Source organism: Malaclemys terrapin, chromosome 3 (genome assembly GCF_027887155.1).
Source record: "Malaclemys terrapin pileata isolate rMalTer1 chromosome 3, rMalTer1.hap1, whole genome shotgun sequence".
NCBI classification, from domain to species: domain Eukaryota; kingdom Metazoa; phylum Chordata; order Testudines; family Emydidae; genus Malaclemys; species Malaclemys terrapin.
In genome coordinates, this window is record NC_071507.1 from 27822749 (window position 1) to 28111106 (window position 288358).

A 288358-nucleotide genomic window follows, 5' to 3' on the forward strand; every position below is an offset into this window, starting at 1 on the left:
GTCCTTCCTGAACAGTTTATATCTATCCATGACAGTACTCCAGTCATGTGAGTTATCCCGCCAAGTCTCTGTTATTCGAATCATATCATAGTTCCTTGACTGTGCCAGGACTTCCAGTTCTCCCTGCTTGTTTCCCAGGCTTCTTGCATTTGTGTATAGGCACTTTAGACAACTCACTGATCATCCTGCTTTCTCAGTATGAGACAGGAGTCCTCACCTCTTGCCCTTTTCTACTCATGCTTCTTCCCAGTATCCCATTTCCCCACTTACCTCAGGGCTTTGGTCTCCTTCCCCCGGTGAACCTAGTTTAAAGCCCTCCTCAGTAGGTTAGCCAGCCTGCCTGCGAAGATGCTCTTCCCTCTCTCCGTTCTTAGCGAAAGAACGAGTTAATCCATCACTGAATCACAGGACAGAATACTGCAAGGGCAGAGGAGGAAAAATACTTACTCAATACCATTTTTGGAACCTCTCAGAGAAGAAGGGATAAACTAACAATTTATAAGATTCCTTTCTATAGTGTTCTGAGATATCTTACTTATCAATCCGGTGATACTGAATTCAGGGAAGTATATTGCCTGGTGGTGCTTCTTTCTGAACATGATCATAAAACTTAGAAGATTATGGTACACAGATATTGGTCTTTGTTAAAATTGGTAAATTCCCATAATGTAATTAACAGTTTCAATAATAACTTATAATTACAGTAACTGGACTGGACTTAATCTCCATGAGCCTATGAACTCTTCTGGAGGAACCATATTCTTTGGTTACAAAAGTCCCTTCCAAACAGGAGTCTAAACCCTGTGGGGGTTTCTCTGTGTTAGGCAGATGTGTCTCCATTTTGGTCTTCATTCTAATCTTCAGGATTGAGTTTCTCCATGTGTCCATCTCTTTACTTCTGAATGGAACTGTGAACAGGCTCCTGGTGAGGCATCCCTCCCAACAAACCTTCCTGCACTCTCATTATTGTACCTATTTGAACGCCATTAGCTCAGTGTTTGCTTTCAGAACTGAAGTGTCTCAAAGTTGGCACCACTCCTCAAAGGTGAGTGTCTAAAAGTCACCACAGTAGTGGAAAAATTAGTGGTAGGAAAGTGAGGGATGAAAAAAAAAAAAAAAAAAAACATTGCATGAAATATTTGGAAATTTTGTTCCCATTTCTCAAGGCTCATTTCTTGGCAGATTTTGAGGTACATGAAAATGTAATGATTGTTCTCATTATTAAAATGGTTATCAAAATATCTCACTTGCCAAAAAAAGCCAGTTTGTGGTAACTGAAAAATGTCTAACCGTTTCATAACAACTTCAAGGTAATTTTGGATAAAAATATTGACAAAAATCTTGCAAAAAAATTTCACAAAACCAAAAAATTGGGGGAAAAGTCAAGTTTTTCATAAAAATGTTTTTGAAAAAAAAGATCATACTTCAATGAAAAGTTTTTCACTTGAAAAAAATCCAGTCAGTTCTAAAAGATATAGAAGGTCAGAAAGGAGAAAAAGTGTGCACTGGGGTCAGAGGAGGGCCCTGAAGCCAAATGTATCAGGAAGAGATTGGACCTGAAATGGGGACAAAAGGAAATGGAAAGGTTGATGTGTAAAGGTTGGTGGAGTGAGGGATATGAGAGAGAAAATATTGAGAGGAAGTACAGACAAAGGAGGTGGAGAGAAATTGGTTCTGAAAGTGGAGAGTGTGATGGACTATATGAAAAAGGAGGTAAAAAAAAAAAAAACGTGTGAAGTATCTGTACTAACTAGCAAAAAGTTAGTTTTTGCTGTTACAGACTAACACGGCTACCACTCTGAAACCTGTACTAACTAGATGACTTTAAAACCTTAGACATAACAATTCTCCAGCAATCAAGGCCCCTTTGTTCCTCCTCTGCACAATAATAAATAAATGGAATAAAAAACTATGTTGCTTTTAGCTCTTAAGATTCTTCCCCTACTACACACATACATACAATGTACAGAACAGGCAGGAATGCATGGAGGACAGAGCCTGCAAATGCTACAGAGGTCAGGTTTCTGTGGGAAACTCTGACTCAGTCCCTCAGATTCTAGGCCAAATGTCCAGATGGTCTCTCATTCAAGAACTTTGAGCAGCAGCAGCAGCAGAGTGGACTCCTGCTTATATTAGCTTTGGCTACTAGCTACTTTCTGGGAGACTTCTAATGATAGAATAATAGAACTGTAGGGGTGGAAGGGACCTCAAGCGGTCATCTAGTTCATCTCCCCATAACACAGTGTACCCAGTGCTGTTCAAGTGCTATCTTTATTTTTTGCATCTCAGCACTTAACACACAACAGTGAAGGTGTGGAGAACAAGCCACATGGCAGGAATCCCTGGCCTCATCTTTGCTCCCTGGCTACATCCCCTTAATATCCATGTAGATGTTTTGCAGAAAGACAGAGGAGGCTACGTAGTGTTGGAGGAAATATTCAGCCTTCTGGCTTCTCTCCTCCTTGCAGTCCTTTGAACTCTTTCCAGGCATTCCCTGGTTTTACTCCCTATGTACCACACAGCAGAGGGCAGATTGCAGGCCCAGTTATTTCACATGCCATAGACTGTAGCTTATTCTCATACTTTGTATGGAGAAGACCAATGTAAGTTGTCATGGGATAAAAGGGAAGGTCCTTTCATGGATTGAGAACTGGTTAAAAGACAGGGAACAAAGGGTAGGAATTAATGGCAAATTCTCAGAATGGAGAGAGGTAACTAGTGGTGTTCCCCAAGGGTCAGTCTAGACCAATCCTATTCAACTTATTCATAAATGATCTGGAGAAAGGGATAAAAAGTGAGGTGGCAAAGTTTGCAGATGATACAAAACTGCTCAAGATAGTTAAGACCAAAGCAGACAGTGAAGAACTTCAAAAAGATCTCACAAAACTAAGTGATTGGGCAACAAAATGGCAAATGAAATTTAATGTGGATAAATGTAAAGTAATGCACATTGGAAAAAATAACCCCAACTATACATACAATATGATGGGGGCTAATTTAGCAACAACGAATCAGGAAAAAGATCTTGGAGTCATCATGTATAGTTCTCTGAAGACATCCACGGCGTGTGCAAAGGCGGTCAAAAAAGCAAACAGGATGTTAGGAATCATTAAAAAGGGGATAGAGAATAAGAAGGAGAATATATTATTGCCCTTATATAAATCGATGGTATGCCCACATCTTGAATACTGCATACAGATATGGTCTCCTCATCTCAAAAAAGATATACTGGCACTAGGAAAGGTTCAGAGAAGGGCAACTAAAATGATTAGGGGTTTGGAATGGGTCCCACATGAGGAGAGATTAAAGAGGCTAGGACTTTTCAGCTTGGAAAAGAGGAGACTAAGGGGGGATATGATAGAGGTATATAAAATCATGAGTGATGTGGAGAAAGTAGATGAGGAAAAGTTATTTACTTATTCCCATAATACAAGAACTAGGGGTCACCAAATGAAATTAATAAGCAGCAAAGGAAGTTCTTCTTCACACAGCGCACAGTCAACCTGTGGAACTCCTTGCCTGAGGAGGTTGTGAAGGCTAGGACTATAACAGCGTTTAAAAGAGAACTGGATAAATTCATGGAGGTTAAGTCCATTAATGGCTATTAGCCAGGATGGGTAAAGAATGGTGTCCATAGCCTCTGTTTGTCAGAGGGTGGAGATGGATGGCAGAAGAGAGATCACTGGATCATTACCTGTTAGGTTCACTCCCTCTGGGACACCTGGCATTGGTCACTGTCGGTAGACAGGATACTGGGCTAGATGGACCTTTGGTCTGACCCAGTACGGCCGTTCTTATGTAAATACGCTAATGGCTTTGTCCTGTTTTCCAATATATAGAACGTGTTGCTGGATACCTTGGGAAATCCTTTACTACATTTATATGCACAAGTTCAGGAGCTGATTTGCCAAGATACACACCATTGATAACACTGAGGTTTGGAGACCAGACATGAGATTTTAGTCTACAAACGCATCTGTAATCAACCCCCTTTCACCCACTAACATATACATTTTTAATAGCTACAACATTTTAATAAGGATCTACTGTACAATGGCTGCTTCTTCCAGTTCCTGGTCATTTTTCTTATCAGAGATGGGAAGGTATGTGTTCCCTTTACTCCCCTCATAGAAAGTTGCAAAAAGCATCCCCAAACTCAAGGAGTTAAACATTCAATGACATCACTTACAAAAATTGTTAAAAACAGTACGGTGTTCTGAATGATGACAAGACATTTGTGCAAATCCCACTATCTATAAGAAAAATAATTTTTGCTTTGCTTTTAGGCAAAATGCATATATTTGTCTTGATTAAAATAGGTTAGATTTTTCCAGTTATGACATACAATACAACTCCATTCTAGGAACCTCATCTTCAGTTTGGCCTCTCTATTGGCTATGAACGCTCTCTGGGATGCCTCTTTTCCATCAAATTAGCCAGTAACCTGCCTGTACCTCTGATTTAAACAAAATGTGTTTACTTAGAAAGGTTAGAAAATGGAACAGTGGATTCTAACCTTCTGTTCTCTTGCCCATGTTTTTATTGCTCTATCTAGTTTGGCAGGCTGCAGGGCAATGTAAGGATTCATAGTTTCTGGCTTGCTTTTAATTGGGGCTTTCAGCTGTCTGTTCTATGCTGGGGAGGTCACTAATGGTGTGCTAGTAGTGTAGCTTTTGTACAACAAAGATCTGATCCATCTCCCACTGAAGTCCATGGAAATACTCTGACTTCAATAAGAGGTGGATATGCCCCCAATTTAGTGAGTAGGTGTGACATTCCCCAGGATATAATCTGAACTGCTGAAAAGCTGTGTCTCCTCAATTCTACAGTTTGGGATGCCTTTTACACTGCTTCTCTATGAGAGCTACCACTCCTGGCCTGCTCACACACAGCCTCTAGTATGTAAATTACTCCCAGTTGAATTATATGAGTTCTCTTAGCCATCTATTCATGAATTATATTTGAGTGACGCCAGCAAATTCCCAGTCCCAGACTTGTCCCCAGAAATGTGTGTCTTGTACTGCCCAGCTCTTTCCTTCTGGACACTACAAGCTCATAGAAAGTTAATCATTTTATTAATAGAAAATGATATGCATGAATCTTGTTAAACCCAAATGAAGTTTCCCAAACACTTCAATCCAAACACACACTGGTTTAGATAAAACAATTTTATTAACTACAGGAAGATAGATTTTAAGTGATTAAAAGTAATGAGGCATAAAAATTAGATTGGTTACAAAGAAATAAAAGGTAAAATGCAAGTTAATACCTAATTTAACAAACTAAGTAAACTTCAAGCAAAAGGGTTTCTCTTAGCACATGCTTACAGCAGTGTGGCCGGATACCTTCAGCTAGCATCCCTGGGTTGGAAGAGACCTCAAGAGGTCATCTAGTCCAACCCCCTGCTCAAAGCAGGGCCAACACCAACTAAATCATCCCATCCAGGGCTTTGTCAAGCTGGGCCTTAAAAACCTCTAAGGATGGAGATTCCACCACCTCCCTTGGTAACCCAGTCCAGTGCGTCACCATCCTCCTAGTGAAATAGTGTTTCCTAATATCCAACCTAAACCTCCCCCACTGCAACTTGAGACCACTGCTACTTGTTCTGTTATCTGCCACCACTAAGAACAGCTGGCCCCTTCAGGTAGTTGAAGGCTGCTATCAAATCCCCCCTTACTCTTCTCTTCTGCAGACTAAACAAGCCCAGTTACCTCAGCCTCTTTGTAAGTCATGTGCTCCAGCCCCCTCATCATTTTCGTTGCCCTCCGCTGGACTTTCTCCAATTTGTCCATATCCTTTCTGTAGTGGGGGGGGGGGGGAAGAACTGGATGCAATACTCCAGATGTGGCCTCACCAGTGCCGAATAGAGGAGAATAATCGCTTCCCTCGATCTGCCAGCAATGCCCCTACTAATGCAGGCCAATGTGCCATTAGCCTTCCTGGCAACAAGGGCACAGTGTTGATTCATATCCAGCATCTCATCCACTGTAATCCCTAGGTCCTTTTCTGCAGAACTGCTGCTTAGCCAGTCAGTCCCCAGCCTGTAGCATTCTTCCATCCTAAATGCAGGACTCTGCACTTGTCCTTGTTGAACCTCAGATTTCTTTTAGCACAATCCTTCAATTTGTCTAGGTCCCTCTGTATCCTACCCCTACCCTCCAGCATATCTACCACTCCTCCCAGTTTAGTGTAATCTGCGAACTTGCTGAGGGTGCAAATTATCCCATCATTCAGATCATTAATAAAGATGTTGAACAAAACCGGCCCCAGGACTGACCCCTGGGGTACTACGCTTGATACCTTCGGTACTAAACTGCCAACAAGACATTGAGCCGGTGATCATTATGCGTTGAGCCTGACAACCTAGCCAGCTTTCTATCCACTTTATAGTCCACCTTGTAGAGGAGGCAAGCCGGGAGTGCTTGGTTTCTTTGAACAATTATTAATAGGCCATAGGTATTTACTCTTGGAGATATTCACACTTGTGCACAGAGTCAGCACAGGGTCAACATATGGCTTGTGCATCACTTATGCCCTATTTTCAAGACCTTTAGTGAAAATTAAATGGTGCATAGGGCTTGTGCTAGTTCTCTGACTTTTACCTCCAGTGCAGAACATCACAAAAGTTCCTATGCACTACATTAACTTCACTTAAGAAAAGTGGGGTTTAAGTGTTGCATTGAGGTCTTCAAAAGCCTTCTGCACTGGGGTGAGTTTTATGCTTCTTGAAAAAATGGATTTCTTGAACTTGCTACTGTTTCATTTGAAAGTTGCAGAGAAATGTCATGTGACCTTTTTCCTCATCGAGTCATTGTTTTCAAAATTACCCCAGTATTTAAAACAACAAATATTTTAAAAAAGATTTTAAAAGTCCCTATAGGATAAGATCCTCTCCTCCTCTTGACAAGCTGAGGTTCACAACCCCTGCAACTCATTGATAGCAGCATATGTGCCTGTTGGGAAAGGAGACACTAGATTGGGCACTAGAATTATTTCCAACCTACAGGATCTTTAATTGCCTGGGGAGTAACTAGAAGCCATTTAGACCTGGCAAGAAACTCAAGACTAGAATTAACATAGGACAGTTATAAAACAAAAAATGTTTGCTAATTAATTATTTCCAAAGAAAGAGCAGACTGAGACATTCCTGAATAGTTCTCTCTCTGCTGGAAACTAGTGAACACTCTTGTTCATGCTGAGATATTTAGGGATCACTCCCTCCACTACTGAAATGCTGCCATTGCTGGAGTGAAAGATGGCTGGAGTGAAACAATGTAACACTTTGCAAGAGCTTAGAGTTAGGCCTGGTCTACACTAGGCGTTTATGTCGAAGTTAGCGCCGTTACATCGAATTAACCCTGCACCCGTCCACACCGCGAAGGTATTTAGTTCGACATAGAGGTCTCTTTAATTCGACTTCTGTACTCCTCCCCGACGAGGGGAGTAGCGCTAAATTCGACATGGCCATGTCGAATTAGGCTAGGTGTGGATGGAAATCGACGCTAATAGCTCCGGGAGCTATCCCACAGTGCACCACTCTGTTGACGCTCTGGACAGCAGTACGAGCTCGGATGCTCTGAACTGCCACACAGGAAAAGCCCCGGGAAAATTTGAATTTGAATTCCTTTTCCTGTCTGGCCAGTTTGAATCTCATTTCCTGTCTGGACATCGTGGCGAGCTCAGCAGCACTGGCAACGATGCAGAGCTCTCCAGCAGTGATGGCCGTGCAATCTCAGAATAGAAAGAGGGCCCCAGCATGGACTGATCGGGAAGTCTTGGATCTCATCGCTGTGTGGGGCGATGAGTCCGTGCTTTCCGAGCTGCGATCCAAAAGACGGAATGCAAAGATCTACGAGAAGATCTCTAAAGACATGGCAGAGAGAGGATACAGCCGGGATGTAACGCAGTGCCGCGTGAAAATCAAGGAGCTGAGACAAGGCTACCAGAAGACCAAAGAGGCAAACGGACGCTCCGGATCCCATCCCCAGACATCCCGTTTCTACGAGGCACTGCATTCCATCCTCGGTGCGGCCGCCACCACTACCCCACCAGTGACCGTGGACTCTGAGGATGGGATAGTGTCCACGGCTGGATCCTCGGACATGTTAGCGGATGGGGAAGATGAGGAAGGAGATGAGGAGGACGAGGCAGTCGACAGCGCTCACAACGCTGATTTCCCCGACAGCCAGGATCTCTTCATCACCCTTACAGAGATCCCCTACCAACCCTCCCCAGCCGTTACCCCGGACACAGAATCTGGGGAAGGATCAGCCAGTAAGTGTTGTAAAAATCTAAACATTTATTTGTAACAGAACAGGAATATTAACAATTTAAAAAATGGGTTTCTCATGATTAGTTTGATTAGCTTAACGGTTCAGTCATGGGCAGTGCAACTATTGAAAAAAAATCTAGCAATGTCCGGTTTTGCATGATTGTCCTGCCCAAGCCGCTCTACTGGTTAGTCACTGCTACAGCAGCTACAGTAAAATGCGGTCTATATGTCCGGGGATGGAGCAGAAATCCTCCTGTGACATCTCGAGGAAGCTCTCCTGGAGGTAATTGGAAATCCGCTGCATTAGGTTCTTGGGGAGAGCGGCCTTATTGGGTCCTCCGTAGTAGGACACGTTGCCACGCCACGAGACTATCAAGTACTCTGGAATCATTGCTCTGCACAGCATGGCGGCATACGGCCCTGTCTTTGCAGGCTTTCCCGGAGCATTCTCTCTTTCTCGCTGTCAGAGATCCTCATGAGGGTGATGTCGCTCATGATGACCTGCTTTGAATGAGGTAGGGGAATGTTAGTGTTGGGACTGCTTTGCCGTTCCTTTACAGAACTGTAACTGCTGGTTTGCAGCCACGCGGTGGAGGCGGGAGAGGGGCAGCCGAAAGGGATCGTTCCCGGGGACAGCCGCGAGGGTGTGGGACAGGAGCAGACTTCCTGCTTGCCGAATTGCTGGCAGCAGGGACCGACATTGATTTCAATGTGAAATGAGGCCATTGCTAATATTAAAGTTTTAAGCTGCCACAAGTCTACGGCTTACCATGTCTGCCTGCAACAGAAATTCCGTTCTCCTGAGAGGCTTCTCAAATGTGCTGTAGAAGACCCCAGGCACTGAATGCGAAGGCCGAGAATTCGACCTTGTGCTGAGTGCGCATGTGATAGGTGCTGTGCATGGTCTTGTTAACAGAGAAAGACTATGTTCTTTGTTCACAACTACATTTATCTTTCTGAGGAATTCACTCCCTTTTTCCCATTCCCACAGCCCCATCTGCGACTGTCTCACAACCTAGCCTGTCATCACACTCCCAGAGGCTAGCGCGGATTAGGCATAAGAAGAAGAGGACACGGGAGGACATGTTCTCGGAGCTTATAGCCTGCTCCAGAGCCCAGGCAGCACAGCAGACCCAGTGGCGGGAGAACTTGACCCGAATGCACCAAGCCAACATGGATCGGGAGGAGAGGTGGCGTCAGGAAGACCAGCAGGCGACTCAAACCCTGCTTGGACTAATGAGGGAGCAAACGGACACGCTCCGGCGCCTTGTGGATGTTCTGCAGGAACGGAGGCAGGAGGACAGAGCCCCGCTGCAGTCCATCTCTAACCGCCCTCCCCCGCCACCAAGTCCCATACTCCTCACCCAAAGTGCACAGAAGGAGAGGCGGCAGAGTCCCTGCTAACTCTCACTCCACCCCTGCAGAGAGCTCGAGCAGCAGAAGGCTCTCATTCCCCAAAATTTGACAAGTTCTTTCCTTCCCGCCTGACACAAGCCCCCGTCCAAGTTTCACTTTCCCAGTTCCATGTTTGGTTGATAATAAAAAATACGTTTCTGTTAACTACTGTTTCCATCATGTTCTTTTGGAGGAGGGGGGGATAGGGGGTTGGTAATTCGACAGGACAGTCACCTTTGGCAGGGTATATAGTCGGGGGCAGGCACAGCAGCAGGGCACATACATAGTGCAGTGATGCAGTGACTAGTTACCCTGGTTAGTCTGGGAGGTTGTTTTCATGTTATGTGGTGGGGGGTGGGTTGCTCTGTGACTTTGTGGCAGGGGAGGGCAGTTACAGATCTTAAGCGGCGGTCCTTAGGCAGGATCACAGAGCCACACAGCAGGGGATCTGTAACCGTCCTCCCCCTGCCACAAAGTCACATAGACCACCCCATACACACAGTCCCTATCAGGAGGGGTGACAGGCTCCGTTGAAACAACCATCCCACCGCAGCGGAGCCTGTCAATCCTTGAGTTTAGAAGCTGCATTCGCGCCACTACAGTACACCCGCTCCGCACCACAGTCTGCGTCCCAGTTTTAAAAAATTCCCGCGAATACAGTATTAAAGAAAATGGTGTGCTTTAACAAAGTAGAACTATTTTTATTTTGAAACGTGTGTTGGAAGTGGGGTGAAGGGGGTATGTAACTGGATAGGATAGTCAACATTAACTGGGTAAAGAAACGGGGGCAGGTTTAGCTTCTCAATACACAAACTTTAAAGTCACAGGTTACCCTGCTCACTCAGGAACTTTGCTTTCAAAGCCTTCCGGATGCACAGCGCTTCCCGCTGGTCTCTTCTAATCGCCCGGCTGTCTGGCTGTGAGTAATCAGCAGCCAGGCTATTTTCCTCAACCTCCCACCCCGCCATAAAGGTCTCCCCCTTGCTCTCACAGAGATTGTGGAGCACACAGCAAGCTGCAATAACAATGGGGATATTGGTTTCGCTGAGATCACAGCGAGTCAGTAAGCTTCTCCATCTCCCCTTGAGACGTCCAAAAGCACACTCCACCACCATTCTGCACTTGCTCAGCCGGTAGTTGAAGAGTTCTTTTTCAGTGTCCAGGGCGCCAATATAGGGCTTCATGAGCCAGGGCATTAGCAGGTAGGCTGGGTCCCAGAGGATGACTATAGGCATCTCCACATCCCCAAGAGTTATTTTGTGGTCCGGGAAGTAAATACCTTGCTGCAGCCGTCTAAACAGACCAGAGTTCCTGAAAACACGAGCGTCATGAACCTTGCCCGGCCATCCCACGTAGATGTTGGTAAAACGTCCCCTGTGGTCCACCAGTGCTTGCAGCACCATGGAAAAGTAGCCCTTTCTGTTAATGTACTGGCTGGCCTGGTGTTCCGGTGCCAGGATAGGGATGTGAGTTCCATCTATGGCCCCACCGCAGTTTGGGAATCCCATCGCTGCGAAGCCATCTATGATTGCCTCCACGTTTCCCAGGGTCACTACCTTTGGCAGCAGTACATCAACGATTGCCTTGGCTACTTGCATCACAACAACCCCCACGGTAGATTTGCCCACCCCAAACTGGTTCGCGACTGACCGGTAGCTGTCTGGCGTTGCAAGCTTCCACAGGGCTATGGCCACTCGCTTCTGGACAGTCAGGGCTGCTCGCATCCGGGTGTCATTGCGCTTCAGGGCAGGGGACAGCAACTCACAAAGTTCCAGGAAAGTTCCCTTCCGCATGCGAAAGTTTCGCAGCCACTGGGATTCATCCCAGACCTGCAGCACTATGCGGTCCCACCACTCAGTGCTTGTTTCCCGTGCCCAGAATCGCCGTTCCACGGCATCAACATGACCCATTGCCACCGTGATGTTCTCGGCGCTGGGTCCCCTGCTTTCTGAGAGGTCTGTGCTACTCTCAGACTTCAGGCCATCACCGCGTTGACGTAGCCTCCTCGCCTGACTTTTCTGCATCTGCCTCAGGGAAAGGTGTATGATAAGTTGCGAGGCGTTGAGAGCGGCCACAACTGCAGTGATGGTTGCAGCAGGCTCCATGCTCGCAGTGCTGTGGTGTCCGCGCTGTCACTGACTAGAAAAGTGCGCGAACTGATTTCCCGCCGGCGCTTTCAGGGAGGGAGGGCGGGAGTGATGGACGGATGACGACAGTTACCCAAAAGCACCCTGGACACATTTTTTTTACCCAGAAGGCATTTGCGGCTCCACCCAGAATTCCAATGGGCAGCGGGGACTCCGGGAACTGTGGGATAGCTGACCACAGTGCACCACTTCCAATGTCGACGCTTTCCCCGTTAGTGTGGACTCACAAAGTCGAATTACTGTCCTTAGTGTGGACACACACGTTCGACTTTGCAATATCGATTCCAAAAATTCGATTTAAGTAAAATCGAACTACTCTCGTAGTGTAGACAAGGCCTTAGGGAGGTAGCAAAAGAGTAACAGATCTAGTTGAAATAATGGTGAGAACTTTAGGGAAGTAAAACATAATTATACATCTTGTAATTTGGCCACTTTGCCCTTAGGATGACCCTGAGCAGTCAGGATCCTAGTCTTGTGTTTTCTGAAAGGCAGGACTTAAAACAGCAATGGGGCATTCCTTCAGTATGGAGGATAGGAAGGAGTGCCTCTACTTTCTCATAACTGCCAAATAAAAGGACGTTCTTCTTCACACAGTACACAGTCAACCTGTGGAACTCTTTGCCTGAGGAGGTTGTGAAGGCTAGGACTAGAACAGGGTTTAAAAGAAGAGAGAACTAGATAAATTCATGGAGATTAAATTCATTAATGGCTATTAGCCAGGATGGGTAAGGAATGGTGTCCCTAGCCTGTTTGTCAGAGGGTGGAGATGGATGGCAGGAGAGAGATCACTTGATCATTACCTGTTAGGTTCACTCCCTCTGGGGCACCTGGCATTGGCCACTGTTGGCAGACAGGATACTAGGCTGGATGAACCTTTGGTCTGATCCAGTGTGGCCATTCTTATGTTCTGATGTTCTTATGTAGTCCATGTGTTATCTTTCTCAGGGACATGAGCAAGCCACCCAGGGGTTGTTGGTAGGAGTATGGGGATGCCAGGGACAGAGTAGGGGCTGCTGGTTGAGTGGGGATGCCAAGAATAATGGATTGTCAAGACTAATTCCCCATTCTGGCACTTTGAGTGCAGAAGGTGGGGGCCTGAAAGGATTCTAAAGCCACTCCAGGCTTGTATTAAACTCGCAAGGTTACAGCTTTTTTCGGATCTTGGATTGGTAGATGCTGCCACCACCCAAGTGCAGAACCCCTTTGAGAGGCCAGGAAGGCACACTTGGAAATTCCTTCCTGTGGGGTACTCTCAAGCCCTTTCATCCCCCTCTGGGGAAGAGCTGAGAAAGAAAAAAAAAAAAAAAGAAATCAGCTGTTGCCACCAGCTAATTAAACAACATGCACAAACCTCTTAGGACACAAAAATCCAATTATGTTCTAAAAAGGTAAATTTTATTAATAAAAAAAGAGAAAGAAAATGCATCTGGGAACTCAGGCTAGTGCTAGATTTTAATAGAGCAACTACAAGGATTAAGCACCAAGAATAGCTTTCTTGAGGGCCAGCTTAAAGGTTACAAGCAAGACAAAAGCACCTGGGGCTAGCACAGAGGAATCCACAAGCCATAATGAAATAAAAGAGATAAACCTAATTGCGTCTTCCTAGACATTTCCTGATCTACTTACATATCTGGGAAAAAACAAACAAAAAAACCCACACCAATGAGGAGTCCTTGTGGCACCTTAGACTAACAAATTTATTTGGGCATAAGCTTTTGTGGGCTAAAACCCACTTCATCAGATGCATGGAGTGAAAAATACAGTAAGCAGTATATATATTACAGTATATGAAAAGATGGGAATTGCCTTACCAAGTGGGGGGTCAGTGCTAATGAGGCCAAATTCAATGACACTCTACTTGGCAAGGCAACTCCCATCTTTTCGTGTGCTGTAATATATATACTGCTTACTGTATTTTTCACTCCATGCATCTGATGAAGTGGGTTTTAGCCCACAAAAGCTTATGCCCAAATAAATTTGTTAGTCTAAGGTGCCACAAGGACTCCTTGTTGTTTTTGCTGATACAGACTAACACGGCTACCACTCTGAAACCTGTTACATATCAGGGGTTTTAAATGAGTAGGTTCTAGGTATGATACTGATTATTTTTTTCATACCTGGCCCAAGCTTCTCACAGCATAGCTGCTGCCCCTGTCTCCTCTCCCTGGGAGAACAACCACAGACAGACAAAAGGGGAGTCTTTTTCAATTTTAAAAAAGTTCTAGCGTTCCCATTGGCTCTTTTGGCCAGGTGCCCACTCACTTCCTTTTACGTGTGCATAGCATTGAGACTTTTTAACCCTTTACAGGTAGAGCAATTAGAGAACAGCTACTAAGAGGGATTTTATAGCTACTGGGTGTCCATAAAAGGGAGCTACCCCCCCATTCCATTTATCACAGGGAGCTAATGGTGAAACAGGGGTCTTGGGTGAGTAGGGTTGGTAGTGCAGTGCCTGGAGAGAGTTCCTGGGGCAGCTATGTGTTTGTGTGAGGAGAATAGTGGTTTGTGCTGTGTGTTTACAGCAGCTAAGTGGGGTGGTTCTCTGTGACCAGCTGGGGTTGGGAATAGTTGTGATGGGGGAACCTGTCACATAGGGGTTGGTGGGGGAGTGCTGCTGGGTGGGAGCTGGCTGGGTAGAGCAGCAGGATTGGAGGGTTTCTAGGACAGCTGAGGCTAGTGCTCTCTCCTCACCTTCTGCCACTGCTGCTGTTGGTTCTATTGCCTCAGCGTTCCCCCTGCTTTGCTGCTGACAGTGGGGAAGGTGAACGTCAGAGGCATCCCTGGGGCCTGCCTACTGTTCTGATGGACATGGACGATCCCAGTGGGGAGGCAGGCAGGTGTGAGAGGGCTGCTAGGTGCATCAATGCCCTGTAAGCTGTGTGACCCTTGGCAGTCATGGCTCTCTTGAGATGCTCCATTCAACTACTAACCTAGCCTAAACCTGTTTAGTTTGTCAGGTCAGAAGGAATCACACCACAGCTTAGTACTGGGGATGGGGGTGTCAGGTGTGTCACAGACTGGTGTCTTTGCCTAGTTTAAACAGACTTTGTGTATGGCACCTAATCCTCCACATGAATGGTTGCCAAAGGCGCTTCTACTTATCACTTTGTCTGAAGGATGGGCCTCCCTATCTCCCTTCCCTGAAGTAGTAGCATCAGAGATGAGATCCAGTCTCATTGTGGAACTTGAAGTTAAGGTTTCAGAATCTGAGATGCACAAAAACTATTTGGGAATATCCATGATGAGGTAAGACCCTTTATCAGTAGGAGGCTTTGATTTTCCTCTCTCTCTCTCTCTCTCTCTCTGTCTCTTTAATTCTAGCTATCAGAACAATAATCACCAAAAATTAGCCTAAAAATGCACAGATCTGCAGGAACAAAAATATTTTAGGGAGACTAAGTAACAGAGTCATCCTGTTACTATAGCAATATTATAAACAGTATAAAATGCTGCAGCAGAAAGATATTTAACAAAGCAGGATTATGGAAAAAATCTGCTTACTAAAGCAATTTATTAACTTCACTATTGCTGAATGTTCCAGGTAACCCTGGCAGCAAGCTGTGCTAATGCTGCTGGCTCTACAGTACTTGGTAGTGTGGCAAGACAGAGGACTGGACATTAGGACATCTGGGTTCTAGGACTGACTCTACCACACTCTTCTTATATGCCCTTGAGTAAATTATCTATATTTAAATTTTCAAAAGTTCTCTAATTTTGGGTAGTTCAGACTTTGGTGTCCAATTTGACACATTTGGGTCTTGTCTGCTTTAGAGAAATTGGTCATGCTTACCACATTTGGCATACTGGTAACATGCTATGTGTCCTCACACATGAATGCTTCCAATGGGGACCGGGTGATCATACCAATGTTTAGATTAAACTTTGAATAGGACTAAGTACCATTTGAACCTCCAACATTCCAGCTTTCATTGGTGTAGGACTGGTGTGGCTAGAAAGCACTGGCTTAAGTGCCCCAACAGTGTAAATAGTCATTTCAGGACCACCCCACAGGGCATAGTCACTGCCGAGGTGACCGGTGTGATCTGCCATCTGCACTCAAGTTTGGTGGAAACCACTTACTTGCATAAATAGTGATGAACAAACTGTGGAGCTCATATGTGTGCTATTTTGCCTGCATTAGCATCTTCCGTACTGATCTCCATTCATAGCAAGCATATCTCAGAGGAAGCATGCTATCGGCTGGGGAGAGGCAGACCTGTGGACACTCAAGATTTTTCCACACTGATCAATTCTCTCAGCCTCATGGTCTGGTGTTGCAATGCCAGGGCAAGCTACCAAAAAGGTACAGAAGAGGTTCCATCCCCATTCTAAAGTGATGCAGCTACTACCGGTGATCTCGGATTTTAAGATCAACTTGACCTCCACCACTCTGGTCATGTTTTGGACCCAAAAGTGTTGCTCCACCTCATGACACTAATCCTGAATCAGAATCAGTCAGTCCACGAAGGGGAATGACCCTTGCATCAATAAATCCTTTATCTGCTGGTCTCAGGCTCTGGCTTCTGCAGATACTATTGGAATACCTTCCACCATCTCTCTCCTTTTTTAAAGCTCTAGACTATCCTTTCTTCCTGAATGACAGTTGAGCATTCATCCTGACCTCCATTTTGAAAATAGAACTGGGCATGCTGCTTGTTCCTAGGGTCCTATTAGAGTGCACCATAGAATTGAGAGAGAGTTTGACCTCTTCTCCCACAAGCTCTCTGGCCTCCCTGAAAGCCTTCAGAAATATCCCATAAATGCTTGTTGCAGGGAGCTGTGTTAGGACCTGTAGTCAGAGGGCAGAGCAAACACAAGATGCAATCAAGTGCTAGTGTGGACATGGCTGAGGCAGAACAGCACCATTAGAACTCACATCCCTGCAGTGTTTCTGGTTCAATTGCAACAGGTCCATTCTCTAGTGTAAAGAACTTCTGGGTGCCCAACTTAAAGCCTGAGTTCCAGAGAAGCAACAGCTCCTGTACAAGTCAATAAGAGCTTCTGAAAGTCAGGCCTTCACTGTTTACATTTTTGCACCCCAAAATCAGGACACCTATAATTAGGGGCCAGTTTTGACATTCAGAGGATAATGATGCTTGCTCACAAACTCTTGCTCACAGGGTTGTCTGAGGTATTGAGAAGCACAGAACAAAGGTGCTGTCTAGGTGGCAAATTCATTTTTTTAATTGGACTATTAATAGAATGCAGCAGTGCTGACTCTGGACCTGAGGATCAGCAGCAAATATATTAAATGAATGGAAAATGTTCTGTAGGCAATGTGCGACTCTGCAGTAAACACCTGAATGTGAAAAAATAGAACATGGCCTCCTTAAAAGCTTCTTCAGCAACTAATGAGTGTCTCAGTTGTGACCACATTGGAGGCATGGGATTGGAACACGTGAAAAGATGCCACCTGCCAAGCAGCAATGAGAACTGATATTACTATGGGTGTTAGAGAGAGGGTGGTACAGAGTGAAAAGCCATTACAACACAGTGGTGTGGAGGGAAGTACAGTAGAAGGAGACATAATGGAAGCAGATAGAAGAGACAATCAGATAGGGTTTACAGTCTAGGGTAGAATTAATCCCTTGGCTAGTGCAGAGCCTGGCACAGGGGCTGAGAGGGGAGGGTCTGTGCCTCCCCATGAGCTGCAGTCCCTAGAGCACATTGGTGCAGTTTGAGGGCTGATCTAATTTGCTCCCCCCTCCAGCAGCTGCCATATCCCTATGAGCCTCGCAATGGCAAGGAAGCACTGGATGTAGAACCTCATTGGCCCTGCCTCCTGACTGCTCCAGGCCACCCCCAAACCTGCCTCTGGCACACTCTGGAATGCCCTGTGCCTTGGGTGGGTCTGTGGAGACAAAGCAGAGCCAGCAAGAGGCTGTTCCAGAGGCTATTTATCAGGTCGGGGCATGCAGCTATTTGCATCCCCTTGGTGTTATCTCTAGGGGGATAAAAACTATTTAAATACTTAAAATAGACAGGGACAGACTGTACAAAGCTGGCACATACAGTCCAGTGCACATAGAAGCAAGGCATTCTGTATTGCCATTTAGTACTGAGGAAGTATTAAAAGGTTCCCATCACCATGGGATCTGGATGCGTTTTACATAGGAATGTTTCTGTCTGGAACATAAGCTAAGTACAGGGAGCATGTACCCCACCACCTACTCACAGCTATATAGCTTGAATGGACTAAGATGAGATAAGCCTAACCTGGAGGTTGAATGCTAGGGGTGCCTGATTACAGCAAGAGCCCTGATAATGGGTCTGACGGGTTGGATCACAGAAACCCCCTTGGGAGCTGCCAACCGATGTGCCAAGACTACTTCTATTCCTGTTTTCCCTGCCAGCTCAGGACTCCAGCACTCTGTCTTGCTGAGCCAGACACTCCCGTCTGCTCCAACACAGACCGAGGGCCTGAATTACTTGCCCCAAAGCTACAGGTTTACCTGAAAACAGCTCACAGAAGTGTGCTGGTCTTTAGCACTCAGATGCCCAACTCCCAATGGGGTCTAAACCCAAATAAATCCGTTTTACCCTGTATAAAGCGTATACAGGGTAAACTCAAATTGTTCTCCCTCTATAACACTGATAGAGAGATATGCACAGTTGTTTGCTCCCCCAGGTATTAATACATACTCTGAGTTAATAAGTAAAAAGTGATTTTATTAAATACAGAAAGTAGGATTTAAGTGGTTCCAAGTAGTAACAGACAGAACAAAGTAAGTCACCAAGCAAAATAAAATAAAATCCTCAAATCTATGTCTAATCAAACTGAATACAGATAACTTACAGAAGCATCTGAGGGTGAGATTTTTTCTCAGACCGGACACGTTCCAGTTCTGGGCACAATTCTTTCCCCTGGTACAGCTCTTGTTCCAGCTCAGGTGATCGCTACGGGATTCTTCATGATGGCTCCTCTCTCTTCTTGTTCTCTTCCACCCCATATATATCTTTTGCATAAGGCGGGAACCCTTTGTCCCTCTGGGTTCCCCCCCTCCACTGGAAGAGCACCAGGTTAAAGATGGATTCCAGTTCAGGTGACATGATCACATGTCACTGCAAGATTTCATTACCCACTTGCCAGCACACACATATACAGGAAGACTTACAGGTAAAACACAGCCATCTGGAGACAATGGTCCTGGTTAATGGGAGTTATCAAGATTCCAAACCACCATTAATGGCCCACACTTTGCATAATTACAATAGGCCCTCAGAGTTATATTTCATATTTCTAGTTTTAGATACAAGAGTGGTACATTTATACAAATAGGATGATCACACTTAGTAGATTTTGTAAATTTGAAATTGTGGAAAAGCAACATCACTTGCCCCATAACCTCGGCCATGCAGAGCACAACTCCATCTACAGCCTCAGGAACAACTCTGACATCATAATCAAAAAGGCTGACAAAGGAGGTGCTGTCGTCATCATGAATAAATTGGAATATGACCAAGATGCTGCTAGACAGCTCTCTAACACCACATTCTACAGGCCATTATCCTCTGATCCCACTGAGGATTACCTAAAGAAACTACACCATCTGCTAAAAAAAACTCCCTGACAAAGCACAGGAACAAATCTGTACAGACATATGCCTAGAATACCCCTGGTCGGGGTTCTATTTGCTACCCAAGATCCATAAACCTGGATATCCTGGACGCCCCATCATCTCAGGCATTGGCACCCTAACATCAGTCCACATAGCCAGACAATACTATCTCCTCAGGGCCTACGCTACCAGCACTCCCAGCTATCTTCGAGACACCACTGACTTCCTGAGGAAACTACAATCCATCGGTGATCTTCCAGGAAACACCATCCTGGCCACTATGGACGTAGAAGCCCTCTACATCAATATTCCACACAAAGATGGACTACAAGCTATCAGGAACAGTATCCCTGATAATGTCACAGCTAACCTAGTGGCTGAACTTTGACTTTGTCCTCACCCACAACTATTTCACATTTGGGGACAATATATACCCTCAAGTCAGCAGCACTGCTATGGGTACCTGCATGGCCCCACAGTATGCCAACATTTTTATGGCTGACTTAGAACAACGCTTCCTTAGCTCTCATCCCCTAGCACTCCTACTCTACTTGCACCGCTACATTGATGACATCATCATCTGAACCCATGGAAAAGAAGCCCTTGAGGAATTTCACCATGATTTCAATAATTTCCATCCCACCATCAACCTCAGCATAGATCAATCCACACAAGCAGTCCATTTCCTGGACACTACTGTGCTAATAAGCAGTGGTCACATAAATACCACCCCATACCAGAAACCTACTGACCGCTATACTTACCTACATGCCTCCAGCTTCCATCCAGGACACACCACACTTGTTTACAGCCAAGCTCTAAGATATAACCGCATTTGCTCCAATCACTCAGACAGAGACAAGCACCTACAAGATCTCTATCAAGCATTCTTAATACTACAATACCCACCAGCTGAAGTGAAAAAAAACAGATTCACAGAACCAGATGAGTACCCAGAAGTCACCTCCTACAAGACAGGCCCAACAAAGAAAATAACAGAACACCACTAGCTGTCACCTTCAGCCCCCAACTAAAACCTCTCCAGTGCATCATCAAAGATCTACAACCTATCCTGAAAGATGATCCCTCGCTCTCACAGATCTTGGGAGACAGACCTGTCCTCGCTTACAGACAACCCCCCAACCTGAAACAAATACTCACCAGCAACCACACACCACTGAACAAAAACACTGACCCAGGAACCTATCCTTGCAACAAAGCCTGATGCCAACTCTGTCCAAATATCTATTCCTAATCACATCAGCCATACCATCAGGGGCTCGTTCACCTGCACATCCACAAATGTGATATATGCCATCATGTGCCAGCAATGCCCCTCTGCCATGTACATTGGTCAAACCGGACAGTCTCTACGCAAAAGAATAAATGGACACAAATCTGATATCAGGAATCATAACATTCAAAAACCAGTAGGAGAACGCTTTAACCTGTCTGGTCACTCAATAGCAGACCTGAGGGTGGCAATTTTGCAACAGAAAAGCTTCAAAAACAGACTCCAACAAGCAACTGCTGAACTTGAATTGATATGCAAACTAGATACAATCAACTTAGGCTTGAATAGAGACTGGGAATGGCTGAGCCATTACAAACATTGAATCTATCTCCCCATGTAAGTATTCTCACACTTCTTATCTTTATTATCACTTCAAAAGTTTTTTCTCTTACTTAATTGGCCTCTCAGAGTTGGTAAGACAACTCCCAACTTTTCAGGCCCTCTGTATGTGTATATATATCTCCTCAATATATGTTCCATTCTATGCATCTGAAGAAGTGGGCTGTAGCCCATGAAAACTTATGCTCAAATAAATTTGTTAGTCTCTAATGTGCTACAAGTACTCCTGTTCTTTTTGTGGATACAGACTAACACGGCTGCTACTCTGAAACCACTCAGTAGATTATAAGCTTTGTAATGATACCTTACAAGAGACCTTTTGCATGAAGCATATCCCAGTTACATTATATTCACTTATCATATTTTTATAAAACCATATAGACTGCACCATCACAATGGGAATGGGGCCAAGCTTGAACTTGGATATAGCAAGAGTAAACTAATAATGTGAGAACCACTCAACTCAAGTCTTCTGCAAACTTGCTGAGGGTGCAGTCCACACCATCCTCCAGATCATTAATGAAGATATTGAACAAAACCAGCCCCAGGACAGACCCTTGGGGAACTCTGCTTGATACCCACGGCCATATTACCTTTCTTCTAAGAGCTTCCTCAGCTGTTGCAGTAACTACTCAGAGAAGGCTGCAAGATGAAAGCCTCAGTAGGCTCTCCCCAGGCAAATTCCCAGTCAAACTCCCTCTGTTAGCCTCTTCACTGTTTGCCACTCAGCTGGTTTGCAGCTGACTGCCTTTTTATAACAGTCAGGCACACTCAAGGCCCACCTGGAACAAAGCACTCCCAATTCACAGTTTTCAAACAATCAAGCTCACGGTCAAACTGATAAACTGACAAACTGTCCCTGCAACAGACACTCAGATACTCACCAACATGGCCCCCTAATGCAGCACTTAGTGTACCTCCTCTTGGACAGATCCCAGGCAAACTCCCTCTGTTAGCCTCTGCTGTTCGCCACTCAGCTGGTTCACAGCTGACTACCTTTTTATAACAGTCAGGCCCACTCAAGTCCTAGAATCTGCCATCCTTTTATGAAGTGTAACATGTGCTTGTCAGTGCACCTTGCTCATTTTGCATTAGCTAACTCTTCCATGTGGCCTTTCAATTAGTTCCAGTGCAGCTTGTTGCAGTGATCCTTCCTGGGGGTTACAATGTCATGGCTGACAAGTGACACAATCTTCACCAGACAGAAAAGGGTGCACTTTTTTGGTAAGCTGAAGTAAAACACTTCTCAGTTTTTATCTCAGAAAACATATTTTTAATCACATTCTGCATCAATTCCCTTGGAAAATCAATGTTTTCTGAAAAGGTGCTCAATTGATTTTTTTTAAAGAGTACTCTGTAATTTCTTAAAACTTAAAATCTTTTCTGAGTGCTTCTGTCCCTAATTAAAGGTCAGCTACTGGTTAGTGAACAATTGTTAATGAACAGTTTAATTATGCAGATGCCAGCTATAAAAATCTTGCTCCTATGCTTGAATACTTTAAAGTGACAAGGCCCAAAATTTCATATAGGTGCCTGGACCCAGGTAGTATTCATTCTAAAGCCCAGCTGTAGGTAGCTATATGTATTTGCAACCCAGCTTTTCATGCACAATTCAATGGTGCATGCACTCACATTAAGAGCTGTGACACACTGTACCTCAGAACAACACTCTTTAATCCCAATATTCATCATTCATATATGGTTATGATATTGCATACAAAACATGCCAGGTAAGGAATCATATGAAAGGTCATAATCATCTGAAATCCGGTTTTCTGTCCAAATATGTATATCATTAGTGTGCATAAAGTTATGAGATTGTGCTATGTGATTTTTACTGAAATATGCTGTAAGTTTGCTAGTGGCATGCAAAGGGTTCCTGCCCAGGTGGGTGTTGAGCACCCATTAATCAACTATGTGACTCAACTATGCAAGCAGCACACAATGGGAACTGAGCAATCCAGGGGCTGCTTGTTCACTGTGACTCAGCAAAGCCCCCCCTCCCCACAGGACATCCCTGGGATAGTGTCAGCCAGGCACATGGGCCAAGGGTATAAAACAAGGAACAGTTGCAGCATGAAGGGGCCTTTCTCCTCCCCCACATACGCTGGAAACAAGGAAGCCGAGAAGATGGAGATCATCTGAGAAGACTGGTCCAGATTTTAGGAGGGAATTATGTGCATTAAGGACTGTAGCATCCAGTGGGGTGAGAAAACTACTCAATCTAAATACTGCCTAGTGTAATTAGGTTTAAGATTTAGATTGTGTGCTTATTTTTATTTTCTTTGGTAACCATCTCTGTCCTTTTATAACTCGCATTTACAATCACTTAAAAGCTATCTTTCTGTAGTTAATAAACTTGCTTTATACTTTACCTAAAATTGTGTATTTTGCTTGAAGTGCTTGGGAAATCTCTGCTCAGTGTACAAAAGCCGGTGGATGTGTACATGTTCTCCCCACATTGAGGGAGGGGTGGACCGGGTAATAAGCTTACACTGGTCAGGCTTCTGACCAGGGCAAGACAGTGCAGTTCTGGGGTCCTAGGCTGGGGAGCTGAAGGAAATTGGCTGGTGCCTTTATCTGTGTGATTCATGAGAGGCTTTGGGTGCCTTCTGGCTGGGTGTGGGGCTTCACATGCTGTTGTGCTGAGTGATAACAGCTCCCAGAGGGGCTTGCTGCTTTTCACTAGCAAAGCATTCTGAGAGTCAACCCATACCAGAGAGTTAAAGGGAAACAGTGGTCTCCCAGTTCCAGGTTGTATCCTCGGGATCCTGTCACAAGAGTGTAAGTAGCTGTGTGTATGTGTAAACACCTTTAAACATTTGAACTTGAATCTCTTCTTGTGTACAGTATATTCTTTTTTAAGGATCTAAACTGCTACATGCCACAAGCAGCCACAACAGTAGTTCCCTTAACCCACCCAGCAATATTGTTAATCTTTCCAGATATACTCTTAGCCCAGAAGAAGAGTCTGTCCTATCTCGGGGCCTCTCCTTTTGTCCCTCCAGACCCATGAATATGATACAGTTCTGCGGTGACCTAGAATCCTACTTTCGACGTCTCCGACTCAAAGAATATTTCCAACATACCTCTGAACAGCATACTAACCCACAGAATCCTCCCTACCAGCACTACAAAAAAAAAGGATTCTGTGAGGACTCCTCCGGACGGTCGAAACAACAGACTAGATTTCTACATAGATTGCTTCCGTCACCGTGCAAAGGCTGAAATTGTGGAAAAGCAACATCACTTGCCACATAACCTCAGCAATGCTGAACACGACGCCATCTACAGCCTCAGAAACAACCCTGATATCATAATCAAAAAGGCTGACAAAGGAGGTGCTGTCGTCATCATGAATAAATTGGAATATGACCAAGAGGCTGCTAGACAGCTCTCTAACACCACATTCTACAGGCCATTATCCTCTGATCCCACTGAGGATTACCTAAAGAAACTACACCATCTGCTAAAAAACTCCCTGACAAAGCACAGGAACAAATTTGTACAGACACATGCCTAGAACCCCGACCAGGGGTATTCTATTTGCTACCCAAGATCCATAAACCTGGATATCCTGGATGCCCCATCATCTCAGGCATTGGCACCCTAACATCAGGCTTGTCTGGTTATGTAGACTCTCTCCTCAGACCCTACGCTACCAGCACTCCCAGCTATCTTCGAGACACCACTGACTTCCTGAGGAAACTACAATCCATCGGTGATCTTCCAGAAAACACCATCCTGGCCACTATGGTCGTAGAATAGAACCTCTACACCAATATTCCACACAAAGATGGACTACAAGCTATCAGGAACAGTATCCCTGATAATGTCACAGCTAACCTGGTGGCTGAACTTTGTGATTTTGTCCTCACCCACAACTATTTCACATTTGGGGACAATATATACCTTCAAGTCAGCGGCACTGCTATGGGTACCCGCATGGCCCCACAATATGCCAACATTTTTATGGCTGACTTAGAACAACGCTTCCTTAGCTCTCGTCCCCTAATGCCCCTACTCTACTTGCACTACATTGATGACATCTTCATCATCTGGACCCATGGAAAAGAAGCCCTTGAGGAATTTCACCATGATTTCAATAATTTCCATCCCACCATCAACCTCAGCCTAGATCAATCCACACAAGCGGTCCATTTCCTGGACACTACTGTGCTAATAAGCGATGGTCACATAAATACCACCCTATACCAGAAACCTACTGACCGCTACACTTACCTACATGCCTCCAGCTTCCATCCAAGACACACCACACGATCCATTGTCTACAGCCAAGCTCTAAGATATAACCGCATTTGCTCCAATCCCTCGGATAGAGACAAGCACCTACAAGATCTCTATCAAGCATTCTTAAAACTACAATACCCACCTGCTGAAGTGAAAAAACAGATTGATAGAGCCAGACGAGTACCCAGAAGTCACCTCCTACAAGACAGGCCCAACAAAGAAAATAACAGAACACCACTAGCTGTCACCTTCAGCCCCCAACTAAAACCTCTCCAGCGCATCATCAAAGATCTACAACCTATCCTGAAAGATGATCCTTTACTCTCACAGATCTTGGGAGACAGACCTGTCCTCGCTTACAGACAACCCCCCAACCTAAAACAAATACTCACCAGCAACCACACATCACTGAACAAAACCACTAACCCAGGAACCTATCCTTGTAACAAAGCCCGATGCCAACTCTGTCCACATATCTATTCAAGTGACATCATCATAGGACCTAATCACATCAGCCATACCATCAGGGGCTCGTTCACCTGCACATCTACCAATGTGATATATGCCATCATGTGCCAGCAATGCCCCTCTGCCATGTACATTGGCCAAACCAGACAGTCTCTACGCAAAAGAATTAACGGACACAAATCTGACATCAGGAATCAAAATACTCAAAAACCAGTGGGAGAACACTTTAGCCTGGTCATTCAGTGACAGACCTGCGGGTGGCTATATTACAACAGAAAAACTTCAAAAACAGACTCCAACGAGAGACTGCAGAGCTAGAATTGATATGCAAACTAGACACAATCAACTCCGGTTTGAATAAGGACTGGGAATGGCTGAGCCATTACAAACATTGATTCTATCTCCCCTTGTAAGTATGCTCACACTTCTTATCAAACTGTCTGTACTGGGCTATCTTGATTATCACTTCAAAAGTTTTTTTTTCTCTTAATTAATTGGCCTCTCAGAGTTGGTAAGACAACTCCCACCTGTTTATGCTCTCTGTATGTGTGTATATATATTTCCTCAATATATGTTCCATTCTATATGCATCCGAAGAAGTGGGCTGTAGTCCACGAAAGCTTATGCTCTAATAAATTTGTTAGTCTCTAAGGTGCCACAAGTACTCCTGTTCTTCTTTTTTTAAGGATAAATCACTTCTGAATATTATTGCCACCTCTTGAAAACAAAGCTGTCTAAATACAAAGTAGGATTGTCTCCTAGGTCCACAACAGAATTATCAAGAGGGAGCCCACAGAAAGGAAGTGGAGTAAGATGATTTGGTATTGGGTTATGGCACCTGACTTGCATTCAGATCATCAGTTCAGAGCCAGACCACCTCTATAATGAATATATCTTTTTCTGTACACACACACCCTGTGTTGGAAAATGTTAAAGAAATAGATTTGTTAAAATACATCTGCTAAAGAGCCACTGATATCATACAGAATTCTGGAAGATATTCTATTGTGTCAAACCAACCTAATAGCTTTCTTTGACAGGGTAAGAAACCTTGAGGATGGGGGGAAATGGTAGATGTGGTATATTTTGACTTTAGTAAGGCTTTTGATACTGTCTCACGTGATGTCAAGTATCAGAGGGGTAGCCGTGTTAGTCTGGATCTGTAAAAAGCAACAGAGAGTCCTGTGGCATCTTTAAGACTAACAGATGTATTGAAGCATAAACTTTTGTGGGTGATAACAGCTCCCAGAGGGGTTTGCTGCTTGGGTATTCACCCACGAAAGTGGGTATTCACCCACGAAAGCTTATGCGCAATACATCTGTTAGTCTTAAAGGTGCCACAGGACTCTGTTGTCTCACATAAGCAGCTCATAAACAAACTAGGGAAATACAACCTGGATGGATCTACTATAAGGTGGGTTCATAACTGGTTGGAAAACCATTCCCACAGAAGAGTTATAAGTGGTTCAAGCTGGAAGGACATATCAAGTGGGGTGCCATAGAGATCAGTCCTGGTTCTGGTTCTGTTCAATATCTTCATAATGATTTAGATAATGGCATAGAAAATACACTTATAAAGTTTGCAGACAATACCAAGCTGGGAGAGGTTGCAAGTGCTTTGGAGGATAAGATTAACATTTAAAATGATCTGGATAAACTGGAGAAATGGTCTGAAGTAAATAGGATGAAATTCTATAAAGACAAATATAAAGTACTCCATTTAGGAAGGCACAAACAGTTGTATACATACAAAATGGGAAATTACTGCCTAGGAAGGAGTACTGCAGAAAGGAACCTGGGGTCCCCTCATAGTTAATCACAAACTAAATATGAGTGAACAGTGTAACACTGTTGTAAAAAAAGCAAACATCATTCTGGGATGTATTAGCAGGAGTGTTTTCGTAAGCAAGACATGGGAAGTAATTCTTCCGCTCTACTCCACACTGATTAGGCCCCAACTGGCATATTGTGTCCAGTTCTGGGTGTAAGAAAAGATGTGGATAAATTGGGGACAGTCCAGAAAAGAACAACAAAAATGATTAAAGGTCAAGAAAACATGACTTTTGAGGGAAGATTAAAAAAAATGGGTTTGTTTAGTCTGGATAAGAGAAGACCGAGAGGGGACATGGTAACAGCTTTCAAGTACATAAAAGGTTGTTACAAAGAGAATGGAGAAAAAATGTTCTCTTTAACCTCTGAGGATAGGACAAAAAGTAATGGGCTTAAATTGTAGCAAGGGAGGTTTAGGTTGAACATTTGGAAAAACTTCTTAACTGTCAGGGTGTTTAAGCACTGGAATAAATTGCCTAGGGAGGGTGTGGAATCTCCATCATTGGAGATTTTTAAGAGCAGGTTAGACAAACAGCTGTAGAGGTGTGTGTGTGTGTGTGTGTGTGTGCGTGTGTAGATTAATACTTAGTCCTGCCTTGAGCGCAGGGGACTGGACTAGATGACCTCTTGAGGTCCCTTCCAGTCCTATGATTCTATGCTGCTATGATTTGTGCTTGTAGACCATATTTTGGGCAATATTTTTTCCTGAGTTTTTTATTAATGAGGGTATTCCTGACTGTGAAAGACCAACTTTTAAAGAATCCAGCTGATCCTGCTATATATGTATTCATCTGAAATCTTTATTCATAAATTCTAAGTTAGTTCTACAGAAAGTATATCCTCACTTTCTTTTTAAAGTTAACTTGGTGCTAGTGAAAGGGTCTAGATTACCAACTGTGCTATAGAGACAGGTATTCTATATTTATCCTGAGAAAAATGTCACATAAGAAGTGTCTACTGTGGTGCTCATGTTGCCCCAATGGTGTGTTTGAACCTTGTGTGATACTGAGTAATTTATCCTTCAAGTCCCTTCTTGGCTTTTGGTGACACTTCACGCCAATGGTTCCAATTACCCTTAACAGTGCTTGTGTTTTTTTTATGTGGACACTTGTCCATTTCACATTGTCTGACAATGGTAATGAATGGTATTCACTCACTACCAACTTGGACCATATCTGAACTTGTTGTTTCTCAGACAAAGTAAGAGGTTCTATATCTTTTTAACCAATCCCCTAAACATTCCACTCCTGAGGAAGTTATGTTGTCAAAAACACAAAGACAGTTTTACGATGATTATAAAGGAGGCAGATTTGCTGCCCCTTCAGCCCACTTTTGCCATTCAGCTGGTGAAAAGGGAATGGAGACTGACCACATCTAACTAACTGGGAATTCCCATGACATGGGGGAGTCTCCAGCAGGCATTGATCTGGCATAGCTGGCTCATATGCCCCAACCATTCCTCTCCCACTCCCTGACTGTAGGGGACATGTCAGGGAAGGGAGGAAATGTGACAAGAAGACACTGCAACTCTAGTCATCTTCAGCTAGCAGATGGTCTCTTGGGACCCATTGCCAGCTGGCACAGGTTACAGCAGCCACTGGGCCCTTCTAACATGAGCCAGAGATTGGCAGAGAATCAGGTCCATCATGCCCCCCCCCTTCTCTGAGTGTAAACTAAGCAAAGCAGAGAATCTAGTCCCTTGTTTAAAAAAAAAGGTAGAATATGGTTATGTTATTTGTATGCATGTATCATTTTTGACACAGTGCTGACCCAACCAAAAAGTTTTGGTTTCTCAAAGCACATACTGTGTCTCCAAGCTGTACTGCCTCTTTCATTCGCTTCTTAATGACTAGTCGGGCCCAACCTCCCTTGCCTGTGGACCGGTTCATTTGTGCTGAGCACGACCCATCTGTGCTTTATTTCTTTACAACAAGATGTGTTTATGTAATCTGCTCCTTTTATTGCCATTTTCACACTGGGATAATGCTATTTATACATCCCATTCTCCATTGTATTCAGATTGTTAACATATGCCAATTTTTTTAGGATTCCCGGTCCATCTAGGAAGAGCAATCATTATTGGCACAGTCAAATTATTAATTTCATGTGGTGCCCAAGGTCCAGGACCTTCTAGCTTTGCAAATTGCAAATTTTCTTCCCCAATGTGGTCCAGATCAGCGTGCTGTTTAATAATCTTGACCATTCCCTCCCCCCCGTCCTATCCCCTGGAATCTCTTGCCTCTGAGGCTGGATTCCACTCAAAGAATCTTGGCTTCTGGCACTAAGACTGATGTCTTATTTGACCCCCACCAGTGCTTGACTCTTGCTAACAAATCCTCCAAATCATGGGGATAAGGTGGCCAATAGTAGAATGTACTCTGTGCATTCTGGGGGCAGCACAACTAAAGATATTTCAATATGCACTCAGTCTCCTCTCATTAATTTATTAAGTGCATTTCGCTCTTGCAGATTCCACCGATGAAGGAGACAATCTGCTAGTTCACTCAGACCCTCAAATTACACAGCACCCTTGCTTAAAGCTGAGTCTTCAAAAGTGTGCCCTAAAAACCACCACATACTCCCCCAGAATCTCTGCAATAACTTGTCTCAATCCTTCATAATTAATTAGTTCATCTCCTTCAAAGTCATTCTGTGATGTTATCTAATTAAAATATGATCATGTAGATCATTGTTGCTACCACTAAAACAATGAGGAGTCTGGTGGCACCTTAAAGACTAACAGATTTATTTGGGCATAAGTTTTTGTGGGTAAAAAATCCACTTCTTCAGATGCATGGAGTGAAAATTACAGATACAGGCATAAATATATATTGGCACATGAAGAGAAGGGAGTTACCTTACAAGTGGCGAACCAATGTTGAAGACCAATTTAGTCAGGGTGGATGTAGTCCACTCCCAATAATTGATGAGGAGGTGTCAATACCAAGAGAGGGAAGATTGCTTTTGTAGTGAGCCAGCCACTCCCAGTCCCTATTCAAACCTAAATTGATGGTGTTAAGTTTGCAAATGAATTGTAGCTCAGCAGTTTCTCTTTGAAGTCTATTTCTGAAGTTTTTTTGTTGAAGTATGGCTACTTTTAAATCTGTTATTGAGTGTCCAGGGAGATTGAAGTGTTCTACTGGCTTTTGTATGTTATCATTCCTGATGTCAGATTTGTGTCCATTTATCCTTTTACGTAGAGACTTTCTGGTTTGGCCAATGTACATGGCAGAGGGGCATTGCTGGCACATGATGGCATATATCACATTAGTAGATGTGCAAGTGAATGAGCCTATGATGGTGTCACTAGAGTAGATATGGGGACAGAGAAGGCAACTGGGTTTGTTACAGGGATTGGTTCCTGGGTTAGTGTTTCTGTGGCGTGGTGTGTAGTTGCTGGTGAGTATTTGCTTCAGGTTGGGGGGCTGTCTGTAAGCGAGGATTGGCCTGCCTTCCAAGGCTTGTGAGTGTGGGGGATTGTTTTCCAGGATAGGTTGTAGATCATTGTTGATGCGCTGGAGAGGTTTTAGCTGGGGGCTGTACGTGATGGCCAGTGGTGTTCTGTTATTTTCCTTGTTGGGCTGTCCTGTAGTAGATGATTTCTAGGTATCAGTCTCACTCTGTCAATCTGTTTCCTCACTTCCCCAGGTGGGTATTGTAGTTTTAAGAATGCTGATAGAGATCTTGTAGGTGTTTGTCTCTGTCTGAGGGATTGGAGCAAATGCAGTTGTATCTTAAGGCTTGGCTGTAGACAATGGATCGTGTGATGTGTCCTGGATGGAAATTGGAGGTATGTTGGTAAGTATAGCAGTCAGTAGGTTTCTGGTATAGGGTGGCGTTTATGTGACCGTCACTTATTTTTACGGTAGTGTCCAGGTAGTGGATCTCTTGTGTGGACTGGTCTACCACTATAAGTGCAAAAAATCTTGTACAAAGTATGTCAAGTAAGGTGTCTATGAAAAGATTATGATTTGCTAAATATGGTTATGCTATTTGTATGGATGTATCATTTTTGTATTTAAACTATTACCTCTATTTCAAAGGTTTGCTCATGTGGTAAGGTATTTAGCCTGCACATCTTGAAGGGACTATTCAAGTTAAATGGCTCATCGAGAAACACTTAACTTACAACGGACCATGGAAGATGCCTATCTACCCTTAATGGACTTCCCTGTGATGGCCTCTACTATGACTAAGCACAGCATTCTCTGAGATGCTCCCAGTTCCACATGCAGGGCCAGTTAGACAGGCAGAACTGCAGTGTCTCAATGCGTGGATGAGATGATGGTGTAGGGACGAGGGGGTTTAGATTTATTAAGAACTGGGGAAAACTTTTGGGAAAGGGGGAGCCTATACAGGAAGGATGGGCTCCACCTAAACCAAAATGGAACCAGATTGCTGGCACTTAACATTAAAAAGTTTGTAGAGCTAAGGGCTGGGAGAAAACTGACAGGTGCGGAGGAGCACATGGTTCGAACATCCCTTAGGGGAGGATCTATTAATAGAGAATCTCTATGTCCTAGTGAGGACGAGAGGATGGAAAATGATAAAATACAGGCAGGGTCTGATCAGAAACAGTCAAATAAAAAAGAGTCCCATTCAATTACATCGTGTAATGACAGACAGTTAAAAGGAGACAAGTTATTAAAGTGCTTATATACCAATGCTAGAAGTCTAAATAATAAAATGGGTGAACTAGAGTGCCTCATATTAAATGAGGATATTGATATAATAGGCATCATGGAAACTTGACGTAATGCAGATAATCAATGGGATACAGTAATATCAGGGTACAAAATATATCAGAAGGGCAGAACAGATTGTGCTGGTGGGGGAATGGCATTATATGTGAAAGAAAGCATAGAATCAAATGAAGTAAAAATTGTAAATGAATCAAACTGTACCATAGAACCTCTATGGATAGAAATTCCATGCTCTAATAATAAGAATATAGCGGTAGGGATATATTACTGACCACCTGACCAGGATGGTGATTGTGACTGTGAAATGCTCAGGGAGATTAGAGAGGCTATTAAAATAAAAAAAACCCTCAATAATAATAATGGGGGATTTCAATTATCCCCATATTGACTGGGTACATGTCACCTCAGGACAGAATGCAGAGATAAAGTTTTTTGACACCTTAAATGACTGCTTCTTGGAACAGCTGGTCCTGGAACCCACCAGGAGAGAGGCAATTCTTGATTTAGTCTTAAGTGGAGCACAGGATCTGGTCCAAGAGGTGAATATAACTGGACTGCTTGGTAATAGTGACCATAATATAATTAAATTTAATATCCCTGTGGCAGGAAAAACACCACAGCGGCCCAACACTAGCATTTAATTTCAGAAAGGGGAACTACACAAAAATGAGTAGGTTAGTTAAACAGAAATTAAAGGGTACAGTGCCAAAGTGAAATCTCTGCAAGCTGCGTGGAAACTTTTTAAAGACACCATAATAGAGGCTCAACTTAAATGTATACTCCAAATTAAAAAAACATAGTAAGAGAACCAAACAAGAGCCACCGTGGCTAAACAACAAAGTAAAAGAAGCAGTGAGAGGCAAAAAGGCATCCTTTAAAAAGTGGAAGTTGAATTCTAGAGAGGAAAATAGAAATGAGTATAAACACTGGCAAATGAAGTGTAAAAATACAATTAGGAAGGCCAAAAAAGAATTTGAGGAACAGTTAACCAAAGACTCAAAAAGTAATAGCAATTTTTTTTTTAAGTACATCAGCAGCAGGAAGCCTTCCAAACAACTAGTGGGGCCACTGGACGATCGAGGAGCACTCAAGGACACTAAGGGTACATCTTCACTACCCGCTGGATCAGCGGGCAGTAATCGATCTATCAGAGATCGATTTATTGCGTCTCGTCTAGATGCGATAAATCGATCCCCGAACGCGCTCCCTGTCGACTCTGGAACTCCACCAAAGCAAGAGATGGAAGCGGAGTTGACGGGGGAGCTGCGGCCGTCGATCCCGCGCCATGAGGATGTGAGGTAAATCGATCTAAGATACGTCGACTTCAGCTACGCTATTCTCCCCCCCGCCAGTGTAGACCAGCCCTCAGGCCATTGAGGAGAAACTAAATGTTTTTTTGCATCGGTCTTCATGGCTGAGGATGTGAGGGAGATTCCCAAACTTGAGCCACTCTTTTTAGGCGACAGATCCAAGGAACTGGCCCAGATTTAGGTATAATTAGAGGAGGTTTTGGAACAAATTGATAAATTAAACAGCAATAAGTCACCAGGACCAGATGGTATTCACCTAAGAGGTCTGAAGGAACTCAAAAGTGAAATTGTAGAACTACTAACTGTAGTCTGTAACCTATCATTTAAATCAGCTTCTGTACCAGATGACTGGAGGATAGCTAATGTGATGCCAATTTTTAAAAAGGACTCCAGAGGTGATCCTGGCAATTACAGGCTTGTAAATCTGACTTCAGTACTGGGCAAACTGGTTGAAACTATAATAAAGAACAATATTGTCAGACATATAGATGAACATAATTTGTTGCAGAAGAGTCAATATGGTTTTAGTAAAGGGAAATCATGCTTCACCAATATACTAGAATTCTTTATCATAGAATATCAGAGTTGGAAGGGACCTCAAGAGGTCATCTAGTCCAACCCCCTGCTCAAAGCAGGACCAATTCCCAGCTAAATCATCCCAGCCAGGGCTTTGTCAAGCCGGGCCTTAAAAACCTCCAAGGAAGGAGACTCCACCACCTCCCTAGGTAACGCATTCCAGTGTTTCACCACCCTCCTAATGAAATAGTTTTTCCTGATATCCAACCTGGACCTCCCCCACTGCAACTTGAGACCATTGCTCCTTGTTCTGTCATCTGCCACCACTGAGAACAGCTGAGCTCCATCCTCTTTGGAACCCCCCTTGAGGTAGTTGAAGGCTGCTATCAAATCCCCCCCTCATTCTTCTCTTCTGGAGACTAAACAATCCCAGTTCCCTCAGCCTCTCCTCATAAGTCATGTGCTCCAGACCCCTAATCATTTTTGTTGCCCTCCACTGGACTCTTTCCAATTTTTCCACATCCTTCTTGTAGAGTGGGGCCCAAAACTGGACACAGTATTCCAGATGAGGCCTCACCAATGTCGAATAAAGGGGAACGATCACGTTCCTCAATCTGTTGGCAATGCCCCTACTTATACAGCCCAAAATGCCGTTAGCCTTCTTGGCAACAAGAGCACACTGTTGACTCATATCCAGCTTCTCGTCCACTGTGACCCCTAGGTCCTTTTCTGCAGAACTGCTACCTAGCCATTCGGTCCCTAGTCTGTAGCAGTGCATGGGATTCTTCCGTCCTAAGTGCAGGACTCTGCACTTGTCCTTGTTGAACCTCATCAGGTTTTTTTCGGCCCAATCCTCTAATTTGTCTAGGTCCCTCTGTATTCGATCCCTACCCTCTAGTGTATCTACCACGCCTCCTAGTTTAGTGTCATCTGCAAACTTGCTGAGAGTGCAGTCCACACCATCCTCCAGATCATTAATAAAGATATTAAACAAAACCGGCCCCAGGACCGACCCTTGGGGCACTCCGCTTGAAACCGGCTGCCAACTAGACATGGAGCCATTGATCACTACCCGTTGAGCCCGACGATCTAGCCAGCTTTCTATCCACCTTACAGTCCATTCATCCAGCCCATACTTCTTTAACTTGGCGGCAAGAATACTGTGGGAGACCGTATCAAAAGCTTTGCTAAAGTCAAGGAATAACACATCCACTGCTTTCCCCTCATCCACAGAGCCAGTTATCTCATCATAGAAGGCAATTAGGTTAGTCAGGCATGACTTCCCCTTCGTGAATCCATGCTGACTGTTCCTGATCACTTTCCTCTCCTCTAAATGTTTCATAATTGATCCCTTGAGGACCTGCTCCATGATTTTTCCAGGGACTGAGGTGAGGCTGACTGGCCTGTAGTTCCCCGGATCCTCCTTCTTCCTTTTTTTAAAGATGGGCACTACATTAGCCTTTTTCCAGTCATCTGGGACCTCCCCCGATCGCCATGAGTTTTCAAAAATAATGGCTAATGGCTCCGCAATCTCACCCGCCAACTCCTTTAGCACCCTCGGATGCAGCGCATCCGGCCCCATGGACTTGTGCACATCCAGTTTTCCTAAATAGTCCCGAACCACTTCTTTCTCCACAGAGGGTTGGTCACCTTCTCCCCATGCTGTACTGCCCAGTGCAGCAATCTGGGAGCTGACCTTGTGCGTGAAGACAGAGGCAAAAAAATCATTGAGTACATTAGCTTTTTCTACATCCTCGGTCACTAGGTTGCCTCCCTCATTCAGTAAGGGGCCCACACTTTCCTTGATTTTCTTCTTGTTGCTAACATACCTGAAGAAACCCTTCTTGTTACTCTTAACATCTCTTGCTAACTGCAACTCCAAGTGTGATTTGGCCTTCCTGATTTCACTCCTGCACGCCTGAGCAATATTTTTATACTCCTCCCTGGTCATTTGTCCAATCTTCCATTTCTTGTAAGCTTCTTTTTTGCGTTTAAGATCAGCAAGGATTTCACTATTTAGCCAAGCTGGTCGCCTGCCATATTTACTATTCTTTCTACACATCGGGATGGTTTGTTCCTGCAACCTCAATAAGGATTCTTTAAAATACAGCCAGCTCTCCTGGACCCCTTTGCCCTTCATGTTATTCTCCCAGGGGATCCTGCCCATCTGTTCCCTGAGGGAGTCAAAGTCTGCTTTTCTGAAGTCCAGGGTCCCTATTCTGCTGCTCTCCTTTCTTCCTTGTGTCAGGATCCTGAACTCGACCATCTCATGGTCACTGCCTCCCAGGTTCCCATCCACTTTTGCTTCCCCTACTAGTTCTTCCCTGTTTGTGAGTAGCAGGTCAAGAAAAGCTTTGCCCCTAGTTGGTTCCTCCAGCACTTGCACCAGGAAATTGTCCCCTACACTATCCAAAAATTTCCTGGATTGCCTGTGCACCGCTGTATTGCTCTCCCAGCAGATATCAGGGTGATTAAAGTCACCCACGAGAACCAGGGCCTGCGATCTAGCAACTTCTGCTAGTTGCCAGAAGAAAGCCTCGTCCACCTCATCCCCCTGGTCTGGTGGTCTATAGCAGACTCCAACCACGACATCACCCTTGTTGCTCACACTTCTCAACTTTATCCAGAGACTCTCAGGTTATCCAGAGACTCTCTTTGAGGGGGTCAACAAGCATATGGACCAAGGGGATCCAGTGGATAGAGTGTACTTAGATTTTCAGAAAGCCTTTGACAAAGTCCCTCACCAAAGGCTCTTACGCAAAGTAAGCTGCCATAGGATAAGAGGGAAGGTGCTCTCATGGATTGGTAACTGGTTAAAAGATAGGAAACAGAGGGTAGGTATAAACGGTCAGTTTTCAGAATGGAGAGAGGTAAATAGTGGTGTCCCCCAGGAGTCTGTTCTGGGCCAGTCCTATTCATAAATGATCTGGAAGAAGGGGTAAACAGTGAGGTGGCAAAATTTGCAGATGATACAAAATTACTATCTGTATCTGAGTGTCTGTAGCGGGGACAGTTTGTCAGTTTGACCGTGTGCTTGATTGTTTGAAAAGTGTGAATTGGGAGTGCTTTGTTCCAGGTAGGCCTTGAGTAGGCCTGATTGTTATAAAAAGGCAGCCAGTTGCGAACCAGCTGAGCAGCAAACAGCAAAGAGACTAACAGAGGGAGTTTGACTGGGAGTTCACCTGGGGAGAGCCCACTGAGGCTTTCATCTTGCAGGCTTCTCTGAGTAGTTCCTGCAACAGCTGAGGAAGCTCTTAGAAGAAAGGTAATATGGATGGTGAGCGATCGGCGGTTGTGACCTGCACAGGATGTGCCATGTTTATCTTTCTTCCACAGGACAGAAGCGACTTTGTCTGTACAAAGTGAAAGCTGTTCTCCATATTGGAAGAGAATGTTCAAGGTCTGGAGAAACAAGTATCAACCCTGCGTTGCAGAAGAGAAAAAGGAATATTTCCTGGACGGATGTCAGGATATGCTTCTATGGGCACAACATTCTGAAGAATCAGAGCAGGCTGGGCAGTGGGGACAGAAGGACAGTGAGGAAAATTGGCAGCATGTGACCTCCAGAAGAAGAAAGAGGAGCGTCCATGTACCAGTAATGCAGATAGAGGTGAGCAACCATTTTAATGTTTTTTCCACAGGTACTAATGCGGAGAGTGGACTAGATGACATATCTGAAGGACGGGAGCAGAAGGAGACTCTGCCGATTGGAAGGCATGAGATGCACTGTCTTAGGGATGGGGGTTCCACGACCACCACTCCCAAGAGAAGGAGGTGGGTGGTGGTAGTCGGGGACTCTCTCCTAAGGAGGACTGAGTCATCTCTCTACCGTCCTGACCGGGCTCTGGGAAGAAGGATAAAGGAGTTTGAGGTGCAAGTGGTGTTCTCGTCCATCCTCCCTGTGGAAGGAAAAGGTCCAGGTAGAGAAGGTCGAATCGTGGAAGTCAACAAATGGCTACACAGGTGGTGTCAGGGAGAAGGCTTTCAATTCTTTGACCATGGGATGGTGTTCCAAGAAGGAGTGCTAGGTAGAGATGGGCTCCGCCTAACGAAGAGAGGGAAGAGCATCTTTGCAAGCATGCTGGCTAACCTAGTGAGGAGGGCTTTAAACTAGGTTCACTGGGGGAAGGAGACCAAAGCCCTGAGGTAAGTGAGGAAGTGGGATATCAGGAGGAAGCACGAGCAGGAGAGTGCAAGAGGGGAGGACTCCTGCCTCATACTGAGAAATCAGGACGATCAGCAAGTTATCTTAAGTGCCTATACGCAAATGCAAGAAGCCTGGTAAAAAAGCAGGGAGAACTGAAAGTCCTGGAATAGTCAAGGAATTATGCTGTGATTGGAATAACAAAGACTTGGTGGGATAACTCACATGACTGGAGTACTGTAATGGATGGATATAAACTGTTCAGGAAGGACAGACAGGGCAGAAAAGGTGGGGGAATTGCATTGTATGTAAGAGAGCAGTATGACTGCTCAGAGCTCCAGTATGGAACTGCAGAAAAACCTGAGAGTCTCTGGATTAAATTTAGAAGTGTGAGCAACAAGGGTGATGTCATGGTGGGAGTCTGCTATAGACCACCATATCAGGGGGATAAGGTGGAAATGCCCTGGTTCTCATGGGGGACGTCAATCACCCCAATATCTGCTGGGAGAGCAATACAGCAGTGCATAGACAATCCAGGAAGTTTTTGGAAAGTGTAGGGGACAATTTCCTGGTGCAAGTGCTAGAGGAACCAACTAAGGGCAGAGCTCTTCTAGACCTGCTGCTCACAAACTAGGAAGAATTAGTAGGGGAGGCAAAAGTGGATGGGAACCTGGCAGGTGGTGACCATGAGATGGTCGAGTTCAGGATCCTGACACAAGGAAGAAAAGAGAGCAGCAGAATACGGACCGTGGACTTCAGAAAAGCAGACTTTGACTCCCTCAGGGAACTGATGGGCAGGATCCCCTGGGAGAATAACATGAGGGGGAAAGGAGTCCAGGAGAGGTGACTATATTTTAAAGAAACCTTATTGAGGTTGCAGGAACAAACCATCCCAATGTGTAGAAAGAATAGTAAATATGGCAAGCGACCAGTTTGGCTTAACAGTGAAATCCTTGCTGATCTTAAACACAAAAAAGAAGCTTACAAGCAGTGGAAGATTGGACAAATGACCAAGGAGGAGTATAAAAATATTGCTCAGGCATGCAGGAGTGAAATCAGGAAGGCCAAATCAGACTTGGAGTTGCAGCTATCAAGGGATGTTAAGAGTAACAAGAAGGGTTTCTAAAGGTATGTTAGTAAGAAGAAAAAGGTCAAGGAAAGTGTGGGCCTCTTACTGAATGGAGGAGGCAACCTTGTGACAGAGGATGTGGTAACAGCTAATTTACTCAATGCTTTTTTGCCTCTGTCTTCACGAACAGGGTTGGCTCCCGGACTGCTGCACTCGGCAGCACTGCATGGGGAGGAGGTGACCAGCCCTCTGCGGAAAAAGAAGTGGTTCAGGACTATTTAGAAAAGTGGACGAGCACAAGTCCGAATGCACTGCATCCGAGGGTGGTGGATCTGATTGCAGAGCCATTGGCCATTATCTTTGAAAACTCATGGTGATCGGGGGAGGTCCCAGATGATTGGAAAAAGGCTAATATAGTGCCAATTTTTAAAAAAGGTAAGTAGGAGGATCCTGGGAACTACAGGCCAGCCAGCCTCACCTCAGTCCCTGGAAAAATCATGGAACAGGTCCTCAAGGAATCAATTTTGAAGCACTTGGAGGAGTGGAAAGTGATCAGGAACAGTCAGCATGGATTCACCAAGGAAAAGTCATGCCTGCCTAACCTAATTGCCTTCTATGATGAGATAACTGGCTCTGTGGATGAGGGGAAAGCAGTGGACGTGTTATTCCTTAACTTTAGCAAAGCTTTTGATATGGTCTCCCACAGTAATCTTGCCAGCAAGTTAAAAAAGTATGGTCTCGATGAATGGACTATAAGGTGGATCGAAAGCTGGCTAGAACCTCAGGCTCAGTTGGTAGTGATCAATGGCTCCATGCCTAGTTGGCAGCCGGTATCAAGCGGAGTTAGCCAAGGGTCGGTCCTGGGGCTGGTTTTGTTCCATATCTTCATTAATGATCTGGAGGATGGCGTGGACTGCACCCACAGCAAGTTTGCAGTTGACACTAAACTGGGAGAAGTGGTAGATACGCTGGAGGGTAGGGATAGGATACAGAGGGATCTAGACAAATTAGAGGAATGGGCCAAAAGAAATCTGATGAGGTTCAACAAGGACAAGTGCAGAGTCCTGCACTTAGGCTGGAAGAATTCCATGCACTGCTACAGACTAGGGACCAAATGGCTAGGCAGCAATTCTGCAGAAAAGGACCTAGGGGTTACAGTGGATGAGAAGCTGGATATGAGTCAACAGTGTGCCCTTGTTGCCAAGAAGGTTAACGGCATTTTGGACTGTATAAGTAGGAGGATTGCCAGCAGATCTAAGGATGTGATCATTCCCCTCTATTCAGCATTTGTGAGGCCTCATCTGGAGTATTGTGTCCAGTTTTGGGCCCCACTCTACAAGAAGGATGTGGAAAATTGGAAAGAGTTCAGCAGAGGGCAACAAAAATGATTAGGGAGCTGGAGCACATGACCTATGAGGAGAGGCTGAGGGAACTGGGGTTGTTTAGTTTGCAGAAGAGAAGAATGAGGGGGGATTTGATAGTATCAGGGGGTAGCCGTGTTAGTCTGTATCTACAAAAACAACAAAGAGTCTGGTGGCACCTTAAAGACTAACAGATTTATTTGGGCATAAGCTTTCGTGAGTAAAAACCTCACTTCTTCGGATGCATAGAGTGAAAGCTACAGATGCAGGCATTATATACAGACACATGGAGAGCAGGGAGTTACTTCACAAGTGGCGAACCAGTGTTGACAAGGCCAATTCAATCAGGGTGGATGTAGTCCACTCCCAATAATAGATGAGGAGGTGTCAATTCCAGGAGAGGAAAAGCTGCTTCTGTAGTGAGCCAGCCACTCCCAATCCCTATTCAAGCCCAGATTAATGGTGTTGAATTTGCAAATGAATTTTAGTTCTGCTGTTTCTCTTTGAAGTCTGTTTCTGAAGTTTTTTTGTTCAATGACAGTGACTTTTAAATCTGTGATAGAATGACCAGGGAGATTGAAGTGTTCACTTACTGGCTTGTGTATGTTACCATTCCTGATGTCTGATTTGTGTCCATTTATTCTTTTGCGGAGGGACTGTCCGGTTTGGCCAATGTACATGGCAGAGGGGCATTGCTGGCACATGATGGCATATATGACATTAGTGGATGTGCAGGTGAATGAGCCCCTGATGGTGTGGCTGATGTGGTTGGGTCCTCTGATGCTGTTGCCAGAGTAGATATGGGGACAGAGTAGGCAACGAGGTTTGCTACAGGGATAGGTTCCTGGGTTGGTGTTTCTGTGGTGTGGTGTGTAGTTGCTGGTGAGTATTTGCTTCAGGTTGGGGGGTTGTCTGTAAGCAAGGACTGGCCTGCCTCCCAAGGTCTGTGAGAGTGAGGGATCATTTTCCAGGATAGGTTGTAGGTCGTGGATAATGCGCTGGAGAGGTTTTAGCTGGGGGCTGTATGTGATGGCCAGTGGTGTTCTGTTATTGTCCTTGTTGGGCCTGTCCTGTAGTAGGTGATTTCTGGGTACCCGTCTTGCTCTGTCAATCTGTTTCCTCACTTCCCCAGGTGGGTATTGTAGTTTTACGAATGCTTGATAAAGATCTTGTAGGTGTTTGTCTCTGTCTGAGGGGTTGGAGCAAATTCGGTTGTATCTTAGGGCTTGGCTGTAGACAATGGATCGTATGATGTGTCTTGGATGGAAGCTGGAGGCATGTAGGTACGTATAGCGGTCAGTAGGTTTCCGGTATAGGGTGGTGTTTATGTGACCATCACTTATTTGTACTGTAGTGTCCAGGAAGTGGATCTCTTGTGTGGACTGGTCCAGGCTGAGGTTGATGGTGGGGTGGAAATTGTTGAAGTCCAGGTGGAATTCTTCAAGGGCCTCCTTTCCGTGGGTCCATATGATGAAGATGTCATCAATGTAGCGCAAGTAGAGGAGGGGCACTAGGGGACGAGAGCTGAGGAAGCGTTGTTCTAAGTCAGCCATAAAAATGTTGGCATACTGTGGGGCCATGCGGGTACTTTACAAAAATGAGACAAGCCATTTACAATGCACATTTCACTTCTCTACAGAGGAAAAAGGACTGTAAGCTATCTAAACTAATACCTGCCACTGGGGGCTATAACAATGGTACCCTCAACTCATCTAACAACATTGTCAATCTTTCCAACCACACACTTAGCCCAGCAGAAGAGTCTGTCCTATCTCGGGGACTCTCTTTCTGTCCCACCATCCCCACGAACATGATACAGTTCTGCGGTGATTTGGAAGCCTACTTTCGTCGTCTCCGACTCAAGGAATATTTTCAACGCACCACTGAACAGTGCACTGACCCACAGGAACCTTCCTACCAACACTACAAGAAGAGGAACTCTGCGTGGACTCCTCCTGATGGTCGAAATGACAGACTGGACCTCTACATAGAGTGTTTCCGCAGACGTGCACAGGCTGAAATTGTGGACAAACAACATCACTTGTCCCATAACCTCAGCCGTATAGAACGCAATGCCATCCACAGCCTCAGAAACAACTCTGACATTATCATCAAAGGGGCTGACAAAGGAGGTGCTGTAGTCATAATGAACAGGTCAGATTATGAACAGGAGGCTGCCAGGCAACTCTCCAAGACCACATTCTACAGGCCACTATCCTCTGATCCTACTGAGGAATACCAAAAGAAACTACACCATCTGCTCAAGAAACTCCCAGCTACAGTACGGGAACAAATCTACATGGACACACCCCCAGAACCCCGACCAGGGGTATTCTATCTACTACCAAAGATCCATAAACCCGGAAACCCTGGACGCCCCATCATCTCAGGCATTGGTACTCTGACAGCAGGATTATCTGGCTATTTGGACACTCTCCTCAGACCCTATGCTACCAGCACTCCCAGCTATCTTCGAGACACCACCGACTTCCTGAGGAAACTACAGTGCATTGACGTTCTTCCTGAAAACACCATCCTGGCCACCATGGATGTAGAAGCACTTTATACCAATATTCCACATGAGGATGGACTACAAGCTGTCAGGAACAGTATCCCTGATGAGGCCACAGCAAGCCTGGTGGCTGAGCTTTGTGACTTTGTCCTCACCCACAACCACTTCAGATTTGGGGACAACTTATACCTTCAAGTCAGTGGCACTGCTATGGGTACCCGCATGGCCCCACAGTATGCCAACATTTTTATGGCTGACTTAGAACAACGCTTCCTCAGCTCTCGTCCCCTAGTGCCCCTCCTCTACTTGCGCTACATTGATGACATCTTCATCATATGGACCCACGGAAAGGAGGCCCTTGAAGAATTCCACCTGGACTTCAACAATTTCCACCCCACCATCAACCTCAGCCTGGACCAGTCCACACAAGAGATCCACTTCCTGGACACTACAGTACAAATAAGTGATGGTCACATAAACACCACCCTATACCGGAAACCTACTGACCGCTATACGTACCTACATGCCTCCAGCTTCCATCCAAGACACATCATACGATCCATTGTCTACAGCCAAGCCCTAAGATACAACCGAATTTGCTCCAACCCCTCAGACAGAGACAAACACCTACAAGATCTTTATCAAGCATTCGTAAAACTACAATACCCACCTGGGGAAGTGAGGAAACAGATTGACAGAGCAAGACGGGTACCCAGAAATCACCTACTACAGGACAGGCCCAACAAGGACAATAACAGAACACCACTGGCCATCACATACAGCCCCCAGCTAAAACCTCTCCAGCGCATTATCCACGACCTACAACCTATCCTGGAAAATGATCCCTCACTCTCACAGACCTTGGGAGGCAGGCCAGTCCTTGCTTACAGACAACCCCCCAACCTGAAGCAAATACTCACCAGCAACTACACACCACACCACAGAAACACCAACCCAGGAACCTATCCCTGTAGCAAACCTCGTTGCCTACTCTGTCCCCATATCTACTCTGGCAACAGCATCAGAGGACCCAACCACATCAGCCACACCATCAGGGGCTCATTCACCTGCACATCCACTAATGTCATATATGCCATCATGTGCCAGCAATGCCCCTCTGCCATGTACATTGGCCAAACCGGACAGTCCCTCCGCAAAAGAATAAATGGACACAAATCAGACATCAGGAATGGTAACATACACAAGCCAGTAAGTGAACACTTCAATCTCCCTGGTCATTCTATCACAGATTTAAAAGTCACTGTCATTGAACAAAAAAACTTCAGAAACAGACTTCAAAGAGAAACAGCAGAACTAAAATTCATTTGCAAATTCAACACCATTAATCTGGGCTTGAATAGGGATTGGGAGTGGCTGGCTCACTACAGAAGCAGCTTTTCCTCTCCTGGAATTGACACCTCCTCATCTATTATTGGGAGTGGACTACATCCACCCTGATTGAATTGGCCTTGTCAACACTGGTTCGCCACTTGTGAAGTAACTCCCTGCTCTCCATGTGTCTGTATATAATGCCTGCATCTGTAGCTTTCACTCTATGCATCCGAAGAAGTGAGGTTTTTACTCACGAAAGCTTATGCCCAAATAAATCTGTTAGTCTTTAAGGTGCCACCAGACTCTTTGTTGTTTTTGGGGGATTTGATAGCTACTTTCAAGTACCTGAAAGGGGGTTGCAAAGAGGATGCATCTAGACTGTTCTCGGTGGTACCAGATGACAGAAGAAGGAGTAATGGTCTCAAGTTGCAGTGCGGGAGGTTTAGGTTGGATATTAGGAAAATCTTTTTGACTAGGAGGGTGGTGAAGCACTGGAATGGGTTACCTAGGGAGGTGGAGGAATCTCCTTATTTAGAGGTTTTTAAGGTCAGGCTTGACAAAGCCCTGGCTAGGATGATTTAGCTGGGAATTGGTCCTGCTTTGAGCAGGGGGTTGGCCTAGATGACCTCCTGAGGTCCCTTTCAACACTGATATTCTATGATTCTATGATACTAAAGATAATTAAGACCCAGGGAGACTGCAAAGAGCTACAAAAGGATCTCTCAAAACTGGGTGACTGGGCAACAAATTGGCAGATTAAATTTTATGTTGATAAATGCAAAAGTAGTGCACTTCGGAAAGTATTATCCCTAATATACATATAAAATGATGGAGTCTAAATTAGCTGTTACCACTCAAGAAAGAGATCTTGGAGTCATTGTGGATATTTCTCTGAAAACATCCACTCAGTGTGCAGCGGCAGTCAAAAAAGCAAACAGAATGCTGTGAATAATTAAGAAAGGGACAGATAATAGGACAGAAAATATCATGTTGCCTCTATATCGATCAATGGTACACCCACATCTTGACTATTGTGTGCAGATGTGGTTGTCCCATCTTCAAAAAGGAACTGGAAAAGGTACAGAGAAGGGCAACAAAAATGATTAGGAGTATGGAATGGCTTCTGTATGAGGAGAGATTAACTGGGACTTTTCAGCTTGGAAAAGAGACTACTAAGGGGAGGTATGATTGAGGTCTATAAAATCATGACTGGTGTAGAGAAAGAAGATAAGGAAGTGTTGTTTACTATTTCTCATAACACAAGAATTAGGGGTCACCAAATTAAATTAATAGGCAGCAGGTTTAAAACAAATAAAAGGAAGTATTTCTTCACACAATGCATAGGCAATCTGTGGAACTCCTTGCCAGAGGATGTTGTGAAGGCCAAGACCATAACAGGGTTAAAAGAAGAACTAGATAAATTCATGGAGGATAGGTTCAGCAATGGCTATTAGAGAGGATGGGCAGGAATGGTGTCCCTAGCCTCTGTTTGCCAGAAGCTGGGAATGAGCGACAGGGGATGGATCACTTGATGATTACCTGTCCTGTTCATTCCCTGTGGGGCACCTGGCACTGGCCACTGTCAGAAGACAAGATAGTAGGCTAGATGGACCTTTGGTCTGACCCATAGGGCAATTCTTATGTTATGTTAAGCGTGTATGGACATGTGACTTGCCCCTATAACGCCAAACACCATCTTGTTCTTTGTAATTCCCCACAGTGAGAACAATGCATTTCTCTTCACTTGGCAGACACTATAAAAGGCCCTGGAAACATCTCCATTTTGCCTCTTTCCTGCTTAAATCTCTGGACTACAGACTTATACTAATGGGAGCATTCTAACCACAGGACTGAGGACCTTCCAATGATTTGGAAGCAACCAGAGACTTAACAAGCCAGCAGTTTATTCCATTGGTCCTACAAACCAGGTCCAAGAACTTGCAATTATTGTATGTATTTGATTCCTTTAACCAATTTTAACTCTCACCTTTTTTTTCTTTCTATAAATAAATCTTTAGATATTATATACTAAAGGATTGGCAACAGCGTGATTATTGGGTAAGATCTCAGTTATATATTGACTTGTGTATGTGGCTGGTGTTTGGGATCAGAAGAACCCTTTTGTTTGATGAAATTGGTTTTAAATAACCACTCATCATTAAGTCTAGTGTCTGGGTGTCAAATCCAGGACTGGAATACCTAAGGAGGCTGCATTTCTGACTTCTTGTTAGCCAGCGCGGTGAGCCAGAAGTTTACTTTTGTTGCTGGTTTGGTATATCTCATGGAAGAATAACCACTAGTTTTGGGGTGTGTCTGCCCTTTTCCCCAGCAGCTTGTCCTGAATTTGGTATTCTCAGTTGTGACCCACAGAGGCACAGTGACACACTCCCTTCAACATCCACTGAGAAAACCTATTCCATCTATCACTAGGAGGGTGTCCGAAGATCTTAACAAGGGATTCCAGCTCCTAGATGCAAAGAGAATGGGTCTCAGTAGTAACCTTTGTAGGAACCTGTATGGGCCCTGCTGCATAATTACATCCCCTAGTTATGCTATAACCTGTGGGAAACCCTCTAGGATCCCCTACCTCCCACCATGCTGGCAATTCCACAACTGGTCTGTAAGTTTGCCACTTGTTTTACAAGCTGGTTACATTCCTCTCTGATTACCTCACAGCTTTCGCTCTTTTCCAAAAATGTCTCCTTAGGTTATACCACATGTATTTTGTATATCTCTTTTTGCTCCTCCAGACATTTCTTTCCTTTCTAATTTGTGGACCTGGACTATCAAGTTCTTTACCTGCTGATTTAAGGCTCCAATTCCCAATAGTAAGCTTTGTAATAACAGCTTTTTTCCCCCTTTTTAAATTTTCTATCCAGCACTACCTGTTGGAGTTCCTTTTAATGGAACCTTCCTTGCTGTCACACTCTTTGAGAGATGGCTGAATTCAGCTTCCATTTTTTAGGACAACAGTTTAATCAGCCTTGGAAATAATGTAGCTGAAACTGAATGAAATCTAAATACCTTTTTTGCACCAAATGACATCAATTTTATCTGTGGCCATTACACAAAATACTGTAAAAGATGTTCATTTGGGGAAAAAAAACATAGTTTGAATACATACTTCTGGGCCAATAACCTTAAATGATAGTGTAACCCCCCTCTGGGAAAAAACATATTTTATCTCAGGTATTAACTTCTGGCAGTTTAAGCTCCTTGGTAGTTTTTTTCTGAAATGCCACGAGAAAGGAAATACCCTGAAATTAGATTAACACTATGCACTATGGTTTTTTGAACAGTCAAAACATATATTACTTTATGGGAGGCCTCTCTTTCTGGCTTAATAATCCTACTGGGCACATGAGAAGGCAGGATGAGGACAGCAGCTTTCTGCATTCCGAAAGGGGAAAAATACCCAACAAAAAATAAAATGTTTTATGCAGATCAAATTAATAGGTTTTCTAAAATATTCAAATCTTTGTCTCTGTTATTAAACAGAATAATAAAGCAGAGAAACACTTTTCCATGGCTGGAGATGGAACACTGGACAGTGTGGGCTAGGGCTCTGAGTGGCACTGAGCATTCTCTCTCTCTCTCTCTCAGGTCCTTGGCTGGCTGGTTTTTGCTAACATGCTCAGGATCTAAGTGATCGCCATATGTGGGGTCAGGAAGGAATTTTCCTCCAGGACAGATTAGTAGTGATTTTCATCTTCCTCTGCTGCATAGAGTGCAAGTCACTTGCCAGGATTATCTGGGTATAGCTCACTTAATCATTTTGCTGCCATTGCAAGGGCCTTGGGCATTGATGTACCTTGGTCCCTCATATTCTCTCTCTCTGTGGCAAAAAATAGCCTGGTGTCTTGTGGGCTGTAAGACTTTGGTCTAATTTTGGTTGTGAGATTTAGTGTGTGGGTACTGGGTGGTGTTGGTGGCCTGTGAAATACAGGAAGTCCGATTAGATGGTGAGGCCTCATCTGGAGTATTGTGTCCAGTTTTGGGCCCCACTCTACAAGAAGCATGTGGAAAAATTGGAAAGAGTCCAGTGGAGGGCAACAAAAATGATTAGAGGTCTGGAGCACATGACTTATGAGGAGAGGCTGAAGGAACTGGGGTTATTTAGTCTGCAGAAGAGAAGAATGAGGGGGGATTTGATAGCTGCTTTCAACTACCTGAAAGGGGGTTCCAAAGAGGATGCATCTAGACTGTTCTCAGTGGTACCAGATGACAGAAGAAGGAGTAATGGTCTCAAGTTGCAGTGGGGGAGGTTTAGGTTGGATATTAGGAAAAGCTTTTTGACTAGGAGGGTGGTGAAGCACTGGAATGGATTATCTAGGAGGTGGTGGAATCGCCTTCCTTAGAGGTTTTTAAGATCAAGCTTGACAAAGCCCTGGCTGGGATGATTTAGTTGGGAATTGGTCCTGCTTTGAGCAGGGGGTTGGACTAGATGACCTCCTGAGGTCCCTTCCAACCCTGATATTCTATGATTCTATAGATAATCTGGGGTGGTCCCTTCTGGCCTTAAATTCTATGAACTCTGGGTAAGTTATAATCTCAGAAAGAGTAAGGTGTTGAACCTGTACTACACAGGTTCAACGTTTTGCAGTTATAAAGGAGGACTTGGTGCATGAGGGGAATTTGCTCTTACATTAATAAGAACATCGATGTGTGGTTGCTAAATTACTCTTGCCAAGTAGCAGTGGTAAAGTTTAAGAAGAAATGTAGAATTAACCACCTCATTAACAAGATGAGGATTGCACCTAAGTGTAGGTCTCCCAACATGTCCAGTCTCCCTTATTGACATTTCACACTTGTGAGTAAGGAACCAAGTGCACAGTGGACTTGAGACTAACTACACTACATCTCAGTGTGGAAGATAATAGACTTACTATTGGAGGGATCAAAAGGGATCTGTGATTCTGGGTGTCTCAAGACACCTTAAAGGGCCTGATTTTCAGATGGCAGATACCCATCACTTTCTGAAAATCATGTCCTTTTAAGGTTTCTTAAATTGGGCAGTCAAAAATTAAGGCACCTAAAAGCACTAATCGCTTTTGAAAATGTAGGTTCTAGTGTTTAACTTAGCTTGTACCCTTAGCTTCTCATTGAACTTGTGCTGGAGAACAACCATCTTGCATTCACTTTTGAGCACTGTTTCATGTACCAAGTGCTGAATAATAACATGAGAGGACTTCATGTCTCTAAAACGAAATTGGCTCTTTATTAAGAGAAGTATATACAATGATGCTGCAATTGCAGCTTGCATTCAAATCAAGTGCATACAAATTGGCTGTTGCCTCCTCCAAACTCTGTCCTCCTGCAGCCTGTGCTCTTCCCTCCAAGTTCAATGCAGCTTGCTACAGGTGCCCAAAGGGACTTGCAGGATCAAGGTGTTTGTCCATTCACGTGTCAGAATCTGGTGGTACAAAGTCACAAATACTCTTAATCACCAGATTCAAACAATGTTGTTTTGAAATGAGAGCGACTTCTGCAACTACATTCAGCTCACTAAGGAAAAGTGTATCAATCATTTGCTAGTGGACTTTTACGTGCACTTCCCATCACATGGATTTGGGTCAGAAATGGACCAGTACTGACTTGAAGGTGCCTTTTAGCCCCTGCTTTGGTGATGGAAACAAAAACAATGTGGACCAAAATCTCCTCTTCCAATACCATTGTGCGGGGGTAAGTGAAATAATCTTGCACTTTAGCTCTTGTCAGCTGAATGTCAGGAATTGGTCCTGCTTTGAGCAGGGGGTTGGACTAGATGACCTCTTGAGGTCCCTTCCAACCCTGATATTCTATGATTCTATGAATGTGTAGTATATATTACTACTTTGTCAAGTTATTGTACCCTTAACAAGATCTCTAGTATGTTTTACAGCAAAACATTTTAATTCTGCATTCTTACTCAACACTGGATTCTCAAACACAATGCATTACATATCCTAGGACAACTTTAGAAAAGTGTGGGGAGAGAATACATTCTCCAGAGTTTGTCATTCTTGAGACATTCTTCAAAGAAGTGTTAACTGAAGTTTTGTTGGTTGTCCTTCAAAAACTGAAGATGATATGTCACTTTTGCTGGCTGTTCATAAAAATAAAACGTACAGCAGAAAATAAAAATGTTTTCCCATTGAAAATATACCTTTACATGTTATGTTAAAATCATTTTACAAATTCACAGTTAAAAACAATCATGCTGCCATATACGTAAATCCACACAAATATTTCAGTTCAAGTGATTCAGAGGAACTAATGAATAAATAGTTCCATCACTGGTTTTAGAAGCTGGAGTACAATGGCCATTTCTCATATGGGAATTATGGACAGATGAGGAAGTCTCTGTTCTATAAATTTGGGCTTGCATTTCGCAGCAACCAAACTTGCTCAGTAAAATGAAGAAATCTCTGCGGAAGGTCTTTGTGAAAATTGCATACAAGAAAGGATTGGCACATGAATTGATAGGGTAGAACAAAACCAGGAGGATCTTGGATTTGGACACAGTGATGAGAGGAAGCTTGAGTGATGCCGATATTGCAAAAAAAGATATTGGTGCCATGCACAGAAAATCGGTGAAGATCAGTATAGCCATGCGCTTGGCAATTTTGGTGTCACTGTTTGAAGAGATGACATTAGGGTTTCTCACTGTAAAGTAGATGCAGATGTAACAGGTACAGATGATCATAAATGCAAGAACATTCAGTACTAAAAGGAATATGATATAAGCCTGGGAAAGGGGTGTTTCTATATCCATGGGCAAGCAAATGCTGACTTTCATGTAGCTGCTGACTCCAAATATGGGAAGAAGGGCCACAGTGAAGGCAAACATCCAACCAAAAATCATAATAACCATGGCGTGCCGAAATCGAACCTTGCGGTCCAGTTGCATGGCATAGGTGATTGTATGCCATCTTTCCAGAGTGATCACAGTCAGTGTGTAAACTGAAAGTTCGCTCGCAAACACAGTGAAAAACCCTGCAGCACTGCATCCCGCACCAGTTTGCCAGTCTATGGCATAGTTATAATACTGGCTTTTGGTCTGTATATCTACAGATGCAATCAACAACAGATAGATGCCTATACAAAGGTCTGCAAATGCAAGATTGCACATTAGAAACCGAGGGACAGTGAGTTTATATTGACTGCTTATTAAAATAACCAATACAATGATGTTCCCAGTGATAGCTAGAATGTTGATAAACCATATCAGGACTCTGAGAATATTGTATCCCATGATATCTTCACAAGGATTGAAGGCATCAGGCTTAGGAGAGCAAGCCACATGTACTACTTCATTACATAAGCCGTAGTCAAAGTCAAATTCATTTTCTAGTGAGTCAAAACCTATGTAGTTGGAAATGTAATCCTCAGCTGCAGATCTTCTGTGCACCCTGTCCGCAGGCTGCTCATCAGCATCTTGCATGACATCAGATTTATTACATATTGGATGCAATGCAAAACTGGAATGGAAGAACAGAATATAGTTAGTGCCTAAAAAATATAGCAGAAGAAATACAATAAGTAAGGTTTCAGAGTAGCAGCCATGTTAGTCTATATCTGCAAAAAGAACAGGAGTACTTGTGGCACCTTAGAGACTAACAAATTTATTTGAGCATAAGCTTTCATGGGCTACAGCCCACTTCATCAGATGCAACAGAATGAAGTAGGCTGTAGCCCACGAAAGCTTATGCTCAAATAAATTTGTTAGTCTCTAAGGTGCCACAAGTACTCCTGTTCTTTTTACAATAAATAAGAGATATCATGCAGTTCCCATTAACAACTCTGCACCTCTTATTAACTGATTATTTCATAGACTCTAGGACTGGAAGGGACCTCGAGAGGTCATCGAGTCCAGTTCCCTGCCCTCATGGCAGGACCAAATACTGTCTAGACCATCCCTGATAGACATTTATCTAACCTACTCTTAAATATCTCCAGAGATGGAGATTCCACAACCTCCCCAGGCAATTTATTTCAGTTTGTAACCACCCTGACAGTTAGGAACTTTTTCCTAATGTCCAACCTAAACCTCCCTTGCTGCAGTTTAAGCCCATTACTTCTTGTTCTATCTTTAGGGGCTAAGATGAACAAGTTTTCTCCCACCTCCTTATGACACCCTTTTAGATACCTGAAAACTGCTATCATGTCCCCTCTCAGTCTTCTCTTTTCCAAACTAAACAAACCCAATTCTTTCAGCCTTCCTTAATAGGTCATGTTCTCTAGACCTTTAATCATTTTTGTTGCTCTTCTCTGGACCCTCTCCAATTTCTCCACATCTTTCTTGAAATGCGGTACCCAGAACTGGACACAATACTCCAGTTGAGGCCTAATCAGTGCAGAGTAGAGTGGAAGAATGACTTCTCGTGTCTTGCTCACAACACACCTGTTAATGCATCTCAGAATCATGTTTGCTTTTTTTGCAACAGCATCACACTGTTGACTTATAATTAGCTTGTGGTCCACTATAACCCCTAGATCCCTTTCTGCCATATTCCTTCCTAGACAGTCTCTTCCCATTCTGTATGTATGAAACTGATTGTTACTTCCTAAGTGAAGTACTTTGCATTTGTCTTTATTAAACTTCATCCTGTTTACCTCAGACCATTTCTCCACTTTGTCCAGATCATTTTGAATGTTGACCCTATCCTCCAAAGCAGTTGCAATCCCTCCTAGTTTGGTATCATCTGCAAACTTAATAAGCATATTTTTTATGCCAATATCTAAGTCATTGGTCAAGATTTGAGGCCCCAGTCCTACAAATCTTATACACATGCTTAACTTTAGAGAGATGATTAATCCCATTGGTTTCAATGAGATTACTGTCATGCATAAAATTAAGCACATGTATAAGGGTTTGCAGAGTCAGGGCCTATAGGTGCTAAAGTATAGCTTGGGGTGAAATCACATAAATAATGACAAAATATCATTGCAAAACATACAGCTGGTTGAAAAATGGGAGAAGGCAGGGAGAATGCAAAAAAAAAAAAAATTAGAATGTTTTAGTTTTTCACTGAAATTTTCCAATCATCACTTTTTATGCAAAGGGACTGAAATATGTATTCTCTTCCGAGAATTTGGTGTGCATCTCAAGAAACAAACCAAGGAAGCAAAGGGGTAGGGAGGGTGTATAATGGTCCAAAAGAGGGTGCCAAAAGTTGACAAATGAGACAAGATGCTCCAGATAAGCAAATTACATTCACTGCCATCTTTTCCTCAATTTATGCAGACTTGACCAGCACAATTAATTACAGGTAAATTACTTCCTATGCTTACAGATAGCAGATTTGCATGTCTGCTAGTAAATCATGTTGCTTGTATTTTCTGAATACTACTGAATATAAAACTTGTTCTAGCACCCAGTAAGATTATTTATGTGGTTAAACACATTGCTGAATCAGATCCCTAGATATCCCCATTAAAGTAGAATCATAGAATCATAGAATATCAGGGTTGGAAGAGACCTCAGGAGGTCATCTAGTCCAACCCCCTGCTCAAAGCAGGACCAATTCCCAATTAAATCATCCCAGCCAGGGCTTTGTCAAGCCTGACCTTAAAAACCTCTAAGGAAGGAGATTCCACCACCTCCCTAGGTAACCCATTCCAATGCTTCACCACCCTCCTAGTGAAAAAGTTTTTCCTAATATCCAACCTAAACCTCCCCCACTGCAACTTGAGACCATTACTCCTTGTTCTGTCATCTGGTACCACTGAGAACAGTCTATATCCATCTTCTTTGGAACCCCCTTTCAGGTAGTTGAAAGCAGCTATCAAATCCTCCCTCATTCTTCTCTTCTGCAGACTAAACAATCCGTTCCCTCAGCCTCTCCTCGTAAGTCATGTGCTCCAGCCCCCTAATCATTTTTGTTGCCCTCTGCTGGACTCTTTCCAATTTTTCCACGTCCTTCTTGTAGTGTGGGGCCCAAAACTGGACACAGTACTCCAGATGAGGCCTCACCAATGTCGAATAGAGGGGAACGATCACGTCCCTCAGTCTGCTGGCAATGCCCCTACTTATACAGCCCCAAATGCCGTTAGACTTCTTGGCAGCAAGGGCACACTGTTGACTCATATCCAGCTTCTCATCCGCTGTAACCCTTTGGTCCTTTTCTGCAGAACTGCTTCCTAGCCATTCGGTCCCTAGTCTGTAACAGTGAATGGGATTCTTCCCATTCCCCAGTACCTGTTACTGTTCTACTGATGAATTAGCAAGTCTTCCTTTATTTATACAATTCATCAATCTGCTTTCCTTGTCTCAAAATATATTCTGAATCCACTCCAGAGACTTATCAGTACAGTAATATTCTGTTAATTATTTAGGTAACAGTAGATGAAATCTAAGAAAGAGTATGGAAAAATGTAAGAGTGTGGGCTCAGTTATCAGTCTGTCTCAACACACAGATACACAATTTCATCTTATGGTTCTTTTCACAACAAGATGGGCAAAATTTGAAGAATGCTGTGCAAACAACATTCAAATTACATGATTTCATGCTGGCCTTTGAGGAGGGTTTAATCAACCAAGTATTTGAATCCAGATTTAAACATACTGTCCTGAAGAATCCTTTTTTTTTGGTTATATATTATATTGCAAGGGATCCATTCTAGTTTCCAGTGTGAAAGAGGGGGCACATGTTAGCTCTCCAATTTAATTCCCCCCCCCAAAAAAACAAACGTATTTAGCATGAAAAAAGATCAAATAAAACTGCCAGTCACTCTGTAAGACTGGAATCACAGACAATTACAGTATTTCATGGTAAAGACTGAGGGTAAAAAGTTCAAAGTGCCTATTGACCTTGGCAATTAAGTATCATTTTCAAAAGTGACTTAGGGAGCCGCTAAGGGTCCTAAGGGGACTTAGGAACTTAAGTCACTTAGGCATTTTTGAAAAAAAAATTACCCCGTGTCTGGAATTATTTTCTGTACTTTTTCATCACTGCAATGCCATAGAGTAACTGTTAATTTTAGTTATCTTTCATGGTAATTAAAAATCTGCTTTTTTAAAGGAAAGGGATTTGAATCGTTCTCTGAAGTTGCTCTTCCTAAAGTATTCAGGGGCATTTCCATAGTGAAATAGTTTATAATGTCAACAATATCTTGAAAACTTAACTATAATTACAAATCAGTAATTTTCCCTTGCACAGTACCATTCATAGCTACCTGTTCTTGTGCAATGAAGAGCAAGAGTAAGTTTCTCTTAGAATACACAGGATGCCTTAAAGGAACTTGAATTGAGGCACAGTCAGATTAAGTAACTTGCTCAAGGTCACAAAAGCCAGCATCAGAACTAGGATTAGAACTCAGAAGTTTTGTACTTAAATTTGGCTCCTGCCAACATAAGTGTCTCTCTATGTCCATTTAGTAACACCACCTTCCTGAGTGCCAGTGTAGATACTGTGTTTCTTATGCTGACTGTTATTGGTCTTCAGGAACCATCTCACAATGCCCCACACTGACAATACAATCAATACAAGTGCTCCTGGTGGGGATACACACCGCTGACACAAGGACCCAAGTGTGCACACACACACACAAGTGATTTAATAACTGCGATGGCTGTAAGTTAGGTCAACATAATTTCATAGTGTAGGCAATTTCAAATGTAAGAAGAAAGTCATATCATCATGATTCTTTTAGATAGAAGCTAATCTTTATGTCAAAACAATCAAAACGATGGCTGAAGTTCCTGCTGGGAATTGTCAGCTTCAGGGACATATAGACAGGAGGAAATTATTTTTTGAATCACAGATGAACGAGGGCCTCCAACACAGCCTGCAAAGCAAACTTTATACAAGTTAGTATAAAATGTAGTGTATCTTTTATTAGATCAACATCAGACTTTTTAGTATTATGATTTTATAGACCAATGTTATAGCCATAAGCTCTCAAAAAATTAGATCTTAGGGCCAGAGCTTATGGGCCAACTGAGCCATGTGTTGTGCAAGACCAGGGAGCTTGAGTGGGAAGGACAAAGCTGACTTATCTTTAATTCATCTTTACAAGTCCTGGATCCTGAGGCTGGTCCATTTTTGACCAGATCCCCTACACAAGTTAGAACAGCCACAGGGTCCTGTAACTTACATTGGTTGCCCATCGCCCCAAACAGGTTCTTCTGGGAGCCAGGGATCACTGACATGTAGGGGTGCTTTGCTGTGAGAGAGGATAGTGTAGGAGCCACTGTGGCAGCTTTCACCACCTAAAGATTCTCCAGTAGAGCAGATTCCTCAGAATGTTGCTTAACTGCTGTTAGGGTAGTTTTGAATCACTGGAGCAGCCAGATGGGGCTGAGGATCTGACCCTGAACATCCTCTGAGGGTTCTTGTGTGACAACCATAAGGCTCAAACATCCTTAAAAATGGATATTCCAGGTTATCAGGTAGATAATTTTTATTCTCCCTGACAAATCACATCCTAGATCTAATCTTGAAAGGAGAAATAATAGTATAGGGATAATGTATGATGAAGTCAAGCGACACCAGTACTCTCATGATGATGATGAATAATCTCTCTTCCACTTATCAAGTGTAGTCCTTGATCAAACAATCATCACAGTGGGATTGAATATGTCATTAAGGACTCTTCAAAACAATTGAACAGTCTTGAGTACACACAGAGCTTGTGTCAGACACAGAAAATGCTTTGACATGGAAGCAGGTGTATCTACTACATCCTATACCCTATATCTAAGCTAATGTGCATGCAAAAGATTTTGAGGTTCAGATTCAAAGTATATCACTACTTTCCTGAATTAAAACCTTTCTGTTATTTTAATATAAGGATGGGACTTCAATAGAATCCTTTCTCCATGTTGTCTCTACTTGAATGACTTGCTCCGGATAAGCTTTTCTTGACTTCTCAGTAGCTTAATTAAAAACAAACAATTTGGAGAAAGTTTTGAAAATTAATGTTGTGCTCCATTTTTTTTAAATTATAAGAGTCTTGATTTTGAAAGAGGGAATGGAGTCTAGAAAGAAGCTAATGCCACTATCCACATACCATTAGATATAGGCCTGGTCTACACTGCAGGGTTAGGTTGATGGAAGCTGCCTTGCAGCAACCTACCTGTGGAAGTGTCTTTATTTAAATTTGGTTCCTGCCGATGTAAGTGCCTCTCTGTGCTGATTTATACTGTGTCTACACTATGGAGTTAAGTCGATATAAGTTACACTGATGATCATAAGCCACTTTAATTACATCGGATGTGCACACCCACAAAATGCTCCTTGTGTCAATGGAGTTGTTGCTCTTGCATCAACAGAGAAAGTGTTGCATCGTGGGTAACTATTTCACTGTGCCACTCACCACCCTCTGCTGCTGGGAGCTGTGGGAATGGATTGTGGTGCATTATGGGTGCATTAGCGTGGATTCTGAACTGCTGACCAGTCTGGTGATGAGCATGATGAACACCATGTGACTGGTCCTGAAGTATTTCATGAGCTCTGAATCAAAAAATGAATCAGTAGTGCCTGCCCTACTGTGTACATTTGAAAGAAATAATTCAAGATTGCTGCTGGCATTCAGAGAGTAGCTGCACATGGTGGACTGTCAGTACTGGGCTCAGAAAACAAGCACCGAATGATGGTATCACAGTGTGATGCATGTATGGGATGATGAGCAGTGGCTGTAGAACTTTTGGATGTGCAAATGCACCATCCTGGACCTGTGTGCAGAGCTTGCCCCAGCACTACAGTGCAAGGACACCAGAATGAGAGTTGCTTCACTGTGGAAAAATAAGTAGTGATCGCTGTGTGGAAGCTGGCAACTCTGGTGTCAGTCATGAATCAGTTAGGAGTTGGAAAGTACATTGTGGGGGCTATGGTGATGCAGGGTCATTAATCACCTCCTGCTATGAAGGACTGTGACTCTGGATAATGTGCAGGAAATAAAAGATGGCATTGAGGCAATCGGATTCCCAAACTGTGGCTGGGTGACAGATGGAATGCATACCCAATTTTGGCCCCAAACCATCTTGCAATGGAATACATCAACCAGAAGGGTTACTTCTCCATGGTCTTGCAGGCACTGTTGGATCACCCGGGCCATTTCACTGACGTCCATGCAGGGTGGTCAGGGAACATGCATGTGTGCATCTTTAGGAACACTGGATTGTATAGAAATCTGCATGCTGGGACTTTATTTCCAGACGGACATTCAAATTGGGGATGCGGAAATGCCCATAGTGATCCTTGGAGACCCTGCATACGCCTTCCTCCCATGGCTCATGAAGCTTTACATCAGGAACCTAGATAGCAGCAAGGAGTGCTTCAACAACAGGCTCAACAGGTGCTGAATGATCGTTGAATGTGCCTTTGGCAGATTATAAGGTCACTAGCCCTGCCTTTTTGGCAGGTTAGACCTCAATGAGGAAAATATTCGGCTGGTCATAGCAGCCTGCTATTTTCTGCATAACATTTGCGAAGTGAAGAGGGAAAAGTTTCCCCAGGGGTGAAGCGCTGAGGTAGATTGGGTGGCTGCTGATTTTGAGCAGCCAGATACCATGGCAATTAGAGGGGCACAGCGGGAGACTATTAGAATTAGGAAGGCTTTGAAGGAGCATTTTGACAATTATTCCCAGTAATGTGTCTTTATGTGATGCATTCAGCCAGGCAATGTTTGCTTGCTCCCTTGAATGACCCCTGTAGTGCCTGCTTCCTGAGCGTTAATTGTACTGAGCAAATATTCCTGCATATAGCCACTGTGTTTGAACGTCAACACCAACTACCATGTGTATGATACAAATAAAGACTCATTTTATTTCAAAGACTAAAGTTTAATAGCAGGACAATACACAAATATTTTATCAAACAGGGGACGTGGTAATGAGGAAAAGTCTCTCGGTTATTGTTCTCACAGCTGCTTGTAACTCCAGCTTTCATTGTGAAACCAGTCCCTAGGGGTGGAGTGCACAGAGTACTGTAAGGGACTGGAAACATGTGAGGAATGTGGTGGGAGGAGTTTGAGGAGGGCATAGAATCATCTAGTCCAACCCCCTGTTCAAAGCAGGATCCATCCCCAACTAAATCATCCCAGCCAGGGCTTTGTCAAGCTTGATCTTAAAAACCTCTAAGGAAGGACATTCCACCACCTCCCTAGGTAACCCATTCCAGTCCTTCACCACCCTCCTGGTGAAAAAGTTTTTCCTAATATCCAACCTAAACCTCCCGCACTGCAACTTGAGACCATTACTCCTTGTTCTGTCATCTGGTACCACTGACAACAGTCTAGATCAGTGATTCTCAAACTTCTATACTGGTGATCTCTTTCACACAGCAAGCCTCTGAGTGCGACCCCCCCTAGATAAATTAAAAATACTTTTTTATGAATTTAACACCATTATAAATGCTGAAGGCAGAGTGGAGTTTGGGGTGGAGGCTGACAGCTCGTGACGCCTCATGTAATAACCTCATGACCCCCTGGGGGGTCTCGACCCCCAGTTTGAGAACCCCTGGTCTAGATCCATCCTCTTTGGAATCCCCTTTCAGGTAGTTGAAAGCAGCTATCAAATCCCCCCTCATTCTTCTCTTCTGCAGACTAAACAATCCCAGTTCTCTCAGCCTCTCCTCATAAGACATGTGCTCCAGCCCCCTAATCATTTTTGTTGCCCTCCACTGGACTCTTTCCAATTTTTCCACATCCTTTTTGTAGTCTGGGGCCCAAAACTGGACACAGTACTCCAGATGAGGTCTCACCAATGCAGAATAGAGGGGAATGATCACGTCCCTCGATCTGCCGGCAATGCCCCTACTTATACAGCCCAAAATGCCGTTAGCCTCCTTGGCAACAAGGGCACACTGTCGACTCACATCCAGCTTCTTTTCCACTGTAACCCCTAGGTCCTTCTCTGCAGAACTGCTGCCTATCCATTTGGTCCCTAGTCTGTAGCACTGCATGGGATTCTTCTGTCCTAAGTTCAGGACTGCTCTTGTCCTTGTTGAACCTCATCAGATTTCTTTTGGTCCAATCCTCTAATTTGTCTAGGTCCCTCAGTATCCTATCCCTACCCTCCAGCGTATCTACCACTTCTCCCAGTTTAGTGTCATTTGCAAACTTGTTGAGGATGCAGTCCATGCTGTCCTCCAGATCATTAATGAAGATATTGAACAAAACTGGCCCCAGGACCGACCCTTGGGGCACTCTGCTTGATACCGGCTGCCAACTAGACATGGAGCCATTGATCACTACCTGTTGAGCCCGACGATCTAGCCAGCTTTCGATCCACCTTATAGTCCATTCATCCAGCCCATACTTCTTTAACTTGCCAGCAAGAATACTGTGGGAGACCGTATCAAAAGCTTTGCTAAAGTCAAGGAATAACACGTCCACTGCTTTCCCCTCATCCATAGAGCCAGTTATCTCATCATAGAAGGCAATTAGTTTAGTCAGACATGACTTGTCCTTGGTGAATCCATGCTGACTGTTCCTGATCAGTTTCCTCTCCTTTAAGTGCTTCATAACTGATTCCTTGAGGACCCCCTCCATGATTTTTCCAGGGACTGAGGTGAGGCTGACTGGCCTGTAGTTCCCCGGATCCTCCTTCTTCCCTTTTTTAAAGATGGGCACTACATTAGCCTTTTTCCAGTCATCTGGGACCTCACCCCATTGCCATGAGTTTTCAAAGATAATGGACAATGGCTCTGCAATCACATCTGCCAACTCCGTTAGCACCCTCGGATGCAGCGCCCAATGGACTTGTGCTCGTCCAGTTTTTCTAAATAGTCCTAAACCACTTCTTTCTCCACAGAAGGCTGGTCAACTCCTCCCCATACTGTACTGCCCAGTGCTGAAGTCTGGGAGCTGACCTTGTTCGTGAAGAGAGAGGCAAAAAAAAGCACTGAGTACATTAGCTTTTTCCACATCCTTTGTCACTAGATTGCCTCCCTCATTCAGTAAGAGGCCCACACTTTCCTTTACCTTCTTCTTGTTGCTAACATACCTGAAGAAACCCTTCTTGTTATTCTTAACATCTTTTGCTAGCTGCAACTCCAAGTGTGATTTCACTGATTTCACTCCTGCATGCCTGAGCAATATTTTTATACTCCTACCTGGTCATTTGTCTAATCTTCCACTTCTTGTAAGCTTCTTTTTTGTGTTTAAGATCAGCAAAGATTTCACTGTTAAGCCAAGCTGCTTGCCTGCCATATTTACTATTCTTTCTACACATCAGGATGGTTTGTTTCTGCAACCTCAATAAGGATTCTTTAAAATACATGGAACAGAGTTCTGTATTGGGTGCACGGCGAGTCATGCACGGATGTGCTAAGACTGCAGCATCATGAGGGACTTGAGCACCTCTGTCTGGCTCTCCTTTCCAGGCTATCCAGCCTGAGTCTTTCATTGATTGTATCCCTCCGAGTTCTTGTTTCACTATCTGCTGCATCTGTTGACTGCAGCAGTTTGCAAAACATATCCTCCTTACTTCTCCTGGTTCGCTGCCTTATCTGGTTGAGGCACTCCACCGGTGTGTTGGACTGGGTCCTCAGGGATACATCTGCAGAAGGCAAAGATACAATGAACAAAGACAGTATTGTGGGATCTCTCACAGCTGTGAATCACAAAAGTTAAACACACCCCTTTCTCATTGTCCCTTTGCTAGCACACAGCTTGGTCAGAGTTGGAAATATGGTGAGTTTGGTGGGGGGGGAGAGTTGGGAAGGGGGAATGGGCAAGAAGGGACAAAGGGTTGTTTGCAAAGAGGGACACTACACAAGCCTAGGGAGAGTATTCTGAATATTGGCACCCTTTTCCAGATGCCAATTAGGGTAATCAAACCCAATATTTCACTCTTGAGGGAACCCAGAATGCAAAGGTGCATCTCCTGCATGTGTGCAGCTTCCGACCAGGTCTGTATGCTGCTCACCTGTGTGCTGCTTTGGTCCCTGCAGAAATATTTGCTGGTTGCCATGACAAAGTTTCCTTCAGGGAAGAAACAAGGCAGCTCTGCCAACGGACCTTTGGCAGCAGATTGCAGAATACCTATAGGAAAGTTTCCTAGATATCACTATGGAGGATTCCCGAGACATCCCAGGGTACTTTTCCACCAAGCCCCACTGCATAGCTTCATAGGCTTATTTGTTAATTTCTGTTCCTTATCCCTCCTTTACCATATAAGAAAGTACATGGGAGGTCAATCTCCTCTCACCATGCAGTATCAAAGCAAAATGCTTACCAGAGCTCGCATCCCCTGCTTCATGTACACCAGAGCTGGACTGCTGGGACTGGCTAGACCCCTCCGGAGTCAAAAAGATGTCCTGATGCACCGAGCCACTGAACGGCCCTGTCATGTGTTCCACATCCTCCTCCAACTCGATTTCCTCATCTACCACTTTGTCCTTGGGGTTGACTCCACTGGCCGCTACCTCTAGTCCCCCCAAAGTGTCCACAGAGCTCTTGGCCATCAAGATTGGGTCACTTCCAAAGATGGCATGCAGTTCCTTGTAGAAGCACCATGTCTTTGGCACCGCACCAGAACAATGGTTGGCCTCCCTTGCCTTCTGGTATGCCTGCCTCAGCTCCTTGATCTTAGCACAATACTGCTGTGTGTCCCTTTTATGCCCCTTCTCTTGTATCCCACTAGCAATGAGCCTGTAGATATCAAGTTTCCTACAGCTTGAGTGAAGCTGTGACTGCACAGCCTCCTCTTCCCACAGACCCAGCAGATCCAACAGCTCCAGTGTATTCCAGGTGAGAGCGCATCCACTGCTGAAAGCTGGCATAGTTAGCTGGGAAGACGCTGTGTGAACTGTCCATGCTGAGCAAACAGGAAGATGAATTTTTAAAATTCCCGGGCCTTTAAATGGGGGAGGGGCACATGGCTGTGTACTTTCAGGGCAGCGATTTCAAACTGCTGACCAGAGTGGTCATGATGTGGAACACCTCCTGGAGGCTAATTAGAGTGAAATAAGCAAGTGTACTATTTACACTAACACTGCATCGATCAAACTTCATAGCAAAAAGCTCTACACCTCTCATTGACTTGGTTTTATTTTGTTGGTGTAGCAGGAGAGTTAAATCAGTGGGAGGAGCATGGTAGTCTGTACACCTCCACTGTTTTGTTGACGAAAGCTGACTTTTGTCCAAAAAACTGTGTAGTGTAGACAAAGGCCTTAATAGCACTACCTTCCTGAGGTGATACGAAGGGTTTTGAGCTGCTTTCTTTTGTTTCCAAGCACAGCACTCAAAAAAAACCAAAAACAAAAAACTGCTTTGCCACCATTAACTGAAAAGGGGAAAAATCAAAATAGGGTGGCAACAGTAGACCATAACAGTAAGAGTTAATAAATTCGGTAACTCCTCACTTAACATCGTCCCGGTTAATGTTTCGTTGTTACGTTACTGATCAATTAGAGAACATGATCGTTTAAAGTTGTGCAATGCTCCCTTATAACATCGTTTGGTAGCCACCTGCTTTGTCCACTGCTTGCAGAAAGAGCAGCCCATTGGAGCTAGCTGGCGGGGTCTTGGAACCAGGGTGGACCAGCAGCCCCCCATCAGCTCTCCTAAGTTCCCTGTGTGGTAGCCGCCCAGCAGGCTATCAATTGCCGGGCAGTTCAGCTGTCCCTTCCCCCACTGCCGTGTGTTGCTCCTGCCCTCTGCCTTGGAGCTGCTCCCGTGAGCCTCCTGCTTGCTGCGCAGGGAGGTGGGGGAAGAGGGGCGCTAATATCAGGGTGTCCTCCTCCCCCCCACTCCTGCACCCCATCTCCACAGAGTGGGGGGGGTGGGGACATGACAGGGATCAGGGCGGAGGGAGCTTGCTGGGAGTAGCTGCTGTCTCAACTTGCTGATCTACTTAAAAAGGCAGTGTACTTAGAGTGCGGTCAGCATACTTAAAGGGGCAATGCACGTCTCTCTCTCTCTCTCTCTCTCTCTCTCTCTCTCTCACACACACACACACACATACACACACACACAGTGGCTGTCTCTGTCTCTCTCTGCCATGCTGTGTCTTTTCCCTCCATTGTTGCTGCCTTGTAGAGTGTGATGCTACATTCACAACATGTTAACCCTTGATGGCTCAGCTTAGTGCTAGTTCATCATTTGGCAGTAAGGCATTCCCTGGGAAATATCCACCCTCTTCCACCCTCTGACTCCACCACCTCAACCAAGCTTAAAAAATTTCCCTGGAACCTAACCTCCCCTATTTACATTAATTCTTATAGGGAAATTGGATTCGCTTAACATTGTTTCTATTAAAGTAGCATTTTTTTCAGGACTATAACTACAACATTAAGTGATGAATTACTGTAAGTATATATTAAAGAAATAAGGTGATGATTTATAGTTTTATAAGTCTGGTAATTTTAAGGGTGCAGTCAATGTTGACATACAGCCAAGGACAGTGAGCTGGTAGCTTTAAACAGTTCTGCCAATGACTGGTGTGTTGGTAGGCAGGGTGTGGACTGAGGTTAGGTAATGGTCACTCCAAAACCTGAAGGGAGGGGTCAGTCAGGCATGGTGCAGGTTTTCAATGAGGTCCGGCTTTGATTGACAGATGAGTTCAGTGGCTATGATTAGTTCATAAGAACAGACCAATCAGGGAAGGCTTAAAGATGACTGGTGGATGGGTCAAAGCCAAAACTCCCACTAACTTCAATGGGTTCAGAATTTCACCCTGTTGTCTCTCTGGCTGCCTCTCACAAAAGGTTAGAAAGTTGTCTCCCCTGCATGGGCTTCAATGTGGCTCTTGAAGGGCCCACCCCAGCAAAGCCCATTGGGCCTTACTGAATGCACTGCAACTAACTAATGTTAATGCAGGCATGACCATTTACAGTAGCAGATTATCTGGCCCCTAATACGTACTTTGCTCTCAGTATATACAAATGTATTTGTATTATAAATACTTGGGGAAAAACTCCATACCTAGCTTTAATCTCTTTTCCATGGATTAAATTTAATTATTTGATTCACCATCAACAGTCAGAAATGCAAAGAAAAATGAAATTACTCACATTTGTCTTTTCCAATTTGTGAATGCACAGCAATGGCTAGGATAGGTGAGGTTAGCCTCAATCAGTGCAACAAAGTTCTCTAAGGCAGGCAGCTTTTTTAAATTGTAGGTAGATCGTGCTCTTAGCTTCTTAATATTTTCTAATCCATAGGCAGGCAGGAAACTGATTCTTGTCTTTGAAATATCCCTTTAAGACATATAATACTCTCAGCAAAGAGGTAAATTAACAACCCTCTCCCACCCCTCAATTTAGAGACATTTTTGGCTCCTGCACATTATAAGAGACTAGTGATTGGGAAGAAGCTGTCTGGACAGCCACATTGAAAACAGGATCAGAAGATGATGTTGTACTTTCTCATTTCGTTCATCTGATGTCTGCCTCGGAAAGATTCTAAAAATCACTGATGTGAAACCAAATAAGAGAAGATTTGGACAGGTACAGACATCAAAGACTGTCATGGCTTGGTCTTTGAAGGGGGAAAGCATGCTTAACAAATAGGATTAATTTCCTTGAGATGGTGACAATAAGGGTCAACAAATGTGAAACAAAAGACCATATAACTGGGCTTCAAGAAGGCTTGCAACAGAGCAGTGCATAAAAAAGAATGAAAGAAACTGCTTATAACATTAGAAAGCAGCTATTGATGGTGAAATTCTAGCCTGGATAAAAAAAATTGCTTTAGTAACCAAAGTTGAAATATACCAGCACAAATCAGATGGAAGGAAAATGCTAAGGGAAGATCAGTAGCGGACATTAAGTCCAGTCTTTTTGAAACTATAAATCAATGAAAAAGAGGAGAAAACAAACACAAAAGTGTGCCTGCTTGTAGATGATGAAAAAATGATTTAGTGGGTCAGTACCAAAGAAAAAAAGAGAGACTGGGCTTAAAGTGGGAGACCCGAGCTGATGTTCATTGAAGACTATTGTTGAGTATTATAGATTCATTAAAAATAGAAGACAAATAATCTACATTCTCTAGTAGCAGTAAAGTATCTGGTACATAACAACTGAAAACCATTAGCTCTTTGTGAGGCAAGGTTTAGGAAATACTGAAATGCACCAATCAGTGAGGAAGATTATTATGGCACTATAAAAAGGGCTGATTAAATCACACCTGAATTATTATTATGGACAATCCTGGACACCTTATTATGGGAAGGAAAATGAGGATCTGGAACAAAATGCAGAAAGCAACAGATAGGTACATGGGGGGTAGCAACTATGTGGAAAAGTTTGGAAAATTAAGTTTGTGTTCATTAAAAAGATGAGCTTCAAATTTCTAGGAGTGAAAACAACAAAACATTTCCAGAGGGTAACAGGTTCAAAAAGGAGAGAGAGAAGAGACTGAAGCTAAGAATAGAGCGAGCATTACAGAAGGTGCAAATAAATGTATTTATGTGGAAGGCAGTTACTTGTGAAATGGACTATCAAAGGTAGTGATGGAGGCTACAACTATAAAGTTATTATAAAAAGAACTAGACAGGCAATGAGAGGGAAAATATCCTGCGATGCAAACACAAAATCCTTCCTTGTGCTTCACAGATACTGGAAGGAGGCCAGTGGTCCTTCACATGCTGTCAAGGAGCAGTGCAGGATTTCTCCCCAGTGTTCTAGAGAGTTATAATTGGCATAACACATCTCATATGGGGCACTGTTTACTAATGAGGGGGCATGCCCGGCTGGGCCATCTGCCTACTGTATATGCTGTGTCCATCAACATGGGAAAGCAGGGGAGCATGCTGCTTCCTTTAACAATAGCAGTAAAATGAACCAAGCAATATGTTGCCCAATCCTTCCTGCAGGCAGATATGTGCCCCACATTGTTATGTTCTCTGTCTTGTGTTATCAAAGAAAAGAGCTTGCCCTGATGAAGTAGATGAGCTGACCTAATTTGGAAGCATAGCTTTTCTCCATCCTCAATACATTCAGTCTCTATTTCATTGATAACTTTCCTATATCATGGCAATATTTCATTTGATATAAATTACACAATAGGCACAAGTTATTTTTATTATGAGATACATCTAGTGGCCACTTTCAGTAGTAGTACATTCAGTAGTTGTGGAGATCAAATGTCAATAATAAGTTTCATACAATTGGTGTAAATGACATTCACATTTAGAGTCCAATAATCTGATGTGGGGCTCCCTCAGTCTCTCCTATTGAAGTTGTTCCACTTTAATTAAATAATTGGGCCTGAGAAAGCATGATCATTCCATAGTTTAGTGGTTAGAGCACTCATGGGAGATGTTTCAAATCAATTCTTCCACTCCCAGTTCCCAGGTGAGACGCCTACCACTGTGCTAAAAGTTATAAGGGAGGGCCTTCCCCTTCCCAGCTGTTCTGTGAAGTTGCCTCAGGTGCCTGACCTGGTAGGTGGCATATAAGCATGCCTACCTGAGTGACCCCCACATGCAAGTTAGGTGGCTGAATTGTTATCTTCCCTTGTTTGTGAATCGCTCCTTGAGTGAGGCAGCAGTGAGCATGCCCAGAGGCAAAACCATAGATGCTTAGGAAACTTTTATTGCAAACATTTAAGGGTGAGTTTAGGAGCCTACAGGATTAGGTGGCACCCAAGTGTGAGTTTTGTGGATCACAGTAGTGCCTAAAAACCTATCCAGAGAGCATATGGTGACTAATCAATTGGAATAGATAGCTACTGTCCTGTTACTGTTTGCCTGCAGACCTTAAGAGGACCATTGGGGCAGCTCTGCATCAGGCTTAGGCTTTGTCTACACTGGCACCCCCCTAAATGACAAAAGTTTTAATGATGAAAAGGACCATTGGGGCAGCTCTGCATCAGGCTTAGGCTTTGTCTACACTGGCACCCCCCTAAATGACAAAAGTTTTAATGACGAAAAGCGCTGGTGTGGCCAGTGCTTCGTCGATAGGAGCCATGCTCCCAGAGATGAAGCTACCACCCCTCATTGGAAGTGGAGCTCTCTCCTGGCAATAAAGAGCGACTACACAATGCACCTTACAATGGCGTGGCTGCAGCAGCATAACCGCACGATTATAAGGTGTGCAGTGTAAGCATAGTCTTAGTAGGCCTGTCAGGACTCAGGAGCCAATGTAGAAATTGCAGGAATAGTGTGGCTGGGCTCCTGTACAATTGTCCCTTCCCCCTTGGTTTCTTATTAGGCTCAGCAAAACCTGATGAAAGAAATAGTGCTGTCAGCTGATTATCCTTTTCAGACCTAAATAAGATTACCCCACCCCACCTTCAGGATTGTAGTTAGGGATTGGGGTAAGGCGTAAGAGGGGAGTATGTGATTGATCTATGGCTCACAGAGAGGTAGGGATTGGGATACCCCTCAAGAGCCTCCTGTGACTCATCGACCTGGTAGCAACAAAGCTTCACTGCTAATGCCATGAATTGGTGAATGTTGATGCTGCAATCATTCAACTGGAAATAAAGTGCACATTTTTAACAGTAAGGATGATTATCCATTGGAACTTACTTAAGGATGTGGGGGATTATCTATCACTTGAAGTCTTTAAATCAAGATTGGATGTATTTTTAAAAGTTATGCTCTGAGGCAACCAGACATTATGGGCTTGATGCCGGGATTACTGGGTGAAATTTTATGGCCTGTGTATACAGGAGCTCAAATTAGATGATCACAGTGGTCCCTTCTGATCTTAACATCTATGACGCTATGAACCTTTTACATTATTTCAATATTTTGAGATGTAAGATACAAGGAGATGCTAATTGCCAACTAGTTACTGGTTCAGGAAGAACAAGAGATAAGACAATTAGATGTACCATCTAATAAAATATTGCAGTCTGCACCACAAATGTGATATGAGCAATTCTGTTTTTTCCAGCATAGATGTTATTACAGGTCAATCATTTCCATAAGTGAAAACACATTTCTGGTGTACACTATGGTGACAGATGACTGGAAGACCTTTCTTTCATGATTCTCAGTCAGGATAAAAAGGCAACATACCATCCATATAACTGTGGATGCATTATTAATAGAACAGAATAATTCCTATACAAATAATTCAGTGTCTGAATTTGAACTATCAAATGAATCCGAACTACAGCCAAATCAATTTGATAAACCATCAGAATATGATTGTATTGGCTCCAGCTTGCAAAGGCAATGCATTATCTTTTCCCCAAAGAAAGAGCAATTGTGTTGGTGCTAAGAAGATGCTTCAATAAGAAGTTTATCCAAAGGTTAAAGGCATGTATAGGGACTGGTAGCTATCCAATGTTAAAAGTGGGAGGAAAAAATATGGAGGAACTCCTAAGGTAGTGCTTTATACTAGGTCTTCATTGAGCATCCCAGCATGGAGGGAGGGCATGGCAAGCACAGATATAAGCACTACAGAAGAGTTCTTATCTGATTCTGAAGTTAAATGTACTATTTTTCTCTCTCATTTTTATGTTTTCTAGCCACACTAAAATCTTTTCTGACACTGAAATAATAAAATGTCCTTCCCCCAATTCTAAGGGCAGTTGCTGCTAATATGGGCTAGGGGAGGGCACAAGGAGCTTGGCAGCACCCATGAGCATTGCCAGCTAGAATTGCAGCCCTCACACCCCGCTTCACTCACTCGAGTAACCCATGCCTCTCTCCTACCAGCCCGATGCATGCTGGATGTGAGCCCTGAGGGAAGAGAGATAGATACATAGATGGGCTGGTGCTGAAAAAGGAATCATGCACCTTCTGTTGCTGCTCACATGAAATTGTGAATAGAAGTATGAGCAACGGCTCACACTTGCAAATAAGTCTCAGATCTGTACTAAACCTGGGCTTGAGATAATGTTACCAGCTGCCCTCTGCTACCAAGTGTCAGCCATGTATATGACAATTAATAATATAAAGTGTTACAATAAGAAGTAAAAGCAGTTGAGCACAGTGTTTTAGGGGGCAAACAAAGGGTTGATAAAACGGTGAGTACTGCTGCTGGACACTTGATGACAGCTTTGCAGTTGCAGAAAATTTAGAAGAAGTGCATTGTTAAATGCATTAAAAAGAATGGACAGAGATCTATGAGAATTCTCACTGCTATGGAACCTTTCTGCATGGATTACTTTCCCCTAAATAACATATGCAGAGAAGAAAAGATTAGTGAAATTGTGCAAGGTATGATTTTCAGCTTTAGATATAGGCTCCAAAGATGTAAGGGTAGATTCTCAGCTGGTTCAAGTTGTCCAAGCTCCACTGAAGTTAACAGATTAGGACAATGTCCAATAGCTGAGGATCTCCCCACTTTGGATTGGATCAAAACAACAAAGGAAAATAAGTACTGTCGCCTTTTGCGTAAAGTGCATTATAGCCACTTTTTAACAGAGCTTAATAAAAAGTGGAGATAAACATTAAATAAAACCCTGGATTCAAACTCTCCTAAACTTTGTGGGGGAATATGAAATCTGAACCTGATCCATATTTATAAAATCTGAACCTGGATCCAAATCCACATTTTACATCAGGAAACAAACCTCCAAACCTGAACACTCCTGAATTTTTGGGTATTTGAAATTCAGATCTGCCACCAAATTTGAATTTTGTGCCTAGAGCCCATCTCTAATAGAGAGTTAATAATGAGGAAAAGAACATCTGACTGTTACTTACAGAACAACTGGGCCATTGGCTCCTTGGAAAACCTCATTAGATAATTTTTCTAGATTGTGATTATCACTAAGATTTCTGTAAAACATAACAATAAGACAATCAGGGATAAATAACTTTGCTACGGTTACTATTTCCCAGTAATTGTTTTGCTGAATACCAAATAATAAGAATAGTTACAGCTCATCCAAGTAGGTTCCATTAAATGCATGATTCTGAATTTCCCGAATTCCATTTTTATTCAGTCGTCTGCAACAAAGAGACACATTTTAAAACATTGATTACAGAAAACTATGCTTGTGCATATTAAGTCAGATGCTCCAAATTCTGAAGCATCAGTAGAATTACTGGGTGATATAAAATTAGTTAAATAAATGGTGATCTCTAGGATTAACAGAAAGCTATTATAAAATCCCAGCCACTGTTGCTATTATAAAATCCCAGCACTCACTTGCCTCCAGAAACTGTGAAGGACTCACTGACCCAGTGTTGCTAGATTGGGGTTCAGAGGCTTTGGCATGGAGAAATAGCTGGGGAATGAAAAAGGGGACTCCCAGGAGCCATCAGACTTTTTAGCATTCTCCTCTAACAGGCAAAGTTCTCATGAAAATCTGCTGGCACATTAGTGCTGCTGGGACCAGCAGTAACTCCCTATCTGTGCCCTCTCTCCCCCTCTGAGAGATAAGGGCACTGGAAAAGGAGTGGGACTGGCTCCACATCAAGGCAGTGGGAGGGAGCTGGGTGGAAATAGTGCAGAATTTGCCAAGATAGCTGCTGAGTTTCTAATGCATCTGCTGCCTTCACAGACTACATCCCCTATATGCTCCACAGACCCCCTACTCTCTCATGTTCTCCTCTCCGAGAAAAGAATTAGGCAGCAATTCTATGAATTTAAATTCATGGAGTTCTCTGCTGAGTTTTAACTGTGGTGCTTTAACAAATTAATGTTTAATGTCCCTATCCCATGCTCCCTCCATGATCCAAAAAATTGACATTTGGGTCAGTTATATTTATCATTTATACAGTATAGTTTTTCATCTCCTTTATTGTTACTCTGTACCACTCACCCCCTCTGACACTGAATGACAGGTCTGACTGATGGCATGAAACAAACAATTAAATTAAACTTTCAGAAAACCTACACATTTTACTTCTTGTTCACAGCGAAAGCATGCAAGTGACCCACTAATCTAAGGTTCAAGATCGTGGACTTAGGTCAACATGAAAATCAAGTATAGGCTTGGCTGGAAAGATTACTCCTTTGACCACGAAAGACAGATGTACATGACTCAACGTCTGCAGTGTGTGTCAGATCAGATCATGGAAACTGTCTCCTATCCCATCCAGTCACAGGCACTATTAGAAATGCGTGAGCCAACACAGAAAGGCAAGACAATCGGATACTGTTTTTACCATCTGACACATGTATTATGTTACATCATTCATATTAGTTAGCATCTGCCACTCTGATTTTTTTTAAAAATCATAATATTGGCACTCATTGTGTTCTATCACTGCACATCGTGCTAAGTTTGTGATACTACCCTGCTGAGTATGGATCCTGCTGCCATACAATCCTGACTATGCATGGCAATCACCTGGAGGAAAAATACAGCCACTACTTTCAAGCAAAAAATATATACAAATTATACATTTACCTTTGAGTTAAACCCTGGAGTCCTCAGTCACTTTTTACTCAACTCTCACATAGCCAACCTCCCTTTGGCCCAAATTCTTCTCTTATTTAAACCAGCACATATCCTGAGCAACTTCAGACTAAAATGGAAGTCTTGCCTGAGTATGCTGAGTAAAAATAACTCGAGAGCTCCGGAATTTGGCTTTTTGTGTTTATGTTTGATCACTGTATTGGTACATTTACAAAATAAGGGTGAAATTCACTCCTGTGCAGAAGACCAGCACAAAGTCTATAGCACCATTTAAGCCTCATTTATGCTGAATTTTGAATGTTTAAGGTGAGGCATAGATTTTGCGTTGGGGTGAATTTCAATCTTTTAGATATTTTTAGGAGTTCTTAACTGAATTTACATAAAACTTCAGTTTGCCCTCCCCCACACATCTTCAGATATGGTTTGACTTTCAGCTCTAAACACACTTAACCTCTAGGGAGAAATCCTGGAACAATGAAATCAATAGCGTTTAGTGGGTATTTAAAAGGATCTGACTGAGAAAGCTGTTGAAGCATAAAACTGACTGGAGAGTGCAAGTGAGAGTGCAAGTGACTCACATTATGCCTTTCCTTTTTTAAAACATCCTTCTGAGAATATAATTTTGGGTTTTTTTCCTTTGTGAAGCTTTTCCTCAACAATAATGCAGAATGTGCTTTTTAGTTGGTCTATATTAGCTAAAATGTGCAGCAGTGATCAGATATGCCTGCCAAGGCTGGAATATGGAACACAAATAACATAGTGATGCTGGGGACTTTACATGATGTGGGATCTATTTTTTTAACATAATAAACTTAGTTCAATGGATTACTATTTCTGATATAAATATTTCACAATAGTGCAAGTGAAGGAACATTAGGATTATGTGGGGATGGAGGCAAATTTGGGTTTAAAATGAGGTATTTCCTTCCTATGGAGAGATATGCAGTACTGAGAGGTATACCAAAATGAGATCTTATTAAAGGTATACCAGAAACTGAATAAACTAAATACTGTACTTCATTCCTGGAAGAAATTAGCTCTACTTTCTGTGTAAAAGCACAGTAGTTGCAATGAAGTCAAAGGTGTGTAAAAGCAGCTTTGTCCTATTTTTCTGTGACCCATCCATGATACTCCCTGTGGGTGAAATTCACCCATGTAGATGGCAACCACAAAGCTATGCACAATTTTAGGGGATATTGATATGAATACTTAGTTTGTGGCAAGCTGCAGTGTAATCTACCCTGTTCTATCCTGTCACACACTAACTGTCTGTGAGGACTCTCTGGCCATGCAATAATAGTTCTATAGTGCACTTTTAATCTATTCCCATTTCAAAGCAGGGAAGATCAAAGTGCACTATGGATCTTCTAGTGCACTGCAGTAGGGTCCACATGGATACTCAGTGTACAGGAGAGATTTATATCCCAGTTTTCTGGAAACTAAGTGTTTGTGTAGACAAGCCCTGAGGGCTACCTCTGAATTCCATCAGCCTCATATCCCAAAATCATCCCAAGCAGCAGCATGAGACTATCTTACCCATCTCACCTTCATTTTATGGGTCACAGTCCAAAAAAAAAAAAAAAAAGACTGAGATCCACTGGTCTAGTTAAGTCAGAATGGGGCTGGGAGTCACGGACTCTTGAATTCTAATCCTAGCTGTGTCATTGGTTTACTTTGTGGCCTTGGATAGATCACCTAATCTTTGTGTCTGTTTTCTCTCTATAAAATAAAGATAATGGACTGGATTTTCAGCTGCACCCATTGTCCATTGGATGCAGTTTTTTGGTATGGCAACTTGAAAAGGAACATTAAAGGTTGATGTCCAGGTTTGTCATCCACTCTATGGCTTCTAGTGACATGGAATGAATCAAAGCTGTCCCGCTCGAGAAGGATCTTGGAGGGAAGCAGTCCACTAGATATTCCATAATTTGGAATAGGCTGTCCTTCATTTTTGGTGAATGTAGTTGATGTGGATCCTGTTGATGTGGGGGCAGAGAGGAGCTAGTTGTGACTCCCTAATTCTGGGGCTAGTTCTATGCCAACCCCAACCCTCATGTAGTTTACTGCAGCCTGAGGTCTGCTCTAAAGTTAGCTGGCTTTGACCCCAAGGGACTATTACACCAGTACAGAATAGCTGGAGTGCAGTAGCACTCAGATCTCAGTCCTTCCCAAAGTGACCACTATACCATGGGATGGGTGGCACAAGAGCCTCAGGCTCAACATGGTACTCCTACAAGCTTGGGGAATCCCCAGCAAGAGAGATAAGGCAGTTTTCTGGTCCCTTCATGTTGCTAGGGTGGCAGGTGGCATAAAGAAATCGGATGACAGGAAAGAATCTTCCTCCACAGTAGTTAGTTACCTCACCTCTTAGGGGTTTGTAGAAATTAAGAAGGTGCTGTTTGTACAGTGCTTAGAAGATGCAAAGTGCTATATATAGGTGCTAAGTATTATCATTATGATTAAATAAGACAGAAGAGGTAAACGAATGAGATTTAGGGTCTTATTCTCTGGGTAGCTATTCCATATAACAGTGGGAATATCTCTGATAATACTTTTTCACTCTTCAGCGAATATTATCTACATCTGTAGATTTTTAGGGGGATGGGATGGATAAATGGTGGGGTAGACCAGTGATTCTCAACCAGGGGTCTGGGGCTCCCTAGGGGGCCTCGAGCAGGTTTCAGAGGGGCCTCCAAGCAGAGCCAGCATTAGACTCGCTGGGGTCCAGGGAAGAAAGCTGAAGCCCCATCACATGGGGCTGAAGCCCATGTTCCTGAGTCCTGCCACCCAGGGCTGAAGCTGAAGCCTGAGCAATGTAGCTTTGTGGGGGCCCCTGTGGCATGGAGCCCCAGGCAATTGCCTTGCTTGCTACCTACTAAACCCAGCTTTTATATGCAGAAAGCCAGTTACTGTGGCACAGGTGGACCGGTAAGTTTTATAGCATGTTGGGGGAGCCGGGGGAGCTCAGGAAGAAAAAAGGTTGAGAACATCTGGGGTAGACAAACGAGGGGTGATAGTAGTTTACTTTGCTATAGCTCTATCTTCAAATATTGAGGGTCTGATCCTGCTTCCACCCAAATCAGTAAGATCAGAATTGCTTTGCTACATGACCCCTGCTTTCTATATCTGAGTCAAGCTGCAGGGAGTAATGGTAAATTTTCCAAACTAGGCACTGGCCTAAGTGGAATGAAAAAAGATTTTTAGTACAGCAAACAAACATTCAATGTGCCTATAAAAGGGATCTGGAAACCCAGCTAGTTCATTAAAAAACATGATCGTTAAGTCAAATGAGACGTCGTCTAACTACACAGCATGAAACTGCATTGTGAACTGGCCTGTAACAATATATTAGCGTTATGTACAAGTATGCCATATTTTACACATATTTACATGTAATTTGCTTGAATAATGAATGTCTTTGAATGATGTATCTGATTGCAAATATGTATGAGCTATTCGTCCTTTGGAACACAATTTGTATTATGTGGAACCAACATGGTCTTTAACCTTGGTACCATTAATTGTTAAATTTTCTCTATGCTCTGCTGTGGTTCTAAAATACAGATCTGAAATGAAAAGGCAGGAGGGAGAGAGAGAGATTACTGAATACTGAAAATATAAAAGTAGACAAGAGATATTTCTTAGTTAGGAGCTTTGCCCATTTGCAAACCCATTTAAATGTGGTGGGGATTTTAAAGTGGGTTCTGGGTTCAATTTCTACTTAGGAAAAACTGGGGGGGAAAGGGGCAGAAAGGGATCAGAGAGAAGAAACTCAGTGAAAATGAGGGTGACAAATGGAGTAGAGCACAGACAGAGTGAAGAATAAACAAAGGCTGTGTAAAAAGAGCAGTGATAATGGGGGGATACCATTCTGATGGAAAAAAAGAGGATATCTAATGATTCTCAGCTGCCCTGAGTTTATACTTGGAGGAGACAGCCATCAGGCTTATTGGCTCCATGATGCTCTGCTGGCCCCATTTGTATGCTTGCCAGCCTAACTTTTGGGGGGCAGTTCTATCCCTGACACACAGCACATATATAGCTCTCACTGTTGCCCCATGCCATTGGCTTCCTCCCATCTGTTTCCTGTATCTACATGTTGTCTTTTGTTACATACTTTGACAAATGTGTGGGACAAGAATTGTCTTTTTGTTTTGTGTGTGTCGCACTGGAGCTCCAATCCCTGTCTGGTGTCTTGAGGAGCTGCACAATACAAGTATTTAACAACAAGACAAGTTTCTTCCAGCCAGAATTTGTTATAAATGAATTCAATCTTCATGGGGTAAAAACTCCTACACATGTTTGAATTACAGGGTAAAATTCATTTTGCAAACCTATAAAATAGCACCCAACAAAGTTTCTCAGGCTCTATTCTGGAGAAGATGTGAACTAAGATGTGGTATTTGCTAATTCTTACTCACATAATGACACTTTCAGAACTCAGGCCCATGAAGGAATTCCTTTCAATTGTACGTATATTTATATTATCTTGAATATCTCTGAAAAAGAAAGTAAAGTAAAAATTAAACAGTTTTGTAGCTCTGTGATCCTTTCATTTCTTTGACAGGAAATGACGCTTCAAACACCAAAGAAATTTTTCTTTACATTAGATCTGAGAAAATATTTTACATGTAGGTTTCCTGAATGATATCACTAAGTTTGTCCAAGTACTGCTGGGGAGTGAAATGGGAGCAATTACTTCCATACTTTTGCTTTTTGCTTTCTAGAGCATGCATCTTAAGCAAGGCAAAATCAACAGTATGCACTTAGGGCTGGATCCTTTGAGCCTCAGACCCATGAATAATACTGCCACAACAAGTAATTAAAGAAGTTGCAGGATTGGCCCCTAAACTAATGCAGAGAAGGGTCATCTTTTTTGGCCCTGATTCATCAAGGTACTTAAGCATGTAAGTAATTCCTCCACTAATGTCAACTACTCATGTGCTTAAAACTAGGCACAGGCTAAACTGGGTCCTCTGACAGTTTATTGCATTGACAAGTATTCATTTCAGTCAGTTCCACAGTAGACTGTTATATATAAAAGGATAAAGGATGACTGATGTATAAAAGGATATACTCATACACATTTCTGTTACTTGCTCAAAATACAGCTCCAAGAAGTTAAACAGTATTACTCATAATTTAGACTGGGAGAATTGTTGTTTTCATGCTGCTTTTAATGGAAAGCAGTGAACATAATGAATTACTTGCAAAGCCTGAAACTTAATGCAGCTTTAAACTTGTCTCATTCTGAGCGCTATATATGGCCACGATACTGAATTATCTGATAGTTAAACAGGGGCCTCATTCTGCAAGTGTAACTCCGATTGAAATCAACAGGAGCATCAGTAAGTGAAATTCACACCTGTACAAAGAGCCAGGGCAAGGCCTTATAATATTTATACATACATGCACACACACATCCGCACGTGCACACATATACCATTAGATTCCCAATCCTGCCCCTCTGAAGTCAACAGGAGCTTTGCAATTGACTTTAAGAGGGCCAGGACTTCAACCAACATCTATTTTGGGACTTAAATGGTGTGGCCTTCTGCAAAGGGAGGAATTTCACCTCAGGCAAATAACCTATGATTCTCTAGCATAGATCGATCCAGAGTAACTAAGTCTGAAGATGATTACAAAGCTGCCTAGAACAAAGGTTTCATGGATCCTTGCATGCTGTACCTGCTATATGGAGTCACAAAGAGCTAGAGCGCAATTCCAGAAACTCCATACTTGACAAAACACAGTATCTATATATTTGAATAGCAGTACCCAAGATAGGTGGAGGATTAATATTCCTGAAGATTAATGTCATATAAGATTTAAATCTAAGCAAGAGTAGTGGAAATAGACCCCAACTTTCTATTAATATACCTCAACACCAGCCACTTGTAAGGATGAAACAAGAGTGCCTATTCATTCCCTGGCTGCTTGTGACTGCCAGCCAGGGCTGTTGAAAAATTTCTATCAAAACTGTGTTTTTGATAGTGAATTCCTGACCCTATTAAAGTCCATTGCAAAATTCCTACTGACTTCCAGGTGTCAGGATTATCAAAGCTGGTTTTTGATGGAAAAATCAGGTTTTTGACTAAATGAAAATTTTCACAGAGAGTGCTTGCTTTCCATGGAAAGTGTTGACTTTTTGTTGGGAAAAAAACAACCTGAAAAATGTTTGCGTTTTTGGTTTTTCAACAAAAAGTCAAAATTTTCCATGGAAAATTTTTATTTTCTATTTTTGTTGAAATTTTCTAAGGGAAATATTACCCTATTTTCCAACCACCTCTAATGCCAACACAGGTGTTGTCTGCAGTGATTTTTTTGTAACTTGTCCATTGGGAAGTGGATTCAGACCAACTCATTTCACACAGACAATAGAACAGTCACTAGATGACAACAAATTTCTGTCTCTACCAGTCTGGCTTGAATTTTAAATTGGTGACTTAGAAGTTAAAGGTTATTGTTGGTCCCATGAACCAAATAAAAAGTTCTCTGTCACATGCCATATATAAAATCTTGTCTAGAAAAGTCACAGGAACACTCAAATAATGTAAAACAAATTATCAATGCGCACCAGATTACAACTGGTGATGAAGTGACAAAGTCACTAAACAAATGCAAAGGGAAACGTGTCCAAGATCTTATTAGAGGAGCAGACCATTTGAATGGAGATAACAAAAAGTTAAAAGCAGCCAATATAAACTTACAATACAACTTTCTGGAGAGATTGTAGCTTATGTACAGTAGGTAAAAACTTAATGCCAGTGTTTGATATTGACCTAAAGAGGGAGAGAACAAATGAAGATTATTAGCTGTGTCTCACAAATAAAATAAAACTAACGAAGAAATACAGGAATAAAATTGGCAAACATTTAGAGTGAAATTGAGCCATGTGCAGAAGGCCTACACACCAGGAAAACCATACTTATGTCGTATAGTATGGGTGTATGGTATAGAAAAGTAGTGGCCTAACTCTGCTACCCCTGAAGTCAGGAGTAAAACTCTCATTGATTTCAATGGGAGGGGAGTAAGGGCAATGCTAAATGCTTTCTGAAATGCTACCCCTCAGGACTTAAATTGGTGTTGCCTAAGGAGCCTTTCACCGACTCCCTGCACAGGAGTGCATTTCAGCCTTCATTTGTTACGTTTCAGAAATGTATTTTGCTTAGATGTCAGTTTATCAATAGTGCGTTGGTTCAGCAACTGAAGGACCCAGATTAGGGACTGAGTTTAGGATGCCAAAAATAAAATGAAAGAAGGGCATGCCTATTACACAGATGGGGGGCCACAGGATCAAGAGTAGAAAGCATCCGATTTCTAATTTTACACCTTTTATTAATTTAATAAAGACATGAACTTCCAGACTGAGAATAATTAAAGTACCTGACATTCTGGACCGAAGGAAGGTTCTGTCCTGGTGTTTGTTTTTCCACTATCTTTTAAACAGATTAATCACAGTGACACAGAATAACATGTTTTTATAATATGTATTTGTAAATATGAACCCATTTTTAACCACAATTTTTAACCTCAACTTTAGTGGAATTGTCATTTCCACTGGAAAATGACAGCACTTCACAAACTAGGAAAAACCAGACTGTTCTAGTGTGTTGGGTATTTATAATGTGAACATACATTAGCTATGTAGCAATTAGTCCCACTTGAGATGAAGCTGAGTTTCAAAAATTGGAATCAGAACTAAATCCAAACTTCCCCCACAATAAGGATTTCTTGCATCAGGGGTTGTGGTTGAGGCATGTGACCATGCTCTTCACTGTCCAAGAAAAATTACTTGGCACACTTGAGTAGGACTCAAGGGCTTGTCTATACTTATGGCTAAATCAGCGCTGCTGCGATTGGTGGCAGTGTGCACTCCCGATGACTCCTGTATTCCAGGTCCCCAAGAAGAGTAAGGTAAGTAGGCAGGACAGCATCTCCCGTTGACACAGTGCAGTGTAGACACCGCTCTAAGCAGGGCCGGCTCTAACTTTTTTGCTGCCCCAGGCAAAAAAGAAGAGCGCTGCCCCGCCGTAACAGCCCCCTCCCAGCGCCGTGCTGTCGACCCCAGCACTGAGCCGCCGACCTCCCCACCAGCACCACGCCTCGCCGCTCAAACCCCGAGCGCCTCGCTGGGCCAACCAACCCCCCCCCGAGCGCCGGGCCGGGCCGGCCAAACCCCTGCCTCCGAGTGCCACACCGCGCTGGGCCGCCCAACCCCCCACCCCCCCCACCGAGCGCCGCGCCAGGCCGCCCAAACCACCAGGGCGCCGCGCCACCCCGCCCAAACCCCCGCCCCCCCCCCCTCCCCAGCGCCGCGCCGCCGAAACACCCCCAGCACTGCCCGGCCGAAACGAACAAACAACAAACAAACAAAACAAAAAACCCTTGAGCGCCTCCCCACTGAACAAAAAAAACAAAAACACCATGAGTGCCCCCTGCCACCCCAACATTGGCCGCCCCTTCTAAGGTGCCGCCCCAAGCACGTGCTTGGTCGGCTGGTGCCTGGAGCCGGCCCTGGTTCTAAGACAACCTAACTTAAGTTGACTTATGTAACTGAAGTAGCGTAACTTAGGATGACTTACAGCTGTAGTGTAGACCAGTCCTCAGAAGTCCACAGGGTTTATTTGGCAAGGGTTACCCTGCCACAGTCTCCTTAGATCCCTCAGGCTAGTCCCAGATGGCACAGAAAAACCCCATGGTATTTTGCAGCAGAGCAAAGAACTAGTTCCATAGAGAAAAAAACCCACAATAATCCTATCCCATAATTAAATGATGATGAAAAACTCTGGCTGAGACTCTGGAAAACATAATGAGCATTCATATAATGTTCAATGTGAACCTGAAGTGTTCTGGAAAAGTTGTTAAAAGACCCTTCAGATATTCATGATCAAATGTGGAAATCTAAACAGGACATCTAAATCCCACATTTGGGCATTTAAATTCACTCTTAGGTCCATAAAATGGCCATTCACATGCCTAGTGTTGATTCAAGTTCTCAAATGTGGAATCTGGATATGCTATTTAGACATGATGAAAAATGGGTTCTTGGCAGGGGTGGCTCCAGTGCAGCAAGCGCGTGCTTGGGGCGGCAAGCCATGAGGGGTGGCCTGCTGGTCGCTGTGAGGGCGGCAGTCAGGCGGCCTTCAGCGGCATGCCTGCGGGAGGTCTGCTGGTCCCGCAGCTTCGGCGGCAATTTGGCGGTGGGGACGCTGATGGCGTGGCACCGGCGGACCTCCCACAGGCATGCCGCCAAATCTGCGTGACCAGCAGACCGCGCGCAGGTGTGCCGCCGAAAGCCACCAGCCTGCCGTGCTTGGGGCGGCAAAAAACATAGAGCCGCCCCTGGCTCTTGGTGGTTTCATTTTATAACCACAAGCCTTTGCATTACATGAAAGACCATTTAAAGGGAAGGCAGTGAATATTCAAAAATACACCTTCGGGACAAATTATTAAATGTCACAATTACTTTGTCTTGGGAACAGGCATGTTTGCACTAGATAAAAACAATTCCAACTTGTCACAAGTGACCAAGAAAGTGCAACAAAATGTACTTTGCAAAACTAACACATACAGATAAATCGAAAGGCATTATTAATGCAACAGGTGGGTCATCACAAGATTTTTATTTTTAATGTACATCTTTCAGTGCTGCATCCTGAATAGAGTTAGCAAAACAACCATTAAAAGAGATAGAAAGACAGTGCCTGCATCACCTTCCTTACACTACTTAAAGTTCAGTCCCTAAATTAGCTGAGAATTGTGTGGGGTTTGAGCTCCACAGCTGCCTTTGATTTTCAATGAGAGTCATATGGCTACATTTCCATGCAATTGTTTAAAGGTGTTAAATGTAAGAGTCACTTGTATTTAAATACAAATTATACTATGCATTTGTTTTAATAACATCTGTGCTGAGGCAGATAACAATTGTTGCCAGATTGTGTAGGGGTATAGTAGGGCAGAAAGGAGGGAATTAATAGCTTTCCTCCCCACATCACTTCCCAGAGCTAAGCTTGGTCCTTGTGTTCAGACAGTAAAAGGACTATAGTACCCTTGCACCACCACCATCACCACTAGGTCCCCCCAAAGAGTGAGTCATGTTGGTCAGCAGAGCTTGCACCCCACAGGTGGGAAGGGGAACTTGTAAAATCTGCGTGATGCAGCAGTCACTATCCTTCTGTTCTCACAGAGGTATTGGGCAGCATTCTGTTCTCACATCAGGTATGTGTAACTAGACTGGCTTTAAAGGCATGGGATTATGGAGTGTACAATTTAGAAAATCAGAACACTTTTATTAAATCTGTAGGTGGTGTAGTGAAGTGCACTGGTGGACAGGACGATGATTAGAAACAGGCGAGACTGTTTTTTTAGCAAGTCATGTGGCAGAAAAACTAAAAACACTGGTTAAACCATAGTCCTGTTGGGCCTCACTCTCTCTTTTTTACTCAACCAACAAATCTCTAGGGTGGATAATCTTGTAATAATGTAGATAATCCCATTTACTGGATATCCTTCCTGCAGGACAGTTTTGTCAGTTTTGGCAAGGGTTACCTTGCCACAGTCTCCTTAGATTCCTCAGGCTAGTCCCAGGTGGAACAGAAAAACCCTATGGTCTTTTGCAGCAGAGCAAAGAATTAGTCCCATGGAGAAAACATATATGTTCTGTGTATGCTACCTTTAAACATGTGTCTCCTTTAATCCACATTATAACTGAATCCCATCTACCATACATATAAATAGCTCTGTAGCAGCTCGCTTCTCCTCAGATTGCTGATGGCTGCATTCCAAAGTCATAATTGTCTTTTAAAAAAGGTTACACAAGATGGAGAATGTTTTCCAAAAAACAAAACACCCATCCACCCACATCTCTGTTGGATTTTCTGGTGCTTATTTGCAGATATTGAGCCAAATTCTATTCTTATTTACGCAACCATAGGAGATGCCCCATAAAATTGAGAGCATGGTTTAACTTATTAACTTATTGTACATATTTGTTAAATGAACCAAATACGTAAGTCAGAGATAAAGATGAGGTTTCTAAATATTTCACACTGGTTTATATTATAAACATATACATATGTAGATATATGTACACACACATATCCTAATAAAATAAACAAACTAAGATCAGAAGTTAGTTTTAAATACAGAAGCCATTTGAGATATAAGTCAAGAATTCAGCAGTTAAGAACACACTCAAATAACCTTTCAGAACAAAAAGCCATACACTGTCGGCTAGATCCTCAGCAGAAGTAAATTGACATAGCTCCAGATCTGGCCTTGTATGTTACATGCAAATCCCAAAAGATAGTTACATATAACGCGGATGAAAAATTCTAAACAAAACAGGAAATATTTTGGTTTTGGAGTGTTTCAATTCTAATTCTTGAAAATGATCCAGTGGAATCAGGGGCGGCTCCAGGCACCAGCGCACCAAGTGCATGCCTGGGGTGGCAAGCCGCGGGGGCAGCCTGCTGGTCACTGTGGGGGCGGCAATCTGGGAGCCTTCAGCGGCATGCCTGCGGCGGTCTGCTGGTCCCGCGGCTTCAGCAGCAATTCGGCGGCGGATACGCCGAATCCGCGTTACCAGCAGACCTCCTGCAGGCATGCCACCAAAAGCCTCCTGACTGCTGTGCTTGGGCGGCAAAATACATAGACTTGTCCCTGAGTGGAATGTCAGTTCTGTAATGAAGCTTTAGCAGGCAAACACTAACCAAGTAATTCGGTATATGCTAACATTCCACAGGAAGGTGTGTAGTGTGTAGGGGAGATTACCATAAAACTCTCAGGAGCAGACTGAGCCACTTAGCCACAGTCCTGATCTGGAAGAATCGTAGAGTCACCACCCCCGAGGGGAAGCTTTTTGGAAGGGATTGTACCTCAGGGAAACATAACTAATTCTTTTGAAGCTCCTTAAGGTATCTTTCGGATGGTGCAGCCTGCTCCTTTACAGTGTGCCCAGCCCAGTCCATGGACTGATACAGAAGTAGTCAGAGCTATCTAGTCAAAGTGCACTCCCAAGTGCAAGGGCTACAAATGACCTTGACCCTAGAGCAGAGCATGCATATAGGTGGGGAACGTCTCTTTGTGCCCACCTGCATTCCCTTCCTCCCCTGAGGATACACTCAAGGACCAGGGGCTACGTGGAATTTAGTGTTAATCATTATTATGCTGTACTGTATCCTTGTAGCAAGGCCAAAGATCTCTGTATTTAGGAAGCATGCTATTAATTGTGTGTGCCAGCTCTTCCAATAAGTCATATCCTACATGCACAAACACAGTGATGGAAAGCCTGTGACAATAGGTTTGCCATCTACAAAGCAAACTAGTTTACACATAACATGAACATTATTTCCACTATTTCCTGAAACCTAGTTATACAGCCACAATAATGTTCTGAAAATGTTATATTTAAATACTCTTTTCCTTTTAAATTGAAATAATTCAAGGTTGGAGCTGGACATACCCACTGTAACAGCATCATAGGACCTAGATTACAAATGTGAACTAATTTTGGAAAGAAAAGAGAGGTTTGAGAAGGCATTGCTACATGTCAATGTACAATACTTCAGCTTACTATCCTTTCCCTAATGAGAGTGAGATAAATGATCTTGTACCCGTAAAAAAGTCAACAAGTTACCATTTTGAAACAGACTCTCTCTTTGGCATATACCCAAGAAAGCCAATTAACAGTTCTGTCTCTGCTTGAAAAAGACTGGTGAGGTAGTTTATGGTGTGTTTTTTAGTTTGATGATATCTGACCCAGAAAAGTTTATTATATTTTAGTACAGGATTTTTTCTCAGACTTTTTTCCAATGATAATATAGGATGTTAATGTGCTGCAGAGGACTCCATTACTTCACGTGGGGATGTACTTCTACCAGAGCTGACATGCAATACCATATTAATATTCAATACTTAGAAAATGTAATTATCCCATAGGTTGATGGGTGTACTGAGAAATCTAGCCATCACTTCTTCCCTAGCCATAATAAAGAACTAGTAATAGTGTTCATATGTTAGAAGAATCTTATAGAAAACCCCTTAAGCAGCATGTTGCAAAGTTCATTAAATTGATGAGCTACTGATATTTTAATACTTTGCCCAGTGTCTCTCCATCTCATGCATTGACAATGTTTTATGTTTTGTATTGTCTTCTGCAAACTAACAACAAGTACCTATTTTTGCTTTAGTTTTTTTGAACTGGGTTTTGATTATCCTATCATAGACAATGTACTGACTGTGGATCTTAGAAAATACGATTTGCCATACTGGGCCAGGCCAGTAACCCATCTAGTCTGATATCCTGTCATTCACATTGACCAATATCAGAACCTTCAGAAGAAGGTGCAAGACTACAACCTACAATTTCTTCCTAGCTTCTGATGGTTAGTCTGAGTTATGTTGTGGTGCATGAGAGTTTGTTACTCCCCGTACAATTTTTATCCTATTTTATGAGTTGTGGATGTTCTCCACACATATAGCCATATATGTGCCTAATCCTTTTCTGCCTCCTACTAAGCACTTGGCTTGAATGGAATCATGTGGCAGGGAGTTCCACAGATTAATTATGCAGTGAGTAAAAAAAGTATTCCCTTGTTGCAGTTTTAAATTTCTTGCCTTCCATTTTCATTGGCTATCCCCTTGATCTTGTATCATGAGAAAGGATAAACAGGAGAACCTGATTTACCTTCTTTCTAGCAGTTGTTCTTTTGTACATTTCTATTGTGTCCTCTCTGAGCAATTTCCTCTCTAAACAAAACTATCCCAATCTTTTCATCATTGAAATAAATATATCTCTGTCCTCTAAAGAGGTGTTGAGAGAAAGGCAAATGGTAGCCTGTGAAACAGTCAAGAGCATGGAGAACATTGCAGTATTTCATCTAGAAATGTGCCAAGGAAGGACATCTGGGTATCATTGTCGGCATAGGAGGGTATAAACAGCTTGAAAGGACAAGGGTCTGTCATCATCACAGCACTCATTCTTTCTCAACCAATGACTATTCCAGGGTGGATATATATTAAATAGTCACTGGGCTAGAGAGAGGAAGTGGGAAGCCTTGAGTCCAGTGCTCTGAGGCCACCTACCAGATCAGGCCCCACATGCAACTTAGATACCTGAATGTCTATCTTTGCAAGGTTTGCAAATTGCTCAGAGATTTAAGGGGAGATAGGCCTACAGTGGGGCAGAAGTGTGTATGCCCCATGGGCCAAAACTTCGGTGCTGAGGGAACTTTGACAGCAAAAAGTTAGGCTGAGTGAGTTTAGGCACCTATAGGGCTAGACAAAAGCCATCTGGGAGTTTTGTGGATTGCAGCGATGCTGTGCACAGGTACTTAGATGTCTAACTCTGGAGTTTAGGTGCCCAAGGTGCTTTGTGAATTGTACCCACGGAATTAGAAATCATCAGAGCTGGGTGAACAAATTGTTATGTAAATCAGCACAGCTCCATGCTGCTACAGTGATTTAGACCAGCTGAGAATCTGGACCAACATTCATACTAACTTTTGGAAATTGCTATTGAGTAATTATTAAAGTTTATAACTGAATAATACTGCAAGGTTTGGCATTTTAGCAATCAAATAACTGTTCGGAAATATCTTTTCCCCCATTAAACTGTAGTAAGCACTGTCCCAAAGGTGCTGTGGAGGGGAACTTTAAGGAGAAATTGAACATAGGTTTAGGGAAAATAAGGGAAAGGAACACAAAGAAATGGAAAGGAAAAAGGGAACCAGAATGTGAAAGAGCTGTTGGTGGGATTAATACTGGTGACATGTCAGGCTATGACAGCTATGTGGGGAGAGAACTAGCACAATAGTCAATACCCTATAGTGAGCAGAGAACGGTGTGCTTTGATATCTTAGAGTTCGGTTTCCACGCATTCAAAAGTGTGGATGTTCTCTTTGTCACACACGACTGTCTTGTAGCTATCTCACTTGGGCCATAATTCAGCACCCTTTGACGTCAATGGAAAGACTCCCAATGGTGCCAACATATAACTGGGCTGGGGAGGTTTACCCTTTCCTTGAGCATCCTATTCCATGCATTCCCACTTGGAAAATGAGTGAAAACAGTGTATTGATATCTATCGAAAGACAGATGCTTTTGTATTTCCATATATCAGTTAGTTATATTTGAGAAAATATGCTATTGTTCACTCTTTTTCGTAGGCATGGCTAGCCCTGCCAAGTAAACTGTATTTGGCATAGGTTATTCACTCTTTGCTGCTTGCTGTGAAGATTTTATTTAGGGTAAACAGTGACATACTTTTGCACCTATGTAGCCATCTATAGTCAAACATAAAGGTGTAGTAGTTCATAGAGTACTGTGTAATATTCAGTCTGGCAGCCAAAGGAAAAAGGCATGTGAATTCTACTCATGACAACTGGAATATCAGTCATTTTCCCCATTGCCAAGAAAATATGCCTCTACACCACAAGAAGATGTTTGCATTGTTATTTCCTTATTCAACATCCTGACATTTAGTTAGTCAAATTTCATTGTGACTGCAGCTAGCTTTGGTATAGCAGATACTCGGACAGACTCTAGCCAGGTTACAGCCCCATTGCTTCTCAGTGGCGAATGCCCAGCACAGCATCCCTCTGGAGGAGGGGAACTCTCTGTTGGAACACTGCCCGGCATTGGAAAAAGCTAATGTACTCAATGATTTTTTTGCCTCTGTCTTCACGAACAAGGTCAGCTCCCAGACTGCTGCACTGGGCAGTACAGCATGGGGAGAAGGTGACCAACCCTCTGTGGAGAAAGAAGTGGTTCGGGACTATTTAGAAAAACTGGACGTGCACAAGTCCATGGGGCCGGATGCGCTGCATCCGAGGGTGCTAAAGGAGTTGGCGGGTGAGATTGCAGAGCCATTAGCCATTATTTTTGAAAACTCATGGCGATCGGGGGAGGTCCCAGATGACTGGAAAAAGGCTAATGTAGTGCCCATCTTTAAAAAAGGGAAGAAGGAGGATCCGGGGAACTACAGGCCAGTCAGCCTCACCTCAGTCCCTGGAGAAATCATGGAGCAGGTCCTCAAGGAATCAATTATGAAACATTTAGAGGAGAGGAAAGTGATCAGGAACAGTCAGCATGGATTCACGAAGGGGAAGTCGTGCCTGACTAACCTAATTGCCTTCTATGATGAGATAACTGGCTCTGTGGATGAGGGGAAAGCAGTGGATGTGTTATTCCTTGACTTTAGCAAAGCTTTTGATACGGTCTCCCACAGTATTCTTGCCGCCAAGTTAAAGAAGTATGGGCTGGATGAATGGACTGTAAGGTGGATAGAAAGCTGGCTAGATCGTCGGGCTCAACGGGTAGTGATCAATGGCTCCATGTCTAGTTGGCAGCCGGTTTCAAGCGGAGTGCCCCAAGGGTCGGTCCTGGGGCTGGTTTTGTTTAATATCTTTATTAATGATCTGGAGGATGGTGTGGACTGCACTCTCAGCAAGTTTGCAGATGACACTAAACTAGGAGGCGTGGTAGATACACTAGAGGGTAGGGATCGGATACAGAGGGACCTAGACAAATTAGAAGATTGGGCCGAAAAAAACCTGATGAGGTTCAACAAGGACAAGTGCAGAGTCCTGCACTTAGGACGGAAGAATCCCATGCACTGCTACAGACTAGGGACCGAATGGCTAGGTAGCAGTTCTGCAGAAAAGGACCTAGGGGTCACAGTGGACGAGAGGCTGGATATGAGTCAACAGTGTGCTCTTGTTGCCAAGAAGGCTAACGGCATTTTGGGCTGTATAAGTAGGGGCATTGCCAGCAGATCGAGGGACGTGATCGTTCCCCTTTATTCGACATTGGTGAGGCCTCATCTGGAATACTGTGTCCAGTTTTGGGCCCCACACTACAAGAAGGATGTGGAAAAATTGGAAAGAGTCCAGCGGAGGGCAACAAAAATGATTAGGGGTCTGGAGCACATGACTTATGAGGAGAGGCTGAGGGAACTGGGATTGTTTAGTCTCCAGAAGAGAAGAATGAGGGGGGGATTTGATAGCAGCCTTCAACTACCTGAGGGGGGTTCCAAAGAGGATGGAGCTCGGCTGTTCTCAGTGGTGGCAGACGACAGAACAAGGAGCAATGGTCTCAAGTTGCAGTGGGGGAGGTCCAGGTTGGATATCAGGAAAAACTATTTCACTAGGAGGGTGGTGAAACACTGGAATGCGTTACCTAGGGAGGTGGTGGAGTCTCCTTCCTTGGAGGTTTTTAAAGCCCGGCTTGACAAAGCCCTGGCTGGGATGATTTAGCTGGGAATTGGTCCTGCTTTGAGCAGGGGGTTGGACTAGATGACCTCTTGAGGTCCCTTCCAACTCTGATATTCTATGATTCTATGATTCTATGATTGGGCCCTGTGCCTCTGCCTACTTCCTTGTACAGAAGTTGGGGATATGGTGTGATGGGGGCTGTGCTCTGCTACACCAGTCCCCCACTGCAGCAGAGTCCATTAAGGTTCCTCTATCACTGGCACAACTCAGAGCTGCTTGGCTGCCTTTGGCACTGTGGGTTAGGGGTTTATAACTGGCTTCATGACAAGTGCCACCATCTCCTGCACTGAGTGAATCTAGTTCTAGAACTCCATCTCCACTCACTAAAGGAATGCTACACAACAGTCCAGAAGGGACATATTATGGGGACAGAGAGGACTCCAGCAACACATAACTCACAGGAGAGGATTTTTTTTGTAATATCTTGGGTCAGATCAGATCTATAAGACGTCTAGTGAACTGAAATGCACAGAATAGACAAACTTCATTAGCATTACACAAAGGTCCAAGATCTTAATTAGCAGACAATTGTGATGGTATTGCTCCTTAATGACAAGAAGCTTGCAACAAAATATCAGTGTTTTGGCTAACGTTTAGAGGAGAGCATTCTGAAGCTCCAGTGGCAGAATTACTGCATCTGATTCCCTTCTCACACCATTGATTCCTATAGAGTTATTACTGATTTACACCACTGTGACAGGTGGCTCAGGGCCCACTATTTTGTTAAATCATTGGTGAATCACAGCAGGTGAAGATTCCTCACAATCTGAAAAGGTGTTTATTTAGGGCTGTCGATTAATTGCTGTTAACTCACACGATTAACTCCAAAAAATTAATCGTGATTAAAAAAATTAATAGCGATTAATTGCACTGTTAAACAATAGAATACCAATTTAAATTTATTAAATATTTTGGATGTTTTTCTATAATTGCATATATATTATATTCTGTGTTGTAATTGAAATCAATACGTATATTATTTTTATTACAAATATTTGAACTGTAAAAATGATAAACAAAAGATATAGTTTTTTTCAATTCACCTCATACAAGTACTGTAGTGCAAGCTCTTTGTTGTGAAAGTGCAATTTACAAATGTAGATTTTTTGTTACATAACGGCATTCAAAAACAAAACAATGTAAAACTTCTGAGCCTACAAGTCCACTCAGTCCTACTTCTTGTTCAGCCAATTGCTAAAACAAACAAGTTTGTTTACATTTATGGGAGATAATGCTGCCCACTTCTTATTTACAATGTAACCAGTAATAGAGAACAGGCATTTGTATGGCACTTTTGTATCCGCTAATCCACATCTGAGCTTTCCTGGGAACGTTCAAACTAACATGTAATCAATGGCATCGGCCTGCAAAAAGCTGAATCATTCATGGACAAGTGACTTGCCCAGGTGGCTACAAACTCCATCTTGTTGCTGTGATTTTGAGAACAAAGGGGTTTTCGCCCACAAGAGAAAGAATATAAAAGGCCCTGGAAACCCCTCCATTTTGTCTTCAGCTGGCTCAAGAGATGGCCTCTCCACCCCAAAGAGATGCCTGAAAAACTAGAACAAAGGACAGTAACTACGGGGGGTGTGAGTAATTGCTGCACCCAGTCTAGGAAGGAGTCCAGTCTGTGAAAGAAGCTTATTGGAACATCTCTGGTGGTGAGATTTCATCTGTAATCAGTTTCTTAATGAATTAGGGTCAGACTTGTGTGTTTTGTTTCATATTGCTTGGTAACTTACTTTGTTCTGTCTTTTATTACTTGGAACCACTTAAATACTACCTTTGCTTATTAATTAACCCAGCGTAAGTAATTAATACCTGGGGGAGCAAAAAGCTGTGCATATCTCTCTATCAGTGTTATAGAGGGCGGATAATTTATGAGCTTACCCTGTATAAGCTTTATACAGAGTAGAAAGGAATTATTTGGGGTTTGGATCCCATTGGGAGCTGGTGCAGCCCAATGTGCCATTAGCCTTCTTGGCAACAAGGGCACACTGTTGACTCATATCCAGCTTCTTGTCCACTGTAATCCCCAGGTCCTTTTCTGCAGAACTTCTGCTTAGCTAGTCAGTCCCCAACCTGTAGCAGTGCATGGGATTCTTCCATTGTAAGTGTAGGACTCTGCGCTTGTCCTTGTTGAACCTCATCAGATTTCTTTAGCCTAATCCTTCAATTTGTCTAGGTCACTCTGGACCCCATCCCTACTGTCCAGCATATCTACCTCTGCCCTCAGCTTAGTGTCATCCACAAACTTGCTGAGGGTGCAATCCATTCCATCACCCAGATCATTAATGAAGATGTTTAACAAAACCAGCCCCAGGACCGACCCCTTGGCCACTCCGCTTGATACCGGCTACCAAGTAGACATCGAGCCGTTGATCACTACCCATTGAGCCCGACAATCTAGCCGGCTTTTTATCCACCTTATAATCCATTCATCTTGGACTATACCATACTTCTTTAACTTGGCGGCAAGAATACTGTGGGAGACCATATCAAAAACTTTGCTAAAGTCAAGGTATATCACATCCACCACATTCACCATATCCACAGAGCCAGTTATCTCATCATAGAAGGCAATCAGGTTGGTCAGGCATGACTTGGATCATCACTTCTTCCTCCCTTCCTTAGCGGAAAACGTTTGTTTTGTCTTAATAACAAAATCGAGTACACTGGCAGAAGATGATTTCATACCACATTTTAATGAAAACAGTGAAAAAAATAAAATTCACCACTTTTTGTTCTACTCGTGAAACTTCGTACAATCTTTATTGACTGGAAGCACAGCTGCAATTTGTGTGCAAAAATTGTGCTGTGCCAAGAGGAGACAAGGTAAATTTTACAACAAATAATAGAGTTACTGGTGATAAACCCTTCTCTTTTTATGTTCCTGAACATTCTGGCACTTAATGAGATTATTTCCTCTTGTCAATTACAGCAGTTATTTTATTAGATATTGTGACCGGGTCAGGCCAGATGGCAACAGGAGAACGATAGAAGGTAGATACATTAGCCCCAGATTAAGCAGGTCCCTTTCCCCTGAGTAAGAAAATGGGCTGTTCCAGAACAATCAGGAAGTTGCTGGAACCAATTATGGCAGGCACGCTAATTAGGATACCTGGAGTCAATTAAGAAGCTACTAGAATCAAAAGGACAGGCAGGCTAATCAGGGCACCTGGTTTAAAAAGGACCTCACTTCAATTAGTGAGGTGCGTGCGAGGAGCTGGGAGCAAGAGGTGCGCAAGGAGCTGAGAGTGAGAAGGCATACTTCTGGAGGACTGAGTAGTACAAGCATCATCAGGCATCAGGAGGAATGTGCGGTGGAGATGATTAAGAAGGTGTTGGGAGGAGGCCATGGGGAAATAGCCCAGGGAGTTGTAGCTGTCACGCAGCTGTTACAGGAGACACTGTATACAGCTGCGATCCACAGGGCCCTGGGCTGGAACCCAGAGTAGAAGGGGGGCCCGGGTTCGCCCCATTCCCCCAACTCCCTATTTGATACAAGGGGAGTTGACCTGGACTGTGGGTTCCACCAGAGTGGGTCAGCAGAGACTGCGGGGATTGTTCTTCTCCCTTTCCCCATGCTGGCCAGTGATAAGGTTAGCTGAGTGAACGGCAGGTTTGAGCCACTAGCAAAAGTGGTCAAACTGAGGGCTGCCATGAATCTCTGAGGCAAGCAAATCCGCCATTAAGCGCAGGACCCACCAAGGCAGAGGAGGAACTTTGTCACAACTGGTGTCTAGGGGTGGGATTTGGTGTGCACAGTGCAGCAGAAGAAGGAGGGTGTTACAAAAAAAAAAAAAGGGGGGGAGATTTTTTTCCCCCTCACCACAATGGATGAAGTAGTGCGGGCACTGATACAAGCCACGGCTGCCCAGCAGGAGGCTACCCGTGTCCAGACAGCTGCCCAACAGGAGCAGTACAGCTGCGCAGGAGACCAAATGCCTGTTGATGGCCCAGGCTGCTCAAGACTGTGCTGTGTTGCAGGAACTGGTAAATCAGGTGAAGGCCCTTACAGAGCTGAACCACAGCCATGATGGGATGTGGATCATATGGGCCAGCAATTGCCTGAAGAAAATGACGCGGGAGGATGACGTAGAAGCATACCTCCTGGCCTTTGAGGGGACAGCCCTCCGGGAGCCTTGGTCTTGAGATCAGTGGTCTGGCATCCTTGCCCCATTCCTGTGTGGGGAGGCCCAAAAGACCTATTATGATATGTCTGAAGAGGCTGCGGCAGATTACCCCAGCCGAAAGGAGAGATTCTGGCCAGCTCTCGGGTAACGACCACAGTGCGGGCCCAGTGATATCATGAGTGGAGGTACCAGGAAAACAAAACCCCACGGTCCCAATTATATGACCTCATCCATCTCTCACGAACATGTTTACGAACTAAGTCCCAGAGTCCGGAAGAGATACTAAAGGTTCTGGTCATCCACCGGTACATGAGAGGACTACCACCAGACCTTCGTGCCTCGGTAAATCAGAACGAACCTTCCACCTATGATGAGGTTGTCGCACTAGTAGAGAGGCGAAGGACGGCAAGAGAACTGTCCTGACCACTTAAGGAAGAGGCACCCTGGGTTAAAATAGCAGCACCAAGCCGCAGAGCTCGGGCAATTGGGCCCCTAGGAGGGCCCAGGTGGAAAAAGAGAGAGGCTGAAGGCCCATCAGAGGCCCCAAAGAGTCAGAGCACTGAGGGGGAAGAGGATAGTGTCATTAGACTGCCCAAACCAAGAGACCCAGGGAATGCCTAGGGCCCCATACAGATGTTATGCCTGCGGGCAGTGGGGACACATAGCTGCACAGTGTCCCAATGCCGAGCAGCCTAGGAAGTGTAACCTGGGGAACTAGGCAGACCCATGCTCCCTAGTCTGCCTGGTGGGGGTTGCACTAACCCCCATATGTACACCAGACCAGTAAAACTAAATGGGGCAGAGACCACAGCACTGGTTGATTTGGGGAGTGTTATCATGCTTATTTCAGAGAAGCTTGTGAAGCATAGTTAGCTGCTGCATGCAAAACGCACATGGGCAACATGAGTCCATGGGACAGTTAGTTACTACCCCCCCCCATCCCAGTAAAAATTGAAATCCAGGGGAACACTACTGAGGTAGCAGCAGGTGTAGTCCTAAACTCCCATACCCGGTGCTCATAGGGAGGGACTGGGAGAAAAGGGGGAAACCTTGAAGTTAGTGAAGCATCCATGGTGAAAGAAGGGCAGCTAAGGCCTTGGGGACCTGGATCCTGACCCAGGGACAGAGGGTCACCCTTGTGGGCAGGTGGACCAGGGTAGCTAGAAAGGAGGCTGCCCCAGAGGAGGAAATTTTGGACGGGACCAAGCTGAGGACCCAAGGTATGACAACATTAGGAAGGAGGTGACAGAAATAGATAGGGGTCCCTGTGGAAGGGAAAACCCAGGGACCAGGTCCCTAAATTCATAATGAAAAAGGATCTCTTGTACCGGGTTGCACCAGTACAGGGGCAGAAGGCACAGCAGCTTCTAGTACCTCAAAAACACCAGAATGCTGTATTAAACCTTGCCCATAGTCATCATTTGGGGGTAGAAAAGACCCTGACACAGGTCCTACAATGATTCTTCTGGCTCGGAGTACATGAAGAAGTGCGGAGGTACTGTGCCTCGTGCCCGGAGTGTCAGCTGCACAGTCCCCATCCTCACTTGAGGGCACCTTTAGTACCCCTTCCCATCACAGAGGTGCCCTTTGAGTGAATAGCCATGGACCTAGTGGACCCCTGGAGAAGATGGCCCAGGGCCACCAATATATACTTGTCATTCTGGACTATGCTACTTGCTACCCAGAAGCCACCCCCCTGCGGACCACGGCCTCTAAAACGATAGCCAAAGAGCTGCTGGTGCATACCCCATACCCCGTATTGATGAGTTAGTTGACTGCCTGGGCAATGCCCGATTTTTGACCACCCTTGATTTAACAAAGAGATACTGGCAGATTCTCCTTGCCAAAGATGCAAAAGAAAAGACAGCATTCGCTACACCAGAGAGTCTGTTTCAATATACTGTTCTTCCTTTTGGACTGCATGGGGCACCTGCCACCTTCCAGCATCTTATGGACAAGCTTCTGTGGCCCCATACCAGTTATGCAGCTGTGTACCTGGACGAAATGATTATTCATACCCCCAATTGGGAGACCCACTTGGGAAAGGTGGAAGCAGTTCTGGACATGCTAAGATGGGTTGGCCTCACAGCCAACCCAGCCAAGTGTGCTATAGCATTAGCTGAGGCTAAATACCTTGGCTGCATTGTAGGAAGGGGCATGGTCAAGCCCCAACTGAACAAACTGGAGGCTATCCAAAATTGGCCTCGGAGAAATCAGAAAAAGCATGTCCGGGCATTCCTGGGTGTGGTGGGATACTACCGGTGATTTATTCCCCCATTTCGCCACCTGATGGACCTGATAAAAGCCCGGGGTCTGGACATGGTAAAGTGGACAGACGCTGCAGAGAAAGCATTCATGGATCTATGGACAGCCCTCTGCTGTAACCCCATGCTTATACCCCCGGACTTCAACAAAGAGTTCATTTTGCAAACAGATGCATCTGAAGTAGGATTGGGAGCTGTCCTATCGCAGATGGTCAGAGACAAAGAACACCCGATCCTCTATCTCAGCAGGAAACTCCTCCCGAGAGAGAAGTAGTATGCAGTGGTTGAGAGAGAGTGCCTTGCTGTGAAATGGGCCATGGAAACACTTTGTTATTACCTATTGGGACAACAGTTTACCCTTGTGACCGATCATGCACCACTCCAGTGGATGCAGCGTAATAAAGAGAAGAATGCAAGGTGATCAAATGGTTCCTGTCCCTACAACCTTTTCAATTCACCATACAACACCGGGCCAGAAGCCACCATGGCAACGCAGATGGCTTGTCGTCCCAAGTTGCCCATCCCCGTGGTGTGTGACAGGGTCAGGCCAGATGGCTACAGGAGAGTGATAGAAGGTAGATACATTAGCCCCAGATTAAGCACAGGACCCACCAAGGCAGAGGAGGAACTTTGTCACAGTATATATAAGTTGATCTAATGTAATGAAATGACTGGAGATAATTCATCGTCTTTTACAGTATCACATATTAAAATTAAGGTATAAGAGTCTATTCTTCATTGATTTTTGTATGCACTTAGCCCTTTTTATTCATTGTCTTTCTTATTTCCTCTCTATTAATAACTTTCTCTATTTGAAATATATAATGTAGCTCCTTTCATCCCAATGAAATACACATTTAAGACTATGGGAACATAGGGGTAGCCTTACTGGATCAGCCTAGTCCACTATCCTGTCTGCTATAGCAGCAAGCATCCAATGCTTCGGATGAAGGTGCAAGAAACCCTGTAGCATGCAGACATGGGATGATCTATCCCCATTAAAGTCTCCTCTCCCTACCAAAAATTAGCATAGGGCCTGAAGTATGAGGTTTTATATCCCTTCCAGTGTTTAGCAGTAATTATGACAACTCTGGATATTCTTGTTATCCATATATGTTTCCAGCCTGCCTTTGACATATCCTAAGTTCCTGCATATAACCACATCATGTGGCAATGAGTTCTGCAGTCTAATTAGGCACTGTATGAAAAAAGTATTTGCTTTTATCAGTTTTGAATTTGCCACCTTTCAATGTCATGGCCTCTTGTTCTTCTGTTATGGGACAGCAAGGACAGAAGGGAGGACAGAAGCTCCCCATTTACCTCCTCCAAACCCTTCAGCATTTTATATACTTTTATTATGTTCCCTATGTCTCTCTTTTCTAAGGTGAATACTGTCAGAGCCAGGGAATGAGGGGTCCTAGCTGGCAGGGCCTGGGAAAGAAGCAGAACCAAAAGCTGTGAAGAAGCTGCCCTTGGGCAAGCACATCAGCTTGGGTTTTGGCTTCAGGAGTGATGGAGACAACAGCTCTAGGGGCACCAGTAGCAAGGTGTGCCTGTTTTCCAGCTTCCTTAGCATCTGGAGGGGGCCAAATGTGAACTGTACTCTCAGTACTGGCTACTGCTGTGCCATGCTCCACTGAATGGCCACAGGGAGATAGTGGAAGTTTTGGGGAGGAATGATGCACTAACCAACCTGGCAGATGGCAAACTCTTTTCTGTTCTATGTAGGTTCTTATACACGCCCCCTCATCATCATTGTCCCTTCAGAGTAGCAGCCGTGTTAGTCTGTATCCGCAAAAAGAACAAGAGTACTTGTGGCACCTTAGAGACTAACAAATTTATTAGAGCATAAGCTTTCGTGGGTAATAAGTCTCTAAGGTGCCACAAGTACTCCTGTTCTTTTATCAGAGAACCTAAAAGGGTGTTACCCTCTTCACTTGGCATCCCAAAGGAAGGCATTGAGATCGTGAAACTGCTCATCTATCAGGGACCCTCAGACTCTAAAGTGAACAGAATGCTCTTGAGAGCAGAGAACTCAAACAATACTGCTCCTTAAATCCCTACATCAATCCCAAGAATAAGGGCAATGAGAGCACATTGCCCTGTGCTGCCCAGCACGGCCATACAAGTGAAGATTCTCCTGGAGGAGCTGATTGACTCAACTGATTCTGAAGTAAAAATATCACTGCCTGAAGTTTTATCTTGGAGGTTTCCCATTCATCTGTCAGCCAAGACAAAACAGCCTTAGCTTGAGAGATAAAATGATATCATAGTCCAAACTGATGTTCTAGATTTCTTCTATATATGTTTCATATGAACACTATACCACTAATCATAATCAATAAGTGCAGTGAATTATTTTTTAGTGAAAACAAATATTCTTATTGTAAAAGAAACATGAGAATAAATGAAGATAAACTAAATAGATTATTCCAGCACCCTGTGATTTCTTTTACAGTGATAGGGCTAGTCTTTTCCATTGTGAAAATTCTAGCGGAAAATTTTCAACTGGTTTCAATTGGCACAATAATTTATACTAAAGGAGTAGGTAGATTTTGAATTATAGGGGTGAAATCTGGGATCTCATGGCCAGTGACAAAACTCCCATTGACTTCAGTGGAGCCAGATTTTCACCGTAAGTATTTAAGTTCTGCATTCAGAAGATGCAAATGGGTTCCAATCAGGGATGCACAATCCTCCCCTGAGCTTTCTGATGCATGCTGGCAGGTGAAGGGGGTATTTAGCATGATGCAACCCATCCCCCCTGGTTTTTCCAGTGCAAGTGAGGGAGCATAGCAATGGCCTTGCTTCCCTAGATTCTAAGCAATTCAGACAAAGGCTTCCCTACGTCCAAGGGGCCAGGGCATTCAACTCTGAAGGCTTTGTAGTTTTAAAAAAAACCCATTATAATCTGCCAGTTATGGTGCAACACACAAGACACAAGTGTTCCACATTTCAGCCAGTCATTACAGTGTGGTAGGTGTGAAAGGTTACAACTATACTTCAGGGCAGAAGGCGAAAGCATTCAGGGGCTACAATTGTGGCTGAATTTATGGGGGCTGAAAAAATTGTAGAAATGTTCATTGCACTCTTCTTTGTGCAAGAGACAGCCACAGTCTGTTTTGTAAAGGGACTGCTCAGTGCAAAAGAAACACACTCTACTTACAGTACTGCAGGCTTGGGACATGTTGCTTTGTTTGACTGCACTAACTAAAAGGAAGTAAGAAAGGGGTGGAACATGGCTCCAACCCATTATATACTGAGTAACTCAGTTAACCTCTTGATGACCGCTTTACTACAATCTGTGTGATCAAAACATAGGCTCCCATCCTTCAAAATGTAATTCTAAATGTTTACATAGAAGCAGCTACGTTTTGTCCAGTTGGGTTTTTTCTAAAGTGCTGGCCAGTCAATGCTTTCTGTCCTTTTCCCTGCCTTGCTCTCGTGTCTCTCTTTCTCCTCTCTCATATTGCCTCCATCTAACACATGTTTAGTAGAAAGAGGAATCTTAATAGCTCTTTTAGTTCTCCAGTGAAAGGTCCTTGTAGAATGAAAATAAAATCCAAATTTGGCAGCAATACCAGAAACAACCTCTTCTAATAGGTAAAAGGTATTTGGAAATGGCAGAAAGATGTTCTAGTCTGATGCTTTGCTTACCAAACAACAGTTTGTCCTTTTCAGCTCACTCTGGACCATACAATCTGCTAAAATACATAATAAAGTATCTGGTAAGAAGAGACACATCTCCTTTGCTAAGCCCCTCAGCTGGGAGTTTGTAGAGACAACACAGACTGAGATGAAACACAGAATTACGTTGAAAGACAGCAGACTGACAAGCTTTCCTTTTCACACTCCATAATGTAGGCTTATGGTTCCAGGTGGGTGCTAAGCTTGTACTAAGGCCCTTAAATTCCACATATTGCAGTTGTTTCATTATTCCTCCCTATTGCTATTCACAGGCTGAGATGCCAGAACCTCAAATAGACAAGAGAAATCGCAAAATTACTAAAGAGGGAAAAATGACAAAATTCCATCAGGATTGCACTGAATACATGACAGCAAAGAAAAGAGGTGTCATCTTCGGTTTCCAGATCCCTCTATCCAGTTGACATATGCCACTGCTGCTGGATATGCTGGATTTATTACACTGTACTCCTGTGGCTAAGGCATGGGTTCTGGTTAGAGGAGTGAGAGGCACAATGTGACTTTCACTATTAGTTGCAGAGTGTGCTGAAGTCTTAGAAATGTCAAACTCCAGGTCTGTCACTTTGCTGGATGAACTAGATGAGAAAGTATTCTACAAAGGAGGTCCACTGAAGCAAATGATGTTTAGAAAAGTGCAATCTTATGAGACTTGTTACCATTTAAAATGCTTTCCCAAGCTTTAACTCATATGGAAATGAGTTTAAATATGACTTGGGTCTTGGAATTTGAAAAGGAAAGTACGGAAGGAGGACAGCTTTCAATTGACTAATCATACAAGTATGGTTAATGCTTTCTCTACCACCCATGACTCTTTTGATCTTTCTCCTATGCAAAGTCTGCCCCACCAACCCCCAGCATCCATTTCCCCAGCTCCTGTTGCATGTCACTGAATGCCTCTGCAGAAAGTTCCATGAGCAGGTGGATTTTCTCCACAAATCTGTTTTTTTCTTTTTAAGTTCTGCAGTCTTCCATATCACCCTCATTCTCCTATGCCCACAAGCACTGTCACCTTTTGGCTACTTTTGACTCCAGTTTCAACCATCCTTCCCTGCTTTCTGTGCAAGATCTTAAGAACATAAGAATGTCCATACTGGGTCAGACCAAAGGTCCATCCAGCCTAGTATCCTGTCTACCAACAGTGACCAATGCCAGGTGTCCCAGAGGGAGTGAACCTAACAGGTAATGACCAAGTGATTTCTCTCCCGCCATCCATCTCCACCCTCTGACAAACAGTGGCTAGGGACACCATTCCTTATCCATCCTGGCTAATAGCCATTAATGGACTTAACCTCCATGAATTTATCTAGCTCTCTTTTAAACCCTGTTATAGTCCTAGACTTCACAACCTCCTCAGATAAGGAGTTCCACAGGTTGACTGTGCACTGTGTGAAGAAGAACTTCCTTTTATTTGTTTTAAACCTGCTGCCCATTAATTTCATTTGGTGGCCCCTAGTTCTTATATTATGGGAACAAGTAAATAACTTTTCCTTATTCACTTTCTCCACACCACTCATGACTTTATATACCTCTATCATATCCCCCCCTTTGTATCCTCTTTTCTAAGCTGAAAAATCCTAGCCTTTTTAATCTCTCCTCATATGGAACCCGTTCCAAACCCCTAATTATTTTAGTTGCCCTTCTCTGAACCTTTTCTAATGCCAGAATATCTTTTTTGAGATGAGGGGACCACATCTGTACACAGTATTCAAGTATCTTCTCTTGAGGGAGTCAGGAAGATAAAAATCTGCTATAGCCTTCCTCCTGTTCCCCTTCTCCTTGAATATACTCCCCTTTCTTCCCTCTTACTGACATTGACATTTCTTGTCAGGTTCCCACCACCTCTGATTCCTTTATCCATTCCAAAGACTCCTTCCCCTTCTGTCTCTTAACCTCCCTTGCTAACATCCTCTCCCTTACCTTCCTCCTTAACCTCTGGTTCCTGTAAAAAAATACAAGTGTCTTTGTTCTCCCCAATCCTGAAAAACTTACCTCTCCAACTACCATCTCTATCTCCCCTTCATCCTTGAGTTCATCTTCATTTTTTGCCCCCCCTCTTCCCACTTTATACCTTTTTTGGGGTAGTGCCTTGTATCATTCCCCTCCTGACTGCTGTCTATGACGGAAGGGCAGCCCTTCACTCCAACGGTCTGACTGCAATAATGGCCCCCGAGGATAGCTGTGTGAAAGTTAGAGCAGCCACCAGGGAATTGAATTGGCCCCAGGACTGGGGGAGCACAATTAGGAAAGAAATACCTTCAGCTGTATTTGCATTATTGTAGTGTGACAAAAAAAGGACTGGTTTTCCTTTAATTTGCACCAGTTTCACGCTAGTCTAACTCCATTACAGTTACTCCTGATTAACACCACTGGGAGAGGAGCATCAGGCTCTTTGCATGCACATTAAGGTTGATATAATTTATGCTGACTATCGTCAGTTACAAGGAGATGTTTTGGCAGTTGGGAATCACTAGGCATACGGGAATTCTGGCCAACCTCCTTTTCTACACCTGTTGTACCAACTGCCAGGAGTGGGAGGTGAAGCAGGAGATACCCAAATAGTCCTCTACCCAGGGAATCCTCTGGTGGGTGGCTATTCTGTCTCCAGGGCAGGATCTGGGCCAGGAAATAAGTGGAAGGGGCTGATTTCACAAAGAGTGGCACTAGGTCAAGGTGGAATTAATAAAAGAATACTGTCTTTTCAGGGAAACACAGTGACGAGCTTCTTCTGTGTCACTAGCTGGGCTGCAGGCATTTGAAGTTAGGTGGGAGCAGGGCGTGGGGTGTGAACGAGGAAGAGATTTAGATGATGGTGCTGCCTGTGACTCAGGGATTCAACTCTTGCTTCATTCATTTGGATACTCCTGATGCTATACCTGATGGAGCAAGAGGTAAGTGTCCTATTCATCTTATTAATAGCACACCATAATAGTAGAGATGGAACTTTGGCTACTGAATCTTGCCTTAGAAAAATAAAATGCTCTGACCTGAGTATAACTGCTTCTAGCAACTGAAACTATATGCCAGAGAAAAACCTTCTAATTTCTTATCTTAAGAAAAAAAAATAAAATTCACGATTTAATTCAAAACTCTGAACAAAATGAAAAGTGTGGGGAGCTTGCCAGTAGGAATCCGAGCTGGTAGAGGTTCCCCAGATTCTATAGATTAGATAAACCTGACAGAATAACTGACATTAGCAGAATGAAGCAACATCATAACAAGGTCTAAAAGCTACAGAATGGAACTGGAAGATTACACTTATTGGGGTGGGGAGCAGCAGGGTATGCGAAAGGGTTGCTGAGATTAAACTACAATTTACTGAATGAAAAAGAGCAAAATCCAGCTGACTGACAATTACAGCAACTGGACATGATGGGAAGGGAATGTAGTGTAAACCTTATTTAAAAATCAATAGATAATTTTCCCCACATGTTGCAATATGAAAGGCCAGAAGTTAAGGTAAAGGAGAAAAGTACCTGCCATCAAACACTATTTGGAGAAAATAAAAATCAGATCAACAAATTTGCACTTAGTTCTTAGTTCTATAGTTTAAGCACATTTCATGATTTTTTTAAAATCACTCTTGGTTTCTCAGTGGTGTGTGTAACATTCTGATGAACTACACTAGTTTTTCATCTATGCCATCAGCAGATCAGCGTGAAGTAAAATCACAGCCAAGACTATATTGGCGCAACATTTGTAAATATATAACTACAATGCAATAAAGATAATACAGAAATCACAGAGTACAGCAGCTCAAGCCATGTATTTCAGTTTACCAGGGTTTAAATAATGAATGTTTGTGCAGCTTTAAATTGCCACAACTCTAAAATCCAAACTCAGCCCAAAATCTATGATACCATCTGCTGGTATAGAACTTAGCAGTGGCCTGTGATGCAGAAAGTCCATTAAAGGTGAGGCTACTGCTGCCTCAAATGTCCACAATTACTTCTCTGTTCAGGAGGCCAGTGTAGCCACCAGAAAATGGGCATAAAAAAGACCTGTCCAGGGGTATGTTGACTCAGCTGTCAGCAGATATCTAAAGTGGTATCCATGTAAACAGGGATCAGTTTTGAACATGTGATGGTGCTGTCCCAAGAGCCAACAAAAACCCAAGCTCCCATAAAGAGGAGAAAATTGAGTAGGTGTAGAGAGATTATATTATTCAATGCTTAAGATGCTTGCAAGAGCTCTTCTTTATTATGTGTCCAGTTCCAATTGGCTATGCATAACAACAGCTTCATACCAGATCATGATTAGGATCAGGGACAAACAACTCAGAGAGAGACTACTGGAAGATCCCAAATTAACCCTTGAGAAAGCAATTCGAATTGCCAAGTGTCATAACTATAAAGGGAAGGGTAACAGCTCTCCCGTGTACAGTACTATAAAATCCCTCCTGGCCAGAGACTCCAAAATCCTTTTCCCTGTAAAAGGTTAAGAAGCTCAGGTAACCTGGCTGGCATCTGACCCAAAGGACCAATAAGGGGACAAGATCCTTTCAAATCTTGATGGGGGGAAGGCTTTTGTTTGTGCTCTTTGTTTGGGAAGTTGTTCGCTCTTGGGACTGAGAGGGACCAGACATCAATCCAGGTTCTCCAAATCTTTCTGAACAAGTCTCTCATATTTCAGACTTGTAAGTAAACAGCCAGGCAAGGCGTGTTAGTTTATGTTTGTTTTCTCAACTTGTAAATGTACCTTTTGCTAGAGTGTTTATCTCTGTTTGCTGTACTTTGAACCTAAGGCTAGAGGGGGGTCATCTGAGCTGTTTAAGTTTGATTACCCTGTAAAGTTATTTTTCCATCCTGATTTTACAGAGAGGATTTTTACCTTTTTCTTTAATTAAAAGCCTTCTTTTTAAGAACCTGATTGATTTTTCCTTGTTTTAAGATCCAAGGGGTTTGGATCTTGATCCACCAGGAGTTGGTGGGAGAAAGGAGGAGGATGGTTAATTTCTCCTTGTTTTAAGATCCAAGGGGTGATCTGTATTCACCAGGGAATTGGTGAAGGTCTCTCAAGGCTACCCAGGGAAGGGAATTAGCTTTGGGATGGTGGCAGCAGAGCAGATCTAAGCTGGTAGTTAATCTTAGAAGTTTTCTGCAGGCCCCCACATTTGTATCCTAAAGTTCAAAGTGGGGAAGCAGCCTTGACACCAAGCAAAAGAAGTCACCCAGTCCAGACTGGAGTTTATGGAGGGTGTACACTGCTCTGACACTGTGGACATGGTAAAGAATCCATAATACTACACGAAAAGAGACCTAAAGCAGAAAGGCATGTGGAGCTCAAAGCTGGAATCCACCAAAGACAGAACATGGCACTGCACACACTGTGGCAAACAGCACAAGCCACAAAAACCCATGGCATATGGAAAAAGATGCAAGAACTACAATGAATTACAACACTTTGCAAAAGCTTTGCTTTATTCTAAGTCCAGTCCCAACTAACTGTGCTAAACAATGAGAGCTTCTCAGCACCCTGCCCAGACTCTCTTTATGAGCTGAGTTTCCCAAACAGAAACAGATCCCCAATCCCACAACTATAAGAATGATTTGATGTCTAGTAAATGTGTCCTTCAGTGACTTCTGGGAATCAATACATTTTGCTTATGACAAAACAAGTTAAGACGTGCCTTATCAGGGTAATGATGAGCTACCTACTGGTACCTCTCAAGGTCCACAGCACTTCCGATCCAAATCCCACTGAAGTCAAAGAAAGTATTTCCACTGACATCAGTGGGCTTTAGATCAGGCCCTTCATTGACCAGATAATTTTAATTGCCTGTCCATATTGCACATTATATTTTTCTGGTTGCAAAAAAGTGACCAAATCCATTCAGGAGAGCCAACCTGACAAGGAAAGGGCAACTTTTCATATATGTCTGTGCAGATGCCTTTAAGGATTTTTTCTGTCTAGTAACCAGCTGTAATACAGAACTTAGTGGCCTTGGATTTCTAAAATTAGCTCGCTATCTCCTTATTTAGACACTTAACTAAAAGAGATCTCAGTTGCAGATGTGTTGTGCACCCACAATGTTTACTGAAGTAAATGGGAAATGTGCCTGCTCAGTTTCTGAAAGTCAGTCTACTTTTACTTAGGAGCCTAAACAATGATTTAGGTGTCTAAACTTCGATACGCATAGCCGAAAACTGTGGCCAATGGGACTGCTTCCATGAGTAAGGAAAGCAATATTTGGGCTTTTATCATTAGGGCATGAAAAAAATTAATCTGATATCCTGGACTATCTATGGCTGTACATCAAAGATTATCCAGGGAGCTTATTTAAGTTTGCAGCCACTAAACACAATTACTGTTAAATAGAGTCCATTGGATTTCATTTGTTTTTTTAATACACGGCTGAGGAGAGATTATCAGTCAGGTTAAGGCTGCATGCTATAAGCTGCAAGAATATTTTTGGATTATACTTTATTTTAAGGGCAAATTTAATTATCACCGAATTATGATGGCATCCCCATGGGAGCAGATATGGCAACTGCAGTAGTGCAAGCCACATTCACAATGAGGAGCGCTATTTAAATGAAACTAAAATTAAGCTGAATACCAAATGAACCCATATGAAAAGGATTTAATCATCCAATGAGTATAAATGAAATATAAATGAAAGCCATTGCTGAAACACTGCCATTGTTGAAAGGAAACAGAGTGAAAATGTTTATGAACATTTGTATGAAAGATAATTGAAATTCATTCATATTGTTTCAAACAATTATCATTGCAAGTGTAAAAATTCTTACAGATATTTGAGGCTAGGAAGATTCTGGAAGGCGTCTTGGTCAATGTACACAAGGTTATTTGCTTTCTCAATTCTTCTGCAAAAGGAGAAAATAAAACATTACAGCAAATGGATCAGTGCCTTTTTAAATAGATCCAGGGCTTCTCTTAGATAGAGGATAGCAATACATTTGGGGGCTTTTCTGACAGGGGATAACTCTACATGACCCCAAAGGAGCAGCCAGCCCAAACCTAGCAGAGTCAGAATCCCAGCCCTCTACCTGTTTTACCATATTGCTAATAGCTGAGGAAGTGTTTTAGATCAAAGAGTGAGAGAGTTGAGGGCAAGAGACAAGGGAACCATCTGGTTGAGAAAGGAAAGGGTGGGTGGGAAGAGAAGGAAATAGACAGATGAAAAGAGAGATCCCAAGCAAACATGTATTGAATTTTTAAAGTACATCTGAACCAAACCCTTTGATATCTGGCCACTACTAGTCTTTATATTTCTATCCTACGATCTTATGTTGCTCACTTACTTACATTTCATGTAGTTTGGGAAGGCTGGAAAACACATTAGCTTCTATGACTTCCAAAGCATCATTCTGGGATATCTCTCTGTGGAGAATAGAAGTTGAGATATTTCATGCCATGGTACAAGTGAAAAGATAAGCCAAAGAAGTATGGATATTTGGTGAAGAATGATACCTAGAATTTATAGGGCACCTTTTATCCATAGACCTCAAAGTACTTTATAAAGGAGGTAAGTATCATTAGTCCCATTTTACAGATGAGGAAACGGGCCCAGAGAGGTGAAGCAGGCCTGTGACAGAGCTGGGAATAGAATGCAGGTCTGCTGAGTCCCAGTCATGTGCTCTATTCACTAGACCACACTGCCTCCCAAAGGTCTTATAAATTACAACAGGTGCATGCACATATGAAATTATAGCGCACGATCTATGGGACACAGACTGTTTACTGGATCTCAGACATCACTGAATGTTAGTATAGATTTAGCCAAGACTTTCATAACCCTATGATGGGGAGAAGGGGAGCTTTAAATGTAACAGCTCTGAAGAGGTAGGATTTTTGGTTCCACAGTAACACATACTATGATTTTGTCCTGGTGTAAAATGTTGAGCTTACTTTAAAAATTTTATAGCAAATTTCCAGAGTTCTGCTGTCAGAAGGCAGGAAGCCACATAGGTGGTACAGCTCATCTGTCCCCAGAAGAAAAATCTGAAGAAACTCCACCTAATCTAGCTCATGATATTTATACGTGATTGATGCCTCTTATGTATAGTTTCAAAACTGCAGAACAAAAATGGGTACAGTTTTCTTTTATGAGCTGAAACCCCAGCTGTGACAGAATACATGCAGCTGCACACCACCCTTTGCTCCACTTGTCTCTGGGGGAGTTTCAGCCCATGGTGTAACTTAGAGTAGCCACAGGACTGCTTCACATTACACCAGTTTGGTTTGGTCACCAAAGGGCTACCAGAGAGAAATTGCTCTGGCCAAGTCTTCTATGGTGAGGGGTACCAAGAGAGGCAGGCTAGAGCTGGCTATTCTAGAGGGTTACCCACATGCCAATTTAGAGATCAGAACAAAGGATCCATTTCTCAGACTTGAATCTGGTCCACGAAGTACATTTTGAGATTTGGATGCAACTCACTAATGGGAGGACACACCAGCACACAGCTGCCAAATGAAGCCCCGTGAAGCTGTATATCGGGCACCCCTTATTTATGGTTATTTTGTTCTTTTGAAATTAAGGTAGCTACTGCAAATGGATTCAGACACGGCCCAAAGTAAAATAGTAAGAGACAGTCACTATATGTAAGAGATCAATTATAAAAATAGTTAAAAACTAATATATATGAAATATCCCTCTTTGTTTTGAGCAGCCCCTGAACTATGCCTGCCAAGTAGGCTGCCCATTAAAAAACAATCTTGCCTGCCTCTTTATTATGTATAAAAATCCTGTATCTATTTTGTTTGTTTCTATTTAAATAAAAAAAACACTGCTTTTTTTAAACATTAGCAATTCAGATCTTGTCTACTGTCAAAAACTCTACAGTGACTGGAGAACAAATGAATTTATGATATCCCAAGAGACTGACTGATGAGCAATTGAGAAAGACATGATTTTACCCACACTGCAATGGGAATTGCATTTATTTAGCTGAGGGCTGTGTTGCTGCAGAATCCACACATACCAGCTTCTCTTTATTATTTATTTATATTACAGTTGCACCAATATGCCTCAGCTGAGTTTGGGGCTTCACTGTGGTATGAATTATAGGAACACATAGTATGAGATTCTGCCCCAAAGATCCTACAATCCAAATAGACAAAACTTGGGAGGGAAGACAGAGGCAAAGAAAGGTGAAATGGCCATCAAGGGTTAAAATCAGTAAGTCAAAGACACAGGTGGGAACAGAAACCCGGTCAGTCCCAATCCACTGTTCTAGCCATTGTATCATGCTGCCTCCACAGTTTACTATAGTGTACAGAATTAAAACCAAGGCCTTAACCAAAATATTTTCCATTCCATTCCCATCTTATCACAATGACATATAAAATATCCATTATGAGTAATCACCTTTTATTGTACATTTATATGATAGTGCAAACTGCTTGCTCAAGTACACTTTAAAAGATTGAATGAAACCAATGTTGTTTGAAGCAGCCTTTTAAGAGTTCATTTTATTATTATTATTTTTTATGAACAGCACATTTGCTGTTTCCAGCAATCTAAAAATCTGTCATCTAGAAAAAGGCAAATCCACAGAAAATGCAGAACATTTTATACCGCCAAATGAGATTAGCCAGGAGAGAGTCCATGCTGCAAAACAGCACAGGGACAAAGGCTGCAGATTTATTTGTCTTTTGTGATGTAGGTTTTTTGCAGGTCACAATAAAGGCACCAAGATACAGTAAACTATACTGTATAAGCTCCCCAACAGATGGCGCTGCTGAGGTTAATCACGTTTCATGAGTTGACCCAATAAAATGTGTGAATCCAGCGCTGTGACAGGGCTGGAAAGTCTTATCTGGCATATAATTTGGGTATGTTTTTAGAAGGATGCTTATTTATTAAATGGTTCTGTGTCAGAAATATGCTCTTTACTTTGGGAAATTATAGAGGGTTATGTGTTACTTTTAAGAAAAGTGTTTAAAGGTCAGGCTAAAGTTTGTGCTAAGCAGTCCACAATATTTTCGAAAAGGAAAAAAAGGTTAAAAAAGAAAGGAAGGAAGATAGAAATCTCTGTTTTTCTTTTAAAAGATTATTTTAAAAAAATCTAACCACACCATTTGCATAAAATGGAGTTTTGTTCACCCAAATATTTGGGGAATAAATATTCATGTTTGCATGCATACAAGGGTATTTGTGCGCAAGCAAGAGTATTTATTATTCGTTATCCACTGTCTGTCATTTGTTGTTATTCTGTTTAAATTTTCATTCAACCAGGTAAGGATGAGAAACAAGAGCATGATTTAGGTCATCAATCACACCCCACGAATAGTAAATGAAAATGAGCAGTTTGCAATCAGCGCATATGATGATGTTTTATTTTCATTAGTTGTTTGAACAATTATGAATAGTAGTTAAATTAGTCACACTCCTAGTTTGTTGATGGACAAAACACAAACATGTGACAATTGTTCTCTTGGCTGACACTGGGGATTGAACAGCAGATCTCAAGAACTAAGAGCACGAAGCGCTAGACCTTAAGTGAAGGGATCAGCTCAAAACAACCACCTCCTTTGTAGGTCAGGCACGATAAGAACAGGTAATATGCTAATAGCATGTAATAGTAAGCTACAAACAGAAAAAGGGACTACATTTACTGGATAATTTATGTGCAATAAATAATACTATCTGCTTTAGTACCCGCTATCATTGCAAATCCAGATAAGAATTGAGGCATCATTTCTGATTTATACAAGTTTTTGCACAGGTATGTGCAGACAATCAGGAACAATTTCCAAAATATCAAAGAGGAAACAAACTAAAGCCCTATTCTTGCAAAGCACCTACATGCGTGCTTAACTTTAAGTACATGAGTTGTTTCATTGAAATCAATAGCACTACTCATATTCTTCAAATTAAGCATGTGCATTAAGTGTTCTGTTGAATCAGGGCCTAAACCAAGAAAGAGAATACAAGACAGATGTTTGTCAGAAGACATAATGCAAGTTTGTTTCTATTATTCTATTACTCGGGTATTTTGCTATGATTCTACTATTCTATGTTACCAAATGGGCTCAAAGCTTATGTTACTAGCTATGGACTATTACATGCAAGTTGGCAATAAAAAAAGCGCTCTCTCAGCTGAAAGACTATCTTTGTCTGTCAGGTTAAAGCCTCAAAATTCTCCCAATTCCATCATATTTAAGAAATAAGTGTGTCTTCTATGGTGGATGTTTGTATTTTGTAGGAAACGGGTTTTACTTGCCTTTCCCAAAAGCCCACATCTTCATAATCATCTTCCCCAAACCAATTAATAGAATCATAGAAGATTAGGGTTAGAAGAGACCTCAGGATGTTATCTAGTCCAACCCCCTGCTCAAAGCAGGACCAACTGCAACTAATCATCCCAGCCAGGGCTTTGTCAAACCAGGTCTGTCATAACTATAAATGGAAGGGTAACAGCTGTCCTGTGTACAGTACTATAAAATCCCTCCTGGCCAGAGACTCCAAAGTCCTTTTCCCTGTAAAGGGTTAAGAAGCTCAGGTAACCTGGCTGGCATCTGACCTAAAGAACCAATAAGGGGACAAGATACTTTCAAATCTTGGGGGGGCGGGGGAAGGCTTTTGTTTGTGTTCTTTGTTTGGGAGTGTGTTCGCTCTCGGGACTGAGAGGGACCAGACATCAATCCAGGTTCTCCACATCTTTCTAACCAAGTCTCTCCTATTTCAAACTTGTAAGTAAATAGCCAGGCAAGGCGTGTTAGTTTCCCTTTGTTTTCTCAACTTGCAAATGTACCTTTTACTAGAGTGTTTATCTTTGTTTGCTGTACTTTGAACCTAAGACTAGAGGGGAGTCCTCTGAGCTCTTTAAGTTTGATTACCCTGTAAGGTTAATTTCCATACTGATTTTACAGAGATGATTTTTACCTTTTTCTTTAATTAAAAACCTTCTTTTTAAGAACCTGAATGATTTTTCCTTGTTTTAGATCCCAGGGGTTTGGATCTGTATTCACCAGGGAATTGGTGAAGGTTTTTCAAGGCTTCCCAGGGAGGGAATCCATTGGAAATGGTGGCAGCGGACCAGGGCTAAGCTGGTAGTTAAGCTTAGAAGTTTTCATGCAGGCCCCTACATTTGTACCCTAAAGTTCAAAGTGGGGATACAGCCTTGACATGGTGGCAGAGCAGTGGGATCATTTTAAACCCAAAAGCCAGTGAGATTTTTTTTCCCTTCTAGCTGCTTGAAAAGCCGAGCTGGAGGTAGATAGATGCATATCTTATCTCTCCTTGCCTGAAGGCAGAGGTGTTAAGTTTTTTTAACAAGGTCCTTTGTTAAGAAAAGGGTTCAATTAGCAAACGACTGGTAAAAGGAATTTACAAGCTGAATTGTTTTTTTTTTCTTTTTACATCTTCGGGAGTAGCTAGTTAGAAAGTCTCTGTTAACTCAGCAGCAGCCAGAGCTGAGAGCTTCCCAGTTTCAGTCAACTGCAGAGGGGATGACCCAGCACAAGAAAACAGGAAAATGACTACCAAAGAAGTAGCTAAAAAAATAGAACTGGCCAAACTAGAAGCAGAAGAAAATGAAAGAAAACATCAGAGACTGCTTCAATTAACAAAACTCGAGACACAGCAGAGAGAAAGAGAAGAAAAAGCCAAAGAGGAGGCACACAAGAGAGAGATGGAGCTGAAAGAAAAAGAGATGGAGCTGAAAGAAAAAGAGATGGAGGAGAGAGAAAAAGAAAGGAAGCATGAACTGGAAGTAGCAAAGGCTAAGCTGGATACAACAGCCCATCCCAACAACCCCTCTCCAGGTACCACTTCCCATCCCAAAAAATTCCCCACCTACAAGGCAGGCGATGATACTGAGGCCTTCTTAGAAAATTTTGAAAGGGCCTGCCTTGGATACAGCATCGCTGCAGACCAGTACATGGTAGAGCTGAGGCCGCAGCTCAGTGGACCCTTAGCAGAGGTGGCGGCTGAAATGCCTAAGGAACACATGAACAGTTATGAACTTTTTAAAAACAAGGCCAGACTCAGAATGGGGCTAACACCCGAGCATGCCCGTCGGCGGTTCAGAGCCCTAAAGTGGAAACCCAATGTGTCATTTACCCGGCATGCCTACCACATTGACAAAAATTGTGATGCCTGGGTATCAGGAGCAAATGTTAAATCTCTGGAAGATCTGGTTTCCCTAGTAAAAATGGAGCAGTTTTTAGAGGGTGTTCCTGAGGAAATAGAAAGGTACATCCTAGATAGGAAGCCCAAAACTGTAACTGAGGCGGGGGAGATTGGAGCCAAATGGGTAGAGGTGGCAGAAAAGAAAAAAACTAGTAGCAGTTGGAGCGAATATCAGAAGGGGCAAGCTGAAACAAAACCTTACCACCGGGGACAACCCAAGGCCCCATCCACATCCCAAGGGAAACCCCAGACGCCTTCTCACCCCACCACACCAGTCTCCACCAACCAACATCGCCCCGGTGATACCTTAGCAGGGCGATGTTTTAAATGTAATGAACTGGGACATATAAAGGCTCACTGCCCCAAGAACCCCAACTGATTACAGTTCATTACACCCCAATCACACCAAAGATCCCCAGACCCAGATGCCTCTCTCATACCCTCGGAGTGAAGGGAAACCTTGAGAGTGGGCAGAAAGAAGGTTATCACTTGGAGGGACACTGGGGCACAAGTGTCAACTATCCACCAATCCCTAGTGGACCCCAAACTCATCAACCCGGAGGCTCCAGTGACAATCCAACCCTTCGTGTCACAGTCTGTAACCTTGCCTAAAGCCACGTTGCATGTCCAGTACAAGGGCTGGTCAGGAATGTGGACTTTTGCAGTCTATGACAATTATCCCATTCCCATGCTTCTGGGGGAAGATTTGGCCAACCATGTGAAGCTAGCCAAGAGGGTGGGAATAGTCACCCGCAGCCAGGCTAAGCAAGCTTTCACCCCCATCCCTGTTCCTGAGCCGTCCATCAGGGCCCCGTCTGTGTTACCAGAGACCCAAACAACGGTGGTGGAACCAGATCCCCTGCCAACGACTGCAACAGCCGTAGTGGATCCAATCCCAGAGACCCAGCCAAAGCCAGTCCCAGAACTGGAACTGGCAACACAACCAGCACCAGAACCATTGCCAGCACTGAGTCCAGCGCTTGCAAACCCATCTACAACTCCAATGCCAGAGGGCACCAGCGAGCCTGACCTGGCAGAAGCAGCAGATAACCCTACCCAAGAGACTCAGCCAGAGCCTGAGATACCACATAGTGCACCAGCGGACAGCGGTTCACAGTCAATGGAAACAGCCCCAGCACCTGCATTGCTTCCAGAGGGACCAAGCCCCAGTCCACAGTCCAAGGAGGAACTGATGTCTCCAGCATCAAGGGAACGGTTCCAGGCCGAGCAGGAAGCAGATGACAGCCTTCAGAAAGCTTGGGTGGCGGCGCGGAGCACCCCACCACCTCTCAGTTCTTCTAACCGATCCCGGTTTGTTATAGAACAAGGACTTTTATACAAGGAGACTCTTTCTGGTGGGCACCAGGAAGACTGGCATCCTCAAAGACAGTTGGTAGTTCCCACTAAGTATCGGGTAAAGCTCTTGAGCTTAGCCCATGATCATCCCAGTGGCCATTCTGGGGTGAACAGAACCAAAGACCGGTTGGGGAAGTCCTTCCACTGGGAGGGAATGGGCAAGGACGTTGCTAATTATGTCCGGTCTTGTGAGGTGTGCCAACGAGTGGGAAAGCCCCAAGACCAGGTTAAAGCCCCTCTCCAGCCACTACCCATAATTGAGGTCCCATTTCAGCGCTTAGCAGTGGATATTCTGGGTCCTTTCCCAAAGAAGACACCCAGAGGAAAGCAGTACATACTGACTTTCATGGATTTTGCTACCCGATGGCCAGAAGCAGTACCCTTAAGCAATACCAGGGCTAAAAGTGTGTGCCAGGCATTAACAGACATTTTTGCCAGGTTTACAGCCCAGGAAGCAGATGACGCGGAGTGGCCTGAAGGTGTCTACTACGAAGGAAAAAAGGATGGTGGCCTAGAAGAGGTGAACCTCTCCACGACCCATGGACGTCAGCAGCGACAGCAGATCAAGGAGCTGTGCACAAGCTTTGCACCAATTTTCTCAGCCACTCCAGGACGGACCGAACAGGCATACCACTCCATAGACACAGGTAATGCTCACCCAATTAGAACCCTACCGGGAGTCACCTCATGCCAAAACTGCTATACAAAGGGAGATCCAGGACATGCTACAGATGGGTATAATCCGCCCCTCTAATAGTGCATGGGCATCTCCAGTGGTTTTAGTTCCCAAACCAGATGGGGAAATACGCTTTTGCGTGGACTACCGTAAGCTAAATGCTGTAACTCGTCCTGACGACTATCCAATGACACACACGGATGAGCTATTGGAGAAATTGGGACATGCCCAATTCATCTCTACTTTAGACTTAACCAAGGGGTACTGGCAAGTACCACTAGATGAACCCGCTAAGGAAAGGTCAGCATTCGTCACCCAGGCAGGGGGGTATGAATTCAATGTACTCCCTTTCGGATTGCGAAATGCACCCGCCACCTTCCAAAGACTTGTAGATGGTCTCCTAGCGGGATTGGGAGAATCTGCAGTTGCCTACCTCGATGATGTGGCCATTTTTTCTGATTCATGGGCAGAGCACCTGGAGCACCTGGAAAAAGTCTTCGAGCGCATCCAGCAGGCAGGACTAACTGTTAAGGCTAAAAAGTGTCAAATAGGCCAAAACAGAGTGACTTACCTGGGGCACCAGGTGGGTCAAGGAACTATAAATCCCCTACAGGCCAAAGTGGATGCTATCCAAAAGTGGCCGGTTCCAAAGTCTAAGAAACAGGTCCAATCCTTCTTAGGCTTGGCTGGATATTATAGGCGATTTGTACCCCACTACAGCCAAATCGCCACCCCGCTGACAGACCTAACCAGAAAGAACCAGCCAAATGCAGTTCAGTGGACTGATGAGTGTCAAAAGGCCTTTAACCAGCTTAAGGCAACACTCATGTCTGACCCTGTGCTAAGGGCCCCAGACTTTGACAAACCGTTCTAAGTAACCACAGATGCGTCCGAGCGAGGCGTGGGAGCAGTTTTAATGCAGGAAGGACCGGATCAAGAATTTCATCCTGTTGTGTTTCTCAGTAAGAAACTGTCTGAGAGGGAAAGCCATTGGTCAATCAGCGAAAAGGAATGCTATGCCATTGTGTACGCACTGGAAAAGCTACGCCCATATGTTTGGGGACGGCGTTTCCAACTACAAACAGACCATGCTGTGCTACAGTGGCTTCATACCTCGAAGGGAAATAACAAAAAACTTCTTCGGTGGAGTTTAGCTCTCCAAGATTTTGATTTTGAAATACAACACATTTCGGGAGCTTCTAACAAAGTGGCTGATGCACTCTCCCGGGAAAGTTTCCCAGAGTTAACTGGTTAACAATTGTTCTTGGAATGAAACATATTGTTAGTTTTTATATAACCAGTAGTATGTCTAAAGGTACATGTGTCTTATTAACTCTGTTTTCTCCTAGAACTCCAGGAAGAAATCACAGCCAGTGTGGAACCGAACGTCCAACACTATCTGTGATTTGGGGGGCGTGTCATAACTATAAAGGGAAGGGTAACAGCTGTCCTGTGTACAGTACTATAAAATCCCTCCTGGCCAGAGACTCCAAAATCCTTTTCCCTGTAAAGGGTTAAGAAGCTCAGGTAACCTGGCTGGCATCTGACCTAAAGGGACCAATAAGGGGACAAGATATTTTCAAATCTTGGGGGGGGGGGCGGTGGAAGGCTTTTGTTTGTGTTCTTTGTTTGGGAGTGTGTTCACTCTCGGGACTGAGAGGGACCAGACATCAATCCAGGTTCTCCACATCTTTCTAACCAAGTCTCTCCTATTTCAAACTTGTAAGTAAATAGCCAGGCAAGGCGTGTTAGTTTCCCTTTGTTTTCTCAACTTGTAAATGTACCTTTTACTAGAGTGTTTATCGTTGTTTGCTGTACTTTGAACCTAAGACTAGAGGGGAGTCCTCTGAGCTCTTTAAGTTTGATTACCCTGTAAGGTTAATTTCCATACTGATTTTACAGAGATGATTTTTACCTTTTTCTTTAATTAAAAACCTTCTTTTTAAGAACCTGATTGATTTTTCCTTGTTTTAAGATCCAAGGGGTTTGGATCTTGATTTACCAGGAGTTGGTGGGAGGAAGGAGGGGAATGGTTAATTTCTCCTTGTTTTAGATCCAAGGGGGTTGGATCTGTATTGAGCAGGAGTTGGTGGGAGGAAGGAGGGGAATGGTTAATTTCTCCTTGTTTTAGATCCAAGGGGTTTGGATCTGTATTCACCAGGGAATTGGTGAAGGTTTTCAAGGCTTCCCAGGGAGGGAATCCATTGGAAATGGTGGCAGCGGACCAGGGCTAAGCTCGTAGTTAAGCTTAGAAGTTTTCATGCAGGCCCCTACATTTGTACCCTAAAGTTCAAAGTGGGGATACAGCCTTGACAAGGTCTTAAAAACCAATAAGGATGGAGATTCCACCACCTCCCTAGGTAACCCATTGAAGTGCTTCACCACCCTCCTAGTGAAATAGTTTTTCCTGATATCCAACTTAGACCTTCCCCACTGCAACTTGAGACCATTGCTCTTTGTTCTGTCATCTGCCACCACTGAGAACAGCTGAGCTCCATCCTCATTGAAACCCCCCTTCAGGTAGTTGAAGGCTGCTATCAAATCTCCCCTCAATCTTCTCTTCTGCTGACTAAATAAGTCCAGTTCCTTCAGCCTCTCCTTATAAGTCATGTGCACCAACCTCCTAATCATTTTCATTGACCTTTGCTGGACTCTCGCCAATTTGTCCACATCCTTTCTGTAGTGGGGGGCTCAAAACTGGATGCAATACCCCAGATGTGGCCTCACCAGTGCCGAATAGAGGGGAATAATCACTTTCCTCGATCTGCTGGCAATGCGCCTACTAATGCATGTCAGAGTATGTGACTAGATTAATTTATTGGCATTTATCTTTGATTTGGTTACTTTTCCTCTTTGTTTTGATGGTTTGTCAATAATAATTTAGAAAATTTTGATCAGAATAAAACCAAATTTCAAATTATTGAAATCCTCCATGAAATGGAATTACCTTTCTCTACCTAACTTTTGTGTAGAGTCAGATTTCTGCAATGCAGGTTGGTGGAACATTTGTTTACATTGTGATGGCTTCTCTCTTTATAATCAGGCATAATGAGTGGGGTCCCGCAGGGACCAGTTCTGTTCAATATCTTCATCAATGATTTGATAATGGCATACAGAATATACTTATAAAGTTTGCAGATGATACTAAGCTGGGAGGGGTTGCAAGTGCTTTGGAGGATAGGATTAAAATTCAAAATGATCTGGACAGGAGAAATGGTCTGAAGTAAATAGGATGAAATTCAATAAGGACAAATACTCCATTTAGGAAGGAACAATCAGTTGCACACATACAAAATGGGAGATGACTGCCTCAGAAGGAGTACTGCGGAAAGGGGTCTGGGGGTCATAGTGTACAACATCATTCTGGGATGTATTAGCAGGAGTGTTGTAAGCAAGACATGAGAAGTAATTCTTCTGCCTCTACTCTGCGCTGATTAGGCCTCAACTGGATTATTGTGTCCTGGGTGCCACATTTCAGGAAATATGTGGACAAATTGGAGAAAGTAAAAAGAAGAGCAACAAAAATGAATAAAGGCCGAGAAAACATGACCTATGAGGGAAGATTGAAAAAAATTGGGTTTGTTTAGTCTGGAAAAGAGGAGACTGAGAGGGGACATGATAACAGTTTTCAAATACATAAAAGGTTGTTACAAGGTGGGGGGAGAAGAATTGTTTTTCTTAATCTCTGAGGATGGGACAAAAAGTAATAATCTTAAATTGCAGTGAGGGAGGTTTAGGTTGGATATTAGGAAAAACTTCCTGTCAGGGTGGTTAAGCACTGGAATAAATTGCCTAGGGAGGTTGTGGAATCTCCATCATTGGAAATTTTTAAGAGCAGGTTAGACAAACACCTGTCAGGAATGGTCTAGATAATACTTAGTCCTGCCATGAGTGTAGGGAACTGCACTAGATGACCTCTCGAGGTCCTTTCCAGTTCTATGATTCTATGATCATATAGGAAGAACAGTACACAAGAATGGCCTCTAGTTTTCTATAGCAGTACATACACATACAAACACCATTAGGGGAAAATTCTCTTTCTAATTCTAATACATTAAATGAAATAGTGAAGCTGAGAACAGCAGGTGCCTCATATTGGCACAGTACATTCTCAGAAGGAAAACTGAAAACCGAAAACCTTTTACTCTTCTGATTTGGCTGTAAAACTAAGTTCCCAAGTTTATGAGCAGACTTTGAATATTCACCAAAGCTGAACATACAAGTGTGTCACTCCCACATCAGTGAAAATAAATCACAAGAGATTTTATTTTTACCATCTCAGACATTAGTTCATGTTTTCTTACCTATTTATTGTGACATAAAAGGAGGAGTTGATTAAGAGTGGCTGGTCTGGTGCATCTTAAGCAAAGCATGGGAAAAACAATATATATATTAATATATTATTATTATTAATATATTAACAACAACTATTGCAAACTTATTGCACAAAGATTTTCTGTCAGTTCCCAACCTTATGTTCTTTCTACAAACATCTCTAAAGCATTTCTCTAAAGCAGTGGTTTTCAATCTGTGGTCCGTGGACCTGGGAGTCATAGACTCATAGACTTTAAGGTCAGAAGGGACCATTATGATCATCTGGTCTGACCCCCTGCATGATGCAGGCCGCAAGACCCTTCCCTGGACTCTGCCGTTGAAGTCCCCAATCCTGTGTTTTAGTGACTTCAATCGGCTGAGACCCTCCTGCTAGTGATCCCTGCCCCATGCTGCGGAGGAAGGCGAAAAACCTCCAGAGGCTCAGCCAATCTACCCTGGAGGAAAATTCCTTCCCGACCCCAAATATGGCGATCAGTAATACCCCAAGCATATAGGCAAGAGTCTCTAGCCTGACCCTTGTTGGCCATTATGCTATTCATGTACTATTGCTTGGTCTTCCTCGGCTACTATGTTTTACCATTAAACCATTCCCTCCATAAACTTATCCAACTTAATCTTAAAACCAGACAGGTCCGTCGCCCCCACCGTTTCCCTCGGAAGGCCGTTCCAATATTTCACCCCTCTGACAGTCAGAAACCTTCGTCTAATTTCAAGCCTGAACTTCCCCACGGCCAGTTTATATCCATTCGTTCTCGTGTCCACATTAGTACTAAGCTGGAATAATTCCTCTCCCTCCCTTGTATTAACCCCTCTGATATATTTGAAGATAGCAATCATATCCCCCCTCAGCCTTCGCTTTGTCAGACTAAACAACCCAAGCTCCTCTAGTCTCTTTTCATACGACAGGTTTTCCATTCCTCTGATCATCTTAGTCGCCCTTCTCTGCACCCGTTCCAGTTTGAGTTCATCTTTTTTAAACATGGGAGACCAGAACTGCACACAGTACTCCAAATGAGGTCTCACCAGCGCCTTATACAACGGAAGCAGGACCTCCCTATCCCTACTAGATATACCTCGCCTAATACACCCCAAGACCGCATTGGCTTTTTTCACCGCCACGTCACATTGTCGACTCATAGTCATCCTGCGGTCCACAAGGACCCCTAGGTCCTTCTCCTCTTCCGTTACTTCTAACCAATGCGTCCCCATCTTGTAACTAAAATTGTTATTATTCATCCCCAAGTGCATCACCTTACACTTTTCACTATTAAATTTCATCCTATTTCTGATACTCCAATTCACAAGCTCATTCAAGTCTCCCTGCAGAATATCCCTGTCCTCCTCCGAGTTTGCAACTCCTCCCACCTTCGTATCATCCGCAAACTTTATCAGCCCACTCTTGCAATCGGTCCCGAGGTCAGTTATAAATAGATTAAATAAAATGGGTCCCAAAACTGAACCTTGAGGCACTCCACTAGTAACCTCCCTCCAGCCCGACAATTCACCCTTTAATATGACCCGCTGCATTCTCCCCATTAACCAATTCCTTATCCACCTCTGGATTTTCATTTCGATCCCCATGTTTTTCATTTTAACCAATAATTCCTCATGGGGTACTGTATCAAACGCTTTACTGAAATCCAGGTATATTAGGTCCACCGCATTTCCCTTATCTAATAAGTCCGTTACTTTCTCAAAGAAGGAGATCAGATTCGTTTGGCACGATCTGCCCTTCGTAAAACCATGCTGTAATTTATCGCATTTGCCATTAACCTCAAGGTCCTCAACTAGTTTCTCTTTCAGAATTTTCTCCAGCACCTTGCACACTACTGATGTTAAACTAACAGGCCTATAGTTACCCGGGTCACTTTTTTTCCCTTTCTTGAAAATAGGAACCACATTGGCTATTCTCCAGTCTAACGGGACCACCCCCGAGTTTACAGATTCATTAAATATAATTGCTAATGGGCCTGCTATTTCCCGCGCCAATTCCTTCAATATTCTCGGATGAAGATCGTCCGGTCCACCCGACTTAGTCACATTAAGGTGTTCTAGTTTTGTTTCTACCTTGGATGCGGTAATCCCCCATCCTGTATGCCCCTCTGTAACGATGCTAGTATCCCTAATACCTTCATTGGCCTCATTAAACACCGATGCAAAATATTCATTGAGATATTGCGCCATGCCTAGATAATCTTTAATCTCCTCTCCGGCTATAGTCTTCAGCGGTCCCACTTCTTCTTCCTTTGCTTTCTTCCTATTTATATGGCTGTAAAACCTCTTGCTATTGCTTTTAATTCCCCTTGCTAAGTCCAACTCTACATGGCCTTTGGCCTTTCTCACTCTATCTCTACATTCTCTGACTTCACTAAGATAAGTTTCCTTACTTATCCCTCCCCTCTTCCACTCTTTGTACGCTTTCTGTTTTTTCCTAATCGCCCCTTTCAGTCGCTCGCTCATCCAGCTCGGTCTAAATCTCTTGCTTAGTAATCTTTTTCCCTTTTTGGGGATACAGGCGTCTGACAGCTCATGCATCTTTAACTTAAAGTAATCCCAGGCTTCTTCTGCCTTTCGATCCCTTAATACGTTTGACCAATCCACTTCCCCTACCAGTCCCCTTAATTTGTTAAAATTGGCCTTTTTAAAATTATAAACCCTAGTCTTTGACTTAATTCTGGTACTCCTTCCATTTAGTTTAAACCGAATTAGCTCATGATCACTGGAGCCCAAGTTGTCCCCCACTACCACTTCCTCAACAAGGTCCTCACTACTTACCAGAATCAAATCTAATGGCCTCCCCCCTCGTCGGCTCAGCTACCACTTGATAAAGGAATTGATCCGCAAGCACATCTAGGAACATCTGAGCCCTATTATTGCTACTAGCGTTTGTTCCCCAATCTATATCCGGGAAGTTAAAGTCCCCCATAATTACACAGTTTCTATTAGTATTTACTTCCCTTAATACATTAAATAGTTCCTTATCCATATCCTGGGTCGATCCCGGCGGTCTATAGCACACCCCAAGTCTGCAGATCATGCCTAATATTTCCAAAGGGGTCTGCATTGAAACATTGAAAACCACTGCTCTAAAAAGCCTTCAGCCTCCCTTAGTCTGAGTAAAACTTTATCTGTGCAGTTCCTATTTCTGGCACAAGGATTCCCCTTTTTTTTTGTTCTCTACAGATTCATTTTCTCCCTCTACAATAATAAGTAATTATTCTGGTCTTTTCTGCCTAGTTTAGGATTTGTTCCTGCAAACATTTATACACAAGCTTAACTTTAGGCATATGAGTTATCTCACTGAAATCCTATTGCACCGGTATCTACAGGATTGGGGCCTTTGGCTGTAATCTCCTTCAGAGGATGGCCTCTTCTTTTATGCTTGTAAAGTGACTTCCACATTTATGCTATTATATTATAATACATAGAAACAATAAAATCCTAGCAAAGAGCTAGTGTGCATTTCAAAGACTTTGGGAAGAAGAAGGGCATACGAACTGCAACACTGCACTTGGGACAAAACTGTGTCCAGACCTCATCCAGAAAACTGGGACAACTAAACACACCTCCTACTGCTTGCCTTTTACAGGCAGAACTTCCCCATTCACAAGCACTCAGACTTCATACAAACAAAGAAACCTTTATTAGAGGAAAGGGGACACAATCAAAACCTGGGAAAAACACAGTAACAGAAATATATATGTAATGAAAGAGGAAAATACATCCCCCCTCCCAGTAACTTGGCAGTATCTAACTCCCTTCCCTCCTGCCAGAGAGAATATCCCACAGGTAATAGTTCATTGTTTCCTTGTAGGGGTGTGTCTCCCATCTCAAGGGAGCTGCTTGCCTGATGGCACCACTACCACCTAGCCTAGTGAGCAAACTTTATTAAGGTGCTGGGTATGCAGAAATTCACTACAGTCCACTGAGCTCTGCTGCTGTCCTCTGCATCTCTTGCTACAGCGTCTCTGCACTGTCTCTCACAGCAAAGTCCTCACTCTTCGTGATCTCCCACAAGACAGTACACGTGGGAGAACAGTTAGAAACACTTAGGCTCTTTGAATAGAGTACTCCCTGCTTAGAAGTGGGTGCTTTGCCACAAAGGAAGAACTCTCTCCCTTCTCTGGGAGCACACTACCCCACAGAATCCACATTTATACCTAGTTTTGGTGACTCCCAAAATGTCACAAGAGGAATTGTGGGTAGGTAACTTATACAAGTGAAGTTCTCCATGGCAGCACTTTTCTCTTTTCAAGACTAGAGGGAGTAGAAAGCTCTTTCCTATCTGGAGCTTCTGGCAATAGGGTTTACAGAAAGAGTTGCTTGCTTATAGCACTGAACAAGGAACTTTAATAGAATACAGAACACAGCACTGTCCCCAATGTTGCCATGTCTCATTCCCTGCTGCACAGGACATTTTCCAACCCGCTCCTACCTGACTTTCTGCTACAGATATAAAGAGAGACTCCAATTACGGTATCCTTACACCACACCAACCTGGTAGAACAATGAGGTTTTCTATAACATTTTGGGGAAAAAATTAAAAGACAAACATTTTTCATGAGAAACCAATAAATTTGATGTCAACAATTTTGAGAAAATTTTAATTAAATAAAGCCATTTTTAATCAAAAATAGTTTTTGTTTAAAAAAATTCCAATTAGCGCTAATAAATAACTGTGTTTGTCTGCGTTGGAGAAAGTAAAATCAGCACTTAATTTGGGCTGTGGGAGATTTTATGTGCTGTGGTAGTACACATGGAGCCCAACTGATTTCAGTGGATTGGGGTCTGTATTTACACTGACATTCTTAACTTTAGAAAACATCACTCTTTTTGGACCATGCCACCCAGCTCTCTCAGCAACATAATTAAACCACCCCCAATGAGCAGTGGGAGCTATGTCCATAGGACAAGCTAAGACATGATATTAGTAAAGTTCAGTTACCCAAAGTACTATACACACACACACATATTCAGAAAAGCAAAATACAACTCAGCAGATGAACTGTAGGAGCAGTTGATTTTTCAGATTCTCAGGAATGTTTTATGCATGCGTTTTAGAAAAACACTGCATGCTTAATTAAAAAATAAAGGCTAATTGCTACATCACCCATCCATGTAATCAAAAATAGTGATACTTTCCACACACAAAAAGCAACCCATATACTTTGAGACTAGGTAATTTATTTTAGATTAAGGAAAACAAAGACTATAAAACTCCCATGAATGAAATATACAGCATATTTCTCATTGTGTAAGATCATTTTCAATTAATTAACATCCCCCCAGAAAGGTATCTCTTTTACATTTAAAGTGTACGTACACAAAAGACAGAAACAGAAATAGCTACATACTCTTCTTTCTTTGATAGAATAAAATAAGGGTTAAAGTCTTTATGCTGCTAATCAATTAGCTATGGGGATATTAGGCTTTTTTACAAGCTTGGTTCCCATTCAATATTAACATACAGCAGAGCTCCAAAATGGTGCAAAACCCTAAAAAGGTGCTCTTCTAAGAGTGACTTGATTTTGATTTAGCTTAAACATAGTCCTAACTGATTTAAGCTAAATCAATATAGGGCAGATTTATATTGATTTAAGAGTCCAGACAACCCTTTGCAGTGATTTAACTACATCAATTTTAAATCCCACCTTTAGTTAAACCAGTGAAATTTAGCATGTATGCAAGCCCTGAGTTGTAAAAGAGGGCATCTAAGGCATTTAATTCTGAAAATATATTAAAGGCAATTTTATGTTGACAACAGTGGCTTCATTTTTGCTCACCCACTGCTGTAAACTCTGCTGGTCTACAAGTGCATTTAAGGACTTGAGTGGTGCAAGGACCTTATATGAACTTTCTGCAACAGAGTACAGTAAATTCAAGTACTTCTGCTGTTCAGTACAATACCATCTACCATACAGACATGTGATCCTGCTGAATGCATTTAATCTCTCAGTTCTCTCCACTTCAAGAAGAGCAGCAAACTCATATACCATGTGAGACCATTAACTTGTTATAATTTGCTTTTTCTTATAAACGTGCTCACATACATATCATGAGTGGCATGTTTTTTGTGTGCATGTATTTTTAAAATGTTTTTTCACAAGGGAAGGAAGTGGCAGTTCTGTGCTCAATAGTGACAGAAATGACTTTTTTGTTTGTGGCTCATATTTGAAAAATAATGTGAAGTAAAGGTATTACTTATGACAGGAACTGGACCAGCAGCCCCGAAGACTGAAGTCCTCCATTTATCCCCAGAAGAAGCAAGGCCGAGCCAGTGACAGGGCATGCTTCCTACACTGCCTCACAAGTGTGATTGGATCACCCTCTAGGGTGAGAGGCTAGCCTTTCAACCTTTGGCCAACAAGGTTGCCAATTCGTGTCAATGGTGGTGGTGGGTTGAAATAAGGACAACTGCTCACTAGGCATTCCTGATCTGAGCAGGGGGTTGGACTAGATGATCTTCTGAGGTCTCTTCCAACTCTAATCTTCTATGATCTATGATTTTTACACAGGCCACTGTGTAATTTTCCATAAAAAAATAAACTTTGCAGCCCAGCAACCTGAGCTGTATTTGATAAGATGATCTAGAAATGCAAGACTCTGTATTCCATTATCTCTTACCTGACTTATCTGTCATTTATAGAATTTATTCTAACATGTTTGGTGTGTTTTTTTTTTAAACCCTTTTTTATCCCTTAGCTCTAAAATTATATGTAATTTAGAGAACAGAAAAATAAGAGAGTAAAAATGTGGTAGCAAAGGAAAAACTTCCTTATTGCATATTACAACTTCATATGAATATGAATGAATTATATTTTTAATTTGTATAATCTAGCTGCATAAGTGGTTTTCTAGCAGTATTGTCTCTTTAAATATATGACTCAAGAATTACCATAGTAACTTGCTTTCTAATTAGCCTTTAATTGCTAACCATCAATACAGTTAGACAAGGTCAGCTCTAGAGTAAGCCCTATAGATTTTTTAAAAAGGCTATAGAGAGTCAGTAACAGCAAGAAAGAAGCAGACTATTGAACAATATCTACCCAAGGCTGGATGCTATTCCTTTATTACTTGCTGCCTGTGTAAACAAAAAGACATGTCAGACGGCAAAAAGCTTTTAACCTGCCAACAACTACCCAAGATATGGAGATGAGAATTGTATTTAAGATTTGTACTTTTTAAAGAAGACATCTCTCTTTTATTATGCTGGGCCTGATTCTGATCTCACATTAGCATAACTCAGCAGTAACAACTAAAATCAGTGGAGTTACACTGTGTAAATCTAGTGCAATCAAGTCCTCTGTGTTTGGAGGATTTCACTCTAGGGAGTGTGACACTGGAGAGCTTCTGTCCTCACTGCATTACAGCACTTACATATTTCTCATCTTCAATATCAATCACTTTGGGGGGCTTTCCTTTTTGTGACCAGGAGCAGTTGCTATCACTGGCATAATTTTCTATTCACTTTACAGTGATCCTTCCTGTTGCTGATATGCTATATCTCATCCTGAAAGTACAGCACCTGGTAACACGGTAGTCTGAAAACATAATATGTTTCTTAACATGTCTACATTGCAATTGGGGTATGTTTTTGCAGCATGTGTAGACATACGAGAGCTAGCCTTAATCTACCCAGTTTAAGTACCAACATCAGTGAAGTTGTAACAGATGGGCTTCAGGGCAGGCAGTACAGGTTTGCCTGGGACCCTGTCAGTATTCCCTCTAATTTTTCCTATGCATGTGTGGAATGAATTTTGTTATGTGCACCATTATGGAGATGATGTGTCAGACATCACCTCCATATTGGTGCACATAACAAAATTCATGTGGCGGGGGTGGAGCTGAGGGGTTTGGAGGGGGCTCAGGGGGAGGTGAGGGCTCCAGCTGGGGATGATGGGTTTGGGGTGCAGGCTGCCCCAGGGATACGTCGGGGAGAGAGGACTCCCTCCATCTCTCTCTCCCTGCAGCAGCACCTGGGCTGGGGGGGAGAGGCACCTTTCCCTGCTGTGGCAGCTTTGAGGCTGGGGCCACGGGATAGGTGCCTCTTCCCCGCCCACGGCAGGTCCGGGGCTGGATAGAGCATCTCTCCTCACCACAGCAGCTCCAGGGTTCGGCGCATAATAGGCTGCTGTGTGGCCGTATAGCTTAGAAGGAACTGATATATTTTATATGGACTTTCAGAAAACCTTAGAGAGAGTCCTTCAAAAAAGGAGCAGAGGGCCCTGTGGCACCTTTGAGACTAACAGAAGTACTGGGAGCATAAGCTTTCATGGGTAAGAACCTCATAGCGGTGCCACTGGTCTGGAGGTATATATTGTCACCAAATTTGAAATAATTGTGCGTGAGGATAAAGTCACAGAGCTCAGCAATAAGTTGTGCTGTGTCATCATCAGGGATACTGTTCCTGACAGCTTGTATTCCATCTGTATGTGGGATGTTTGTGTAGAGAGCCTCTACATCCATGGTGGCTAGGATGGTGTGGGCACCCGCATGGCCCCACAATATGCCAACATTTTTATGGCTGACCTGGAACAACGCTTCCTCGGCTCTCGTCCACTCATGCCCCTTCTCTACCTACGCTATATTGATGACATCTTCATCATCTGGACCCATGGGAAGGAGGCCCTGGAAGAATTCCACCATGCTTTCAACAGCTTCCACCCCACCATCAACCTCAGCCTGGACCAATCTACACGGGAGGTCCACTTCCTGGACACCACCGTACAAATAAGCGATGGCCACATTAACACCACCCTATACCGAAAACCCACCGACCACTACGCCTACCTTCATGCCTCCAGCTTCCACCCCGGTCACACCACACGATCCATCGTCTACAGCCAAGCACTGAGGTACAATCGCATCTGCTCCAACCCCTCAGACAGAGACCAACACCTACAAGATCTTCACCAAGCATTCTCAAAACTACGATACCCACACAAGGAAATACAGAAACAAATCAACAGAGCCAGACGTGTACCCAGAAGCCTCCTGCTACAAGACAGGCCCAGAAGAGAAACCAACAGAACTCCACTGGCCATCACCTACAGTCCTCAGCTTAAACCTCTCCAACGCATCATCAGTGATCTACAACCCATCCTGGACAATGATCCCTCACTTTCACAGACCTTGGGAGGCAGGCCAGTCCTCGCCCACAGACAACCTGCCAACCTTAAACATATTCTCACCAGCAACCACGCACCGCACCATAACAACTCTAACTCAGGAACCAACCCATGCAACAAACCTCGATGCCAACTCTGCCCACATATCTACACCAGCAACACCATCACTGGACCTAACCAGATCAGCTACAACATCACCGGCTCATTCACCTGCACGTCCACCAATGTTATATATGCCATCATATGCCAGCAATGCCCCTCTGCTATGTACATTGGCCAAACTGGACAGTCACTACGCAAGAGGATAAATGGACACAAGTCAGATATCAGGAATGGCAATATACAAAAACCTGTAGGAGAACACTTCAACCTCCCTGGCCATACAATAGCAGATGTAGAGGTAGCCATCTTACAGCAAAAAAACTTCAGGACCAGACTCCAAAGAGAAACTGCTGAGCTCCAGTTCATTTGCAAATTTGACACCATCAGATCAGGATTAAACAAAGACTGTGAATGGCTATCCAACTACAGAAACAGTTTCTCCTCCCTTGGTGTTCACACCTCAACTGCTAGCAGAGCACCTCACCCTCCCTGATTGAACTAACCTCGTTATCTCCACACTGATATATACCTGCCTCTGGAGATTTCCATTACTTGCATCTGAAGAAGTGAGGTTCTTACCCACGAAAGCTTATGCTCCCAGTACTTCTGTTAGTCTCAAAGGTGCCACAGGACCCTCTGCTGCTTTTTACAGATTCAGACTAACACGGCTACCCCTCTGATACCTTCAAAAGAGGGTGAGAGATAAGAAACAGTAGCGGTAAATGAAGATTTTTCAATATGATCAATGTTTAACAGAATTGGTACTTGTGCTAATTTATATATTTATTAATGATCAGGGAAAGATCGAATGCACACTGAATTAGCAAAATATGCAGGGGACATAAAATTATTTAGGTAAGCCAAGTATAAAATTCAGAAGGATGTAACTGAGAGAATGGATAAAATTCAGTGTCAATAAATGCAACTTAATGGATACTGGAAAGAATGATTTAGACTATAATATTCATGCACATTAATGGGGTCCAAATTAACCGTATCTACTGAGGAAAAATATGCCTTTCACAGTGGACAGAAAACTGAAATCCTGTGCTCAACATGCAGAAGTGGTCAATATTCAACAATTTTAGGATGTATAAAGAATAGAAAATAATTCTCAAAATATTCTAACACTACTATGTAAATCATTGTATGCCACTCTGTTTAGTTTTGGTCACTATCTCAGAAATGATTTAGCAGAAAAAGCAGACGTTCAGAGAAGTCTAACAAAAATGACTAGGGGTCTGGAGTGACCTTTGTATAAAGCAAGATTGACAAGATTTGTGTGTGTGTGTGTGTGTGTTTAGTTTAGGACCTGATTCAGCAAGATATTTAAGCACATGCCTAACTTCACGTATGTGAGTAGGACCAGTGACCAGCGGGGATCCTAAGGCTTGAGTTTGTAAAAAAAAACAAGCAGTCTGACCCCAGTCCAGCAAAGCACTTTATCATATACTTAATTTAAAGCACGTGAGTAGGCCATTGAGGTCAACAACAGTACTTAAACATGTGCTTAAAGTATTTTGCTGGATCAGAGCCAGAGTGCATGCTCAGTACCTGGCAGAATGCTGCCTTTATAAGAAGGGACACACAACATAATAAAAAAAGGATAGAGAAGGAAATTGTGGTTCCCCTATTTATCTTTTCTCATAATAAACTATTTTTTATAAACATATAAATCTTCATGCTTCAGGACACAAACCAGCCACTAAATGATGGGGAGTTAGAGGAAAAAACCTCTTCCTCTGGACAGGTAATTCCCTAATGGTTCAATACAAGGCGGCATACTTTTCTCAGAAGCAACTGGTATTAGACATTGTCAGAGACAAGATCCTAGACTAGGCAGACTGCTGGTCTGCTACTGTATGGCAATTCTTAAGTCCTAATAAGCTGCTGAATATATTTTAAAATGCACAGCCACCAGTATTTGTCAATATTTTACATTATTCTCCTGTTAATTTGTAATTTCAAAATGATATGTTTGCCTTGTTAAACATGTCAAACTGCTTTCATTCTTTCACTCTAAACCATAACAACTAGAATTTGTGCAAGCCGGCCAAGTAAACCTTAAAAATATTCTATTAATAAATGTACTTTTTATATATTATATTTTATTTTATTATTATTTATTAGGTATGGATTACCAGCAATGTGCCTGGTGTTTTATAAACAAATAAAACATAATGTACCTGTCCCACATGGACTATATATGGTAGGCACGTAAGGAGACTGAACAGTTATCATCTATGATATCTGCACCAGATCCTGAAAATAAAGTGGGAAGATAAAATACTAAACACAGAGGTTCTGGAGCACATAAGACTGACACATTTAGAAACCACTATTAAGCATAGGAGGTTGCAATGGCTTGGTCACATCAGAACAATGGGAGGAGACAATATCCCCAACAATATTTTATACAGTGAGATTTGTGATGGCTCTAGAAAGCAGGGTCACCCTTTATGGCAGTACCACAATATGTGTAAAAATGATATGAAGTTGTCCAACATCAATGTAGAAAGCTGGGAGGAGTGTGCAGAATCCTGTCCAATCTGGAGGCAGCATCTGGCACCGAGTGCAGCTCAACATGAAGCAGCTTTAAACCAGAGGATGGAAGAAAAACGAGAAAGAAAAGAGCAGCATGCTATAATCTTGGATTCCATCTCAAACAACACACGGATCTGTGAAACTTGTAACAAGCTGTGTCGCTCTCAAATTGGGCTTGTCAGCCATAAGCAGATTCATCAGATACCTTACTAGACCTCTTATGCGTACACCATGATCTAGCATACACCTAGACCTGTCCCAAAAATCTAAACAAACTATTTTATGATAAAGTTGTTCTGAGACTGGCTAAAGTGCACAGTGGGCTAACTTCATTCTTGCTGTACACTCATTGAAGTCAGTGGATTTACACCTAGGATGAATTTGGTCCAGTGAGTCTCTTTTATAGAACAATCAGAATACACCTTACCAGTAGAATAATCACCCGCCACTTCACTTAATCAGGTCAGAATTGAGAACTGCTACTGCTCTGACCATCAGAGGATTGAAGTTCTGGAACAGCCTTCCAAGGAGAGCAGTGGGGGCAAAAGACATATCTGGCTTCAAGACTAAGCTTGATAAATTTATGGAGTGGATGGAATGATGGGATAGCCTAATTTTAGCAATTAATTGATCTTTGACTATTAGCGGTAAATATGCCCAATGACCTGTGCTGGGATGTTAGATGGGGTGGGATCTGACTTACTACACAGAATTCTTTCCTGGGTGTCTGGCTGGTGAGTCTTGCCCACATGCTCAGGGTTTAGCTGATCGCCATATTTGGGGTCAGGAAGGAATGTTCCTCCAGGGCAGATTGGCAGAGGCCCTGGGGGTTTTTCGCCTTCCTCTGCAGCGTGGGGCACAGGTCACTTGCTGGAGAATTCTCTGCACCTTGACATCTTTAAACCGTGATTTGAGGACTTCAATGGCTCAGATATAAGTTAGGGGTTTGTTTCAGGAGTGGGTGGGTGAGATTCTGCAGCCTGCATTGTGCAGGAGGTCAGACTAGACAATCATATTGGTCCCTTCTGACCTTAAAGTCTATGAGTCTGAGTCTATAAGCAGTACAACCTCTATTGGCCAATGCTGAGTGCTGGGTGGCGGTTAATTAACCTAGAAACCTCAGGAAGTGCCAACAGCTTCGGCATATGAGTGCCCGAGGAGGGTAGTGGAACCCCTGATGGAAGAAATGCCATCAAAAGGCAGATGAGAAAATTCACTCGATGTATTTGTCAACGGCATCCATGCAGGTCAGATTGGGCCCTTCAGCTGTGGCTGACAACCAATCTAGGAGTGGAGCCCTGAAAAGCAGGCAGATGGAAGATCTCCTCTGCACTGGCAACTCCTTCAGCATATCTGGTTCCAAATGTATCAACTCCCATCCTTCCTTTGGTCCAAACCAGTGAAGTCGGGAGGGGAACACTGACACATGGGCGAAGCAGCACCTCCATATTAATTGCCCAGGCTATTGAAGCCACATTACATGGAGAGGGCACTCGAGCCTTTCTGGTAGCATGGACACAACATGGAAGGTGGCAGTTATGGGTTATAAGGTCTCACTTGATTGGCATAGAGGAGGGTCACCTTGGACGGTGAGAGAAATCACTGCATTCCACTGGGTCAGCTATGGTCCACCACAAAGCTGGGCAGCCCCTGGACAGTTAGGTGCTGACCCACCACAGTCTGTCTGCGTCATGGGGTTCGTGGGGCTAGACCAAAAGTTGAAAGGCAGACAGAAACCTTGCACCTGGCAAAAATAAGAAACCAAGAAACTTTCTGGCTTGGAAGCTGGAATGTCAGGACCATGTGCCCAGGATTGATAGATGTTGATGACCTACAATACATAAGCAACTTTAAGTTAGCTTTAATAGACCGTGAGCTGTACAAACTCAACATTGACATTGCAGCACTCCAGGAAACAAGACTGGCAAATGCTGGTTCTGTCCAAGAGACCAATTATACCTTCTTTTGGCAAAGTAAAAGTAGCGAAGAAAAGCGTCTGCATGGTGTCAGTTTCACTGTGAGAAACAAATGGGTAAAGCTCCTACAAACATCCATTGGGAAGTCAGAGCGCATTATCTCACTTAAATTTCAGGCAACCATCAGCTCTGTGAACATCATCAGTGCTTAAACTCAAATCTAGCCCTGAGGAGAAGGATACATTTTACAACTCTCTGCATCAACTGAACAAATTTTCCTCCTCTGTGACTTCAATGCAAGGATCGGCGCAGACAACAACTCATGGCAAGATTGCCTAGGACATTTTGGCATCGGCAAGATAAATGAGAATGGCCAACGACTTCTTGAATTCTGCGCTCAAAATCAAATATGCATTAACCAATTCATATTTTACAGGAAAAGCGTCATGGCGAAATCCATGATCAGGCCACTGGCAACAACTAGACCTTGTTATCGTCAGGAGGAAAGACCTACCTTCAGCGCAGAACACTTGCATGTTCCACAGTGCTGACTGTGACACTGACCATTCTTTGATTATTAGCAAAGCGAAGATTACAGCGAAGAAATTAAATACAGCAAAACCTAGGAGAAAACCCAAAATCAACACTATTAACACCAAAGGAACATCAGAGGAAATGCCAGGAGTTTGTGAAGGCTTTTGAACTTAGTTTGCACAGGAAGTCACTACCAGAGAAGGAAGAGGAATTTTGGGAAGATTTAAAAACAACAATCTATGAAACAGCTTTAGCTACATTTGGGGGAAGAGACCATCAAAAAAGGTCTGGTTTGAAGAAAATGAAGCGGGACTGTTACCTCTTAACATTAAGAACACAGCCTATATGGAACACATCAAGACGCCAACAGAGAGCACCAAAGTGAGACTTTGACATGCAAAAACCGAGGTGCAGTGAGCAAGCAAACGCTGTGCAAATCATTACTGGACCAAGCTCTGTGAAGAAATACAGACAGCCTCAGACACAGGAAACCTCAAAGTCATGTATAACGGCCTGAAGAAAGCTCTAGGTCCAACTGTCAACAAGATTGCCCCTCTCAAATTGCACAGTGGTGAAATCATTACAGATACAAGTAAACAGTTGTCTTGTGGGATTGAACACTATTCAGCGCTATATGCACAAGAAAGAAACATCACCAGTGAATCACTGGACCAAATACCAACTCTACAGGTCATGCCAGTGCTAGATGTGGAGCCCACTGTGGAAGAGCTAAGCAAGGTTATTGATTTACTATCAAGTGGCAAGGCTCCTGGAAAAGACGGCATCCCAGCAGAAATCCTCAGGTCAGGGAAAGGAAGCCTATTACCATATCTTCATCAGCTGCTACTTAAATGCTGGAAAGAGGGTGAGGTACCACAAGAGATGCATGATGCAAACATCATCACATTGTATAAAAAATAAAGGTGAAGAGAGTGACTGCAACAACCACAATGGTATCTCACTACTATGTATAGTAGGAAAAGCTTTTGCAAAGGTCATCTTAGTGTGCCTACAATAGCTGGCAAATTGTGTCTACCCCAAATCACAGCGTGGATTCATGTCAACTACAGACATGATATTTTCTTTGCATCGATGCCAAGAAAAGTGCAGAGAGCAAAATTAACCATTGTACATCACCTTCGTGGACCTAACCAAAGCATTCGACATAGTCAGCAGAGCAGGTCTATTTGCAATACTAGAAAAGATAGGATGCCCACCAACCCTGTTAAGTCTTATATGTACATTCCACGACAACATGAAAGCAACTGTCCAGTTCAGTTGGTCCATTTTGGACAGCTTTGAGATGAAAAGTGGAGAGAAGCAAGGATGTGTTCTTGACCCTACACTCTTTGGAATCTTCTTCTCAGTACTCCTGAACTGCGGGTTTAAGGACATGAAAGATAAAGTGTATCTCCACGCAAGATAGGTTGAAGAGTTTCCCATCCAGTTACAACTTAAGGCAAAGACTAATGTCAAAAAGGTGTTATTCACTGAGGAGCCTGCCCTCATAGCCCACAATGAAGATCTACTACAAGAACTCATGGACTGCTTTTCAAGTGTTTGTCAGGTTTTGCTCTCCCTATTCTTCAATCACCTTAAATGCAAACCAACTAGAAGTAGTCCAAAAGTTCAGCTACTTAGGTTCTACAGTGACCACCAAACTCTCACTGAATGAAGAACTAAATATTCGCATTGGAAAGGCTGCCACCATCTTTAGCAGACTCACCAAAAGAGCATGGCACAACTCAATGCTTACCATCAAGACCAAAATGCTGGGGTATCAAACTTGCATTCTCAGCACTCTCATCTATGGTGGGGAAACATGAACAACTTATGCTCATGAGGAGAAAAGGTTAAACAGTTTCCACCTACACTGTTTATGCCACATACTTAACACCAAAAGGCAAAATAAAGTTACCAACGCAGAGGTTCTTCAGAGGGCAAATTTATCAAGTGTGGTAGCCTTGCTCAAGCAAAGACGACTGCACTAGCTGGGTCATCTGGACCTTGGACCAATACCCAAGGACATGCTATATGGGGAGCTATCAGAGGGAACAAGAAGAACAGGATGCCCCAAGCTTAGCTAGAAAAACACATGCAACCAAATATGAAGGAATTTGGAATTGCTCCTGACCAATGGGAAACCTTGGCAAATGATTGTAACAAGTGGCACCATTGTCTCCATTAAAGCCCGTGACAGGAGCTGGCTCCTACAGTTTGAAGAGAAAAGAACTAGTAGGAAGCAAGCAGCACCCAACCAAGATACATACATTTGCAACAACTGCCAAAATCATGCAAATCTCGGATTGGACTATTCAGTCACATGAGATATTGTAAACAATCTACATCATAGGTTGCAATTCCCACTGTCTCTTGCGGATGAGAGGATGCTGACAACTTCACTGAACAATGATCAATCATTTGGTATAATAGAAATAAAAACGGTGAAATATAAAATGTTACTGCAGAATCAATGTCTCCTGCTGGAAGAATAAACAACTTGATTTCACCTCAACATTTATGTTATATAAATGCTCAGGTTTGCATCAGTAGTTGTGAAGTAGCAGGAAATGAGCCTTCATAGCAACATGCCAATTCCACTGATATTATTTATCAAATATTAACACCCTCCCCTTCTCAGAAAAGCTAAATAAAATTAGTATTTTAGGATGTTCCTAAAATCCTTCTGAAGTTGAACTGTGGTTCTAACATCAACTTCCTCTTATTAATAAATTAATATTAAAGAAAATCCTACTAAAAGAAGAAAAATTCTGGCATAATTTCAAGGTCACATGCTTCCCATCATACAGTGATATAGTTAAAATTACATCCATAATAGAGCTGGTCAAAATTTTTCTATCCTAAATGGTTTGACAGAAAATTGGATTTTTGATCAAACAATTTCGTTAGTGACAAATATCTGCTCTCTGTGGAAATGTTTTTATTTTGTGTCAAACAACTAAATGCCCCAAAACTGGAATATTTTGTTTTCGACATCCTGCTACCATGACTCATGCGAATTATAGTACAGTTTCCTCATCTCCCCAATCTTCTCTATTGCCAGGGCTCCTCAGCTATTCCCAGGATGTACCATAGCAAAGGACTCCCATGAAGCAAATACCTCCCCTCAGCATGAAGGGAGACTGTGGTGCATCATAAGGTATATGCTCTGACCAGGGACCATGGCCTAGAGAGGAAATGGGAGAATGAGGCTGCTGAACTGCAACACCTGTGAGGCAACATTTACAAATCAAAATATTTTGATTTTCAATGGAAATATTTTCAGTGTTCAATTTTGTGCTGTAAAAGTAGTAATTTTTCCACAGAAAAAGCCCACTTTATGACCATCTCTAACCTTAACATTTTTTAATTTGTTGATTATTTGTGCTCAGTTTCTCAACCTTAACTTTGTATTAACATTAGATTTTGCTTTAATGTATTTTATTCTAAATGTTTTATAGAATTGTTTGGGGTTGTTAGGTGCATAAAAGATACAAATTCATTCATTTTAATCACAGCATCATTTAGAAAGGTAACATGACAACAGCTACCCTTTGCCATGCTTAATTTCCATGCTTAATGCTGTGAATTGCATTAGGAAATGTAAAATATAATTATAGAATAGGCAGTTCTGAGTCTCCATCTCATTTTCTGGAACTTGTATGTCAAGTAAGATTTCTAGTTTTCATCAAGAAATCTTTGAGCCAACATAAATTACAGTAGGCTGATTAGGTAACAAATAAAATATAGCCCCTCCCAAAAGGAAACTCTAAGCAGTTCTGAGACCCACCTGGGAAAGCAGATAAACCAGTACCTAACAATGTTCATGTACCATGACATAAAGAACCTCAGAAGTTTTTACATGCATTTTGAGTCACAGTGTTGTCTTAAGCAAATCTGGGTTCCTCTGCACAGCAATTCAGTTGGGGGCAGCTCTAAGGTGGAAGATTCAGACTCTCTCCCTCAAAACTTTTGGAAGATTCAGTCATTCAGGTTTAGGGAAAGTTGCAATGTGTCCAGAACTGGTACATTTGGCAGGCAAAGTTGGGGGAATACTGGATTTAAGATTCCTGCTAAAGAAGAGGATGGGTAACCTATGAGGTGCCTTTGCCTAAGTTTCTTCTTTCTGAATTCAAACAGTCTGAACTATTTGACACATTAGTAGTACACTGTAAGGTATTCACCATACACTCAGGAAGGTGAGTGCCCCTATTCTGGCTACCTGTTTTTGTGTCTTGAAGTTTGTAAAATAGGAACCAGAAATGATGTTCTGGATAATTTTTCTGTCAAACAAACTCACTTAAATTTTTACTGTCGGCTTAGTATTAGAACAATTAAATTATGACACTACTAAAATTAAAACAAAACGGTCATTCTTGCTAAATAAAAGAAAGGAATAGCAAAACATGTTGTATTTTTTTCTAAATATATTTTATTCAGGTAGCAAACAGTAGCAAAATACATAATCATACAGAAGTAACTATGAAATTAAAATTTAAAAAAATGGAAATATGTGCTTTACTTTACATATGCAAATACAAAAATAATATTGTGATCAGGGCTTTCTTGTAGATTTTTTTAAAGTAAAAAATGGAAAAAACAATAGTATTGACATTGGGAACTGATTTTACATTTATTCAACTCTATTTTTAAGGAACATTATTTTATTTTTAATACTGTTCAGTCCAAAAATTAGCAAAATCACGGAGATCAGGTTAGGTGGAGATGTTATGTATTTACTGAAACAACGAGGAGTTCGGTGACACCTTAAAGACTAACAGATTTATTTGGGCATAAGCTTCCATGGGTAAAAAACCCCACACCTTCAGATGCATGGAGTGAAAATTACAGATACCTATGTATTCATGGGAATATTATAATACTCTGACTGAAATCTCTGCTCTTGGACATCAATTGTGAGTTGCTGGCAGTGGTAATTAAAGAGCAGTTCACTTTTCTGTATGTCTGTGAGGAATGACAAGAGTAACACAAACTTCAAGGTCTCTCCCACAGATAGGCCTTGGCAAGAAAAGGCAGAATACCAGGTGGCGTTGTAGCACAATTATTCTACAGATTAAAATTTTAAAAAGATAGTCTTAATCCATTATTGATTACATTTCGAATACAGCACATATCCTTTATTCCCGGACAATAAACTTAATTAAGATAACAACATGCCACCTGTGTTCTTACATGCAGAAAATTTAAGATAACTATCCTAAAAGGAGTATTTGCAGGAGCTGGAGACAGAGCATTGTTGGTAGTGGCCCCACATCTTGAGAATTTAAGCCTGAACAATATACAACTCAACCAAATCCAATCACATTGACAAACAGCAGCAAAATGAATTTCAGTCTAGGTTTTCCACTGACAGTGTATTGTGGAACACTTGGGAAACTGGAGCATAGCCATTCACCCAGCCAATATAGGAATAAACTTCAAAGGGAAGTGTGTGGTGTCAGGGGAGGTGATGATTCTATGATCATCTGTGTGTGCGCATGCAATACAGGACACTGTTTCTAACAGAGCAAATACAGTGCTTCGGTCTTTGTATGTATGTATATATGCATGTACGTATGTATATATGTATAGTGGCAATGTAAGCTTCCTTACATTGTTTTGCTATTGAACTACAGGCCTGAATCAGAGGTATTATCTCTAGGGATTAAGTTTAGAAGTGTGAGCAACAAGGGTGATGTCGTGGTGGGAGTCTGCTATAGACCATCAGACCAGGGTGATGAGATGGACAAGGCTTTCTTCCAGCAACTAACAGAAGTTACTAGATCGCAGGCCCTGGTTCTCATGGGAGACTTTAATCACCCTGATATCTGCTGGGAGAGCAATACAGCGGGGCACAGACAATCCAGGAAGTTTTTGGAAAGTGTAGGGGACAACTGCCTGGTGCAAGTGCTAGAAGTACCAAGTAGGGGCAGAGCTCTTCTTGACCTGCTGCTCACAAACAGGGAAGAATTAGTAGGGGAAGCAAAAGTGGATGGGAATCTGGGAGGCAGTGACCATGGGAGAGATGGTTGAGTTCAGTATCCTGACACAGGGAAGAAAGGAGAGCAGCAGAATAAGGACCCTGGACTTCAGAAAAGCAGACTTTGACTCCCTCAGGGAACTGATGGGCAGAATCCCCTGGGAGAATAACGTGAGGGGGAAAGGAGTCCAGGAGAGCTGGCTGTATTTTAAAGAATCCTTATTGAGGTTTCAGGACTTTTCTTTCTACACATTTCTACACTCAATGTGTAGAAAGAATAGTAAATATGGCCAGTGACCAGCTTGGTTTAACAGTGAAATCCTTGCTGATCTTAAACACAAAAAAGAAGCTTACAAGAAGTGGAAAATTGGACAAATGACTAGGGAGGAGTATAAAAATATTCCAGTATTTTAGAGTATAAAAATAGTCTCTAAGGTGCCACAAGTACTCCTGTTCTTCTTTTTATAAAAATATTGGTCAGGTATGCAGGAGTGAAATCAGGAAGGCCAAATCACACTTGGAGTTGCAGCTAGCAAGATATGTTAAGAGTAACAAGAAGGGTTTCTTCAGGTATGTTAGCAACAAGAAGAAAGTCAAGGAAAGTGTGGGCCCCTTACTGAATGAGGGACGCAACCTAGTGACAGAGGATGTGGAAAGAGCTAATGTACTCAATGCTTTTTTTGCCTCTGTCTTCACAAACAAGGTCAGCTCCCAGACTGCTGCACTGGGCAGCACAGCATGGAGAGGAGGTGACCAGCCCTCTGTGGAGAAAGAAGTGGTTTGGGACTCTTTAAAACAGCTGGATGAGTACAAATCCATGGGGCCGGATGCGCTACATCTGAGGGTGCTAACGGAGTTGGTGGATGTGATTGCAGAGCCATTGGCCATTATCTTTGAAAACTCATGGCGATCGGGGGAGGTCCCGGATGACTGGAAAAGGGCTAATGTAGTGCCCATCATTAAAAAAGGGAAGGAGGAGGATCCAGGGAACTACAGGCCAGTCAGCCTCATCTCAGTCCCTGGAAAAATCATGGAGCAGGTCCTCAAGGAATCAGTTCTGAAGCACTTAGAGGAGAGGAAAGTGATCAGGAACAGTCAGCATGGATTCACCAAAGGCAAGTCATGCCTGACTAACCTAATTGTCTTCTATGAGGAGATAACTGGGTCTGTGGATGAGGAGAAAGCAGTGGACGTGTTATTCCTTAACTTTAGCAAAGCTTTTGATATGGTCTCCCACAGTAATCTTGCCAGCAAGTGAAAGAAGTATGGGCTGGATGAATGGACTATAAGGTGGATAGAAAGCTGGCTAGATGGTCGGGCTCAACGGGTAGTGATCAATAGCTCCATGTCTAGTTGGCAGCCGGTATCAAGCGGAGTGCCCCAAGGGTCAGTCCTGGGGCCGGTTTTGTTCAATATCTTCATTAATGATCTGGAGGATGTTGTGGACTCCACTCTCAGCAAGTTTGCAGATGACACTAAACTGGGAGGCGTGGTAGATATGCTGGAAAGTAGGGATAGGATACAGAGGGACATAGACAAATTAGAGGATTGGGCCAAAGGAAACCTGATGAGGTTCAAGAAGGACAAGTGCAGAGTCCTGCACTTAGGACAGAAGAATCCTATGCACTGCTACAGACTAGGGACCGAATGGCTAGGCAGCAGTGCTGCACAAAAGGACCTAGGGGTTACAGTGGATGAGAAGCTGGATATGAATTGATAGTGTGCCCTTGTTGCCAAGAAATCCAATGGCATTTTGGGCTGTATAAGTAGGGCCATTGCCAGCAGATTGAGGGACGTGATCATTCCCCTCTATTCGACATTGGTGAAGCCTCATTTGGAGTACTGTGTCCAGTTTTGGGCCCCACCGTACAAGAAGGAAGTGGAAAAATTGGAAAGAGTCCAGCAGAGGGCAACAAAAATGATTAGGGGGCTGAAGCACATGACTTATGATGAGAGACTGAAGGAACTGGGATTGTTTAGTTTGCAGAAGAGAAGAATGAGGTGGGATTTGATAGCTGCTTTCAACTACCTGAAAGGGGGTTCCAAAGAAGATGGATCTAGACTGTTCTCAGTGGTACCAGATGACAGAACAAGGAGTAATGGTCCCAAATTGCAGTGGGGGATGTTTAGGTTGGATATTAGGAAAAACTTTTTCACTAGGAGGGTGGTGAAGCACTGGAATGGGTTACTTAGGGAGATGGTGGAATCTCCTTCCTTAGAGGTTTTTAAGGTCAGGCTTGACAAAGCCCTGCCTGGGATGATTTAGTTGGGAATTGATCCTGCTTTGAGCAAGGGGTTTTACTAGATGACCTCCTGAGGTCCCTTCCAACGCTGATATTCTATGATTAGAGGAGGAAGTGTCACTTCTAGGTTTCCGAAGAGCATGTTCAGTCCTTCTGCCCATTCAGTCCTTGGCCTCAGTGCTCAAACTGCAACTGTGATGCTGTTATTTGGTATGTGGAATCTGACCAGGAGGAACAGGACCAAGATCTGTGATTATTCATGACACACAGATTATCAAATATTTATTGGATGGTAGCAATCTTCAGTCACTGTTGACTTATACTGATTCCAGATAGTGAATCAGGCATAAAAAGTTCCATTTTAAATCATCAGACCCATGAGATACTCAGTCTCTGGCATGTCAGTTTTAACTTTGAATTTCCATGCATTTGTTGGTTTATGTAAAAACCCTCACTTAAAAAACAAAACATAGTTCTCTATTGCCTGAGAGAAAATACATATTTAGAGTCATGTAAATGCAGTAGCAGGTTTATTTGCATTTCTATCTATTCTCATGATACAGAAAATGATACGAAACCTCCAACAAGGTAAACTAGAATATAAAACACATGGTGTTAAACCCTTGAATATTTATTGTGAAAGGCATGATCTTTATGCATTTTGCTATAAATGCCATGTATAGCTTCTCTCCCTTACACTTTGTGGTGTTTAATACTTTTGTGGATGCATGTTTACCTGATATATCACAACAACTCCTGCAAATCCATATTCTGCCTTTTTTTCAAAGATCGTAGGTCAGAGGAACCATAATTGTCCAGAATGTCTCTGCTATCTAGAACCTGTTTCCAAGGGTCTGTGAAGTTCATGTTCTAAAAGTCCTCTCAAAATAATTCAAATTACTATTTTCTTTTTAACCTGCCCCACCACTACCAAAAGATGCGGTACACAATAAATTCAAAAGGAAAAATAAAGAGGACTGGCAACATTGCAATTTCCAAAACTGACACATTCTTGGTAGCACCAGACTCAGGCTGCCCATCCTTGCCTGATGATGTATGTTCTACCCTTTATTTGGGACATGCACTAAATTCAGTGGTGTAAGATTGTCCCCATGTGTAAATATAAGCCCATGCTGGGTCTGTGTGAAGTTGCAACTAATTACAACTGATAATCTTTGAAACAAGAATGCTAAATACATTAAAAAACAAACAAACAAAAAAAACTTACTACTAGTGACACTATCCTGTGTGCCAATTTCCAGCCATGGCAAGCACATTGTCTTCATGAAACTTGCCATTTAATGCTTTGATTCAGCAATCACTTGGTTTTAGATAAATGCAGTTGGTTCTAATCCAAAGCCCACTGAAATCAGTGGAAAGAGTCTTCAACTTCAGTGAGTTTGGGATTGGGATTTTGTGGAATGAACATTTATGGGAGACTGGATAGCTTCAAATTTCAGCCAGGATGGAAGTGACTAAGAATTCTTAGCACTGTACAGCTGCTTGGTTGCCTTCTATAAAATAAATTGGTGGTCTCAGTCATGTCTTGTTTCTACTAGATCAATATAATTGATATGGCACTAATTGTCACTTCGTTGGTAGTCTCAGTAGGGAAGCTAAGGGACTGAATAGGCCTAGTGACAAAATTAGACTCTTATCCATAGATGGTACGTCTAGACTACAGGTGAAGGACATTAGTGGGGAGATGAAGAGAAACCAGTGCTTGTGAGAAGATCTGTTTCCAAGCTGGTTAAGTTGCTGTTTAGATCTCTCATTCTTTGAAATAGCTTTCTGTGAGAAAATAAATTCCCTTATATCCCTAATTTTTTGTTAAATACAGGTCTGATGGCCCTAATAAAAACTTTGAGTTTGAATGAGAGTATAAGACTTAGGATTCTTATCCAGATTTTCTGGAGGACCATCTATTTTCCCCCGCCCTAGTTTCCCAGAATACTTCAATATACTGGGAGGCCCTCTCTCTGCGACAGCTCCACTACTAATAGCAGGTAAGCTGGTGTCCAAGGTAGGTAATTGCCTGCTAAATTATGGCCCTTAAAACCAACCGCATTCTCAAAAGCACAGTTACAAATGGTTCTGACCCATCGCTCTATTAGCCACATTATAAATAAATTTAAATGGTTTTTTAGGCTTTGGAAATCTGATTTTTCCCTTACATGTCTCATTCACTAATATATTCAGCAAATTTAGTCAGTTTCTTGATTTTTAATCTTTCAGTTCCATGCAAGCACAGTATGTACAGTATAGGAAAGTATCTAATTTGTATGCATCAGGCAAACCAAATTTGACCACATTGAGATATCACATTATTAATAGCTGTTTCCTTTAAATTGCCTTCAGTTTGCTTTAATCTTCTTTTTTGTGCATGATCCTGTGCGAGAAAAAAGGCTTTCATTCAGGGTTCTATTTTTATATGCAAATATATCATTTGATTATATACTTTTTTGTCCCTGTGTTATCATGAATATTTGCAATGAATGATATATGGGTTATATTTATGATTCGTGAGCTATATCATATTGTAACTGCTTGCCTGCTCATCTGCATATACAACATCCCTGTTGATGTTGATTTGTCTCATTTACATATTAATCACACTTCTATTTTCAAAGATATTTTATTATAAACCGTTTTTTCCCCCAGAGTTATAATAGCACAAAGTTGTATTTTCAAACTGAGCTCATCTCCATATATTTTTTTTTGTTTATGATAAATCACCACTTTGTCACAGACACCATATTCAATATCGTCACACTTTATATAGCTCTGACATATGGTTTCTGAGTAATTAAAGACCATGTAAACAGTTTACAACCCACTTTGCAAGCCACTTCACAGTCCAATGACTTTAATAATGTTCTGCAAATACCAAACAGAAAAGGAAACCAGCAGAGTCTGTTAGAAGTGAATGCCAGCAAAACTGCATGATCAGAGCTATTTTATTCCTAACTGGTGAATTCCATGACCATACAAAATGATGACTGTTTGCTGCATTCAAGTGATGAGCAACTAAATAGTGCAGGAAATCCTTTGAAATAAAATTTAGTAGGTCAGATTAGCTATTGTGTTACTCCAATTTAATTCTCATTGAGTTCAATGCACTGATGTAAAGCAGCTGGAGTAAAGCAGGGGAGAATCAGGTCCTCTAGCTTGGGTGAACAGATGTCTCAGAGTATTGCTATAAGGTTCCCTTTTATGGGCCCATCTGCACCAATAACTTCTGTATAGATGCCCCTTGACTGCAATGCAATTTTCCTCCCCACATAGTTTAAACAGGTTTGATCTTGCTGTGTAAGTGGGCCAAATTGTGTTTTAACTAGGGCTGTTAAGTGATTAAAAAAAATTAAGCACGAGTAGTCACACTGCTAAACAATAATAGAATACCATTTATTTAAATATTTTCAAATATATTTATTTCAATTACAACACAGAATACAAAGAATACAGTGCTCACTTTATTACTTTTATTACAAATATTTGCACTGTAAAAACAAAAAAATAGTATTTTTCAATTCACATAATACAAGTACTGCAGTGCAATCTCTATCATGAATGCTGAACTTACAAATGTAGAATTATGTCCAAAAAATAACTGCACTCAAAAATAAAACAGTGTAAAACTTTGGAACCTACAAGCCTAGGGGGGGAAGGATAGCTCAGTGGTTTGAGCATTGGCCTGCTAAACCTGGGGTTGTGAGTTCAATTCTTGAGGGAGCCCACTTAGGGATGTGGGGCAAAATCAGTACTTGGTCCTGCTAATGAAAGCAGGGGGCTGGACTTGATGACCTTTCAAGGTCCCTTCCAGTTCTAGGAAATAGGACTGAGTAGGCTTAAATTAATGGAGATATTCTATTTCTTGTTCAGCCAATAGCTAAGACAAAGAAGTTTGTTTACAGTTGTAGGAGATAATGCTGCCCGCTTCTGGTTTACAATGTCACCTGAGAGTGAGAACAGGCATTCACATGGCACTGTTGCAGCCAGCATTGCAAGATATTTACATCAGCTGCACTAAAGAGTCACATGTCCCTTCATGCTTCATCCACCATTCCAGAGGACATGTGTCCATGCTGATGACAGGTTCTGCTCAATAACAATCCAAAACACATGTTCATTTTCATAAGTTGAGTCAGATGCCACCAGCAGAAGGTTGTTTTTCTTTTTTGGTGGTTCGGGTTCTGTAGTTTCCACATCGGAGTGTTGCTCTTTTAAGACTTCTGAAAGCATGCTCCACAACTCGTCCCCAACAGATTTTGGAAGGCATTTTAGATTCTTAAACCTTGTGTTGAGTACTGTAGTGATCTTTAGAAATCTCATATTGGTACCTTCTTTGCATTTTGTCACATCTGCAGTGAAAGTGTTCTTAAAATTAGCAACATGTGCTGAGTCATCATCCGAGACTAGTATAACATGAAATATATGGCAGTATGCGGGTAAAACAGAGCCAGAGACATACAATTCCCCCCCAAGGAGTTCAGTCACAAATTTAATTAACACTTTTTTTTTAAAACTAGCATCATCAGTATGGAAGCATGTCCTCTGGAATGGCTGAAGCATGAAGGGGCATATGAAGCATTAGCAGCATTATCTCCTGTAAATGTAAACAAACTTGTTTGTCTTAGCGATTGGCTGAACAAGTAGTAGTACTGAGTGGACTTGTAGGCTCTAAAGTTTTTCATTGTTTTGTTTTTGAGTGAAGTTATGTAACAAAAAGTATCTACATTTGTAAGTTCCATTTTAACGATAAAGAGATTACACTACAGTACTTGTATGAGGTGAACTGAAAAATACTATCTCATCATTTTTACAGTGCAAATATTTGTAATAAAAAATAATATAAAGTGAGCAGTGTACACTTCGTATTCTGTGTTGTAACTGAAATCAATATATTTGAAAATGTAGAAAAACATCCCAAAATATTTAATACATTTCAATTGGTATTCTATTGTTTAACAGTGTGATTAAAACCGCGATTAATCATGAGTAATTTTTTTAACCACAATTAATTTTGAGTTAATTGTGTGAGTTACTGCGATTAAATTGACAGCCCTAGTTTTAACTATGTTCCTGAACTGTGAACATGAGCTCTGATGAGGATCTCAACTAAGCTAAAAGACCAAACAGTATTTGAAATGTGTTAAGAACTACTGAGTTATAATCAGGTACCCCAACATGGTGGTAGTTACACGTTATGGTGCAGATGGGACATATTGTATCAGTTCAAAATTCAGCCCTTTTTGTTCATGATTGAAAGCTGTTAATTTGTGACCACTGTTCAGTGACTTCCGTTGAAGTGTGCTGATGGTCTGTATGCAGTCCACTTCCACAAAAGCACTTCTGGCATTAATTGGTATCAACACTGGCAGTGTGAAAAGAAAGACGAACATTGAATGGGCCATGAAGTCTGGGCTACACTATCACCCTCTACTACTTCATACCTGAGGCTGCACTGGTGGGTTGTTATAGAGAAATGTGTAACTGATTCTTAGTCAAAAAGTCAATTTATTATTTCATCCTCTTTTACAAGAAAAAACAAACAAACATTATTTTCATGAAGAGCCCAGTCTAATTGTATGAGGCGAATTGGAAGCTTTTATATTGACTTCATTTGGGAGTTCAATTGGAAATAAGAGGGGAAAACACATTTAATCCAAATCAAACATGTTATTTTGCTAAGGGTCTGAAGTCACATTACAGTGTGTAACAGAAAACTCACAACTGCCACTCAAATAGGTTTTTTTCCCCTCTTCCAGTGAGACTTAAGCATATTCTTTAAGTGTTTTGCTAAATTGGGATGATACCACCAACATGCTTAGAGTTAAGCAAATGTTTAATTCCCTTGATGAATCAGGGAGTCTGCCATGATAGGCTCTGTGATGCTTAGTGAACTGGACAAACAAAATGATACTACTGGGCAGAGGGATTTAGTCTCAAGAGAAAGTCAAAGGGTTGCATGTAAGAATGAACAGCATGGTGGAGGCAACATTCCGGGAGCTGGGACAAGGAGGATGGTGAGAAGCCAGGAGCCAAGTAGGGAAACAGAGTAGATGATCACAATAGTCCCTTCTGGTCTCATAAGCTGAGTCTATGACTTTCTACAGCAAAAGAACACTGGACAGACTACTTGTTCTTTTTCCTCCATTGGTGGAGGTGCACTAGGAATGAGGCTGTGCCACAAAAATAGTACAGAATTGCATGCATTACACACCCATTTACCAGATTAATTACACTCATAATTAATCATACCAATTAATAGCAGTTCTGTAATTATATATACTTATTCATCACGGTATCTGAGCACTACAATTAATAGGAAGTGGATGTCTCTATCCTGTGGGTGGCTTTGTAAAATCTCAGCACAAATCAGTAACTCCCCTTGCTCTCCATAAAACATACAGCAAACTAGTCCAATTATTGGAAACAGAAATTGGCTGACCCATAGTTCTGAACAGTGGTGCTGAGTGAGAGTTGACATACTGTAATGAAGCACAGAATTCTCAGATTGTTCAGATTCCCATGGATTTTTGCCATGACATTTTACTCATTAATTATGCTGACATTGTGTGCTGATCTCAACCCTTGCCCAGACGCTATTTCTTGCAGATGTATTTGTGACAATGTTGTTTTGGAATGCTGGTTTATCTTTATTGTTTCAATTTTTCACAGATCTGTAACTAGATGAAAAACATATTCCTGCAGTGCAGAGAGAAAGTGGCTTGTTTGCAGAACAGGGCAGTAAAAGGATCTGCAACCAAATCACTGTTTAAAATAACACAGTTTGGTTCCTAGTGAATGCAATACGTACATTTTCTCTAGGTCACCAAGTCCTGAGAAAGCTCCTTTTGCAATGACTCTCACCTTGGTGAGGACAAATCTCCTGAAAATAAAGAAAATTCATGCTGATTATTTATTATGTATATCACAATACTGCCCAGTGGCCCCAGTCAGGATTGCGGATACACTGTTCTCTGGATGGCACACAGAGGCAGAGAAGATTTTTTGCCCTGAAGAATTTACAGTTTAAGCTGTCATTGTCATAATCAATATGGATAACTCCCCATGTAGGCCTTACGCATTAACAGTTAGCCTTGAGCAAGGGGCAACATGCTGTTGTGCTGCCACTGAAGCATCCCAGGAGGTCAAATGTCACTCAATGAGTCACAATTTCCCTTTGGTCTCCACTGCTTTGGCAGGGAGTAAACAGTTCTGGGTCCATACCTGGGACAGCTATGCTGGCCAATGCATTGTGAGGCAGGGGATGGAGACATTCCCCATCCCCTCCTGCCCTTTCCCACCCACCTGCATGTGGTGGTGGATGAAATGGTTCTGTGGGGCCTTATTCATCTTCTGCACTGTGAGTGGTGGGATGAGTCACTGACACAAAGCACTAACGGGTTGCCTTATACTCCCTGTACCTTGCATAGCCACACAAGTCAGGCCACAATCTGACCCTAAATAATAGAAGTGCACAGACAATAGCATGTCAGGTAATATCTGCTGTGGATGTAACTTTAGGACTCTATAGGGAATACTGTGTTTGACAGTTTGTGCTGATAATTACGCACAGTATTCCACAGAATGGTTGTGGAACTAATGAGAACTTTAGAAAGTACTGCATGGTTCATGGAAGACTCTTTCCCACATTGACCCAGAGAATGTTTTAATACATTTTTTAACAGACCTCGCCGGGGGGGGGGGGGAGGGGGGGAAGGGGAATTTAGGAAGAACATAAATGTCAGTGCACTGCTTTAGGCCCCTTCTACTAATGAAGGTTCATCTCTTTTAGCACAGTAAACACAGAAAAAGTACAGAAATTTGCTGTAGTGCTTGACAAACAAAAAGGAGGGGTATCTATTGGTCCTTGGATAAATAACATTATCCTAATTAATGGCTTTTCCCCACAAATTTATTTATTTATTGAAGTGAAAAAATAAAGAATTATTTATGCTAAAATTACCTATCAGGTTACATAATACTACCCTATAGGCCATTATGTGTTAGAAGCCAGGACAAGAAGCTGTGATATAGAGGGAATGAGCCACACATCATACAGTGTGTTGATAAAGGTTTCAGAATGGTAGCCCTGTTAGTCTGTATCAGCAAAAGCGAGGAGCCAGATGCTGACAGAGTTAGCAACGGGATTTGTTGCAGGGATTGGTTCCTGGGACCTGACCCATATCTATTCAAAGGACACCATCATAGGACCTAACCACATCAGCCACACCATCAAGGGCTCATTCACCTGCACATCTACCAATGTGATATATGCCATCATGTACCAGCAATGCCCCTCTGCCATGTACATTGGCCAAACCAGACAGTCTCTATGCAAAAGAATAAATGGACACAAATCAGACATCAAGAACTGTAACATTCCAAAACCAGTAGGAGAGCACTTCAATCTCCCATGACACTCAATAACAGACTTAAAAGTGGCAATTCTTCAAGAAAAAAACTTCAAAAACAGACTTCAATGAGAAACCGCAGAACTGGAATTAATTTGCAAACTGGGCACCATCAAATTAGGCCTAAATAAAGACTGGGAGTGGCTGGGTCACTACAAAAAGTAATTTTCCCCTCTGTTAATACTCACACCTTTTTGTCAACTGTTGGAAATGGGTGACATCCACCTTGATTGCATTGGCCTTGTTAGCACTGACCCCCCACGTGGAAGGCAACTCCCATCTTGTTGTGTGCTGTAATATTTATACTGCTTACTGTATTTTTCACTCCATGCATCTGATGAAGTAGGTTTTAGCCCATGAAAGCTTACGCCCAAATAAATTTGTTAGTCTCTAAGGTGCCACAAGGACTCCTTGTTGTTTTTGTGTTGGTAAAGGAATTTATCCTTATTTCTACAACTGCTGTTGGCAACTGAAGTCACACTCAAATCCTTTCAGGTACAAAGACAGGCACTGGCCGTAAAAGGGAAAAAAAGGGACCTTTTAAAATCAAAAAGCTACACACAGGTATGTCAACTATGCAATTCTCTCACTCAGTCTATTTTCCTCCAGGAATGACATCTAATTGTTTCTTGAATTACCAGAGAGGTTTTGCCTCAATAACCTCGTCTAATATTAATTCCTTGCTTTTATCATCTCAGGGTGAAGAACTGTTTCATAATGGTTGTTTTAAAACTTATCTTTTCATTTCCATTGATGTTTCCTTATTTTAATATCTGTACAGGGCTGGAAACAGGAACTTAGATTGATATTACCTACTGTACACCATTGCAGTGTATATCTATCTTTTAACAATCTGCACTTCAAGGCTAGAGAGACTGTCTATCCCGTTGTTCACATCAAGTATTCATAGAATCTACTGTTCTCATTATGCTATGTAATTAGTCTAGAATTTCCATATGATGATCGTGTTTTAATCAAAATCTCGGGTAAGGGTATTATCTTGCTGGAATTCCAGTACAATGAATTTTTGCAATTTAGCTGCATATCTTTGGTGGAATATGGTTCCTCATTTAGATCTCTGAATTTAAGTAGTTCAATATTTAAATACCTTGGGTGAAATTCATGTCCGGTTTTACTCCATTAACTTCCATGGGGGGGTATACCAGGAATGAATTGGCCCTCTCATATTTTCATTTAGTGAAAGATGATTGATTAAGTCTCTTTTGGACTTCATCATTCTATTATTATTATTAATTTAAACTGTTCTGAAATAGCTTCCATACACACCGTCACATAAGAATTGCAGCACTGAGATTATTATGCAAATGTTGATGGATTAAAGAGTTTCCAGAAAAGGCCTAACCTGGATTAGGCAATTTGTAAAGTTTACCCCAAAACACAGTGAAGATAGTTCATTCAAAGCTATGTCTGGACTTTCATAGTTCAGCTAAATAAAATGGAAGCCTTCAAAATACCCAGTAGGCCTAGTGTTACAAAGCTGAACCAATTAGGGAAATGCTTACCTTTGATCTACTTCGAAACCTGTTCCAAACACCCTTTTGTAGCAATAAATCCTTGGCTAGGGAGCTCTAGAAGGCATGCTCACTATGAACAGCCATATATATTTTTGCCAGTGTACAGAAATACTCAAAATCAAATCATCTTGATATGGATGCAGAGCAACAAGATGTGTATATACCTCTATTTAAGAGCTGGATTCTGCTACCCTTTAGTTACCCGTGGTGCATACAATTACACACGAGTAACTACATTCATGTGAGTAGACCCATTGAACTCAGTGACACTACTCATATGAGTAAAGCTACTTGTGTGTTTGCAGAATCAGGACCTTACTTTGCTACTTTGATTTGAATAAGTCATTTTGTCAAGTAAAGTGCTACTCAGTGTGAGTAAGGATGCCAGAATCAGACTATTTTTTTTAATGTATTGTAGCAGTTAAAATTTAATTGGGGTTTAATAGCTAAATCTTGCACACCACTTAGAAAAAAATAGGACTAATTGTTCTCAAAAAACTGTGCCTAACTGGGCTGTAATAAAGTTAGTCTTATTGTTGCAAACAACAATGAAGGTATGTCTACACTGCAATAAAACACCTACGGCTGGACCATGTCAGCTGACTTGGGCTCCTGCTACAGAACTATAAAATTGCAGCATAGATGCTTGGGCTGCAGCCCAGGCTCTGGGACCATGTGATGGGGGAGGGTCCCAGAGCCTGGTCTCTAGCCCAAGCCCAGGTATCTACACTGCAATTTATAGCCCTGCAGCCTGAGCCAGCTGACATGGGCCAGACAGAGGTGTTTTCTTGCAGTGTAGATATACCCTACAAATCTAATTTAATCGAAAGAGGCTATTTGTTGAAATTATCAACTATATAATGGATATGTATCTATTATAACCAGTGAAGTGATGTATAGTTTATAAATCTCAAGAATTAGATTTTAAGAATTAGCCTGTATTTAAATAATTCAAATAATAAAGTAGCAATTCCCTGTTTGAGGCATCTACATAAAATATAACCAACGACCACTTCTTTAGTTTTGTTTTTAGAATAATTTTAGTAGGGTCATATCTGACTAATAAGTATTTGTGCTTAAGCATTTTTATGCCAAAACAAAGAATAAGTCACAAGAGTCAAACTAAAAGATTTGAAAGGTTTACATACAATAGAAAGAAGCACATCTCTAATCATTGTACAACAGCCCTGGCTTGTGGGTGTTTTGTTTTTTTTGCATGTAGTTTTAGTAGCTGTTTTTTTTTTTTTTTTAATACTTAGTTGATTTTAATTAATTGCATTTTACAATAGTTGTGTGCAAACTTGATTATATATTTGTTTAGTGAAGTGTCTAATTTGCAATTTAAAAGTTTATATGAATAGTCTACACACTAATAGCCTTAGCTCAAGCCCATTGAAGTGAATGGAAAGACTCCCAATGACTTCAAAGGATTTTTGCATCAGAAAAGAAATGGAACAAAATAAAAAAATAAAATAAAACTTCAGTCATGGGGACAATTTATTGGAGTGCTGTTTCCTAATCCAGCTTCTTCTTTCAGTACAATCAGTGACAAGTAGCCAAGTGTCCACGTAGTTCTTGGTTTGTTTTTTTTTGTTTGTTTGTTTTTAGGTAAATCATGGTGTCTAATCTCCATATACAAACTATCGGTCTTGCACGTTGGAAGACACCTTTAATAGATCATCAGGTCCTCTTCTGGGGTTACTGTGATAAGATTTGATCAGTGAACCAGATTCTGATTTAATTTACCATAGTGTACATTTGCAAAAACTCTAGTGACATTAAAGCTTTTATTATTATTTGTATTATGGAAATACCTACTGGCCTCACCTGAGATCAGAGTCCCATTGTGCTTGGCACTGTACAAACACATAGCAAATATCTCTGCCCCAAAGATCTTACAATCTACATAGACAAGACAGGCAAAGGTGGGAGGGGAAATAAGCACAGAAAAGTGAAATGATTTGCCCAAGATCACACAGCAAATCAGTTAATTAGCCAGAAATGGTTCTCCAGAGTCCTGACTCCAGTAATTCTAGATTTACAGTATGTAACATATCTGAATCTGGCATATTATTCTTAAACCATCCCTAACAAACAGTATGTTTCTCAATCAAGTCTTAAATATCTCCACTGATGGGGACACTGCAGTCTGCTGCGGAAGCTTGTTTCATTGCATAAATGTTTTTATTGTTAATGTTCTAATATTTAACATATATTTTTCCTACTCCAGCCTAAACCTGTTCTTGTGACTAATGAGGATAATTGATTTCTGCTCTATTTGTAACATCCTTTTATGTCTTCATGTACAATTAGGTCTCTCCTCATACTTAGTTTCTTCACACTGAATATGCTCAGGTCTCTAAAAGGTTTTCCCCAAACCTTTTATCATTTTAGTTACTTTCCTATGAACTGAAGGTCTGTCTTTTAGGAAAAATGGATGTAACAGTATTCCATTTAAGGCCTGATCACTGCAGAGTGGAAAAGAACCTTCACTTGTTGATTTATCAGGATATAACACATATAGATCAAGATGTCATTATTTAAAACATCTCTGAGGCACTATTGATAAGAATCTAAATGCTGTACAATAATCAATATACAACTTCATGTCACAACGAAAGAACAAACAGCTCAAGCTCACAGCTAACTGGAACCAGAGGATCTGGTATAAGCAAAATGCCAAATCTACAGGCAAACCACCTAGCCAATGAAAAAGATACCTGACACAGAAGTTGGGAATTAAAAGGAGGCAGCAGTAAAATGATCATGAATAAGCTCACCTAAATACATGGGGCATGCCTCATGCTCTGAAGGCAGCAATCAAAGGATTCTATTGAACTTTCTCCTGGAGAAAGAGTTTTACAGCTGAAGATCCTCAGGCATGACAGAGAAGAGATAGATGGTGTCAGGGACTTGGGAAGGGGCAGTCTTGCCTAATGGTTAGAGCCAGAGCCCAGCCTAATGGTTAGAGCTGAGAACAGGAACTGGGAGTCAGAGCCAGAGTCAGAAGCCAGGCAAGGGCACAGGACTGGAACAGAACAGGAACAAGCATAGGAGAGATCACAGCCAAGGCATAAATGTTGAGTAGCTGCTGAGCTTAAATGCAGACCTGTTGGCTCCTTGCAGCCAGTCGGGGGGTGGGAGGGTGGTCCATCAGGCAATTCTGCCACAGTCCAGCTGGGCTCATTAACTGGCCTGAGAGCTGAGCTGACTCACCCCAGACTCAAGTGAGAGAACTCAAGTCCACAGTTCCTGACAGAAGGGGAAGCAGAGGCACAGAGAAGAAAAGTGAATGTTCTGACCTCCACGTGGTCCAAACTGAACTAATGATGGAAAGCAGACCCATCCCAGCATATAACAACTCTCAAGAAGGAATAGAAGGCAAGAAGTAATCACACAAACACCTGGGACCTAGATTATAAGTTTAGAAAAGCAGATAAATCAGAATGGAACAAAAATGGCATTTCAGGGCCAATTTTTTTTTTTTTTTTAAGTACCAAAGTTGGATATGCAAACCATGCACAGGTGGATAGACAAGTATTTGTGTATGCAAAACATGTAGCTTATGCACCAATAGGCATTTACACATGCAAATATATGTTTTGTGTGCACTGTTAACTGTTTATACCTGAATGCAAATATATTTTGCATGTCTAACAGACACCTAGTTTGGAAGACTTCGTCCTAATATATCTTCTTGGCTGGCACTTGGAAGGATATTTTAGGCAAAGGCCTTTACCTAACCATGAGCTAGATTCTTATCCTTACTTCACAAAGTAGCTAAACTGAAATCAGACTACCAAATCGTATAGCAAGTATTTCCAACAGCTGCCAATAACCTTGTAAAACAAAGGACTTTTGCTGATTATCATAAGTTATATTAGCAAGAAAAGATTAATCTCTCCATCATAAAGCAAAGATGAATTTAGGTCTTTCAAAATACTCTTTAAAACTTATTTCACTGACCTATTTAAAAGTCACACACAGTTAATCAGAAAGCATATGTGTTGTAGAATTATCTTCTTTGGCTCATGTAAAATGCAAATTCATGACATTAAAATGAACTACATAAAGTATGTACCCTAAACTTTATAATTTAAAGTAAAGTGCCACAATTAAAAAAAAAAAAAAAAAAAAAAAAAAAAAAAAAGGCAAGACTCAGTGGCCAAATTCTGTTAAAAAGAAATAAATATGGTAGGATTTGAAGAACATTTTACTTCAATCTCAGAGGTAATAGACTGATGTTATCACCTTCTAATCCTCTGCAGCAATGTGTATTTTCTCAGAAGGAAAGATTTACTGAGAAATTTAATTTCCTCTGCAATTTTTCCCCCCTACTTTGTGCTCCAGCACAAACAACAACAAATGAGTCTCTGCTTTACAACAAAAGCCATAAATCCTTTTGTATACACTATTTCTTGCTCTTGCTAGTATATAAAAAAAAAAACAACAAAAAACCCCAAACACAACACTGTTCCAAATTGTTATTTTTTTTCTTGATTGACCAATGGAACACTTTACTTTTTATGTAACAACATTAGGAAAATAGTCGTGATGGACAAGAGCCACAGGTGATGTAATTCAATGTAGCTTCATTGATCTGGCTCTAAGCTTATGATTTTATTTCCTTTGGAGTCAATGGAAAATTCCTTTGGGCCCAATTCTGATCTCACAAACTTGTGAAAGTCATGAATAATTCTACTACATTAAATGGAGTGAGATCAGAACCAGTCCTATTGACATCAGTGAGATTAAGGTGGGGGCAATGAATATAATTTTTCTAGAAATGCCTATAAGCACAAATACATTAGCATAAGGATATTTTCCTTAACAGTATGGGAAAGGATCAGTATTTTCAGTAAGAAAAAGACCTTATTAACAAATGTAGTGTGACAAGTCCTGCTGCTCACATGGTGAAGTAGGTTTTTAGGTCCAAGAAGCCAGGGCTATGATTTTGGATTGGAAAATCATGTGATCAGTTTAGAGGTCTTTATCGGAGAGTGTTCGTTGTTTTTGGCAATGCCTATTAATATTAAAAAAATCGTTCAGCACATGTTCTAAGTTTCCCTTTAAACAAACCATACAAACCCAACAGAAGTCTCTGAACTTCATCAGACCGTCAGTTTTTAAGCAGAACTCAACACTGATTTGTGTAGTGGGTTAGCGGTGGTCCCTCCCCTTCTGGGTCAGTGGGAGGCCACTCCACCTCACTAGGCATTGCCCACAGTCAGGGAATTAGCAGAGCACTGCACCAACAATGGCTCAAGCCTACAGGCCAGGCAGAGCCTCAAGTGAGTCTCTGGGCACCAGGCCTTCCATCAGGGCAGGGCAGCAAACAGTTTATGGCTCTGGCCTACAGTCAGGGCAGAGCAGCACAGGGGTCTGGCATCCTAGCTCCAGCAGATGGCTGACAAACACAGGCCTCTTAGCCTAGAGAGGGGAGGCTGCCATCTCAGGGGTGTGGTGACAAGGGAACCCAGACCCACCCGACTCCTCCAGACCCCAAACCAGGACCCTTACAGTGGCAGAGTATTTTGCCACTGGAGAATCCAGCCACAACACGCTGATTGCAGTCTTCCAGCTCAGGCGCAGGCAGGAAGCATCTCTCTTTCAGCAGCTGCAGTCCAACTGAGCTCCAGAGCCCGCCCTTTATACTTCCTGTCCCGCCTCTTGACTTCCGGTGGGAGGGGTGAGGATGGTCTGGCTCTACCCACTTGTGTTCAGAGCGTGGTCTCTCCCCCTCTTGCTCAGTAGAAGGCCACTCCACCTCAGTGCATCCTGTATTCCCAGTTTCCGAGAAAGCTTATTTTATTGTATCCATCTCATGCCTCAGTCCTCCAGGGCCAAATTGCTCAACCCAAGGAAGGGCTTCAGGAAGCCCTGAACACAGAAGAACCAACATCCTTCTCTTGCAGAGAGAGTAGCATGTGCCTGGTGTGTCCACAATCTTGCACATCCTGAAGCACTGGTTGCAATTAGGAGATCTACTAAAAACTAATGGCATGCTATTGCCCTGTAATTTCTAATTCTGAAAGGCTCCAAGTTCTTGATATAATTTTCCAAGATGGAAATAGCTCAGAATGGTTGTTTCTGATGTACTGCTAATGTTTGTCACCAGAAATTAGCTTTCTGGAAACAATCTGATAAATGTAAACTGGTTTCAGTGGGTGCTGATGGCACTTAGCACTTTGCAGAAGAGAGGGTAGTACTTGCTAGTATCAGGCTCCCAGTTGGCCATTTTTCAAAATGTTTTAGTTTTCTTTTGCTAACAAATGCCATTTATTTTTATGTGTAGGTCAGTAGACAGTTTCCCAAACTGTGGTCTACAAAGCACTTGCTGGTTGTTTGCAACCCCAGAGTTGCTAGCCTCCCAAGCATCCAAATATCATTAATTAGGTCCTAAGAGTCTCTGAGACTAGCTTTAAAATGATGAGTTTTTTAAAAATAATACGTGTTGGGGTTTGTGACAGGGTGTACCAGGACCTCTGAGGCCCCCTGATGGAGGCCTCATGGCCCTGCCACACCTTGCCCCAGAAAAGGGCTGTGGAAAGGGTCCTCTAAGCTGCCCAGAATGGGTGTGTGGGACACACCCAATCGGAGCCCAGCAGGCTAGTATAAGAACAGCTGCAGGGCCAGAGTCAGAGCAGTTCCTTGCAGGAGCTAGAGGAGTGTAGACAGTGTGCCTGTCTGGGAGGACCTTGGACAGAGCAGTTCTGGCAGAAGCTGGAGGGAGTGAGAAGGAGCTCTGGGTTGGTTACTGGGACTCCATTAGTAGAGCCCTGTGTGGATACAAAAATGTGTATCCGCATCCAATTTGCGATCTGCAAAGTGGAGGGTCCGTGACTCCATGCTGGCTCCCCACAACTGCCAGTGCAGCTCTCCCCAACCCAGCTCCCCCAGACACCTCCACTTCTCCCCAGAGACCTCCTGCCCCACCCCCTGCTCCACACTCACCATACCTCATTTCCTGCTCTGGGTAGGAAGGCTACAATCCCGGGCAGTGCCTCCCTTCCAGGGTGGGGGGCAGCTCGGACATCCCTATGCAGCTGCAGGGGGCTGTAATGCATGCAGACCTGGCCCAGGCAGAGCATGGCAATAACTACTCTCCCTTCATAGCACAGGCCCTTGCCAACCCCCTAGTTTAAATTACAACACCACACCTCTTTGAAAATGGGGCCTGGGTCACTCCCTTCTCGGAGCTGTAGTTTATCTCCTCTGTCCAAGCAAGGTGGCTTTTTTTGTTTTTGTTTTTTTGTTTGAACTGCACTCAAAACAAATGTAAAACTTCAGAGCCTACAAGACCATTCAGTCCTACTTCTTGTTCAGCCAATCACTAAGACAAACAAGTTTGTTTACATTTATAGGAGATAATGTTGGCCTCTTCTTATTTACAATATTACCAGAAAGTGAACAGGCATTTGCATGGCACTTTTGTACCTGGTATTGCAAGGTATTTACATGCCAGATATACTAAACATTCGTACGCCCCTTCATGTTTTGGCCACCATTCTGTAGGACATGCTTCCATGCTGATGACGTTCGTTAAAAAAATAATGTGTTAAATAAATTTGTGACTCAACTCCTTGGGGGAGAATTCTATGTCTCCTTGTCAGGGTTCCCCCACACTCTGAACTCTGGGGTACAGATGTGGGGACCCACATGAAAGACCCCCAAGCTTATACTCTACCACCTTAGGTTAAAACTTCCCCAAGGCACAAATTCCTTTTCTTTGTCCTTGGACGGTATTGCTGCCACCACGAGGTGATTTACACAAAAATTCAGGGAAGGGTCATTTGGAATCCCTATCCCCACAAAATATCCCAACTCCCTTCACCCCCTTTCCTGTGGAGGCTTGAGAATTATATACCAACCAATTGCTTTAGCAATATGAGCACAGACCAGACCCTTTGTCTTCAGGACACTGAAATCAATCAGGTTCTTAAAAGAAGAAATTTATTTATAAAGAAAAAAATAAAAGAATCACACCTACAAAATCAGGATAGAAGGTAACTTTACAGGGTAATAAAAAGGTTTAAAAAACAGAGGATTCCCCTCTGGGCTCTGCTTCACAGTTACAAAAACACGAATAAAACTACCTCTGTAGCATAGGAAAATTCACAATCCAAAACAAAAGATAACTTAACACATTTCCTTGCCCTACTTACAATTTTTGTAGTTTTAGATGGATTATTCCAGATATATTTTAAGGAAATGTTGTACCTGCTTGGCTTCTCCCTCTGTCCATAGAGGGAACAATCACAGAACGACAAACAAATCCACCCCCCCCCCATTTGAAAGTATCTTCTTTCCTCGTCGGTCCTTCTGGTCAGGTGCCAACTAGGTTATTTGAACTGCTTAACCCCTTACAGGTAAAGTAATCCAGTACAGCTGCCAAGGAGGGATTTTATGCTACTGCATACATAAAGGTTGCTACCCTTCCCCATATATTCATGACACTCCTGCTCTGTGTTTTACCCACATTCTGCCATATATTTCATGTTTATAGCAGTCTTGGATGATGACCCAGCATATGTTGTTCATTTTAAGAACACTTTCACTGCAGATCTGACAAAAAACACAAAAAAGGTACCAATGTGAGATTTCTAAAGATAACTACAGCACCCTACCCAAGATTTAAGAATCTGAAGTGCCTACCAAAATCTGAGAGGACGAGGTGTGGAGCACGCTTTCAGAAGTCTTAAAAGAGCAACAGTCTGATGTGGAAACTACAGAACACAAGCCACCAAAAAAGAAAAACAACCTTCTGCAGGCGGCGGCATCTGACTCAGATAATGACAATGAACCCTTGAAATGGTGGTTGAAGCATGAAGGAACATATGACTCTTTACTGCATCTGGCTCGTAAATATCTTGTGATGCACCTGTTCTCACTTTCAGGTGACATTGTAAACAAGAAGCAGGCAGCATTATCTCCTGCAAATGTAAACAAACTTGTTTGTGTGAGTGATTTGGCTGAACAAGAAGTAGTACCGAGTGGACTTGTAGGCTCTAAAATTTTACATTGTTTTATTTTTGAATGCAGTTTTTTTGTACATAATTCTACACTTGTAAGTTTGACTTTCATAATAAAGAGATTGCACTACAGTACTTGTATTAGGTGAATTGAAAAACACTTTTTTTTTTATTACACACAGTTCAAGTACTTGTAATGCTGGTCTACAATTTTTGAGAAGTCGTCTGCTTCAGAGATAAAATGTGCTATTTATTATGTATTTTGATGTGCTGAATTCAAATATGACTATTAAAACAACTGATTGGCTACTGTTTCTAAGATATTTATGTTTTTACATTTTATGTCTATGTATATTGTGTAGATAGTAGAGTTTTAATCATAAATTGTAAACCTAGGTCTTTTCATGTGTTCATGGTTGCTTTACATGATAATATTTTACCTGTTCTGTTTATGTAACACTTTAAAAATCAGCAAAAGGGTTATATAAATAAAATTTATTATTAAACAAAAGGCAAAAAACTATTATGTACATAGTTTAGTTCAGTGTCTACTCGGCACTTCTTGGCTTGTCTCTTGTATTCATTAAATGGAGCATCTCTTGTCACTGTCCAGCAATAATCTGCAAGCATTGATGGGCTCCATTTGCCCTGATAGCGTTTCTCCATTGTTGCAATGTCCTGGTGAAATCACTCGCCGTGCACGTCGCTCACTGCTCCGCAGTTCGGTGGAAAAAAATCTAGATGAGAGTGCAAAAAATGCATCTTCAGTGACATGTTGCAACCAAGGCTTTTGTATGCCTTCAGGAGGTTTTCCACCAACAACCTGTAGTTGTCTGCCTTGTTGTTTCTGAGAAAATGTATTGCCACTAACTGGAAGGCTTTCCATGCCATCTTTTCCTTGCCACGCAGTGCATGGTCAAATGCATTATCTTGAAGAAGTTCATGAATCTGAGGACCAACAAAAACACCTTCCTTTATCTTAGCTTCACTTAACCTTGGAAATTTTCCACGGAGGTACTTGAAAGCTGTTTGTGTTTTGTCAATGGCCTTGACAAAGTTCTTCATCAGACCCAGCTTGATGTGTAAGGGTGGTAACAAAATCTTCTTTGATTCAACAAGTGGTGGATGCTGAACACTTTTCCTCCCAGGCTCCAATGACTGTCGGAGTGGCCAATCTTTCTTGATGTAGTGGGAATCTCTTGCACGACTATCCCATTCTCAGAGAAAACAGCAGTACTTTGTGTATCCAGTCTGCAGACCAAGCAAGAGAACAACAACCTTCAAATCGCCACAAAGCTGCCAATGATTTTGGTCATAGTTTATGCACCTCAAAAGTTGTTTCATGTTGTCATAGGTTTCCTTCATATGGAGTGCATGACCAACTGGAATTGATGGCAAAACAGCTTTAAGACTCGTCTTCAATGAATCAATGAACAGTCTCCACTAATCTGGATCGTGAACGATGTTGAGGGCTGCCATCACACCATCGATATTGTTGCAGGCTACAAGATCACCTTCCATGAAGAAGAATGGGACAAGATCCTTTTGACGGTCACGGAACATGGAAACCCTAACATCACCTGCCAGGAGACTCCACTGCTGTAGTCTGGAGCCCAACAGCTCTGCCTTACTCTTGGGTAGTTCCAAATCCCTGACAAGGTCATTCAGTTCACCTTGTGTTATGAGGTGTGGTTCAGAGGAGGAGGATGGGAGAAAATGTGGGTCCTGTGACATCGATGGTTCAGGACCAGAAGTTTCATCCTCTTCCTCATCTGACTCAAGTGAGAAGGATTCTGGTGCATCAGGAACCGGCAGTCCTTCCCCGTGGGGTACTGGGCATATAGCTGATGGAATGTTTGGATAATGCACAGTCCACTCTTTCTTCTTTGACACACCTTTCCCAACTGGAGGCACCATGCAGAAGTAACAATTGCTGGTATGATCTGTTGGCTCTCTCCAAATCATTGGCACTGCAAAAGGCATAGATTTCCTTTTCCTGTTCAACCACTGGCAAAGATTTGTTGCACAAGTGTTGCAGCATATGTGTGGGGCCCGCCTCTTGTCCTGATCTCCAATTTTGCAGCCAAAATAAAGGTGATAGGCTTTCTTAACCATAGTGGTTATACTGCGCTTTTGTGATGCAAAAGTCACTTCACCACAAAAATAGCAGAAGTTATCTGCCCTGTTCACACAAGTACGAGGCATCTCTGCTCACTTTGGCTAAACAGAAATGTGTCCCTTTGCAAAATCAAACACTGACAAATAAGAGAGCACGACACTGTATGATTTCTAGAGCTGATATAGGGCAATTTGTTCAGCAGGGTGATGTAAGCTTCGTTATGATTGCATCATCCATGACTTCTAGGAATAACATGATGCAATTCATATCATGTATGATGCAATACCAGCTTCAGATTGCATCATTCATTGTTTTGCCTAAAAAGCAAGTACTGTCCAAACCCAGGCATAGATTTATTCATAGATCCAGTCAAAGATGTATTTTATTCATTTCTGGTTTAAATTGAGATCCCTTCCCTTTATAACTCACTTATCCTCCACCATTCCCAAGTCAAAGGTCGTATATACTGACCCAACAGCATATCTTGAAAACTAGAGCCAATCAACAATTTTAAGCATCATTTTTGTTCTCAGTGACCCAGAATTAGTAAAGTTTGACTACATTTATTTCAGAAGCATTTTGGCTGTAGAGTAGTGTAATCAAAAATAAATATAAAGTGAGCACTGTACACTTTATATTCTGTGTTGTAATTGAAATCAATATATTTGAAAATGTAGAAAACATCCAAAATATTTAAATAAATGGTATTTTATTAATGTTTAACAGTGTGACTAATCGTGCTTAATTTTTTTAATTGCATTATTAATCACAATTAATTTTTTTAGTTGCTTGACAACTGTAGTAGTGAGTGATTTAAAGATGGTTTCTATTCCTTCAATAAGAATGCTTTGGCCAGATACAAAAAACAAGGGAACTCATGCAGCCCCACCATATCTTGGGAAGCATGTAGAAGGTCCATGGGTGGGTTTGTGGGGGATGAGTATTTGATGTTATACTTATATTCCTGTTGCACTGTGGTGTGAGGTCTTCTTTGAGTTCTTTATAGTAGGTGGTCTGAGAGGGATGTCTGTTGGACTCTTTGATGAAGTCATTATGATTAAGTACTAAGACAGCGGCCCCTTTGTCTGCAGGTTTGATCTCTATCTGGTGGTTGGATTTCACGGACTGTATAGCTATCCTCTTGATGGTAGAGAGATTGTGGTAGATATCATGTTTGAAGATTTCACAATCAATTTTTTCCCCCTGAAGCAATTGATGTAACTATCCAGTGTCAATCTTGGCCAATCAATCAATAAAAAATACTTTAAGGAAATTAACAGTTAAAAATTCAGGAAAAGGAATTTCCTGCCAAGAATCTGGTGTCTTTTCCTTTTTATCTTAGAGAACAGGAGAAATTAATCTGAAAATGGTTTTGCATCACTGTCATTATACATTATTACCTTCCAAAATGTCTCAATTTTGCAGGAGAAAATATCTGCATTTTCTGTAGTTTGGGGAAAACTTGTTTTCAAAAGAATCAAATTTCTACCATTTGTACTGAGTAAACTGGGCAACTTTAGAAAATGGCTATATTTTCTGACCAAGAAACAGATCTCTCCCTTTCTGGCATATTTTGGTTAAAACTTTCCTGTGTCTTTAATTGTCAAAAAGAAAGTAATAGAAGTAAAACACTAACTGAGAAGGACCAATTCCTCAGCTGGTGTAAATTGGGGTAACTCCACAGAAATCAGAGCCATGGTGACTTACGCCAGGTAAGAATCTGGCCTGAAGAATTTAGATCCATTCAATCATCTTTTGCCACTAAAGCATTAGAAAGTGATCCAGGCATTCTAAACATTGTCTACCTAGAGCAGTTGAGAAATATTTTATGCAAGCTCTAACAATCCTGAGATTTTCACAATAAAGTCCACACAAATGCTGAAAATCTACTCTAAAATTATTTAAGTGGGAATTAGGCACCTAACCTGATTAAGTGCTTTTGTAAATCCCACTAGGCACATAACTGCATATTTAGGCATCAAAATCCTTTGTTGATCTGGCCCCAAAAGCATCCAGTTCTGCCATGTTGAACAGTACCTTACTTGCAGATGACACTAAACTGGGAGGACTGGTAGATACGGTGGAGGGTAGGGATAGGATACAGAGGGACCTAGACAAATTAGAGGATTGGGCCAAAAGAAATCTGATGAGGTTCAACAAGGACAAGTGCAGAGCCCTGCACTTAGGACGGAAGAATCCCATGCACTGCTACAGACTAGGGACAGAATGGCTAGGCAGCAATTCTGCAGAAAAGGACCTAGGCGTCACAGTGGATGAGAAGCTGGATATGAGTCAACATTGTGCCCTTATTGCCAAGAAGGCTAACAGCATTTTGGGCTGTATAAGTAGGGGCATTGCCACCAGATCGAGGGATGTGATCATTCCCCTCTATTCAGCATTGGTGAGGCCTCATCTGGAGTACTGTGTCTAGTTTTGGGCCCCACTCTACAAGAAGGATGTGGAAAAATTGGAAAGAGTCCAGCAGAGGGCAACAAAAATGATTAGGGAGCTGGAGCACATGACTTATAAGGAGAGGCTGAGGGAACTGGGACTATTTAGTCTGCAGAAAAGAAGAACGAGGGGCGGGGGGATTTGATAACTGCTTTCAACTACCTGAAAGGGGGTTCCAAAGAGGATGCATCTAGACTGTTCTCAATGGTACCAGATGGCAGAACAAGGAGTAATGGTCTCAAGTTGCAGTGGGGGAGGTTTAGGTTGGATATTAGGAATGGAGGGAATCTTGAAGGAATGGAATCAGCAACGGCCTGTCGCTTATTATAGCACCCCTCTAGACCCGGTGGCGGCAGGACTGCCCCCGTGTCTTAGAACAGTAGCTGCAGCGGCAATTTTGGTGGACACCTCGGCCGCACTCGTTCTGGGTTCCCCTCTCTTTGTGTCAGTACCCCATGCTGTAACCGCACTCCTCCTAAGAGGAGCGACCCAACACGTCCAATTCGCGCCTGACTAAATATGAAATGTTGCTTCTAAATGCCCCCAACGTAACCCTAGTCCGTTGCCCTGTTCTCAGCTCGACTTCTCTGCTCCCAACAGGGATGGGGAGCCGCATGATGCCAAGCGGTAACCACTGAACTATGCTCTCCCCAGATAGATTTGGGAGAGACCCCTTTACCTAACCCCGAACTAATATATTTTGTCGACGAGTCCTGTTTAAGAAACCCCAAGGGTATCCTTGTAGCAGGTTATGCTATATGCTCACCCCACGACTTAGTGGAAGCTCACTCTCTTCCAGGGGTGAACTCGGCTCAAGTGGCTGAATTGATCGCCCTTACCTGTGCCTGCGCCCTAGCGGAAAAACGGTCCGTTAACATCTACACCAATTCCCGCTATGCCTTCGGGGTAGTGCACGATTATGGGCAACTCTGGAAGTACCGTGGGTTCCTCACTTCTGCGGGGACTCCCATCCGAAATGGGCCTTATGTTAATGCACTTCTTAATGCGCTTTTACTTCCTTCTGAGATAGCCATTATAAAATGCGCTGCCCATCAAATTCCTTGTGATGAGGTCACACGAGGAAATGCTCTGGCTGACGGATCAGCCAAGCAAGCGGCCCTTTCCAGGTGTCCGGCTGAATTTTCTGCTATTTGTTTTATAGCCCTAGCTAACTCCAACCTGGGCCTGACCCCTGTTGAATCATCTTCTCCTGACATGCCCCCAACCCTCATACGAGACTTGGCGGACATGCAGGAGTCGGCAGAGGAAGGGGAAAAGAACTACTGGAGAGCAATGGATTGTGAAAAATCTCCTGACAACGTATGGCACACTCTGGATGGTGGCCCAGTAGCGCCTGGAGGCTTGCTCCCTTATTTGGCCCGCCTGGCCGACGGGCTAACCCATGTAGGGAGCAGGGGAATGATACAATCAATCGAACGGCATTGGTATGCCCCACATTTTGCAGCAGTGGCACGACAGTATTGCGGCACGTGCCCGGTGTGCCTCACTCATAATGTGGGAAAGCCTGTGAAAACCAAGCCTGCAGCCCATCCTTCCCCATGGGGTCCTTTTGTAAATATACAAATTGACTTTGTCAGCATGCCTACATGCTGCTCGTTTGAATATATTTTGGTGTGTGTCTGTAGATTCTCAGGGTGGGTTGAGGCTTACCCCTGTGCCAAAGCTAACTCCTTGACGGTGGCAAAGAAACTGCTACATGAATTCATTCCCCGGTTTGGACTGCCCCGTTCTATCAACAGCGACCGGAGTACTCATTTCACAGGCCAAATCATGCAGCAAGTCTGCAAGGCACTAAGAATCACTCAGCACTTCCACTGGACTCACCACCCCCAAAGTGCTGGGGCAGTGGAACGAGTAAACGGGGTGCTGAAAAACAAAATTGCTAAAATGTGTTCAGAAACCAACCTTATGTGGCCAAAAAGCCCACCCTCCTTGCCTAATTGGTAGTAAAACAATGCCTGTGCCCATGGGAGAAAAAAAAAAAAGTGAACCAACAAGAAAAAAGGATTGGGCCCAGACAAGCAGGCAACCGCAATTTAAGGAAATTAAAAAGAAAAAGTAAAAGAGTTAACTCTGTAGTTACTGGAAAAAAATTAAGCAGTAACACTACGTAAATGTTAAAAGAAGGTATTATAAAAGAAAAAAAATTCTTGGTTTCTTTGCAGCCATTCCTTTGGGAGTGTCTGTAAGGAATCCAGGCAAAAGGATTATTTAAGTGAAATCATTTAACTATAAACAAGTTATTCAAATTTGCAAAAAAACACTCCTGGTGTGTACAATCTTTGTTTTAGAAGTTTAAAATAAATTGGTGTTGCTTTGGGGGGGGTAAAACCAAAAAAAACTTTTGCCAAACAAGATAAACTAGAGTTGTTTGATTTTGGTATTTAGCATTTAATCTTTAAAGTAACAATGCTTTACAAAATTTAAATTGTTTTAAATAAAACCAAAGTTGTGGCTGCAGCAGGGCAGACAAAGCCAGGAAAATGGTAAGGGTTCTTGGATGGGTTGCTGCAGCAGTTTGGGCAAAGGTTTGCCGAAGCTGTGTGGAGTTGGTTTAGGAATTTTGTGCCACAATTTGGCATACCTAAACAAATTGTAACAAGTTGTGTGCAGCTTTATCAAAGTGCCAAATGCTTTTTAAAGACCACTCTAAATCAAAAGACCGAACTCAGCTCTCATAAATTTCTAACAGAATCGCCCAATGCGACTGCCGGCAGTGCCCTGCTGGCCCTGGCTCAGATAAACAGTCGTTTAATAAATTACACAATAGTCAGGCACTAACAAAATGTGTTAGGTCTTTTTATATACATCAGTCCTGCCACTCACTGAAACCAGGAGACTGGGTCTACATAGAGGTCCATCAGCAGAGAACTGACCTGGCCCCATGCTACGGGACTCTTATTAAGTTCTGTTAATTATCAACACCGCTGGAAAGTACTGAGAATTGACTACCCGCCCATGTTTCTCATTGAAATGGCTCTTCGACTGATTGGTCTATCATTGTTGCTCCTTCTGGATGGCAAAAGTGAAGGACAAGGTAAAAAGCTGGTACCCTCTCCTTTGTCTGCTGACCAACCCACTGAGACTTTGGATCATGCTAAGAAAACAACTTCTCCACCTGAGGACATAATAAAGCCTCCAACCAAGTAAGGTGATTGTGCTAGTAACCCCTCCCTTGCAGCCTCATTGCCGGACAGCTAAGTGAACTAAGACTACGAAATCTTGAAGAATAGCTTGCGGAAGCTAGCCAAAACTACCTGAAGATAAAACTTTTAATATTCCTCAGCCTCTCCTCTTTAACGAACTTGGGGTGGGGAGGGGAAAAGTAATATTTTTCTAAATCTTAGCCAATCAGTAGCCTCCGATTTAGCCTGTATCATATTGCAATATACCCCTACTTATACCATTAATATTAGTGCCTCTCTGCCCTTTGTAAAGGTGTTTAGCCAACAAATGTGGTATAATTCTTCACAGGGGAAAAATGTGTTAGTTGAAACACTGATAAACTGTAATTAATGCCACATTAGGGACCATTAAGTTCACGCTGTCCTTATCCAGTTTTCAAATTACATATTATCTCTGCCCTTGGTGCAGTGGCCCAGAAACTTCTAGCAAAAATTGTATTAAGTATCAGCAAGTCTAAAAAGGCATTGCAGTGGGATCTGACATGTTCAAAAGTTTGGGATTTTCTGAACGACCATCTCACGGCCGTTCGGAGCAATCTTGAACATCAGGTGTGGCCTACTGCCCTTATAGACACCTCAAAAGTACCATCTAATCTGTTGCCATGAAGACATACTTAAAAATTTTCTGGGTGAAAGTGCAAACGTTCGCAGTGCTCCTTCCAAGCATACAGGCTGGTTAAAAGGATGTGGGCTCCCGCATACCAAATCCTATCAAATCCATAAAAAAAAATGCATGTAACCAATTTATAGTCAGTGCTACCACACTACTATGCTTTGCACTAAACTAATGTCCTTTGTTTCTGTCTAAAGACCCCGCCCCTTTCTCAGACCCTGCTCTTCCCCATCACCCAGCCCAAGAAAAATGAAGCTGGTTTCAGGGAGGTACGGTATGCAATGGGGCGAAGGTTGTAGGCCCACTTAGTGTCAGTACCCCTAGCATTAGCTTCCTTAAACAGGCCGGAACCAATCTTGGCACTCCCAAGCTGACCAGTTCACGATCCTCGGCTGTGTCCAGCAAAAACGAATCTTGGTGATGCCTACATGGCTTCAGAGGAGGGAAATTGTGGGGAAAAAGAACTAGGTAGCTTTCTTTATGACAGCCAAAGTAACACCGAAGGCCCAAATTCAGGCCCTCTGACAGAAGCTGAATATACAGACTGTCTTTACATAGAACAGTACAGGCCAGAACCTGAAGAAAACTAAGCTGTACAATTCCCTGCCAAATACGATCATGGGCTACGACCAGAGGAAGGAGGGGAAGGAAGCAATGCAATAGGCCTTAGCAACAGAATAACTGCTTGTTTATGAAATACATGATAACTGCCTGTCTGTAAGAACATGATAACCGCTTGTTTATAAAACATAACAACCGCCTATATGAAGAAATTGCTTCTAGTAAAGGTCAACTTCCCCTATAGTTCCAGCTATCTGCCAACCAGCCTGCCAATCATATATCATCTTTGGGCGTCCCGTAATAAACCCCTATGCCCTTAATCATAGAACCCCGGAAGAAATAGTATGTACCCTGACGAGAACAACACTCCAACTGGTGCCAAGCACCACCCATGTTGGAAACCACCAAGAACCCCCACCCCCCCCGCCCAATAGGCTCCCAATTCTCGTAAATAATGAGGGAGCTACCAGGAAAAAGGGACAGACCTCTACTCTTATTTTCACATAAATGACATATTATTTGTACTATGCTTGCGGTTTGACGGAATAAAGGCGGCCTGCATGCTGTGCTAGGTGTGGTAATTTTCGAACTGCTACCCCAACGCGTTGGTATGTATTGCAATAAACTGGCCTCAGGCTTGAGTCTGAACTAAAAATCAATGCGTGGGTGACTTTTTCCACGACAATTTGGGGGCTTGTCCAGGATCACTTGACATCCCACCGGACCAGAGGACCGTGAACCGCTTCCACACCAATCCCAGGCACCAGGTAAGAGACCCTTGTCTCTATTTGGGCTTCGGTGGGGAGCTGCCCATAGGCTCTGGGTTCAGGTAAGGGCGCGCTGCGATCCGAACCTTTTGAGGCTAGACTCATTTGCCTGATGCCTGTTGGTTTTGTGTGTCTCCGTTCTGTAACTTGTCTGTGTTGGGTTTTGTTTGTTTTGTGTTAGTTAGCTACGTGTGGCTCGGCCTTCGGGGACTGGTCCCCCCGGAGGACGATTGACCGGCTGCTGGGTGAAAAGTGGATCCTACCATGGGTAGGGCGGAAATCCAGGGATTCCTGGAGCGGCCGGGGGGATTGGCAGGGCTCCCACCAGCAATAGGCTGTGGTGGACTGGCGAGAACTGCCCAGCAGGCTCCCACCGGCAATAGGCTGTAGTGGACTGGTGAGAACTGCCATAACAGATATCCCTCCTGAATTAGGTGTGCTGTGTGACTGTGGGTCGTAATGGGTCCCCTATCCTTGCCTTTCCGTGAAGTGCCGAATTATGCCCCTCCTTGCTCGGAAAGCAAGGAGGCCCCGGGAAACCATCCACGTACTCCTGGGCAGTAGAGTATCCCATCCCATTCCCTTGAAGGCAGGACGGTGCTCTCTGCCAGAGGAGGGGTGTGCGGGGACCGTGCCTTTCCTAACCCTTTGTGTGGCTGACCTACGACCGAAAACTTACCCCAGACCTTCCTCTTGGAGCTGTGGGCTCCCTCCCCTTGCTCGGAGAGAAGGGGAGTCCCTGGAAATCGCCCACCGCACCGGAGGCAGTAGGGTATCCTACCCTGTTCCTTTAATGGGCGGGCTGGTGCTCTCTGCCAGAAGGGGTGTATGTGAGGACCTCCCTTATAAATCCTCCCCATTGGTGTGAATGTTGAGGAGTTAGCTTCACCTCAACAAGGAAGCTTGGGGATTGGCCTCGCCTGGAACGGAAGCCAGGGCTTACTGCAGTATTCTAGTCTTGTTTAACCATTCTTTCTGTATAATAGCAGTTGCTTTATTAAATAATTAATCCTCCCCTACGAGGGGGGGTTGCATTGTCTAAATTTAATTCACTATATGTATATAGAATTGAGATAAATCAAGCCCTTTGTGTTGTCCCCAGTCGGGATACTGCATCTAGTACCGACAGAGACACTACGAGTCTGTCGGGTTTGGTGTGGGGCCCTGGTGGGGGGAAGGGAACGCCATCCCTTGTTTGGGGGCGGCTGGTTTTGTTTGGATAACTGCTCACCTGCATGTTGAATAGCCTTTTGCCTGGATTACCTTTGTGGTTTGGTAGGTGGTCCAGGCGAGGGGTTGTTTGACTGCTCACCTGCACCTGTTAAAGGAGGGTTAGCCAAAAAGCCCACCCTCCTTGCTGAATTGGTAGTAAAACAATGCCTGTGCCGATGGAGGGGGAAAAAAAAAAAGTAGATCAGCAAGAAAAAAGGATCGGGCCCAGACAAGCAGGCAACTGCAGTTTAAGGAAGTTAAAAAAAAGAAAGTAAAAGAGTTAACTCTGTAGTTACTGGAAAAAAATTAAGCAGTAACACTACGTAAATGTTAAAAGAAGGTATTATAAAAGAAAAAAAATTCTTGGTTTCTTTGCAGCCATTCCTTTGGGAGTGTCTGTAAGGAATCCAGGCAAAAGGATTATTTAAGTGAAATCATTTAACTATAAACAAGTTATTCAAATTTGCTAAAAAACACTCCTGGTGTGTACTATCTTTGTTTTAGAAGTTTAAAATAAATTGGTGTTGCTTTGGGGTGGTAAAACCAAAAAAAACTTTTGCCAAACAAGGTAAACTAGTGTTTGATTTTGATATTTAGCATTTAATCCTTAAAGTAACTTAATGCTTTACAAAATGTAAATTGTTTTAAATAAAACCAGGAGTTGTGGCTGTGGCAGGGCAGCCAAAGCCACGAAAATGGTAAGAGTTCTTGGACGGGTTGCTGCAGCAGTTTAGGCAAAGGCGTTTCTGGGTTTGCCGGAGCTGTTGTGGATCTTGGTTTAGGAATTTTGTATCACAATTTGGCATATCTAAACAAACTGTAACAAGTTATGTGAAGCTTGACCAATATGGCCAAATGCTTTTAAAGACCACTCTAAATCAAAAGACCGAACAGATCGATCTCTTTTTCCTTCTGGCGTTGTTGCTCCTTCTGGACAGCAAAAGTGAAGGACAAGGTAAAGGGTTGGTAACCTCTCCTTTGTCCACTGACAAACCCACTTAGCCTTTGGATCTTGCTAAGAAAACAACTTCCCTCCTCAAAGGGTTTAAAGGAAATCCTAGCTGCAGCCCAACATTACCACCACCAAAGCGAGGAAAAAAAAAAAAAGGGGGGAAGACGCGGAGACCCACCTAATGGCTCTCCAAATCAATAATTTAAACCCCAAGGTACAACAAAGAAAAATGTACAATGGAAAGGAACCCAATCAACCCTATAGGTATGGGGAAGGAAACGCCAGGGGAGGAATGCCCCCTGCTGCCATGCCACGGACAGGCGGAGACCCCAAAAGGCCCGCCAGTCTGTTGCTATGGATATGGAGAGGAGGGACATATCAAAAGGTTCTGCCCCCACCGGGATCGATGGGATTAAAGGTCCCACCATGGGGGGGCCTTTGTTGGCTGCACCTCCACCACCCGCACAGGTGAACTATAGATAGGACAGCCGTGAGACTTCGTGTGACCTTATTGCCCCAGCTATCCCCTTGGATCAATCTGGCCCTTATGTTACCTGTACCATTAACAAAACCCCGGTAAAGTGCTTAGTCGACACCGGGGCTTCTCAGTCCACACTGCGAGTGGAGGAGTTCCCCTCCCTTCCCTTATCTGGGGAAATTATTAACGCAGTAGGGGTCGGTAATGTCCCTATCCCCCATCCTGTGTCAACCCCACTGCTGCTCTCAATTGGCCCTTTGACAGAACAGCATGCTTTCCTCCTTAGCCCTTGTTCCCCTGTCAACCTCCTGGGAAGGGACCTGCTATGTAAATTAAACTGTTCTATCTTTTGTACTCCTAAAGGGGTCTTCCTGGAGGCTCCAGAGACCGCACAGCACGAGGTCTTGGGGGTCCTGCAGGCACACTCCCCTGACAAAACAACAAGCCCAGATATCTCCCCAGTACAGAAAGAAATATTGGCCCAAGTTGCCCCAGTTTTGTGGGAGGATCATCCAAATCAAGTGGGCTGTATAGAATCGGCGCAGCCCGTTAAAATTTGGTTAGACCCGACTTAGCCTCTTCCCAGGATCCCACAATACCCCCTTTCTAAAGCGGCTGAGGAGGGGATCAGGCCAGGTTTGGTATCCCTGATTCAACAGGGGGTTATTGTTCAAACTAGTAGTGAATGTAATACCCCAATCCTGCCCGTCCGAAAACCAGGAACAGGGAAATGGCGCTTTGTTCAAGACCTGCGAGCTGTAAAAGCAGTAGTCCACCCCCTGTTCCTGTTTGTGCCCAACCCTGCAACCATTCTCTCTTGCATTCCCCCCTCAGCTACCTACTTCATAGTAGTAGATCTATGCTCAGCCTTTTTCTCTATCCCCATTCACCCAGAAAGCCAATATCTGTTTGCCTTACTTTCCAGGGCCTGCAATACACCTGGACCAGACTGCCACAAGGTTACACGGAATTGCCTACCATTTTCTCCCACGACAGATATTAGGAAAAGCTTTTTCACTAGGAGGGTGGTGAAGCACTGGAATGGGTTACCTAGGAAGGTGGTGGAATCTCCTTCCTTAGAGGTTTTTAAGGTCAGGCTTGACAAAGCCCTGGCTGGGATGATTTAGTTGGGATTAGGTCCTGCTTTGAGCAGGGGGTTGGACTAGATGACCTCCTGAGGTCCCTTCCAACCATGATATTCTAGGATTCTCAAGTAATCCCACTGAATTCCACGATCCTACTCACTGAGTACTACTTAGTGGGATCAATGATGGTAGATTCTGACCCTAAACATTAAAGCTCCTCTACATGATCCCTTGATCTCCCCCCACCCCCCACCTCTTTTTAATTTCACTATATTATTTTTATTCCTGTACCACCTAGAGGCCCCAGCTGAGATCAGGGACCCATTGTGACAACCACATAGTCAGAGACCGTTCCTTCCCAAACAGTCTAAATAAACAAGACAGTCAAAGAGTTGAAGAAATTATCCCCCATATTGCAGATGGGCAACTGATACGGAAGAAAAAATCTCTTGTCCCATGAACGTCAATGCTCCCATTTACTTCAATGAGACCTTGACTTCACCCACCAAGATTAAGTGACTTCCCAAGGTGTCAAGGCTGAATCCCCATTCTGTCACTCCGAGTGCAGAAAGTGGGGGCCTGCAAGGATTCTAAAAATTAATATTTGCCACTCCAGGCTTGTATTAAACTCACAACGTTACAGCTTTTCTCTGACTTTGGCTTGGTAAACGCTGCCACCAGTCAGGTGCCCACTCCTTTTTTTTTTTTTTTTTTTTTTTAACCTGTGGGCTTGTTAACCCTTTACAGGTAAAGCAAGCAGAGAACAGACCAAGAGAGAGATTTTACAGCTGGCTGGGTGCCCATCAAAGGGAGCTACTCCTCCCTCCCCTTCATGTATCACACGGCCCTCAAATCACAGACGGTGCTGGCCAGCTTGGTTGAGGTCAGGGCCACACCAGCTGGGATTTCTTCCTGGAGGTTTAGGAAACAGACTTAATAAGATACATGCGCCTCTAATTTTACTAATAATTACATGAAGAACTAAACAGTACTTTTTACATTTCAAGGATTACAATGACTTAGAATACAGGGACATTTTCACCCAGCTGATTCTAGGAAACCTTCCTGGGAGAGAGCATCAGCCACTTTGTTAGAGGCTCCTGAAATGTGTTGTATTTTAAAATCGAAGTCTTGGAGAGCTAAACTCCATCAAAGAAGTTTTTTGTTAGTCTCTTTGACTGTGTGAAGCCACTTCAGTGCAGCAGCATCAGTTTGCAGGTGGAACTGCCATCCCCAAATGTATGGGCGTAGCTTTTCCAGAGCATACACAATGGCATAACATTCTTTTTCTGAGACTGACCAGTGGCTGTCCTCCTCAGAAAGATTTTGCTGAGAAACATGACAGGATGGAAGTGTTGATCTGGTCCTTCGTGCATTAAAACTGCTCCTACACCACACTTGGACGCATCTGTGGTTACGACAAATGGTTGGTTGAAGTCCGGGGCCCTCAGTACACAATCAGACGTAAGGGCCACCTTAAGCTGGTTAAAGGTTGTCTGACACTTCTCAGTCCACTGAATGGCATTTGGCTGTTTTTTCCTGGTCAGGTCTCTCAGTGGGGTGGCAATTTGGCTGTAGTGTGGTACGGATCGTCGGTAATTGGACCTGCTTTTTTGTATTAGGAACTGGGCAATTTTGGACAGTAATTACTTTAGCCTGTAGGGGGTTGATAGTCCCTTAACCCTCCTGGTGTCCAAGGTATGTTACCCTGTTTAGGCCTATTTGACACTTCTTGGCCTTAACAGTTAATCCTGCTTCCCTTATGCACTGGAAGACAGTTTGGGGGTGTTCCAGGTGTTCTGCCCATGAACCTGAGTATATAGCCACATCGTCGAGGTAGGCGACTGCAAATTCCCCAAATCCAGCCAGAAGGTTATCTACCAGTCTCTGGAAGGTGGCGGGTGCGTTTCGCAGTCCGAAAGGTAGCACATTAAATTCATACAGCCCTACATGGGTGATGAAGGCTGACCTTTCCTTGGCTGGGTCATCTAGCGGCACTTGCCAGTACCCCTTAGTTAAGTCTAAGGTGGAGATGAACTGGGCATGTCCCAGTTTCTCCAATAGCTCATCTGTGCATCGCATTGGATAGCTTTCTGGGCGAGTTACAGCATTTAGTTTACGGTAGTTCACACAAAAGCGGATTTCCCCATCTGGTTTGGGAACCAGAACCTCTGGAGATGCCCATGCACTCTCAGAGGGGTGGATTACACCCATCTGTAACATGTCCTTGATCTCCCTTTCTATTGCAGTTTTGGCTTGAGGAGCCATCTGGTAGGGTTGGACTCTAATTGGGCAAGCATCACCTGTGTCAATGGAGTGGTAAGCCCGTTCTGTCCATCCTGGAGTGGCTGAAAACACTGGCATGAAGCTGGTGCACAGCTCCTGGATTTGCTGGCACTGCTTAAGACCAAGGGTCACCTCTTCCACACCACCATTGCTTTTTTCGTCATAGTAGACTCCTTCAGGCCACTCAGTGTCGTCTCTCTCCTGGGCTGTAAGCTGGAGAACCTTGATTTCTCGGGAATGAAATGGCTTTAGAGAATTAACATGGTATACTTTAGGTTTTAGGGTAGGGCCTGGGAACGCTATGAGGTAATTAACAGCTCCCAAGCACACCTCATAAGACTGGACATAGATAGAAATGTCCTTGTCCTTGCCCATTCCCTCCCAGTGAAATGATTTCCCAAAACGGTCCTTGGTCCTGTTCACCCCAGCATGGCCACTAGGGTGATCATGGGCTAATCTCAAGAGCTTTTCCCTATACTTAATTGGAATTACCAACTGTCTCTGAGGATGACAGTCCTCCTTGTGCCCACCAGAAAGGGTCTTCTTGTATAAAAGTCCGCCTCCTATAACCTGATCTGGACCTATTAGAAGAGCTGAGAGGCAGTGGGTCACCCAGTGCCGCCGTCCAAGCTCCCTTGAGTCTCTCATCCACTTTCTGCTCTGCCTGGAACTGCTCCCTTGATGCTGGAGACATTAGTTCCTCGTTGGGTTGTGGACTTGGGCTTGGTTCCACTGGAAGCGATGCAGATGATGGGGTTGTTTCCGTTGACTATGAACCGCTCTCCGATGGTGCACTAGGTTGTATTTCAGGCTCTGGTTGAGCCTCTTGCACCGGTCTAGTTGCTGCTGTAGGTGCAGACTCTGTGGTGCCCTTTGGTGCTGGCTCCCCTGACTCTGATGGGGTTGCAAGAACGGGCTTTGGTGCTGACTGCTCCACCAGTTTCGATTCTTGGGTTGGTTCTGGCTGGGTCCCAGGACCTGGATCTACAACTGCTGCCATAGACTGTGGTCTGGAGTCTTGTTCTCCACCTCCGGCTGGGTTCCTGTGGGAGGCTCAGGAATGGAGTTAGATATGGAGGCCTCTTTAGCCTGGGTGTGGATGACCATCCCCAACCATTTTGTTAGCCTCACATGGTTGGCTAAGTTTTCTCCCAGCACCATGGGAATGGGATAATCGTCAGAGACTGCAAAAGTCCATATTCCTGACCAGCCCTTGTACTGGACAGGCAACCTGGCTGTAGGCAAGTTAAAAGAGTTGGCCTTAAAGGGTTGCACTTTCACTTGGGCCTCTGGGTCAATGAATTTGGGATCCACCAGGGATTGGTGGATAGCTGACATCTGTGCTCCAGTCTCTCTCCACACAGTAATCTTCCTCTCACCCACACTCACAGTTTCCCTTCGCTCTTGGGGGTATTTGTGAGACATCTGGGCCTGAAGGCTTTTTGTGGGACTCCGGGGTGATAAGTTGCAGTTGGCTGGTGCTCTTGAGGCAGTTGGCCTTCACATGCCCCAGCTCATTTCATTTGAAGCATCGCGCAGCTGACTGTGGGCTGGGGCGAGGTGGTTGGTTGGTTGGAGAGTGGAGTGGTGGGGCGAGAGGGCATCTGGTGTCTCCCTGGCTGTGTGGAGGGCTTCTCCTTGCGAGGAGGGGCTTTGGATTGACCCTGATGTTGGGGTGTCATCTTGGGTTCCCCCTTCTGGTATCCGTTCCAACTGCTACTAGGTTTCTTCTTCTCCGCCACCTCCACCCATTTGGTTCTGATCTTTCCTGCCTCAATTACAGTTTTGGGCTTCTCATCTAGGATGCACCTTTCTATTTCCTCAGGAACACCCTCTAAGAACTGCTCCATTTGCATTAGTAGAGACAGATCTTCCCGAGATTTAACATTTGCTCTGGATATCCAGGCATCCCAATTTTTTCCAATGTGGTAGGCATGTCAGGAAAATGCCAGATCTGGTTTCCACCTCAGGGCTCTGAACCGCTGACGGGCATGCTCGGGTGTTAGTCCCATTCTAATTCTGGCCTTTTGTTTAAAAAGTTTGTACTCGTTCATGTGTTCTTTAGCCATTTCAGCTGCCACCTCTGCTAAGGGTCCTCTGCTGAGTTGTGGCCTCAGCTCCACCATATACTGGTCTATAGGGGTGTTGTACCCAAGGCAGGCCCTTTCGAAATTTTCTGAGAAGGTCTCTGTATCATCACCTACCTTGTACATGGGGAATTTCTTGGAATGGGGGGCCCTACTTGCAGGAGGACTGTTAGGGTTACCTGGTGGACCCAGCTTAGCCCTTTCCAGTTCTAAGTGCTTCAGCTCTAACTTTGCCTCCAAGCGCTTCGCCTCTCTTTCTGCTTCTGCCTTGAAGCACTTCACTTGTCTCCTCTCCTCCACTTTCAACTCCAAGCACTTCGCCTCTATTTTGTCCTCCACTTCCAAGTGCATCATTTGTAGGAAGAAATCCCTGTCTTCCACAGTCAGAACTCAGTCTGGGTTAAGGGCATCCCTCCAGCTTAGCACTGGGATCTCAGATTGTGGAGGGCTGACCCTTCGCCCCTGGGAAGTCCCCTTTCCCACATCTGCTCCCTTCATTTCTGTCATGGAGCTAGATGTCTGGGCTTGATCTGGGACTGTCTTCTCCGTGGCTTGCCGCTTTGGGAAGACTGGTTTTTCTAAGGTGTCGGTGCCTGACCTCAACCTCATGCACAGGCTGCCCTACTCTAGCCTAACTATCTCATTGCCATGAAGCTAGAAAAGAAAAGAAAAAAATAAATAAATTGCTTGTTGGACTCCCTGGCGTGGCAGACTGAACCCTCTGCTTGCCTGTTCCCCCTCAGGCAGCAAAGAAAAGAAAAGAGAGAAATAAAGAAAACTCCCTGGCTTTCAAGCAGTCAAAAGGAAATGTGTCCTTTTAAAATCCTGAGGTCTGTGCTTCTGGTTCAAAGTGATCCCACTGCTCTGCCACCATGTCAAGGTGGAATCCCCACTCTGTCACTCCAAGTGCAGAAATTGGGGGCCTGCAAGGATTTAAAAAATTAATACTGGCCACTCCAGGCTTGTATTAAACTCCCGAAGTTACAGCTTTTCTTGGCTTGGTAAATGCTGCCACCACCCAAATGCAAAAAAACCCCTTGGACCATTTGAGAACTCCTCCCTGTGGGGTACCCTCAAGCCCTTTCACCCCCCCTCCGGGGAAGAGCTGAGAAAGAAAACAAAGGAAATTAGCTGTGGCCACTAGCTTATTAAACAACACATGCACAAACCTCGTAGGACACCAAAAATCCAATCCTGTTCTTAAAAAAAGGTAAATTTTATTAAAAACAAAAAGAAAGAAAATATATCTGGAATATAGGCTTTTGCTAGATTTTAAAAGGAGCAATTTCAGAAATTAAGCACCCAAAATAGCTTTCTGGAGGTTCAGCTTAAAGGTTACAAGCAAACAAAAGCATCTGGGGTTAGCACAGAGAAGAGCCACAAGCCTTAAAAAAATAAACAGAAAGAAACCTGATCACATCTAGCTAAACATTCTGATCTACTTACACCTTTGGGTTGTTAAAAGTAGCTCAAGATATGATCTGATGATTTTCATATCTGGTTCAAACTTTAGACAGCATTCCTACTGCACAGTCTCTTCAGCCCAGAGAGCAACAGACAAAGGGAAAGTTTCTTTCCCAATTTTAAAAAAAGTTTTACCTTCCCATTGGCTCTTTTGGTCAAGTGCCCACTCTTTTTCTTTTACCTGTGGGCTTATTAACCCTTTACAGGTAAAGCAAGCAGAGAACAGACCAAGAGAGATTTTACAGCTAACTGGTCCATCAAAGGGAGCTACTCCCCCCACCTTCATGTATCACACAAAGTCACAAAGGAAGTTCACAGCAGAGCCAGGATTTGAGCCCAGATCTCCTGAGTCTCAGTCCAGCGCTGAAATCACAAGACCATTCTGCCTCTCTATTCTTGTCTTCTTAATTCCATCAAAATGCAAACAATCTGTTTACAGTTTTAGCAACCTAGAAAGGAAATACAAACTATTGAAAACAAACTTTTACAAGATCTACTGTAGTATAATTAATAAAATACAAGGGATTACACTGATGTGCTAATTTATATGCTCACATTATAATAAATAGGTACCTCTTCAGATCTGGGAGTTATAGAAATAGAAATCTCCTACGTTAATTAAAATGTTTCTCTATATGCTCTATTAGATGAAGCATTATAAAGACAAAGCGGATTTTTAGAGATGGGATGAAGCCATTCCAACTTCTTTGCAGAACTGAATGTAATGAGGACAATTTGTGCAGTTCCTTTTAAACTTATTGGGATGATCATTTAGCTTGTGAAGACTGCTATTGAACCTTCAATAGTGGCCCCTGTTGCAAGGTATGCACACTGTCCTATTTCAGGGTGAGATGGGGTTGTGATATCATCGTGACTACTGTCTATCAGATGATCCTTAGGCTGAAGGCAGCATAGCTCAGTGGTCAGGGTCAAGATGGTTGCCCTCAAGCAAAGGGCCGTGTGGCCTAGTGGCTGGAATCAGTATGGCTGCTCGAGTTTGGGGTTGTGTGGCCTAGTGGTCAGAGTCCACAGAGACCCAGGCCCTGCCTCTCCACCGGGTCCTGGCCCAGGGCTCTGTTGGCAGTGAGTGTGGTCACCACCCAGTCAATGGGGATCCTACCGCAACACACTGACTTTCTTCAGGTGGGAGATACCACTCACCCCGCCTCCCTGGGCCACTTCCTACTCTGCATCTTGAAGCCGGTGTCTGTTTGTTGGAGTCTCAGAGTCCCAACAAGCTACCTGTGCTGGGGAGCTCGGACTCCTGTTGGCTGGCTGTAGGCAACTGGTTTCCTGTGTCGGCCTCAGGATCTCTGGTTCCTGCAGTCAGGGGCTGAAGTGGCTCTAGGGCTGAAGCCTCCACTGAGTGTCCTTCCTTCCCAGTAGTAAGCCTAGAATGAGCTGGACTGCTCCCTTTTATACTGAGGCAGCAGTTGGAGCATGCCCAGCGTGGCCTGAAGGGCGGGACTTCTGCTGCCCATTATGTGGGGTTAACCATATCTTGGGGTTAACCATACGTCCTCTTTTTCCCGGACATGTCCGGCTTTTCGGCAGTCAAACCCCCGTCCGGGGGGAATTGCCAAAAAGCCGAACATGTCCGGGAAAATGGCGGCTCTGCTCCTCCCCGACTCTTCGGCTCTGTTTAAGAGCCGGGCTGCCCGAGCGCTACCAGCTTCGGGCAGCCCCCGTGCCTCCGGACCCTGCGCCGCCGGAGCCCGGGAGGGGAAGTGCCTGGCTGGGGGCGCAGGGTCCGGAGGCATAGGGGCTGCCCAAATCCCGAGCGCTATCGGCTTCACGGTTTGCCGGGCAGCCTCCAGACCCTGCACCCCCGGCTGGGCGCTTCCCCTCCCGGGCTCCAGCTGCGCTGGGGAAGCGCCGGCTGGGGGCGCAGGGTCTGGGGGCTGCCCAGCAAACCCTGAAGCAGGTAGCACTGGGGCAGCCCTTTCCCCTTGGCTGGGAGTGGGAGGAAGGAGGGGGCGGAGTTAGGGCGGGGCCAGGGGTGGGGAAATGGGCGGGGCCAGGGCCCGTGGAGGGTCCTCTTTTTTTATTTATGAGATATGGTAACCCTACCATATCTTGGCCTAGGGCAGTGAATGCCCACCCTATCAACACCCTTAAAAACTTTCATTTTACCTTTTTATAGGTAGATAAAGATATTAATAGTACCAGTGGTATTCCCAGACTAAGTGTGAGGAATATTGGCTCACACCAACAGCGAACCACTAAAAGGCAACTTTTTAAGGGCATCCAATGTACATAGAACATAACGGATGTATATCTTTAGTTTCAGTCCTGAGCTGGCATTTCATCAGCACAGTGTGCCTTAGATATCAGCATTATAGTATCAGAATATGCAACAGAACAAACCTACGTTGAAATGACTTAAATTCAATCCTATCCTACACTGGTATCCATAGTATTTTCTTCCAGAAACAGCATTTTTTCCTTTCTGAGAAACCTGCTTAAGTCAGCTAACTCATTACCCAAGTTTCCCTGCCACATGGCCTCTCAGGAGAGACTGAGCGGACAGGCCGAGAAAAAAGCATAAAATTGCTGTGAACCATGAGTGCCATGGCATCTCTCGTAAAAAGTTGTGCTGCACAAGTCATCTATCAAGCAACATGGCTTTACGCAACAGAGTCCTGTGGCACCTTATAGACTAACAGACGTATTGGAGCATAAGCTTTCGTGGGTGAATACTCACTTCGTCAGATGCATGGCCTTAAGCTTATTCTTTGTTTTATTTCCCAAAACATGGTCTGTTCAGTCTCAACACTGATACACTTTTAATTTCAGGACAAAGCATCCACTGTCCTTAATAACATCACTCATCTACCATTGCACTCCAGATAGCCTCTGTTCAAGGCCACACATGCCGGCAGTTAAAAATAAAGCCATAAAAAGCTTTCAAATACCTTAACTTGAATTTACCAACTGATGGTAGAGTGTGTGTGTGCGCGGAGGGGGGGAGGGAGTGTCTTTCTTTTCCTTTAAAAAACACAAAGGTTGTAAATCTTAAAGGCAGAAAAGGAATTATGTGATGCTGCTGATTTAGCTCAATCTGGGCCAACACAAATTGAGTGCAGCAGGGCAGATCCTCAGCAGATGTAAACTGTCCAAGCTCTGAGGGTCTGTCCTACTGTACTTGTTTTGGCTGAAACTGAGATAAAGATGAAAAGAAATTGACTTCAATGGAGCTATGACAATTTACACCAGCTGAGGCTCTGGATCAACAATTCATCTCACAAAGAAAACATCTGACAAATGATTTTTTGCTCTACATTTAGATATAGCGAGGCCCAATGTTGTAATCTACGATCTACCTGTGTTTATATTTGTTAAATTTGTGATGTAGGTTACAACCTTGGGCCTTGCTGTATCTAAATCTAGAGTAAAAAATCCACTTGTCAGAGGTTTTCTTTGTGAGATGAGTTGAGTGACTCCAGAGAGGTGGTAAGAATCCCTCACCACCTATCAAAATCCTCCTCCTATCTGTGTTTCTGACCCAAATGCTAAGGCCTGTATTTTAAATGGCTACAAATGCTAATTTTATTCCAGTTCTTCTGATATTTGATTTCATTCAAACTTGGTTCTTTGATCTAAAAGTATGTTTAGTTCTTTTACCTCTGTTTCCTTGTGTAACTCATTGGAATCAACAGGCTTTGCTCAAGGTTGTTATGCAGTTCTCAAGGCATCAGAATCCTCCCTTCTTGGCTCCCGGGTGGCAGCACAGCCATTCTGTTCTTATCTTCTAGAGCCACTGCACCCATTCACTCCCTGATGCAGAACTGGAGATTGGCCAGTGGATTCCTGTAGTTGTAGGTCAACTAGCCAAGCCCCACACTGCTCCCAATACTCCCTGCACTATTACAGTAGATTGAACCCACCACAGTGCAATGCTTAAACTGTCAGCACTTGGGGAAAGGAACTGTCTCTGTTGTGTTTCCTCTGTGCCTAGCACCATGGGACTGAGGCCTCTTACTGCTGCAATACATGATCAAGTGCTTCTGTGGGTAGAGGAATTGTAGATATCTTATCCAGTTCTACATCTATGAAGAAGAATCATAATGGTTCTTCTGTAGCTGAGGTCTCCTGGAGAAGACGGTTTGGCCCTTTGACAATGATATGCCTATAAAAAGGCACACAGCAAACTGAAAATGCAGTTATCAATTGCATGTACTATTTTCAGAGCCATGCTCAGAAAAGTATTTTGTATAAAATAAGAAGCACAAGTGACTGAAACCATCTTGCATTTGTTACTGAGAACCAGAAAGTAGTGAGTGCTGGCTGTATAGAAAACTATATAATATGAACACTGATTAATTAAAGAAGGGTGTCTTGGGTGGTAAACAACAAAAAATTCACAGTCTCTTCTTCAAGGTTTCTTTACATGGCCCTCCTAAAAATATGAGGCTGTTGATAAGAGGGAATCATCCTTGACAACAGATCTTGTTGTCTGCAGCCATTTTAACAGTGTCAGGCCATTAAAAACTTGAGATTCATTCGCCACGAGCAAGTGTTCTGACACACACACACACACACACACACACACACACACACACACACACTCTTATAATAAAATCACACGAATACTTCCCCGACAGACAAAAGGAGTATTACATAACCACTAGGTATTTTATTCTTTCACAGTGTGTGTTTTACTTCGTGTTCTTTTTGGTAACCTGTACTGACCCTATGAATCCAAACAGGGTTATGGAAAATGTCTAAAAATTCAGCTGACCATTCTTCTTTCCGGGTATTGTCTTTGTCAAAACTCCCCACATTCCCCCTTTGATGCCAAGCAAGAATAATCATCCACCTCAAACACAGCTGGTCACTTTGACTCTTTCACTGTCCCAAGAATGTCTCAGGAAAATCTTCTCCTTCTGCATGAGGGAGAGAGCAGTGGTATGTATATCTGTTCAGGACATCAAAGGAAAGTGAAAAATGCTTTGTGCTTAGAGTTTCTACATCTAAGGACTCGGGGACCTTCTATGTTGGCTTATCCTTAATAAAAATAGCATTCTGGATGGATTAAAGGAAAAGCTGTCCAATTACAAAACTCTGAAGTTCTGTTCTGTGGATCTTACTGTATGTAAAGCTTCCTTTAGGAAGCAAAGACACAGGCATAAGTTATTGTTGACCTCTACAATGATCACTATTGGGCAAAATACCAAGTATCTCCTCTATATCGCTTTATTTTGTCGGACAAAATTAGAGAATTAGTTCTACTCTTTACATCCTTTTTCACATGGGCCTTGGGCAGAAGGGGTGGGGCTGGGGACTACCTTCCCCCAGCTGGCAGTTCATGCGACACCCATGCTTTTTCCATCTATATCCTCACAGGTCCTGTATCAGAGCTGTTTAATGAGACAACCCTATTAAAGTAGATGAAAAAAAGATAGCTACTCCCTGCCAATTTCTTTAATTGGCAGGCAGATGATAATCAGCACTCAGGGGCCCACAGGATGTTTGGTTTCATTTGGATAAGCAGCCACAGTCCAGATGTTTGTTTCCTGCTTTAGCAGGATTTCCAATGCTCCAAATCATATAGGAAAGTTTTCTGGTATCCATTACTGACCAAACCCAGAAAATTCAGAAGCTCATGCTTAAAATCAAAGTCCCTGTTGTTCCCTTCTAGTTCTGCTGCAGGAGAGGAGTAGATCTGGAATAGGATCTCACAAGGGGAAGATAAGCAGTTCTGTGGCATGCACCACCCTTCTTTCAAACCAATTCACACCAGGTACATCAGAAGGCTGGGATTCTGTAGATTTGACTGGGTGGGAAGTGTCAGGGGATGGACATACTCTGAGGACATCATCCCATGGGTGTTTTCAGAATAAATCCATACTAGCCATGTATACATTTTATGTTGCTTCCTTTTGTGCACAGTAAAACCCCACTGAGGGGAGGGGTTTAGAGCAGGCACTGAAAAGGAGACATAGGAGCATAGCACAGTACTCAGAAGGAGCCATACTACCATAGGATAGGCCCTGAGAAGAGCAACAAAGCACTATGCCTCTATACCCACTATCCCAGGCCACTATGTTCTTTCACCACACAGGTTGGGCCGTCTGGAGATTTGGAGGATCAATGCCATTGCCTTTTCTGTAGGAGATAAAAGATGACAATCATCTGTTCAAAACTCCAAGTGTTTCCTGATTTGCTACCTTGTATTCTTTCCTGCACTGTGGATGGTATGGCCCAAAGACTTTTATCCAATTTTTTTCAGAATCTCAGAAATTCAATCCACATTTTGGGCAAAGATCTAGCATGGTTCTTTCTTTAACCAAACATGTCCCATACCTGCTGGGCAAGTCACACTCCTTCTATCCAAAAATCCTAACCACTGGGGCTTTTCTCCTTGTTGTTCAATGAATTAAAGAAAATATAGGTATAGATTTTCCTTTGCCTCATAAGCAGTTAATTATGTGACGAGCAACACTTGTTGGGATTAGGTGTGGGGAGGAGGTCTGGGATAGAACAGTGCCCTATCTGAGAGAGAGAGTGCGTGCGCAGGTACACACACTCGGCTGAGGGGGTGCTCATGAGAGGTGAGTGTACCTTGCTACACTGGTACCAGAAGTGCGGATTTTGGGGCCAACCCCTGAAACAAGGGGACAATGGAGGAGTTGGTAAGGCTGCTGGCCCAGCAGCAGCACAGCTCTACTGCAACCCAGAGGGCACTAGTTGAAGCGCAGCATGAAACTCAGCAGGGTGCTCAGCAACAGCAGGATGTACTGCAGGTGCTTCAGCTCCAGCAGCACCGACAGCAGCAGGAGCAGGAATTCCAGGAGGCATTGTTGCAGCGACTAATTAGCTCAGCAGCCTCCTCAAATCAGTTGAAATCTGGGCCAGGGAGACCACTGGCCAAGCTGGAGATGCATCATGATCTGGAGGCCTACTTAGTCACCTTTGAGCAGGTAGCCACAACCACTGCTTGAGATAAAGACATCTGGGCCACTCGCCTGGCCCCATTACTGTCCAGGGAAGTTCAGGCAGCTTACCGAGCCCTGGATGAAAAAGCAGTGACTATCTGGGACTATCCCCAGAAACCTACTGGTGCAGGTTCTGCTTGGAGCTTTTTGCCTCAGGGACTTGGCCCCCAGGCCGTAGCCCAACGCCTTAAAGACTGCACCACCCGATGGCTATGCCCTGAGGTCTACATGACTGCCTCAGCTGATGGAGGACACCCAATCTGAAGGGGGAGAAACACCTTCTGATCCAGAAGACCCTCTCCAGGAGGTTCGTCCTCCTGACATAGGTCTGGGTTAAATGGGCTAAATCTATGACTTCATACGTGGACAAAAGGAAGAGAGATGTATGCCTGGATAGTGGTGATTGACAGGACGGTTACCAAGGAGGCCCAAGCTGCTCAATTTCCCTATTTTGAACTAAAGAATTATATGCTCTATTGAGTTGATCTTGACTCAAAAACAAGGGAGGCCTGCTGCCAACTCCTGGTGCCCCAGGAGGCCAGGACTGAGGTCTTACGGCTGGCTCATTCAATACCATCAGCCAGCCATCTTGGCTGGGAAAACAACATTAGCCCGCTTATTGGCTCAATTCTTTTGGCTGAAGATCTCTAAGGAGGCTGCTAATTTCTGTGCATCCTATCCAGACTGTCAGCAGGTTGCATCAAAGGATTCAGGGCAAGCGCCTCTAATACCCCTACCTCTAGTAGAAATGCCCTTTGAGAAGATAGGGATCAAGATTGTGGGCCTTCTAGAGAAAAGTGTCTGGGGCCACCAACATATACTGGGCATGTGCTCAATAACAGCATGAACAGAGCTAGTTCAACTTTTCTCTTGGGTGGGCTTACCTACCGAAATCCTGACTGACCAAGGGGTAAATTTCATGTGCTGGTTGTTAAAGGAGGTATGGACACTTCTCAAGGTTAAGCTTCTCAGGACCTCTGTGTACTACCCCCAAATGGATGGCCTGGTGGAGAGGTTCAATCAAACCTTGAAAAACCATGTTGAAAAAATTTGTAAAGACCGATCCTCACAATTGGGACCAACTCCTGCCCTATCTTATGTTCGCAGTAAAAGAGGTACTGCAGGCATCAATGGGATTTGAGCTGCTTTATGGCTGGTGACCCTGAGGGATATTGGAACTTCTTAAGGGAATGTGGGAAGAGCAACCTTCCTGAGCCCAAAACGTAATTCAAGGTGTGTTACAAATGCATGAATGACTAGATCAGGTGGCCAGGTTTACCAGAGAATCTGGAGCGGGCCCAACAAACCCAGGCTCACCACTATAATAAAAGAGCCCAGGAGAAAGTCTACCAACCCAGTGACCAGGTCTTGCTATTGTTACCCAGCTTCGAGAGTAAGCTCTTGGCTATATGGCAAGGACCCTTTAAGGTCAGAGGACAAATAGGGGACATGGACTATGAGATCCGTTGCCCAGATAAGAGGAGGGAAAAATAAATTTTCCATGTAAGCTTGTTACAAGCATGGAAAGCATAGGAGGGCCTATTTATAGACACTCCCCTCCCTCCCCAGGTCCTACTGGATGACTTGGGACTGGAGGTGTAATCCCCAACAGGTACTGCAGGTGTACCCATAGCAGAATGCCTCCCTCCACACCTGCAATGGCAGGCCAGGAACCTTCTGGGATACTTCAAATCTCTTCTCCCAGTTGGGTTGGATTCATCTAGTAGCCCATCAAATCTGGATGAATCTGACTGCCAAGCCCAAACACAAGACCTACTGAGTTCCCAAAAAGCTCTGTGAGGCTCTAGAACTAGAGGTTTGGGCAATGGTGGAGCTGGGGGTTATTGAACTATCCCAAAGCCCTTGGTGCATGCCAGTGGTTCTGGTGCCCAAACCGGATGGCACCATCCGGTTCTGTGTGGATTTCAGGGCCTTAAATGCAGCCTCACCATTTGATGCTTATCCCAGGCCCTGAGTTGATGAACTCTTGGATCGGCTTGGACAGGCAAAACAACATTGGATTTAACAAAGGAGTAATGGCAAATACCCCTTACAAAAGACTCCCAGGGAAAAAAAAACTGCTTTTGCCACCCCCCCCCCCCGCCAGGGCTGTTCTAGTTTATAACTATGCCCTTTGGGTTACATGGCACCAGCCACCTTCCAATGGGTATCACCAGGGGCAATTTGCAGCTGCCTATTTGGACAATGTTGTGATCTTCAGTGAAAATTGGTGGTCACACTTAATACATGTAGCATCCGTTCTGCAGTCAGAGAGGCTGGGCTCACAGCAAACCCAAAGAAATGTAAGTTTGGTTTGCAAGAGTCCAAATATCTTGGGTATCTGGTAGGGAATGGGAAGATACAGCACCTACAAGATAAAACTGAAGCTCTAGAAAAAACTCCAGTTCCAACAACAAAAAAACAAAAACCAACAAACTAACCAACCAACAAACAAAACACAGGTCTGGACCTTTTTAGGCCTGACCAGTTATTACCATCAGTTTATCACCCATTTTGCGACACTAGCGATACCATTGACAGACCTGACCAAGATGTCGGCACCAAATGTGGTACTGTGGACATAGGAATGCCACTTGGCATTTCAAATCATAAAAGACATTTTTGGGCAGCAGCCAGTGCTCCAATCCCCTGACTTTTCCTTACCATTTATCCTGCACACAGATGCATCCACTGCAGGGTTGGGGGATGTACTGTCCCAGAAATTCCAAGGGACAGAACACCGAATCCTCTACCTAAGCAAAAAACTTCAGCTGTGGGAGATTAGGTACTCCACCATAGAACGAGAGTGCTTGGCTATCTGTTGGGCAGTGATGGCATTGCGTTACTACCTACTGGGAACCGCGTTCAAACTCCTCACAAACCATGCTCCTTTGAAGTGGATGCAAGCCATGAAAGACACAACTTCCCGGATTACACTATGGTATCTGGCGTTGCAACCTTAAGTCTTCAAAATAGGACATTGCCCGGGATCCCAACATGGGAATACATATTTATTCTCCTGAACGAGGTCGACACTGTTTTTGGGGAGACAACCCAACCCCAATCCTTTCTGCAGGGGGAGGTATGTGATGGGGTAGACCCTCTGAGGCCCCCTGCTAGAGGCCTCGGGCCCTGCCACACCCAGCAACAAAAAAGGCAGTTGAAAGGGTCCTCCAAGCTGCGTGGGACACAGCAACATCGGAGCCCAGCAGCCTAGTAGAGCTGCTGGGCCAGAGGCAGTTCAGTTCTGTGCTAGAGCTATAGGAGTCTGGCTGGTGTGTGGCTGGCTGACAGAGCTACAGAACCTGGACAAGGCAGCGCTGCCAGAAGCCAGGGACAGCAAGAAGGAGCCGTGAGCTGGTTGCCAGGACTTCATCAGGACAAGGCCCTGAGGTAAGAGTGAAGACGGCATGGAGCCATGGAGAAACAGCCCAGGGAATTAGAGAAACCGTGCAACATAGTTAAAGGGACACAGCAGACGGCTGCTATGTATGGGCCTTTGGGCCTGGGTCCCCCCCCATTAGCCACTGGGCCTGGACACTGAGGCACCCTAGAGGGGGAACTAACTATAGTGGCCCAGCTGGAGGGCTGTAGCCCAGAAGCCCCAGAGGGTGAAGACATTGTCTCCAGGGAGGGAGCCCTGGGGCACTGCTCATCTGAGAGAGAGAGTGCAGGCACACCCACTCTGCCAAGGGGGCGCTCACGAGAGGTGAGTGTACCCTGTTACAGTAAGTTTTTTAATGCTTCAGAAAGATGATGGCTTGGCAACACGAGGGACTGAATCATCCGTTTATGTGCAGAGCAAATGTATACTTAGTACTGTTCCTCTTCAGAGAGCTTCACAAACATGAACCAATTAATCCTCTGAACACCTTTCCCATGGGATAGGTGAACAACCATTAGACAATATTTTACAGAATAGTGAAACAGGGGCCAGGGGATCTGCACAGGCCCCAGAAGAGGTCTAAATCATAGCTGGGAGTCTGAGAAGGGAGTTATGGGCTTCCACTTTTTTGCTCATACCTCAGTTCTCTCTCAAGTACAGCACTGTGGCACTAGCATTCTTAGTCCCTGCTGGTGGGAATTATCTTGAGGGGAAGGTGGTGGGTCAGTTTTTCAGAGATAGTCCTGGGGAGATAGACCCATATGGATTTTTATTTATCAGAATTAAAATTTATTAAAAGAAAACAGTCTCTCCCTCCTCTTCTTCCTGCATCCCTCTCTTTGGTTTGCCCCTCCCTGTCCCTTTTCTGATCCTTCCCTACAACTTCCTTTACCTCTGTTGATGTGAGGCTTTTCCCATTTCTGTATCTGTTTCTCACAGAGTCTAACTGCTCCTTTCCCTCTCTTTCCTCCCTAGTGGAGTTCTTGCCCTCCTGATCCTCTATTTGTTTTCTTATTCCATCTCTCTCTTTCTCATTCTCAGACTCTTGCCCTACACTGTCTTCCAAACTCCCTCCGCAGTTTGCTCTCCTTATAATCTCTTGTTCTTTCCCTCACTTTAATTCCATTCCTTCTCTCATTCATTATTCACTTCTGCCCATACCACATGTATACAACTAGTCTCTCCAATTCACAAAATTCCCTCCCTCCCCCCATTCACATACAGTTGCATATGCCAGTGCTTTCTCCATTGAGACACCTACATAGGCGTGCCCCTCCAGCCCAAACACTGATGCTGACTCCCAGTACACATACATGTGAGTACATATGCATGATTGCACATAGACAGACACACATGACAGACACACATGAGAGTTCTCCCTTGCATTGCAGCCCTGTTGTACTGGCTAAATCAGTACAAAGGCCTCCATGGAGAATGGCCAGGGGGCAGAAGGCTCTTATGGGAGTTGGCTTTATGCCTCTCCATTCACGGGCCCTATTGCAGAAGGTATTCCAGACCAAGGGGTATACAGCGGGGTCCTGCCTCCTTGTTATTCTGCAGCATTGCAATGGCCCATAGAAGCCACTTCAGAGAGGCGCTACCCTCACCCATACTGAGGAAGGGAAGCTTATTTTTTGAATAAGGGGCTCAGAAGCACTGTTCTCCCTTTAACACCTTACAGATGGGACTGCTATATAGAACTTTGCACTTTCTCCTGCAAGCAAAGCTGACAGTATGATTTTATCATTTACAAACACAAATCGGGGTGAAGATTTCAATTATATATTTGTATCCAGGCTCCACTCCAAAAGTTTCTCTGAAATGTCCTCAAGAGGAACCTTTCTTAGTAAAAATGGATGCCACAACATCAAAGCCTTGCTTTACTTCAATAAAAATAAATAAATAAAAAGAATACTTCAGTGTACCACATCCATCCTGCTAGGTCCTTTATATGATCTAGTCCAGAACATTTTTTTTTTAAATTCAGCTGTTTTTTCAGCCAAATCACTTTCATCAAAACCAGTTCTCTTGTGAGGATGTCTGCTTTACTCTGGACACATCAAGCTCCAGTACATGATCCGCTGCAAATTGCTTTAACGAGAGAATCAGAGACATGGCCACAGCAATTTCTTTTATCATGCATTAGGTGCTTAAAAGTCAGGTATTGACTGCATGGAAGGCAATCCCCTGCTCAATTCATAACTTGTAGATGGTGTGAACTCAGCCTCTTTTAGGGTGACCAGATGAGAGACATGAAATATCGGGACACGGGGGGGTTCGCCGACGGATCTATCCCAATATTTACTTGTTTGTCCCACGTCCCGACCAAACATCGCGAATTGTTCCGATATTTTGCACTCCGGCGCACAGGTGGAGGGGGCTCGTACCCCTCCCGCCCCCAACTCAGCCCTGGCTTCGCCCCCTCCCTTCCCCATTGGATCCCTCCCCAAATTCCCACCCTGGCTCCACCTCTTCCCCAAACATGCCCCAAGCACGCCACATTCCTCCTCCTCCTCCTCCTCCCTCCCAGGCTCGCTTGCTCGCTCCGGGGCTGCAGGCGGCGGCGGCTGGTTGCCTGGCGATGAGGAGGCTCCTGCCCGCCCGCAGCTGCCGGCTCGCTAAACCGAGCCCCGCTTGGCGCACGCTGCACAGGCAGGGGTGGGTTCTGCCGGGAGGGGAAGGGGCTGCAGCGCAGCCCCCCAGCGCGGTGTGTGTAGGTGTGTGTGGCTGACTATCGCAATGCTGCAGGCCTTCCTCTTTCCAGGGTGAGGAGCCTTTAAAACAAAAACGCACATACACACACACACTTTTCCCATTAAAAAAAAAAAAAAGGCAGATTCCTGCCTTTCCGTGGGGGCTGCCAAGCCAGCCACTGCTAAATATACCACAAGCGCCCTCCCTGCTGAGACAAACCAGCAGGAAAGACAAGGCCCTTTGTAAGGGCTGCAGGGCCAGGCTGGGATCAAGGGCATCTCCTCCAGGTGTAGAGGCAAAATAATCTGGTAGCCATATTGGATCCTCTTAAGGACAACTAGGCATCTGTCATAACTATAAAGGGAAGGGTAATAGCTGTCCTGTGTACAGTACTATAAAACCCCTCCTGGCCAGAGACTCCAAAATCCTTTTCCCTGTAAAGGGTTAAGAAGCTCAGGTAACCTGGCTGGCATCTGACCTAAAGGACCAATAAGGGGACAAGATACTTTCAAATCTTGGCGCGGGGAAGGCTGTTGTTTGTGTTTTTTGTTTGGGAGTGTGTTCGTTCTCGGGACTGAGAGGGACCAGACATCAATCCAGGTTCTCCACATCTTTCTAAACAAGTCTCTCCTATTTCAAACTTGTAAGTAAATAGCCAGGCAAGGCGTGTTAGTTTTCCTTTTTCTTGTGCTGGGTCACCCCCTTTGCAGTTGACTGAAACTGGGAAGCTCTCAGCTCTGGCTGCTGCTGAGTTAACAGAGACTTTCTAACTAGCTACGCCCGAGGATGTAAAAAGAAAAAAAAAAATTCAGCTTGTAAATTCCCTTTAGCTTTGTTTGCCCATTTGAACACTTCTCTTAACAAAGGACCTGTTAAAAAAAACTAACACCTCTGCCTTCAGGCAAAGAGAGATAAGATATGCATCTATCTACTTCCAGCTCGGCTTTCCAAGCAGCTAGAAGGAAAAAAAACATCTCACTGGCTTTTGGGTTTAAAATGATCCCACCGCTAATCCACCATGTCAAGGCTGGATCCCCACTTTGAACTTTAGGGTACAAATGTAGGGGCCTGCATGAAAACTTCTAAGCTTAACTACCAGCTTAGCTCTGGTTCGGCTGCCACCATTTCAATGGATTCCATTCCTGGGAAACCTTGAAAAACCTTCACCAAATCCCTGGTGAATACAAATCCAAACCCCTTGGATCTTAAAACAAGGAGAAATTAACCATTCCCCTCCTTCCTCCCACCAACTCCTGGTGAATCAAGATCCAAACCCCTTGGATCTTGAACAAGGAAAAATCAATCAGGTTCTTAAAAAGAAGGTTTTTAATTAAAGAAAAAGGTAAAAATCATCTCTGTAAAATCAGTATGGAAATTAACCTTACAGGGTAATCAAACTTAAAGAGCTCAGAGGACTCCCCTCTAGTCTCAGGTTCAAAGTACAGCAAACAAAGATAAACACTCTAGTAAAAGGTACATTTACAAGTTGAGAAAACAAAGGAAAACTAACACGCCTTGCCTGGCTATTTACTTACAAGTTTGAAATAGGAGAGACTTGTTTAGAAAGATGTGGAGAACCTGGATTGATGTCTGGTCCCTCTCAGTCCCGAGAACGAATACACTCCCAAACAAAGAACACAAACAGCCTTCCCCCCCCCCAAGATTTGAAAGTATCTTGTCCCCTTATTGGTCCTTTAGGTCAGATGCCAGCCAGGTTACCTGAGCTTCTTAACCCTTTACAGGGAAAAGGATTTTGGAGTCTCTGGCCAGGAGGGGTTTTATAGTACTGTACACAGGACAGCTATTACCCTTCCCTTTATAGTTATGCCAGCATCCATCTTTGTGAGCCTTCTTGCTCCTTCCCCACCCTAGTTTGGCGCCCTTTTTCTGGTTTCGGCGGGAACAAGAGAGCCATCAATCATATAATCTGCCCAGTAACTGGAAGTCTATATAAGGCGGTGTTCTGATCAGATCGGGGCTGCCCATCTGAGTGGCAGAGTGCAGATCAGACCATCAAGGGTAGGCCATTCACCCCACATGGGTTCTTCTGATTAGGGGACTTCTCACTTGCATGCACTCACTACATCATCTAGGAGATTCGCATACTACACCCACGACGACGCAGGTAAAGGGTAGAGGGTGGGTAGGACTCATCAGTTTACCTGAAGAAGCTCGATCATCCCTACTTCGGGTCTCCACTTCCATCCAGGGGATCCGGTGACCTGCTGTGCTGCGCCAGACTAAGAGGCAGAAGGCTGCTAGAGATGGTAATGTGATCTTGTGAGTCTACTTGTACTGTTCCTTATTGTTACAGCCTGTCTTGTTGGTTATTTTGCCCTGTTTATTTTACCTTTGGGGTCCTTGCTATATTCTCCCCTTAAATAAAACCTTGTTGTACCTTGTTTTGTGAAGTCTTTTATACAAACCCCCGGTGATAGATACGGGTAGGGGGCGAACTTAGGACCGAAATATCTGGGCGACTTTTACTTTAGTTTCCTGTTTCGGTCGGTGAGTGGCAGGGGGTTATGGTGGCAGGGTCGGATCCTCAAGCTCGGTGCACGGGGGTGCTGAGGTCTTTTGAAATACAGGCTCTGTGGGTGGATCCAGGGCACCTGGGCTCCCCTGCCTCTGCCCCAGACTCACCATAGGGCAAGTGGGTCAACCAACTTGTGCCCATCACTCATTCATGTGTGGAAGGGTGCTTGGTGAGCCTCCTCCGGAAGGTGCCAGGGAAACCAACGGGGCAGTTACTCGGCGTGGGGAACCTGGCCCAGCCCACTGGGCCATTGGCCCAGCTGCCAAGCCCCACTCCAGGACTTCAGCGGCACTTTGTCGGAGGGTCAGTCGGGGTTTTTCCTTTTTCTTCCCTCCCCCCTTTTTACTTTTTCCTTCGTGGCAGGTGGTGCCTTTTTTTAGGTGTTCACTCCCCCTGCTGCTAAAACCTGGCTTTGCCACTGTTCACACCCCAGCTTGCTGTTCATGTAGAGAAGTCCTGACTTAAAGGCCATTTATTTCTCTCCTCCTACCAGCCTAGCTGAAGAAATTTGTTCTTGGTTTAGCATTTTACTCTTTTTGAGCCAAGCTGAGGAAAAGCCATAGTTTAGACTCTGTACTTTGGAGCAGGATCCGGAACTCTGTGCAGAAGGCTGAATGCCTTAAAGTGGTGGAAATGCAACATTCCCGCCCCTCCCATCCTTCCCTTTGTTTTTGCTGTACTCACTTTCTGGTGACATTGTAAAATACAGGATGGTCCTTCTTCTTAAATGTAAAAAAACTTGTTTGTCTTAGCAATTGGCTGAACAAGAAGTAGGACTGAGTGGACTTGTAAAACTTCAGAGCCTACATTGTTTTGTTTTTGAGTGCAGCTATGTAACAACAACAAAAATCTACATTTGTAAGTTGCACTTTCACGACAAAGAGATTGCACTATGGTACTTGTATGAGGTGAATTAAAAAATACTATTCCTTTTGTTTACCATTTTTACAGTGCAAATATTTGGAATAAGAAATAATATACCCTGATTTCAATTACGGCACAGAATACAATATATATGAAAATGTAGAAAAACATCCAAAATATTTAATAAATTTCAATTGTTTAGCAGTGCGATAAAACTGCGATTAACCGAGATTAAGTTTTCTTAATTGCAATTAGAGTTAATCGCATGAGTTAAATGCGATTAATCAACAGCCCTAATTTATTTATTTTTACTTCAAGAGCCTCATCTGTTTATATGTTTTGAAAAATGTTTATTTTTAGATCAGTAATCTCCAGCCCTTGCTGGCGGTAGTGGAATTCCTCTGCTGAGAAACTTCATCCCAAGAAAGCATCTTCAGTATATGCACAAGTCCCATAGTTCAAATAAGGACTAATTTTAATAGGATTTAGGCACATGTTTAGGTGCTCTCCTGAGTAGGGACACTACCCCAATAGAGGGTAGAGAAAATCAACAATGGGCCACATTCTGCTCAGTGACTTCAGTGCAAATGTGTATTAACTTCACTGACTTGAATGTAGTTATGCCCTCATCATTAAGAGTAGGACTTGGCCCAGTGTTAGCAGTTAAAGATATGTGGAGGTGGGAGGGAATCCAGAAGACCAGCAATGGGATGTGCAAGAAGAGAAAGGTGTAGGAATCAGGCTAGTGCCACAGGGCACAGTTATCAATCTGGGGTTACTGTAATGAGCTCACTGGAAGAATCAGCAGAAGGGGTCCAGACTCTTTCAGATCCAGTGGAGGTGCAAGATTCAAGATTTTTCTCTAAGAGAAACAACAAAAATCAATTTGACAACAAAGTGAAATAAAAATCAGAAGAAAATGGATTAGCTTCAGATCAGTTGCCTAGAGCTACTAGGTCTGGAAGAAAAAAAAAAAAAAAAAGAGTAGTCTATAGAATGTGGTTTATCAAGTTTACTTCAATAAATAGAATCAATAACCTCAAATTATGGAGAAGAGCTGAATCACAGATACCAAATTGATCAAGGCCTTAGCTTTGATGTCAAGGAGTATAAGCCTATCATTTGGAGATAGAGGTGCCATGAAGGTCCCCTTGCAGCTTGTGGGTACTTAAAGAGGGATGCTGTATGTGGACTTGGGTAAAGAACTGGTGGGATGTGTGCTGAACAGGAGTGCATGCATGAGGATTGAATAAACACAAAGCACAGGGATTAAATCCCTAAAGAAGTCCCCCCCCCCCCAGTTATAGAATAATCAACATTCAATTCTTTGCCCTGAAGGTAAATTCAGAATCATTACTAAGTGTAAAGGGAAAAAAACAGAACAAAAACATGTAAACACTACAATGTGTCCCGGATTACAAATGTGAGTAGATGCTCAGAAGTGCTGATTCTTGCTCAAATACTTAGGTCTGGTCTACACTACGGGTTTAGGTCGACTTTAGCAGCGTTAAATCGAATTAAGCCTGGACATGTTCACACGACGAAGCCCTTTCTTTCGACTTAAAGGGCCCTTTAAACCGGTTTCTTTACACCACCTTCGACGAGGGGATTAGCGATAAAAATCGGCCTTTGCGGGTCAGAATTGGGGTAGTGTGGACGGAATTTGACGTTATTGGCCTCCAGGAGCTATCCCACAGTGCTTCATTGTGACCGCTCTGGACAGCGCTCTCAACTCAGATGCACTGACCAGGTAGACAGGAAAAGACCCGCGAACGTTTGAATTTCATTTCCTGTTTGCTCAGCGTGGAGAGCACAGGTGACCACGCAGAGCTCATCAGCACAGGTAACCGTGATGGAGTCCCAGGATCGCAAAAGAGCTCCAGCATGGACCGAACGGGAAGTACGGGATCTGCTCGCCATATGGGGAGATGAATCAGTGCTAGCTGAACTCCGTAGCAGTAAAAGAAATGGCAGAGTATTAGAAAAGGTCTCCAAGGCCATGAAGGACCGAGGCCATAACAAGGACACACAGCAGTGCCGCGTGAAAATTAAGGAGCTACGGCAAGCCTACCACAAAGCCAGAGAAGCAAATGGAAGGTCCGGGGCAGAGCCGCAAACTTGCCGCTTCTACGCGGAGCTGCATGCCATTCTAGGTAGTGCAGCCACCACTACCCCAACCGTGTGCTATGACTCCGTCAATGGAGAAACACACAGGGAAGAGGGTTCGGGGAACGAGGAAGATGAGGATGGAGGTAATGTAGGTAGCTCACAGCAGCAAGGAAGCGGAGAAACCGGTTTCCCCAACAGCCAGGATATGTTTGTCACCCTGGACCTGGAACCAGTAACCCCTGAACTCACCCAAGACCCTGAGGGCACACAGGGGACCTCTGCTGAGTGTACCTTTGTAACTATTACACATGGTTTAAAAGCAAGCATGTTTAATGATTAATGATTAATTTGCCCTGGCAATCACGGCCAGTACAGCTACTGGAAAAGTCTGTTAATGTGTATGGGGATGGAGCGGAAATCCTCCAGGGACATCTCCAGAAAGCTCTCCTTCGTGTACTCCCAAAGCCTTTGCAAAAGGTTTCTGGGGAGGGCTGCTTTATCCCGTCCACCATGGTAGGACACTTTAGCACGCCAGGCCAGTAGCACGTAGTCTGGAATCATTGCATAACAAAGCATGGCAGCGTATGGTCCCGGTGTTTGCTGGCATGCAGACAACATCCATTCCTTATCTCTCTTTGTTATCCTCAGGAGAGTGATATCATTCATGGTCACCTGGTTGAAATGGGGTGATTTTATTAAGGGGACATTCAGAGGTGCCCGTTCCTGCTCTTCTGAATAGAAATGTTCCCCGCTGTTAACCACGCGGTGGGGGAAGTGAAGTGATCATCCCAGAGAATCGTGTGTGTGTGTGGGGGGGGGGGGTGTGTGGTTTACTTGGGTTTGTGCTGCATGTTAACCCGGAAACCGCAGCCCTCCTTTTACACTGAAAACCCATTTCAAATGGCCAACCCAATTCATCCTTGATATGGGAAATGCGCTGCTGTTTGAAACCATTCCCACATGTTAAGAAGGTTAAAAAAGCCAAAAGACTGTGGATTACCATGGCTGGCTGCAAGCCGAAATCTGTTGCCTGGCACTGCGTGAGTGATCTCTCATACCAAACCGGCAGGCAGAGGAAAAATGCGACCTTGTAACGAAAGAATGTACCCCTTGTTCTCTAAAATGTGTCTTTTTTAACCACCTCTCCCTTCTCCTCCACCAGCTGCAAATGTTTCTCCTTCGCAGAGGCTAGTGAACACTAGAAAGAGAAAACGGAGGACGTGGGACGATATATTCACGGAGCTCCAAATGTCCTCCCATGCTGATAGAGCACAGCAGAATGCGTGGAGGCAATCAATGTCAGACATGAGAAAAGCACAATATGAACGAGAGGAGAGGTGGCGGGCTGAATGGCGGGATAAAAAGAGAAAGTGGCGGGCTGAAGATGATAGGTGGCATCAGCTTGCAGACAGAAGGCAAGAGTCAATGCTCCGTCTGCTGGAGCATCAAACTGATATGCTCCAGCGTATGGTTGAGCTGCAGGAAAGGCAGCAGGAGCAGAGACCACCGCTACAGCCCCTGTGTAACCAAACAGCCCTCCTCCCCAAGTTCCATAGCCTCCTCACCCAGATGCCCAAGAACACGGTGGGGGGGCCTCCGGCCACCCAGTCACTCCACCCCAGATGATTGCCCAAGCATCAGAAGGCTGGCCTTCAATAAGAGTTAAAGTTTTAAAATGCAGTGTGTCCTTTTCCTTCCCTCCTCCCCCACCCATCCCATGCTACCTTGGCAATTATCCCCCTAGTTGTGTGATGAATTAATAAAGAATGCATGAATGAGAAGTAACAATGACTTTATTGCCTTTGGAAGTGGTGCTCGAAGGGGGAAGGGGACGGTGGGGTGGTTTGTTTACAGGGAAGTAGAGTGAACCGGGTGGGGGGGGGGGACGGAGGGTTCATCAAGGAGAAACAAACAGAAGTTTCATACCGTAGCCTGGCCAGTCACAAAACTCGTTTTCAAAGCTTCTCTGATGCGCACCGTGCCCTGCTGTGCTCCTCTAACTGCCCTGGTGTCTGGCTGCGCGTAATCAGCGGCCAGGCGAGTCGCCTCAACCTCCCACCCCGCCATAAAACGTCTCCCCCTTACTCTCACAGATATTGTGGAGCACACAGCAAGCAGCAATAACAATGGGGATATTCTTTTCGCTGAGGTCTGAGTGAGTCAGTAAGCTGCACCAGCGCGCTTTTAAATGTCCAAATGCACATTCCACCACCATTCGGCACTTGCTCAGCCTGTAGTTGAACAGGTCCTGACTCCTGTCCAGGCTGCCTGTGTACGGATTCATGAGCCATGGCATTAAGGGGTAGGCTGGGTCCCCAAGGATCATGATAGGCATTTCAACATCCCCAACGGTTACTTTCTGGTCCGGGAAGAAAGTCCCTTCCTCCAGCTTTCGAAACAGACCAGAGTGCCTGAAGACGCGAGCATCATGTACCTTTCCCAGCCATCCCACGTTGATGTTGGTGAAACGTCCCTTGTGATCCACCAGGGCTTGCAGCAGCATTGAAAAGTACCCCTTGAGGTTTATGTACTCGGTGGCTTGGTGCTCCGGTGCCAAGATAGGGATATGGGTTCCGTCTATGGCCCCACCACAGTTTGGGAATCCCATTTCAGCAAAACCATCCACTATTGCCTGCACGTTGCCCAGAGTCACTACCCTTGATATCACCAGGTCTTTCATTGCCCTGGCAACTTGGATCACAGCAGCCCCCACAGTAGATTTGCCCACTCCAAATTGATTCCCGACTGACCGGTAGCTGTCTGGCATTGCAAGCTTCCACAGGGCTATCGCCACTCGCTTAACTGTGAGGGCTGCTCTCATCCTGGTATTCTGGTGCTTCAGGGCGGGGAAAGCAAGTCACAAAGTTCCATGAAAGTGCCCTTACGCATGCGAAAGTTTCGCAGCCACTGGGAATCGTTCCACACCTGCAGCACGATGCAGTCCCACCAGTCTGTACTTGTTTCCTGGGCCCAGAATCGGTGTTCCACGCCATGAACCTGCCCCAGTAACACCATGATTTCCACATTGCTGGGGCCTGTGCCTTGTGAGAGGTCTATGTCCATGTCAATTTCCTCATCACTCTCTTCGCCACGCTGCAATCGCCTCCTCGGCTGGTCCGGGTTTCGCCTTGGCATGTCCTGGCTCTGCATATACTCCAGGACAATGCGCGTGGTTTTCATAGTGCTCATAATTGCCGCGGTGATCTGAGCGGGCTCCATGATCCCAGTGCTAGCTATGGCGCCTGGTCTGAAAAAAAAAAAAAAAGGTGCGTGTAGTAGTTCCGGGGTGGGGCTCGTCCCTTCCTGGGGCGCCTGGAAGCCAGGCCGCCCCGCTACAAAGCGAATAACAGTTCTGAGCTCAGGCCCTTTGGGCAGGGGCTGAGCACACAATTAACAGTTCTGAGCTCAGGGCCTTTGTGCAGGGGCTGAGCACACAATTAACAGTCCTGAGCTCAGGGCCTTTGTGCAGGGGCTGAGCACACAATTAACAGTCCTGAGCTCAGGCCCTTTGTGCAGGGGCTGAGCAGACAATTAACAGTTCTGAGCTCAGGCCCTTATGCAGGGGCTGAGCAGACAATTAACAGTTCTGAGCTCAGGCCCTTTGTGCAGGGGCTGAGCAGACAATTAACAGTTCTGAGCTCAGGCCCTTATGCAGGGGCTGAGCAGACAATTAACAGCTCCGGCCCTGGGTCAGGGCGGGGCAGCAAACCAATAGTCAGTCAGAGGCCCAGGCCTTGTAGCAGGGGCTGGGTCAGTTTGGGTTAGCCCAGGCCCTAGGTCAGGGCAGGGCAGCCAACGGATAGTCTGTCACGGGCCCAGGCCCCTTGGACAAGGAGGAGGAGAGACTGCCACCCGGCGCGGGGTGGCAGGGGGGAACACAGGCCCGCCCACTCCACTGTGTTCCAGCCCGGGGCCCTATCCGCAGCAGTCCGTCTGCCGCGCAGTCAGTGGGGATCCTGACCGCAACACACTGACATGGGTTCGGGGTCTGCTATCCCCGGGCCACTTCCCATCTCCTCCTCCATGGGTACCTGCTCCTCCTGAGTTCCGTCTGCTGGGTCACAGATCATGGGCTCCTCCGGGCCCCGAGCACCAGGTAGGTCTGTCACTCCCTCTGGGCCCTCGGCGGGGGGAAGCTCAGACTGCTCCTCAGGATACCGGGCTCTCGGCAGGCTCGGCCAGTCCTCCTCAGGGTACCGGGCTCTCGGCAGGCTCGGCCAGTCCTCCTCAGGGTACCGGGCTCTCGGCAGGCTCGGCCAGTCCTCCTCAGGATACCGGGCTCTCGGCCGGCTCGGCCAGTCCTCCTCAGGATACCGGGCTCTCGGCAGGCTCAGGTCCGCGGGAGCTCGGGCACCAGCGTCTGTCCTCTCCCGCTGCCGGCCAGCTACTGAGCGCTGGGGCCTGGCCTTTATACTTCCTGTCCCGCCCCTTGACTTCCGGGGGGCGGGGACAGGCCGCGGTGGCTCCGCCCACTCTGGCGGCTTTTCTGGCTCATCCCTTCCTGGGGCGCCTGGAAGCCAGGCCGCCCCGCTACAGTGCGAAACTAGTATCTGACGGACCAGGGGAAGGAGGGAGGGAGGGCGGGCCGAGTGACGACATGACGTACAGGTACAGGGAATTAAAATCAAGAAAGGTGGCTATGCATCAGGGAGAAACACAAACAACTGTCACACAGAATGGTCCCCCCAAAGATTAAACTGAAAACCATGGGTTTAGCAGGCCGTTGATTTGACGGAAGGAGGGGGAAGCAAATGAATACAGAACAAATCTATTTTTTACATCTTAAGACAACGGTGCAGCATGACTGATAACCCTCGGCATCTTCTGGGTGCTTGGCAGCAAATACTGGGTGCTTGGCAGTTAGTGTACTACGATGGCCTTCAGGCCTATTGCACGATCTGCTGCTCAGGGAAGACTCTGCTAATGTGCGATGATCCAACTTGTAATAGGACTGTTACCAGTCGTAATACACCATCTACTGCCAAAAGGCAAATGGCAAGGGGCTGGTGCAACGCAGCCCTACGGCTGCCAGCCCCACAGCTGCCAGCACCCAGATCGCCGATGAAGGCTACCAGTCATGCTGCACCGTCTACCGCCAAAAGGCAGTTAGCTGCTGCTGCGTAGCAATGCAGTCCCACGTCTGCCGGCACCCAGATGACATATGGGGACGGTGAGCTGAGCGGGCTCCATGTTTGCCGTGGTATGTTGTCTGCACAGGTAACCCAGGTAAAAAGGCGCAAATCTATTGTCTGCCGTTGCTCTGACGGAGGGGGAGGGGCCTGACGACATGTACCCAGAACCTCCCGCGACACTCTTTTGCATCATCCGGGCATTGGGATCTCAACCCAGAATTCCAATGGGCAGCGGAGACTACGGGAACTGTGGGATAGCTACCCATAGTGCAATGCTCCGGAAGTCGACGCTAGCCTCAGTACTGTGGACGCGGTCCGCCGACTAGAGCACTTAGAGCATTTTATGTGGGGGCACACACAATCGGCTGTATACAACCGATTTCTATAAAACTGGCTTCTATTAATTCGACCTAATTTCGTAGTGTAGACATACCCTTAGGCTAAAACAATTAAGCACATAACAGTTTGGAAAAGAACACTGAAGGAGGCAGTTCTAGAGGAGAGGTGAGCAGGGATTATCCTTTGAAACTAGTGGAAGAACATAGTGTGTATATACATGATCAATTCTCTGGGAGCAGGGCTTGCAGACATCAGTCTTTCCTGTTTTCTATGTTTTCATGTGCAGAGATTTCAAACTAGGGACAGGTCACTAGGGTTGCCAATTTTCTATTGGCACAAAACCAAACAACCTAGTCCTGCCCCTTCCCCAAGGCCCAACCCCCACTCACTACATTCCCCTTCCCTTGGTGGCTTGCTTTCCCCCACCCTCACTCACTTTCACTGGGCTGGGGTAGGGGGTTGGGGTGTGGGTGGGGGTGAGGGCTCTAAATGGGGATGCAGATTCCAGGGTGGGGCCAGAAATGAAGGGTTCAGGGTGTGGGAGTGGGCTCCAGGCTGGGGCAGGGAGTTGGGGTGTGGGAGGGGGTGAGAGCTCTGGCTGGGGGTGTGGGCTCTGGGGTGGGGCCAGGGATGAGGGGTTTAGGGTGCAGGAGAGGGCTCCAGGTTGGGGTGCGGGACTGAGGGATTCTGAATGTGGGAGGGTGCTGCAGGTTGAGGCAGGGGATTGGGGTGCAGGAGGGGGCTCTGGGTTTGGGGGGACTCAGGGATGGGGTGCAGGAGGAGGTACAGACTCTGGGGTGGGGCTAGGGATGAGGGGTTTGGGGTGCGGGCTTACCTTGGGCAGCTCCTGGTCAGCAGTGCAGCAGGGCTAAGGCAGGCTGCCTGCCTGTCCTGGGGCACCGCGCTGCATCCTGGAAGTGGCCAGCAGGTTCGGCTCCTATGCAGGGGGGTGGGGGGCAGGAGGCTTCGCGCACGCTGCTCTCGCCACCCCAGCTCCCAGCCAATGGGAGTCCAGAGCTGGTGCTTGGGGCAGGGGCAGCACATGTACCCCCACAGCCCCCTGCCTAGGAACCAGATCTGTGGTCGCTTCCAGGGCACAGCATGATGCCCCAGGACAGGTAGTGACTAGCCTGCTTTAGCGCCGCAGCACCACTGACCAGACCTTTAACAGCCTGATCAGCAGTGCTGAACAGAGACACCAGGGTCCTTTTTCGAAAACCAGACACCTGGTCACCCAGGTAAATTTGTAGAGCTAGCTGAAGTGCTTTTGCACATAAAGTTTAGTTTGTTGGGGGAGTGAGGAGACCTTTTTTCAAAAGTGACATTTTGTGAAAAAAACTTACTGAAATTTTCCCAGTTTTTGACCTCCTGTTAAAAAAAAAAAAAAAAAAAAAAATATCTGTATCCAGATTACGCGCATTTTGAAACTAGAGTGTGTCTAGATCTGGAGGTGTAGTTTGGTCCACTGTAGGAAAACTCTGAAATCTGGATCCTTTTGTAATCTCTACTGGGGTTTTGGTTCAGGTCCCTCATTTATTACAAACACACTGATCATTTGCTTTGGAACATGTGCACAGTACAGGACATTAATTTTATTATGAAAATACTATATGAAACAACCACCAAATATTTTTTAAAAATTAAAAATATTTATAGCTGCCTCCCCAAACAAAACGTAAATTGCCAGCCCTGAATACACTTCAGCAATCAAATATAGTATAAATGCAATGATTTTTGGCAGGCCACATGCCATCCCAGAGGTGTGAGAACTGTGCAAGACACGGATCACCAGTATTAGCTTCTATTCAGACTCTGGTTAAATGGTTGGCATGAATTATGTGAACAGGGGCTGCTAACAGGGAGTTTCGCAAGGGAGTTGGGAAGGGGAGCAGGAAGGGGGCAAGGGTCCCTTGCCGGTTCTATCTGTTTTCTCTTTATTCCCCTTAATACCTATAAGCCCAACTACATTCAAAACTTCTTGCTTAAACAACCCTTTCAGCGGACAAGGGGCTGCAGACAGGAGTTTGACAGAGGGAGGCTTACGATGGTTAGGAAGACTCGCAACACCTGTGCCAGCACTGCTTCTGTCTCCTCCACCTGAGCCTGTAGCCAGACAGAGCACCTGAGCATGGATGCTTCTACCCAGATCCTGGTGTGGTTTTGCAGAGACTGTAACTTGCAATTTCCACTTACTGATATCCAGGCTGGGGGGACCATCCAATGTGAGAGGTGCCTGCTGGTGGAATCTCTCAGGCAGCAGGTGGGAGAGCTACAGGAGGAGGTGGCTAGGTTGAGGAGCATCCGAATCCACGAACAATTCCTCGACAGTGTCCAGGTGGAGACAGCTGAGGTAGCTGTCCCAGTACACAGGACTGCTGATACACAACTGGTGGAGGAGGAGATGGCTCAGGGTGGACACTGGCAGCTGGTTACTTCTGGCAGCAGGCAGTGCTCCACCCCTGCTCTGAACCCTCCTGCCGTGGTAATAGGTAACCGTTATGCTCTTCTTGATACAGGAAAGAAGGAATCACTCCCTACAGTAAAGGAGGAGAAGCCTCGTACCCCTAAGGCTGGGAGGTCTGCTGCCACCACTGCGAATAGGAAACGTAGGGTAGTGGTGGTCGGAGACTCTCTGCTGAGGGGGACGGAGGCGCCCATCTGTCGCCCTGACATTTCATCTCGGGAGGTATGCTGCCTGCTGGGAGCCCGTATCTGAGACGTTACGGAGGCATTGTTGAGGATTATCCAGCCCTCTGACTACTACCCCATGCTACTCATCCATGTGGGCACAAATGATACTGCGCGGTGTGACACTGAGCGGATCAAGAGTGACTACAGGGCTCTGGGAGTACGGGTGAAGGAGTTTGGAGCGCAGGTGGTATTCTCTTCGATTCTTCCTGTCAAAGGTAGGGGCCTGGGCAGAGACAGATGCATCATTGAGGTGAATGCCTGGCTGCGAAGATGGTGTCGCCAGGAGGGCTTTGGCTTCCTAGACCACGGGATGCTATTCGAGGAAGGACTGCTAGGCAGAGATGGTGTTCACCTTTCGAGGAGAGGAAAGACCCTATTTGGACACAGACTGGCTAACCTAGTGAGGAGGGCTTTAAACTAGGTTCGACGGGGACAGGTGAGCAAAGCCCACAGGTAAGTGGGGAACATGGAGACCGGGGAGATGGGTCGGAAACGAGAGGGAGTGTGGGCTATATTGTCAGAGAGAAAGGAGGGTCAGGACAAAACTGGGAGGAAAGATCAAACAAGTATCTTAGATGCCTATATACAAATGTGAGAAGTATGGGGAATAAGCAGGAAAAACTGGAAGTGCTAATAAATAAATACAACTATGACATTGTTGGCATCACTGAAACTTGGTGGGATAATACACATGATTGGAATGTTGGTGTGGATGGGTACAGTTTGCTCAGGAAGGATAGACAGGGGAAAAAGGGAGGAGGTGTTGCCTTATATATTAAAAATGTACACACTTGGACTGAGGTAGAGATGGACATAGGAGACGGAAGTGTTGAGAGTCTCTGGGTTAGGCTAAAAAACAAGGGAGATGTCATGCTAGGAGTCTACTACAGGCCACCTAACCAGGTGGAAGAGGTGGATGAGGCTTTTTTTAAGCAACTAACAACATCATCCAAAGCCCAAGATTTGGTGGTGATGGGGGACTTCAACTATCCGGATATATGTTGGGAAAATAACACAGTGGGGCACAGACTATCCAACAAATTCTTGGACTGCATTGGAGACAACTTTTTATTGCAGAAGGTTGAAAAAGCTACTGGGGGGAAGCTGTTCTAGACTTGATTTTAACAAATAGGGAGGAACTCGTTGAGAATTTGAAAGTAGAAGGCAGCCTGGGTGAAAGTGATCATGAAATCAGAGTTTGCAATTCTAAGGAAGGGTAGAAGGGAGAACAGCAAAATAGAGACAATGGATTTCAGGAAGGCAGATTTTGGTAAGCTCAGAGAGCTGATAGGTAAGGTCCCACGGGAATCAAGACTGAGGGGAAAAACAACTGAGGAGAGTTAGCAGTTTTTCAAAGGGACACTATTAAGGGCCCAAAAGCAAGCTATTCCGCTGGTTAGGAAAGATAGAAAATGTGGCAAAAGACCACCTTGGCTTAACCACGAGCTCTTGCATGATCTAAAAAATAAAAAGGAGTCATATAAAAAACGGATTACAAAGGATGAATATAGGCAAACAACACAGGAATGCAGGGGCAAGATTAGAAAGGCAAAGGCAGAAAATGAGCTCAAACTAGCTACGGGAATAAAGGGAAACAAGAAGACTTTTTATCAATACATTAGAAGCAAGAGGAAGACCAAAGACAGGGTAGGCCCACTGCTCAGTGAAGAGGGAGAAACAGTAACAGGAAACTTGGAAATGGCAGAGATGCTTAATGACTTCTTTGTTTCGGTCTTCACCGAGAAGTCTGAAGGAATGCCTAACATAGTGAATGCTAATGGGAAGGGGATAGGTTTAGCAGATAAAATAAAAAAAGAACAAGTTAAAAATCACTTAGAAAGTTAAAAGTTAGATGCCTGCAAGTCACCAGGGCCTGATGAAATGCATCCTAGAATACTCAAGGAGCTAATAGAGGAGGTATCTGAGCCTCTAGCTATTATCTTTGGAAAATCATGGGAGACGGGAGAGATTCCAGAAGACTGGAAAAGGGCAAATATAGTGCCCATCTATAAAAAGGGAAATAAAAACAACCCAGGAAACTACAGACCAGTTAGTTTAACTTCTGTGCCAGGGAAGATAATGGAGCAAGTAATTAAGGAAATCATCTGCAAACACTTGGAAGGTGGTAAGGTGATAGGGAACAGTTAGCATGGATTTGTGAAGAACAAATCATGTCAAAGCAATCTGATAGCTTTCTTTGATAGGATAACGAGCCTTGTGGATAAGGGTGAAGCTGTGGATGTGGTATACCTAGACTTTAGTAAGGCATTTGATACGGTCTCGCATGATATTCTTATCGATAAACTAGACAAATACAATTTAGATGGGGCTACTATAAGGTGGGTGCATAACTGGCTGGATAACCGTACTCAGAGAGTTGTTATTAATGGTTCCCAATCCTGCTGGAAAGGCATAACGAGTGGGGTACCGCAGGGGTCTGTTTTGGGACCGGCTCTGTTCAATATCTTCATCAACGACTTAGATATTGGCATAGAAAGTACGCTTATTAAGTTTGTGGATGATACCAAACTGGGAGGGATTGCAACTGCTTTGGAGGACAGGGTCATAATTCAAAATGATCTGGACAAATTGGAGAAATGGGCTGAGGTAAACAGGATGAAGTTTAACAAAGACAAATGCAAAGTGCTCCACTTAGGAAGGAAAAATCAGTTTCACACATACAGAATGGGAAGAGACTGTCTAGGAAGGAGTACGGCAGAAAGGGATCTAGGGGTTATAGTGGACCACAAGCTAAATATGAGTCAACAGTGTGATGCTGTTGCAAAAAAAGCAAACATGATTCTGGGATGTATTAACAGGTGTGTTGTGAGCAAGACACGAGAAGTCATTCTTCCGCTCTACTCTGCTCTGGTTAGGCCTCAGCTGGAGTATTGTGTCCAGTTCTGGGCACCGCATTTTAAAAAAGATGTGGAGAAATTGGAAAGGGTCCAGAGAAGAGCAACAAGAATGATTAATGGTCTTGAGAACATGACCTATGAAGGAAGGCTGAAAGAATTGGGTTTGTTTAGTTTGGAAAAGAGAAGACAGAGGGGACATGATAGCAGTTTTCAGGTATTTAAAAGGGTGTCATAAGGAGGAGGGAGAAAACTTGTTCACCTTAGCCTCTAAGGATAGACCCAGAAGCAATAGGTTTAAACTGCAGCAAGAGAGGTCTAGGTTGGACATTAGGAAAAAGTTCCTAACTGTCAGGGTGGTTAAACACTGGAATAAACTGCCTAGGGAGGTTGTGGAATCTCCATCTCTGGAGATATTGAAGAGTAGGTTAGATAAATGTCTATCAGGGGTGGTCTAGACAGTATTTGGTCCTGCCATGCGGGCAGGGGACTGGACTCGATGACCTCTCGAGGTCCCTTCCAGTCCTAGAATCTATGAATCTATGTGGATTTTGTGCCCATAAATAGTACATAAGATACCCTGTCATTGTTGTGGCTGAACTATAGTTGAACAGTGAAGGGTGAATAATACTCTTATAATAACAGAACAAACACGTGACAGATGTTAGTTACATAGATTAATCCTTAGGGCTACATGCATTAAACATTCTTATAAAAGAAGTATTTGATGTTTTAGATTTATGGATTTTATATTAAAAGTAAGTTTAGCTGTAATGCAAGAGACCTACCTACAGGTTAAACTCTGTATGTTAAAGCTAATGCGTAGTTAACACCTTTTTGAGACCCTTTCCAGGGCAAAGTAAAATTAGGCAAAACATCCACGCAGATGTCAAAAGACCTTTACCTAAGCCAATAGTAAAATGGGTGGAAAACGGGTTTTGCCCACATTCTAACGTATTTACCACAAGTGCGTACATACCTGTCATCCATATGCACATGCATACTAGCCTATGGGTAAGTGTAACCTAACATTTCTGTGGGGGAAGAATGAAATATGGGCATAAGAGGGAGGATTTCCGATTAATGGCAAGCTGCTTGCCTTTTTATAAGGTATTTAAACAGGCAATCTACCTACTCCTGTCTACTCTTCATTGCCTCCACCTTTCAACTACATATCGATACTACTCATCTTCCACATGACTATTAACTATTGATAGGTCGTTTTTCATTCTTTTCAAGACTGTAAGTTAAAAAGGGATTTAATCTCATTTACATTTTATTTAGATAAGGCATATAGAGTTAATTTAGAAAGCAAGTAACTTTGCAGTAGCTTCCTTTACTAGAAGTGTGAAAAATGCCCAAGGTGTTGCCAGCATCAGATTATTATCAAGAACAGAGTGTGAGTATTAATCCATTTTGCATTGTATAGCCTTATATTCTCTTAAAGAACTGTGATACAAGTGTAACTAACTGTTTTACCATTTACTTACTATCTTCATTGATTTTAATAAAAAGGCTTTATGACTACATCTGTTTCTGTGTAAATTTCCTGTCACAACCCCGAATTTCCTTTTATAAACTCTGTGAAGCCTGATTCAGGACAAACTCTAACTTTAATTGTTGCTCGATTAAACAAATTGGCGAGCCAAATACCCATACTAATTAATATTCACAATAATTATTAAAACTATTAAAATTAATAAACTTATTAAAGAAAAATAAAATTAAGTGGCTAAATTAAATCAACACTACTAACTTATCCCAAATCAGTCTACATGCACTACTAGAAGGTGCGCAGATACTATGATGATGAAAACTGTATAAGAACCTATATACAACTGTAGAATGGCCTTCATTCTTCCCAATAGCTATACAGAAGCCTTTCACATAACTGACTTCTAACTTATATATCTTCAGGGACATAATATTGAACATTTGACAGAAAATTAAGTTTAAATCCATAAGTGGTTTCTATTGTGATCCAATCTGAGGCAGATTTCATACAGTTTTATGGTAAGCAATGGCCTTGCCAGCAGATATACAACTCACTCAACTCCAGCGGAAACAAGAGGTTGACTATACTCTGGCTAAAACTTCAGCAAAATACCAATTATAATTCAAGTGCAGTGTAAATTATTTCATATTCAGACAGGAAGAAAGATTTTTCCCAGCAGTGTCACTTACACTGTAATGATTATTGGATGGAAAAAAAACAAATTAGATGGGCTGGAGATCAGTGGCTTATCTGGGCTGCTCAGCTGGAAGGTAGTTAGTAAAACATAATATTCCGTATTGAGTATTATGATATTTAGAACTTCCCCTTTCCTCCAATATTTTTTATTAGAATTTCAAAAACACAAAAAACCCACATACGTTACCAGCAGGAATAGAAATGTAGGGCTGTAAATCTTGCCATTCTAAGGAAGGTTGTTTAATTAAAAAAGCAATAACTTGCTGAGACAGAGAATAATTAAAGGGGTCTAATTTGTATAAGAATTTAGCTTCATCTAATGTTTTCTTCAGCCTATAGACACAACCATTGATAACTCATGTGAGAACAATGCTGGCACAACTCAGCCTCTTGTGTTCGCCTAGATGTCAGTGCTGGTTACCAAACATTAAGATAATACAGTAAAAGTTATAGCCCTCTATTAGGGCCTGATCCAAATAGAATCAATAGGAGACCTTGCCTTGAATGCAATAAGTTTTGGATAAACTCTATGCATTATTATTCAATTATTATTATAGCCATTTAATGACAAAGATAAACCTTTTTACCTAAACATCCTGAGCTGGAATATTTTAACTTGTAATATCACTTTATATCAACAATTTATACCAAAAACTGTTGACCTTACATTCTTATTGGACTCTATCCACAATCAGCAAATGAACTGTACATTAGGTACTGTACATGTTATCTAACTGATAGTCTTTGGTGCAAAAGGCTCATACTCAACTGGGCCTTGTTTTGCATTGGGAATTCTGGTTTTTCATTAATACCCACAAAAAGGAAAGGCTATGTCACTACCATTCTTGAAATTTCTTTGTGAAGTTTCATATATGTGTGTGTGTATATCTATATCTATATATAGATATAGATACACACACACTTCAAGAAACAAATTTCTTCAGAGGTATTATGAAGTTTCATACCATGTCTGAATTTCCGCCTCTAGTTACGATCTCATTATGTAGGGATATATTTTTGCCCTGTTTTGTGAGGTGAATAGTTTGCTCAAGAGTTAAATGATTAGCTGGATTTGCAAAAAGAAAGAGAGCTGTGGATTTATGTAGTTGATTAGTCACTTGAGAAAACGTACTGTCTAGGTTAGGATCTAAAGTTTTCTGAATACATTTACCATCTCTGAACTGTTGGAGTAGTCTTAGTGCTCAGCAATTCAGTACTTTTATCTAAGTTTTTTTTATTTTACAGCTACATGCAATTTGTTGCTGGAAATACCTTAGTCAAATGGTAGCTACAGTAAATATTACTGGAGAAGGTCATTCCGTCTCTGACTATCACAAAAGAAAACAAGCTATACTTTGCTGTCCTAAGAAACTGAACATAGCACTGTGAGTCTGTCACTTTTAAAGGATGTTTATTTCCTAGTGTCTTGCTTATCACACTGCAGTGTTTCAGAGATTATTACTGCTGCAGCAGTTCAGTAGTCTTATTGTGTGAGTGCCATTGTTATTACAATTCACCAACCCAATATTTAGATCACCCGTTCTGAATTATTTAAGACTAAGAGTACTCAGAGGAAACACTGAAGTAAGGAATGGAAAGAATAACTTAATTGTCTAAGTTGGCTTTGTAGGTGTTCTTTTAATCTTTATACCTCTCCATTGCTCTCCTTCATTCAAGGTCAACCCTACAAATACACAGACTGTATCTGCCTACCCACTTCTGCTGGCAAAGCTAGCATCTGATGTAATGAGTCTTACTGTTTCAGTATTTGGAACGGGGGTAGGGAGAGAACAGTGCTTATTGGTTGATTTGGCACCTTTTTGATAGCATGTTTCAAGTCACCATCATCTTAATTTAAGACTGAGTTTTTTTAATGAGTGACAAAGAAAAACCACCCCAAGAATTCTAGGATTAATGTACCAGCTGAATACATCTTGGAAATGTGTGGTATTCCTCTGATTGGTATGAGAGGTGTGCCTATGAATTCAATACAAAGCTACATTATATAAAAAGAGGGACTTGTCGGCTGTCTTGACCTTAACCTTATACTTTGAAAGCGGCTGCAGTGATGCAGTAAAGCCAAAACCCTATTTGGAAGGACCATATTTAGGCCAGCATGGAGTCTGGGTGTTCTGCCTTCATGTGATTCTACAGAGTGCATACGCAAGAATAGCATATACTGTACAGAAAATTAAGGCCTGATCCAAAGCCCATTGAAGTCAACTTTTAAGCAGAAGGGATTGAGAATTTAATCCATTGCTCATAGATGTTTGATACCAGCATGTTGTGGTTTAGGATAGTTTCTAAAATGAGCATGATGGAGGCACTAATGCTGAAGAGTGAGGCCTGGCAGTAAAAAGGAAAAAAAGACTCATCTCTCCAAAGTAAATGTTAACAAGCACTCCATGGACTGTAGAAAATCTTCAAGGAGACTCCCTGGTGGAGCTCTGAAGCACCCCCTGCCTTATTCCCTATTTCTGCTGATAACCACCACTGCGTTCCTTCAACTTGGAGGACATTAAGCAGCTGAATCTATACTAGAACCAAGGCCATTCCTTGGCAGCCTGAAGGGGAAAAAAGATTCAAAACCTTGAACAAAACAAATGTGGCCTTCCTGTTTCCCAGTGTGGAGAAATGCTTTCACAAGATTGTGTTCATGTCTCTGCCAGACAAACATAATGGCAAGCATAAAGTGTTGGGATCCCACAATCCTTATACTACAGGGCAGTCCCCTTCCATACTATGCCAGTGGTACAAGTGGAGGCCTTTAAAACTATTGATTGATAGGCATTTCAATGAGACTGAGTGTTGAGGTTGCACTCTATTTCTGTAAAGCACCCAAACCAAGTCTCCCAAAGACCATCTAACTCTGCAGGTGAGGTGTTCAAAAACCCAATCTAAATTTTGCAGATTGGTCCTATATATTCTTTGCACACATGCACATGTAAAACAGCAGTAGCTGGTGTAAGAGTGACATTAGCCAGAGAAAAATTAGACTTACTATGTTATGTAAATATACTGTAACTATCTATTTCCACATACAGTTCATCTATTTATGAAGGGATATAGCAGAGGACAGAGAGGCACAGAAAGAGAAAAGCTAAATTTATGCAAAAGTATCTCCTATACAACAGCTAAATCCATCAACCTAGTAAGCTATCTGCAGTCCTGGTGACCATAACTGATCTATCAGTTATCTGTAATTGAAATGCCTGCAAAAAAAATCTCTACCTCAGCTGTCTTTAAATTTACTAACTTTAACAGTACTCTGAAATGTTGCTCTTCTAATAAAATGACAGAAGCTGATATAAGAAAAAGTATAGAAATGACGAAGGTGGAAAAGGTGAGGATGCAGAATTATGTCAATAAAAATAAATTTTAGGAAAAAAGACCAGAAGAATATATGCATCACTTAGACATTACAAATTTAAGCTATAACTTTGTACTATATTATTTAGGATACACATGACAGCAGGTATGCATTCCATGCTGCTAAGTATAAAGCTTTTCTATGATGAGAAAAGTTATTATAAAGGCATACGAAGGTACAATAGGTACTTTAAAAAGCCCTACAAATATATCGCAAAAGGAGTGTACACTAGAGATTAGTGCACTGACTGGGTTTTTATTTCACCTCTGCCATTAATCTGTGACTGTATGCATACCCTCGTGAAAGTCATTTCTCCTTTGACTATAGGGTGACCAGATGTCCAGTTTTCAACCAGAACATCCAGTCAAAAAGGGATCCTGGCAGTGCTGATGTGTAGGGGCAGCCAGGGGGCTCCACATGCTCTCGTCCACAGTTCTCGGCCAATGGGAGCTGCGGGGATGGCGCTTGGGGCAGGGACAGCTTGCCGAGCCCCCTGGCTGCCACTATGCATAGGAGTCAGAGGGGGGACATACTGCTGCTTCCAGAAGCCACCTGAGGTAAGCATCTGCAAGATCCTGCACCCTTACCCTCTCCCATGCCCCAACCACCTGCCCCAGCCCTGATCCCCCAATCCCGCCTCCCCCCGCTGCCCTCAGTACCAGCCAGGAGCACCCTTCTGCACCCCAAACCCTCATCTGCAGCCCCACCCCGTAGCCCACAACCCCAGCCAGAGCCCTCTCCTCACTCTCAGACCTTGGGTGACAGGCCAGTCCTCCCTTACAGACAGCCCCCCAACCTGAAGCAAATACTCACCAGCAACTACACACCACACCACAGAAACACTAACCCAGGAACCAATCCCTGTAACAAGCCCCGTTGCCTACTCTGTCCCTATACCTACTCTAGTGACACTATTAGAGGACCCAACCACATGAGCCACACCATCAAGGGCTCATTCACCTGCACATCTACTAATGTGATATATGCCATCATGTGCCAGCAATGCCCGCCTGCCATGTACATTGGTCAAACCAGACAGTCTCTATGAAAAAGACTAAATGGACACAAATCAGACATCAGGAATGGCAACATACAAAAGCCAGTAGGAGAACACTTCAATCTTCCTGGACATTCAAAAACAGCTTAAGAATAGCTATCCTTCAAGGAAAAGAACTTCAAAAACAGACTTCATAGATAAATTGTAGCTCTGCAGTTTATTTGCAAATTTAACACCATTAATTTGGGCTTGAATAGGGACAGGGAGTGGCTGGCTCACTACAAAAGCAATTTTCCCTCTCTTGGATTGACACCTCCTCATGAGTTATTGGGAATGGACCACATCCACCCTGACTGAATTGGCCTTGTTAACACTGGTTCTCCACTTGTAAGTTAACTCCCTTCTCTTCATGTGTCAGTATATTGATGCCTACATCTGTAATTTTCACTCCATGCATCTGAAGAAGAAGTGGGTTTTTTTTTCCTTTACACACACAAAAGCTTATGCCCACATAAATCCGTTAGTCTTTAAGGTGCCACCAGACTCTTCATTGTTTTTGTGGATACAGACTAACACGGCTACCCCTCTGAGTGTATTTTTTGAAGCCCTGAAAGCAATAATGCACGTATCTGTCACATGATGAAATGGGGGGCAAGGAAACAGAGATGAATCCAAAGTTTGATGTTAAAATCCAGATCCTAATTCTGCCAAACTATGTGATGTGGGGGAGAGGGAGAGTAAAAGGGTGAGAGGACCAGGGCCATCTCCAGAGAAATATCAGGAGTTGTTACAGAGGGCAAGTATGACATGGACTTCAAAGAGGTATATAAAGAAAGCCGGTCACATTCTTAACCTGCCAGCTTGACAGTCTTCTTCTAAATTAATTTTTAAAAAGGTATTTTTAACTATTTTCCTTCCTCCACCCATTTTCTCAAGAGAATATTTCAGTTACAAAAAAAGACAGCACCCCCCTCCTCTCCTTGCATCCTTAACTGGCAATTTTATCAAATATGAAAACAAAAAAAGTTCAGATATAATTGTTCTATCTCCCTTGCCTACCTTTTAGGACACCAGCTTAAAAAAAAAAATCCTCTCACCGCCCCCCACCCCCACAAAGAAACCAAATGAGGAAAAAGCAAAGCATTTGCCTCGTCCCCATCTTGCAGGATTTTCACTTTCATGCTATGTTTGGAATGTGCATATAGTACATCAGAAGCCCTTTTATCTAGCTCTAAACAAAACTGTGTCCTCCTCTTTCTCCCCCATTCCTCTCAATAACATTTTCATTCCTTAACAACACTGTTGTTCTCAAACCCAAAGTTTCCTTCGCTTCATTTAAAAACATTTCAATACAGTAAATAGTGTTCCCTCCCCCACCCCTGCCTCCCTCCTCCTCCTCCAGAGAATTTGAGCAGAGAGTTCTGTTTCCAGAAACATTTTGTGATGTTTCTTTCTGAGTTTAATAACTGATTGTTCCATCTGTCTGGAGTGTTTGTTTTTAGGGAAATTAGATGAGATACATAGCATTCATCCCGTTAGAAAATAGTATGCTTTCTAAGCCTGAACTTGAGAAACATTTTTGTTATTGGGCCAGGGATTCTTAAGGCATTTTTGATATTCCAAATTATTTTCTGGAATTGGATGATTCTTCTAACACTTCTGTCAGCATTTGTACAGAACAGGTTGTGATGCTTTTTGGCCACATACATAAATGGAGAGTTCTTGGTTTTCTGCTCTTGATTCCACAAGCAATGGACCTGAATTCTACTGGACACTGGGAAGACAAATATTGGAAGAGATTGAAAGGAAAAAGAGATCAAGTAAATCTTGAACTCCATGCTCCTGCAACTCTTACTCATGCATGGATTTCAGTGAAGCAATGAATACAAGAACAAAGGCCAAGGTGTTGCTATGCTCTGTATTACAACGCCTATCTGATTTAGGATTATCAATGGGATTTATGCTCCCAAGGGCCTAAATCCCTTTTGAAAACGAGATTGAGGCCTCTAAATCAGTTAGGGTTGCAATGCTGAGTTGCAATGGCTAGATATTTTTTAAAAATCTGGCCCTTAGCAAGGATTACAGGATTGGATTCATATTTATATGCTTGAGTAAAGATGGCTCAGTAGGACTCCTTATTAAAGCCAACGTAATTGCAAAGCAATTAGGAAGAATAATTTTCTATATTCTCAGAACTTGTGTGAAATCCAGGCTTGAATCTGACCTATGAATTGATATTTTAATGGCCTAAATTTTACTGCTACAGAGAGCAGTCTAATCAAACAAGAGGAAAAGAGTGTAAAATAATTTACATGTTTTGTCTGGAAAGGTCAAGTTCTGAAAAAGAATGTGACCATTTCTACTACGGTGTTTACCCATCAAAGGCAAAATCAATATACACCATTTTGAAAAATAGCACATACTTTTTTGGCACAAAGATTAATCATTACCAACAGCTGCTGTTAAGAGTTAGCGGTCTCCCACAATGAACAGCTGACCGGGGGCCTGATCCTCAGCTGGTGAAAATGTCTATTTAAGTTAACTGTGGACATGTCCCAAATACTTTTTAGACTTTCAAAGCTCTTGCACAGTTCACTATTTAGTGTTTCTACTTTAGCTAGTTTTCATAGAAACTGTTTGTTTTTTTCCTTTTCTTAGAAATAAGAAAATAGATGAAAGATGGTAAATGTTTAATTTGCTGATACTTTTCCAATGCACTTCTAATGGCCCTACAACATGTCAAAATAATTTTAACCCTTCAGCATCGCAACTTAAACTAAAGGAATAACCCTATAGTTTGCTGCAGTAGTAGGTGGTTATCCTGCATGGATTAGCCACAACTATGACACTTACTTTTCAAGAGCGTTTAACAATCTCCTTGAAGTGTTTCAGTGGACACCTTTAAAAATTTCTACCCTGTCTGAGGGATTCCCTTGTATATAGTTTCAGAAATATTGCTGGAAATAGTAAAATATTTCAAAACACTAAGCTCAAACTTTAAAGAGCACAAAAGGGCCAGTGTTGAAAGGCCTAAAGTCCAGATACATACCTTTTGAGTAGGTGCCTAACTCGGACTAAAATCAATGGGATGACTAAATCCCATGTTAAAAAGGGAATTAGGCACCTAAGTCTTATTGAAAAAGTGAATGGACTTAGGCTTCTATGTACTTAAGTCATTTTTGAAAATGGGACTTATATTTTAAAGTTATTTAGGGGTGGATATACGGTTGCCAACTTTCTAATCACACAAAACCGAACACCCCCACCCTGCCTCCTGCCCTGCCCCTTCCCTGAGGCCCTACCACTGCCCCGCCCCCTGCTTGCTTCACCCCCCCTCCCTCTGTCGCTCAGTGTCCCCCACCCTCACTCACTCTCACCAAGCTGGGAGAGGGGGCTAGGGTGCAGGAGGTGGGGCCTGAGGGCCCTGGCTGGAGCTGTAGGCTCTGGGGTGGGGCCAGGGATGAGGGTTTTAGGGTGCGGGAGAGGGCTCCAGGCTGGGGCAGGGGGTTGGGATGCAGGGGTATATGCACTCTGGACTGGCGGTATGGGCTCTGGATGGGGCCAGAAATGGGGTTCAAGGTGTGTGAGATGGCTCCAGGTTGGGGAAGGTGGTTGGGATGCAGGAGGAGATGCGGGGTCTCAGCGCATATAGCATCTTATAGCAGCTCCCAGGAAGCGGCCGCCAAGTCCCTGCGGCCCCTAGGCTCCTCCCTGGCTGCCCATGTGCTTAGGGGCTACAGGGACCTGGTTGCCGCTTCTGGGAGCCACACTGAGCCATGGCAGGTAGGGAGCATGCCTTAACCCCAGGCCCCCGCTGTGCCACCGACTGGACTTTTTATAGCCTGGTCAGCAGTGCCAACCGGAGCTACCAGCTTTCTGACTGGGCATTCTGGTAAAAAAACTGGACGCCTGGAAACCCTAGGTAGTCCTAAATATTCATACAGGTGTCTAGTGGGATTTTCCAAACCATGTAGGCCCAAATCCTTAAAGGTATGTAGGTTCCTATCAGCCTTTTTAGGCTCTAAGTGCATCATTTAGGCACCACTGACATTTTCAAAACTGCTTCTCAGCTGCCCGCTCACCCTGCAGGTGCCTAAGTCCCCAAGGCACCTAGGTTTCTGATTGTCTACATTTGCAAGCATTGACACCTTCCACCCCAGCTAATGAGCAGCTCTGATCCCTAGCTCAAGCCAAAGCCCCGGAACTCCCAAAGCGAGATATTCAAACTAGGCAGGGAGCACCTATCTCACCAGCCAGGCCCCGCTCAGATAGGCATGTTCAGAGCATGCCTAAGACCTGATCCTGCCACCCCCCACATCAGGAGGGCCCAGTGTAGGCCATCAATAGGTTGGGGAGCAGCACAACATCTGCACAAAAGACAGATGGGGCATAGGGAAACATATGACTAGCGTAAAAGGTAGGCATGAGCAGAAGACAGACAGAGGGTTTTGGCTGCTAGGGAAAGGGCTACCTAAGTGGCTGATCTGGGTTAGGTGCCTAACTCCAGGAGAGGGTTCACAGAGGATCCTGAGCAGAGGGGGGTGCCTCTCTCTAGTCCATCACCCAGGTGCACCGGGTCAGCTAGTTAAGTACTTAAGACCCAGGATATGGGAGACTCAGGTTCAAATCCCCAACACTCTGTCCAAGGGGAGCAGGAACTTGGGAGGTGGGAGACCTTGGGTTAAGTTCTTGCTTCTCTTGGACAGACTATGGATTTGAATCGGTCTCCCACATCCTGTGAGAGTCCTCTAGGGCTATTGGCTATAAAGGACCACCACCTGTAGGTAAGGCAGCCTCAAAACATACCTACTGGATCAAGCCCCAGAGGCTTGATAGGCAGAAGAATGCGTAATTGTGAATCTGCTGGGGCTTAGGTGTGAGCTAGGCATCAGGTGGCAGTATGCATGCCCCTGATGGACACTTGGGTGCCTAAGAAATATAGGTGCCTACCGGGTTAGGCAGCACCTAAGCAAGGTTTGAAATGTCAGATTTAGGTGCCTAAAATAGCATTTAGGTGCCTAAATCTCTTTGTGAATCTAGCCTAGAGTGCCTAGCTTGGGACCATTAGGTGGTAGGCTACCCCAGGGTTAGATATTGCAATGCTGAGTGGCAAATGCCTGAGTAACTTTGAGGATCTGGGACCTAAATCCCATTGATAGCAATGGAAGTTAGGCATTGAGATGCTTTTAAATATCTCACTAGTGCCTATCTGCATTTTTAGGTGCCTAAATATTTTTTAAAATCTGGCCCTTAGATCTTACAATGCGGACAATGAAGCCCTGAGTCCCATTGTCCACACCTGAAAGTTAGTCTAGTTTAGTAGTGTGTGAATTTAAAGTAAAATAGCTATGCCAGAGAAGACTCCATGTATGGACTCTTTTATTCCACATTAAGAGTGCCTTTTTCTGGTTTTGCTTAGTCCACTTCCAAAAGAGATCAAGCTAATTCAGAACAAGGCACTCTTATTCCAGACAAGTGTCCACACATGAAGTTATTCCAGAATAGCTGTTCCCAAATAACTCTACAGGCTTGTCTACACTTACCAGGGGATCGATGCATGGTGAGCGATGCATCGGTAGTTAAAGACCCGCTAAATTGACTGCAGATTGATCTCCCATGGACTCCTGTACTCCACAGGAATGAGAAGAGTAAGGGGAGTCAACAGGAGAGCATCTCCCGTTGATATAGCGCAGTGTGGACCCCGCAGTAAGTAGAGCTAAGCTATGTCAACTTGAGTAATGCTATTCACGTAAATCAAATTAGATCAATTTGCCCCTGTAGTGTAGACAAAGTCTCAATGCAGATAAATCTTCAGACTTCTGAGGCTATGTCTACAATTACAGGGCTGCAGCTATGCAGCTGTAGCACTTCAGGCTAAACACCCACTACAGCAATGGGAGGGGTTCTTCTGTTGACCTATCATTTTCTACATCGGGGGCTTAGGTCAGCGTAGCTACAACTTTTAGGCATATGTATTTCTCACACCTCTGAGAGACAAAGCAGATGTAAGTTGTCAGTGTAGTTGCAGTGCTCAGTCTCTTGACAATGGGATTTAGGGTAACATTGTCAAAAGTACCTAGAACTTTACATGCCCCCATTCTAACTACTAACAATGTTCACATTTTGATATCATCAGGATTTCTTTTGCCAAAGTATCTTGGCTACCTCTGAGGGCATGACAGATGTGATTAATGAAATTTAACATTAAACAAGAACAGTCAATAAACACTAAGACATGCTGTTTTCATTTCCACAAGATCCTCTATGTTGCTGACTCATTGAGTCAGGAGAAGTTGCAGAAATAATACATATTGTTGAAGAATTTGTGTGGAAAATGAATGCTGAGTGCATGGTTCTTCACCATCTGGGTATGAATTCAATTTCTATTCAGACTCCAACCTCCAATTCATCTATCTTCTTGCCCTTGCAAGTCTCTCAGGCTTCCTGGCTCCCTTTCCCCTCACCACAACTTAGTCCATCTACCTTTGACCTCATAGGTCTCTCCTCCTGGCTGTGTTGACCTCATAGGTCTCATCCTGGCTGTGTTTCTGATTGGACCTTGGTATTGTATGCTCACATCTCATACACTATGTATTCTGGGAAACTCCTCTTGGGTACAACTTCTCGTGCCATGTTTGTCTGGAGTAGCACCAGGGTTCAGGGTAGAGGTGAAGACATGCCTGACTCATTAAGACAATAAAATGTTGCACCTGCATGGGGCTTTTCATCTTCCAAACAATAACTAGTTAATACAACATTGTGCAGCAGGCAACTTATGACAATCACCATTATACAACTGAAGAAGGGTATGTAGGTGAGTGGCCCAGGGCCACAGATGGAATCAGCATTGGAGCCAAGATTAAATATTCTAGACCATGCTTCTCTTTACGCCCCTAGGAATTCAACGAGTGATGGAACCTGATTGTGGTAGAGTGCTGGGATGAAAGGAATTAGAAGGTGAAAGGGAACTGTAGGGTGAAATCCTGGCTCCATTGAAGTCAATAGCAAAACTCCCATTGACTTCAGTGGGATCAGGGTTTCAGCTATAGAATTTACAAGTTAGATCATCTACTCCATTCCCCTGACAAATCTGAATTGTCTATTTTCTAAGGCTCAGTCCAGTTAATTTTTAGATATTCAAAGGTAGACAAAGGTCAAAAGCATGGGGGTGGGAGTGACTCCTCCAAGAGCAACATTGTGTGGAGGAGGGAGATGAAAGGAGCTAAAAGGCTGAGGCAAGGACTCAGGCCACCAGAAAAGAGGAAGTGCAGGGAACTGAGTGTTCTGTATCAGAACCATTATGGGATTTGGTATTTTTCGTACACATCCTTGCTGCTGAGAAATCTAAACTTGATTTCCAGACTGGGCTCTGATTGATTTCAGGGATAGTGGGAAATGGAAAAATGCAAATTTACCACTAACATGAAATTAGACACACACACACAAAACCTATTTTCCTATTTTTTGTGTGCAAATTTCTTGCTTCTTTATCTTTTCAGACTCAATCTGATTTTTCGTGTTTAAGTTTTCCACCCCAACTCCCTCTATTTCCCTAGACTTTTGTTTTCTCTATCCTTTGTACTAATTCTGTTCTTTTTTTGACCTTCTGAATTTATTTAATTTCTTTCTGTTCTTGTCTTATCCCTTCTCCTATTGGTTACTGAATGTCTCTACTTCGGATGTTTCTGCTCTTGCACATACTTCTCCCTTCTTTGCCTTTTTCCTCTGCATGAGCCTGTTGGCCTTTCCTTTCATCTTCTCCTTTGTTCTATCTGTTTCATTCTCTCTCCCTCCCATGGTACCTTCTGCTTATATGACTGTATTTCTTGTTTAGTACTCTGTTCAGTTTTCTCCTCTCCTCATCTTTTCCATGGATAGTATCTCGTTCCTCTAGGTCCCTCAGAAGGACTTTGGAAGAGCCCAAGATGACCTATTCCAGGTTTTACATTGAGTCTAGTGCATGCTGGGACAGGACTCAGAAGACCTGATTCTCCTCTCACAAGCTTTACATCTGTGTAATTTGATTGACTTCACTAGAGATAGTTATAATTTATATCAGTGCAAGACAGAAGAGAATCAATTTGTTGGGGGCTAGTCACTTCTGTTTTAGGAGCCCTATTGATATTTGCACACAACTACATTTCTCATTATTGAATCTCAGAGCCTGGACTTAAGAGATACTTAAGTAACCTGGCACAAGACACCTTGTTTTTAATGCAACTGACCAGCACTGTTGAAAATATGGGAACAGCTGATTCCTGTGATAATTACCTGATGACAACATAAGCCTTTATTTTATAAATTTTGCTACACTAAAGATTGAGATAATACTATAGCAAGTCCTGATGCAAACAATAGGGTTTGTAGCTGTTGTTCAAGTTGCTAGATTTTATGTCTAGCTTGTTTGTGCTTGATCCAGAATTTGCTATTTCAAGGTGGCTGACTATTCAATGGTCAGACATCTACCCAAGCTTGACATGATAGTCTAAAAATAAATAGCATTGAGCAACAGTACAAAGACTCCTGTGCAGAAGGCAAGAAAAATCCAATGTTTGTGGTTTGCAGAGGTTTGAGAGAAAATGGTCAAAATATATTCTTTACCAGTGGTGATTCATCCTAAATAGGGCCGGCTCCAGGCACCATCTTGTCAAGCAAGTGCTTGGGGCGGCCACTGCGGAGAGGGGCGGCACGTCCAGCTATTCGGTGGCAATTCGGCGGACGGTCCCTCACTCTGGCTCGGAGCGAAGGACCTCCTGATGAATTGCTGCCGCAGATCGCGACTTTTTTTTTTTTTTTTGGCAGCTGCTTGCGGCGGCCAAAACCCTGGAGCCGGCCCCTATCCTAAACCACTTGGTGAAACTGGAATGCTGATTTTCAAAATGTACACAATACATGTGGTGAAATCTTGAGATGGGGTGACCAGAACTGCCCATGATATTAAAGGTGTGTAGCAGATCATGGATCTATATAGTGGAATTATGATATTTTCTGTCTTATTATATCCCTTTCCAAATGGTTCCTAACATTCCGTTAGCTTTTTTGACTGCCACTGCACATTGAACAGATGTTTTCAGGGAACTATCCATAATGACTCCAAGATCTCTTTCTTGAATGGTAACAGCTAATTTAGAGCCTGTCATTTTGAATGTATAGTTGAAATTATGTTTTCCAATGTGCATTACTTTGCATTATCAACATTGAATTTCATCTGTCATTTTGCTGCCCAGTCACCCAGTTTTGTGAGATACCACCTCCCCTCAGATGAAAGGCCCTATAGAAGAACAATGTATTGTTATAAAAGTAACTTCTTTCATGATATTTCTACTTCCACTCCCAGATGAAAAGATGAAGTACATCGGGTCAGACCTTTTTGTTGTTAAGTGTATTTTGTCAAATCTCAAGAAGGATCTGTTAAAAAAAAAAAAAAAAAAAAACACATACACCCCCCTAAAGAGTTTACCCATACCTAAATTTAATGTCAAAGAACAGGAAGAAGAAAGACAAACGTTAAATATGACTTCAAAAACTTTTAAATCCTAAATAAGCATAGTGTCCTATATTTAAGAGGGGTGCTTTTAATTGACACCACTGGTTTTTAGAGATGTCTCCCAACTGGCTAACCAACCCTTTGATACACTAATCCAAAACTCTCTTTCTATCTGAAGTCTCCACCTTTGATTTCTCGTGGGTTATCACGAGAAACACTCAGCTGGCCACATTCTGGACAAACTTTTCAGCTGGATGAGGCCATAAGAAATGCAAGAACCATCTTTTTGTCCTGAACAGAGCACCTTCTCCCTCAGACAAGAATAAGAAACCATCATGGAGGTCACCTTCTTGAAATCTTGGACCCTGCCAAATTCCATCCAGGAAGGCCTCCTAAGCCAGCAAGAAAACAACTGGAAACAGAACAGTCTCCTTCCAATAATTTGGCCTATGCACACAAGTAGTAGTCGTGGAAACAATAACTGCAATGAGGGCCACCACCTGTGACTCGGACCTCTACATCATTTCTGGATGGCAAGAACAAGCAGAACTCCTGTGAACTCTCCTGACAGATCGCCAACACTTCCTTTGATGAGGTGAATCAGTGCCTGCTCTAAAGTGTGCAATAGCCCAAACAATAATGAGGAAGCCATTGTGCAATGCTGGAGAGCCCACAATCAACTCCTAATATCTGAGCTCCCATTTCTCAGTAAGGTAATCAAGAAATCAAAAAAAGACTTATGTCACTTGTCAGCAGCCAGTGTCTGAGATTTTCCTCTCAGTCAAACTTCAGGTCAGGGCATGATTCCAAAACACCACATGTTGCTCTTGAGTAGATGACCCCTTTCTGCCAGAGTAAAGGGAAACATCCATACTCATCCTGTATTACTTCTCTGGTTTAACTGATACAACAAATCACCTGGTACGTCTGTGCTGATTCTAAGAAACTGCTGGGGTGGAACAGAGACACCCTGAAATAGCTCCCGTCCTTTCTTTTGGACCGACCTCACAGGTTTGCAATGGGCACGTCTTCCTCCATTTCTAAAGCTTTCACATATAGAGGCCCAGGGCTCATCATATTATTCAGCATCTATATGAACCCATTAGGAGAGCTAGCGAAACAACAGGGTGAAATGCCAGAAGTATGCTGAAGACACCCAGATCCTCTGACTTTAAGGTCATAAGGGACCATTGTGATCAACTAGTCTGACCTCCTGCACATTACAGGCCAAAGAACCTCACCCACTCCTGATATAGTCCCCTACCTTCTGGCCGAGTTACTCAAGTCCTCAAATCATGGTTTAAATACTTCAAGTGACAGAGAAGTCACCATTTACACTAGTTTAAACCTGCAAATGACCTGTGGCCATGCTGCAGAGGAAAGCGAGAAAAAAAAAAAAAAATGAACAGTACTGTATTTCTGCTCTCTCTCACACAATCAGCACCTGAGTGAAAAGCATTTACACAGATGTATGTTAGAGATGACTATGGGTAAAATCCTGACTTTACTGAAATCAATGAAAGTTTTATCATTGACTACAATGGGGACGAGATTTCATCAAGGGATGTAAAACTGGTGTAAGTGAGAAGACAGTCTGGCCTGTGTTTCTAACTCTCATGGTTATAATTAGATACATAATATTTCAAGAAGAAAGCATTTATTTACTGTTTTTAAACATACAAAGGCTTTCTCCAAATAGCCTGTTTCAGTAATTACACCCCACAGGGTCAATAGTCATTCTGAGAAGCTGGCTAATTAGCAATCCCCTGATAACTCCTTAAATGGCTGACCACTCCTTACTAAGCCCCCACTTTAACAGGTGCCTATGTTTTTATAAGGAAATGGAACTCTAAACAAGGATATACTGATTTGTGTAGTCCCTAGATGGCAGATTCTAACTGTGTAATCTAAAGAAACAAATCACAATTAGCCATCTATGCTTGGAGTGTGGTTCACCCAGGATTTAGACCACCCAAATTGTACATGGATTATTTTCCCTCTAGTTGGTTGTATAATGATTTAAATATTCACTGCCTTCCTGTAGTTAATTTAGTCATTTTTTCCAAAAGTCTCACTGCAGTCTATTGCTTTTACTTAAGCTGCATGCCTAACACAAGTTTTGACCACCCCTTCTGTTAAATTAAAAATAAAATCCTTTGTGCTCAAAAGCTGTGGGATAATTTTAGTATAACAGATGTACAATGGTTTGTAAAATCTAGCTAGTGAATGATCAGCTGTATTATTCTGCCTTGGCCTTTCCATCCAAACTGGCTGCTATAATTACTATTAAAGGATTTACCCAGGTATGCTTATTTTACATCAGGTTGTGGTATTAGTTGATTATGGTGTAGCTGCTTTAAAGCAAAGAAAAGAGAGAACACAGTTTGGCTTATTTTAATGGTCAATATTGGCTTTTGTGTGAATTATTTCATTAGCCTTGTCACCAAATTAGAAGATATCTGATGTCTAGTACTGTACATGTCATCCTATGGGAAACAACTAGAAACTCTAAGAACAATAAAGCAACTAGCTGAGACCACACTAAATCTTTGCTTTATTTATCATCATTAATGCAGTCAGTGTTTCCATGGATGATGAGAATCACCTTTTTATTCAGAAATTTTTTTGGGGTGTGGGTGGGTGACTGATAACCCTGTAAAGTACTACACATGAAAACCACAAATTCCTTTTTGGCAAATCAACACTTCTCTAGAGAGTTACTACTGTACAAACAAAATGTTTCCGAAGTTCCTTATGGCAGGCAAAACATGGTATATATTCCACTCAGTTATGCTAAAGCAGGTTGTAAGGAAAGCTTAGATTCCTAGATACTAGGATAATACAAATAATAAAAAAAATAGTTTCCGTTGGAAGCAATATTTGCAAACTTTGCAATATTTAACTGATCTTTTCTCAACTAAGATGTTAAAATAGAGATTAGAGTAACAGAGGCTCTTATTATACAGAGTATTAAGGTTTTGAGGGGGATATGGTGATTTAATGAGTGTGACAGAATGCTCTGCTTTTAAAACAGCTGGTGTAAGTCCCTTACATGAACCCCTGGACTCCTCCGAAATGGAGCATGTTGGTTTGCCAAGCAACAGTTTATTTTGCAAGATAACAGCAAAGCTGCTGCTTGAAAATTGCAACAGCTCCCTTTCCTTACTTACAGTTCAGTAGAGTTCCTGGGAATGTCCTGAGGAATCTGGATCACTTTGCTCTCCTGACAGATGAATATCCTGTCAGAGCACCGACAGAGATGATGCTGACATCCACAGCAATCACCCAGGAAAACCACCAAACAGATTAAAAAAAAAGACATGTTAGTCTTTACATATGTGCTCTCCTCCCTCATTTAAAAGGAAGGCTCTACAGCCTTCTACTGCATGACTAGAAATGACTCCTCTAATTGAAGATCCGCCTTAAAAGCTGAAGTGAATCATGTGATTCTTAGGGAATGACTTGTTTGCAAGTTTCATTTCATGGCCTGTGCTCCATAAGCATTTTAGGGAAGGTGTAGAGAGGAGTTGTATACTAACAGGAACTTGTTATGTGATAAAACTTATTTTATGTTTCAAGTGGCGTGGATGAAGCCACAGAACTTTAATTAGATTATTAAAGTGTTTTAAATCTTTTGCATATTTACACTGCAAAAATTTCTCTTTCTACAGCTGTGTTTTGCATGTACAATATTAAACAATAGCTAGTAGGGACCAAGAACTTTTACCTGTTATTGCTGGATCCCTCTCTCCTTACAAATGCTGCTGGCTTTTCTAGTCAAGAACTTTAATTCTTTGCTAGTACTTTGTGACTTCCTGTGGCAAGCACACAAGAATTCTATGGTGGATTTTACTGAATGATTTTTACTTGACTTAAAAAGGATGCAGTCTCCAAAACCAAAGCAAAATACACATTTTTAATTAACATTTCTCACACTCTTAGGGCACAGTTTGAGCACATTTGTCGGCTTGTGTCTTTGGAGAAACCCTGGTGAGAGAGCATGCAGGGGCAGTAAATGGTTCCTGATGAACAAGGAGTTAATTTAATCTCCACTCCCATGTGGAGGAACAGGGAAGGGCTACAAGAACAGCTATCTGGGAGACAGAGGAGGAAATGTCTTCAGGAAGGCAAGACTCCATAAAGACAAGTCACAAGACTCTATCTTGTGGAGTTTATCCATTTACTTTACACTCAAGTTAAATTATTTTTCTGTCCTGTTATAAAATAAGAATCCTTGAGAAAGAGACCTTGCTAACTACAACTGTTTCCTTTCACTGAGTCATTCTACCAACTTACACCAGCTCATGTCCACAAGAAATAGGAATTTAAACCTCTTCCCTCATTTTCTAATTGAAGCTTTGGAACTCAAATTAAAAGGCTACGTCCTATGGTCTCATCCTCAGTCCTCTCTCAAACAAACTGCCATTGATTTCAATGGCAAATTCCATATTACTTCACTGAAGCTGGCTTGAGTAAAGACTTTGAGATTTGGCCAAAAGTCAATAGGACTAACTAAGATTAGTAAGATTTTTCTGTGTTGAATCTCTAGTTCTTGAAGCCTTTTAACTGAAATTGCTGTTGAAAGTACCAGGATATCCGAGGTTTATGTGGGGCAGAAGAACATTTAGCCAAAGAGAAATGTCTTAATCTTTTATGTTGAAACTTATTTATATAAATAATCAATATTTCACTACATGAATATGCAAAATATTTTGTAAAATGCAATAACACTATGTGAACATGTCCATTAATTAGTACCCATAAGAAAGGATAGCAATACAGATCTCAATTTGATTAATTTTGGGTCCATAAACCCAGTTACATCTATTGTTTGGTCATGGTAGAAGCCATATATGGAAGAATTGGTATGCAGGAAATTAAATTTAAACCATCATCATGAAACACACAAGTATTTTCCCAATTATTGAGTTTTAAAGCTACAGCAATCAAGATATAAATAAGTTTTGCTTTACCAGTATTACCAACTCCAACCATTTAAAAATCATGAGTCAAGCCCACAAAATCATCAGCTTTTTTAGAGATGGATTCAAGCTTTTCTTTGCAATCATGGAGGCTAGCCTTTAAAAAAATAAAAATAAAAGCTACGATTTTCATGAAATGGTATGAGTCTAGGGAACCAGGGCTTTAAGAAAAAACACCATGTGTAGTGAGACTCAATAAAATGATGGGAGCTGGCAACACAAGATTACCCTCTGCATTAGAGCCACAACTAATCAATTCACAACTATCACCTAAGAATGAAAGGAGTTTCTTAAGCCTACTAGAGTTGATACAAAATTTTCAACCTTTTCTCTTAAGGGCCAAACTCTGCTCTCCTATGCAACTTTGAAGTGGGAGTTGCTCCACTGACTTCAGACAAGTTATTCTCAAATTACATCAGTGAAGGCCACTGACTACATTAGTTTACATCAGCTGAAGATCTGGCTCTGTAATACTAGTACAAGGACACGAAAAAAATATAATCACTGACTTTTAATACAGTCCCAAAATCAATTAGACTCGTTAACCATTGCCTTAAAATAGTAATCTGTGACCAGGCAACTGTGTATGAAAAAAAGAGTAAGGTCTGAGAAAAAGCAGCAAACTAAGTAGGAGAATAAAGCTGTTTATAGCTCTTCTAAATATCTTCCCTGATCATCATGGCTAGAGCTTTAGCTATCCCCCACCTCAGAATCTATGGTGTTGTTGCTTTCAATACTTATTTCTGATTTACAATTATCCACCACTGACATGGAGTTAAGATTCTTCCAATATTTTGGGGTTAATGCAAACACTCAAAAAAATTACATAGTTATTTAAGGCCCTTGGAATTTTGAACATTTTGTTCCCCTTTTAAAAGAAGCACTAGAGTGCTATCTACCAGATTTTAGGACTCCCTCAACAGAAGAGTGATTCACCAGCCAGTGTACCCCTTCATGGCTGTGTATGGCACAGCAGACTCCTCTTGTTGCTGCTCCCTCTCCTCAGCCACTTCAAACTTGTGGTGATTCCCGTGAGACTCAGCCTCTAGCCAGGTTATGTTCAGTCCCATCCCTTAAAGGGTAACAGAATTCCATAAACAGTCCAGTGACATTATGCCAGGTCTTCAGCCTGACTCTGGGATCAGTGGTTTACGCCTCTTATTTCAGGTGCTTTCATGCCACCTTCCTTGGTGATTGGTAGGGGAACACAGGCCCTCCCTCTACACTAGGGACACTATAGGAAGCAGCTAAGGCAGGGGTGGGCAAATGTTTTGGCCCAAGGGTCACATCTGGGTATGTAAATTGTATGGCAGGCCACAAATGCTTACAAAATTGGGGGTTGAGGGGCAGGGGGAGTGAGGACTCCAACTGGGGGTGTGGGCTCTTGGATGGGGCCAGAAATGAGGAGTTTAGAGTGCAGAAGGTGGCTCGGGGCTGGGGAAGGGGGTTGGGGTGCAGCTGTGGGAGTGAGGGCTCCAGCTGGGGGGGCGGGATCTGGGGTGCAGGAGGGTGGGACCAAGGGGTTCAAAGGGTGGGAGGTGGGTCAGGGCTGGGACAGGGGGTTGAGTGTTGGAGGGCGGTCAGGTGTGCAGTCTCCAGGCGGCACTTACCTCAAGTAGCTCCTGAAAGCCGTTGCATGTCCCCTCTCCAGCTCCTATGTGGAGGCACAGCCAGGGGGTTCTGCACGCTGCCCCATCCGCCGGTACCACCCCTGCAGCTCCCATTGGCCGTGGTTGCTGGCCAATGGGAGCTGCGGGGGTGGCACTCGGGGCGGGGACAGCGTGCGGAGCCCCCTGGCTGCCCCTACACATAGGAGCCAGAGGGGGGACATGCTGCTGCTTGTGGGAGCCACATGGAGCCATGGCACACCTGGAGCATGGAAAGCCCTGGAACCTGCTCCCCGGCAGGAGCTCGAGGGCCAGATTAAAATGTCTGAAGGGCTGGATGCAGCCCCCGAGCCATAGTTTGCCCACCCCTGAGCTAAGGCCTACTTCCTCAGACTGCCTGTGACTCCCTGGGCTACTTCCTACCTCAACATCTTTTTGGGTTCACTCCTCTACAAACTCTTCACCCCTTCACAGACTCAGCAGAAGTCCTTCCTGCTCCTTTAACAAGCAACATCTCCCAGAATTTCTCCCTGAAGGCTTGGTTTCTGTCTGCCTCTCTCAAAGTTCTTTGCATGTCCTGCTTTGAGCAGGAGGTTGGACTAGATGACCTCCTGAGGTCCCTTCCAACCCTAATATTCTATGATTCTATGCTTCTCTCTTTCCGTAGGAAAACAACCCAGGTCTGCCTCCCTGCCGCCTTACCCTTTGGTCAAGGCTCACTTCATACAGGAGCTTGCTCCCTGTGGCTCCCAGTGTTTCTCATGGCCCTTTGCCACCACTCCTTGAGAAAGAAGCCCAAGGCCTACTCTCCCGTGGGCCTCCTGCCTCCCTTCTACTGCCCTGAAGTCCTTCCTCTATAAGTCACCTTGCTCCTCTCAGCTAGGACTCTTCCTTAATTCTGCCATGCAACAGGTCCTATTCCTAAATTGTGTTTGGCCCATATTCCAGGTGCACAAATTGCTCTCTGACTCTAGTTGACTCTTTCTCTGCAAGTGAAGGATATACACCCAATCACAGCCTTTTTTTCCATTGCAAAATGTTACAGTGCTAATTAGTTTATTTTAAAAGGAAGATTCATAGAATCATAGAAGATTAGGGTTGGAAGAGACCTCAGGAGGTCATCTAGTCCAAACCCCTGCTCAAAGCAGGACCAACACCAACTAATTACCTAGCCAAGGCTTTGTCAAGCCAGGCCTTAAAAACTTTTAAGGATGGAGATTCCACCACCTCCCTAGGTAACCTATTCCAGTGCTTCACCACCCTCCTAGTGAAATAGTATTTCCTAATATTCAAACTAGACCACCCTGATTGCAATTTGAGACCATTGCTCCTTGTTCTGTCATCTGCCACCACTGAGAACAGCCAAGCTCCATCCTTTTTGGAACCCCCCTTCAGATAGTTGAAGGCTGCTATGAAATCCCCCCTCACTCTTCTGCAGACTAAACAAGCCCAGTTCCTTCAGCTTCTCCTTGTAACTCATTTGCCACAGCCCCCTGGTAATTTTTGTTGCCCTCCGCTGGACTCTCTCCAATTTGTCCACATCCTTTCTGTAGCGGAGGGGCCAAAACTGGACTCAATACTCCAGATGTGGCCTCACCAGTGCCGAATAGAAGGGAATAATCACTTCCCTCCATCTGCTGGCAATGCTTCTACTAATGCAGCCCAATATGCCATTAGCCTTCTTGGCAACAAGAGCACACTGCCAACTCATATCCAGCTTCTCATCCACTGTAATCCCCAGGTCCTTTTCTGCAGGACTGCTGCTTAGCCAGTCGGTCCCTAGCCTGTAGCGGTGAATGGGATTCTTCCGTCCTAAGAGCAGGACTCTGCACTTGTCCTTGTTGAACATCATCAGATTTCTTTTGGCCCAATCCTCCAATTTGTCTAGGTCACTCTGGACCCTATCCCTACCCTCCACTGTATCTATCTCTCCCCCCAGCTCAGTGTCATCCGCGAACTTGCTGAAGGTGCAATCCATCCCATCATCCAGATCATTAATAAAGATGTTGAACAAAACCGGCCCCATGACTGACCCCTGGAGCACTCCGCTTGATACCGGCTGCCAACTAGACATCAAGCCATTGATCACTACCCGTTGAGCCCGACAAGCTAGCTAGATTTCTATCCACCTTATAGTCCATTTATCCAATCCATACTTCTTTAACTTGCTGGCAAGAATACTGTGGGAGACTGTATCAAAAGCTTTGCTAAAGTCAAGATATATCATATCCACTGCTTTCCCCATATCCACAGAGCCAGTTATCTTATCATAGAAGACAATCAGGTTGGTAAGGCATGACTTACCCTTGGTGAATCCATATTGACTGTTCCTGATCACCTTCCTCGCCTCCAAGTGTTTCAAAATGGTTTCCTTGAGGACCTGCTCCAGGGACTGAGGTGAGGCTGACCGGTCTGTAGTTCCCCAGGTTCTCCTTCTCTTTTTTAAAGATGGGCACTATATTTGCCTTTTTCCAATCATCCGGGACCTCCCCCAATCTCCATGAGTTTTCAAAGATAATGGCCAATGGCTCTGCAATCACATCAGCCAACTCCCTCAGCACCTTTGGATGCATTAGATCTGGACCCATGGACTTGTGCATGTCCAGCTTTTCTAAATAGTCCTTAACCTGTTCTTTCACCACTGAGGGCTGCTCACCTCCTCCCATACTGTGTTGCCCAGGACAACAATGTGGGAGCTGACCTTATCTGTGAAGACCGAGGCAAAAAAAGCATTGATTCCTTCAGTTTTTTCAACATCATTTGTCACTATGTTGCCTCCCCATTTCATTAAGGGTCCCACACTTTCCCTGACCTTTTTCTTGTTGCTAACATACCTGTAGAAACCCTTCTTGTTACCCCTCACATCCCTTGCTAGCTGCAACTCCAGTTGCTTTTTGGCCTTCCTGATTACAGCCCTGCATGCTTGAGCAATATTTTTATACTTCTCCCTGGTCATTTGTCTAAGTTTCTATTTCTTGTAAGCTTCCTTTTTGAGTTTAAGCTCACCGAAGATTTCACTGTTAAGCCAAGCTGGTCGCCTGCCATATTTGCTATTCTTTCTGCATATTGGGATACTTTGTTCCTGTGTCCTCAATAAGGCTTTTTTAAAATACAACCAGCTTTCCTGGACTCTTTTCCCCCTCTTACATTGCTCTACAGCCAAAATGCTTTTGAAATAAATGTAGTCAAACTTTACTAATTCTGGGTCACTGAGAACAAAAATGATGCTTAAAATTGTTGATTGGCTCTAGTTTTCAAGATATGCTATTGGGTCAGTATATACGACCCTTGACTTGGGAATGGTGGAGGATAAGAGAGTTATAAAGGGAAGGGATCTCAATTTCAACCAGAAATGACTAAAATACATCTTTGACTGGATCTATGAATAAATCTATGCCTGGGTTTGGACAGTACTTGCTTTTTAGGCAAAACAATGAATGATGCAATCTGAAGCTGGTATTGCGTCATACATGATATGAATTGCATCATGTTATTCCTAGAAGTCATGGATGATGCAATCATAATGAAGCTTACATCACTCTGCCAAACAAATTGCCCTATATCAGCTCTAGAAATCATACAGTGTCATGCTCTCTTATTTGTCAGTGTTTGATTTTGCAAAGGGACACATTTCTGTTTAGGCAAAGTGAGATGCTTCGTACTTGTGTGAACAAGTGCAGATAACTTCTGCTATGTTTGTGCTGAAGTGACTTTTGCATCACAAAAGCGCAGTATAACCACTATGGTTAAGAAAGCCTATCACCTTTATTTTGGCTGCAAAATTGGAGATCAGGACAAGAGGCGGGCCCCACACATATGCTGCAACACTTGTGCAACAAATCTTTGCTAGTGGTTGAACAGGAAATCTATGCCTTTTACAGTGCCAATGATTTGGAAAGAGCTAACAGATCATACCAGCAATTGTTACTTCTACATGATGCCTCCAGTTGGGAAAAGTGCGTCAAAGAAGAAAAAGTGGACTGTGCATTATCCAAACATTCCATCAGCTATATGCCCAGTATCCCACAGAGAAGGACTGCCGGTTCCTGATGCACCAGAATCATTCTCACTTGAGCCAGACGAGGAAGAGGATGAAACTTCTGGTCCTGAACCATCAATGTCACAGGACCCACATTTTCTCCCATCCTCCTCCTCTGAACCACACCTCATAACACAAGGTGAATTGAATGACCTTGTCAGGGATTTGGAACTACCCAAGAGTAAGGCAAAGCTGTTGGGCTCCAGACTACAGCAGTGGAATCTCCTGGCAGGTGATGTTAGGGTTTCCATGTTCCGTGACCGTCAAAAGGATCTTGTCCCATTCTTCTTCATGGAAGGTGATCTTGTAGCCTGCAACAACATCGATGGTGTGATGGCAGCCCTCAACATCGGTCAAAATCCAGATGAGTGGAGACTGTTCATTGATTCATCGAAGGCGAGTCTTAAAGCTGTTTTACTGCATAATGGCAATGTTTTGCCATTAATTCCAGTTGGTCATGCAGTCCATATGAAGGAAACCTATGACAACATGAAACAACTTTTGAGGTGCATAAACTATGACCAACATCAGTGGCAGCTTTGTGGCGATTTGAAGGATGTTGCTCTCTTGCTTGGTCTGCAGACTGGATACACAAAGTACTGCTGTTTTCTCTGCGAATGGGATAGTCGTGCAAGAGATTCCCACTACATCAAGAAAGATTGGCCACTCCGACAGCCATTGGAGCCTGGGAGGAAAAGTGTTCAGCATCCACCACTTGTTGAATCAAGGAAGATTTTGTTACCACCCTTACACATCAAGCTGGGTCTGATGAAGAACTTTGTCAAGGCCATTGACAAAACACAAGCAGCTTTCAAGTACCTCCGTGGAAAATTTCCAAGGTTAAGTGAAGCTAAGATAAAGGAAGGTGTCTTTGTTGGTCCTCAGATTCGTGAACTTCTTCGAGATGATGCATTTGACCATGCACTGCGTGGCAAGGAAAAGACGGCATGGAAAGCCTTCCAGTTAGTGGCAATAAATTTTCTAGGAAATAACAAGGCAGACAACTACAGGTTGTTGGCGGAAAACCTCCTCAAGGCATACAAAAGCCTTGGTTGCAACATGTCACTAAAGATACGTTTTTTGCACTCTCATCTAGATTTTTTTCCACCGAACTGCGGAGCAGTGAGCGACGAGCACGGCAAGCGATTTCACCAGGACATTGCAACAATGGAGAAACGCTATCAAGGCAAATGGAGCCCATCAATGCTTGCAGACTATTGCTGGACAATGACAAGAGATGCTCCATTTAATGAATACAAGAGACAAGCCAAGAAGCGCCGAGTAGACACTGAATAGGACTAAACTACGTACATAATAGTTTTTTGCCTTTTGTTTCATAATAAATTTTATTTCTATAACCCTTTTGCTGATTTTTAAAGTGTTACATAACCAGGACGGGTGAAATATTATCATGTAAAACAACCATAAACACATGAAAAGACCTAGGTTTACAATTTATGATTAAAACTCTACTATCTACCCAATATACATAGACATAAAATGTAAAAACTTAAATATCTTAGAAACAGTAGCCAATCAGTTGTTTTAATTGTCATTTGAATTCAGCACATCAAAATACATCATAAATAGCACATTTTATCTCTGAAGCAGATGACTTCTCAAAAATTGTAGACCAGTGTTATTAGCTTCCCAAGGGATCCTGCCCATCAGTTCTCTAAGGGAGTCAAAGTCTGCTTTTCTGAAGTCTAGGGTCCGTATTTTGCTACTCTCCTTTCTTTCTTTTGTGAGGATCCTGAACTCAACCATCTCATGATCACTGCTGCCCAGGTTGCCACCCACTTCTACTTCCCCATATGGATTCCTCCATATGGAAGTTTATTACTGTTCTTTTTTATTTTTCTGTCTAGATTCTAATAATTGATTGTTAAGCATTCAAATTGGTAAGCAGGATGGAAATTATAAATATTATACTTAATATATATTATGCTATATTTGTTAATACTTGGTCAGGTCCTAATAAATGAGAACCTGACCTTAAACTTCTTATATTGGCAAAAGTCCCACTCAAGCCCATGGGAGATTTGCATGACTAAGGAGCACAGGATCAGTACCTTAAAGCCAGCTCCTGAGAAGTATTGAATACTTACAGCTTCATAGAATATTAGGGTTGGAAGAAACCTCAGGAGGTCATCTAGTCCAAGCCCCTGCTCAAGGCAGGACCATCCCCAACTAAATCATCCCAGCCAGGGCTTTGTCAAGCCGGGCCTTAAAAACCTCTAAGAATGGAGATTCCATGACCTCCCTAGGTAACCCATTCCAATGTTTCCCCACCTTCCTAGTGAAATAGTGTTTCCTAATATCCAACCTAGACCTCCCCCACTGCAACTTGAGACCATTGGAATTGTAGGTGATCATTATGTTCCAACTGCTGTGTTACCTGGGGTTCTTTCAACCCAAAGCTCTTAGTAACTATACTCTGTGCGAGGAGGTGTCATGAAATAAATCAGGAGAGGCACGGCCGTCCGACCGATAGATGGCTGGCACAAACAGGACAACACAAGAGTGCTTTCACTTAAAGCTAAACTTTACTAGTCTCAAGCACTTACACACGTCTGCAACAAGATTGGTAAAACACCCCCAACCCTTGATAATTACCAAAGCTGAGTGTGGCTTTCGAGTGACACAGCGGCAGCCTTCCGGTGGCCAAATCTTCCGTCTGCCGGTAGGGACCGCAAGAGGTATCCAGAGGGAGAGTCCAAAAGAGTCCCCAAACGAGTCCAACTATCTCAAGCTTTTTCCCCTTATTTATACACTAGTAATAAAATGACATGTCCCTTAAAGAAACCTTGTTAAGTAAGCAGTTTCAAGCAGGAGGTTCCTTCTGATTATTGATTAACCAGGTGTGGGTTTTTCCATAGTCTGCAGCTCTGAGACCCCAATAGACATTCCTGGGGCATATCCTACTCTTTTAAAATGCATGTATCAGGAAGGACACGGTGTCAAGCTGCCCCTTCCATGGCACTCCAAAACCCCTTCCCCTCCTGCCTTGGTCAAGCTGAGTTTGCTGAATGGCCAATTTACAGCTTCCTGATTGGTTGCTTTTTAACAATAAGCCATAGTGGTTTTAGGCACTTTACTGGTTTGCCAAAGTCTCCCCGTACAGTTTGATTGGTCCCTTTTCATGGCTATAACTCACGGAAAGAGTAGAAAACTCTGAGGTTCCTCCCAGATCCCTCTATTGGGAAGAAGAGCTTGCTATACCTTGTGGAACAGGCTGTGGGGCCCACTCACAAATCCTCTGGATCTTTAGAATTTATACAGATCTGAGGATCAGTAGGAGCCCAGGGCCTCTCATACAGATGCAGTTTTGTTAATCTCAAGGGATTAAAAACAATCAAGGGTCAGACCTTGAGTTAAATCATGAGTTAAGATTTTATTGTTTTTTTTTTTTTTTTTTGGGTCTGTCTTGATTTTTGAACTCCCTCTACCCATCTCCAGCATGTGTGGGGGACAATTAGTGTTGTCCACTCTCCCAAGTTTATTTGCGAAGGTGATTTTGGCCCCTGCTGCAGGAGCTCTCACTCCCACATCTGCCAATTCTCTGCCTTTAGCCCCCATAATTTCACCCCACCCCTCTTCTCCTCACATCATCTCCTCCAGGGATTCTTCACTCCCCTCTCCCAGGCATAAGAGGCTGCAGGGGGTCACCTCTCCCTCTTCCAGATGCGGGAGAGCAGCTCTAGGGGCTCTTCACCTCCCTCTGCCCTGTCCCAGAGCAGGTTTTGCAGGGGAGGGAGGAGCACACTCACCATCTGTCCCCATTGCACACAGAAGGGGAAGCAGGAACTGAGCCACCCTGAGCTGCAGGGCTTTTTGTTCCTACCTCCACAGTACTGTGAGCATGGCTTTGGGTTGCTGAGAACTCTTCCTGAAGTAGCTCTGATTAGTTGCTCAGACAGTGCTTAATTTGTGCCAGGCTTGCCAGGGCTGAGCCCTAGCACCTCTAGGCCTGACAGTTCATAGCCCTGGCACCATTCAGCTTGCGACATCAGTTATGAATGTAAAAAAATTGTTTGAGCCCCCGCATCTCTTTCATTACAAACTAAACATTGCCTCAGAAGATGTATAAGTGGGCAGGCAGCCAATCAGAAAGGGTCGCCTCTGCCAGGCAGGGCTCCAATTTGCTATCGAGATGGAGCTTCTGGTTTCAGACCCAGCCAAAATCCCATCACTCACAAAAAGTTATGAGACCAGGCAAAACTACAGATGCCTTGTGCCAGCTAAGTTCCCAATGACTCTTTATGCACTCTGTGCTAGCTTACCTCCAGCAGTGCAAGGATAATATACATTCAATCCTTATCAAGTCTGCTCTAACCACTCACAGAGCCACCTCTGCAGAGTCTTGAGGAGGAGCAGGGAATTGTACTGTGGAGATGGCTGACCCACGATGGACTAGATAGGAACAAAACCTAACCCAGGGTTTGGCATCTATATAATAAGTGAAGGGAAATCTTCCTCAATAAATGTAGACACTAAATCGTCTCTGAATTTCTATTTTACCATTAACATTTTAATATATATATATATATTAAAATTTCCTTAACTCTAGCTCCTTTCTTAGGAGCTGGCTCCTTCATTTATTTACTGATGGATTTGCACATTTGGTGGCCAAATTCTCAGCTAGTGTGAACTGGCATGCACCAGTATGCACCAGCTATAGATCTGGCCCTAGGAGTGTGAACTGTCTTCTCTGGTGGACGAATAGAAGTTGCCAAAAACTGAAACAGCTTGGCAACAAACAAGGATATTAATAGTTTAATTAAATATGACAGCTAAGCTAAATATTTATATGGGTTACATACAGGGCCAGCGCTTCCACTAGGTGACCCTAGGCGGTCGCCTAGGGCAGCAGGATTTGGGAGGCAGCATTTTGCCGGCCTCAGCGGAAATTCAGCGTCAGGGAGTCCTTCCGCTCTGGGTCTTCGGCGGAAATTCAGCGGCGGGTCCTTCACTCGCTCCAGGACCTGCCGCCGAAGTGCCCGAAGACACGAAGCGGAAGGACCCCCGCCGCCGAATGCTCAGAGGAGGAGCGCTGCCACCAAGGGTAGCAAAAACCCTGGCGCCGCTCCTGGTTACATAATTAGATTTCTGCTGGGGTAGGCAGAAGTTAAGGAGAGGGCTCAGCATTGGCTTAACTCTGCTCTGATTGACTACAGTGGAAATAGTTGGGCCAACATAGAATGTTTTTGCAAATCTCACCCTACCTGTATGCATGTACGTACATACGAACATAAACCCCTCCCGGAACTCTCCCTTCCAGTCCCTAAAACTGCAATAAGTACTCTTAGCCAATTCTGCATGGAGGAGGCCCTACTTCCACATAGAAGGGGGGCTTCGTCATTGGTCTGAAATAAATGGGATGCCTTGCTCCAGCACAGACCTCAGACTATGCAGACAGGCCTTCAAGGGCCTGACGGGGTGGGAATTATGCTGCAGTGGTGGTTGAATCCTCTTCTATGTGGAAGTGAGGAGATCCGTACATGGATGGCCATGATTTGCCTCACAATAACTGTAGATCCCATGGCATTTTTTCCAGGAGTAAGCAAGCAAAATATATGCCCATCTAAATTAATCCTCAGTTTCAGATGGCTACCCTAATTCACTCATTTTACACTGGAGTGTAGCTGCTGCATTCTTCCCCAGAGATGGCTGCACATCAATAGTGCTAAAGTGATTACTGTAGAGTATACTAAGACTCTGATTCAGGAAGCATCCCTATACATGAAAGCACTTTTAGGCACATACTTTATTGTAAACATGTGCTTAAGTACTCTCCTGAATCAAGGTCATAGTTTGTAAAGCACTTTAAAATCCTTCTTGCTGAGGGGTGCTATATAATTATACTCTTAGATGAAACTTCTGTTTTCTGCTTTAGGCACAAAATCTGTCAGGTACTTAAGCATATAAACAAGCAAGCAAGCACAAAACAGTTCCTGCTTCTGTCTCTCTATTCTGAGAGCAGAATATTATGGCTAATTAAGTAAACATTCTTACTGAATGCAGGTTCCAAGGCTTCAGTCCTTGAATGGTGCTTCTTAGCTGCTAAAAGCCACTGTACAGTTTAGCTTTATCTAACCACAAAATATTCAATACAACATCTGGTTGAGCCAAGAAATAGGTCACCTACATAAAGACCTAATGAAATATTGATATGCAGAACCAAATCAGAAAAGACAATGTGGAGTCCTTGTGGCACCTTAGAGACTAACAAATTTATTTGGGCATAAGCTTTTATGGGCTAAAACCCACTTCAACAGATGCATGGAGTGAAAAATACAGTAAGCAGTATATATATTACATCACATGAAAAGATGGGCATTGCCTTACCAAGTGGGGGGGGGGGCCAGCGGGGGAAGAGAGGTCAGTGCTTACGAGGCCAATTCAATCAAGGTGGAAGTAGCCTATTCTCAACAGTTAACAAGAAGGTGTGAGTATCAACAGAGGGAAAATTACTTTTTGTAGTGACCTAGCCACTCACAGTCTTTGTTCAGGCCTAATTTGATGGTGTCCAGTTTGCAAATTAATCCTAGTTTTGCAGTTTCTCGTTGAAGTCTGTTTTTGAAGATTTTTGTTGAAGAATTGCCACTTTTAAGTCTGTTATTGAGCGTCCAGGGAGATTGAAGTGGTTTTTGAATGTTACAATTCTTCATGTCTGATGTGTGTCCATTTATTCTTTTGCATAGAGACTGCTCAGTTTGGTCAATGTACATGGCAGAGGGGCATTACTGGCACATGATGGCATATATCACATTGGTAGATGTACAGGTGAACGAGCCCCTGACAGTGTGGCTGATGTGGTTGGGTAAAAAAAAACCCACTTCTTCTTCAGATGCATGGAGTGAAAATTACAGATGTAGGCATCAATATACTGACACATGAAGAGAAGGGAGTTAACTTACAAGTGGAGAACCAGTGTTAACAAGGCCAATTCAGTCAGGGTGGATGTGGTCCATTCCCAATAACTCGTGAGGAGGTGTCAATCCAAGAGAGGGAAAATTGCTTTTGTAGTGAGCCAGCCACTCCCTGTCCCTATTCAAGCCCAAATTAATGGTGTTAAATTTGCAAATAAACTGCAGAGCTACAATTTATCTATGAAGTCTGTTTTTGAAGTTCTTTTCCTTGAAGGATAGCTATTCTTAAGCTGTTTTTGAATGTCCAGGAAGATTGAAGTGTTCTCCTACTGGCTTTTGTATGTTGCCATTCCTGATGTCTGATTTGTGTCCATTTATTCTTTTTCGTAGAGACTGTCTGGTTTGACCAATGTACATGGCAGGCGGGCATTGCTGGCACATGATGGCATATATCACATTAGTAGATGTGCAGGTGAATGAGCCCTTGATGGTGTGGCTCATGTGGTTGGGTCCTCTAATAGTGTCACTAGAGTAGGTATAGGGACAGAGTAGGCAACGGGGCTTGTTACAGGGATTGGTTCCTGGGTTAGTGTTTCTGTGGTGTGGTGTGTAGTTTCTGGTGAGTATTTGTTTCAGGTTGGGGGGCTGTCTGTAAGCGAGGACTGGCCTGTCTCCCAAGGTATGTGAGAGTGAGGGATCGTCCTTCAGGATAGGTTGTAGATCCTTGATGATGTACGGGAGAGGTTTTAGTTGGGGGCTGTAGATGACGGCTAATGGCGTTCTGTTACTTTTTTTGTTGGGCCTGTCCTGTAGTAGGTGACTTCTGGGTACCCTTCTGGCTCTGTCAATCTGTTTCTTCACTTCACCAGGTGGGTATTGTAGATTTAAGAAGGCTTGGTAGAAATCCTATAGGTGTTGGTCTCTGTCTGAGGGATTGAAGCAAATGCAGTTGTATCTTAGAGCTTGGCTGTAGACAATGGATCATGTGATGTGGTCTGGATGAAAGCTGGAGGCATATAGGTAAGTATAGTGGTCAGTAGGTTTCCAGTATAGGGTGGTGTTTATGTGACCATTGCTTATTTGCACTGTAGTGTCCAGGAAGTGGATCTCTTGTGTGGACTGGTCCAGGCTGAGGTTGATGATGGGGTGGAAATTGTTGAAATCCTGGTGGAATTCCTCAAGGGCCTCCTTCCCATGGATCCAGATGATGAAGATGTCATCAATGTAGTGCAAGTAGAGTAGGGGCGCTAGGGGACGAGAGCTGAGGAAGCGTTGTTCTAAGTCAGCCATAAAAATGTTGGCATACTGTGGGGCCATGCAGGTACCCATAGCAGTGCCGCTGACTTGAAGGTATAAATTGTCCCCAAATCTGAAATAGTTGTGGGCTAGGACAAAGTCACAAAGTTCAGCCACCAGGTTTGCTGTGACATTATCGGGGACACTGTTCCTGATGGCTTGTAGTGGAATGTGTAAGGTTAGTATACAGAGCTTCTACATCCATAGTGACTAGGATGGTGCTTTCTTGAAGATCACCAATGGATTGTAGTTTCCTCAGGAAATCAGTGGTGTCTTGAAGAGATAGCTGGGAGTGCTGGGAGTGTAGGGCCTCAGGAGAGAGTCCACATAGCCAGACAATCCTCCTGTCAGGGTGCCAATGCCTGAGATGATGGGGTGTCCAGGATTCCCAGGTTTATGGAACTTGGGTAGTAGATAGAATACCCCTGATTGTGACTCTAGGGGTGTATCTGTGTAGATTTGTTCCTGTGTGGGTTTTAGCCCATGAAAGCTTATGCCCAAATAAATTTGTTAGTCTCTAAGGTGCCACAAAGACTCCTTGTTGATTTTGCTGATACAGACTAACACGGCTACCCCTCTGAAACAAATCAGAAAAGAGTTCTTCATTCAAAGAATGGAGGTATCTCATTCACAACCCCTAGCTCCAAGATGCAGGACTCATGCATGGCTTTATTTATTATTTGATCTGAGGTAGTATCTAGAGATCCCAGCCTCTTTGTGCTAGGCCAGTGGTGGCCAACCTGGGGCCCACAGGCCGCACGCAGCCTGTCAGGGTAATCCATTGGCGGGCCCCCAGACAGTTTGTTTACATTTGCACGGCCACCCGCAGCTCCCAGTTCACCGTATAAAACACATCCCTTTTTATACCCCTGAGTAATGTACTTATTCAAAAGTAAGCCGTGTAGACCAAGCCTATGTCTATTCTGAAAGTATAAAAATATCTTTAAAGACATTTTCTAGTTTGGCCTTTTTCATGCATGTTGAAAATTAATATTTTTAAATACATTTAAATGGTCAGACGTTGTTTCCCCCCCACCTCCCCCGTGTTTTGGCTACAAATAAAACAACCCCTTGCCCCCACAGATGCTGGACTGATTAATTAAAGCACTGGTTTCACACCCAGTCAGCTCTCTTAGCTACCAGCTTGCAGACAGCCTTTTGTCAAACAGCAAAAATGTTAAAGTTATACACTAGAGGGAGCTCATTCACCCTCAGGAACAGAAACATTGAAACCAGCAAAGGAAAAATAACAGATTAAAAAAAATAAATTATATTGAGTTGCACAGACATGCCCAGTATTAGAGATCAAATTTACTTCATTGTGATTGTCGAGCTTTTGATTACATAATTGTCTATGACTAGCAGTTTTGCAGATGATGGTCTATAGGAACACACAGACTAAGGCAGGGGCGGGCAAATGTTTTGGCCTGAGGGCCGCATCGGGTTTCAGAAATTGTATGGAGGGCCGGTTAGGGGAGGCTGTGCCTCCCCAAACAGCCAGGTGTGGACAGGCCCCCACCCCTATCTGACTCCTCTTGCTTCTCGCCCCCCTGACCACTCCCCCAGGACCCCAGCCCCATCCAACTCCCCTGCTGTCTGTCCCCTGACCGCCCCCAGACCCCTCACCCCTAACTGTCCCCCACTGTCCCATCCAACCCCCTCCTTCCTGACTGCCCCCCACACCCGGGACCCCTGCCCCATCCAACCACCCCTTGTCCCTGACCGCCCCCGGAACTCCCGCCCCCATTCAACCGCCCTGTTCCCTGTCCTCTGACAGCCCCCACCCTTATCCATACCCACAGCCCCTGACCACCCCCCTGCCCTCTATCCAACCCTCCTCCACGGTTCCCTGCCCCCTTACTGCTCTGCCTGGAGCACCGGTGGCTGGTGGCATGGCTGCACCAGGACAGGCAGCCACGCCGCCCGGCTGGAGCCAGCCACGCACTGCACAGCACAGAGCACCAAGTCAGGCCAGGGTCTGCAGCTGCACTACCCCAGGAGCTCTCAGCCCCGCCACCCAGAGCATTGCGCCCGCGTTGCAGTGAGCTGAGGCTGCGGGGGCAGGGGAACAGCGGGGGAGGGGCTGGGGGCTAGCCTCCCGGGCCAGGAGCCAAGGGGCTGGGCAGAACGGTCTCGCAGGCCGGATGTGGCCCGCGGGCCAGAGTTTGCCCACCTCTGGACTAAGGAGTTACATTTATCTTGTCAAAACCCTACATTTTGCCAGCAGATCGAGGAACGTGATCGTTCCCCTTTATTCGACATTGGTGAGGCCTCATCTGGAATACTGTGTCCAGTTTTGGGCCCCACACTACAAGAAGGATGTGGAAAAATTGGAAAGAGTCCAGCGGAGGGCAACAAAAATGATTAGGGGTCTGGAGCACATGACTTATGAGGAGAGGCTGAGGGAACTGGGATTGTTTAGTCTCCAGAAGAGAAGAATGAGGGGGGATTTGATAGCAGCCTTCAACTACCTGAAGGGGGGTTCCAAAGAGGATGGAGCTCGGCTGTTCTCAGTGGTGGCAGATGACAGAACAAGGAGCAATGGTCTCAAGTTGCAGTGGGGGAGGTCCAGGTTGGATATCAGGAAAAACTATTTCACTAGGAGGGTGGTGAAACACTGGATTGCGTTACCTAGGGAGGTGGTGGAGTCTCCTTCCTTGGAGGTTTTTAAGGCCCGGCTTGACAAAGCCCTGGCTGGGATGATTTAGCTGGGAATTGGTCCTGCTTTGAGCAGGGGGTTGGACTAGATGACCTCTTGAGGTCCCTTCCAACTCTGATATTCTATGATTCTATGATTTCTCTCCCCACTCTTCCAGCTTCTTATGGTTTAATTACTAGCTGATATAAATGGCTCTCCCTAAGTGTTGAGAACAGAGCTATCAGGTAGGGGTGCTAGGCTGCGTCCCCTTTCAAATATTTTCCCTGACTGACTTTCTCAGTCAGGATAGAGCCTACCCTCATGTTAGAATTTTAGAGGATTCTCTAACTCTCCTTAGTGGATTTCCCTAATGTTATTCTCAGGAGTGGGATTCAGGATTTATGCAGGTGAAATGCACCAGGGCTGAGAGAGACTAAGTTCATATTCTCAACCAGAACCACAGAACAGGAGCATTGCCCCCTCCAGTGCTAGCCCAACCCTGATATAGCTGATACCCAGGTTGTGGGCTGGAAAAGCAGTCACAACCCTTCTGCCCATCTCTACCAAATATTTCCATATAAACACTTTTTTCATTTCCCTGCCCTCAAAAATGGCTTGTGCTGGGGCCCCACAGAATAACATAGGGATGTGTGGAAGCATTTCCACAGCCCTATCAAGGGACTTAAGTTCCTCCCAGTGCCCTCCCAAGAGTTTTTCCACAGGATGTGGTGATCTGGCACAATGTAAGGACAGGCTGCAAGGTTGGACCATAAAGGTATAAAGAAATAGATAAAAGGGGAGATTTTTAGAGTCTTTCAGCACCCAATTCCCACCGGAAGTCAATGGGGATTAGGCACCTACCTGCCATATGTGCCTTCAGAAATTTCCCCTACAAGGTTTAAAATGACAACATAGACCATACCATTTCTCAAAAGTCTACATTCACAGATTCTTTAGAGCAGGCTTACAATATTTAACTCAGCTACTAACCCAAGTAAGGAACAATCTTTTAACACACAAATAAAACATTCATTTTCATCATAATGATAAGAATAAGCTAGTAACATTTCCCTGACAATCTCACACAACCATTTATCCTCCTGAAGTTCACACACCTAATATCCAGGAAGCTTTGCAGCAGAATATCCACTTTAAAGCTCTTATTCATTGAAGTGTAAGAGATGCACTAGAGAACAATTCATTATGAAATAAAGTAAATTAGATTAAAGAAACAGTCTAATGAAACCTTCAAAACATGTAGATTCTTCTACTAAGCAGAGATACAAGACTAAAAAAGCATAAATACTTTCTGTCAATCACTGAAATGCATCAGAGAAAATTTGCCTTATACTTCTGGCCCAATAGACTGGCTATAAACTATATTAACAACATACAACTTGGCCAGTGAAACTAAAGTCCATTGAATTCCTCTCAAATTGGATGAACGTCAAGCATTAAAATATATCAAAGATGCATCAATGGAGATATTTTAACAGCACACCATATGTCATTTAAACTTTCTACTTCTTACATCTTTATTTGCAAGATACCCTGCAATGTGCAAAAAATATCTCACCTCTTTTCTTGACCTCATACTGCTTAGGAGAAACTAGCTCTGCATGAGAAAAGGAAGAGCTCTGCACTGACTGATACATGAAAGACACTGAATAGCCTTCCGGAAATGCATTTGATCCTGACACTTAATGAAATAAATAGAGGTAAAAAATTAACATTTATTAAACTCTCCAAAGAAGATGCAAATGATTAACTAATCCCAGTAGCAGATTGAAGGAAAGGGGGGGAAATGAAAGCACCATGCAATAACCTGAATGTATTTATATTGATAGAAGATGGTTAAAAATGACCCAATTGCTTTGTAAAGTGTTACAGGGTGTTGCACACTTTTTACTATCATGATAAGTGAGCTAAATAAACCACATAAGTGCTAACCAGGGCATTAACTACCACTAGCTATTTTGCAACATTATGGAAAGAGAAACTGAATGTCAACTATTTGTTTTAAAGCATCCCCAGAAAAGCATCTGATGATTATTTTGCTCTGGGGTTTCTGCTGTGAAACAGGAATTTTTAAAAATGTTCAATATAATCAATAGTTTCCATGAAGTAATAATAGGATCTACATAGCTTATCTCTAAGGCATCCATCCCCATGTTATATCACTGCGGTCCTACCATTCAGGGCAAGATTTGGATCTCTGCTACTTATGTTGAATAGTACTTTATTCCATGAGTAGTTCCCACTGAAGTCAATGGGATTATTTGTGGAATATGGGGCTACCAGACATGAATAAGGGTATCAGAATCTGGCCCTTAGCATACATAATAGAATATGCTTACAGACCCCAATCCTGCAAGCACATGCTTAGCTTTGCCTTCACTACGCATTTGCTTAAAGTTAAACACTTGTAAGTCTTTGAAGGATTGGAGTCATAGTGAAATAACTTTTCCAACTTAGAGTCGGAGACGTATTTTCGACATCTCCGACGCAAAGAATATTTCCAACATACCTCTGAACAGCATACTAACCCACAGAATCCCCCCTACCAGCACTACAAATAAAAGGATTCTGCGTGGACTCCTCCGGATGGTCGAAACAACAGACTGGACTTCTACATAGATTGCTTCTGTCAACGTGCAAAGGCTGAAATTGTGGAAAAGCAACATCACTTGCCCCATAACCTCAGCCGTGCTGAACACAACGCCATCTACAGCCTCAGAAACAACTCTGACATCATAATCAAAAAGGCTGACAAAGGAGGTGCTGTCGTCATCATGAATAAATTGGAATATGACCAAGAGGCTGCTAGACAGCTCTTTAACACCACATTCTACAGGCCATTATCCTCTGGTCCCCTGAGGATTACCTAAAGAAACTACACCATCTGCTAAAAAAACTCCCTGACAAAGCACAGGAACAAATCTGTACAGACACATGCCTAGAACCCCGACCAGGGGTATTCTATTTGCTACCCAAGATCCATAAACTTGGAAATCCTGGATGCCCCATCATCTCAGGCATTGGCACCCTAATATCAGGCTTGTCTGGTTATGTGGACTCTCTCCTCAGGCCCTACGCTACCAGCACTCCCAGCTATCTTCGAGACACCACTTACTTCCTGAGGAAACTACAATCCATCGGTGATCTTCCAGAAAACACCATCCTGGCCACTATGGACTCAGAAGCCCTCTACACCAATATTCCACACAAAGATGGACTACAAGCTATCAGGAACAGTTAGGGTGACCAGACAGCAAGTGTGAAAAATCAGGACAGGGGGTGAGGGGCAATAGGAGCCTATATAAGAAAAAGACCCAAAAATCAGGTCTGTCCCTATAAAATTGGGACATCTGGTCACCCTAGGAACAGTATCCCCAATAATGTCACAGCTAACCTGGTGGCTGAACGTTGTGACTTTGTCCTCACCCACAACTATTTCACATTTGGGGACAATATATACCTTTAAGTCAGCGGCACTGCTATGGGTACCCGCATGGCCCCACAGTATGCCAACATTTTTATGGCTGACTTAGAACAACGCTTCCTTAGCTCTCGTCCCCTAACGCCCCTACTCTACTTGCGCTACATTGATGAAATCTTCATCATCTGGACCCATGGAAAAGAAGCCCTTGAGGAATTCCACCAGGATTTCAATAATTTCCATCCCACCATCAACCTCAGCCTAGATCAATCCACACAAGCGGTCCATTTCCTGGACACTACTGTGCTAATAAGCGATGGTCACATAAATACCACCTATACCAGAAACCTACTGACCACTACACTTACCTACATGCATCCAGCTTCCATCCAGGACACACCACACAATCCATTGTCTACAGCCAAGCTCTAAGATATAACCGCATTTGCTCCAATCCCTCAGACAGAGACAAGCACCTACAAGATCTCTATCAAGCATTCTTAAAACTACAATACCCACCTGCTGAAGTGAAAAAACAGATTGACAGAGCCTGACGAGTACCCAGAAGTCACCTCCTACAAGACAGGCCCAACAAAGAAAATAACAGAACACCACTAGCTGTCACCTTCAGCCCCCAACTAAAACCTCTCCAGCGCATCATCAAAGATCTACAACCTATCCTGAAAGATGATCCCTCACTCTCACAGATCTTGGGAGACAGACCTGTCCTCGCTTACAGACAACCCCCCAACCTAAAGCAAATACTCACCAGCAACCACACATCACTGAACAAAAACACTGACCCAGGAACCTATCCTTGTAACAAAGCCCGATGCCAACTCTGTCCACATATCTATTCAAGTGACATCATCATAGGACCTAATCACATCAGCCATACCATCAGGGGCTCGTTCACCTGCACATCTACCAATGTGATATATGCCATCATGTGCCAGCAATGCTCCTCTGCCACGTACATTGGCCAAACCGGACAGTCTCTACGCAAAAGAATTAATGGACAGAAATCTGACATCAAGAATCATAACATTCAAAAACCAGTGGGAGAACACTTTAACCTGTCTGGTCATTCAATGACAGACCTGCGGGTGGCTATTTTACAACAGAAAAACTTCAACAACAGACTCCAACAAGAGACTGCTGAGCTGGAATTGATATGCAAACTAGATACAATCAACTTAGGATTGAATAAGGACGGGGAATGGCTGAGTCATTACAAACATTGAATCTATCTCCCCTTGTAAGTATTCTCACACTTCTTATCAAACTGTCTGTACTGGGCTATCTTGATTATCACTTCAAAAGTTTTTTTTCCTCTTACTTAATTGGCCTCTCAGAGTTGGTAAGACAACTCCCACCTGTTCATGCTCTCTGTATGTGTGTATATATATATCTCCTCAATATATGTTCCATTCTATATGCATCCAAAGAAGTGGACTGTAGCCCACAAAAGCTTATGCTCTAATAAATTCGTTAGTCTCTAAGGTGCCACAAGTACTCCTGTTCTTTTTCCAACTGGTGTTAATAAACTTTAATTCCTGTAATATTTCATGCCCTGATGATAATTCAACTATACTATTCTTCCCTGCTGAGGGCTTGTTGGGTAAAAGAAGTTGCCACTATTCAATGAAAGGAGGCATAGGAAAGAATCTCTGGTTCCTGTTCTTCCTGCACATGTTCCCAGCATGGAGGAAAAAAGAGCCAGGTCAATCTGGTGGTAGTGTGCTCCCTTTTGAGAGTGAAGATATGGTTTGTCAACCCTTCTCTTTACCCAACATTCCTGTGTCCCCTCTAACTAATGGGGGTGAAGTGAGGTCCTTCCATCAGTTCCAGGGCAAAGAGAGAAGTGCTAGTAAAACTCTGCATATAGTGAAGGAGAAGCTTCACACTCTCAAGACCTTCTATGGCCTTCATTACTGTAGTATTGAGAACCTTTCAATTTTTAATGGATGTTTTCCTCATAACACACTTGTGTGGTAGAGAAGTGTTTTTATCCCCATTTTATAGATGTACCAAATTGAGGGACTAATTGACTTAACCAAGGTCAAACAGGAAGTCTGTGGCAAAGCAGGGGATTTAAGCCAGTTCTCCTCAGACTCATGCTAATTTCCTAACCACTGGACTACCCTTTCTCTCTAAGATGCCATTATTCCTAAAAGTTATATGGTACTTGTTATTCAAAAGGATCCCAATTAACTTAACAGACCAGATGTAAAAAGAGATCTTTTCATCTAGCAAAGAAATATAATTACTTTAATTGAAATTTGGTCAGGGCACCAAAATACCCTAACTACTACAAAAATTTAAGGAATTGTATGTGGCCAGAATTTAAGGTTTACATCTGTTCCCGAAAAGAGAGTCCTCCAGCATTCCCTAGCCTCCAGGACAATGCTGGAGCTTTGATTCACTGCTGGATCAGAGGAAAGTGCTAAATATTGAAGCGATTGAAAGCTACTGAACATTTTAAATATAGAAGACAAAATACAAAAAAAAGCCAGCCTCAAAAAAACCAAACAACCCACCCCCCCAAAAAAACCCATTATGACATTCTATACCTTGGGGGAGTGTCCTGGAACCTACACACTCCTCATTTTTAAATAATTGTGATCTTATATACAAATAATAATAATAATAAAATAAATAAATAAAGCTTGCCTTATAAAGTACCAGGGGAATATTTCATCTTTCTGTGCCCCTAATGGAATTTTCATTATCCTTTGACTTACAAGCTATAGTTTGGTATGACACAATTTATCAACTAATGAGATATCCTATTGTGTTAAGTCTAGCTATGAAGAAAATAAAAATGCCTTTTGGATCAAGCTGACAACAATTCAAGCCATAACAAGCCAAACCCAAAATTGTATGTGGATGGCTACAAACTATTTTTACAAACCTGGATCACTTTTTCTTGCCCTTTTTGAGTCACACAGCACAAAAAGAGATCAAGCGCTATTAAGATTTAAAAACCTCCACCAACATCAGAAGTGAATGTCGAACTTCAAAACATTTGAAGGCTCAGTTGAGCCCCAACAGATTGTAGAGATTCATTGCTGAACCTGTTGGAAAGACAGCCCAGAGCACATAGGCTGGGGGGGGAGGATTTAAACCATCTTTGCACCCTCCCAATCCTTGGCTGCTCTGTGGGCTGGCAAGGCCCCTTTCTAAGTTATGGCAGCTTCCCTGTTGGGCTACAGTATAGATCACAACACTGCCTGGAATCTCCTTGTCCTCAGCATTGTTCTTCAGCCCTGACATGTCCCTCTCACCCCCTACACTTGGGACTGTAATGAGGTCCTCAGGATATCCCCTGCAGCACCTATGCCAGGTGATTTCTTCTCATCCGGATATGAGTTTTTTAGGGCCACCTAACACCACTCCACCCCTTTTACACAGTGTAATGCAGTGTAGATCTAATCCCAGATTGTTCTCTGAAATTTATCCAAACTTTCAGAGAATGTGAAGAGGAAATACCTCCAATGCTCTCCATAATCCTCTCAATGTCTCAGCACAAAGTCCTAAGCAGTCCTAACTCCTATAGTCAAATCTATACAGGCCAGATCCTCAACTGGTATTAATCATCATAGTACCATTTAAGGAGCTACACCAATTTACAGTAGCTGAGGATTTGGTTCTTGTTAATCTATATACCATTACAAAAATAAGCTATAAAGCCCACAAACCTACCAGAAACTCAAATAAAGGGGACCAGATCCTTAGAGGGTGTAAACTGGAATTACTCCATTGACTAATGGAGCTATTCCAGCTTTCCTCCACTGAGGATGTGGCCCCTACTAGTAGGGATATGCTACTAGTGGTCTCTGGATCAGAATACTGAGAGTGAGTACGATGTTTAAAGAGATCAAAGAATCAAAGATCTAATAAAACAGTAAATGTGGATGAATTCCTGTAACCTAATATTGAACCACCTTATATCATCAGTTTTTATATGGAGCTTCCCATTGCCTTCTCTTAAAGGCTAACTGCATGGCATGGCCCATTATCTGACCTTGCAAACTGGAGTAAAAGTAATAGGATAAAATTTAATAGTGAAAAAAGTGTAAGGTCATGCATTTAGGGAGTAATAACCAAAATTCTTGTTATAAGCTGGCGACGCATCAGTTGGAAGTAACAGAGGAGGAGAAGGACCTCGGAGTGTTGGTTGATCACAGGATGACTATGAGTCGCCAATGTGATATGGCCATGAAAAAAACGAATGTGGTCTTGGGATGCATCAGGCGAGGTATTTCCAGTAGAGATAAGGAGGTGTTAGTTCCGTTATACAAGGCACTGGTGAGATCTCATCTGGAATACTGTGTGCAGTTCTGGTCTCCCATGTTTAAGAAGGATGAATTCAAACTGGAACAGGTACAGAGAAGGGCTACTAGGATGATCCGAGGAATGGAAAACCTGTCTTATGAAAGGAGACTCAAAGAGCTCGGCTTGTTTAGCCTAACCAAAAGAAAGCTGAGGGGAGATATGATTGCCCTCTATAAATACATCAGAGGGATAAAACCAGGGAGGGAGAGGAATTATTTAAGCTCAGTACCAATGTGGACACAAGAACAAATGGATATAAACTGGCCATCAGGAAGTTTAGACTTGAAATTAGATGAAGGTTTCTAACCATCAGAGGAGTGAAAATGGCATCTAACGTGGACATGTTCCTCGTAAAGCCTGACTGTTGGGGACAATGCTTCCAATGTAGAAAATGCTCCAGGCATGCTAGCAAAACACGTGCAAACTCCTTCCCTGGAATGGAGAGCAAGGCGATCGGCCTATAGCTCTTACATTCGCTGCATGGTCTCTTGCCCTTATAGAGTGAGATCACAATACTGTCCTCCCAGGCATTTGGCAGGGTTCCAGTTCTCCACACCAGATGAAAGATGGCCCAGAAGTGATTCTGCTACAGGATCAATAGCACATTTTAGCAGCTCTGAGGGGATGCCATCAACATAAGCTGCGCATCCGTTTTTCAGTTTACAGATGGCACACTTCACTTCATCCAATGATGGTGCATCAGTACAAATGTCCGGATCTGAAACCGCGGTGACTGCCAAATTATCCAGCTCTGAACAAGTGGCTGCTGGAGGATGGTTCAGGACACTGTGATAATGTTCCACCCAGCGTGAGAGAATGTCATCATCCGATTTACATGGATTGCTTTTGCTGTTGTTTGTAATGACTACCTCTTGACCACTGAGCTTGCAAATGGCGCAGAATGCTGGCTTCAAGTACCCCTGGCTAAGGCAAATTTGACATCATCCGCCACTTGGTTATAATATGCCTCGCGATTGCGGAGTGCCAGGGTGTTAAATTTTCACTTCAGCTGATTACGAGTGTGCTTATCACCGTACTGGTGGGCTGCAGCCTTCAGTTTAATTATCTGGAAGGCCTCCTCCAATAGCCATGGTCGGTATTGGTTATAGGCTGGATGCCTATAACCAATCATCTGCTCAGCAGATTGGTTGAGGGTAGAAGTGAACAGGGACCAGGCAACCTCCACGTCATCTGGCAGCTTAGCTAGCGCCGAGAATCTGTTGCTGTCATCAATACAAAACCTGTTGGCTAAACCTGACACATGGAGTGTGTCGATGTCAAATTTCTTCATCATCGCAGAAGTCTTACCTGCTCGTTGGAGCCTCAATATCATATGGGCGACCACTAGATCGTGATCTGTGTTGGCTGCACATTTCGCAACACGATATACCCTACAGAGGCGAAGAGATGCCTATTGCATCTAATGACGTGGTCCAACTTCTGAGTGACGCCATCATGAGAGATCCATGACATCTGGTGTATGCATCGCCGCTTGAATCATGACCCAAGAATGGAAAAATTCTGGGAGGCACAGAATGTGAACAAGTGGCAAGAGTTATCAATGGATGTGTCTGAACCATAATGACCAATGACCTGTTCAAACCCAGTTCACAGGGAGCCAGTCACTGCATTTAGGTCACCCAGGATCATGAGATTATCATTTGGAGAGACTGTGCATACTAGATGTTCCAAATGATCGTAGAAACTGAGTCAACAGATTCCTCTGTTGGCGCATAGACTACTATAACAGTGAGGTAACTGTGCTGATGTTTAAGACGTGCAGTAAGTAAACGAGGAGACATGGGTGTCCAGGTTGTCAGGGAGGACGTGGCCTCACCTTGTAGTAGTACTGCTACCCCATATAAATGGTGGGGGCCACCAGAATACAAAAGTAAAGAATCTTCCACCTCGTGATGTCAGCGATCTATCAGCCTTGCTTCTGTTAGTCCTGAGATTGATATACCAAGACAGTCCATTTTGCATGAGACAGCGACCTGATGACCATGCCTGTGAGGAGTTGCAACATTGCAAGTTGCAATTTTGGTGGATTTTCGGAGATCCCAGATACAATTGGAGCATTGTCACAATGTACTGCAGACATGCCTGCCAACATCAGAGGACGTGCATCCCTAGGGGGGTTTTGGCACGAACCCATCATGTTTGCACCGAGGGGAGATGGTACCGACAAGGTATCTACAGCTGAAAGTAAGGCCGGGGCTTTAGAACAATGCGGCCTCTGGCAGGACACAACTGAGAGTATCAATTCAGGACAAATTGCTTAGAGCAGGGCAGTTACAGCCCAAAGCTGGAGTTCCTTTACTATTAAGGCACACCAAACCAGCCAAACAGAGAGGACTTTGGTTTTACCCTACTGGCTAACCAGAAGTCATACAAGCAATTCCCTCAGATACTCCAGTTTCCTTGTATCACCACCAGCACCACTCCTTATGAGGATGAATGGTTATGAAAACCAATACCCCAGTAAAAGAAAAAAGAATCTCTGGATCCCAAAGGACCAAGCCCCAGACCCAGGTCAACATATAAGTCAGATCTTACCCACAAATCATACTGTTGCCAATCCTTTGGAATCTAAAATCTAAAGGTTTATTTATAAAAAGAAAGAAATATAGATGAGAGCTAAAATTGGTTGAATTGAATCAATTACATACAGTAATGGCAAATTTCTTGGTTCAGGCTTGTAGCAGGGATGGAATAAACTGCAGGTTCAAATCAAGCCTCTGGAGTACATCCACAGCTTAGATGGGTCATTCAGTCCTTTGTTCAGAGCTTCAGTTTGTAGCAAATTTCCTCCAGAGGTAAGAAGCAGGATTGAAGACAAAATGGAGATGATGCAGCTGCCTTTTATAGTCCTTTTGCCATGTGGCTTGTGCTTCCTTTGTTCCAAACACAAGCTACCCAGCACATAGCATGGAAAAACCTTAGAGTTCTGTCTATAGGCATGTCCCTGTATGCCTTGCTGAGTCACAAGGTGTATCTGCCTTCTCTCAATGGGTCAGTTGTATAGCTGATGGTTCTTAATGAGCCATCAAGCAGGCTAGGCAGTGCTGATGCCAAATTGTCTGGGGTGTCACCCAGAAGCATAGCACAAGTTTGAAATACAGACAGTATAGAGCCAATACTTATAACTTTAAATACAGATAGCATAATCATAACCAGAAAATCATAACCTTTTCATAGACACCTTATTTGACCTCCTTTATACAAGATTTGGTGCCACTAGAGGACCTTGATTGCAACAATGATCTATACGGTGTGATGGGGCAAGGCCAGATGGCTATAGGAAAGTAGTGAGAAACAGGTATGTTAGCCCCAGGCTAAACAAATCCCTGTTACCATGGTAACCAAATGGCAGTTGCTCCAGGTTAATCAAGACACCTGGGGCTAATTAAGATCCTTCCAGAAAGCAGTGGAGACAGCTAGGTTGATTGGGACACCTGAAGCCAATCAGGGACTGGCTGAAACTAGTTAAAAGCCTCCCTGTTAGGCAGGGAGGTATGTATGTCAGGAGCTGTGGGAGGAAGTTATGCTGTTGGAGAGACTGAGCAGTACACACCATATCAGGCATAAGAAAGGATGCCCTGAGGTAAGGGTGAAGTGGAGCTTGAGGAAGTGGGGGCTGCTGTGAGGAAGTAGCCCAGGGAATTGTACATGTCCTGTTTCTAAAAGATCAGCTACCATAGCTGATACTATTAGGGTCCCTGGGCTGGAGCAGAGGGTGGGGCCTGGGCTTCCCACTTTGTCCCCCAATTAATCACTGAGACTGAGAGACCACAGAGACAGTGCAAGGGAGGATAGCTTCTCCTCCCCTCCCTCGCTGGCTTATGATGAAAATGGCTCAGTAGGCTGTGACCCTTGCCTCTATAGAAAGAAGGGCTATGTGGAGGGTCAGTGAGCCTCTGAGGCTAGCAAAATCTGCCAGGAAATGTGGGACCCATGGAGACAAGGACAGAGCTTTGTCACAACAGTCACAGTTCGTGTCAATAACATCACAGGCTTTAACCTGGTGCTGAGTACTAGGTTATTCATGGTAGAAAAAAAGAAGCGTGAATGATTATCCTGGGAAATACCTTGTCCCACTGGGATGAGATGGAGGCGCAATAATGTGACCCTTTTCCTGGTCTACCAGTACTGGCTTCACACTGTGAGACCCAAGCTGTTAAGTCTTTCTTAGTGACTTCCTTCACCTTGGTTAGCTAGGTGCAGCTGCTGCTTTGCATCTTCGCTGCCTGTGTTAGCCATAATTTTCAGGGTTCACATTGGATCTGTCCACCTCGCATAATGCCCAAGGCAATATTTTGGACAAGCCTTCATTGCTGATGGCATAGCTCCAATAAGCAATTCCCTACTTCAGATGTTACACCCCCTCCACCATGATGAGGTACAGGTCAGACTTGGGGGGAGGGCTCAGTTGATAAAGACAATTTTTCCCCATTTTGGAGAAAACAGACACTTCAGTGTCTTTTCTTTTCACCTTATCAAGCGGAAGTAGCTTCTGAGTTTCTCTAAATAAGTTAGGGGGACTAGATGTGAATTTTTTTCAACTCCTGTCATATGGACTTTGCCGGGGGGGGGCAGGTACACAGCCATTTTCTTTACCATTATTTTCCTGATAAAGGAACCATAGCTGTGACGGGTTGGATCACAGAAACCCCCTTGGGAGCTGCTACCCGATGTGCAAAAGACTACCTCTGCTCCTGTTTTCCCTGCCAGCTCAGGACTCCAGCACCCTATCTTGCTGAGCCAGACACTCCCATCTGCTCCAACACTGACCCAGGGTCTGAATCACTTGCCCCAAAGCTGCAAGTTTACCTGAAAACCGCTCACAGAAGTGTGCTTGTCTTTAGCACTTAGATGCCCAACTCCCAATGGGGTCTAAACCCAAATAAATCCGTTTTACCCTGCATAAAGTTTATGCAGGGCAAACTCATAAATTGTTCGCCCTCTATAACACTGATAGAGAGATATGCACAGTTGTTTGCTCCCCCAGGTATTAATACATACTCTGAGTAAATTACTAAATAAAAAGTGATTTTATTAAATACAGACAGTAGGATTTAAGTGGTTCCAAGTAGTAACAGACAGAACAAAGTAAGTCACCAAGCAAAATAAAATAAAATGCTCAAATCTATGCCTAATCAAACTGAATACAAATAATCTCACCCTCAGATGCTTCGGTAATTTTTTTTCTCAGACTGGACACCTTCCAGGCCTGGGCACAATTCTTTCCCCTGGTACATCTCTTGTTGCAGCTCAGGTGATAGCCAGGGGATTCTTCATGATGGCTCCTCCCTCCACTCTGTTCTTTCACCCCTTTATATATCTTTTGCATAAGGCGGGAACCCTTTGTCCCTCTGGGTTTCCACCCCCCCCTCACTGGAAAAGCACCAGGTTAAAGATGGATTCCAGTTCAGGTGACATGACCACATGTCACTGCAAGACTTCATTACTCACTTGCCAGCACACACACATACAGGAAGACTCACAGGTAAACACAGCCATCTGCAGACAATGGGAGTCATCAAGATTCCAAACCATCATTAATGGCCCACACTTTACATAATTACAATAGACCCTCAGAGTTATATTTTATATTTCTAGTTTTAGATACAAGAGTGGTACATTTATACAAATTGGATGATTACACTCAGTAGATTATAAGCTTTGTAATGATACCTTACAAGAGACCTTTTGCATGAAGCATATCCCAGTTACATTATAGTCACTTTTTACCATATTTTTATAAAACCATATAGACTGCACAACGTCACAATAGCTACTTAAATTATCATGCAAAACAAACAAACAAACAAAAAAAAACTGGCTGAATGTTAGTGGCAAACTATCAGTATTCAAATCAACAAAACACACAGCAGCCATTAAACAACTCATTACATGAGGTTTTTCCTCACTCCTCCTGTACTGAGAACCTGCAGTAATTGCATGTCTTCATTATTTCTGTGTTTCAGTCCGGTACAGGAATTAGTTAGCGAATTGTCTCCTTTAGAGATTTTAACAAATGTTAGTCTTTTGTTCCCTTATTTAAAAAAAGAACTCTCTTTAATGAGACAGCCAGATAAAAATGCATTTCCCAGAAGGATACTTTACGTCTTTCATGTATCAGTCATTGCTGAACTCTTCCTTACTCATGCAGATCTGGCTATGCCTAACTAATATAAAGTCAAGAAAAGAGGAGATATTTTTAGGAATTGTAGAGTGCCTTGGAAGTAAAAATATAGGGGGTAAAAAGTTAAGACAAAGATCGCTATATGCCACACTGCTGATATATTTAAAACATACTTTTACCTACTGAGAGGCATTTGCTGAACTTCAGTGACTCTCAGAAATGGTGCACTGTAACACTACATACTAATAGATCATGAATTGTTAAGTTTTCCTGAGGGGCACTGCAATTATATCTAAACCATGCCCACTATGCTAGCCTTGTGCCTGTCCTGAATAGGGACCAACCATCTTGCCAAACCATGGAGTTTGTTAGTTTTATATTTATTCTCTTTTCTTTAACTTGATTTATACTCACTCCATTGTGTTTATGAGGTTTGCTTGTCAATAACTGATGATAATTTACATGCATATCCTGAAGGATCTCAAAGTGCTATAAAAATTGTATTAGAGAACATTATTTGGTTAAGATATCTGGGGAGCTTGGTAAAAAAGAAGAGTTTGGCTAGTAAGATCACCTACAGTAAGAACCTGATCCAAAACCTGTTGAAGTCCCCGGACTTTGGCTCAGACTCTAACAGAGAAGCTGGCTCAGAGCCCTGCAGAGTTGAAGCTTCAGTCAATGAAATCATGGAGCACACAACCAAACTTAGTTAATGAGCTGTTCCTGTCTCCCTGCCCCCTCCTTGCCCACTGCATATTTAACTCATTTTGCAGAGGACCGAAATACCTACTATCATACATTGGCTCCTATGCATGAAGTATAGCCCGATCATATAAGCAATCTTATGGTATACAAGTGTGCGTACCACTGCTATGGTTAAGCATAGCAGAAAGATGATGCACAATGGACATGCACAAGTCCATGGGGCCAGATGCAATGCATCCAAGGGTGCTGAGAGATTTGGCTGATGTGATTGCAGAGCCTTTGGCCATTATCTTTGAAGACTTGTGGTGACCGGGTGAGGTCCTGGACGATTGGAAAAAAGCAAATATAGTGCCCACCTTTAAAAGAAGGCGAATCCGGGGAACTAGAGACCCGTAAGCCTCACCTCAGTCCCCAGAAAAATCATGGAGCAGGTACTCAAGGAATCCATTTTGAAACACTTGTAGGAAAGGAAGGTGATTAGGAACAGTCAACCTGGATTCACAAAGGGCAAGTCATGCCTGACCAATCTGATTGCCTTCTATGATGAGATAGCTGGCTCTGTAGATATTGGGAAAGTGGTGGACATCTTATAACTTGACTCCATCTCCCACAATATTCTTGCCAGCAAGTTAAAGAAGTATGGATTGGATGAATGGACTATAAGGTGGATAGAAAGCTGGCTAGATTGTCGGGCTCAATGGGTAGTGATCAACGGCTTGATGTCTAGTTGGCAGCCAGTATCAAGCAGAGTGCCCCAGGGGTTGGTCCTGGGGCCAGTCTTGTTCAACATTTTAATTGATGATCTGGATGATGGGATGGATTGCACCCTCAGCAAGTTCACGGATGACACTAAGATCGGGGGAGAGGTAGATATGTTGGAGGGTAGGGATAGGGTCCAGAGTGACCTAGACAAATTGGAGGATTGGGTCAAAAGAATTCTGATGAGGTTCAATAAGCACAACTGCAGAGTCCTTCACTTGGGATGGAAGAATCCCATGTACTGCTACAGGCTGAGGATTGACTGGCTAAGCGGCAGTTCTGCAGAAAAGGACCTAGAGATTACAGTGGACAAGAAGCTGGATATGAGTCAATAGTGTGCCCTTGTTGCCAAGAAGGCTAATGGCATATTTGGCTGCATTAGTAGGAGTATTGCCAGTAGATCGAGGGAAGTGATTATTTCCCTCTATTTGGCACTGGTGAGTCCACATCTGGACTAGTGCGTCCAGTTTTGGGCCCCCCACTACAGAAAGAATGTGGACAAATTGGAGAGAGTCCAGCGGAAGGAAACGAAAATGATTAGGGGACTGGAGCACATGACTTATGAGGAGAGGCTGAGGGAACTGGGCTTATTTAGTCTGCAGAAAAGAGTGAGGGAGGATTTGATAGCTGCTTTCAACTACCTGAAAGGGGGTTTTAAAGAGGATGGAGGTCGGCTGTTCTCAGTGGTGGCAGATGACAGAACAAGGAGCAATGGTCTCAAGTTGCAGTGGGGGAGGTCTTGGTTGGATATTAGGAAAAACCTTTTCACTACGAGGGTGTCAAAGCACTGGAATGGGTTACCTAGGGAGGTGGTGGAATTTCCATCCTTAAAGGTTTTTAAGGCCCAGCTTGACAAAGCCCTGGCTGGGATGATTTAGTTTGGGTTGGTCCTGCTTTAAGCAGGGGGTTGGACTAGGTAACCTCCTGAGGTCTCTTCCAACCCTAATCTTCTATGGTTCTGTGAAGGTAGTCCACAATAGCTGGAAAAGGGGAAGCATTTGACTGAAAACACTGAGGCCACCATCCTCTTAGACAAGTTTCAGAGTAACAGCCGTGTTACTCCTGTTCATCCTCTTAGAGAAAGCGTTATGGGATATTTGATGTCCACCCTAGGGAGACAGGATCTCTGGTTATCAGGGCACATCTAAGAGGTAAAATATTGATGCATAACATAAATATTTATTTTAAAAGGTTTTTTATTAGATGCAAGTCTTGATTGGTGGACATGTAATAAGGGGAATCTACTGATAATCTACTTCATTAGATATAAAGGTAAAAGGAAAATGAGAGCTGGATGCTGAGTGTTAGTGTTCAGACTTTCAAAATGAATTTATCTCTATAGCTTGTGGTTTCTAACCCACTTAGTTTTTCTATTTAGCAGTGAAAATGCTGTTCTGCTGGCTGGCATTTCAATGCTTACATAATTTATAGTCTATTTGATAATGTATTGAAACAGGTGGTTGTCCATGACACAATCAAAGTTGCCTGCTAATTCACTGCTTGACCTTCTCTGCATGGGGATGAAATGGAATAGGAGAGATGCAGGGCATGCTGCTGTGATTCCAGAAATGGATTGTGCTTTCAGACAGTGTTTAAAGATAACCTAAATGACTATTGGTTTTGAAAAAGAAACAAATATGAAAGCAACATTTTAAAAGACATGTAGATACTTCTATTCTTACTGCTCCTCAGCTAAGTGGCACTTTAAAGCCTTCATTCTGAAAATCGTGTTGGTGTTGGAGTCTTACTGTGTAACTGCACATGCCAAGTTGAAAAATTCATCCCTTGCACCTCGGCGTTGCCAGCGAAGAAGGACTGCAGTGGTAACAGCTGATTGGAGGGTTTGTGCATCTTTGAGTCACAAAAACAGCATGATTCAGAAAAGCTGAATCTGTGCATAGCCATGTTCCTCCTGCCACCCTAAAAAGGAGCAGTGTGTGCTCCTTCCTGTGGCATGTGTACCGGGCATGTAGAGGGATTGCCACACCCAAAATCCAGCTCACTAACTGCCCCCTTCCATCCCACTCCTCCGGCCACCTACCTAGTCCACGCAAGAAACACCAAGCCTGAATCCCGTTCATGTGTAGATGTGCAGGAGAGGGAGAAGGTTAAATCTATCTAATGCACATCACTATCTAATGCTTGACATGTGAAAGCACCACGGAAACATGTGTCCAAAATTTTTTAGGAAGAACTGAGGACTCTTCTTAAAACAAAAGCTTTTAAAGAACAGATGCTTCTTGAAGGCATCACCATGATTTTTTAACTAAGGTGGGTTTCTTCTGTAATTAGTAATTGTGATCTGCATGTATAGCATAAGGAATAGTTGGCATGCACAGAATTGTCACACTATGACCCCAATTCTGCAAACAAGCATACTCTTAACTTTAAGCACGAAAGGAGTCCCACTGATTTAAGTAAGTGGACTGCAGGACTGGGGACTACATTTGCATCTAAAAACACAATAGGAATAACAAACATCTACATTATCCTGCTATTGCAAATCCACAAAAGGGAACATGCAAGACCCATGTTATTTGCATCTCCCAAGCTTCACCTGCACATTGCATTCACTAGCATTCAGTTCCCCAAAAATCACTGAGCATAATACTTCTGCTTTTAATTTCAGTGTGGTGTTCAATCTGAGAAAAACTAGAATATATTGCGTATAGCAAGAAAAAGATTAAATAGCTTGTTAGTGCTGAAGGGATAATTAATTAGAGGTGGTAGTTTGGGGAATAACTTGGAAATAGCTACTTTCATCCCCACGCCAAACTATGATTTTTTTCTTTTTTTTCCCAAGCATTGCTTTTAAGTTGTGGAGAACAAGTTGTGAGCAATGAACATGTTAACTTGAACTGATCGAGCATAACCTGAATAATTTAATTTCTGAAGAATAGCGTACTTTAATAAAGACTCATCTTTAGAAAAGATTTTATCCTGATGTTAGAAACCTCTTTTTTTATGTTGCATTTATGTGTATCAGAAATGATACTTTGTTTCCAACTGGCCAACTCCTAGGGAATTCCCAACCCCCTCCTCTTTTTTTGTCTCAGCTTCTGATTTTAAAGAACATGAATTACTGGGTGAATTCCACGTATCTTCAAAATATTTGTTAAATAAAATTTCATATAGAAAAATCTTTTCTCTTCTTGATTAGCCAAGAATTACTGGAATTGCTGAAGACAACAAATCCTAGTGATTTTATTTATGACATACAGTTTGTTTTAGCACTTGGTGAGTACTGTTGGGCCTAAGAAACATTTCAGACAGTATTTTTTATATATTACAAGATAACATATCATAGTTGCAATCAAATACCATATTCCGTAACATTGCTATGCTTTTAATAGTCAGAAACAGATATAAAGAATAAAGTAAAAGGTTGCATGTCAACTAAGAACTCTACAAGCAATAAAAGAAGGATTTCAAACTTAACTGAGTAAAATGCAGATTTTTTTTTTAAAGCAGCACTCAGAATAGACAGAAAGTCACAGAAATTCAAAAAGGGTCCAACAACATTAACTCAGTCATATTGCCCATCCTGTCTACACTATGGTATAGATTTTAGGACATAAATAGTAACATGTTATTTTCAGCATTCAATAGGAGAATAGAAGAATAATTCATATGTGCAATGCAATCAAACTAACATTATAGTCAACCTTACAGTTAAAAATTCTTAAATTATTTTTAACTGTGCAACCTTAACACTATATTTGTCATTTCCCTCCTATTAAATTGTTTAGGTTTCTTAAAAGGTAAAAAAGGCAGACAAAGTACTCATTGTGCAGTTCTCATTTCTGCCACAGATTTCCTGTGACCCTGGGTAGTTCATTTATCTCTGTGCCTCAGTTCCCCATAGAATCATAGAATATCATGGTTGGAAGGGACCTCAGGAGGTCATCTAGTCCAACCCCCTGCTCAAAGCAGGACCAATCCCCAATTAAATCATCCCAACCAGGGCTTTGTCAAGCCTAACCTTAAAAATTTCCAAGGAAGGAGATTCCACCACCTCCCTAGGTAACCCATTCCAGTTCTTCACCACCCTCCTAGTGAAAAAGTTTTTCCTAATATCCAACCTAAACCTCCCCCACTTGAGACCATTACTCCTTGTTCTGTCATCTGGTACCACTGACAACAGTCTTGATTGATCATGTTTGGAACCCCCTTTCAGGTACTTGAAAGCAGCTATCAAATCCCCCCTCATTCTTCTCTTCTGCAGACTAAATAATCTGTTCCCTCAGCCTCTCCTCATAAATCATGTGCTCCAGCCCCCTAATCATTTTTGTTGCTCTCCACTGGACTCTTTCCAATTTTTCTACATCCTTCTTGTATTGTGGGGCCCAAAACTGGATACAGTACAGCAGATGAGGCCTCACCAATTTCCAATAGAGGGGAATGATCACGTCCCTCAATCTGCTGACAATGCCCCTACTTATACAGCCCAAAATGCCATTAGCCTTCTTGGCAACAAGGACACATTGTTGACTCATATCCAGCTTCTCGTCCACTGTGACCCCTAGGTCCTTTTCTGCAGAACTGCTGCCTAGCCACTCGGTCCCTAGTCTGTAATAGTGCATGGGAGTCTTCTGTTGAGTCTGAACTTTTGATGAGCTTAAACTTAACCCAGACTTGATGTCTCTGTCTGAACTTTTAATCAAAGCTCTGACCTGCGAACTACTCATGACACCCCCCTCCCCTTAAGTAGCCATCTCCCCTTTTCTCTTTTTGAATTTACATTTTAACCTGTTTTATCCTGTAGAATCTTGATTGATTATGCATGACCATTATGATCTGTTAATCACTTTTACTTCTGTGTATAAATATTGATGCTCACCCCTAATAAACTTGCCACACTTACTCTGAAGCCTTTCAAGCTAAGGATAGTATGAGCCCGTTGATCAATGAATTGGTGTCTGGTCTCTGACAGATTGTGAGCCCCATACCAACTCCGCACGAACTCGGGTGCTGGAGAGGTGAGTAAGGACTTGCTTTTTACCTAACAATTTGGGGGCTCGTCCGGGATTTCCTTCTGGTGCGGTGCCTCTGTCCAGTGGTCAGACCACTCATATATGAATTGTAGGTGCCACGGGAGATTTCTCCCAGCCAATTCAATATTGAGGGGTCGTGTACTGGACAGCAGGGTAAACGCCAGTTGGAGGGCTCCTGTCAGACACCATGGGTCAAGGGACTAACGTGCCTCTTGAGAGTCCGTTGGGGATTGTAAATAAGTTATGGAACGAAGGGAAACTCCCAGTACAGACAGGAATGTCTAGGAGGAAGTTGTACACACTGTGTGTAAGGAATTGGACTGGGTATACTGCGGTATTGGCTGACCCGGAGATGAGGTGGCCTTCGTATGGCTCTTTCGAACAGGCTGCCTTAAGAGGAGTAAGGAGCCAGATCGAAAAAGACCATCCGGGACAGTTATGTTACTGGTTTTGTTGGGACACAGCAGGAGAGCTGTGGAAATCTTTAAAAATTATGGCAGTCAGGTATTCTCCCGAGAGTGAACCCCCTCCATGTTATTTCGATGAAAGGTGTAAACCACGGTGTGTTTTGACTCGTCAGTTGGTCCCCACTGCACCTGCCCCTATTCCTCCTCAGGGAGACTCTCTCCAGGGCACAGAGGGGAATCTGCAGGACTCCAGATCGGAATCTCTGCAGAGGGATAAGGGGGAAATGGAAGGGCACACCTCGGGAGGAGTAATTACTAGGCAAAAGATCAAGCAGATGCAGCAGGTTGCATACCCCTCCCCTGAGGATAGCCCAGAGGCTGCCTTTGTGAGTGATAAAGGTGTAAGTAGAGAAATGCCTTTACAGGTGCACGACCAACCTTTTGTGGGCAATGATGGCCAGTTACAACATACTAATATTGTGGAATATAAAGGATGGCTAGAATGGGACTTGAAAGAGTGGGGACAGTTGTCAGGGTCCTTTGGGGAAAATCCCCGAAAGATCACAGAACTTTTAGAAAGATTGTTTTCAAGTCATAATCCTACTTATACGGATGTAGATCAGTTGTTAAGTAGAGTTTTGACTGGAGAGGAACGTAGTAGAATGTGGATGGCAGAAAGGACGTGGGGGGATAGCGATGCGGTTAATACTACTTGGATGGATAGGCGGGATCAAGCCGCTGGCTGGAATCCCCTAGACTGGAGTCAGCCAAGGCTGACTCAGCTGCGAACAGATCGAGAGTGATTGTTAGAGAGACTCAAAGAAATGGCTCGCCGCTCGCCTAATCAGGCTAAGTTCATGCAGATTCGGCAGGAATCTGATGAGCCACCCAGAAAGTTCTGGTTGAGGCTATTGGAGGGGGCCCGAATGTTCACTCAGATGGATCCTGAGAGAGAAGCAGACCACCCTACTCTTATTTCGTTTTTTGTGAATCAGTCAGTCAGTGCCCCCTGTAAGGGATTATTTCTTAAAGTTTCGCCCTGGTTGGGGAGGTGAGTCAGTCACTTCAGTGTTGGACGTAGCTGATTTTGCATGGGAGAAAGAAAGGGAAAGTAGTAAAAAGAAAGAGAAAAAGGAAGAATATAAGTTGATGGCTTTAGCTTTTCACGGCGGTGTTCAAGGCAGAGGCCGTGGCCGTGGCAGGGGATTTCAGGGTGCTCGGGGAAGAGGGTCCTGGCAACCCCAGCCACCAGGAAATTGTTTTCAGTGCGGACAGCCCGGTCACTTTAAACGTGAATGCCCCTGGGGACGCCCAGAGGGTCCGGTCGCATCCGCAGATACTTACACCAGGGACGAATACACCCCTGCACCACCAGCTCAGCCCGTTCCCCAGGCCTGGATCAACTACAGGCAACAGCAGCAGCTGCAGCAAACTCAGCCTCCTCAATGACAGTACCCCGGGGGGGAAGGCAAACAATGTGATGGTCTTATTTCCTTAATGTCTTTAGCCGGCTCCTTCCTCACTTTCTCCCCTCCCAGCAAAGAGCCTCGTCTAACCCTTTCAGTCCAAGGACTGCCTGTCTCCTTCCTCATTGATACTGGAGCTACTTTCTCTTTTAAATCATGCCCTCTCTTTTAAATCATGCCCCCTCTCCCTGGCTATCCTCTGAGGTTAAAACTGCAACTGCGGTGGAGGGCAACCCACAGTCTCTGGGACTCACTTTACCTCTAAATGTTATTTATGCTGATAAATGTTTTTCTCACCGTTTTCTTTTTCCCCAGCTTGTCCGATCCCTTTGATGGGCCGGGATTTACTCTGTAAGCTTGAGGCTACTTTAACCTGCACTCCTGAAGGGGTAGGATTATTGATGACAGTGTTAGGAGATTTGGCCCCAACTCAGGGTAATTGGAAACGCCCCAACTCTCTCCCCTGACCTCACTGACTTGCCTTTAACCCTCTGGGGAATTTCTGACACTGATGTTGGCCTGCTCCTTTTGGCAGAGCCAGTAAGGATTCAAGTGAAGCCCTCCTTAACCCCCCCGTCAGTCCCTCAATACCCCCTGTCGCTGGAAGCCTGGGAGGGCATCCGCCCCATTATCGAGGGATTCATTGCACAAAAGCTAGTCCGCCCTCAGCGCACTCCCTGTAACACCCCTATACTGCCTGTCAAAAAGCCTCCTAAAAAGGACTGAGACCCTATTCGTTGGCGCTTTGTACAGGATCTATGGGTTGTTAATCAGTATTTGGTCCCTCTTCATGCAGTAGTTCCTGATCCAGCTACTATCATCAGCCAAATCCCCTGAGATGCTGAGTGGTTCACTGTTGTTGACTTAAAATCAGCCTTTTTCAGCATTCCTGTGCACCCAGACTCTCAGTATCTCTTTGGTTTCACCTGGGAGGGACAAAGTTATGTCTGGCAACGACTTCCTCAAGGCTACAGAGACAGCCCCACGATTTTCAGCCAATGCCTCCGCCACGACTTGGAAGGCTTCACCAGTCTGCAGGGATCCACGTTAGTCCTATACGTAGATGACATCCTATTAGGTAACCGCGAAGAAGCTGCCCTCCGCATCGATGGTAAGGCACTTTTATTATACCTACACACCAGAGGCCACAAGGTAGACCCTAACAAGATTCAGTGGGTCTCACAGAAGGTCCGATATCTGGGCTTCCTGTTAACCCCAGAGGGGAGACAAATGGACCCAATCTGCATAAAGACTATCCAAAATTGCCCTCTGCCAAACACCAAGAAACAACTTCGAGGTTTCTTAGGATTAATTGGCTTCTGTCGCCCCTGGTTGCCGTCCTGCAGGGAGTTAAGCAAACCGCTCCACCGACTCACTGCTAACCTTGCTCCTGACCCTTTGCAGTGGTCCCCAGACACGATCCAAGCCTTTCAGTTACTCAAGGACAGTGTGGCCTCCTCCATGTCTCTCCGCCTCCCCAATTACAGCAAACCCTTTCACCTTTTTGTCCATGAGAGGGGCGGAATTGCTAGTGGTGTCCTTACCCAGCTGAGCGGGCCCCACCATTTCCCGCTTGCTTTTTACTCTCAGCAGATCGACCCTGTCGCTCAGGGAACCCCAACCTGCACCCGGACTCTGGCAGCAGCTGCCCTGCTGATCACAAAGGCAAAGAGCCTGACCCTGGGTCATTTTACCACGGTTTGGACCTCTCATGCCTTGTCAGCCCTTCTGCGTAGGGGCACAACCCAAGTCTTTTCGGCCCATCGTCAGCACCAGCTAAAGGCCAAACTCTTAGAAGACACTAACCTAATTTTTGAAAGGTGTGGGCCCCTTAATCCAGCTACCTTGCTTCCTGACCTGCCAGTCCTCCAGGATCAGCACAACTGTGTGGAAGTAGTTTATAGCATCTTACAGATAAGGGACAACCTGTTTGACATGCCACTGGACAACCCTGACTGCATCCTCTTCTCGGACGGAAGCTCCTTCTATGTTGATGGCAAGCATTTCACCGGTTATGCAGTCACCTCTGAATGGGACATTCAAAAGGCCGCCTCACTGCCAGGCAACTGGGGAGCCCAAGCCGCCGAACTCTATACCCTGGCCCGAGTTTGCCAGTTGGCCGCTGGTAAGACCGTTACCATTTTTACTGATAGCAAGTATGCTTTTGGAGTTGTGCATTGTCACATCCACCTCTGGAAGTTTCGAGGTTTCCAGACAGCTGCCGGTAAACCCATTCAGCACCTCCCCCTCATCCACAAGCTTTTGGACGCCTTCCAAGAACCCTCGGTCCTGGCTGTAGTTCACTGCCGGGCCCATACTAAAGATGATAGCCCTGTCACCCGTGGGAATGCCCTGGCTGACACCTCCGCCAAGACGGCTGCCGTCTTACCCTTAGCCATGCCCACGTTGGCTATTGCAGCCTCCTCCTTTACTCCACCGCACCCCGTACCAGTACCCGCTGCTGAACTACAGTCGTGGGAGAGCCTCGGAGCCACTCTGGTCAAAGGGACCTGGCTTATGCCAGATGGCCGAGCCTGCCTCCCTCGCTCCACATACCCCGTGGCAGTTCGCTGGCACCATGATAAGGGGGGTCACTACGGCACGCACGCCCTTGTGAACACCATCGCTCGCTTTTGGTATGCTCCAGGCATTCAACCCTACTGCCTGTCAATAGTGAAAGCATGCAGCACATGTCAGCGTAATGGACCTGCTCCGCCTCTTAACAAAATTAAGGGTGGAAGACCTCCGCCTGCTGCTCCATTTCAACATCTTCAAATTGACTTTGCAGATATGCCAAAGGCTTTTGGGAAAAAGCACCTCCTTGTTTTGGTTTGCCCTCTGACTTCCTGGGTCGAAGCTTTTCCTACTGCTAATTGTACTGCTGCCACAGTGGCGAAGATTCTCCTTAGACATTGTACCCCGTTTTGGCATCCCTCTCGTGCTTGACTCAGATCGCGGACCTCACTTTACTGGTCATGTCCTTGGCCGTTTAGAACAAGGACTGGGCATTTCACACTCCTTTCATACACCCTACCACCCCCAGTCTAGCGGGAAAGTTGAGCGTATGAATAGGGAGCTTAAGTTTACATTGGCTAAATACTGTCAGGAAACAGGGTTAAAGTGGCCTCGGGTACTTCCCTTGGTCCTGTTTCACCTTCGTACTCGCCCAACCCGTGTATTGGGATTATCCCCCTTTGAACTGCTCTATGGACACCCCCCTTTCAAAGGCGGGGCGCTACCACATGCTGATGTTTCACTATTGGGAGGGGATCATATGACCGCGTGCCAGTTTCTCTCCCTACAGGCTTGCCTCCGTACCCTTTGGAAAGCCTTGCAGTTTTCCCAGACCGTGCTGCTGGAAGAACAGATCCACCCGTTCCAACCAGGGGACTTCGTCTGGGCCAAAAAGTTCGTTCGTGGCGACACCCTCCAGCCGAGGTTTACTGGACCCCACCAGGTTCTTTTAACAACCCAGACTGCAGTGCTCCTGGAAGGACGCAAATCCTGGATCCACCACTCCCACGTCAAGCCAGCCGTAGTGGACCACAGTGACGGACCAGCAGCTCTTGCCACCACTGAGGACACTGCCTCCGACCAGTGGACCAGCTTACCTCTTTCAGACATCAGACTTAAATTGACTCGGCAAAAATGAGAGGACCTTTTATTCTGACAACTGTATGTTTTTTATTATGCCTTTTTAGTTTATTTTCTGCTTATGAAGATAATGCTTTTATTAGATATTCCCATGAGGTTAAAACTCGTATTTTAGGAAATAGAAGTAATTGCTGGGTATGTACTCAATTTCCAGTAAATGCAGAACAGGGACTCCCCTTCACACCCATTCCCCTGACCACTGCTAATATGACTTGGATGCCACCGGCTAGAGTAAAAGATCCAGTCCAACACAATCTTACATGGGACAAAACAGGAGTGCCAATTAACAGATATCTCAGGGTAACCAATCAGACAGGATCACTGTCTTTTGTTAAAGAAAAGGGGTCAACTTTTGTGGGAACAAGTAAATGCAACATGTATTTTAATGGCACCGCCTTTAGTAAAAATCTTGGCTTCAAGCCTTGCACATCCCACTTATCCTATATGTGGATCCCTCACCCCGATCCAACTTTTTCATGGGTGGGCAGGCCTTCAGAGTCAGCTTTTAAGAAGCCCTGCTCAGATCACGAGGGTGTCCAACTAATTGCTAAGGGACATACGATTGCCTTCTGCAACTGCTCAAGCAGTACTACACTGCCCTTTGAAAACACCACTACCAAATTGTGCCTCTGCAGTTTGCACAACGACCCCTCTGCGTTACCAGGGGAACAGTGGTCCAACGGGTGGTGGGTTACCTCCTACTTTGAGAAATGGAATACCCGAAACACATTGTATGGAACATACTGGGTGTGCGGGCCCAAAGCTTATTACTTTCTCTCCCCTGATTGGGCAGGGTCATGTTATTTAGCATGGCTAACACCGCCTTCTCGCATCTCCCTCACTCCCCCTCATTTTCCCCACGTTCGTAACATCCGTGAAACCTTCAGAGATATTAATATCCGTGATGGTTTGTCGTGGCAGCGGTGGGCTGGTCTCATTAGCTTGAGGGGTGGTGTCATCCGTCTACAGGGACTACTAGAATCTTTAACCAATGAAACTGCGACCCTATTTGAGAATCAGGCCAGGGAAATGTCCCAGCTGCGCCAGTTAGCTTTGCAAAACCAAATGGCTTTAGACATAATGTTAGCAGCCCAGGGAGGAACTTGCGCCCTCATAAATGAAGAATGCTGTGTTTTTGTAAATGACACCTACTCTGACACTTTTCAACGTACCAAACATCTAAGGGAAATGGCTAAGAACTACTCCTCTGGCCAGCCACCTTATGATTGGTGGGGAGCCTTATGGAATTGGCTGCCTGGATTTGGGTGGGTTAAACTCTTGGTGGGTATTGTTGGGGCCATAGTAATCCTTATAATACTGTGTTGCTGTATTCAGTGTGTCCCCTCCCTCATAGACTCATGTGGGTCAGTTTATTCTTTTCCTACTTCAGCCAAGGGCCTTACTCTCTTTGAGTTGGCCCAGGCTGAAATTGCCAAGTGGCCGTTGGCTCCTTAAAATGGGGTGTAGCTTTTGGTAAATAGTTATCCCAAAGCTACAAATGGAGGAATGTTGAGTCTGAACTTTTGATGAGCTTAAACTTAACCCAGACTTGATGTCTCTGTCTGAACTTTTAATCAAAGCTCTGACCTGCGAACTACTCATGACACCCCCCTCCCCTTAAGTAGCCATCTCCCCTTTTCTCTTTTTGAATTTACATTTTAACCTGTTTTATCCTGTAGAATCTTGATTGATTATGCATGACCGTTATGATCTGTTAATCACTTTGTTTACTTCTGTGTATAAATATTGATGCTCACCCCTAATAAACTTGCCACACTTACTCTGAAGCCTTTCAAGCTAAGGATAGTGTGAGCCCATTGATCAACGAATTGGTGTCTGGTCTCTGACAGATTGTGAGCCCCATACCAACTCCGCACGAACTCGGGTGCTGGAGAGGTGAGTAAGGACTTGCTTTTTACCTAACACTTCCATCCTAAGTGCACTTGTCCTTGTCGAACATCATCAGATTTCTTTTGGCCCAATCCTCTAATTTGTCTAGGTCCCTCTGTATCCTATTCCTACCTTCCACCGTATCTACCATGCCTCCTAGTTTAGTGTCATCTGCAAACTTGCTGAGGGTGCAGTCCACGCCATTCTCCAGATCATTAATGAAGATATCGAACAAAACCGGCCCCAGGACTGACCCTTGGAGCACTTTGCTTGATACCGGTTGCCAACTAGACATGGAGCCATTGATCACTACCCATTGAGCCTGACAATTTAGCCAGCTTTCTATCCACTATTCATCCAGTCCATAGTTCTTTAGCTTGCTGGCAAGAATACGCTGGGAGACCATATCAAAAGCTTTGCTAAAGTCAAGGAATAACACGTCCACTGGTTTCCCCTCATCCACAGAGCCAGTTATCTTGTCATAGAAGGCAATTAGGTCAGTCAGGCATGACTTGCCCTTGGTCAATCCATGCTGACTGTTCCTGATCACTGTCCTCTCCTCTAAGTGCTTCAAAATTAATTCCTTGAAGACCTGCTCCATGATTTTTTCAGGGACTGAGGTGAGGCTGACTGGTCTGCACCAGGAAATTGTCCCCTACACTTTCCAAAAACTTCCTGGATTGCCTGTGCACTGCTGTATTGGTCTCCCAGCAGATATCAGGGTGATTGAAGTCCCCCATGAGAACCAGGACCTGTGATCTAGTAACTTCTGTTACCTGAAGAAAGCCTCGTCCACCTCACCCCCCCTGGCCTGGTGGCCTCTAGCAGACTACCACCATGACATCACTCCTGTTTCTCACACTTCTAAACTTAATCCAGAGATTCCCAGGTTTTTCTGTAGTTTTATACTGGAGCTCTGAGCAGTCATACTGCTCTCTTACATACAATGCAATTCCCCCACCTTTTCTGCCCTGCCTGTCCTTCCTGAACAGTTTATATCCATCCATGACAGTACTCCAGTCATGTGAGTTATCCCACCAAGTCTCTGTTGTTCCAATCACATGATAATTCCTTGGAACACTATCCCATGGTCATAGAATCCAAAGCCTTGTCTCCGACGCTACCCGCATAGCCATTCGTTGACTTCCACGATTCAACAGTCTCTATCCGGGCCTTTTCCTTCCAGAGGGAGGATGGAGGAGAATACCACTGGCTCCTCAAACTCCTTTATTGTTCTTTCCAGATCTGCGTTTGTAAAGTGGGTTGATAACACTTCCCTATCTCACAGGACTGGTGTAAGTTTATTAGTATCTCTGAGGCACTCTGATAGTAAGGTTACCAGGCCAAATAAACAAATACATTCATTAGATTAGAAGAAATCCAGAATCTTCACCAATGGAGATTGCCCTGAAGGTTGTGGAATTTACAAGTTAACTAGCAGAGCATCTACGCTTCTTGCTCCAGCACTTTTTGGCTTGTGGATCTTACAGATTCCACTGGCATTGTCAGCATAACTGAGTGTAGTGTCTATATTCCTTTAGAGCTTGATCCTGCACCATTTGAACTGATGGAGCTTTTTACTGTTGACTGTAATGGGAACAGGATGAAATCCACAACCATAATTATCTGCACAGGCATGAACCTGTGCAGCACAATTTAGCAAACATTTCTTTTGCTCATGTTCAGTCCCATGTTTTCAAACACACAAGATTCCCAATAATTGATGAGGAGGTGTCAATACCAAGAGAGGGAAAATTGCTTTTGTATTGTGCAAGCCACTCCCATTCCCTATTCAAGCCCAAATTAATAAGCTAGCAAAAGGGCACAAACACGGAAAAGGGTGGATCAGGCCACTGCTGTGCTTTGGTAATTCCTGCGGTTACAACAGCATCTGAAGGTTTGTGGGGACCAGGCAGGTCCTTGGCCAGCTCCAGGATCTGGGGCCACAAAGAGATGCTGCCACCTATGTTCCTTCTCTGAGCTGTGCCAAATGGTGCTCAGAATCTAGATCATGAATTGTTTGCAGATCAAGTCTGATTTTTTTAAATATGTTTGTAAATATTTGCTGGATTAAAAAAAGGCAGCCTGTGGGTCAATGCAAACTGTTTTCTTCAGTTATTTGTATTTCATTACTTGTGTGGTGTGTCTGGTTACCTAACTCATGTCATATTCTTTCTGCTTCTTGATCAGGTGGCAATTATTTGAAGAGGAGAGCAAATACTTATACTTCATTGTATGAATAGACATTTGGGCTAAAATTCCTGAAATTTTGAGATTTGTGGCCCCCTCTCTCAGGGAGTTTCCTGGGAAGGCAGATTAGCATTGTATATTGCTAACGCTGTTGTTTGCATTGCAAAACATTTTGGGGAGGGTTAAAGGTGTGTAAGTGGGGAGTGGAAGGTTTTTTTGTAGGTACAAGAGGCAGAGGGGAGTCGGGGGGAGAAAGAAAGCAAAAAATGGGTTAATTTAACACGGCAGCTAGCAATCTTAGTTCAAAGATAAAAAGCTATGCTTCCTGCCAAGACAGAATGGGGAAGTCCAACCCCCCCAACCAGCCAAAAAACAAACAAAAACAAACAAAAAACCTAAGTTAAGCAAGGCTGCAAAAATAACGGCAAAAACAGTTTTAAAAAAAAAAAAAAAAAAAAAAAACAGTAAAAGCAAATAAAATGGCAACAGCAAAGGCCAACAGAGGGGAAAACAGTCTCCGGAGCTGGGATGTTTTGAAAAACTAGGTAAAAAGCCTGTTTAAACTGGTACAACAAGCACCCAAAACAGAGGGCCCTAAACATAAACACCCCCCCCCATAACCCCAAAACTTATAACCCTCCCAAAAGTCAAAGCAAGTCAGAAAGCACAGCAAATTCTTAAACAACCTGGGCCCAGGATAGCACTCCCATACACCTTTTCCCCTTCTTCTAATGTTACACCCAGACTTGGCCAGTCTGAGTCGTGTGGGTGTAAGTATAAAAGTGGGTAAGTGCTTGGGGCATTAATGCTTTCTTTCTTCCGCTAAGTAATGTGAAAGCATTTCCAGCACTCTCTGCTGTTTTATTATTTTATCAATAAAGCTTTAAAATGTAAACACTTGGTGTGCCTCATCAGCTCCCCCTCCCCCCACAAAAAATCCTGTGGCCCAGCCTAATCAACTGTGGTCCAGGCAAATTGATAACAAAAATCTGTCAGTTTTGGTGGAGAATTGCGGAGGCAGGGGGAGCCCTGCGGAGCGCACCAACTGTTCTGCCCTTGGTATTTCATGTTTGCTCTGTCTGGCACTGTTGGTATTGTGTGTTGAGGATTTTATGATAAAGGTGGTGCCCACCCTAGCCAAAGTATTCCTGAGAACTGGAGAGAGGTTTAGCATTCCTCTCTCCACCCTGGTCACCAGGGGAGGGTGCAGGTGGGTACACCCCCAGCTGTAAAAGTCCCAGGTGATAGAAGGGAGGAGGATTTAGAGATTCTCGCTCCAAGGAAATAATCCTGGGTTTATATGCCATCAGCTGTAGTGTGCCTAAGTATAAAAGAAAAATGGAAGGTGTCTCGCTCTGCCCGGGAAGGGTTTTGGTGTATGGACCCTCAGTGATATTGGACCGAGTAATATGGAGGGAGGCTTAGCATCTCTCCCTCTGGCCCGGGGTGTGTGTGTGGTGGGGGGGAGGTGAGCATTGTAAGCCCCAGTACCAGTCTGTGTAAGCAACATAAAATCTCAAGTAATTAAAAAAATCTTCAGAGTTGTACGGACAGATTGGGTCAGCATGTTCAGGAAACAGAAGGGTACAGCTGCAAACTTGGGAGTCCCGCAGTTGTGGGCGATGGCATCAGCGAGGGGTCCAAAGCCGGACCTATGGGCTGTAGGGAGCGTGAACAACACGGTAGTCCGGCTGCCTGATCAGCTTCTGTCACGGGAGGCAGGTGGACCTAATGCCCAAACCATGGGAGAGACAGCAAAAAGGGATGGGACCCTGCTACCTCTTTCAAAATGGGGTGAAAACCTCTCCTGGCTGGAGAGGGCTCTCACCAAGATGGGATACAATCCCTGGGGTTCTGTAATCATTGAATATCAAGGTTGGAAGAGGCCTCGGGAGATCATCTATTCCAACCCCCTACTCAAAGGGGGAACCAATCCCCAGACAGATTTTTTTTTTTTTTTGTCCTAGATCCCTAAATGGCCCCCTCAAGGATTGAATTTACAACCCTAGGTTTAGCAGGCCAGTGCTCAAACCAATGAGCTATCCCTCCCCTCTTTAAGCATCTAAAAATGGTGCATTCTTGGCAAAACTTGTTAAATCTATATGCTACGTATGAAAAGCAGAAGGGTAAGAACCTAGGGGCAGCTGTGGGATTAATTTGGAATGCAGCTGCCATCTGGTATCAAATGCTGTCACAACAGAAAGAGGAGTTGAAGAAAAGAGGTGTGCACCCAACAGCGGGTAAAAATTAAGCAATTAAAAGCACAAATCACTAACCAGGCAGCAACCCAAGCCTATGCCCAAACCAAATTGCAAGCCTTAAGACAGGACTTCCAGGCAAAAAAGGCGAAATGTGCCCGACTGGAAGCACTGGCTAAGCAAGTACTGGTCCTTCAGGGACTCATCAAAAATTTAACCATCAATGCCCAGCATACGCTGCACTGGCAGTGTGCTTGCCATAAAAAAAAAAAAGCACAGTTAAAATATCAATTGGCCATGCATTCGGTCCAGGTGGCAAGCCTCACAGGGGATGATTTGGGTGACCCTTGTAAGGGCTGGCTTTAATCTCTCTCTTTGTCAAAATCCTCAATTTGGGGCAAAACCTTGTTGCACCCTTATAGCGGCCCTCATTAAAACTAAGAAGAGGTCCAGCGGGTGAAAGGGGGGGGGAGAAGGTCATATGTACGGCACCCCCAACTACCAGGAGAGTACCCCATGGGGTAATTATAAAAAGGAAAGGGACCAGGAGGGGTGGGGGCTAGCTAAGGAGCCCACCCTCCTTGCTAAATTGGTAGTAAAACGAAGCCTGTGCCCATTTAAAAAAAAAAAAAAAAGTTTGGCAAAAAAAACAGAATCGGGCCCAAACAAGCAGGCAGGTAACCAATAAAAAAATTTAAAAACAGCCGTAAGGGGATAATAGTGCAAAAAAAAAAAAAATAGTGCAAACATAAAAAATTTAAATCCCTAAAACAGTACTTAAAATGGTAAAATCGAAGTTAATTAAGGTGTCATTTTAAAAAATAAGCAAGTAATTTAAAAAAAAGGTAAAAAGTTAACTCTGCAAAGACTAAAAAAATTAAGCAATTAAACATTTTAACAGTGTTAAAAATAAATGTTCCAAAAAAAAATATTGGTTTATTTGCAGCCATTCTATTAAAAAAAAAAAAAAAAGGGGGGGGGGTCCCTTTTCCAAATAATCCAGGCAAAAATTATCTAAGTAAACTAATTTGACTATAAACAAGTTAGTCAAATTTGCTAAAAATAACCACTCCAGGTGTGTACAATCTTTGTTTTATAGGGTTTAAAATAAATTGGTGTTTTAAATAATACCACTAAAATCCATTTAAATGTTTCATTCAAAATTGCAAAACCAAAAAACACTTTTTGCCAGTCACAGGTAACTAGTGTTTAATTTTGGTATTTAGCATTTAACCCTTAAGGTAACTCAATGCTTTTCAAAATTTAAAATAAAAACCAAAGTCGTTGCTGCAGTAGGACAGTTAAAGCCTAAATAAATAAATTAAATTAAATCTGTTTTTGATAACAAAAAAGCAGGTAAAAGCTAAAGTAAAAAAACAAAACAAAAAAAAAATGCCCCACACTAAGCCTTAAGGTGGCTCTGTGTAATCAAACTGTCACTTTGCTAAAGGCTGTGTTTTCCTTTTCAAATCACTGTGTTTTGAAAGCAAATATTCAAAGTTAAAAATAATCAAAACTCTGGTGAAAGTTGATGGTGTACCTTTTAAAACAAAGTCTCTAAGCCGCTAATAGCTTTAAATCCAAACGCAAGCTAAAAAGCATCTGCTACTGCAAATTACCTAACTAATAAAGGTAAAAGCCATTAAAATCTGGCCTGTCTATAAAACAAACACAAAAATATGGGGGTAATTCCTCAGTTTTGCCTGCAATCAGCAAGGGTATTAGTACAAAACTATATATATTAAGCAATAATCTGCCATCCCCAAAGGGGGTAAAAACGTGTTCTTTGTCTTTCAAAACAAACAAACAAACAAAAAGCTAATACTAGCTGAAAAGCAACCCAAAATACCATAAATCTACTGTCACAATAAAAATTGTGTTTTTATGTTTTATGTTTTGTCTTGTGCTGTGTTTGTCTTGTTGCTAGCATTGTTGGGTATCAAATGCTGCAAAAAAAATCCTCAGGCAGCAAACAACATATTAAAAAAAATTGGTTTTGAAGCAGGAATTATACATACTGTAAACATTAAGGTAGTTAAAAATAAATTAAGCTCTGTCCCAAATAGAAAATTACAAAAACAAATAAAGGGGCCACTCCCTAAAATCAAAATAAACAAACCCCTAAACCATAATAAACTGCCTCAGCCCACTAGTATACCATAATAAAAACAATAAAAAATTAAAATAAAATGTCTTAAATTTTTACAAAAAAAGTCCTAAAATTCAAAACATAAATTGCTGCTCAACCACTACTACCACCAAACCCATAAAACCTCAGTATAAACATATCTTGAGAAAGCCCACTGCCATATTTTCCCTGGCCAAAAATAATTCCCCTATCACATCCTTTTTGGTCATCCAATAATGTGGGGTAATATTTTTTTTTTTTTTTTTTTACTCTAAACATCAAGTGGGTGGGTCCATACCCCATTGTAAGTCGCCTCTCCCTGGTAGTAAACCAGCTTCAGTTACCTGGCAAATTAAAACGGGCGCATGCCAATTAGCTCAAAACATTTGTTTCTCCCTAGGTTTCTGGTCATGGCGTCGTGGGCCTTGGTTGTGGACCAGCCACCTGCCTGGACCATCCAGGTTTCCAGCTGACCATAAAATTATCCAAATAATCATAATTATATAAAAAAAATACCTTCAAAGGCTCTCCCTGGATCGAGCTGCTGATGGGGCCCAAGCCATAGCGTGGCAGGAGGCTAAAGGGAAAAAGCCTTAAAAACAGTGCATAGTCCAAATAAACACTGCAGGGCCACAGCAAAACACCTGGTGGGTAGCCCCAAGCCTCCCCTAAATACCATTAAAATAAACTCTGTTCCTCCGGTGGCGGCCTAAAATAAAAGTAAAATAAAAAGCCCTTTGGCAAGCAGTAGCAATTACTAATCTTAAAATTTAATATGGTTGTTTTAACCTCCTAAACCAGGCAAACAACATCCATAACAAAAGCCAGAGCTGTAACAAAACAACTAATAATTTTAAAAGTTTTCACCCGTGCCTCAGTTTCCCCAATAGGCACATTTGTGTTGTTCTTTTTCCTTCCCTCTTGCTTTGTTAACAGGACAACGCACTAAAAGCAAAATCCCAAAACCATCCCAAACAGGACTGGTGGGACCACTCTTGCTGCTTCAGGCCTGCAAAATTCATTGATGTAATACAATGTATGTATAATAACACATCTGTATAAAAATTCTTAAGTCTCCATTATTTTTAGCCTCTTTTGTTAATTTTACCAGTGTCCAAAATTGGCCTTGGTTTAAAAAAAAGTCAATTATCTGTTGGCCGGAGAGTGCGGGGGGGAGGCAATTATGGCTTAGCATCCTAAAAAGGTGGCATCACGTATTATCTGGGATTGGGTGGTCCATCGTGACATGTGGGAGGTGGCTCCCCCAATAACACAGCTAAGCGGTATGTGCTAACTACATCCTCTATCAGCACATATGAATTGCAAAGGGCAACACTTAGCAGCACCTATAAGGCCCCCCTCAAATGCCTTTTTAAAAAAAGGCAATGCCAGGCCGCTTTTACAAGGTGGGTCAACACATCTGTTGGGAAGGGAAGGCATTAAAATATGTCCCCAACGAAGCACATGTGTTTACCAATACCTCAGCATGTGTTTAAAAAACCACCCACCGCGGGATGCCACTTGATTTGCTATTAAAATCACAAACAAACACAATTTTTTGGTGAATTGGCCCAACATTCTGCAACAAACTGTTAATATTTCTAACTATGTTGAGTTTAATTTTTCATGAATAACACCCAATGTGTTCCTGCCGTTAGCGCACATCCAAAAGCAGCTTTCGGTATTTCAAACAAATGCCTCCTCCTTCACAGTGTTACAACACCTGTTTAACCTAAAAAAAGCTGCGCTTGCCACCGCCATTTTAGTGGGGCATCTATGCCAACGGGGGAATGTGTTATGGTATATAACTAATAACGCTAAAAGTCATTATTGGCTAGTGTATGCAATTGTTGCTGCCCTAATAATTTTATGTATGCTATATTGCTGTTTAGAAAACTCATGGTAACCCTTGCCACTGTACCCGGGGGAGGATGAAAACCTCAGTGGTGACCCCTCCCAACAAAATGTTGATTTGGGGTCAAGGGGGGGACTGTCACACCCCAAGGCCCCCTCCCTCAGGGAGTCCCCTGGGAAGGCAGATCAGCATTGTATATTGCTAACGCTATTGCTCACATCGCAAAGCATTTTGGGGAGGGTCAAAGGTGTGTACATTTTTTTTTTTTTGTAGGTACAAGAGGCCAGGGCAGGGGGGAGGGAGAGAAAGAAGAAAGCAAAAAACAGGTTAATTCAACACTGCAGCTGGCAAGCTCAGTCTGAAGATAAAAAGCTATGCTCCCTGCCAAGACAGAATAGAAGTCCAACCCCCCAAAACGGCCATAAAAACAAAAAAAAACAACTAAGTTAAGCAGGGCTGAAAAAATAACGGCAAAAACAGTGTAAAAAAAAAAGTAAAAGCAAATAAAACGGCAACAGCGAAGGCCAACAGAGGAGAAACCAGTCTCCGGAGCTGGGATGTTTTGACACTGGGGAGGCCACAGCAAGCCTATTTAATCTGGTACAAACACCAAAAACAGAGGGCCCTAAACAGAAACACCCCCCGCAAAAAACCCCAAACTTATAACCCTCCCAAAAGCCAAAGCAAGTCAGAAAGCACAGCAAAATATCCTGGGCCCAGGATAGCACTCCCATACACCTTTTCCCCTTCTTCTAATGTTACACCCAGACTTGGCCAGTCTGAGTCGTGCGGGTGTAAGTATAAAAGTGGGTAATGTGAAAGCATTCCCAGCACTCTCTGCTGTTATTTTATTATTTTATCAATAAAGCTTTAAAATGTAAACACTTGCTGTGCCTCGTCAGCTCCCCCAAAAAATAAATCCTGTGGCCCAGCCTAATCAACTGTGGTCCAGGCAAATTGGTAACAAAAATCTGTCACAGTTCACCAAAGAACAATGAGTACTGCAACACCACAAATGCCATGACTCAATGGTTGTATTCAGAAAGATATTGACAAAACAATTGGTTAACACCCCCCACCCCAAAACAAACCCCAAAACAAGAAAACCCTACTATTCAACCAGCTTATTTCTGACTGACAAAGGGATGAGGGAAGTACAGCTATACTTCTCTAAACTGGTTGCTAGTGTTTTACTAATCAGAAAACTTTCTCAGAGAAGAAACCAGCTCGCTTCCTGAGGGCAAGGAATTGGGAAATGTAAGACTAAGGTCTTATATCTCAGGAAGACAGAATTTTGTATCCCCTTTCATTTGAAGAAGCTTTTTTACAATATATTCTATTTTCAGGTTCTTTGAAAGCTGGGATAACTCAATACCAAGAAATTTATTCAGCAGGCTGCAGAAAGTAGCATTTTGTCAGATGACAGGGCATTGTCCCCCCACAGAACTACTTAACAAGGCAACAGAGTTGCTGAACTATTATCTGTTGTACCACTGACTTTTGCTGTTTGGAATTTTTCCTTTCTGTAAGACATACATTGGGGATGGTGGTAGTGGTTTTGCTTAAGATTTATTTAATTACTTCAAAATTAATTTTCTAACTGCATAATGTAGCTAGGGATGAGTGGCAGAACCACCTTCATTACAATTGTGTGTCAAGTTCTATTATAAAGATTTTTCTTTCCAGTGTCTGTAGCTCAGAGTTAGACTTGAGCTGCCTCACTCAGGTATAGCCCTTTCTGGTGATAAAAACCAAAATCCTCCCCCCAGCCTCTTTATTGTTTGGATTCTTGGCCTATAGGGAGTACGGAGCAATTTACACTTTCCAAGTTTCTTCCACTCACTTCCGACATATATATATATATATATATATATATATATATCTCACACACACACACACACACACACACAGAGAGAGAGAGGTTCTTCACCTTCTCGTACCTGTTGTTGTTCTTCAAGATGGGTTGCTCAGGTCCATTCCAATTAGATGTGTGTGCGCCACGTGAACAGTTATCACAAGGTTTTTTCCTAGCAGTACCTGTTGGGTCAGCTGTGGAACCCCCTGGAGGGGCGCCTTCATGGCGGTAGATATGGGTCCCTGTGGACCCACCGCTTCTTCAGTTCCTTCTTGCTGGCTACTCCGACAGGGGGAAAGGCGGGTGGGATCAATATGAGCAACACATTGCGAAGAACAGTTATGAAAAGGTGAGTAACCATTTTGTTTCAAGTCCATGCTCATGCTCATGCCCAAGGAGCTTTAAGCAATTCCTCACTGTGGTGATGGGGTACTGCTTGAGGCTTTGTATGATGTTTGTCATTGTCTGAAACTGAGACTCTGGCAGGAATGCCATGGCCTGGCCCGGGTCCAACATTGCTCTGAAACTCTATCCTCTGTGTAGGGGATAGGGTTGATTTGCTCATGTTGAAAAGGAGACCCAGCCTGTCTAAGGTGGATCTTATCAAGTTGACATGGAGCTCCATTTGCTCCCTGGATCAGCCCCTGAACAGCCAATTGTTGAGGTACGGGAATACCTGCACCTGCCTTCATCGCAGGAAGGTGGCTACAACTGCCTTGCATTTGGTAAACACTTGAGGGGCTATTGACAGACCAAAGGAAGGACTGTAAATTGGTAGTTATTGTGGTTGACCATGGATCTGAGAAAATGTCTGTGGGCTGGAATTATAGATATGTGGAAGTATGCATCCTTGTCATAACTATAAAGGGAAGGGTAACAGCTGTCCTGTGTACAGTAATATAAAATCCCTCCTGGCCAGAGACTCCAAAATCCTTTTCCCTGTAAAGGGTTAAGAAGCTCAGGTAACCTGGCTGGCATCTGACCAAAGGACCAATAAGGGGACAAGATACTTTCAAATCTGGGGGGGGGGGCGGCGGGAAGGCTTTTGATTGTGTTCTTTGTTTGGGAGTGCGTTCGCTCTCAGGACTGAGAGAGACCAGACATCAATCCAGGTTCTCCACATCTTTCTAAACAAGTCTCTCCTATTTCAAACTTGTAAGTAAATAGCCAGGCAAGGCGTGTTAGTTTCCCTTTGTTTTCTCAACTTGTAAATGTACCTTTTACTAGAGTGTTTATCTTTGTTTGCTGTACTTTGAACCTAAGACTAGAGGGGAGTCCTCTGAGCTCTTTAAGTTTGATTACCCTGTAAGGTTAATTTCCATACTGATTTTACAGAGATGATTTTTACCTTTTTCTTTAATTAAAAGCCTTCTTTTTAAGAACCTGATTGATTTTTCCTTGTTTTAAGATCCAAGGGGTTTGGATCTTGATTCACCAGGAGTTGGTGGGAGGAAGGAGGGGGAATGGTTAATTTCTCCTTGTTTTAGATCCCAGGGGGGTTGGATCTGTATTCACCAGGAGTTGGTGGGAGGAAGGAGGGGAATGGTTAATTTCTCCTTGTTTTAAGATCCAAGGGGTTTGGATCTGTATTCACCAGGGAATTGGTGAAAGGTTTCTCAAGGCTTCCCAGGGAGGAATCCATTGGGAAATGGTGGCAGCGGACCAGAGCTAAGCTGGTAGTTAAGCTTAGAAGTTTTCATGCAGGCCCCTACATTTGTACCCTAAAGTTCAAAGTGGGGATACAGCCTTGACAGTCCTTGAGGTCAAGGGCAACGTACCAGTCTCCCGGATCCAGAGATGGAATGACTGCATTTAGAGACACCATGTGGAACCTCAACTTTGTCATGAATTTGTTGAGGCCTCGCAGATAAAGATGCATCTGAGACCCCCTTTGGCTTGGGGGATTAGGGAGTATCAGGAATAGAATCCTTTGCCCCTTAGTTCCTGAGGAACCTCCTTCAATGGTCTTGTGGCGAGGAGCATTTGGACCTCCTGCATTAGGAGATGCTCGTGAGAAGGGTACCTTCAGAGGGACAGGGAAGGGCGATGGGAGGGAGAGGAGAAGCAGAATTGGAGAGAATATCCCACTTTTACGGTGCGCAGGACTCAGTGGTCTGAGGTGATCTGGGACCAAGCATGGTAAAAGTGGGCCAGATGATTCAGAAAACAGGGGGAAGGATCTGGTGAGTAGACTGGTGCATTGCCTGTAGGTGCATCTTAGGTTTGCCCTGATCTTGGCTGGGTGGAGGATGGGGAGGCTTATGCAAAGGTGGCAAGTCCTATGGGCCCATGGTGCCTGGGCACCAGGAATATTCGTGGCCCGGGGCCTGGCTCCAGCAATGTTTGGGGCTGGGTCTCTCCCTTGGCCCTGCCTTCTGCCCTGCCCGCCCTCCCCATGTGTCTCCCGGGCAATTTAAAACATCCCAGGGCCCCCACTCACCATTGGCAGTGCAGCGGAGCTGAGGGACTTTCTCCCTGCTCACTCCATGTGGCTACCAGCCTCTCCCTGTAGCCCCTGGGCGGGGTGGGTCTTTGTCCCATCCCAAGCAGGGCCGGCTTTAGGCCGATTCCACTGATTCCCCTGAATTGGGCCCCGCCCCTAAGAGGGCCCCGCACAGATCGGGCAGTGTCCCTGCCTGAAGCAAAGCTCCGTGGCTCTCCCAGAAGCAGCAGCTGTTGCTGCTAGGCAACGAGAGACGCTGTGGGGAGGGGAGCTGAGGCAGAGGCAGCGGGGGCTCTTGCAGGTCAGGAGGGGGGAGAAGGCACGTGTGCTTTGCAGCCTTCCCCTCCCCGCCCCGCCCCCCGGCACTCACCTGGAGGAGACACCGAGGGGGCTTCCGGTCCGGTGGGAGACAGGAATCTCGGCACTGTTCCTCACTCACCTGAGCAGCTGCTGGGGCTTCGGTCGGTGAAAGTTTGACCCCGTGATTCCCCCTAGGTGTGTAATATTGGGTTGGTTTTGTGGTTTTTGGTGGTGTTGCTGTTTGAGGGTGAGTTGTGCCTGCCTGTGTCTGTTTCAAAACTAAACTCAGGATCATGTAACCCAGGAAGAAAGCCCCGAGCCGGTACTTAGTGCTGTGAATTTCAGGTGAGAGAGAGAGGGAGGTTTGGA

At 43.6% G+C, this 288358-nt stretch overlaps 1 protein-coding gene across 3 annotated transcripts; it reads right to left on the bottom strand.

Annotated features, from left to right (window-relative positions):
• Positions 1–49697: 49697 nt before the first annotated feature.
• Positions 49698–229160, bottom strand: FSHR (follicle stimulating hormone receptor). 3 transcript variants are annotated; one of them, XM_054024381.1, is made up of 10 exons: positions 228960–229160; positions 148814–148885; positions 107350–107424; positions 106833–106907; positions 79413–79484; positions 77124–77201; positions 71216–71284; positions 71039–71113; positions 65445–65630; positions 49698–51962 (listed from the first exon to the last, which is right to left on the bottom strand). In XM_054024381.1, exons 1-10 carry the CDS (start codon positions 229142–229144, stop codon positions 50732–50734), a joined length of 2118 nt encoding a protein of 705 aa, XP_053880356.1. In that variant the 5' UTR covers positions 229145–229160; the 3' UTR covers positions 49698–50731. The 3 variants fall into 3 exon arrangements, with proteins under 3 accessions (XP_053880356.1, XP_053880358.1, XP_053880359.1); XM_054024383.1 differs by lacking the exon at positions 148814–148885; XM_054024384.1 differs by lacking the exon at positions 79413–79484.
• Positions 229161–288358: the final 59198 nt, after the last annotated feature.

Bases quoted from the DNA above. Each gene is read 5' to 3' on its own strand.
- FSHR (XM_054024381.1), bottom strand. From the start codon at position 229,144: ATGAGGGAGGAGAGCACATATGTAAAGACTAACATGTCTTTTTTTTTA. The intron at 106,908-107,349 runs GTAAGTAAGTGA...CTCCTTTTGCAG, and splicing joins CTTCCCAAACTACATGAAAT to AAGAATTGAGAAAGCAAATA. The intron at 65,631-71,038 runs GTAAGTAACAGT...TATGTCTTAAAG, and splicing joins GCCAATGGCCCAGTTGTTCT to GGATATTTCAAAGACAAGAA.